The following is a 288,358-nucleotide window of genomic DNA, read 5'->3' as shown; positions in this document are numbered from 1 at the left end:
TTGAACCATTTCAAGTTTATGACCAGACACATTTTCTTGTTTTTCTTTTGAACCAGGAAGACAGAACTGAGGAACCTCGAATGATCTAGAGGGGCAATCTGATTGCCTGTTTTTGGAGAAGTGATAGAACCTCTGTTGAGATAAGATTTGACATTTCGTCTGCAAAGACGAGAGAAGGAGGGAAAACTGTCTGGAAAGGTAGAACATAAAATTCTATAAGATAGCCTCTGAATGCGTTTAGGATCCAAGGGTCTGCAGTCAGAGATTGCCATTTTGGGAGAAACAATTTCAGGTGGCCCCCAAAAGGGGGAGGAACTGAGGGGCTTACCTTGCTGGGGATTGGTCCTGAAGTTCTTCTGGCCACGTCCCCTGAAACCCCGTCCTCTCTGGGGGTAGAACCGAGGTTTGAAATCCTGGTAATTGGTGTTGGAATTGAACGAACCTCTGGAGCCTTGATTGTGGAAAGAACGGCGGTAGAGCGACTCCTGCCTCTGCCGGCCCGTCCAAAAACATGTGGGGAGAAAACTTTCTTAATAGATTGCTGGGCCTTGTCAAGGGAAGCAAAAGACGTAACTAACTTGCTAAGGTCTTTACCAAAGAGTCACCAAACAGGAGACCATCGGCCTTGATACCGGGATCTAAAGTAGCCAGGTTAGCCAATTTAGGATCCAACTTAAATAGGAGGCCCTTGCAACGTTCATGGATAATAGCCGAAATAGCATTGCCAAGAAAGCAGAAAGCTCTTTGAACCCATAGAGATATATCATTGGGATCCAGATCTGTACCGTATAAATGGGCTGATTCTGCCAAGTAAAAAATACGGGCCAGGGGACCAACCAAGTCCAACAACTTGGTTTCTGGCAAGTAGACCAAGCCCTATCCTCGCCCTTGCGTGGATCTTTCCCAAATTTGGAAAAGAAGGTCAACAAAGGCTGATCTATAATCGGAGTACTAGTAATATTAGAAGGAAGGGAAGGCTTAGGGCATTCCAATTTGAGTTTAGACCTAGTGGATTTTGTAGTAGAGTAGGGTCTGCTTCCAATGGTTACCCCCACTTTTTGCTGTGATTCTCTGGTTATTCGACTTTAGTCTGGCTGTGGCCCTTCTAATCACCTAGCTGTTCTCTCTCTAAATTGATTCCATGTACTTTAGGTACAAACCAGATTGGTTACTTGGTCACCCTTGTGAGCCCCGGTATAGTGTACCCTAGGTACTCAGGGCATAGGTGCACCCTAGGCCTACCAGGGGCTGCAGCATGTATTGTGCCACCCCTGGTTTGCCTTCCAAACTGACACCACAGGTCTGTTCACACAGCCTGGGTAAGGTGGTGTATATCTATATACCTATATAGACACATATACACCTATAAGGCACTCCTATTGCAGACTTCAACAATCCTGGAGGTAGAGTGCTTGGTTTTATGTGAGAGGGTGCCCTAGTATGAGCTGAGCCCCTCTGCAGCTTTCAGAACCATCTCCTTATATCTGTTCTATGATATAGCCATACCATATACTCGTAAGTGCATTATAATGCTCGCCGTTAATGCTAACTTTGATTTGGCTTTATCAAAACATGTCGTGTAAGGTGTCAAAAACTTTGGAAAACTATCCCCCCCCCCCACGGCGGGGGTAGCATTCCACCTTTCTAGAGGGAGGAGACATGTAGTTACTGGCAAATCTGGTTAAAGTTAAACAGAGCCTCAGCATCACAAAATGGTTTCTGCTGCCGCAGACATGAGTCTGCCCTCCTGCTGCTGGACAAAACTCCAGCAGGGGAGGCCTGGACAATAGGTTTCCTGTCCGGGGAGATGCTGGCACCTCCCCAGACAGACTTTTGTGTATTGGGGCAGGGAGGGCTGCATTCAGTGAACTTCTTTCCAGACACTGCCTGGGGCACACTAGGTGCTCCATGCATTTCCCAGTTCAAACCGGTTGCTGGGGCACTCTACCCCAGCTCTGGCGTGAAACTGGACAAAGGGAAAGGGGTGTAACCACCACCTTCCTAGGTCCATCCATAGGAGGAACCTTAAAGGTAGTCCAGCTCCTAAACTTAGTATAAGTATAGGAACCCAGTCCCTAGGACTTTAGATTACCCTGGACGAAACTCTGAAACATAAATCCTGGACCTTCGACAATCCATTTCGACTGGAAGATGGAAGACATCTCCCTTGTGGTCAAGGAGTGACCACCCTGTTCAAACAGGCACCACCAGCACAACGAGTTCCTGCTATTATAGCTTAAGATTACTTTGTGAAATCTTCCCCTACAAGCCGACTGCTCACCACAGAACCTTGGTCTAAGCAATGGTGATCAGCTGCTTGGACTACGGAAATGCCCTGCTGGCAGAAGTGGGTGTGACCTTACTAAACAAATTACAGGTCATTCAAAATACTGCCGCCAGAATGATTCTAAACATGCCAGCAGGCTGCCCCTCTGAACCCTTGCTAAAAGAACTGCATTGGCTGCCAGTAAGGAAGAGATCCTGTTTTTAAACTTGCTGCCTTACGTACAACGCTCTAAATGGTCGAGGCCCTCACTATTTACTGATAAAACACATTCCAGGCAGAAATCTGAGATCAGGCTCACTAGAACTTATACAGATCCCTCGCATCCGCTTGAGCCGCACTGGGGGTAAAGCCTTTTCGTATCTGGCTCCTAAGTACTGGAACATCTTGCCTAAGGCCTTGCGGGAAACTCCAACTTACGGTACCTTCAGAAAACATCTAAAAGCTTTCTTGTATTAAAATAACCGCTGTTCAGGCACCCCGCTATTGGGTTGTTTCTCTAAGCAGCGCCAAGATGCCCCAGGGTGAGTCGAGCGCTATAAAAGAGCAACTAACATAGCATAACATAACAACAGCAACTTTGCCAGTCTGCATTTTCGAGGCGCCCGCTGGATCCCGAAGAATCTGTGACACAGGACATGGACTTCCAGATATCTCTGACCAGGACCTTCGCTCACAGTAAAGCTGAGACCCGTGGCGGACAAGAGAGACATGGAACCAGAATTCCTGGACATCCTGCATTTTGCTTCCTGCATCGACTTCCCGAGGTATCCCGAAGTTGTGCATTGAGGTGTTTGAAGCCCCAGCCCGAGCACCATTTGCACCAAAACTCAGAGGACCCCACTCCACGAGTGTCCTGTGGGCCCCACGTTTGCATTTCAGCTCGACGCGTCTTTGCGGTTCCTAGTCCATTGGCTAGGGAGCCCCCCGAAGACTTTCTTTTGAATCTAACTTGTTTTCCTGGTTGCTCCAGGCCTGCTCCAACTTCTCCCCAAAAGAGAAGTTCCTCAGACCTTGCTGGTCTGCACCGAAGCCGATCTCGACATCTTGCAAGGATTGTGCTTGCCAAGGCTTGTTGGTTCCAATCCGGATACCGATACTGCTTGTGGCTGAAGAGACAAACTTCACCTTTTCTCCTGAAATCACCTGCCATTGGCTGGCAGCTTTCCATCGCCATCCTGGTCACTGGCAAGTGATACAGATTCTGCTTTCAGGTTCTTCAGATCTTCGATCCACCCTTGGATTCACCCGGACACTTTTCCTCTGGACGCATGCAGCACTTCTTTGCAGCTCTCCATTGAAATCGACGACGAAACCCGACATCAAAAGACACCTATGCACCCGGCTTCCGTAGGTGAGGTGACACGAGTACTCTGGTAGTCTCAAGGGTATTGGCCCTCCAAGTGTCTAAGTCTAAAAGGGTTTTATCTTAGTAGATTTAGAAGTGTCCTTAAGTTATAAATTTGAACTTGTTTGTTTCCCATAGAAAGTCAATGGTAACCGCAGCTGTGTTTAGACACTGCACGCATCTCCTGTGGGCCTCCTACTTCCTAACCCTTTGTTGTTCCTAGAAGCCCCAGCGATTCCCAAGGCCCTACTCCTGCTTTCTATCTCAGATGTGGTTCTTATACCACTATTTATTATATGGTTTGTGAGGCCCCTAGGGCAAAACGTATACTGTGCAACTTATCGTATGCTAACTAAGTTCCTTGTATTGTACTTTTACCTCTGACCTCATAAAGAGTGCAGAGGGGTTGTGTTTAGAATAAATACATATATATTTGATATATACCTTGTGTGGTGTGCTTTCATTTGGTACTCAAGGGATTATAATTGGTAAAACAACTAGCTTAATTCGCTCTCTGAAGTCTTAGCCTGAAGACTGCTCGTCACTGCTACCCCTAGGATAGCTTTCTATAAGGTTGACTTTACAACCACCATCAATAAGGGTCGATTAGACTGGTGCAAGGTGCCCACTAGAACTAGTGGACATCGTATGCCAGGCTAACTTCTCACAGATTTGTCTAAAGGTAAACGTGATCTAGCTGAGATATTATCAGCAACATGGGAAAAGGGAAACCATTCAGTGGAATTAGGGTGACGAATCAAAGATGGGAGTACCCCTTGCATCCAGAATGGGATTAGAGAAGAAAGGATCAGTTTTTGCTTTTTTAGGTGGAGGAGAAGGATTATCGGTGTTAGATATGGGGTCTCTAGTTGGCAATGGTATTCATCTTTGTCCAAATAGGGACCCTTACTTCTAAGTCAGGATAAGGGGATTACACTCCTAAATAACCCCTTCTCACCCCCTTGGTAGCTTGGCACGAGCAGACAAGCTTATCTCAGAGGCGGTGTGTTAAACATTTGTGAATATACACAGTATTACAGTGAAAACACTACAGATGGACATAACACAGGTTTTATAAAAATAAGTATTCTTTATATAGACTTAAACACAAGACCACAAACGACAAAAATAAATCCACAATACTACACTTAAGATTACTTAAAAGATGATTAAAGTTGCTTAGTTCAAGTTGATGATAAATGCGACAAAGTTCTCAACAAAGTACCTGGATGCGTAACGCAAAGTAATCAAAAGGCTCACAAAAGGGGAGATGCATCGGTTCCGTGATCCGGGGGAGATGATGTGTCGTGCCTCAATGCTTGCGCAGAGAAGGGGATGCTTCGTGATCCTTACCGGTACGGAGGTGACGTGTAGATTCTAGGCCTGCGGGCCCGTTGCGGTGCGCAAGATGGCGCCTCAATGCGATGTGATGGTCCGGTTACGATGCGAGAAGATGGCGCCCTTGATGCGGCGATGCGATGGTGATGCTATGACGCCCTGGCAGCCTTGCAACGACTCTGTACTTTAGAGTTGCGACAGGCCCTGTGACACACTTCTCTTGTGATGCGATGGCAACTCTCACGATGGCGTCACGCTTCTCCGGTGATGCAACAGCAGGTAGCTTCGATGAACACGCGCTTTCAGGGAGATGCGACGATTTCAGCTGCGGCGGTGACACGCTTCTTCTCGATGCGTCGCGCTTCCAGCTCCTAGCGGCACGCAAGTGTCCGGAGTCAGAATTCCCAGCACGGAAATTCACAGGGGAGCTGGAGGTGAAGTCTTTTGTCCCTGAGACTTCAGCAGGAGGCAAGCACAGTTCAAGCCCTTGGAGAATATTCTAAAGATGATTAAAGTCCTTAAAAAGTTCCTTCTCCTTTCCTTGGCAATGAAGCAACCACTGCAGGCCAACCCAGCAAACAGCACACTGGCAGAGGGGCAGTTAAACTCCTGCAGCTTCCTTGATTCTTCTCCTTGGCAAACGGTTTCTTGTCCGGAAGTGATCAGGGTCCCAATATTTATACCCCAAAATCCTTTGTTCTCTGACGGCAGAGAGGCCTCAGCCTAGTCCAAACCAGTTCCTGAGCACTTTGTTTACATGACTCTCTTTTTCCTTTCACTGTGCAGGGCAGAGTCATCAGCCTGCACAGGGGAGGAAAGATACAGCCCTGGAGCACTTTGTTGACATGATTCCTCCTCTCCATTCGCAGTGCAGGGCAGAGACATCAGGGAAGCCACAGCAGGTGGAGCCAGCATTGTAGAGGGAAGGCCCAGCCCTATCAAGGTCCCAGGAGCAACTCCTCCCTCCCATCTAGATGCAGATCTATCTATCCACCACTGGGCTGCCCCAGCCTGTCTCCTGGAATCCCCCAGCCCTGTCACTCACAAACCCAGACAAGGAATACACAACCTAGCAGAGGCAGGCCTGGACAGTTAGGCAAGAAAATACCTACTTTCTAAAAGTGGTATTTTCAAACACAGAATATTAAAACCAACTTTACTAAAATATGTATTTTATCATTCTGAGTTCAGGCATACTAAATTCGAATTTCTACTATGTTCCCTGAGTCAGTTAGGATTATAAGAATGTAATAATCTAACTGCCCATTCTGGCCTATGAGAACAGGTAGCCTTCAATAGTGAAAAACGAAAATGGCTGTAATTCACTATTAGAACATGCTACACACATCAGAGCATATCCTACCTTATACTTACAATGTACCCTGCCCTTGGGTCTAGCATAGGGGTGTCTAATATTAAGAAAAGGGAAGGTTTAGGGACTGACAAGTGGTTGCACTTGGCCAAGTCGACATGGCAGTACTAAACCACCCATAGGCCTTGCAACAGCAGGCCTGAGACACACTTTACAAGCTACTTCTGTGGGTGGCACAATCAGTGCTGCAAGCCCACCAGCAGCATTTGATTTACAAGCCCTGGGCACACATGGTGCACTGTACTAGAGGCTGACAGATAAATCAAATAACCCAACCATGGAATAACCAATTAGTATATCAATTTAACATAGGGAGCACTTGCACTGTGGCGCTGATTAGCAGTGGCACAGTGCCCAAAGCATAAAACCAGCATATAAATATCAAAACAGAGGAGGCAATCCGTCAATATGGAAGGGAGACTCACGCCAATGATGCCTGGTCTAACATTCGGCATCAAGGGTATCCATCAAGTCATCTGCATCACCAAAATCATCGTCAGTGTCCAAAATTTGGGAAATTATCAATTTCTCGGGTACCTCAGCGTGTTTAGTTTTCATTTTTCGTATGCCGTCAGAAGCAGAAATCCCTTCCTTAGAAGGAGGCCTGAGACTTACCAGGACCTTGATGGAGCAAGGATTTGCACATAATGCGACTTGCTTGTAATCAGTCCTCTCGACATAAGGTTAATACATTAATCAACATATTTGTCATATTAATATTGCCTTTCACAAAACATTGGGTAACTAGAAGAAGCTTGCATATGTGTTTCTACTAATGGTCATCCGCTTGCAAATAAAATGGCTGCTGCTACGCGGGATTTCTTACTGCGCATGCGTCTGTCACACTCACGTAACATGACGTATCTTTCGCTTGGAGGGAAACTTTCGCTTCTGCACACTAGAACTAAAATGGCTGCTCTGTGTAACCACATGCATGAAGCTTGCTCAGTTGCCTTTGCTAAGCTGTTCGTTCTGCTTAACATTAACGCAATAGTTAAAAATAAAGTAATGGGAATAGAGTAGAGATAAGTGGTATACAGTGCATTCATTTATTCTGTGTTCTCAAACTGTTTCTATTCTATTCTTACATGTAAATAATTTTGGGCCTGACGCCTATCGCTGAGCTCCAAATTGAAAGAAACTGCGTCTGCGCAGAAGAAACACAAACCCTGAAGCACTGGCATTGAAACCCGGCCAAGTCATGACTTGCTAGAAGATGTTCCTGAAAAAAGTCAACTTCTGACCCTTGTGAAGGAAGCTAAACTAAAATATGGACTACATTGTAATCATTATTGATACATTCACTGCCGGGTGGAATAAAAGTGCATGAGGAAATAAATTGATGGGCGGGTACACAAACATTTATATTTATCTCGAAAAGTTTCATTTTTGTATGGTGTGATGACCTCTCCTCATTCCTTGTCCATTCAAAATTGGGGATCCTTACACTTGCAACATTGGGGGGTAGTGCACTGACCTGAAAAATAGTATATCTAGGGTAGGCTTAGCTAGCTAATTTGTCCGACTTGTCCGAATAGCTGACTTGTCACTGACCCAACGCACTCAATAGGTGACCAAGAGTAGAGGGCTGTGGAGCACTCTGTCAGAAGATTTGCTGACCCAATCGGGGTTCCAGTAGCTGAGGTGCTGGCGAAGCACTTTGTGGGTGAAATCGATAACTCAATCTGGGTTCTGACTGTGAGCTGCAGAGAGGGAGTAGCGCAGGCGTTGCAACTGAACTGCGGGTGCCGGTCTTAACTTTGGTGGTCCTGTCCAGATCCAAATTGGCTTTACCTGTCCTGATTCTGATCTGCAGCTGCAAGCCTACTGGCAACTGCAACTTTTGGGGTTCTGTCCTTTGTCCAGCCCGTGGCCAGGGTTGGTCTTCACACCATTCTAGGTAAATATAAATTTGTGTGGGTTCGTCATTGTATTGTTTCTTTCTCTTTACCCTTCCTACCGTTAAAGCTTTGATTACATAAGTTCCTTTCTCTTACCCCCCTTTGTTAAATGCTCAAAATCATTTTGATTGCATATCATGTTCCTTTTCTTACCCTCCCTATTGCTAAATGTTGGAAAACTGTTTAATACATCTTTTGCATAGTTACATTCTGATACTGATTTCCATTATTGAGAGTCTTTTGGTGTTTAATCTTTGGATCATGACCATTTAAGAAATTTAGATAAAGAGTTTAAAACTTTCCAGAGTCTTTGGTTATTATTGTAGTGTAGTTCCTATTTTCCCAATAGGCTCTGCGCATTGGAATAACATAAACAGCAGTGTAGATGTAGGACTGAGGTCATCTAGGTCGCTACTGACTATGTTAAACTTAATTTAGGTTTGCGCCAGCTAGCTCAGAGGTCACTGGAAACTTTCTTGAATGTATAGGGAGGGATTAGCTTCCCTGGCTCAGAAAAGAAGGGATTCAGTTTCCGACAACCGCATAAACATGACAACTTTGCTCCCTCAGAATAAGAGTGTATCTCTAGAGTCGTGTGAAAACAATAGACAGCTATTTCACTCAGTCAGCAGTGCATACTTAGTTTCACCAGACTGCAAAGAAATAGAGAGACGGGCGTTTTCAATAAAAGGTGTTATTTATTGAGCAGTCTTCTTCCTCATGCAAGAGAAATGAATTGCCACAATTGCAATGCTTAAAGTAAAGTAAAGTGCGTACAGTAAAAGTAGTATTATGAAATAATACTGTAAAAGCATTGATATGGTTTCTTAGCCATATGATACTTTAAAATGGATAAAATATATACATATATAAATACATTGACTAACGTACTCAACTGGTGCTTCTAACTAAGCCTACCCCGGTGTACCTGACCTAAGCCAAACACGTGGGAGGGGATGAGTAAGTAGCAGTTTAAGTTAAGTTGGTTAAGATAGTTTTGCCAAGAATCTGCATCAAGAATTCTCTCAAGGGTTTAGTCAGCTCCGTACCTTGGTAATAAAATGTGGGAGGTCTGGTATCTCTTTCCTCAGGACTCGATATCCCAGCAACCCGCAAGGGTAGGCTGGAAACACCGGAGCTGGATGTTCTCGTCTGGAGAAAAAGACAGCGTCTCTCACAGCGCGTCAAACGGGAGGGGCGGCTTCCGTGGGCTTCTCGCATCAGCTGGGCTCTCGGGCAAGTAGATAGCCGCTCTGCTCCAAACCACCGTGTGTTTGCTTAAGGCAACTGTTGGTATTTTATACCTGGAAGGTGCCGGGTTTGACGTAAGGTTGGACATAAAACGTCACTAAGAACTAACAGTTCTTTCTGGACTTCAGGAGTTCTTGTTCAAATCAAAACAAAAGCAGGGGGGATTTCCCGGGCTGCAGGAGGCTTGGTTTGGTTAAAGAACGCGTTGTGCTTTCTAGGAGTCGATGTGAGTAGCCGTGCTGTGCTTTGGACTGCATGGGCTATTACTGAATATGGATCTGATTCTTATGCCTTTATCAGGATATTATTGATTATAACCTCACAAGGGCATAAATCGGGAATATCGAATTAGGTTCCTAGATATAAACACGACATTATATAAGTGCAAATGTTATTTTTCTCTATCTATCTTCACCCTAACACCCTGATCCCATAGGTTTACATGTACCAGCGACAAAGATTGGTAAGTTAATGGTATAGAACCTAGTAAGTGAAAATAACTGGCAGTAGAGCGAAGGTTACCTGATTAAGTTATGAGTTATTGATCATGGGCCCAAGTGAGTATGGTAAAATTATAGTCGGGTGACCTGCGCGCTCTATCAACCTCAACCTTGTGAGGAGAAACCTCATTAAATCTATGTGACACAACAGAGAAATCACCTTTAGCTCTGGAAGGTACCAATTTCCTTTTTCTGCTATCCCCCGCAGACTGGGCCAAAGCTTTGGACATAAGTGACAACATGGAATTTTCCATATCTTTGGAAAAACCTTTCATAGATGCCTCTACAGCATGTTCAATCGATGAATTAATAAAGACATTCAAATCATTCTTAAATGCCTCCCCTTCCTCATTGTGCAAATCGGAGCCTGGAGAACTATCTAGCACCATAGATGTGACAGAGAGGGAAAAAAACAGACAAGAAAGACCTGAAGGAGCACCACCCAGTGGGCACGAAGTAATACCCGAAAACCGTCCGGGAGACAGGAAACCACTCCCCAAAGGGGCCTAATGAAAAATGGAGCCAACGAAAGCTTTCAGAAGACTGGAGACGCTCTGAGGGGAATGCTGGAGACTTGCTGGGGAGCACAGCATAAACAGACAGAAACACAGCAAAAGGCCTTCCCACGTCGCGTCGAGCTAGGGGGGACCCGGGGAGAGCCGTGTGCGAGCCGGTCTCTCCCCGGGTAGGTTCACGCAAGTCAATGGCCACGGCAGGTGGGGTGTTGATTAGTGAGGGCCAGGTGGGGGAATTAGGGCCAGCGCAGGGCAAGGGAGCATTGCGCACTAGGGAGGCGGGCGGCGAGGTTCGTTTTTGTGTCACTCACCGGTTTGTGGTGCAGTGGAGGAGTCTGCGGTGGTACGGCAGGCCATTTTGGTCCTCCGTGGAGCGGGACGCGTGGACCTTCTCTTCCCTGGAGTTTCTGGTGCGACGGAGGTCGGGCGTGGGCGCCTTTTCCAGACTGCGGCTGGAGGCGTGGCTATGGCGGCACCGGCCTTTTTGGCACCGCAACAGGACGGAGAGCATGGCGCTGCCGCCATGCCCCTTGTGCAGCTGGATGGCGTCTGCCGAGTCCCCCCTTTCCCCCCCCCCCGTCGGATGGTGACCCCCCCCTTCTCATGGGCGCTCCTGCGCACGTACGCTCTGTCTCTTTTGAGGCAGGGGTCCGTGGGGGTGTGTCTGGTGTCAGTCGGGGGGGGTCCTTTGGTCGGGCTCCTCGGGTGCGGGGCGGGGAGTTTGACATGGGGTTCCACGTTCAGCTTCTGGAGCCCGGGGGAGGCGGGGGAGGTACCTGGTTATTGGGAGCAGCCCTCGCTCTGCTGTTCCTTCATTTTCTTCTCTCTGTTTTCTTGATGCGGTTTTGTGTGGCGCAGGTTTTCCCCAGGGGTGTCGGAGGGCTTTGCATGGAAGCCAGATTGCACTGCTGTATTCTCTTTGTACTCATGTTGGGAACCTTTTTTGTACCTTGCACACACCTTTTTTCCCTTGTAATACACAGTATGCTTCCTCTCACATTTTGTTTGCCTTTGATACTTGCACAGGTGCTCCCATTGCCTACGTTACATTTATGCTTGTGCCTGGTTGTCTAGCTTATATTGCAGTATTATACCTCTACTTGTTCTTTGTTTTCCTTTGTAACCTGCACATTTGTCACTTTTTCTTCCTGACGCTTTTGCTACCCATGTCTTTTGTTTTCTCACAATTGTTGCTTTTACCTCATGTTATTTAACGTCTGCTTTTGTAATCTGTTCACGTGTAATGTTCTCCTCCTGTATCAGTCTGTTCTTTTTGGGGAGCGCTCTGGCGCCTTCGGGTGGGGTTTGCGCTTTCTGGAAACGCATGAATGGCTGACTAACTACATACCTATATAACTTTAAGTTTTGCATGAGTTGCATGGGGGATGCACAGAGGGAACTTGTGAGGGTGCAGGCTGTAGGGTTGCACAATGAGGAGGCTGGTGCTTATAGTTATCTCTGTTTATATGGGATGGGATACGCATGGGTATACTCTACGTGTTACTTAGGAATTGTAGAATACCGAGGGCTACTGCATATACTAGTGCTTAGAGTTATATACATAAGGAGGGGATACGAATGGATATACTCTAAGCGTCACATCGGCATGGTTCTGGGTACAGTGGCCCCTCCTCGTGCCCCTGTTTCTCCGGTGTGTAGTGGGGCTGCCCAGGTTTTCGCTACGTCTCTCCAATTAATTGGCAGGGCTTATGTGCTGTCCCCCTCTCCCAGCAGGTTCAGCCTGGGGCCCTTGGTTCACTTGTTTCCTCCGTCGGCTTGTTTGTGGGGAATGGGGGTGTGTTGCCACCGAGCTCTGCTCCTTTTCCTTTGGGAAGCAAGGTGGTTGGGCCTGACTCTATGCATGCTGCGGTGTCCTTGTCCGGGAGCCTGCTCCAGGTGGCAATTCATGCACGGTTGTTTCCACTGCTGCGGCAGGTCAGGGCTGGTGCCGAATGTTTGGAAGGGGAGCCAGCACCAAGGCTCGTTGTTTGCTCTCGTTCTGGTATGCGTCTGAAGTATCAATTTATTTCACGGTACGGATGGAGGGGGCAATCTGATTGCTACACTTGCGGGCGGCGTTCAGCTTACGGTAAGCATACGCATACTAGAACGAGAGCAAACAACGAGCCTTGGTGCTGGCTCCCCTTCCAAACAGTCGGCGCCAGCCCTGACCTACCCACAAACAATGAAAACTTGCAACAGCCGTTAAATCTTTTGCTATCAAAGACAGATTCACACAGAATCACAGCATCGGAGAGGCACACTGCAACCTTCTTTAGATTGAGATCCAAGTTCCATTAGTTTGCAACCTTTGAGTGACATTCGTCTGTCATTTTCAGTTTCGGCTTCATCCAGTCCGTGTCCTGAGGAGAACCCTAACTAACGTTCCGGTTCGAAACGTGTTGACCCTAAGCCTCGGAAAAAGAACCAGGGTGCCGCTAGGGCTGTTTATAATCATACAGTGTTATCCCGAGTGTGCAACCCCTAAATTTGCTTTCCCTATCCCTGGCTTAGTCAGACAGGCAGGCAGTTCTCTCTAATTGGAGGTCCGCTTGTCTTCTTGTATTTAATATAAAGGACTGGTTCCTAATGTGAATGTTTTGTTATGTAATTGATTCAGTATTTTTTGGTGCTGCCTTTGTCTACTTATTGCATTTATTTTGATCACTTGTACAGTATTGCACACTTCAATTGTTTGTATGTATCTTTCACTGTCTGCTGACTGTCTATTTGACGACATATTTTAAACAACTAAGGGGCATATTATCAAGGGGGTTTATCTCCGCTTTTTTGGCTTTAAAAGCCAAGAAAGCGGAGATAAAATTATCTCCCTATTACCAAGCTGTCGCTAACACCAGTTAGCGACAGCTAGTAGGAGATAGCGACCATCTTGGGCCCCACTTTGCATGTCAGTGATATTTATCACTAATGAGATGCAAAGTGGGCGTGCCAAGATGTTAGAGACTGAAAACAGTCGCTAACATCGCTATCTCCTATTACCAACTTTTGGAGATATTCGTGCTAAGCGAGAATATCTCCAAAAGCTAACACCTGCCCTGAGCAGTTCTTAACCATGTTATCCAATGGGAGGTGGATAACATGGCTAAGAGCATTTGCTCGATAATGCATGAATATCGCTGACTTTTCAGCGATATTCATGCATTTCGGCCGTTTTTTATCGCATTTGCGATAAACCTTGTTAATAGCAAGGTTTATCTGCGATAAAAATCGCCGATGTGCGGCGATAATTTTTGTCTCTAAACAAGTTAGAGACAAAAATTATCGCTAGTTGTTGGTAATATGCCCCTAAATGTTTTTCTAAAAGTACAAAAAACTAAAATAAAATAGATGACCCTTCAGAATTAATTTGCTGTGTGGGATCAAAAGTGAAAAAACAAATCTATCTGGCCCCTTTGTTTGTTTAGCATGATCAAAAGAGGCTGCACAGCCCCTGCCCCGGTGTTTACGGACCACCCCAACTTCGAGCCATTGGCTAAACTAAGCATGGATTTTGGGAGTTTTCCTGAAAGACGAACCACAGTAGTCTTGGTAGACAGCCATCCCAAGTATCCAGTAGTAGAGCTGACATCATCCACAGGCTTCCACAAAGTTAAGCCAATTCTCTGGAAAGTCTTAGCCATATTCCGATTCCCCTTGGACATCAGAACAGACAATGGAGTTCACTGATTACCTTTATGCCCTGGGGATCTAGCATCAAAACGTTATACTGTAGTGGCTCCACACAAATGGATAAATGGAACAGTTCATGAAAACACCGAACAAGATGGTCAGGATCATGCTGGCCAAGTGGGTGTCCTATAGTGCCATTTCCACCAGTTTCTGTAGGCGTGCAAGGACACCTCCACAGCACCATGGCATGTGCCCCCATTGACCTCCTATTCAGGAGACATGTCAGTGACCACACCCATGCAGAACTCGACTAGAGAACAACAACCCTGAATGCACGTCAAGCTCAGGATGGATAGAGAGTGACTAATGGCAAGGCCAGTCGAACAAGGAAAGCAAAGCCGGCCACACTGAAAGAATGCAGCCAGGTGTTTGTGAGAGACAGGCTTCTAGGAGGAAAGTTCCAGACCCTGTTCAAAGAGGGCATGTGGTTGTCAACTCAGTTTAAGATACAATGGCACATGCAGGAAAGGGGTCAAGGTGGTGACCCGGAACATGTCCTGGCAGTGGTGCTGGAACAATGTTCAGAGTCGGGGTGCAGCCATCAAAGTTACATTACTGAAGTCATAGGGTTTGTGAAGAATCCAAGCAGTACTCAAAGAACAGGTGTTGCAAATGAGCCAAGTCCATTCAGCATGAGATTGGCATGGGTGTGGTATGCAATTGGTGCTGTTTTTTAGAGCACATTTTCGCAAGTATATTACTAAAGTATGGTGTGGTAGCAAATTAATAGGGGATAGTGCAAGACTGGGCCCTAAATGTAAATTCATTTAAGTACTATCACAAATTTACCATCAGTTGCAGGGTTAAGCCCCGTTTTCCGTGCTAAGTTCTTTTTCTTTCTCGTGATGGTTCTTGGAATGTTGTATTAGGAATCAAGGAGCAAACCAGACTTCACAAATTTAAATTTCTTAAACAGTTTTAAGTTCAGCCAGGGAGGAGAGTTGAGATTATTTTTGTAAAACCTTTATTTTCATTAAGAGATTAGTAATGTTATTTTCTTTATTTTGTCTTTATTTCAGTCAGCCCATACATCAATTAAGTTTACAGAACTCTCATCAAAAGAATGGTTAAAACAAAGCATCAAATATATTTTGCATTAAGCCTGTTCCATGAAGCAACACACTCCCTATTCTAAAGAACAGGGTCAGAGTTTTAAATTCCAGGAACCAATGAAGAGTTTGAATTCAAGGAAAATAGCATGATGAGAGGAGCATAAAGCGTCAAAGCTAAATTCAATTTGCAGAACTTCCCATGAAGTGTAGTTCAGAAGACTCAGCCGAGTCTCAATAAATCCAAGGAAATACGCATACAGTTGCAGTAAGAGACTGCTGAAAATCAAATGGCAAAGGGAGGCAAAAAGGAAATAGTAGCAGCAGTAACCACAACCTTCAACGGTCTGGGAATAGGGCAAAAGCACGTAAAAAAGGAGCCTCCTCTACCAAGGAAGACTCACTAATATAAAATTATCGAAAATATTTTGAAAACATATCAGTCTTCTTCCCTCCAATTCCAGCATTTGGTGGTTATCTTAACCATCGTGCTATCCTTGTTTCACAATTTGAGTTCTGTTCAAAGGCACTTTCATCATCCGTTAAATCCCTTTCTTTCTTTTTAAACTATGAAATTTCAATGACTTTGTATAGTCGTCATTCATAATGTGATGTACTGTTAAGTCTTTTTCAAATCCTTTATTCATTTATTCTTTACCTTTTCTTGTGTACCTACTACCTACAGCCTTTGAATAAAACAAACAGGCATAACAAAAAAGCCCTATCATTAGTCCTGGTATAAGTATAGCTTTCAAAACACCTCCTCCTGCTGTCGCAATCCAGTTTCCAGCTGTGTGAATTCCTTTCCCAAAACTTTCTAAGACAGTAGGTGTTTCTAACTCTTCTAATTCAGGTTTCAAGTTCTTAGCAAATTCCTCTTTTTTATTGCTCTCATCAGGTATGTATGAACAACAATGGGTTAGTTTAAGCATCTTGCACACAGTTGTTTTCTGTGAGAAACATGTCTAATGCTAAGCGATCCTGCAAAACCACTAGCAAAGCTCCAGAAGTGCTAGTTGCCAGCTTGTCAACAACCATTTACAGTTTTCTAATCTTTTTGCCATTTAGTATGACTTCTACAGGTAGAATGATTACTCCAAATATATCTCCCACTAATTGAGCTTCCTTCTCTGTGCTACGCGTGTTTTTGTGTGCTGGTATTATGAGTAATGCATCAATGCTGTTCACATGACACGTTTTAGGAAATAGCACCCCTAAATAACAGATTCCCTCCCAGTCAGCAGGTAACAGAAAATGAGCATTCTGCCCACAAACAAAAAAACTCCTGGAATTGCTGATTCCTCCCACCAAAGAAATTGCCATGTCCCTCCCATTAATTCAAATGTGAGTTCACAACTACTAATTGCCACATGTCTGGTTTGTTTGGGTGTCCTTCTGTAAATGGAAACTTTCCCTTTGTGTTGACTGTCTAGTCTTAATTTTGGATACACCATTTTCTTTCTAAATTCACCTTCCTCTTTCGTATCCAAAAATTTCAAGACAACTCAATGTTGGTCTTTATTACATGTCATATTAGTATTTATTTCTTCTAATAACATGATAAAAACTTCCTCTAATACTCACATCACACAGCTTACATTATTCTGATAAACCATAACACTATCTATAGGTCTATATGGCATAAAATACTACCAAGCTGTGTCCATTTCTTTTTGTTGCGACTTTAAATTAAAGGTTTATATCAAGGAAATTCTAGAAAGTTTTAAGTCTAAGTTATAATAGAAATATTCAAAGTGTTCTCATCTATTTACAAGTGTAAGTAATAAGCTACCTGAGATTCCATAAGATAACTGCATGTGGTGACATGTGACTTCTTCTGATGCTGATTATGATAAATGAGTGAAGACACAACAGTGCTTTGCTACCGTGGTATGTGTATATTCCTGTACTAATCTAGGGTAAACATTTGTTCAGTAACCCTCCCTATTGTAGACAACAAATGAAGCTGTCAATTGTTCTTCGTCATTCAGATATATGTGTGTTTTGTTGTGTTTGTATTTCTAAAATCTTTCTCAGCTGTTAAATAAAATCCTTCAGGCATTATGGTAATCATAATTACTGCTATTAAAAAGAATGTACACATAATATATTTACATCTTTTTCTAAGGCAACACATTTTCTCTGGCAGCAGATTAAATGTAGTTGAGTTAAAGTTCAATATGCAGACTTTGCAAACAGCTTCTTTAAATGATTAGTTTTCAACAAAGCAATTTTAGACAATCCTTAACCCCACTCTGTGTTCTTCTAATAATGTTATCCCTACTCATCTATTGCAGATTCTGTAAAATAAAAAAAATAGGAATCATTCAGTGTCAGTATCAGTCTCTTGTTTTCATTATGTCTTTCTATTAAACTTTCCAAAATCTTTTTGTAATTGCAGTTTGTTTTTGTGAAATATCCTTTATCCAGCAGGGCTTATTGTGATGATGTCATGGAAGTTCAAACAGTTCGAACAGTTCAGATCTAACATCACACAGATTATTGGTTGTGACAGTACTCTGTCCAGACAGTAAGACAACTCAGGTATTGAATACCTCCAACAAGGTACCCTTGCTCTTTTTGATCTTCTCAGCTTTTGTTGATTTTCTCCTGAATCACTTTCATGACTTGTCTCGGTTTCTTCTGATATTGTTGATAGAATGCAATCAATTGACAAACGTTGTTGCAGTCTTCTTTGATTTCAGGTGTGAGGCCATTCAACTTCAAGGGTGACTCTTTTCAGTTCAGTGCTTGTTCCTTCACACCGGGTTTTACTATACTGCTGCTGTTTCAGTCACGTTTCCAAAGGTACGTGAATTGGTCCCATTGGTAACAGTTCCTCACCCCTTTCTTCTCCTTGCTGCCGGCGGGATCCCAGTATCACTGTTCCACACAATCTCACAGCTTGTGGTGGAGCAGACACCAATGCTTTGGGTTCAAGACAAGGGAGCACAATGTCCTCACCTTCCTGGGTGCGATGCATGCACCCAATTTAAAACTCTGCCACACTTCACAGCAGTATTGGTAACTCGAATGACCAAAGAAGAGGCCATCCCACATTAGCTCCAAACAATTCTTCCGAACGTGCTTCTTAATCACAACTCAATCACAGGATTGTGGTTTTGGCTCTGTCCTTGGTGTGGATCTTTAGTGGCAGCTGCAACCCGGTAAGAAGCAGAACTCACCACATCAGCCAATCTTTCACAGTAGTCGATTATCACATCATCTAAAATGTTCAATAATTCACTTGCAGGTACAGCAGGCATTCTCATTACCTAACTCATCAGTTTTTCATGGGGTAAAAAAATAGACTTTTTATCTGTGATACTTTGAATAGTCATTAGCACCAGGGGTAAAGCGTCCACACATTCCAGTGATGTTGAAGCATATACTTTTACTGAACGAGACTTGACAGTCCCATTCATCCGCTCAACTATGCCAGAAGCATCAGGTCAATAGCTGCAATGTACTGTTTGCTCAATTTGTAATGCTTGACAAATCATATTCAGGAGCTCATTATTGAAGTGGGTCCCCCTATCTAATTCCATATAAACCGATATGCCATACTTAGGTATCAATTCTCTTAACTTCAGTTTTGCTACTGTGGGACTGTCATTTCTTCTAGTTGGGTAGGCTTCCACCCATTTCAAGGAGACACATACTATGACTAGGACATATCTCAGCCCATTACAAACAGGCATTTCAATAAAGTCCATCTGCATTCTGTTGAAAAGAACACCTGATCTACCTGTGTTTCTTGGTTTGTCCTTTTCCCAGCATTCATTTGTGAACTTGTTACGCATCTGTGACACAAAAGAATGATGGATTTAACCCAGGTCTCTTGATTGGGGGTGAATTTTTTGACCATCCATCAATTGTGTGTCTTTTGCTTCCTCTCCCTAAGTGCGCCGGGTATGCTCAGACATCGGTGCCAGGCTCACTGTGCCACTGGATTCAAGCTATCCTGGCTGATGAGGGGTGAAACCCCGAAACTGGTCTTAGGATGCTTGTTTCGGGTCCAAGGAGGACCTGGCTTGGCAGTTCGGGCTGGACTGTTCCCATGAGGCATAGGGTCAAGACTGATTTGCGGATGTATGACATCACAACGCATGCTTTTACATCGCAACTTTTACAACGCATGCCTTTACAATGCATAGTGTTGAGGGGTGCTGGATAGTGAATAGTTTAATTTACTATTCCAACTCCAGTCCCCGTGGATAGTAGGGAAGGTGTTGGATAGTAAATTAAATCTATTCCCTATCTTAGAGCGCCCCCCAGCGCAATGCGTTGTAATGGTTTGCGTTGTAAAAGTTGCCATGTAAAAGCACTGCGTGGTAAAAGTTGCGTTGTAAAGGATGTTTCCCCTGATTTGCATATGGCCAGGTCTAAACTGGGGTGGTATGGTGAGAAAAAGAATGATGGATTTAACCCAGATCCCTTGACTGGGGGTGAGTGTTTTAATCTGTTCTGCATTCCGTCCATCAATTGTGTGTCTTTCACTTCTTTCGCCAGCATCCCGAATCTGGGATTAAACCAATTTGGGCAAAAAAGTCTAGTTATGGTATCTTTACTAACCCTGGGCGGTGTATGCAGAGTGGCACTCTGCGGAGTTCCGTGGAGTTAAAGAAAATCTCTGTGGAACTCCGCTCTGCCCCAGTCCCACTTTAGAGTCAACCTACAGAATTGCGGTGCCGATGTGGGGCACTCTCTACCTCTAGATTTCAGATTTTTAATGTAAAAACCATGAATGAAACTCGCATTTGCAAAGCGCTTTAAAAGGCAGAGTTTCAAAAAGCTTGATGCGATTCAATGCAAGTGAAAAAGGAAGGCTCCCCCGCTCTGTCCCCCAGTTCTTTTACAAACATTTGCGACCGGAGCTAGGCTTCCTGTGCGAGTTGAGGGTCCATCCTCCCTCCAGGACTGAGGTCTCCAAACAGCAACTGCCTTCGAAAATCGCACCTAAGTCAGTTTTTCAAGCTCCGGGCTTCAGATTCCAAGATTCAGGTATGTTATTCTAACTTGGGTAATTACTTATAGCTCCTTGCTCCAAATATTAAGATCAAAACTCTGCTACCAGAAAATGAATAGTGTGTACAGGGCCCTAAAAGTAAACTCATTAAAGTACTTTCACAAATTTACCATCAACTGCAGGGTTAAGCCCCTTTTCCCTCACTAAGTAAGTTCTAATTCTTTCTCATGATGGATCTTGGAAGGTTGTATTAAGAGTCAAGGAGCACATCAGACATCACAAATTTAAATTTCATTAACAGTTTTAAGTTCAGTCAATGATGAGAGTTGGCGTAATATTTCTAAAACCTTTATTCTCATTAGGAGATTAGGAAAGGTATTTTCTTTATTTTGCTTACATTTCAATTAGTCCAAAAAACAATTAAGTTGACATACATCTCATAAAAACGAATGGTTAGAACAAAGCATCAAATATGTTTTGCATTAGCGGCGCCTGGATGAACCCACAACTATGACCAAAATTGATCCCGAAATGTTTGAAATCAGTCACGGAATCTGAGCCAGTGTGGGGTCTGCAGAGTGCGCATGCGCCAAAACTCGCGATCCTGCTACGGAGCTCATGGAGGGTTTGAGACAAGGAGAATGAGAGGGCGCTTGTTACCCCTATGCAGGCACAACAAGAGCTGAATACCGCCCTGAGGGAGCGGATTCGTAGACGGCAGTGCTGTGGTGTCCGTGCGGCACTGGCTGTTCCCCTGAGGCAGGGGTGGGACCCTCTGGGTTTGTTGGGCTGACCGGGGCTGCGTCCTGAAGGAACTGATTTGCTGACGGCGGTACTGTGGTGTGCGTGCGGCTCTGGCTGCTCCCCGTGGCAAAGGTGAGATCTGCCTGGCGCACGCCCATGTGCTGCTGTGCGTCGGAGACAAGAGCAGGTTGGGCGTAGGAGACCCGACAGCGTCAACTCCTCTTAACAGTGCTGAGGGGCCCAAACGCATAACTTTCCCCCCTGGTACCGCTAACAGATTTATTGGCCATGCGCATCAGCAGACCTCCCCCCCCCCCCCCTCGCTGAGACTGTCAGTGGGACAATGGACAGATAGTGACTGCGCTGGTCTGGCAATAAGGGTGGGCGTAAAATCCGTTTCGCGGGCGAATTTGCGGATGTTCCGCGATTTCGCGATCCGCGAATCTCGCGAAATCGCTGTAAAATCCGCGAATAAGCGGGGACGAATTTTCAGCCAAGCAAGGGTTACAGCAGCAGGTGCAAAAATTGAACCTAATTTCTTTGTAACCTTTTACAAAAGGGTTACAAACAAATTAACTTCAACTTGGACACCTGCTGCTAATTGCTTCCTGGTGCCTCGTTGCCTACTTGCAACTATTCTCTGACCCTGCTCTGACCCTTGAAGCACTGTCAGAGAATAGTTACAAGTAGGCAACGAGGCGCCTGTCCAAGGAATTAAACCTCATCAGGAAGCCCTTACAGATGTAAAAAACAGGAAGAAGGGAGAGGATGGCAAATACACCCATTTTGAGTTGTCAGGAGGGGTTAAACTAAAAGAGACCTTTACAGCACAATTTTCATATGCATTTTGCTAAAAATAAAAAGGTGTATGTTCTGTAGGGGCAACTCAGGAATCTGGCCCTTCAGAGATCCGGCATCTCTTTCTTTCTCTCGTTCTCTCTCTCCCTCTCTCTTTCCCTCTCTTTCTCTCTCTTTCTATCTATCTATCTATCTATCTATCTATCTATCTATCTATCTATCTATCTATCTCTCTCTCCCTCTCCCATAAACGACTGCATGGGTAACTTCGCTATGCAAGCGGCTCGTGAAGACGCAAAAAGCCCCGCGAACACGCATAAAACCCCGCGAACACGCAAAAAACCCAGCGAACACGCAAAAAAACAAAAATCCGCAAATTCGCACAAATTCGCAAATTTTGCGGATTGCAAATTCGCAAATCCGCAAATTCGCGGATCGCGAATTCGCAAAATTCGCCCATGCTTTCTCTATAGTGGTCAGTAGAGGTTCCTTTGAACACTGAACTTTTGCTGGGGGTGCCGGTAGACACACGCTAAGAGGGCTCTGCACCAAAACAATTGCACATCATGGGCGAAATGCAGTGGGGCTGTGAGGGTTGCGAAAAGAAGGACGGGACTGGCGCTGGCGCCATCCCTCCCCGCCACTTGGAGCCTGCTCTCGCCTCATGGAGATCGACACCAAAGCCCTTGTGGTGGGTAATCGAGGCTGCACAAGCAGCTCATGAATTAGAGCCGACTACGAGGTGAAGAGACGCCAACGTCCTGCGCCCTTGAGGACCCGGTAACAGAGCTGCAGGACAATTGGGGTGCAGAGACTGAGCTGTGGCGGCCTAGTGGAACAGTGACTGGGCTGGGGCACAGTTAATGGTTGACCGATCACGGGCCTCCAGCACTGAAAGATTACAAACAGCCAACGAGTGTCCAGTTGTAAGTGTAGGAGAGTAGGGTCTGCTTCCTATGGTCACCACCACTTTTTGCTGGGATTTTCTGGTTTTTCGACTTGAGCGTTGCTGTGGGCCTGCTAATCAGAACCTCAGCCCAGCTGTTCTCTCTCTAAATTGATACCATGTACTTTAGGTACATACCTGATTTGGTATTGGGTCACCTTTGTGAGCCCCTGTATAGTGTACCATAGGTACCCAGGGCATAGGTGCATCCAACGCCTACCAGGGGCTGCAGCATGTATTATGACACTACTGACTAGCCATCCAAACTGACACCACAGGCTGATCACTCAGCTTGGGTAAGGTGGTGTTGTCACAACTTACTTAGATATAGTATATCTATATCTACCTTATATATAGACACATATGCACCTATAAGTCACTCCTATGGTTGGCCTCGACAATCCTGGAGTGATTGGTTTTATGTGAGAGGGTGCCCTAGCATGAGCTGAGCCCCTCTGCAGCTTTCGGAACCATCTGCTTATAGCTGTTCTATGATATAGCCATACCATATACTCTTAAGTGCATCATAATCCTCGCTGTTAATGCTAACTTTGGTTTGGCTTTATCAAAGCATGTCGTGTAAGGTGTCAAACACTTTGGAATACTACCCCCCGCCAATTCTGGCGGCGGGGGTAGCATTCCACCCTTCTAGAGGGAAAATACATGTATGTTACTGCTTTACCCAGTTAAGGTTAAACAGAGCCCCAGCATCACAAAATGGATGCTGCTGCCACAGACACAAGTCTGACCTCCTGCTGCTGGACGAAACTCCAGCAGGGAGGCCTGGACAATAGGGTTCCTGTCCAGCCTGTCAGCACCTCCCCAGACAGGCTGATGTGTATTGGGACAGGGAGGGCTGCATCAGCAGATGCTTTTTGAGACACTTCCTGGGGCACACAAGGTGCTCCATGCATAGCCCGGTTCAAACCAGTTGCTGGGGCACTCCAGCCCCGCTCTGGCGTGAAACTGGACAAAGGGAAAGGGGTGTAACCACCCAGAGGAGGGACCTAGCATGTAATCCAGCCCATTTTCTTAGTATAAAGATAGGTGCTCTGTCCCCAGGACTTTAGATTATCCTGGAACGAAACTCTGATACGAAACTCTTGGACCTTCAACGTTCTATTTTGACTAGAAGACTGAAGACATCTCCCTTGTGGTCAAGGAGGGACCACCCTGTGCAAACAGGCACCACCAGTAACTTTCAGGTCTGCTTTGTCGACCCTCCCGCCGGGACCCGAAGACTCAGCGACACAGGAACTGGACTCTCAGATTTCTCTGACTTTGACCCACACCCACATCAAAGCTGAGACCCGTGGCGGACACAAGAGACGTGGGACCGGACACCCTGGACATCCTGTATTTTGCTAACAGCTCGACTACCGAGGTACCCTTGCAGTTGTGCATTGGGGTACGAGAAGCCCCAGACCCGAGCGCCATTTGCACCAAAGCTCCGCCCTCCACACTCCACGAGTGCCGTGTGGGGCCCGCTCTTGCATTTCAGCTCAACACGTCTTCCCGGTTGCTAGCCTGCTGGCTAGTGAGCCTCCTGAAGACAAACCTTTGAAACCAAACTTTTTTCCTGGTTGCTCCAGGCTTGCTCCAGATTCCCTGATAAGGAGAAGCTCCTCAGAGCTTGCTGGTCTGACCCGAAGCCAATCTTCATTTCCTGCGTGGATTGCGTTTGCCAAGGCTTGTTGGGTCCAGTCCAGATACCGACACCGCAGTCAACTAGATCCTTCGTGGGACAGCTCAAATCCAGTTCCTGATCATCGTCTATGCCTCCTGGTCCTCATGGCTGCAGAAACAAGCTTCACCTCTTCACCTGAGATCATCGCAACATCGCCTGGTTCCTTCCTGGTCCACCCTTGGATCCACCCGGGCACTTTTCCTCTGGTCGCCTGCTGCACTTCTTTGCAGATCTCCATAGAAAACGACGACGAAACCCGACACGAAAAGACACCTATGCACCCGGCTTCCCTGGGTGAGGTAACTCGAGTACTCCGGTGCTCCCGTGGGTCTTGACTCTCGAAGTGTCCTAGTTTAAAGGGGTTTTACTGTGGTCCATCCGGAAGTGTCCTTAAACAGTAACTTTGTAACTTCTTCGTTCTCCATTATAAGTCAATGGTAACTCGCGACTGTGTTTAGACACTGCACGTGTCTCCAGTGGGTCTCCTACTTCCTAACCTTTGGTTGTTTAGTGTAGCCCCAGCGATTCCCTAGGCCTATTCACTATTTCTGAACTGGTTCTTATACCACTTAATTAGTATATGGTTTGTTAGGTCCCTAGGGCATAATTGTATTTGTGCAACTTATCGTATGCTAATTGAGTAACTTGTGATGTACTTCGATCTCTGACCTCATAAAGAATGCAGAGGGATTGTTTTTTTTTTTAAATATTTTTATTAGAAATTTTTATGGGCACACGTATAGCACTACACAAAATTCACAAAATATAAATACATATATTAATCAAGTACTAAAGAACAGAAATTCTAAATAACATTATACATCACTTTACTTCCATTTAACCCACAGAACATAACGAAAAGTGTTAAATCAATTATGACTTTCATTTATCCTTTCTTTCCATCGATGAACTGGTTCCCATATTTGCCTTCCCAACCTCCTTGCCCTTCTTCCTTTCCTAGCATAAATGCCTTTTTCTAGATTAAAAGTCCCCAATAATAAGGCAATCCATTGTTGAGTTACTGGAGGTATTATATCCAGCCAGGCTCTAGCGATCAGCAATCTATACACCGCCATTGCTGCAAACAAAAATTCACAATATTCACCATCAAACCCCCTTACCCCTAACATAATTACAGTTGGTGTTAACATCACATCCAACCCAAGTATACGATCCATAAATTCTTCAATACCTTTCAACAGTGTTCTTAATTGAGGACATAACGCAAAAATATGTATACTATCCGCTGCCGGAGTACTGCAGCGAGGACAGGTAGTCCCTGTAATACCTCCCCACTGTGCAATGCGATCCGGTGTATTGAGGTTCCGTGACAATTGTAAGTGGTGTTTTCGACTCGCACGAATATGGTCGAGTCTGGTATCTATGAACCGCAAATGACGAGTTTAGTAAGTGTGCGCAGTTTCGCTGTGCTAACTTAAACCGTTCGTTTGTTATGTGGGTTTTTCATCTGTACCCACGGGTTCCATCTTAGATACGGCATCCATTTTGTCTCTTGCCCTCAAGTAGCCAGCGAACGGACGCTGTCCGCTTCGCGACCCTGGGACTCCCAAGATATTTGCGGAAGACACATGTTCTTTGTAAGTGTCTTTATGACGAGGGGGATGATACTGTAAGGCAGATGGCCCCGCTTGAGGCTCATCTTGCCGTGCCGGTTTATTGTCTCAGCCGTGCATCTCATTAGGCACGTCCCTTTGATGCCTGTATCTCGTGTTTCCCGATACCTCCCCTTTTACACCCTTTCCGATCTCCCCACTGTCTCCGTCTTCCTCTGCACCTGTCCTTGTTCCTATTTCGATCTGTTTTACTGCCGATTGGAATGCACTAATGTTGGGAAGATGGGTTTTTACAGTTGGGAACCGCCAAATGTTTCCGCACTTATGTTCCGGACCTTGTGTGTATCAAAGTGACCAAAGCGACCCCTCTGGGGGATAATTATGGGAACCGGGTTGTAAACCTTTGTGTATCATGTTGTCCTATGGGTAAATTCTGTATAAAAGGAGCGATCCACAGAACCAATTTGAAGCAGTCTCCCCAAGTTGCACGTGTTGTACTTGTCGTGACTTCTGTGTTCCCTGCAGTAAATAAACCTTGAATCTTTGACGCCGAAGGAAGTGTCCCGTGTCTCTGTCATTCGTACGCCGGAGCAGGTTACCCACGAAGGTTTCAGGTGTTGTGCCCTGGCACCGCTGGGTCTTCCAGAACCCAGTCCTTCAGTTGGCGCCCAACGTGGGGCTGCATCAGTGGTACCGGTCCAAGCCCGACGATCGTGAGGAACTTCGTGTGAAATCTCCGAGGGAAGGTGCACTCCGCTTCATCGAGCCTGTTGTCGAAACAAGTGGCCCGAAGACTTTTCCCGCGAAGATTCCCGCCTCCTGACGGCTGCGACGGACTGCTGCCCTGACTGTAGACCTGTTTTGGCGCCTGGCGTAGACCTTGGTATAGCGAGACGATTGACGGGCCTTCCTGGTGACGCCATCGATCTTTGAGTTAAGTATTTGTGGGTCGCTCCCAGATTTCTTAGTTGTTGACACTTTAGCGAGTGTTTTTGTTGTTGACGCTGTGTGAGTGTTTTTGTCGGTGACACTTTGCTAGCGTACTTTGTTGTGTTATTTGACGACTGCAGCCGCCAAAAACCGAGGGTTTTTGCTCTTTGCTGGGACTTGGTAAATCCCGTAACCCTTGAAGTTTGTGAAACTCGGCTAGTGTGCAAGATGCCTGGTCGTAGTACTTTGTTTAGTTGTTTCAGACCTTGTGGTGCGGATTCCCGACTGGAGGACTCATGTCCGATACCTCCGGTTGGAACTCCGACTTATGAACTGTACAGTAAACATGGGCTAGGCCCGATTACTTTTAATGATTATTGGATCCGTTATACGAAGAAGGACGTGTCCTTAGTTGGCCACCTCATGGTAGCTTTGAGACCCCGATTTTAGATAACCTAGAGGTTAAATTGTTCGAGAAAAAGTCAAGGCCGGCCATGTTTGATGCCTTTCGGTTGTGGCATAAAGAAGCCCGACAGAAAGAAATCAGACAGACTAAACGAAATCAGAGAGATAATGTTGCTACTATTGTAAAGAAAGCAGAGCAATTTCAGCATGATAAGGAGGTTAAGGAAAAGGAAGTGTTTGATAGATTACAGCGTATGACTATAGATAAATGCTATCCTACTTTGCCTACGGAGTCGGAAAAGAAGGAAGAGGCAGTTGAGGATCCTTTAATGTCCTATCTTATGAAGTCGCCACCTCCGTATGTACAGGGTACCACAGCCCCTGTGATTCCCCCTGTACCTGTTCCTGCACCTATTCTTCCTTTGCCTGTTCCTCAACCTGCACCCGTTCTTCCAACTGTTCCTGCTCCTTTGGCTGTTGCTATTCCTACTGCTCCTCCACTTCCACATACTCCTGCTCCTGCTACTGCTCCTGCTCTGTTAACTCCTGCTGTTGCTTCTGTTTCTACTCCTTCATTTGTTAGTCCTGTGTCCTATACTTCTCCCTCTACTCGTAGTCGTAATTCTCCTCTTGCGGCTAGTTTCTTTCATTCGCTCGGACCTGTTCTTGGGTCCGCTGGTTCAGATGGTCCTCAGAGACGTAGTCAGCTTCCTGGGAACGCGCTTCGCTATATAATATGGCGATGGGTTGGATGACGCATCCTCTTAGGAATCCACCACGTGTCGTACTCGATACGTTTTGTCAATTCAATATTCCAACCCAAAGATTTGTGTTCGAGGAAATGTGTAAGGTCCTTCGTGATCAGATATCGGCCGACGCACCTGACGAGGTGCTGACCGCTTTGTCTGACCTACAGCTTCAGTTTTCGGCTGGACTGATAGTGGATACCAATGTTCGCCGTGCTGTCGAACGGTTGCTATCTTTCCGTCCCACTCCCATACCTCAAGCCTTGTTTGTTGAGGATATTGAAAGACAGCCAGATGAGTCTGGTCAGTTTCCTATGCGAGAAGTTCCACCAGTGTGGATGCCAGGTAATCCTGGGGCAAACCCCCCGATTTTGCCGTTCTTTCAGAGAGTATGGATACATCTCCCATGGAAACGCTCAGAAGTGTTACATGTAAAGCAATCCCTGCCTGACCCTCGCAAAAATCCTGCAGGGTATTATAAGGAATTATCGCAGCTCGTAGACGCTACGGTAATGAATCTTGCCGATATTGACATGCTGTTTGGCAATGTCGTACCGCAACCGGTATGGGCTAAGATTCGTCAGGAAAACCATCCGAATGAATTAGGTGGTGCTTGGGCTGCCATTGTTGCGGCCGATACGCGACAAGTTGGTGGGGCTAAGCCTGAACAACTGATTACTGATCTTCCTCAAAGAATAATAACGTTAATGAAAACTCTTATGCCAGCTATGAGAGTAAATTGGGACAAATTGTCAGCTTGTAAGCAGAAAAAGGACGAGAGTGTCTCCGACTTCTTTACGAGGTTTGAGGAGGCATTCATTGATCATAGTGGTCAGGATATGAGCACTGAGGGTGGTCAAAGGTTGTTCGTGGATAAATTTGTTTCGAATTTATTGCCCGATTTGAGCAATAAATTGAAGAATTCAGAAAGTGCATGGGCCGTTTCTACTTCAGCTCAAATATTGGCCACGGCACAATATTATGAGAACAGAGAGAAAGAAGAGAACGACCGCGCTGATAAAAAGACGAAAGAGCTTAAAACTAAAGTGTTGCTTCAGCAAGCGTATCCTCCACGTTCAAATCAGAATACCTCGCAACAAAATAGATCACAGCCGCAATCGAACAGATCACAATCTCGTAATGACTCCTCTTCCCAAAGATCTTCGTTAGGGTACAATCAATGTGCTTATTGTAGACAGGAGGGACATATCAAATTCAATTGTCCTGTTCTAAACGAACGTAATAGTGGTAATTCATCTAGAGGAGGTCGTGGTGGTTCACAGCAGGCACCACGTGGTAGAGGTCGTGGTGCTCAGAATGATCGCTCAGATAACTCATCAAATTCCGATAATTGTTTTGATTAACGTGGATCGTCGCAAGGACGATCTGCGCAGTACAATGTAGACGATTATTACGTCGATCAGGGAACTGACGACAGTAATTACTAGGACAGCCGAAGACAAGGAGAGGGAGTAGTATCAGTTCCGGTTGATCAGAGAGGGCCTTACGTCGCAGTTGCTACATCGGGCGTCGTTGAGCCTTTTCTGTTGGACACTGGTGCAGCGAAAAGTTCCATTAAGCATTCGAAACTCCCTGGCGCACCTTTGTCTGGCTTAACAAATGTTTCCGTTGGATTTTCTGGCGCCCCCGTTAGCAATCCCGTTTCGCGCCTTTTGCCCCTTACAATTGGGCCTCGTGAGCTAGAAGCTCCGTTGATTTTAACCACGGGTTGTGGTGAAAATCTTTTGGGCCTGGATTTGCTTAAACGTTTGTATGCAACTTTGTATTGTTCTCCTGCGGGTGTAAAGCTTACGTTGGGAGAGAGAGTTGTCTCTCCCATGTATTTGTCTCTCGATAAGCTTCCACCGGAATTGAGTTCTCTTCCTGCGTCTTTGTGGGCAACAGGTCCCAATGATGTGGGCCTGCTTGATATCTCACCTTATGTTGTTCAGTTGAAATCCAATGTGCGATTGCCACGTATTCCCCAGTATCGTATCTCTCTTGATGGTGAACGAGCGCTGTTAGCGATCATCTATGATTTGATCGAGAAAGACGTTATTGAGGAAACACGGGGAAACGTGTGCAACAGCCCTGTACTGCCCATTCTAAAACGTACTGATCCTTCGAAACCACCTGTTTATCGTTTTGTTATCGATTTACGGGAGGTGAATAAAATTGTGATTCCTCAGTTCCCCGTTGTGCCTGACATCACGGCACTACTGACTCTGATTCCAGCTTCTGCATCGTGGTTTTCGGTGATTGATTTGAAGAATGCGTTCTTCAGCATTCCCATTGCAGAAGAGAGCAGAGACCTCTTCGGTTTCTCTCTAGGTGGACGCAGCTTCCGGTTTAAACGCGCTCCTCAGGGCTACTGTGAAAGTCCATCGATTTACAGTCAAGCCTTGAAGGGTCAACTGGATGCGTTTAGGTTGCCGGCTGGTGCGGCCTTAATCCAATACGTCGATGACCTATTGGTGGCTGCAGATACTCAGGACATTTGCAAAATTGCTACGGTATCGTTGCTGCAACATCTCTGTGAGTTAAATAACAAGGTGTCACCTTCTAAACTCCAATATTGTTGTCAAGAAGTAACCTATCTAGGTCACTTATTGTCAAAGGAGGGAAGGCGGTTGACCCCAGAGAGAATTGCAGCAATTGCGCGAATGGCTGTGCCAACAACCCAAAGAGATGTGCGTGCCTTTTTAGGTATTACATCTTACTGCAGGCAATGGATTCCTAATTTTTCATTGCTAGCGAAACCATTAGTGGCTCTTACGTGCAAGGATGTTTCGACTCCTTTACCGTGGACAGAAGAATGTCAGAAAAGTTTTTCTGAATTACGTGATTCATTGTGTTCGGCTCCTGTGTTAGGTACTCCTGACTATAGCAAGCCGTTTACATTATATGTTCACGAGAGGGAAGGTTGTGCTTTGAGTGTCTTAACGCAACCTTTTGGTGGTAAGCAACGTCCATGTGCATATTTTTCCTCGACCTTGGACCCGGTAGCTAGAGCATTGCCGAGTTGTTTACGAGCAACGGCGGCAGCCGCGGTCTCCATCCGACAATCAGCAGGATTGGTCATGGATAATATGCTTACGGTGATGGTTCCGCATGCAGTCGACACTCTTTTGAATCGTACGAAAACTCAGCACTTGACGAGTGCGAGGTTGTCTGGGTACGAGTTGACGCTGTTGGCAAGCCACATTCAAATAAAACGTTGTAATGTTCTGAACCCGGCAACTTTGTTACCAATTAGCTCAGAGTCAGATGAAATAACAGAACACGATTGTTATTTGAGGACAGAGGAGGAAACAAAAGGTCGAGTGGACCTTAAAAACACCCCATTGGAAGACCCAGATGGAACACTGTATGTGGAGGGTTCATGTTTCAAGTTGCCGAATGGCGATGTGACTACTGCATATGCTGTTGTAACGTTGAATACTGTTGTTGAGACTGCGAGACTAAATCAGAATTCTGCCCAAGCTGCAGAGCTGATCGCTCTCACTAGAGCGTGTGTGTTAGCGAAAGGGAAACGTGTGAATGTGTTTACCGACAGCCAATATGCCTTTGGCGTCGCACATAGTTTGGACGGTTGTGGAGAGAGAGAGGTTTTCTAACATCGCATGGTACGAAGATTCAGCATGGCCAGCTTGTGAATGATCTTTTGGATGCACTTACGTTGCCTAAACAAGTGGCGATTGTTAAATGTAGTGCGCATCGTAAGGTGACGGATGATGTGGGTCGTGGTAATGCTTTTGCGGATGAGACCGCTAAGGAGACTGCCCGGAACCTTAGCACTCGAATGTATGTGACGAGTTCGGTTAGGTGGCCTACAGAATCGAGTATGTGTGAGGACACTATCGAGAGTGTGAAAGCAATTCAGAGTGAGGCCACCGAGACTGAAAAGACGAGGTGGAAAGAAAGTACGGGAAAGTTGGATGCGAATGGTTGTTGGATTGATTTATCGGATCAGAAAAGATGGATGTTGCCTGATGCGTATGTGCTGGCTGTTGTGACTATGGCGCATGGGTTAGCACATATTAGTGCGAAAGGTATTTGTAAGTTGCTGTCCCCTGTGTGGAAGAATGATGGTATTACGAAATGTGCTGAACGCTTGGTTAAGAACTGTATGGTGTGTATGTTGTACAATCCTGGTAAGGGAACCCCAACTCCTCCTGGCAGTTTTGCTCCTCCTTCATGTCCCTTTGAGGTGATTCAATTGGACTTCATCCATATGGAGCGATGCAATAACCTGAAATACGTTTTAGTTGTGGTTTGCGCATTCTCCCGATGGATCGAGGCCTATCCTCTCAAAGACAATACTGCTTTGTCTACTGCGAAAATCCTACTGAAGGAATACTTTCCTCGGTATGGAATGCCTAGAGTCGTGTGGTCAGATAACGGAAGTGAGTTTGTGGGGAGTGTGATGAAGAGTGTGTGTAAGGGCCTTGGAATTAATCAGAAATTCCATAGTGCCAATCATCCCCAGTCAGCTGGTTTGGTTGAAGGGTACAATGGCACCCTTAAACTAAAACTAGCAAAGATTCAGGCTACGACTGGTCTCTCGTGGCCTGACGCTTTACCCTTAGCATTACTGTCAACAAGGGCAACTGTACACTCCCGAGTAGGGCTCAGTCCCTATGAAATAGTGTTCGGTCGTCCTGCCAATGTTTGGGGGGTCCCTAGACCGGGTGCCTTTTGTGATCTTGAGTATCCAATGTTGATCGATTATCTTCATGACTTGACTGCTAAACTGAGGTTAATTCACCAACAGGTTCACGAAGCATTGCCGACGCAGACGGAGGGTCCAGGCCACCAGCTCCAGCCCGGAGATTGGGTGGTGACGCGCAACTTCTCGCGCAAGAACAATTTGGATCCCAGGTTCACTGGACCCTACCAGGTCCTCCTTGCCACGAGAACTGCAGTTCGTCTTGAGGGACGGAAGAATTGGGTTCACGCCACCCACACCAAAAAGGTCCCTATCCCGTTGCCAGCAGACTCGTGGGTGAGGAAAGGCATTGCATCAACTGAAACCGAAGGATTGCCGGCGTTTGTACCTTTTAGCGACGCACAACCTGTCGGAGAATCCTCAGTGCAGCAGAAAGACACTGTTGAACATTTGTCATCAAAAGACTCAAGACCAGAACATTCAGCTGATCAACAGGACGCTGTCTCTTCAACGGATCCTTTGTTTGACGAGCAGACACGTCCTGGGAAAACCCGATACTTTTTGCGATCCAGCACCAGAGACTAATAAAAGATCCTGTTCTGTCCCGTGACAATTGCATTATCCCGTTTTCCACGATCAGTTTGAACATTTGAATCATTGTGATTATTTTTGTATATATTCATTGAGTTTCGTTCCTTACATTTTTTTGCTTCCACAGCTGAGAAACATTGTTTTTGCATATATATTTGTGAAATAAAGACCGTAGGGCCGCGCGCGTACTTCCTTCTGGTTAGTAGGTCTTGACGCTAGGTTAAAGACCGTCGGTTCCTGGGAACTCCTAGGGATTGACTACTGCTACACAGAACGAAGTGCGTCAAGAAACGTTGCGGACGGTCGTAGGGAATGGCATTTTCGAAGCTGACGGACTTGGAAGGAGCTCAAGCGCATAGATTCAAGCTGCAGCGACTCAGTCGTACCAAATGTTTTATGTTCCAAATATTCGTATTGTTTTTGACTGTTTCTGCATTATTGGCGGGTGGGGTGTATTACACGATGTCTTACTTCTTACCTTTTGCCATACCTACTCCTACCCCTGACCCTAAACTCACCTCCACTGCATCTCCTCATTCTTTTCATATCTTACCTGAACACGAGCAGGCTAGACGTGCAGAATTCCGCAACAATTCCTTTATTCAGCTCCTTCACCAGCATCAGTTAGTGGTTAACACTACTAATTGTTGGGTGTGTGGGTTGATGCCACATACTACGGATAAGGGAATTCCATATCTGGTGTTACCGTATAGTTCCCAAGGGTCCGCTCGAGCATTTCAAACAATGTTTCGAAGCGCACTGGGTTTCCACCCCATTCGAGAGCCACGTTCCCCCTACTCTGGTCCTACCTCGTACCAAAAACCTTTGTCTATAGCAATAGAGGATTTAGATAGCGATATCTATGATCCCTCGCTTATTCCTGAAGAAGAGGTACAAGCCTATAGGGTCCTAAGTAGAGGCGAATATAGTGTGTTCACTAGTGAAAAACAGCTTAAGAGCTCGCCTCCGATATGGGTCGTACCCCACATTGGTAATTTTTGTCTAATAGGTCGTGGCCGAAGATCGAAAGCCCGACTTGGAGAGAGTGCTTGCACTGAAAATTACATTCTGCCGATGGTCTCGTCCCCTGTGTTCCTGGCTGCCAAGGGTACCTACTTTATCTGTCATGATCGTGCGTATGCATGGTTGCCCTCTGACTTCATGGGCTCATGTTTTATCGCAAACGTGTTGCCTCCGACGTTTACTGTAGATGCAGATTATCACAAGACTAGAGTTGTGAGAGGCGTAATTAGCGAAGAGGATACTGCCGGTCAAGAGGCAGGAGACTTTTTCAAGGGTTTCCTCCCGTTTTGGGGACCTATGGTTAATAGTAGGAACCTGAGACAGTTGACTCGAGTGGTAGAATCGACAGCTAATATTACTGCCAGTGCCCTTGGTAATATCACCACTGAACTTCAGGCGGATAGACTTATGACGTTACAAAACCGTATGGTTTTAGATGTGATTTTAGCAGATCGAGGTGGGGTATGTAAGGTGATCCATTCGAGCTGCTGTATTTTCATTCCTGATAACGCTCCGACTGTCTATCAAGCCATCTCGAAGTTGCATAAGATCTCCAAATCCATACACGTGGATGTAGGGGATTGGACGCTACTTGGATGGTTTTGGGGCCTAATGTCGACTTGGGGTTGGAAGGTTCTGATGATCATCGGAGTCGTTGTGGCGTTCCTGTTCACATGTTGCCTTTGTGTGCAGTGCGGTCCTGCCTTATGTGGCCTCTGTGCTACAACGTGTATGAGACAGCCACCTGTTACCAAGGGGACTCGGTTGGACAGAGCTATGCTACAGCAACATCTCGATGGTCTGATGAATATCGAATATGATTCCGACTAGTGCTTGCCTACATGAGGGCAAAAGGAGCGTCTGAGGTTCCGTGACAATTGTAAGTGGTGTTTTCGACTCGCACGAATATGGTCGAGTCTGGTATCTATGAACCGCAAATGACGAGTTTAGTAAGTGTGCGCAGTTTCGCTGTGCTAACTTAAACCGTTTGTTTGTTATGTGGGTTTTTCATCTGTACCCACGGGTTCCATCTTAGATACGGCATCCATTTTGTCTCTTGCCCTCAAGTAGCCAGCGAACGGACGCTGTCCGCTTCGCGACCCTGGGACTCCCAAGATATTTGCGGAAGACACATGTTCTTTGTAAGTGTCTTTATGACGAGGGGGATGATACTGTAAGGCAGATGGCCCCGCTTGAGGCTCATCTTGCCGTGCCGGTTTATTGTCTCAGCCGTGCATCTCATTAGGCACGTCCCTTTGATGCCTGTATCTCGTGTTTCCCGATACCTCCCCTTTTACACCCTTTCCGATCTCCCCACTGTCTCCGTCTTCCTCTGCACCTGTCCTTGTTCCTATTTCGATCTGTTTTACTGCCGATTGGAATGCACTAATGTTGGGAAGATGGGTTTTTACAGTTGGGAACCGCCAAATGTTTCCGCACTTATGTTCCGGACCTTGTGTGTATCAAAGTGACCAAAGCGACCCCTCTGGGGGATAATTATGGGAACCGGGTTGTAAACCTTTGTGTATCATGTTGTCCTATGGGTAAATTCTGTATAAAAGGAGCGATCCACAGAACCAATTTGAAGCAGTCTCCCCAAGTTGCACGTGTTGTACTTGTCGTGACTTCTGTGTTCCCTGCAGTAAATAAACCTTGAATCTTTGACGCCGAAGGAAGTGTCCCGTGTCTCTGTCATTCGTACGCCGGAGCAGGTTACCCACGAAGGTTTCAGGTGTTGTGCCCTGGCACCGCTGGGTCTTCCAGAACCCAGTCCTTCAGTATGGTAAAGTTGATATAAAGTTTTGTAATGTTGAGATTGAAGCGAGGCAGAACAGAGAACGGAGCATCCTAATTCCAGCGAGTCCAAAAAAAATCGGCTCTGTATTCCTAATTTCCCAGCCCATTTATTTCCATATTTTTCAATATCATCTTGCTTCAATTCTACCAAGATAGCATAAAAACGACAAATAGAACACACCCCGCCTTGTTCTATAGCTTCCAGAATGTTATTTTTAACAAAACCAGCCTCACCCCTTTTTTTCCTGCTGAGAAAACTCCTGATCTGCAGATACTTAAAAAAGCTCTGTCTAACAATATTGAACTTTGCCATCAAGTCTGAAAATTGCAATATCTTTTCATCTGGGCCCAGCAGATCTCCTATTTTTATAATTCTTTTTCTAGCCCATTCTGCCATAGTAGCATCAGCAAAAATTAAAGGTGGGAGGGTTTTATTCCTGTAAAGTCTAGTGTATCTGTTGAATCTACCCAACCCACACTTTTTTGCTACAGCTGTCCAGATGTTATGCGCCGCTAAAACAGTCTTAAATCGAGTGCGTTTATAGTATGAAGAATCGGCGCAGTTTAGGAAAGCATTCGCAGTTTCAGAGCCCAGTACAATAGAGTATACCATGGTCGAATAGGCATTAACATTCAAATCTACTCCGCTTGCACCAATCAGACCCTGTATATATTGAAGAGCTGAAGCCCAATAACATGATCTAAAATCTGGAACCCCCCAACCCCCCCTAGCCCTCGGTAAAGTCATGTATTTGTAAGCCCGCCTGGTCTTCCCGTATGACCAAATAAACTTATTCAAAATTGACTCAAGCTTATTAAACCAAGAGGACCCAAACATTAAGGGTATTGTTCTGAAAAAATAAAGAAACTTAGGGAGTATAAGCATTTTAATCACGTTGGTGCGACCCACCAATGAAAGTCTAAGGTTGTTTATCCTGACCAAATCTAGGCTTACTTTTCTCAATAAGGGGGAGATGTTCCGTTCTACCACTGTCTCCAAATTAGACGAAATTTCAACCCCTAAATAAACTGCTGCCGAAACCACTCGTGTATCGTCACAACATACCATTGCATTCTTAATGATTTGAGTTTTGGCACTATTAAGCCTGTAACCAGAGATTATGCCAAATTTATGGGCCTCTTGTTCAATTTCTCGAATTGCCGTAGATGGGTCCGGGGTGATTATAGCAACGTCATCTGCGTATGCCAACACATTAATTTCTAACCCATTCGAACAAAGGGGGGGAATTCTAGGATTAAAATTAAGATAACGTAAGTAAGGATCCATATAGAGTGCGAAAAGAAGTGGGGAACTCGGACACCCTTGCCTTGTCCCTCTTTTTATCTGTACCGCAGCTGTGAGTTCTCGATTCATTTTAATTCTAGCCATTGGTGCCTTATATAAAACCTGAATTGCTCTAATATATCCTTCACCAAAACCATAATGCCTCATTAACTCCCACAGATACCCCCAGGCGACCCTGTCGAAAGCCTTCTCGGCATCCAGAAATAGAGCTGCAACTGGGCCGCCCGAAACCTCCATAGCATCGAAGGAGGAAATCACTGTCCTAACATGTTCTGTAGTGCCCTTCCCTGGGATGAACCCATGTTGGACTGGAGAAACTAACTTCTCTATAACAGCAGCCAGTCTTGTTGCCAAAATGTTCGAATATAGCTTCACATCTGCATTCATTAGAGCTATAGGTCTATACGACCCAGGGGCTGTGGAGGGTTTGCCTTTTTTCAAGATGACTATGATTTCAGTACCTCCCCATGAGTTTGGAATTGAAGCTTCACTCTGAGCTTGAGTGAGAATATCCAGGAACTCCAAGCTGAGGGCCGCCAAGAATGTTTTATAGAACTCCACAGGGATCTGATCTGGGCCTGCAGCCTTTGATGACGGAAGGTCTGATAGGGCTAATGTCAATTCTTCAATGGTTATAATAGAGTCTAAATTTTCCCTTTCCGCTACCTCTAACTCATTAAATTGGATGTTTCCTAAATAGTCTTTAATTTTATCCCTACACTCCTCAGCTTCCACGTCGTATAGTTCTGAATAACATCTCCAAAACTCCTCTCTTATATCTGCAGGGTTAGAAATCAAATTGCCTAATCCATCTTTCATATTCTTAATATCTCCTGCAGTAATCTTCTGTCTCGTTCTAGCGGCAAGAATATGCCCCACTCTCTCGCTGAACTCGCAAGCTTGTTCTTTCTTTGCCAAGTAGTTTGCTGCTGTTTTATTAGCAATATTTTCTGCTATTCCAGCCTTTAACACCATAATTTCCAACAGTTGTTGATCCAAGGGGCTTCCACTCAAAATTAACCTGCCCAGCTCCTCCTCTGCAACTAAGAGAGAATTAACTTGTTGTTCTACCCTTTCTCTTTCCATTTTCTGCCTAAAGGTTGTAAAGCTAAGCGTCTCTCCCCTTATCCCTGCTTTGAATGCATCCCAAGCGTTGCCACTGCTAGTACTCCCCTTATTAATACACCAAAACTCTCTAATCCACCTGTCCATATGTTTACAATATCCCTCATCTTTTAACAGAGCTCTCTCGAATGTCCACTTATATACCTTCCTTACTATCCCATTTAGACTAACTGTCAAGATTAGGGGATTGTGGTCTGAAACCAAGCGGGGTAGCTTCCTAGCCTGTGAATTTGAGAGCAAGGAATTGGAGATTAGAAAATAATTCAACCTTACCATTATTCTATGAGGGGCAGAGAAAAAAGTATCACCATCTGTCTGTGGATAAAGATTAGCCCAAACATCAGACAAAGCGTTGTGTGTAGCCATGTCTACTATTGCCCTATGCACTCTCTTCTTACGCCCGCTATACCCATGCCCCACTTGCAACTCAACACCAGAAGGACGGTTAATGTTAAAATCCCTACAGCATATAATGGGTTCCGGCCAGGTTGGTAGCTCTTGATCCAGAAAGTGAAATGTATCAGGATCATCACCGCCTGCTCCGATACTATGATCCTTAAACATGGAGTGCCTCAGGGCTCTATATTGAGCCCACTGCTCTTTAATATTTACATGAGCCCATTAGCCAAAATCATAGAAGAGACTGGACTACTCATGTTCTCTTATGCTGACGATTCTCAGCTCATTTTCTCTCTATCATCCTCGGACCCTAACAACATCTCGTCATTAAAACTCGGCCTCACCAACATCGCAGAGTGGATGAGAAAAAACGTTCTCAAACTTAATGGCGAGAAAACAGAGCTACTTGTTTTGGGCAAGAACAAAGAGCTCCGGGGACCCCAACACTGGCCCGATGTGATGGGTACCCCCCCGGCTCCAGTCAAATCAGCCCGCAACCTTGGAGTCATCATTGATGAATCACTTAATCTTAACCAGCAAGCAGCTAAGACATCAGCCACATGCTCTGCGATTTTAAAGTGGTTAAAAAAAATCTGTTGGATGCTGCCCAAAAATACCCAAAAATCGGTCATCAACGCTCTGATAACTTCCAGGCTTGATTATGCCAACGTGCTATACCTGGGGGCCAATAAGGCCACAACCCGATGACTACAGACAGTGCAGAATGCTGCCGCAAGATTACTGTGGAAAATTCCCATCTCCACACCCACCACCAAGTACATCCGTGAATTACACTGGCTGAAAATCGAGAATCGGGTAAAATTCAAATCCTTATGTATTATGCATAGGATTTCAACTAACAAGGCACCCAAGTACCTACAAAATCTTATATACCCCTACCGTCCATCTCGTACCCTTCGCTCAGCCACAGCCAATCACTTTGTGATTCCCAAAATCAGGCTGGTGAGAATGGGCGGCAAATCTTTTTCATATCTCGGACCTTCTCTTTGGAACACACTTCCACTGACCCTTAGGCAGGAAACCAACCACTTGAAATTCAGGAAGGCCTTAAAAACCTGGCTGTTCAACATCTAAATCCTGAACTTCTCAATGCACTGGATCATCAGCGCCGGGAAACCCTTTGTTGGGTAGCTGTAGCGCTATAAAAATGAAATAAATAAAATAAAAATAAATCACCCGTTGAGCCATATACAGAAACCAATGTAAACCTAGCTCCTCTAAAACCTACATCTATTATAACCCACCTCCCCCATATGTCTTCTTTTCTCCTAAAAACTATACATTCCATACCTCTCCCTAGTATAGCTACTACGCGGGTCTTTGAGCCTTGTTTTGTATATGCTAATACTTTGAGACCCAGCTGTTCTAACAAATATCCCTTTCCTCCCTCCACGTGAGTTTCCTGCAGGCAGATCAGATCTGGATACATTGATTTACAAAATGCTGAAACACGTAATCTTTTCTGAAGATCGTTAAGGCAACAGACATTCATTGACATAATACGACAAGCCATTAAAAAACATCTAGAATTAGTACCAACTCTCTGTTCCATTTCTCAACCTCTTCCCTTACTTCCCCCTTCCACCATATGCGCAAGTTCTGTAACTGTTTCGTCATGTATCTCTGTGTGTGCAACGTGTGCCATTTTCTCCCCCCCTTCATCTCCCCTCCCCCTCCCCGAACCCCCCCCACACTACCCCACCTCCACCCTCCCCTACAGGCAAATAGGTCACCCATGACCTATGTGTGGACGCTAGGGAAGCAGCTGTCGCCACTCCTCCCCACCACCGTTCAGACTCCCAAGGGACCCTTTAATTATTTCTCCTTGTACCCCAAAACTTCCACCATATATGCCTTCGCTTTAATTTCGGAAAAAAATATTTTAAACTGGCCTTTGGTAACTATTTTCAATTTAGCAGGGTACAACCAATAAGCCTCAGAACCCAAGGCCTGAATGTGAGATATCAACTGCATCAGTCTCCATCTGCGCTCAACTGTAGTATGGCAGAAATCCGGCCTTGCAAAAAAGGTAACATTATTAAATGTGCGTCTAGACTCTGGTTTAGCCTTATCCAATATGAGTTGTATCAATAGAAAGTTCCCAACATAAATTAACAGTGCCCTCGGACGCCCCTCATGGGCTCCCGCTTGACCCCTTTTGAATACAAACGGAAAACGGTGGGCCCTTTAAATCTCAGTTTCCTACTGCCAGGTTGCTAATTCGGGAAAGGCCCCTTTTAGAAGATTCACAACAAACATTCTGGGATCCTCCCCTTCAAGTCCTTCTCCCACGCCTAACAGTCTAATATTATTGCGGCGCTGTCTGTTCTCATAGTCCTCCAACTTCCAATTGACGTCTTCTGCCACCTTTTGATGCTCTTGTTTATACATTCTTAAGTCTCTCAGCTCATCTTCTACTTTACCAGTTCTTTCCTCCACGTGAGTAACTCTCTCCACCATCTCGTCCTGTCTTTTGCTTATATTTCTTAATTTATTCTGAATTTTCCTTGACTCCTGTCTTGCTCTCCTACTTTCACCCCTAGCCTCGGATTGCATTAGTTTCAGTGTATTAAATAGTAAATCAAGTGTAACCGGAGGTTGAGGTGGTTGTGCAGAACCTTGATCGCCAGTCAACGTAACAGGACTGTCTTGCTCCATAAAAGATAGGGTGGTGGTAGAGTAATCCCAGGCTAATTTTTTAGTAGGGTCGGTAGTGCTACCTGTTGTAGAGGGCTTTCTTTTAGATAGGCGTTTCTTCTGCGTATTTCTCTGTGCCAGAGAACTACTGCCTGAATCTATACCAGTGGACTCATCTGTGCTAATTTCATCTGAGGGCAAAGACTGAGACTGTGACTGAGAGTCTTCATTGACAGAATAGAATTTATCTGTGGAGGCAGCGCCATTACCAGTACCCACTTCGGCAGAGGCAGAGGACTCTTCTCCTAATTTAGTGAATCCGCTTTCCAAATCCAAATCCATAATTTCCGCCCAATCTATGGTGCTAGGTTCAACCTCTAGTTGTGCAGCACATATCGCCCCTGCACCTCCCTTAGGAGACATCTGGGAGTGGGACTGAAGTTCTGACCCCAACACCGGCACAGCAATACTCCCGTTTTCATCAGGCAACCCGGTACACATAGCACGGCTGTCTGTCAAATCCTTATTCACATTACTCACATTTGTCTTCTCCGTTAGCTTCTTGTCAGGTCTGTCAGGCTTGTACGTTTTAGCTGACCCAACCCGAGATGCCTCCAGGTCCGACTCCGGTGCTAGCTCTGACCTCCTTACCGCGGCTCCAGCCGTAGCAGTTGCAACAGGCATTGACTCAGTCGGCTTCAATTCCAATGGTCTTCCAGGTTGCCTAGCAACCACAACTCCGGCTCCAGCTCCGGCGTCCGAGGCACCCATGGCGGCATTACAAGCATCTCCCACAGCCAAAGTTCCGTGAACGCTACCAAGTACACCGCTACCTGCAGGTACATTAGCAAAGCTCTCTGTGACCGTGGGTTGGCGCAGAGCGCTTTCTTTTGACTTTATTTTGTTAATATTCCCTGACTCCTTCAGAGAAACAGCGATGTCAGGGCCGTTTCTTTTTGTCATTGATTTCTTAAAACTGGCGGCTCCTTTCTGTGAGGCACTTAAGGCAGGGGTTTTAAAGTCCGCTTTACTTTTTTCTTTGGAGGCTGAACCTCTCGAAGCATCGGCATCGGTGTCCTTACCCCCCTTGCCATCTTTTGTTTCATTCCCTCTCTGTGCACGGGGAGGCATCCCGTACCAGGTTCTTAAAATCAACCTAGCAACTTCAGCTAGTCTCCTCCTTAAGCGAGAGACTACTTGGCTTATGATTCTTCCTTGGCGCCTTTCGGACACTGCTATATCAGTCTCGCAGTCCCTGAAATTTTGGGACTCGTAATATCCAGAAACAAACCAGTTCAAGGGAAGCTCCACCATTGAAAACACGGCAGTGGGGAGGAGGAGAGAGTGCGACTCACTCACTGCATACCGCTAGCGGCCATCTTGCCCCCAAGAGTGCAGAGGGATTGTGTTCGAAATAAATACATATATTTTTGATATGTACCTTGTGTGGTGTCTTTTCATTTGGTACTCAAGGGATTATAATTGGTAAAACAGCTTGCTTCACATGCTCTCTGAAGTCTTAGCCTATGACTGCTGGTCCATGCTACCACTAGGTTAGCTTGTCTATAAGGTTGACTTTACAACCACCATCAATAAGGGTCGTTTAGACTGTTGCAAGGTGCCCACTAGAATAGTGGACATCATATGCCAGGCTAACTTTTCACATTGGTGTGCAGCGGATGGGATAAGAGCTTGCTGTTGTTTTACCATACAATCTTAAGATATCATTTGAAAGATCACATTAAGGTATCTGTAGGTACATATAAATCAAGTTCTTATACTACTTTAAGTTCTACTGAACTTAGCAGTTGAGGAGGAAAGGGCTTAGCACACCCTGACTGCAACTCCTAGAGAGGTTCTAGTAGGAAACAATTTAGTGTAGGTAGGTGCACACACCACACCTCACTAGAAAATGTCCTTGGAAGCAGGTCCTAGTGGACCTCTTCAAGAAGACTCCCAGAGGGTGCCCTCTAAGTATGACTCATTCACTTTTAATGAACTTAGAAGCCTGTGTGCAGTCAGAAAGTTAAAACAAGGACAGAGTTCAACCTTTAACCACCTGATAGATCTCTTAGTGGCTCATGATGTAGAGAACGCATCAGACCCAGGGAACCCAGGTTGTGGAGAGGGGGCCATCCATTGACAGAGGAAATTCCAACTGGAAAATATCCAGTGGTCTCTGATGAGGATGATGACCAGGATGCAGTAGATGAACCTGACCTGGACAACACAGGACTATCTGGAGGTTGAGAGGGCCATGGTAGGCCCCCCTCTAACCTTCCAAGTGGGCCTAACCATGGAAACAGAAGGAACAGATCACTGTCCAGTGGTTCCGGTCATTCTGATTCCTCAGTAGGGTCCAGTGCCTCTGCTAGGGGGAGGAGGACTTCCCCTCAGAGGAGAGAGCACAAAGCTAGGATGAAGGAAGTAAATCTTAGGATCAAGAGGCAAGAAGTTGCCCTTGCAAAAAATACCCTGGCTCTTGAAAGAGAACAAGTTGAGTGGGTTAGAACCCACTGGTGGCAGCAATATTCCTAGACATTGGGAAAGGTCTCATGGCCATAAAATCCTAAATAAGATTGTCCCTCCCTACAAGAGTGGGGATGCATCCACAAGTGGATAACTGCTTTGGAGAGGGCCTACAGAGTACAGCAGGTACCCCAGAGTCAGTGGGCAGCAATCTTATGGCTCTCCTTTTCAGATAAAGGAAAAGACAAGCTCCTCACAGTTAGTGATGAGGATGCTAACAACTACACTGTCCTGAAGAGTGCTCTGATAGATGGGTTTGGCTTCACCACTGAGCAGTATAGGTTGCTGTTCAGAGACACCCAGAAGACACAGACTCAGGACTGGACTGACTTTGTAGATTGTGCTAGTAAGGCTCTGGAAGGCTGGTTACTGGGCAGTAAGGTCAATGACTATACAGGATTGTATAATTTGATTATGAGAGAACAGATTCTTAATAATTGTCAGAACCAGTTATTGCATCAACACCTGATTGTCTCTGATCTGACCTCTCCCCAAGAATTGGGTAAGAAGGCAGACAAATGGGTCAGAATCAGGGTGAAGTAGAAGGTACAGAACCAAGGTGGTGATCAGAAGAAGCAAGACCAAAAGGGGAACATCCTTTACGACGCGGATGTTACCCCGCAGTACCGTTACAACGCGTATTTTAGAACGCAAGTCGTAACCACGACTTGCACTGGAGGGCGCTAAAGGACAAGGAATAGTAGATTTACTGTTCCAACACCTTCCCTACTGTACGTAGGCTGGTGTTGGAATATTAAATTAAACTATTCCTAAGTCCGCACCCCTACAGCGCAAGTCGTGGTAACGACTTGCGTTGTAAAATACCTTTTGTAACGGTACGCGTGGTAATACCAAGCGTCGTAGCAACGTACATCCAGACCAAAAGGGTGGAAAGAAAGCAAAAGACCAGAAGTCTTCGCAAGGTCCCCAAAAAGCTTCTAATGAGGGGGGTTCTAAGAAATCCAAAAAAAAAGAAGGTCCAAAGAAACCATTTTGCAACTTTTGTAAGGTTAATACTCACTGGACCAGTGATTGCACCAAAAAGGAGACAGCTCCAGACACCATTGCCCCTAAGGCAACTGTTCCCCCTAGTACAGCTAATAGTGGTGGTTCTCAACAGAAGGGTGTAGTAGGGTTGACCCTGGGAACTGAGGTGGATTCTGGCCTAGTCAGAATACCAATTCAAGCTGTTCTTGCCTGTGATGTCCTCTACTGTGAGCCCCACTACCTCGGGCAAGTACAGACAGATTCCTTTAATTAATAACAAAGTGGCTCAGGCCTACAGGGACACATGTGCAATTGTCACTATGGTGACACCCAACTTTGTGGACCCTGGACAGATCATACTAGGTGACGATTACCTAGTGACCAATGCAAGCAATGTCACTACCAGCCATAGTATGGCAATTGTTAATTTCTCCTGGGGAGGGGTAACTAGCCTCAAAAGAGTTATTGTTAGTTCAGACCTCCCTGTAGAATGTTTGCTTGGCAATGACCTAGAATCTTCAGTCTAGTCTGAAGTGGAGTATAGAACTCATGCAGAGATGTTAGGTATATCAGCACATGTCCTTGCTGTGACCAGGTCAAAGGTCAAAAAGTGTAACACTGAACAGGCCCTGGTTCCTGAAATAATGGACCAGTTGCCTACCAGGAGGGGAAGCAGTAGTGTTAAAGTAGTGCCTTCCCCCTTGCCTCAGAATGAGGATCAGCCTTCCAAGGAAGCTGATTGTGATACCCAAGAAGGAACTGTCCTAGAAGAGCTTGAGCCTGATCAGGTCGAGTTTCTTGGGACAGGGGGACCTTCAAGGGCAGGTCTGAGGCAGGCGGAGTTGGACTGCCCTTCTCTTGAACCCCTCAGACAGCAAGCTGCTTCTGAGGCTACTGGGAATGCCAATGGAACCCATAGAGTGTATTGGGATGATGGGCTCCTGTATTCAGAGGCTAGAGACCCCAAGCCTGGTGCTTCCAGGAGGTTGGTCATACCTTTGGCATTCAGGGGCTTCCTTCTTACATTAGCCCATGATATTCCCTTTGCAGGACATCTTGGCCAGAACAAGACTTTGGACAGGCTTGTCCCTCACTTTCACTGGCCCCACATGTCAGAAGACACCAAGTAGTTTTGTCACTCCTGTGTCACCTGCGAAGCCAGTGGCAAATCAGGTGGCACCACAAAGGCCCCCCTAATACCACTACCTGTGGTGGGGGGTTCCCTTTGAAAGAGTAGGGATTGACATTATTGGCCCAATGGATCCCCAAACAGCCTTTGGGCACAGGTTTATTCTGGTGGTAGTGGATCATGCCACCAGATACCAAGAAGCTATTCCCCTAAGGACCACAACAGCACCTGTTGTAGCAAGAGCCCTCCTGGGAGTTTTCTCAAGAGTGGGTTTTCCGAAGGAGGTTGTCTCAGACAGAGGTGCAAACTTTACGTCTGGATATTTGACTGCTATCTGGAAAGAGTGGGGAGTGAACTACAAGTTCACCACACCCTACCATCCACAGTGCAATGGTCTGGTTGAAAGATTCAACAAGACCTTAAAGGGCATGATTAAGGGTTTACCTGAAAAGCTTAGGCGAAGATGAGACATCCTGCTGCCTTGCCTTTTGTTTGCTCACAGAGAGGTCCCACATAAGGGGGTTGGCTACAGCCCTTTTGAACTTCTGTTTGGGCACCCTGTAAGAGGACCTCTTTGTCTGGTGAAGGAAGGATGGGAGTTACCTCTCAAAGCTCCAAAGCAAGACATTGTGGATTATGTACTTGGTCTCCGCTCCAGGATGGCTGAGTATATGAAAAAGGCATCCAAAAACCTTGAGGCTAGCCAGGAACTCCAAAAAGCCTGGCATGACCAAAAGGCTGTGCTGCCTGTGTACCAGCCAGGGCAGAAAGTGTGGGTGTTGGAGCCAGTGGCCCCAGCAGCACTCCAATACAAATGGTCTGGACCCCACACTATTGTTGAAAAGAAGGCAGAGGTAACCTATCTGGTTGATCTTGGAACTCCCAGGAGCCCCCAGAGGGTGCTTCATGTCAACAGATTGAAACCATATGTTGACAGGGCAGACATGGGCTTGCTCATGGCTACAGATGAGGTACAGGAGGAGGAGAGTGACCCTCTCCCAGACCTGCTTTCTCAGAACCCTGATGATGGTTCAGTTGATGGTGTAGCCTTGGCAGGCAGCCTCACTGACCAACAGCAACACGACTGCAGACAAGTTCTACAGTCCTACACACATATGTTTTCTCTGACCCCAAATCAGACTACCTGGTGCACTCATGAAGTGGACACTGGGGACAGTCTGCCTGTCAGTAGTAAAATCTACAGGCAACCTGATCATGTCAGGGACTGTATCAGGACAGAGGTCCAAAAGATGTTGGAGTTGGGAGTCATTGAGCCCTCAGAGAGCCCTTGGGCTAGTCCAGTAGTCCTGGTGCCTAAATCTCACATCCAAGATGGTAAGAGAGAGATGAGGTTTTGCGTGGATTACAGAGGCCTCAATGCTGTCACTAGAACAGATGCCCACCCAATAATACCAAGGGCAGATTAACTCATTGACAGATTGGCATCTGCCAAGTTTTTTAGTACATTTGACGTGACAGCTGGCTACTGGCAGATCAGACTAGCTGATGATGCAAAAGCCAAAACAGCATTTCAACCCCAGGAGGACATTATCAATTTGTGGTAATGCCCTTTGGTCTGACAAATGCACCTGCCGCATTCCAAAGGTTTGTGAACCAAGTCCTCTCAGGTCTGGATGACTACTGTGCAGCTTATCCTGATGATGTTGCGGTCTTTAGCTCCACTTGGGAAGATCACCTGATCCACCTGAAGAATGTTTTGGAGGCCCTGCAAAAGGAAGGCCTAACTATCAAGGCTACCAAGTGCCAGATAGGGCAGAGCAAGGTTGTATACCTGGGCCACCTGGTAGGGGGAGGTCAGGTTCAACCATTGGAGAGCAAGATCCAGACCATAAAGGACTGGACTGCTCCCACCACGCAGACACAGGTCAGAGCTTTCTTGGGCCTGACTGGGTACTACAGGAAGTTTGTCAAAAGTTACGGGTCCATTGTGACACCTCTCAATGACTTAACTTCAAAGAAAATGCCAAAGAAAGTTCAGTGGACAGTAAGCTGTCAAAAGGCATTTGATGACCTGAAGCAGGCCATGTGCACTGCACCTATTCTGCAAAATCCAGATTACTCCAAGGAATTCATTGTTTAAACAGATGCTTCTGAATTGGGTGTGGGTGCTGTTCTTTCACAACTGAATAAAGATGGTCAAGACCAGCCAATGGCTTTTATTAGCAGAAGGCTGACCCCTAGAGAAAAACGCTGGTCAGCTATTGAGAGGGAGGCCTTTGCTGTGGTGTGGGCCCTGAAGAAGCTGAGCCCATACTTGTTTGGTACTCACTTCAAGATTCAGACAGACCATAAGCCCCTCTTGTGCCTAAATCAGATGAAGGGTGAAAATCCCAAACAGCTTATGTGGTCCATTTTCTTACAGGGGATGGACTTTACAGTGGAACATAGACCTGGGACTGACCATGCCAATGCAGATGGACTCTCCAGATATTTCCACTTAGAACATGAAGACTCAACTGGTCAAGGTTAGTTTAATGTCCCTGCGTTTGGGGTTGGGGTGCGGGTTGTGTAGGAGAGTAGGGTCTGCTTCCTATGGTCACCCCCACTTTTTGCTGTGATTTTCTGGTTTTTCGACTTTAGTGTGGCTGTGGGCCTGCTAATCAGACCCACAACCCAGCTGTTCTCTCTCTAAATTGATACCATGTACTTTAGGTACATACCTGATTTGGTATTGGGTCCCCTTTGTGAGCTCCTGTATGGTGTACCATAGGTACCCAGGGCATAGGTGCATCCAAGGCCTACCAGGGGCTGCAGCATGTATTATGTCACCCTTGGCTGGCCGACCTAACTGACACCACAGGCTGATCACTCAGCTTGGGTAAGGTGGTGTAATCACCCCTTACTTGGATATAGTATATCTATATCTACCTTATATATAGACACATATGCACCTATAAGTCACTCCTATGGTAGGCCTCAACAGTCCTGGAGGCAGAGTGCTTGCTTTTATGTGAGAGGGTGCCCTAACATGAGCTGAACCCCTCTGCAGCTTTCAGAACCATCTCCTTATAGCTGTTCTATGATATAGCAAACCATATACTCTTAAGTGCATTATAATCCTCGCGGTTAATGCTAACTTTGGTTTGGCTTTATCAAAACATGCAGTGTAAGGTGTCAAACACTTTGGAATACTACCCCCCGCCAATTCTGGCGGCGGGGGTAGCATTCCACCCTTCTTGAGGGACAATACATGTAGGTTACTGCTTTACCCAGTTAAAGTTAAACAGAGCCCCAGCATCACAAAATGGATGCTGCTGCCACAGACGCAAGTCTGACCTCCTGCTGCTGGACGAACCTCTGGCAGGGGAGGTCTGGACAATAGGGTTCATTTCCAGGGAGGTGCCAGCACCTTCCCCAGACAGGCTGATGTGTATTGGGACAGGGAGGGCCGCATCAGCATAAGCTTTTTGAGACACTGCCGGGGGCACACAAGGTGCTCCATGCATGGCCCGGTTCAAACCAGTTGCGGGGGCACTCCAACCCCGCTCTTGCATGAAACTGGACAAAGGGAAAGGGGTGTAACCACCCCCTTCCCAGGTCCACCCAAAGGAGGGACCTAGCAGGTAATCCAACCCATTTTCCTAGTATAAAGATAGGCGCTGTGTCCCCAGGACTTTAGATTATCCTGGAACGAAACTCTGATACGAAACTCTTGGACCTTCGATGTTTTATTTTGACTAGAAGATGAAGACATCTCCCTTGTGGTCAAGGAGTGACCACCCTTTGCAAACAGGCACCACCAGTAACTTGCCAGTCTGCTTTGCCGACGCTCCCGCCAGAACCCGCAGGAACTGGACTCTCAGACTTCTCTGACTCTGACCCACACCCACAGCAAAGCTGAGACCCGTGGCGGACACAAGAGACGTGGGACCGGACACCCTGGACATCCTGCATTTTGCTAACAGCTCGACTACCGAGGTACCCTCACAGTTGTGCATTGGGGTACGAGAAGCCCCAGACCCGAGCACCATTTGCACAGAAGCTCAGCCCTCCACACTCCACGAGTGCCGCGTGGGGCCCGCTCTTGCATTTCAGCTCAACTCATCATCCCGGTTGCTAGCCCGCTGGCTAGTGAGCCCCTGAAGACAAACCTTTGAAACCAAACTGCTTTCCTGGTTGCTCCAGCTTCCCTTGCTGGTCTGACCCAAAGCCAATCTTCACTTCCAGCGTGGATTGCGTTTGCCAAGGCTTGTTGGGTCCAGTCTGGATACCGACACCATAGTCAACTAGATCCTTCGTGGGACAGCTCAAATCCAGCTCCTGGTCATCGTCGTCGTCGACGCCTCCTGGTCCTCATGGCTGCAGAGACAAGCTTCACCTCTTCACCTGAGATCATCGCAACATCGCCTGGTTCCTTCCTGGTTCCTTCCTGGTCACTGGCTAGTGACTCAGACACTGTCCCCTCTGCTTTCAGGTTCTTCACTTCACCGATCCAGCCTTGGACCCACCCGGACACTTTCCTCTAGTCGCCTGCTGCACTTCTTTGCAGATCTCCATAGAAAACGACGATGAAACCCGACACGAAAAGACACCTATGCACCCGGCTTCCCTGGGTGAGGTAACTTGAGTACTCCGGTGCTCCCGTGGGTCTTGACTCTCGAAGTGTCCTAGTTTAAATGGGTTTTACAGTAGTCCATCTGGAAGTGTCCTTAAACAGTAACTTTGTAACTTCTTCGTTCTCCGTTATAAGTCAATGGTAACGCGCGACTGTGTTTAGACACTGCACGCGTCTCCTGTGGGTCTCCAACTTCCTAGCCTTTGGTTGTAAAGTGTAGCCCCAGTGATTCCCTAGGCCCTAGGCCTATTCACTATTTCTGAAGTGGTTTTTATACCACTTACTTAATATATGGTTTGTGAGGCCCCTAGGGCATAACTGTATTTGTGCAACTTATGATATGCTAATTGAGTAATTTGTGATGTACTTCGATCTCTGACCTCATAAAGAGTGCAGAGGGGTTGTGTTAGAAATAAAAACATATATATTTGATATATACCTTGTGTGGTGTCCTTTCATTTGGTACTCAAGGGATTATTATTATTATTATTATTATTATTATTATTATTATTATTATTTAATTTTATAGAGCGCGTAGTCACCCGTAAGTATCCCAGCGCTAAAATCAGTACAACTAGGAGTCAGCAAGGGAAGGGGAGAGACAGTTTAAGGGAAGAGGTGGGTTTTCAATTGCTTCCTGAACCGTAGGTAGTTGGATTCGGTTCTCAGGTAGTGCGGTAAGGCGTTCCAGAGACGTGCGGTGTGAACCGAGAAACGTCTTCCTCCTGTTCGGGCCTTCTTAATTCTGGGGGTGACAATGAGGTGTTCCTGGTCGGAGCGGAGGGATCTAGGGGCTTTGTATGGTTTGATAAATTTTTTTAGGCTTGGGGGACCATTGTTTTGGAGCAGTCTGTGTGCTAGGCAGAGGGCCTTGAACATCACACGTTCTCTAACCGGAAGCCAATGGAGACACTTCAGCGCTGGTTTGGCTGAGGCTCTGTCCGGGGTGTTAGTAAGGATCCGGGCAGCTGCATTTTGGACCCTTTGTAGTTTATTCAGGGTTGCCTCTGGGGCCCCTAAGTAGATGGAATTACTAAAGTCGAGCCTAGAAAGAATCAGTCCTTGGATCAGCAGTTTTTGAGAGTTGTGGGGGAGTAGGGGCAGGATCTTTCGAATTGACCTGAGCAGTCCAAAACACGTACCGGCTACCTTTTTTGCCTGTGTTGCAAAAGATAATTCCTTATCGAGCCAGACACCCAGGCTTTTTACCTCTGGTTTCGGATCTGGGATCTGGCCTAAACAGGGTGGCCAGATATTATGAAGTGAAGTGGGTCCCTTCTGGCCAAGGAGGAGAATGTCAGTCTTTGAGCCGTTGAGTTTCAGAGACGATCTATTCATCCATCCTTGTATCTGCGTCAGACAGTTGTAAAGGTCTGAAGGTTGTTGTTTCGGATGAGAAAGGGACACCACTAACTGAGTGTCGTTGGCATAGCTGACGATGCTCACTCCGAACGGGATAACAACCTCCTCCAATGGGGACATGTAGATGTTAAATAATGTGGGGCTCAGGGAGGAGCCCTGAGGCACGCCACATTGGAGGGGAGTGTCGGAGGAGCAGGTGTTGTTCTCCCAGATTTGAAAGGAGCGCTGACTCAAAAAGGACGATATCCAGGACAGAGCAGTTCCTTCCACACCGACGCTCATGAGTCGTTGGATGAGGAGCTGATGGTTGACGGTGTCGAAGGCCGCACTGAGGTCGAGGAGGATCACTGCCACTGATCCTCCTTCGTCTAAGAGTGCTCTGGCCTCCTCCACCGCCATGAGAAGGGCAATGTCGGTGCCCTGCCCGGGGCGGAAACCGGTCTGCGAGTTTTTTAGACGGTTGTTGTTCTCCAAAAATTGTGACAGCTTTCTGTTCACCATTTTTTCCGCGATCTTGCTGGTTCCCGGGAGGAGGGAGATTGGTCTATAATTTGCCAGGTCGACAGGGTCAAGGGAGGGTTTTTTTAGAAGTGCCTTGACGACTGCCGCCTTCCAGCTAGGGGGGACGACTCCTTGTTGAAGGAAGGCGTTGATGAGGTGAGTGAGAGAAGGGGCGATCGAGGGTGCTACCTTTTTGAGAATACGTAAAGGGGCAGGGTCCCTGGGAGATCCGCTTTTAATAACTTGCAGCGTATCTTCGACTTCTTCTACTGTCACTTGTCCCCAGGAAGTGATGCATGGGAGGGTAGGAGAGTTGCTGGCTTCTCTCTCCTCGCTCGAACTAGTAGGTGGAATAGAGTCGAGGATTTTTTGAATTTTCTCCTTGAAGAAATTAGCCAGCTTGTGGCACTTTTCCTCATCAGCTTTGGGGTCTGGTGGGTCTCTCGGTCCCGAGTCAGGGACTTTGAGGAGTTCTTTTAAAATGGTAAAAGATTCTTTACTGGAGCTAGCGGAGTGTTCTATTCTCTCTTGGAAGAATAGACTTTTGGTTTTGCGGAGGGCGGTTTTGTAAATTTGTGAGGCAGTGTGATAGGCTTCCTTATTTTTGTTAGATTTGTCCTTCCTCCAAAAGCGTTCTGATCTCTTGCATTCCTGTCTCAGAGATTTGAGCGCCGGAGTATACCAGGGAGCGGGAGCCACTCTTTTTATGTGTTTAAGAGTGGTGGTTTTCGGGAGGAGTTGGTCTAGTGGAGATGTGAGCCAGGAATTGAATTGTTCGTCGGCCGTGACCAGATCCATGAAGAGGGCAGGTGTCGAATCTGAGAGTAAGCTGGCCCACTCTGCCGGTTCAAGCTTGTGCCAACGTCGGTCCGTCACTCGGATTTTGGGGGGTTGGGGGAGTGCTGTGGCAAGGTCCCAGGAGAAGGGAACAAGAAAGTGGTCTGACCACGGAAGGGGGATGGGGGGGATCTGAGGTGATATCCCCAATATTGGTCAGGACGGGGTCCAGAAGGTGTCCTTTGTCGTGAGTGGGTTCGTTGTTGACAAGTCGGATGTTAAATGACCTAAGGTCCTGCAGGAGATCCAAAGCTAAGGGATCGGTGGGGTCGTTAAGGTGAAGGTTGAGATTGCCCACGAGGAGGAAGTTCGAGGCAGAGGAGGCTGATTGTGATACCATGTCAATGAGGGTGTTGAGGAAATTCCCTGTTGTCCCCGGAGGGCGATAAATCAACAGTCCTGAGATGGAGTGTGTCGGGGAGATTTGAAGGGCGAAATGGCAGCTTTCACAGTCTGCAATGTTGGCGTTGCTAGTCCTACAGGCGAGATGTTCTCTGTGGATAATTGCCAGCCCCCCTCCTCTCCATTTAGGTCTATGTAAAGTTTGAATGAGGTAGCCTGGGGGAAGGGCAATGACAATATCCGAGTCCGTGCTAGCATAGAGCCAAGTTTCTGTGAGAAACAGCGCGTCCAGGCCATGATCCTGTATCAACAAGTTGATTTTGTGCGCATGCTTAGGGAGGGAGCGGCAGTTAAGGAGGCCCATCTGTGGCCCCGGCTTTCTCAAGCCTTGTTCGGCTGGGTTACATCGTACACAGTTGGCGAAGGGTTTACCTTCAGCGTGGACGTAGTGACAGTCCTGCTTTTTTTCCTTGCGAAGGGCTCGAAGCATGTCACTTGTATACACCACACGTTTCTGCAGCGGATCCAGCAGAGTTCCTGGACACAATTTCAAACAGAGCTCCCGGCTGTGCCTCAGGAGTACAGATTCTGGGAAGGGCTGGGCGTCGGCGCTTTATATAATCAAATGGGGCGTGGCCTGGAGAAGTGGGTGTGGCCTGTGGGCAGGCTCGCTTTATATAATCAAAGGGGGCGTGGCCTGGAGAAGTGGGCGTGGCCTGTGAGCAGGCTCGCTCGCTGATGGCGGTGCTTGCAATTTCCTACCCCGTGGCAGCGTTCAGATCGGCTGCACGGGTAATTAGTAACAGGATGAGTGCCCCAACCAGCCTGGCAGGTGAGGGAAAGAAGCGTAAATTTTTTAAATCAATTCACACACAATATTTTTAAAAATGACACAATTTCAAACAGAGCTCCTGGCTGTGCCTCAGGAGTACAGATTCTGGGAAGGGCTGGGCGTCGGCGCTTTATATAATCAAAGGGGGCGTGGCCTGGAGAAGTGGGCGTGGCCTGTGGGCAGGCTCGCTTTATATAATCAAAGGGGGCGTGGCCTGGAGAAGTGGGCGTGGCCTGTGAGCAGGCTCGCTCGCTGATGGCGGTGCTTGCAATTTCCTACCCCGTGGCAGCGTTCAGATCGGCTGCACGAGTAATTAGTAACTGGATGAGTGCCCCAACCAGCCTGGCAGGTGAGGGAAAGAAGCATAAATTTTTTAAATCAATTCACACACAATATTTTTAAAAATGACACAATTTCAAACAGAGCTCCCGGCTGTGCCTCAGGAGTACAGATTCTGGGAAGGGCTGGGCGTCGGCGCTTTATATAATCAAAGGGGGCGTGGCCTGGAGAAGTGGGCGTGGCCTGTGGGCAGGCTCGCTTTATATAATCAAAGGGGGCGTGGCCTGGAGAAGTGGGCGTGGCCTGTGAGCAGGCTCGCTCGCTGATGGCGGTGCTTGCAATTTCCTACCCCGTGGCAGCGTTCAGATCGGCTGCACGGGTAATTAGTAACAGGATGAGTGCCCCAACCAGCCTGGCAGGTGAGGGAAAGAAGCGTAAATTTTTTAAATCAATTCACACACAATATTTTTAAAAATGACACAATTTCAAACAGAACTCCTGGCTGTGCCTCAGGAGTACAGATTCTGGGAAGGGCTGGGCGTCGGCGCTTTATATAATCAAAGGGGGCGTGGCCTGGAGAAGTGGGCGTGGCCTGTGGGCAGGCTCGCTTTATATAATCAAAGGGGGCGTGGCCTGGAGAAGTGGGCGTGGCCTGTGAGCAGGCTCGCTCGCTGATGGCGGTGCTTGCAATTTCCTACCCCGTGGCAGCGTTCAGATCGGCTGCACGGGTAATTAGTAACAAGATGAGTGCCCCAACCAGCCTGGCAGGTGAGGGAAAGAAGCGTAAATTTTTAAAATCAATTCACACACAATATTTTTAAAAATGACACAATTTCAAACAGAGCTCCCGGCTGTGCCTCAGGAGTACAGATTCTGGGAAGGGCTGGGCGTCGGCGCTTTATATAATCAAAGGGGGCATGGCCTGGAGAAGTGGGCGTGGCCTGTGGGCAGGCTCGCTTTATATAATCAAAGGGGGCGTGGCCTGGAGAAGTGGGCGTGGCCTGTGAGCAGGCTCGCTCGCTGATGGCGGTGCTTGCAATTTCCTACCCCGTGGCAGCGTTCAGATCGGCTGCACGGGTAATTAGTAACAGGATGAGTGCCCCAACCAGCCTGGCAGGTGAGGGAAAGAAGCGTAAATTTTTAAAATCAATTCACACACAATATTTTTAAAAATGACACAATTTCAAACAGAGCTCCCGGCTGTGCCTCAGGAGTACAGATTCTGGGAAGGGCTGGGCGTCGGCGCTTTATATAATCAAAGGGGGCGTGGCCTGGAGAAGTGGGCGTGGCCTGTGGGCAGGCTCGCTTTATATAATCAAAGGGGGCGTGGCCTGGAGAAGTGGGCGTGGCCTGTGAGCAGGCTCGCTCGCTGATGGCGGTGCTTGCAATTTCCTACCCCGTGGCAGCGTTCAGATCGGCTGCACGGGTAATTAGTAACAGGATGAGTGCCCCAACCAGCCTGGCAGGTGAGGAAAAGAAGCGTAAATTTTTAAAATCAATTCACACACAATATTTTTAAAAATGACACAATTTCAAACAGAGCTCCCGGCTGTGCCTCAGGAGTACAGATTCTGGGAAGGGCTGGGCGTCGGCGCTTTATATAATCAAAGGGGGCGTGGCCTGGAGAAGTGGGCGTGGCCTGTGGGCAGGCTCGCTTTATATAATCAAAGGGGGCGTGGCCTGGAGAAGTGGGCGTGGCCTGTGAGCAGGCTCGCTCGCTGATGGCGGTGCTTGCAATTTCCTACCCCGTGGCAGCGTTCAGATCGGCTGCACGAGTAATTAGTAACTGGATGAGTGCCCCAACCAGCCTGGCAGGTGAGGGAAAGAAGCATAAATTTTTAAAATCAATTCACACACAATATTTTTAAAAATGACACAATTTCAAACAGAGCTCCCGGCTGTGCCTCAGGAGTACAGATTCTGGGAAGGGCTGGGCGTCGGCGCTTTATATAATCAAAGGGGGCGTGGCCTGGAGAAGTGGGCGTGGCCTGTGGGCAGGCTCGCTTTATATAATCAAAGGGGGCGTGGCCTGGAGAAGTGGGCGTGGCCTGTGAGCAGGCTCGCTCGCTGATGGCGGTGCTTGCAATTTCCTACCCCGTGGCAGCGTTCAGATCGGCTGCACGGGTAATTAGTAACAGGATGAGTGCCCCAACCAGCCTGGCAGGTGAGGGAAAGAAGCGTAAATTTTTTAAATCAATTCACACACAATATTTTTAAAAATGACACAATTTCAAACAGAACTCCTGGCTGTGCCTCAGGAGTACAGATTCTGGGAAGGGCTGGGCGTCGGCGCTTTATATAATCAAAGGGGGCGTGGCCTGGAGAAGTGGGCGTGGCCTGTGGGCAGGCTCGCTTTATATAATCAAAGGGGGCGTGGCCTGGAGAAGTGGGCGTGGCCTGTGAGCAGGCTCGCTCGCTGATGGCGGTGCTTGCAATTTCCTACCCCGTGGCAGCGTTCAGATCGGCTGCACGGGTAATTAGTAACAAGATGAGTGCCCCAACCAGCCTGGCAGGTGAGGGAAAGAAGCGTAAATTTTTAAAATCAATTCACACACAATATTTTTAAAAATGACACAATTTCAAACAGACCTCCCGGCTGTGCCTCAGGAGTACAGATTCTGGGAAGGGCTGGGCGTCGGCGCTTTATATAATCAAAGGGGGCATGGCCTGGAGAAGTGGGCGTGGCCTGTGGGCAGGCTCGCTTTATATAATCAAAGGGGGCGTGGCCTGGAGAAGTGGGCGTGGCCTGTGAGCAGGCTCGCTCGCTGATGGCGGTGCTTGCAATTTCCTACCCCGTGGCAGCGTTCAGATCGGCTGCACGGGTAATTAGTAACAGGATGAGTGCCCCAACCAGCCTGGCAGGTGAGGGAAAGAAGCGTAAATTTTTAAAATCAATTCACACACAATATTTTTAAAAATGACACAATTTCAAACAGAGCTCCCGGCTGTGCCTCAGGAGTACAGATTCTGGGAAGGGCTGGGCGTCGGCGCTTTATATAATCAAAGGGGGCGTGGCCTGGAGAAGTGGGCGTGGCCTGTGGGCAGGCTCGCTTTATATAATCAAAGGGGGCGTGGCCTGGAGAAGTGGGCGTGGCCTGTGAGCAGGCTCGCTCGCTGATGGCGGTGCTTGCAATTTCCTACCCCGTGGCAGCGTTCAGATCGGCTGCACGGGTAATTAGTAACAGGATGAGTGCCCCAACCAGCCTGGCAGGTGAGGAAAAGAAGCGTAAATTTTTAAAATCAATTCACACACAATATTTTTAAAAATGACACAATTTCAAACAGAGCTCCCGGCTGTGCCTCAGGAGTACAGATTCTGGGAAGGGCTGGGCGTCGGCGCTTTATATAATCAAAGGGGGCGTGGCCTGGAGAAGTGGGCGTGGCCTGTGGGCAGGCTCGCTTTATATAATCAAAGGGGGCGTGGCCTGGAGAAGTGGGCGTGGCCTGTGAGCAGGCTCGCTCGCTGATGGCGGTGCTTGCAATTTCCTACCCCGTGGCAGCGTTAAGATCGGCTGCACGGGTAATTAGTAACAGGATGAGTGCCCCAACCAGCCTGGCAGGTGAGGGAAAGAAGCGTAAATTTTTTAAATCAATTCACACACAATATTTTTAAAAATGACACAATTTCAAACAGAGCTCCCGGCTGTGCCTCAGGAGTACAGATTTTGGGAAGGGCTGGGCGTCGGCGCTTTATATAATCAAAGGGGGCGTGGCCTGGAGAAGTGGGTGTGGCCTGTGGGCAGGCTCGCTTTATATAATCAAAGGGGGCGTGGCCTGGAGAAGTGGGTGTGGCCTGTGAGAAGGCTCGCTCGTTGATGGCGGTGCTTGCAATTTCCTACCCCGTGGCAGCGTTCAGATCGGCTGCACGGGTAATTAGTAACAGGATGAGTGCCCCAACCAGCCTGGCAGGTGAGGGAAAGAAGCGTAAATTTTCAAAATCAATTCACACACAATATTTTTAAAAATGACACAATTTCAAACAGAGCTCCCGGCTGTGCCTCAGGAGTACAGATTCTGGGAAGGGCGGGCGTCGGCGCTTTATATAATCAAAGGGGGCGTGGCCTGGAGAAGTGGGCGTGGCCTGTGGGCAGGCTCGCTTTAAATATTCAAAGGGGGCGTGGCCTGGAGAAGTGGGCGTGGCCTGTGAGCAGGCTCGCTCGCTGATGGCGGTGCTTGCAATTTCCTACCCCGTGGCAGCGTTCAGATCGGCTGCACGGGTAATTAGTAACAGGATGAGTGCCCCAACCAGCCTGGCAGGTGAGGGAAAGAAGCGTAAATTTTTAAAATCAATTCACACACAATATTTTTAAAAATGACACAATTTCAAACAGAGCTCCCGGCTGTGCCTCAGGAGTACAGATTCTGGGAAGGGCTGGGCGTCGGCGCTTTATATAATCAAAGGGGGCGTGGCCTGGAGAAGTGGGCGTGGCCTGTGGGCAGGCTCGCTTTATATAATCAAAGGGGGCGTGGCCTGGAGAAGTGGGCGTGGCCTGTGAGCAGGCTCGCTCGCTGATGGCGGTGCTTGCAATTTCCTACCCCGTGGCATCGTTCAGATCGGCTGCACGGGTAATTAGTAACAGGATGAGTGCCCCAACCAGTTGGCAGGTGAGGGAAAGAAGCGTACATTTTTAAAATCAATTCACACACAATATTTTTAAAAATGACACAATTTCAAACAGAGCTCCCGGCTGTGCCTCAGGAGTACAGATTCTGGGAAGGGCTGGGCGTCGGCGCTTTATATAATCAAAGGGGGCGTGGCCTGGAGAAGTGGGCGTGGCCTGTGGGCAGGCTCGCTTTATATAATCAAAGGGGGCGTGGCCTGGAGAAGTGGGCATGGCCTGTGAGCAGGCTCGCTCGCTGATGGCGGTGTGGTGTCCTTTCATTTGGTACTCAAGGGATTATAATTGGTAAAACAGCTTGCTTCACATGCTCTCTGAAGTCTTAGCCTATGACTGCTGGTCCATGCTACCACTAGGATAGCTTGTCTATAAGGTTGACTTTATAACCACCATCAATAAGGGTCGTTTAGACTGGTGCAAGGTGCCAACTAGAATAGTGGACATCATATGCCAGGCTAACTTCTCACAGTAAGCATCACCGCTTTTGCATATATAAAAAGCTACTGGATCTCGTCCTGCGAGCCGTGACGCATCAGTACAGCTCCTACCTGACCATAGCACTGCTACAATGGGGAAAACAGATATGACTCAGCCCAAACTCATGTTTGAGCAAGTGAAAATGATGGCTGATAACACTGTGGCAAAGCAGTCTTCAACTCAGACGCCCAAAACGGATGCCAGCTCTACTACGGCCGTAGATTTTCAATCTATGTTCGCGACGATTCAAGCCACGCTTACTAACATAGATGGAAAAATTGACACCTTGACCTACAGAGTGGACCGTATGTCTGAACATCTTGATACACATACAGAGCGAATAGATATGGTGGAGAGACGGATATCAGATACAGAAAATGTGAAGTGTCAAATAGAAACAAAGCAGGACAAAACTGACAAACAGCTTTCAGCAATAATTATTATTATTATTATTATTATTATTGAGTTTTGTAGAGCGCGTAGTAACCCGTGAGTATCCCAGCGCTGAGACCACGACACTCGAAAACAGAGGAGAGCCCGGGGGAAGAAGGGAGTATTACGGGAAAAGGTGAGATTTCAGCAATTTCCTAAAGCGGAGATGGTCTGGTTCCGTCCTTAGTTTGCGGGGGAGGGAGTTCCAAAGGCTGGCCGTGTGGACTGAGAATTGGCGGCCGTCTGTGCGGTCCTTTTTCACTCTGTGGACTGTAATGAGGTGTTCATGATCTGAGCGGAGGGATCTTGTGGCTTTGTAGGGCGTGATGAAGTTTTTGAGAATGGGGGGCCTTTGTCCTGTAGAAGTTTGTGGGCTAGGCAAAGAGCTTTGAACTTGACTCTTTCTCTTACTGGAAGCCAGTGAAGGAGTTTCAGCGCTGGTTTGGCTGAGGATCTGGCCGAGGTGTTGGTGAGAAGCCGGGCTGCTGAGTTCTTAATACTTTGCAGTTTGTTGAAGGTGAATTGGGGGGCTCCAAGGTAGATGGCGTTGCTGTAATCCAGCCTGGATAGAATGAGTCCTTGGATGAGCAGTTTGCGCGAGAGGGTGGGGAGCAGAGGAAAGATTTTTCTCACTGATCTGAGTAGGCCGAAACAAGTGCCCGCGTTTTTTTTTTGCCTGGGTTTTAAAAGACAGGTAAATGTAAATGTAATGGGCATTTATAGAGCGCTGCTACCACTCCAAGGAGTATCTTGGCGCTTGGATAGGGAAAGAAGTCCAGTTTCTTAAGGTCTCCCTCCAGCCAGATCTCCCTCCAGCCAGATTCCCAGGCTCTTGATTTCGGTCTTGGGGGCCGGGGGTTCACCCAGACAGGGGGGCCAGACAGGGGGGCCAGACAGGGGGGCCAGACATTGGGAGGAAGGGAGAGTCCTTTTTGACCAAGGAGCAGGATTTCGGTCTTAGACCCGTTAAGTTTTAGTGCTGAGTTGTTCATCCAGCCCTGAATTTTGGCAAGACAGTTGTGGAGGTTAGATGGTTCTCGATTAGGGTGTGATAGGGACACCACCAGCTGGGTGTTGTCAGCGTAGCTGATGATTTTCACTCCAAATGGGGTGACTACCTTCTCCAGTGGGGCCATGTAGACATTAAATAATGTCGGGCTGAGTGACGAGCCCTGCGGCACTCCGCACTGGAGGGGGACCACTGGGGAGGAGGTATCGTTTTCCCAGACTTAGAAGGAACGATGGTTTAGAAATGATGAAAAACAGGCTAAGGCTGTGCCCTCTACCTCAGTGTCTCTGAGTCGCTGGAATAACACCCGGTGGTTGACAGTGTCGAACGATGCGCTGAGGTCCAGAAGGATCACTGCCACTGATCCTCCTTCGTCCAGAATGCATCTGGTCTCTTCTACTGCGGCCAGAAAGGCGGTGTCTGTGCCCTGACCTGGGCGAAACCCCGTCTGCGAACTCCTGAGCAGGTTGTTGGTCTCCAGTTACTGGGAGAGCTTTTTATTCACCATCTTTTCAGTGATTTTACTGATGCAAGGCAGAAGGGAATAGGCCTGTAATTGGCCAGGTCCTGTGGGTCTAGTGAGGGTTTTTTGAGAAGTGCCTTTACAACCGCCATCTTCCAGCTGGGGGGAACTTTTCCCTGCAATAATGAGGATTTATGAGATCTGTGAGAGGGGGGGCAATGGTGGGAGCGATTTTTTTCAGGATGCGCATAGGCACCGGGTCACTAGGTGAGCCACTTTTAATTGTGGCGAGCGTGGTCAGGACTTCTTCCGTGGTGACCGGACCAAGAGTGTCAAGCTTGATGGGGAGATAAGCTGGGGAAGGGTTGGGAGTGTGGTCGATGGGGGGCAGAGAGGCGAGGATTTTCTGTATTTTGTCGTTGAAATAGTTCGACAGTTTGTGGCATTTCTCCTCGGAGGATTTACGATCAGCAGGACAGTTTTGCAGAGGGTCCGGGATTTTGAGGATTTCTTTTAGAATGGCAAAAGTTTCTTTGGCTGAGCAGGAAGAGTTTTTTATTCTTTCGTCGAAGAATTGGGTTTTGGCGTTACGAATGGCAAGTTTGTAGGTTTTTACAGAGGCACAAAAAGCGTCTTTTTTGGCTGTGGATTTGTTCTTTCTCCAAATACGCTCTGTCCTTTTGCACTCTTTTCGTAACACATTGAGCTCGGCGGTGTACCAGGGGGCCGGGGTCACTCTTTTGGCTCGTTTCACGGTGTTAGTTTTAGGGAGTGTGCAATCCAGTGAATGAGTGAGCCAGGCGTTAAACTGTGTATCGGCAGTGGCAGGGTCCAGGGCCGGAATGGGAGGGGTTTCCGTGAGCCTGGAAGCCCATTCTTCGAGCGAGAGTTTGTGCCAGCGTCTCTCTGTGACTCTGGTGGAAGGCATATGAAGTGGCGGGCCTGATGGTGCCAGTCGATACGGATCAGACAGTGATCTGTCCACTGGAGCTGATGGGGGGTGCGGGTCTTAAGATCAGGGACGTTGGTGAAGACGGGGTCCAGGAGGTGCCCTTTCACATGGGTCGCCTCTGTGTTAGCCAAACGGAGGTCGAAAGAGGAAAGATCGGTGAGGAGATCGGAAGCCGAACGGTCATTGGGATCAAGAAAGTGGAGATTGAGGTCGCCCAAGATAACAAAGTTGGGGCGGGTAATGGCCAACAGGGTAACGGTCTCGACGAGCGAGCTAGGAAACTTGGCAGGGGCTCCTGGGGGTCGATAAATCAGTAGGCCTGAGAGGGAGGTGGCAGGTGAGATCTGTATGGCGAACTGGCAGCTTTCGCTGTCCTCGATGTTGCCGTTGTTAGTTCTGCAGGCGAGGTGCTCTCGATATATAATTGCCAGGCCCCCTCCTCTACCGAGGGGTCTGTTTTGGGAATGGATATGGTAGCCGGGGGGGAGGGCCTTAATGATATCGGAGTCAGAGCAGGGGGTGAGCCACGTTTCCGTGAGGAACAGAATGTCTAAGGCTAGATCTTGAATGAGAATGTTTATTTCTAGAGAGTGTTTGGGGAGAGACCTACAATTGAGAAGGCCGAGCTGTAGTCCGTGGCATACCGCTTCAGTGTGGGCCGGTGTACAGAGGGCGCCGTTTGAGAAGGGTTTATCGCCTGTGTGGATGTAAGTACATTCGATGTTTATTGGCGGTTTTAGTGCGAGGAGCTCACCTTGGGTGTAAGTCCATCTGTTCCCCGGAGAGTTGGACGGGGTGTCTGGTCCTAGAGCTGGCCTGGCCCGGACGGGCCCAGACGGGCTTGCCTTAGGCGCGCCCGCTGCGCCCGTCCGCTGTGCTTCCGTTGTAAGCACATGTTTTATGGGGGGCGGGGGCGTGGCCTACAGTGAGGGGGCGTGGCCAGAGGTCAGGCGTGGTAATAATGGCAAAGTCAGAGGACTTGGAGGCGACATCCCGCAGTAATAATCTACGCTTTATGGGCATAGCAGAATCAGCAAACATGGGCAATAAGGAGCGCTACATCGAGAACCTACAAGTGACCTTACTCGGCAAAGACACATTTTCCGAAGTTTCCGTCATCGAAAGGGCGCATAGATCGCTAGCTCCGTTGGCTCCACCGGAGGCGAGGCCGCGCCTGATAATAGCAAGACTATTGAATTATAGGGATCGTGACACAGCACTCCGAAAGGTCAGAGAGCTGGGAAGCCTAAAGCATGATGGGATAACTATCTAAATCTACCCAGACTTTACACAAAAAGTCCAGGAGGCACGGAAGAAATTTGTGGCAGCTAAAAAGACGCTACGGGACCAGAACATTCCATACGCAATGATATACCCAGCCCGTCTTCGAGTAACAGATGGGAGGAAAAGTAAGATATATAATGAACCCAAAGAAGTGCTCAAATTTATACAACTAATGGGCTCCCAGGCTCCGTGAAGACAATTGCCTAGAGGTGAGCAGGAAGAACAAGGGCGCACCTCAGATGTTGAATAACAAACACTTCTCCTGAACTATGACTAACACTGGAGCACTGCACCGTGGTTTGATTTGCAGTTGAAATGTGGACACTGGGGGAGTATCTATTGGGTACAGTAGTATACATAGTGCTGACGTCCTTGAGGCAGACAGTATATTGTCTCATCACTGAGATCAGCAGGATGTGTAGATGGTATTACACTCCTTAAGTGACCCCCCACGTGATGATGTCACTGGGGTTTCCGGTTGGCGGCTCCCGCCACCTTGTGTGCACCATAACACATTTTTATTTCGGTACGGGGCTGTTTGGGGGGTGGGACTGTGGGCTTCTTGATTTATTAAGGGATGGCTTTCGTAATTGGGGTCTACTGAAGTGGGAGGGGGCGGATTGTTTAAAGTTGGGGTTTGTTAATGTGATCGCACTTACAGGCCAGCTGAGACTCACATTGATTGTGTTCTCGGATTATTGTGGCAAGACATTGCAAAAATGTAGGACAAATGCTCCAGTCTGAACATGGGTGAAAAATATAACTGTGTGCCATGTGGGCGATTGATGCAGAGGGTGAGGAGGAGCCCAGCACTTCTGGGCACACTGCAGACGGGTCAGCGCTCTAGTTGCTCCTCCCCTCTCTCTACTTAATGTGTGTGGGACAGCGGCCGCGCAGCGGCCGGGCCGGTGGCGCGCCAAAGGCAAGCCCGTCTGCGCCCCTCCGCGGCCGACTGGGGGCCGGGGTCACAACCCTGCCCAATTTCAGTGGCATCCCATACACTATGAGAGACAGGAATTGTTGCAACTGAGGCCATTCACAGCTGAGCAGTGTATGCACTCTATGCAGGCTACAAAACTTGGTGATTGCCCTACCTGCTCCTTTAAGGGAAGGAGAAAACTGACTAATGGAACAGGTATGGGGACACTACGTGGAGGACTGTAGAATGGTTGATCCCTTAGTAAACATAGTATCCAGATTTGGGAGCTCCTTTAAGATGAAAAGCTTGATGTAATTTTCTTAACAGAAACATGGCTGGGAGATAACTCAGACCCTGATGTCATAGAGGCTCTCCCTCCCGGCTATACTATAGCTAGAATTTCTAGAATAACGGATAGGGGCGGGGGAATTGCAATCATTATTAAAGCACCGCTTGAATGCACTCTAGAACCCCTAGTAATGGATAACTGTGAGGCAGGCCTTTTTGGTTTAAAATTAGGGCCGCAGAACTCCATTACAGGAATCCTCCTCTACCGACCCAGGAGGGGCTTGGCAACTTTAGGATGAATCTGCTGGAGGGTATTGCCCATATGGCAATTAGGCGGAGCAGGCTTCTTGCGCTGGGGGACCTGAATGTACATCTTGAAGATGTTTCGCTTAAGGAGGCAGTAGATTTAAGGCAGGATTTGCAGGCTATGCACTTGGAACTGAAAAATACTACCCCCCCCCCCACAAGCATGGCCATCTATTAGACCTCGTATTTGCCAGTTGGGACGGGTTGGAGGCAGACGCACCACTACCAATTCCTTGGTCTGACCATTTCTTGGTACCTTTCAAAATAAATGTTTTGAGCTATCCTCATCGTAAATGGAAAATCTTCTCGCAGGACACCTTTAATAAATTATTGCGAGAAGGAGGGCCTCCGGGAGGCTCCGACAGTGATAGCGCTAACAAAAATCTAGATGAGCGCATTCTTAAGTCCCTCAACGAATTGGCCCCACAGGAAATCGAGCTAGGAAATCTGCTCCCTGGTATACACTTGCCTTGCAGACGGCCAGGTCTGACTGTAAGAGATTAGAGAAGAGTTGGCGTAAGTGCTTTGGTACAGAGGAAAAGTGCTGCTATAAGGTGGCGCAGAGGAAATATCAGGTGATGCTGAGAGTAGCTAAAGCCTCCCATTATAAAAACAGAATTGGGGAAGCGGAGAACTCCTCGAAAGAACTTATTAAGATTTTTAAAGAGATCTCTTCGGTGGCCAGCTCGAATGCGCCGGACAACGACTCAGTGTCTGAATGCAATCGAGTAGCGCAGTACTTTGCCAGGAAGGTTAGGAACATCTATGCCTCCTTCTCCAGCAGCCCGGAAAGCGGGCTGACTTTTGAGGAAGTGTCAGGGGCAAGTAATTTGGATAGGAGCCTGGAGCAATTCCTAGGCGTTTGGAGTGGAGTTAGTCTCCTACGCTGATGACACCCAACTGCTGATCTCCCTTTCCCAAGCACTTTCGATCGAGGCGTCCAACTTTAAGGATTGCATGCAAGCGCTGGTCTCTTGGATGAACAAGCATTGCCTAAAGCTAAATGGAGCCAAGACCGAGGTGCTTGTGGTTGGAGGAGATAGGCTCAGTTGGACGGATGACTGGTGGCCACAATGTTTGGGCCCTACACCTATTCCCTGTAAGGAGGCCAAGAATTTGGGGATATGGGTGGACCCTACCCTTTCTTATGAGGGGCACATCGGTCGACTGGTGGGAAAATGCTTTGGGTTTTTAAAAACACTAAACAAAACCTTAGATCTGCTCCCTCTAGAAGCAAGACGCACAATGACCCAGGCTCTGATCACGTCCTGTATGGATTACGGGAATGTTTTATACCTGGGTGCATCGGAAAAAAGTATGGGACGACTACAGGTCTTGCAAAATGCGGCTGCCAGGCTAGTTTTAAGACTTCAGAGAAGAGCAGCTTCTAAGCCGGCACTTGCGTCACTTCACTGGTTACCAGTTAAGAAGAGAGTCCTGTTTAAGTCCCTACTAATATGCCATCGTATTCTCTGGCACAGGGCCCCTTCTTACCTGGGAGATCTGGTTACGTGGTATGTACCAGGCAGAGCGCTCAGGTGGGATAGGACGGCTTGCAATCCCTCGGATCAAGTAAGCCAGAATGGGGGGTCGTTCTTTCAGAGTTATGGCTGCTCACAATTGGAATAAACTCCCGGTGGGTCTCAGACTGGAAAGGTCGGAGGCCAAGTTCAGAAATCTCCTTAAAACCTATTTGTTTACTATTTAGGGGCGCAGTCAAGCGGAAAGGTGCTTTGTGTATGGTGACTGGTGGGTTTTCTGTTCCCCACAGCGCGGGGACACGCCGGGATGGCGTAATCAGGCGCTTTATAAACTACCTTATTATTATTATATCCGTGGGCTCAATACCCCCAAAAAATCAGGCAGGTGTTCGCTTATTTAGATCATCATGATATTCAAATCGCTCTCCTCCTGGAGACGCATCTGACCACGTCCTCTGAGACTAAAATCGCTCTAGGGTGGGCCGGATACAAACTGACATCATCTTATTCTTCATGTGCTAGAGGGGGGATTATTCTGATTAAGCGAGGACTCTAATTTACACCTATCAAAACGTACACATACTTAGGAGGGGCACTACGCCATGGTACACAGTAAATTAGGAGTGTCCCTGGTTACTTTCATCAACATCTATGGTCCCATAGTAGATGAGTCAGAAACCTTCACACAAATGTACAGCATTATACAAGAGTGGCCTGAGGCAGCTATTGTGTGGTGGGGAGACCTAAATACGTACTTGGACCCTCGACTAGATAAGTCAGATTCACAAGGTCTACAAACACCCAAAAAAGCAAATAGCATCACTGAAGCCATGCTTGAATTTGGTCTTGTGGACGTATGGAGGCTGGGAAATAGCATGGCAAGACTGTGTATGCACACCACGCCTGTGCATGATAGTTGGCCCCAATTGGATTATTGGCTCCTTAGTGAGAGGGCAAATGACTGGGTCACGGATGTCACTATCCTCTCACGCACCCTTTCGGATCACAACCCGGGTCTGCTTGCACTCAGGATTACGGCTAATGTGCATCACCCATATGTGTGGCGATTTCGTGCGCAGGCACTCCTAGACCCTATCTACAATGACACCATACGAAAAACCATAGAACACTATTTTGATATTAACACAGGCACAGTGGAGAATCTACATTGCTGGAGGCTTTTAAGGTGACAACAAGAGGGGTCTGCATCAGTGCCACGGCTGGTATTTTAAAGATATGCAGAGTCAGCTTGCACAGACCGAACTAAAACTAGCAGCGTTGAAACACCAATAAACAACTACACCTTGCCCCGAAACATTAGCTCGTATTCATGACTTACTATTGGAATATGATTCTCTGCCGGAATCTGAGACGTGCTACATAGCACGTAGGCATGTGGCACGAGCGTATGGTGAAGGAGAACACCCAGGCCGTAGCCTGGCCGCCAAGATTAAAGTCCGAGAAGACTATCATCACATAACTAAAATCACAGATAACCAGGGGACGGAACACTACGCCTCTATGGCAATAGTGGAACAATTCTGTGGATTCTACTCAGATTGATATGTGTCATGGGGAGCTGCAACTGACCTTGACTTAGGAGACTGTCTCATGGATATATCGAGAGCATGGTTGTCAGATGCACATCGGGAATATCTAGACCAACCAATAGATGAAGCAGATATAAAGGTGGCAATAGACTACCAACCAAAAAGCTGCAGGGCCATATGGGCTCACAGACGAATTTTATAAAGAATGCATTGAATTAGTCACGCCTCACATGCTGGAAGTGTATGCAGAAGTACATGAGTCAGGTGTATTGCCGCCATCTCGTCGCCAAGCACTAATCTTCACATTATTGAAAAAAGATAAAGCCTCAGACAATTGCGAATCTTACCGATCGTTGTCGATCATTTAACTGGATGCCAAAATATTGGCCAAAATTCTGACGACCAGACTGCAGCCCCTTAAGGTTTGCTTGGCTCTCCTGGATCAATCAGGTTTTATCCCGGAAAGAGCTATGTACCATAACTTACGAACCATCTTTGCTATGTTACATTTTCGGGAACATGAGTTGCCTGCTGCTGCGGTCCTGTTGGACTCGGCAAAGGCATTTGACTCCATAGAGTGGAGCTATATGTTTCAAATACTGGGACGTATGGGGTTCCCGCCATTATTTCTTGGGTAGATACAGCTTTTATATACTAATCCCTCAGCGCTGGTGTGAGTAGGGGGCTTGACGTCCCAACCTTTTGGATCTACAGAGGCACTTACTGTTCGCGTTGGCATTGGAACCGCTGGCCTGTATTATTCGACAGGGTAACAGAGCTGTGGCACTTAATTTCCTACATCGCCCGGTCGCTATATCACTATACACTGACGAAATGGTGTTATTTATAAGAGAGCCGGGACAATACCTAGCGAGAGTACTGAGGGAATATATTCAATTCGGACTCTTCTCGGGTCTGCAAATTAATTGGAATAAATTGATAATGATACAATTAAAGGCCAACACAATCTCCCTGAGTGTGGATTACCCCTTGGTGTGGACCACAGATCTGATAAAATACCTGGGTGTCTGGGTGCATCGAGACTCCGAAATAGTAATTATAGAACACTATGGCAGAGCATGCGCTTCCCTGTAACAACAGGTAGACAGATGGACCAGATTGCCACTCTCACTGGCTGATCGCATTGCGATCATTAGAATGGCCATACTTCCACTTTTTTATATTTATCCTGCAACATCCCAGTCAAACTGACAAAGCAATTCTTTAAGGACGTACAATCCTCTCTTATCTGCTTAATATGGGGGGAGGGGGGTTAACAGACCAGAGAGAGCTTGGCCACATTAATGCTAGATTACGATAGAGGAGGCTTCAGCGCTCCAGATTTCTTTATCTACTATTTGTGCTGCCTTTGACCTCGTGCCTCGGGAATGCCTTTGGGGGGTGTTGTCAGATATGGGGATTCCTTCTAATATTTTGTCAATTCTAGTGAGGCTTCAGGAAGGAAACTTTGCGCAAGTGAGGTGGGGCTCTGAGGGTCAGAAAACTAACAGAATCCCGGTGGAGAGAGGTGTCCGCCAGGGATGTGTTCTTGCTCCCACCTTTGGAGAAGTGGAGAAGTGTGGCTCAGGGGTTAGAGGCGGCAGACCCGGAAGCTGAGATCGGCCCTGGACCAGGGTTCAATTCCTCAAAAATTCCACGGACTCGATAATTCTCACTCCGGTGCCTTCTCAACTCACGGGTTCACACTCTGCGACTCTGGGCAATAGCTTGCTTAATCTCCACAACGGCCCCTCGCGGCGGGATGCCTGGCTTTCACCTTGTGGATACCCTGCCAGGGTTATCTCACAGGGGAATACCAGGACGGGTTCCCTAAGCAAGCGCCGGGAAACCCTTTGTGGGTAGCTGTGCGCTATATAAGCTCAAATACATTTACATTCACATTTACTCACTATATGTGAATGGTGTGGTTGACCACTTGCGGGAAAAACCATCTGATGCACCATCCCTGGCGGGCGAGCGTATTCCTACCCTCTTATTCGCCGATGATACTCTTTTAATATCCAAGACCCCGATGGGCCTACAGAGCCTCCTGGACAATTTGCAGGCCTTCTGTATACAACGAGGGCTCATAATAAATACGGATAAGACAAAGTATTTGGTGTTGAACCCTCCAAGAAAACTTGGGCGACCCCCAGTACTAAATCTTGTATCCTTGGAAAGGGTCACTGTATTTGATTACCTAGGTATACGTATTTCGGACACCATGCAGTGGACCCCACATCTGTGCAAAATGTTATTAAGCCATGAGAGGGTAACGGGGGCGCTCCTTAAAGAACAGCGCTCTTCCTCAACTAGACCCATTGCCCCTGTCATCGATATTTACAAGGCGAGGGAGTCAGTTCTGCCCTTTATGAGGCAGAACTGTGGAGTTCCTCTAATGTAGACCACCTAGTAAAATCCAAAAATAAGTTCATAAGGGACCTTATGTTACTCCCACAGAGTACCCCAATGATACCCTTGTTACTTGACCTAGGATGTCACTCTATTAGTGATCTGGCAAAAGTCCGGCCGTTGCTGCTATGGGCCCGGCTGTGGCGAGTCCCAGAACTGCAAAAGTATGAAGAAGGGCTAGCAGAGGTAATGTCGATGGCGGGATGGCACAAAATAAAATGGTTAAGAGATGTTAAATTCCTACTTGGTGAATTGGGCCTTAATGAAGCCTGGGTAAGCAGATCTTCTCCCCCGAAGGCAACCCTAAAGGCCCTTTATTGGAGATGGGTCGCAAGTAGAACTGGTTCAGACTCAACCCTTGGCAGACTTACGGAAGAGTTCCTAAGGTTTCAAGATGTGGCATTTCGGGAACCTTACCTTGATATTGTTTGGAAATCTGTTGATAGGGCCTTGTATTTTAGATTCAGGGTCGGTACTCTTCCAGTACGCGTCCTAACTGCTCGCTGGAAAACACCGTCCCAAACAACATCATTTTGCCCTATCTGTAGAACAAGAACAGAACCTTTGCCCACATCCTCTTTGCCTGCCCCGCTTATGCGTCGCCAAGGAAATGCTGGCTCAAACCAATTTGTCGGTTGATGGGCACTGGACATCATAAAGAGGCACTGCGTATTTTGATGTCTGACACACGGTCACTTTATGTTTGTGGTCTTTCAAAGTTTTTATCATGGGCATGGTTTATTAGAACGAAAAGGCTAAAACAAAGGGCCAGATGTAGGTGGCCGTTTGAGGCCATTTACCAAGTGGTAACGGCCGATTTTGGCCGTTACCAATCGGTAAATGGGTGACAGGTATGTAGGGGGAATTATTTTACTGAATCGGTAAAATTACCGATTCGGTAATTTTACCGATTCAGTAAAATAAAATTTTGGTAATTTTACCGATTCTGAGGCACCCAGATGTAGGTGGGACTCTTCAGAGTCCCAGAGGCCTTACAGAATCGGTATTTTACCATCAAATCCAATTTGATGGTAAAATAACGATTCCGGTGTGCATGCACATGTGTGCATGCACACCTATGTCATGTGACAGGCAGACCTGCCCTTAGGGCATGTATGCCTGCCACATGGCACCCAAGCCTGTTTTGGGGGTGCCAGAGGGTGTCAAAGGGACACCCCCTGCACCCTTGTGAAAATCGGTATTTACCGATTCGGTAAATACCGATTCGGTAATGCCCATTCATTCCTATGGGCTTCAAAGCCCATAGGAATGAATGGGCATTACCGATTCGGTATTTACCGAATCGGTAAATACCGAATTCTTCCGAATCGGTATTCCAGCACATCTGGAATACCTACATATCCACCCCTTAGATTTACCGATTTTTAATTACTGAATCGGTAAAATTCGGTAATTAAAAATCGGTAAATCTATTTTACCTCCATCTGGCCCAAAATGTTTAATCTGAAATTTTTATTCTTAAACTTGTAAATTGTGATTTTATGTTACCCCTGTTTTTAAATTTTGCGTAAATGGATCATCAAATCCTTCTTTTAAAACTGGAAATGTATTTTACAAATGTGATGCTTTTAAGATATGTTTTTATCTAATAAAGCCTTATACTACTACTACTACTACTATTTGTGCGCCCAAGCCCACTATGCATACTATTGGTTCAAACCGCATGCATACACTCCACAAGGAGCGGTAGAAGATGGTGACGCTCACCCAGTCCCTCTGACCGGGATCATCACACATACACATAGAGGCACACCAAAAACAAAAATTAACACACTGGACACGACTATTGCAGCATGGCAGACTATATGCAATATCACCAACAGGCTCCCTATCTATGCACCGGCACTGCCCCTTGCACATCACACAGCACTGTCAGTGACACGAGAAGAAGGCCTGATTAGAGCCCTGGGAGAGGTGGGTGTGGTAACCATGCATGATATCTACCCTGACTGACACTTTCTCACATCAGAAGACAGTCAGGGCCGGCGCTAGGCATGGGCAGCGTGGGCGGCTGCACAGGGCCTCGCACTCAGCCCACTAGCATGGGGCCACGCACCAGTGATTAGGCATGGGCGGAAAATCCGTTCCGCTCGCGGATTTTGCGGATTTTCGGGAAATCCGCAATCCGCGAGATTTGCGAATTTCCTGCAAAATCCGCAAATCCGCGAGCAGCGGATTTTGCTCGCACTGCTCGCACTGTTCGCGTGAGTTCGCGCCCCGCGAATAAGTGCGAAATTGCAGAAATATGATCTAAGCAAAACTGAAAGTAACTACTTACCAGGTTCAAAAGTTCAGGCACATCATTAGTAGCCATTTCCTGTAGTGCTTCCTGAGGGGCCCCTCCAGAGTTCAGTTGCCAGTTGAAACTATTATGTGACCCTGCTCTGAACCTCAGAATAGTTACACATATGCCACAAAGGTCATGAATTACAGCTAAGGGAGACAAGCAGGAGCCAGGCTGGAAGTTAAAATCCATTAATCAGCCCCTAATTCATTATTGTCAGTTGGGGCAGGGCAGGTGTTGTAACTAATTTTGCAACAATGAAAGCACTTAGCAAGTGCAAAAGATCACTAATCAGGGCGCACTAAGGAAGCAGGTGCCAGCTAAAAAAATATTCTGTGACACATTAATCAGCCCCAAATTAATTCAGGTCACTTGAGGCAGGGAAGGTGTGCTTTGCTTTGCCGAAAATAATGTACACTGGACAACCAGAGGGTGTGGTGATGAAACAGAGGGTGGCATGGGTGGGCCAGAGGGTGGCATGAGTAGTCAGAGAGTGGCAGTGGTGACAGAGAGTGGCAGTGATGAAGAAGAGTGTCCCAAACAGGTTGGACACGTAGAAACAACAAGTTCGCAAAACTTGCGACCCGACAGGTAAGTTCGCAAATTGCGAAATTGTAAAAACCCTCGCGAACTGGCAGAAACACGGGCGAACACAAAAAAAAAAAAAAATCCGCAAATTCGCGGGAATTCGCGGATTTTGCGGATTGCGAGTTCGCAAATCCGCAAATTCGCGGATTGCCAATCCGCAAAATCCGCTCATGCCTACCAGTGATGTGTCCTGTTGTTACCCTGGCGATCTATTACAAAGAAAGGTGTCGCCTGCAATTAAGGTCCATTGGAGGGGGCCCCCTCCCTGGGCCTCTCATGGATGGTGTCAGGAGGCATAGGGGGGGAGACGGAGATGCTCCCTCAATTGCAAGGAGACCATTCACAGACACTGTGGGGGGGCCATTGTCCAGCATTTTGGCGCCCCCACAGTTTGAACTTTTAGACCACAATCAATTCTCACACCTATGAAGGTGTGAGAAATGCTTGTGGAGTAAAAGTTAAAACTGTGGGGGCGCCAAAATGCTGGACAATGGGGCCCCCACAGTGTCTGTGAAAGGTCTCCTTACAAGGGGCCACTTATCTAAATTAGAGGGGGCCTCGCACGTTCCCTTTTACCCCAGGGCCTCGCAAATCCTAGAACCGGCCCTGAGAAGACTTGAAGTATATCATTAATCCCTCGTTACTGTTTAACTTCACCATACAGAGATTGAGACAAGCTGTCAAAGCCCACTACTACACGTACCCAGCTGAACCCCCGATGCTGTGTGCTCTACTAATGTTATTGGGTACACCCTCTAGACATAAGCTAGTAATGAAACTGTATAGGGAAGTGCAAGATGAGAGAGTCCCTAAACCGGACAAAAGCCTAGCCCGATGGAATGACAAACTGACCCCACCATTACTAGCAGCAGAATGGCAGCACATTTGCAGATTGACCAGCACCCTCGCAACTAATGGCAACTTGTGTATTATACATTTTAAATATATTTACCAGACCTATCACACCCCCATTAAGCTACACAGATGTGGCCCTAGGGACACCAGTAACTGTAAGTGATGTGGCCAATCGGATGCTGACTTTTTACACCTGGCATGGGAATGTAGGAGGGTGCAGCTTTTCCGGGAAGATGTATTGCGACATATACAAGAAATGAAGGGGAGCATATTGCCATGTATGCCTGCAGTCTGTCTATTATGCCATGTACCCCATTTAAAAGGGGCTGTGGGTAAATTTGTGTGAATAGCACTACTGATGGCCGGGTCGCTCTACACTGGGAAAGTGTCAGGACTCTGAAAATTGAGAACTGGATTAAGGATCTGGTATACTGTAATGAAAACCTGCTGTTATACGCAGAAGAACTGCCCACAGCGTCCAGGCCCTGGGATATATGGGAGCCTTTACGCCAATATATGCAACAATTAGCTGTCAATAGCCCGCAGAATGAATAGAGAAGGTAATATGGTAACTGGAATGTTGTCTTGCTGCAAATGTAATGAGAAATATTAATGAGACGATTGTCATTAAGTTCATCGTGAAAAGGATGATCACAGACTGGTTGTATGTTTAGTTATGGTTATGCTGCCTTGCAAGGCAGAGAAATGCACTTATTACTTGAAAATTGCCAATAAATAGAATTTAAAAAAAAATGTTTGCATTAATCGCATTGCTAAAAGAAATAAACTCCCTATTCTAAAGAACAGGGTCAGAGTTTTAGATTAAAAGAACCCATGAAGAGTTTGAAGTCAAGGAAAAGAGTGAGATCAGAGGAGCATAAAGCTACAAAGTCAAAGTAGAGTTGCAGAACTTACCATAAAGGGTAATTCATAAGACTCAGCTGAGTCTCAATAAATCCAAGGAAATTGGCATACAGTTGCAGTAGCAGCCTGCTCAAAAATCAAAAATGGGAAAAAGTATCAACAGTAACCACAACCATCAAGGGTCTATTTAGGACGGTGCACTAATATAAAGTAGAGAAAACATGTTGAAAACATTGCATCAGGCTTCTTCCATCCATGAACCAACAGTATGGCATTATTCTTCAGTTAGCAGGTTCAGCACCTCCGTTCCCATGAAAATACATGTGGCTTGTAGACCTTGTCACAAGGTAGCTACAGATAGTCTTACATAGTTAGAGTGTGGAAACACTGGACTTGATTCCCAGTAACCTTAAAACACAGATCGACCTTCTACATCTAAGTTTGTTTCACTGCGAGAACAATGAACTATTAAGTAAAAGGCAAAATGAATGTTAGGTAATGCATTCCTTTCAAGCAACATTGTTTAAAATGTACACATTATTCTATTCAAACTTTATATGAAACAAGTGCAAATAAGTAAGTTAATGGTATTTAATTAATACAATGTTGCTTGTAAGATAATACATTTGTTAAAACTGAATATTCTGTAGTTAGGACAACATTTCTAAGCATGACAATGTAAGGTCAAGTTTCTAATTAACGTTGTGCACATTTCAGCAATATTGGGTTTGTTTCTAGTTAAAGTAAAAGTCCTTCATACCAGTTATTTGGCCTGCACAGGTAACTATGGCTGCCTATTGTAAATCAGCACATTTTAAATGTGTGTCTTTTTCTGCATTACATTTAACATTTATTATGCACATTAAACTACAAGATTAATTATTTTTCATGTTAATTTATTAACTTTCCAATAGACAACACTTTTTTCATGGAAATTACGACTAAATTTGCACAGGAATACAATTTTATGGATAAAACTATTCAGTGTACAAAGGAAAATATAATCTGTGCATCACATAGCACATTATACTGCTTTATTTTAATCATATTAAAATCTTTGTTTTCATCATACTTCAGTTTTCAAATGAAAGTGCTTCATTTGTACTTTAATACCTTCTGATATTTTGAAATATTAGTACATTTCATTTACAAGTATTTAAGGTTTCTTGTGTTAGAAAAAAATGACATCCTGCAGCCTTTTCTTTTACATCCCTGTAACCCAGTAAGATTGACACATAGTTCAGTTTCCAAAATCCTCTCATGCTTCAGTCAGAGAAAGAAAAGTAAACATCAACCTCCACCTTCAAAGAATAAGCAGCAATTTGTCCAATTTGTCAGACAATATCGTCTGACATTTGACCTCTGTGACAAGATAAAAAACAACATTTAGACACATCTGTAGTGCTCTAGCACCTTCTGAACTCCAGCCTGGTTATTTTGGAGGTGCTGCAGAACCCCTGCACCTCTACTTTCAGCGCCTATGTGTCCAGGTTCAAGAAAACCCATACCTCGGAGCCATGAATGGACGAGATGGACTGGGGTCCCATTGACAGCCTTGGAAACGGGGGTAGCTAGACCCTGCTGACCGCACCATCCTGCCTTGGTGAAGCAAAGCTCCCTTGGTATTTGCCGCAATGCAACGAGAATGTGTCCCCAAACCAGGGAGTGAGCGGTGCTGACAAAAGTTCTGGGGACGACAAAGTCCCCGCAATGGGAGATACAACTTGAGGCCAAATACAGCACCCATTCAGCTCCCCAGGGTCCATCTATGTGTGGGCCAAGACGACTCCAGATCAAGCATGTTTGTCATCCAAAGTGGGAAGCAATGTAGTGGGCCACCTGGCTACTACTGCCATGTTCTCTACATTCCATGAAGGCCTGGACCAGTTGCCCCTGCCACAATAAAGAGGTGGTGGGTCGGGTGGAGGGGATGTGGGGGAATGCAAGAAGGGGAGCGCACTGGGTCATAATAATAAACACAAAAAAAACTTACCTGGGGCTGCCTGCCGCCTCCCACTCGGCACAGTCCTTCCTGGTCCGCACAAACACTGGGACCATGTCACGGACTCCCTGCAATCCCCGCGCTGCTCTCACGTGAGAGCAGCCTGGGATTATTCGAAGCAGGCAGACCGATTGCAGCGACCCGGAGTGGCATTACGCCGTAATGTAGAGAATCCTATGAAATCTAATGAACAAGACATGCCGAACTAGAATACTTACATTCCCAACCACCCTGAGGAAGCCCCATGCCGGATGGCCATGTAAAGGGGTGAAATACGTGTTGACTGTTCTCTCACTCACTATCACGGATGTAGTGACTACACCATTATAACAAGCATTGAAAATGCAATAGGTCTCGCAGCATTAGAGTTAGTGCTTTTAGAATTGTTTATGGTTTTTTTGTAAATCTTTAGCATTTTTGTTTCCTGTAGCCAATGCTAAAGAATTACAAATAAAAAAAGCCATAAACAATTCTAAAAGCTCTAACTCAAATGCTCCGAGACCTATTGCACTGTGTGAGGGTGAGGGGTTGAGGGTGAGTGAGGGTGAGGGTGGGTGAGGGTGAGTGAGGGTGAGTGAGGGTGAGTGAGGGGTTGAGGGTGAGTGAGGGGTTGAGGGTGAGTGAGAGTGAGGGTGAGTGAGGGTGAGGGTGAGTGTGAGTTAGGGTGAGGGGTTGAGGGTGGGTGAGGGTGAGGGTGAGGGGTTGAGGGTGAGTGAGGATGAGTGAGGGTGAGTGAGGGGTTGAGGGTGAGTGAGGGTGAGTGAGGGTGAGTGAGGGAGGGTGAGTGAGGGAGGGTGAGTGAGGGTGAGTGAGGGTGAGTGAGGGTGAGTGAGGGTGAGTGAGAGTGAGTGAGAGTGAGTGAGAGTGAGGGTGAGTGAGGGTGAGTGAGGGGTTGAGGGTGAGTGAGTGAGGGTGAGGGGTTGAGGGTGAGGGGTTGAGGGTGAGGGGTTGAGGGTGAGGGGTTGAGGGTGAGGGGTTGAGGGTGAGTGAGTGAGGGTGAGGGGTTGAGGGTGAGTGAGGGTGAGGGGTTGAGGGTGAGTGAGGGTGAGGGGTTGAGGGGGAGGGGTTGAGGGTGGGTGAGGGGTTGAGGGTGAGGGGTTGAGGGGTTGAGGGTGAGTGAGGGGTTGAGGGTGAGTGAGGGGTTGAGGGGGAGGGGTCGAGGGGGAGGGGTTGAGGGTGAGTGAGGGTGAGTGAGTGAGAGTGAGGGGTTGAGGGTGAGTGAGTGAGGGTGAGGGGTTGAGGGTGGGTGAGTGAGGGTGAGGGTTTGAGGGTGAGGGGTTGAGGGTGAGTGAGTGAGGGTGAGGGGTTGAGGGTGAGGGGTTGAGGGTGAGTGAGGTTGAGGGTGGTTGAGTGAGGATGAGTGAGAGTGAGGGTTAGTGAGGGGTTGAGGGTGAGGGGTTGAGGGTGAGTGAGTGAGGGTGAGGGGTTGAGGGTGAGTGAGGGTGAGTGAGGGTGAGGGGTTGAGGGTGAGTGAGGATGAGTGAGAGTGAGGGTGAGTGAGGGGTTGAGGGTGAGGGTGAGTGAGGGGTTGAGGGTGAGTGAGGGTGAGTGAGGGTGAGGGTGAGGGGTTGAGGGGGAGGGGTCGAGGGGGAGGGGTTGAGGGTGAGTGAGGGTGAGTGAGTGAGGGTGAGGGGTTGAGGGTGAGTGAGTGAGGGTGAGGGGTTGAGGGTGGGTGAGTGAGGGTGAGGGTTTGAGGGTGAGGGGTGTCCCCAAACAGAAAGTTCCAAACTTTGCCATTGGCATATTCTAAACCTCACTCTTAAACATTACATACCAACAGTCACTATGCAATGCTGAACAAACCCGGCAATTGGTGAAAACGGCCAACTTTCAAAATCTAGAAAAGTTAATGCCCTGTAACAATTTTGTAAAACCCCGGTCAAAATCGCCCAGAAAACAACCCTGAATAAAAAATAAAACTGACAACTAAATAGATTCCTACTTGCCTCCCTACTGGGTCCATAGACTGACACCAAAGGACATCATCAGAAATAATAGTGACAGTACATCAACGAGTCACACTTAACCAGCTGCCGAGGGTACTGGCATCTTGGTCCTAAGAATCCTTTCATTTACCAATCTTAAAACGGAGGGAACAGTCCAGTTATCCACTAACAAGCATTTGTCACAAACCTGATCAAACGACCGATCTCCGGCAAATCAGCGCCAACAACTAACACGCCTATATTGAAGTCAAATAAAATCCCATTCTGCTCAAATTCTCAGTAAGTTTGCTGCTAGCAGCCAGTAGCACATTAAGGCCTTTTTAGTTTGATGAGTTGTACACAATGTTGTTCATTTTTTGGTTCTTAGCTCCATGTTTGCCTTTAAGTAAGTCTGGTCCCTTGACAACCGCACATAATTTAGAATGGACCCTTGAAGATAAAGGGACTTTGCCCCGCACAAATGGTTTCATAGGCAGGCCTTGCGTGTATTATTAAAACACTTTATACTAATAGAGGAACCGTGATTTTAAGCAATTTACCACGGTTGGGTTCAGCACAGTACACTTAATTAAAAAGTGTATCCACTATTAAAACACTACAGTAGTTTTGGGCGCCTAGATGCTACATCTGTGTCCACTGAGCATTTACAGTTCCCATCCCAGCGGGATTGACTCAGCCTTCCAGGCTTCAGAGGTCGATATAATGGGTACAATTGATTTGGGCAGTAATAACACCTATTATTTAAGAGCTGGACACAATTTAGTCTGCTGTGTTCTGTATGATAAATCGATATTACATTTACTCACGTGCCCGGTGAGCCTGAAGGACTGGCCGGCAGCTCTGCTGTGCCATCTCTCTGTGCCGTGGGCTTCCAGGCGCCTTCTTAGCCCGAAAGAGTCTCTGTAGCTCCAACCATTGGCTCTGTCATTTCAGGGGAGTATCTTAATAACTATACCTTTTACTTAACTTTCGAAGTCGAGAGGGAAATCCTGTGGGATCTCGCCAAATGTCACAGCACCCTCGAAGGGAACACGAGAGCAAATAAATCCGGATTATACAGAGACAATGGTAAATCATTTCCACCGCACAGGAGCAGAGCACTGCACTGCAGGCAACTCAACCCGAGCATGTCGGGATTTGGGACCCGCTGAGAGGATTCGGGAAGCCAGCACCGGAGCGGAGCACGAGGGCCTGCGTCTGTCAGCAGTGATGGCGGATTAGACACTGATTGCTGCAGGGGGGGGCACTCGCGGGAGGCACGCTATTGAACTGAGTCTTAGACCATATAATTGTTTCTGTGCTGAGCACAGGCGCCGGCATCATCTATGGAGTGAGCGAGGAGAGGGAGAAAGGCGGGAAAAAAGAAGGAAAACCTGTGACGCGAGGCACGGGGTAAGCAAGAAGAGGGAGGAAGTACAGGAGAGATATGGTGGAAGCAAAAGGATAATAGGGAAAAGGAGAAGCCAAGGAGACATGAAGCAGAGGCGAGAGGGGAAGCGCAGGGCAGAGGGGAGGGGGAGGTAAAACAAGGTGAGCTGAAATGAAGCAAAAGAAAGAGGAATTAAATGAGGAGAAGAAGGAACTGAGTAGAGAGAAAGAAAAAGCATTGTCGAGGCTTTCCAGGCCAGATAAGAAGTAGAATAAACGTGAATGGGGGGAGGAGGGAGGAGAAATTCGTCTCGGCCGGAGCAGGGGGCGGAGCAGGGAGAGCGGGCTTTGGAATGTAATTGACACGGCCGGCCGGTCGTGAAACTGAAAGCATGGCCGGCCGGCCGTGAAAGCCTTTGATGCGGCAGGGGAAATGCGAGACGGCGGGAAGGGGAGGGGGCGGAGCGGGTAAACAAAGACGGACGTGCACGCGCTTTTAAGCTCAATGCACATACGCATTGAGCTTAAAAGTCACGGGCACTGCAAGGAATCGCCACGATTCCTTGCAGTGTGGATAAAGAGTGGATAAGCCCCCATAGTCTCGCTTGCTCGATGCGCATGCGCATCGACAGGCGAGACCTAAAAAAGCAACAAAAATGAACCAATGTGTGATTGGAATTTTTCCATAAAAAATATAGGATACAAATCTTGCCCAGACAATCCTGTTCTGAACCTTACTCACATTAGGGGTTTAGGGGTTTTTCCCTGTCAGGGGCCAGCAACCAAGAAGGCTTTAGCTCAATATACGGCCAGTAAAGGATCGGGACCTTTTTTACCCCTATTCTCAATAACTAGGAAAGACGCCCTGCTCAGAACAGGGAGTCTGGTTTTTCTGCTCAATGCAGCTGGGCTGGAGAAAACCTAAGTGCGCATGTGTGTTTTGATCAGCCTGAGAAGGCCGGCCAAAACACATATGCGCACTTAGGGAGTGGAGTGACCCGCCTCTCCCTTCGCAAACTGGCTCAGAGTCGGAAAATGAAAAATAAAATTATGACATTGTTTTACTTTTTCATTTACTTGCTCTGAGTCAGGCAGTGAGGCGACGCTCAACCGCCATTGTGGAGGAGCCACCACTGCCCTGGGCCAGGCGTGGCCGAGGGAATACATGAAGGAGATGTGGACCCCTCGGGTGACTCCTGTAGTGATACTATAGTGTGTGGGTGTGAGTTGTTCAGAGCAGCACCCAAGATTACATCTGCACTGCACAGGAGCATTCCTCAAACCTGGTATCTGGAAGATGATTGGCTTTCCGTGGCCTCCGAAAAGCTAGAGTCAGGTGTATGCGTGGTTAAGGCATATGCGTGATCTAGTTGCTGCTGGGCAGAAAAGCAGGAAGAGGGAGAGGAAGGATCGGGACGAGGTAAGTCGGGTTTTGAAGGGGTGGGGGTAGTTTGTTTGGATTGTGGGGTAGCTTTCAGGACTGGGGGGGTCAGGGTAGTTTTCAGGGATGATGGGGGCTCAGGAGTTTTAGGGCGCAGGGGACGGGGGTGGGGTTAGATAATTTGGGTTGGGGTCGTTTTGCGGGTGGGGGGTTGGATAGTTTTCAGGGCTGTTGGGGTCAGGAGTTTTAGGGCTCAGGGGACAGGAAAGGGGCAGTTTTATGGCTGATCGGGCAGTTGGACTGGGGTGGAGTCTTGTTTTATGGCTCAGGGTGTGGGCTGGAGTCGGAGTACGTTTTAGGGGGCTGAGTTGTAGGGTTCAAGGCAGGGGACAGGGTGGGGCAGTTTTCAGGTGTAGGGGGCAGTTAGGAATTTTAGGAGTCAGGGCAGAGGACAGAGATGTGGGTAGATTATTTGGAATGGAGTAGTTTTGGGGGTACGGGATCGGGTTAGTTTTCAGGGTTGGGGGACAGTAGTTTTAGGATTTAGGGCAGGGGACAGGAAAGGGGCAGTTTTAAGGCTATGGGGCAGTTGGCCTGGGGTTGGTGGGGGTAGGTTTTAGGGGTTGGGGCTTGTTTTAGGGATCAGAGAGGGGGCTGGGGTTGGAGTAGTTTTAAGTGGGCTGAGTTGTAGGGCTCAGGGTAGGGGACAGGATAGGGCAGTTTTCAGGTCAAGAGGGCAGTTGGGCTGGGGTAGGGGGAGGTAGGGATTTTAGGTTTAGGGTGCTTTTAGGGTTTAAGGCAGAGGAGCAGGAGTGTGATCTTTACCACACATCCCCATTCACCAAACATATCTTTACCACAAAATTGCGTGGTAAATAAAGGCATGCCTGGTAAAGGCGAGGCTGGGGTTTAGACCGCGCTGTTGAGGCATTTGTTTTTCCATCACACAACTGGTGAAAACCTCTGCCAGTGATTCATAACCTCTGCTCCAGGGTCTCCTGGGGTCCACAAAGCTTGCTCAGGCGGTCTGTGACAGATTAGATAATTACATAATATTAACATATTAATAAATGTATATAAATAAAGAAGTAACATATAAAACTGGGAATTGTAAAAACGTGATGTAAATGTGAGGGAATTTGAAACAGGATTAAAAATGAAGTTTATATCCTGAGATTGATTTGTGGGAGTAGAACAAGTGCATCAAACAGAATATAGTAAGGATGATTGAATTTAGAAAAGCTTTAACCGTCCCATTAACATTTTTTCTAAATTTACTTGTGTGAATTAAACAAAATATGTAATCAACTATGCATTTGGTTGAGGAATGTTTGTTTCTGTAATTTCTTTTGTATTTTACTCCTGTTTCAACCTAACGCTGTCAACTTTTATATTTTTACAATATGAATATGGAACTTGTTAGCGTTGTAACTACATATTTGTAACATCTTAGCGTGATCAGCCTATTTTATGTTTTATCTTGTGTACCTGTAACAGTATATATGTAATGTTTTCACGTGTTTAGTCTATCTTGTGTACCTTTTGTAATTTACCTGGCACTCATTTGAGGTCAACTTGTAAATATGTATTTTACTCCTGTTCTAACCTAACGCTGCCACCTTTAATAATTTTTACAATATAAATATGCAACTTTTTAGCGTTGTAAGTGCCTATTTGTAACTTTTTTGCGCGTTCGGCCTATTTTATGTACCTGTAACTGTTTGTATGTAACGTGTTGGCATGTTTAGTCTCTCTTGTGGACCTTTTGTAACTTACCTGGTTTGTAAAGCGCTCCGACACCTTTGGGTAAAGCCACTTTGCCATCATTACACGTGCCACCTGCCTCAAAATGGAATGCATGAAGCGGTATTTTGTTTTTGGAAGATAGATTATATTTTGTTTTAACTTCTGGCAATGTCCGGTTCCTCCGTAGGGGGTCCCTTGATGGATGGAGGGAGGGGAGAAGTACCCTGCGTGATAAAGTGCCCTGCACAAGGTGGCAGTCCAGCCCCCAGTCACAGCTCCCAGCCCGCCCCGCGCGGCTCCCATTGGCTGGGGCTGTTGGGTTAGGCTAAATAACCTGATAACACAGGAATCGGAGTTTGCTTCCTGGTGCAGAGAGAAAGGAGGAGGGACCGGCTGCCCCTGGAGAGGAGGGAGACCCCTTCCGTGGGGGCGAATGACTGTAAGTGAGGGTTGGGGGACCGAAGGAATCTTGAGAGGGACGAGGGTTGGACCCCAGGGGGGAGTGAGAGACTGTCCTGAACTATGGAACAGAGAGGACGAGGGAGAACAGAGAGGGTCGAGGGAGGTCACGGAGGGGAGAGTGAGTGAACTCGGCGAGAGGTGTGTGAGTGAGGGTACATAGAAATGCGTCCGCGAGGGACAGTTGCATCTGATACAGCGAGGGGGCACCGGGGTATGTGTGTGGGGGGCTCATGGTCTGGAGCGGAGTGTGTTGAGTGAGATAGCACAGTGAGGTGAGTGAGTGAGTGAACACAGAGAGGCGAGTGAGCGAGCCCATGGAGGGTGAGGGAACTCAGATGAGAGTGAGCCCGCGGAGAGTTGAGGGATAATGATTATCTTTTTACTACAACAGATCACATGGGATTTTTCAAGTTAAAAAAGCTTTTAAAAAGTCTAACTATTTGTTTACATACATTTTAGGCGCTTTTTATACTACGACGGTGTAATATGAAACAATATAGGCGCTTGGAAGAGCTGAGTGAGGGTTAGTGCATCGGAGGAAACTCTGAAAGATATGAGTGAGGGTGAGTGCATCGGAGGGACCCATGGAAGAGATGAGTGAGGGGTGTTCATCGGAGGGACCCCTGGGAGAGCTGAGTGAGTGTGAGTGCATCGGAGGGGCGCCTGGAAGAGATAAGGAGTGTGGGTGCATCGGAGGGGCGCCTGGAAGAACGGAGTGAGGGTGACTGCATCGGAGGAAACTCTGAAAGATATGAGTGAGTGTGACTGCATCAGAGGGACCCCCGGTAGAGATATGAGTGAGGGGTGTTCATCGAAGGGACCCCTGGGAGAGCTGAGTGTGTGTGAGTGCATCGGAGGGGCCCCTGGAAGAACGGAGTGAGGGTGAGTGCATCGGAGGAACCTCTGAAAGAGATGAGTGAGGGTGAGTGCATCGGAGGGGCCCCTGGGCGAGCTGAGGGAGTTTGAGTGCATCGGAGGGACCCATGGAAGAGATGAGTGAGGGTGAGTGCATGGGAGGGGCCCATGGAAGAGATGAGTGAGGGTGAGTGCATGAGAGGAGCCCATGGAAGAGCTGAGTGAGGGTGAGCGCATCGGAGGGACCCATGGAAGAGCTGAGTGAGGGTGAGTGCTTCAGAGGGACCCCTGGAAGAGCTGAGTGAGGGTGAGTGCTTCAGAGGGACCCATGGAAGAGCTGAGTGAGGGTGAGTGCATGGGAGGGGCCCATGGAAGAGCTGAGTGAGGGTGAGTGCATGGGAGGGGCCCATGGAAGAGCTGAGTGAGGGTGAGTGCATGGGAGGGGCCCATGGAAGAGCTAAGTGAGTGTGAGTGCTTCAGAGGGACCCCTGGAAGAGCTGAATGAGGGTGAGGGCATCGGAAGGACCACTGGAAGAGCTGAGTGAGGGTGAGTGCATGGGAGGGGCCCATGGAAGAGCTGAGTGAGAGTGAGTGCATCTGAGGGGCCCATGGAAGAGCTGAGTGAGGGTGAGTGCACCGGCAAGACCACTGGAAAGAGTGACTTAGTGACTGACTGTGGGTGCGTGAATAAGGGAGAGCCGGGGAAGGCACTGGCGGTTTATTATGGATAATGAAAGAAAAAGGGAGGGCACAGTGGAGTCCTGGCATGGGTGGGGGGGTAAGTGGCGAAGAGAGTAGTCAGCCGAAATGTGTGAGTGAGTTGATGGAACCTTCATGAGAAGATGCTTTAAAGAGTGGCGAGTTAATATGCATGAGGTATAGGGGAGTGATGGGTGAAGGAGGGTGCTTGTCAAGGGGAAGAATGCGTGAGGGTATGGAGAAGAGGATCCCTCCCAGACCCCATGGCCTGAGTCACTTGTGTCCCACCCCTCCCAAGATACCTGCTCTCCTAAACTTAATATCACCGCTCAGGCGCTGCGGGTCAGGTGTGTCTTTTACAAGGTTGGAGCGGGGCATATTAGAAGAGGACGTTGTGTATTGGAATAAAAATGTGTTGCATATTGAAAGAGGAGGTCGTGTTTTAGAAGGATGCGATGCTGTTTATCAGGGGAGGAGGCTGTGTTTTGGAATAATAATGTGGACTAGAAGGGGAGGCTGTGTTTTAGAAGGATGAGGTGCTGTTGTATCTTAGAAAAGGAGGTTGTGTTTTGGAATAAAGATGTGTATTAGAAGAGGAGGCTGTATTTTAGTAGGATGGGCCGGCAGCTGTATATCAGAAAAAGAGGTGTGTTTTGGAATAAAGATGTGTATTAAAAGAGGAGGTTCTGTTTTAGAAGTTAGCTGTGCTGTCTATTAGAAGAGGCTGTATTTTGGAATAATCATGAGTACTAGAAGGGGAGGTTGTTATTTATAAGGATGGGTTGCTGTATCTTAGAAAAGGAGGTTGTGTTTTAGAATAAAGATGTGTATTAAAAGAGGAGGCTGTATTTTAGAAGGATGCTATATTTTAGGAGGGGATGTTGTGTTGAGGAATAATGATGTATATTAGAAGAGGAGGTTGTGTTTTCCAAGGACGGGGTGCTGTATATTAGAAGAGGAGGTTGTGTTTTCCAAGGGCGGGGTGCTGTATATTAGAAGAGGAGGTTGTGTGTATTTTAGAAGGATGCTATATTTTAGGAGGGGAGGTTGTGTTGAGGAATAATGATGTATATTAGAAGAGGAGGTTGTGTTTTCCAAGGACGGGGTGCTGTATATTAGAAGAGGAGGTTGTGTTTTCCAAGGACGGGGCGCTGTATATTAGAAGAGGAGGTTGTGTTTTAGAAGGATGCTGTATGTTAGGATAGGAGGTTGTGTTGAGGATTAATGTTGTGTTTTATAAGAGGGGGTTTGTTATCGAGGGACTAGGTGTTGTATGTTAGGAAAGGTTGTGTTTTTTAGATGGACGGGCGGCTTTATATCAGAAAAGGAGGTTGTGTTTTGGAATAACGACGTGCATTAGAAGAGGAGGTTCTGTTTTAGAAGTTAGCTGTGCTGTCTATTAGAAGAAGCTGTATTTTGGAATAATCATGAGTACTAGAAGGGGAGGTTGTTATTTATAAGGATGGGTTGCTGTATTTTTTGCAAGGGTGGGGTGCTGTATATTTAAACGTAAAGCTCTGTTTAGAAACATGATTTTGTATTTCTGAAGATGGGGTATCTTTTAGCAGGATTGATGTTGTATAGTGGGAAGTTCGGCTGTGTTTTTGAATAAAGGGGTGCTGGGAACTAGCGAGGATAGCCTGACCTCGAAATCGCAAACAATAGAGATGCACATAACACTTTTTGACCGACTTAAGTCATATTTCTGTAAACCTGTTAACAAGAGGAAAGATAGGTACAAGAAACCACAAGGCTGGTATAATGAGAAATGTCAGCACGCAAGGGCAGAGCTGGCGGTAGCCCTAGGAGACGGGGACTCAGGTAAAGTAAGACAGGCATGGGACCTTTATAGGAAAGCCGTAAAGGAAGCTAAAAGGCTATGGGACCAGGCCAGATGACAGGAGTTAAAGGAAGCATGCGAGATTAGAAACTCAAAATTATTCTGGGATAAGTACAAAAGGGATGGGGGTGGACGCCCAGATCAACCGTAGAATAATGTCGCCCATCACCTTTGGGTAGAGTATTTTAAACCCCAGTATGCTTCCCATGCAGATGAGCGGAACATTGACTCGTTTCCATATACATTTTTTTCCAGTGGGGTATTCACACTAGATGAGGTGGACAGGGCAATAGACACAGTCACACCTGGAAGAGCTCCTGGCATAGTTTGTATCCCCACGGATGTTTTTTTAAATAATAAACCATCCTGGTGCTTATATATCAGACACGTTGCAAATGCAATCGCATGCGGTGCACCCATTCTGCCTTCCTGGAAGGGGGCAGAGATAATCCCAGTTTTCAAGAAGGGGGACAAAACTGTGGCCGGTAACTATAGGCCAATAAGCCTTATAGACTCTAGTCAAAAGATTATGGGGAGGCTGATATTATCTAAAAATCAGTCTTGGATAGAAGAAAAACAAATTTTAACCCCATTGCAGGCTGGTTTTCGACCCCTTACAAGTACCATAGATCAGGTCTTCCGTTTTATTAACATTTATTGGAAGGTAGTTCTGGGGAAAGGGGCGTTATATGCCATATTTGTCGATCTGAAGGCAGCCTTCGACCTGGTACCACGTAGCAGGCTGTGGTCTGTCTTGAGGGAGATGGGGATGGCCCCGGAATTGTTGTCTTTGATTGTCCGCTTACATGAGGACAACCATGCACGGGTTCGGTGGGGGAACAGGGGAGAGGTTACTGAGTTATTTGCTGTTGACAGGGGAGTGCGTCAGGGGTGTGTTTTAGCTCCTACCCTGTTCTCACTCTTCGTCAACGGGGTGGCTGACTTCTTCTCCTTGGTCCCCACTGACGCACCTGTGTTAGCAGGTGATCACATTCCCATTCTCATGTTCGCGGATGACACCCTAATTATTTCCAAGACACCAAGTGGCCTCCAAAGGGCCTTGCACCGGTTTGAAGATTTCTGCCATATTAGAGGCCTAGAAATGAACACGGCAAAGACAAAGTTCTTGTCCTTTAATGAGCATAGATCATTCCGGGGTAAAGTCTATATGAATAATGCACCCCTGGAAAAAGTTAACGCTTTAACTTATTTGGGTGTAACCCTGCAGATGGATATGAGATGGTCCAAACAACTTGATGTGGCTGTTTTAAAACATAAACAACAGTCTGGGATTCTCAGCGCCAAACTTAAATCCTCCTTCACCAAGCCAATTAGCCCGGTGCTGGAGATTTATGGCATGAAGGTGCCAAGCTCAGCCCTATATGGCGCTGAGCTTTGGGGGTTCGCAAATCTAAACCATTTAACCATAGCCGAGAATTCCTTTCTTCGTAAGGTCACCGGAGTCCCACAGAGTACACCCATGCGACCGCTACTGCTAGACTTGGGCAGGAAAGCAGTAGAAGACAAGGCAAAACTTCACCCTCTACTATACTGGCGAAGATTGTGGTGTACTGATGAATTATCGCACTATGCCAAAGGTCTTAAAGACATAATGGACGTAGACCGTTTTCATAAGATACTCTGGCTGAAGAAGATTAGATCGCTCCTGATGAGCCTGGGCATGAGTGAATTGTGGAATGACCCGTCCAATGCTGACTTCCCCTAAAAAAAAATACTGAAGGAGAGGTATTGGGAAATGGTCATGGTTTCTGTATGTTCCAATGGATCCTCTAAGCACAGGCCGTTTTCTGGAAATTAAGCCAAGGTCTGTTTTAGAAAAATATTGGGATGCTGTTGAGAAACCCCATGATCGAAAATTGTACTTTCAGTTAAGGGTGGGAACCTTACCCGTTAGGTTTTTTACTAGCAAGTGGGCGGGAGCCACTAATAATGAATGCCCATGGTGTCCCGGCAGACAGGAAACGATAAGCCATCTGTTGTTTTTTTGCCCATCATATGTCAAACCTCGCAATGCGTGGGTTAAACCCATCTGTAAACTATTAGGATTTGGAAGGCATGATGAAGCATTAAGAGTCCTTACCACGGATACAGCCTTACCCATAGCCATTGCAATGGCCAAGTTTCTGGGATGGGCTTGGTCCATTCGAACAAAGGTGTCACACTAGGTATATTAAAAACCGATAATTTACCATTGAATAATCGATCTAGAAAGGCTGCTGAGAAATGGAGTTATGAAATGCTGCAGGGAGATCACGGATGAATTTAAAGGGGTTCCCCAACTTTTTTTAACATGATTTATTCGTCAGTTAGTAATGTAATTTAACACCTTTTTATTCTATTTATATACGTTCACATACTGTAGTTTTTTTAACTAATAATGTTGATGTGGTATTGATGAATTGTTATTGTCGTGCTTTTATGACATCACTGTCGAATAAAGCTTATTTGAAATGAAATGAAATGAAAAATAAACGGGTGTTGTGTATTAGAAGAGGAGTTTGTCTTTTAGATGGATCTGGTGTTGCATATTGGAAGAGAAGGTCGTTTAGTAGATTTTGCTGAGAAGCAGACAGCGCCTTCTAAGTTATCTATATAGAGCTGGATTCACGATGTCAAAATGTGATCTGTTGCCTAGCGCCACCTCCTGCATTCATGAACATGAAAAGACAATTATTTTGATTCTGAATGATTGTTTTCAGCTCTATGATTGAGGCCTTCTATTGTTTTAGATATTTGTGCCAGTGTGCATGCATACTTCTGCTACAGTTGCCTGTTAGACCTGGCACCTTGGCGTGAGTCTCCCTTCCACTTTTTGCTGATGTGCCTCAGATGTTTTTGCTGGTGTTCGCTGCTCAGGGCACTGCGCCACGGCCAATCCATGCCGCAGTGCAAGTGCTCCCAATGTAAAATGTATATGTGATTGATTTCCATGTTTGGCTTATTGGATTTACTGTCGGTCCCCAGTAAAGTGCACAAGGAATGCCAGGGCTTGTAAATGCCAATACTGCAAGTGGGCCTGCAGCGCTGGTTGCGCCACCCACAGAAGCAGCCCTTTAAAATGTGTCTAGGGTCTGCCATTGCAGAACCTGTGTGCAGTCTGGTACTGTCATGGATGTGCATCTGCTGTCTGGGTTTTGTGAGTGACAGGGCTGGGGGATGACAGGTGGTGAATGCAAGGATTACACCTTAGTGGGAGGTGGGAGTGCCCCTGGACTCTGAATAGGTCTGTACTCTGCCACCTCAATATTGGCTCCACCTCCTGGGGAGCGACTGATGACCCAGCCCGACACCTGGCCCAGGAAGAGGGAGGACTGTCAACAGAGTACTCCTGGCTGCCCCTGTCCTCACAATGCTGGCTCCACCTCCTGCGGAGCGTCTGATGTGCCTGCCCCTCACACTGAAAGGAAAAGCCAGGAACAGCACCACAGAGTGCTTACAAACTGAACTATGATTCAGAAAAGGGGGGTGGTGATGAACAGAGTGTCTGAATTAAGCAGACCACTCTTACCCAGTCCAAAGATCAGGGCTTGATCCATCACCGTTTTTTAGCTCACTGCACCATCCCAGCTCAGAACTTGGCTATATGCAAATTAGTCTGACCCTGGCCCAGTGCATCATGGGAACAGGGCAGACCAAACTACCAAGCCAATTCTTATACTGGGAAGGAAACAAGCTTCCGGGTACTGCACCATCAGGATTCAAGCAAGCCGGGCCGACGATGGCTGAAATGCCAGAAACCGGTCCCCGGTAGCTTGTCTCCTTTCTGGTGAAGAATTGGCTTGGTAGTTTAGTCTGCCCTGTTCCCATGATGCACTGGGCCAGGGACAGACTGATTTGCATATAGCCAGGTTCTGAGCTGGGATGGTGCAGTGAGATAAATAACGGTGATGGATCAAGCCCTGATCTTTGGACTGGGTAAGAGTGGTCTGCTTAATTCAGACACTCTGTTCATCACCACCCCCTTTTCTGAATCGTTTTTGGCCACTATAGGTGTGGCAGGGTATACTCAGACATGAGTCCCTTTCTCACTGCACCATCAGGATTCAAGCAAGCCGGGCCGACGACGGCTCAAATGCCAGAAACCGGTCCCCGGTAGCTTGTCTCCTTTCTGGTGAAGAATTGGCTTGGTAGTTTAGTCTGCCCTGTTCCCATGATGCACTGGGCCAGGGACAGACTGATTTGCATATAGCCAGGTTCTGAGCTGGGATGGTGCAGTGAGATAAATAACGGTGATGGATCAAGCCCTGATCTTTGGACTGGGTAAGAGTGGTCTGCTTAATTCAGACACTCTGTTCATCACCACCCCCTTTTCTGAATCGTTTTTGGCCACTATAGGTGTGGCAGGGTATACTCAGACATGAGTCCCTTTCTCACTGCACCATCAGGATTCAAGCAAGCCGGGCCGACGACGGCTCAAATGCCAGAAACCGGTCCCCGGTAGCTTGTCTCCTTTCTGGTGAAGAATTGGCTTGGTAGTTTAGTCTGCCCTGTTCCCATGATGCACTGGGCCAGGGACAGACTGATTTGCATATAGCCAGGTTCTGAGCTGGGATGGTGCAGTGAGATAAATAACGGTGATGGATCAAGCCCTGATCTTTGGACTGGGTAAGAGTGGTCTGCTTAATTCAGACACTCTGTTCATCACCACCCCCTTTTCTGAATCGTTTTTGGCCACTATAGGTGTGGCAGGGTATACTCAGACATGAGTCCCTTTCTCACTGCACCATCAGGATTCAAGCAAGCTGGGCCGACGACGGCTGAAATGCCAAAAACCAGTCCCCGGTAGCTTGTCTCCTTTCTGGTGAAGAATTGGCTTGGTAGTTTAGTCTGACCTGTTCCCATGATGCACTGGGCCAGGGACAGACTGATTTGCATATAGCCAGGTTCTGAGCTGGGATGGTGCAGTGAGATAAATAACGGCGATGGTCAAGCCCTGATCTTTGGACTGGGTAAGAGTGGTCTGCTTAATTCAGACACTCTGTTCATCACCACCCCCTTTTCTGAATCGTACAAACTGAATTAGGCTATGCAAAGGCCCCCCTGGCCTGGAAGAACAAAATAAACTGAGTATAAGTATAGGAGCCCTGCTCCCAAGAAACTAGATCCTGTTTCCCACAATGAACTTCTGCCCAACTAGAAGGAAGAAGAAGAAGCTGGAAGGACTGGCCTGCTTTCTGCCTTGCTGAGGAAGGAGAGGAGAATACTTACTAAAAAGACGTTGCTGACTTGTGCTTAAAACTTTCTCCAATGGCTTGATTGAGCTTGCCCCCTGATCTGAACCCCAGGACTAGTGGGTTCTCTGTGCCTTGGCTCATCTGCGATTGAGCCGTGTGTTTCCTCCCGCCGGAGGCAAGACTGCGCCCCCCTCACCCCCTCCTAGAATTGTGTCACTCGGGAGCGTGCCTGCCCTTTCACCCGTTGAGAGCCTCGCTCTTCAAAGAGCCGCTCTCTGCCCCTCGGGTCAGGCCGCCTGCTCCTCTGCCACTGTTCGCTACTGGAGGACTTGGAGTGTTCATCTGCCCCCCTCCCGCCGGAATCCTGGTCCCCCCGAGCGCACATCTATAGCCTGGACGGCCGCCCGTGCGTTGTGATCGCACCCGGCCGCCCCGGTGTGCCCTCTGACCTCAGGAAGAGGCCACACCGCATAACCAAAGGACTCGCCACCTCTACAGCCTGTACTGGAGGTCTCGTGCCGCGCTCCGCCTTCAGAAGCATCCTGCCACTCCTCAGATCCCAAGGTACGTCTGCGCTTCAAAGCACACCAAGAGCCTGACACGTCCCCCTGCATCGAGGGACAACTGCCGACTCGAGGTGTCAGTGCGCCTAAAGCAAGAAATCGACAACGGGCTCGAGGCCCGCACCGTTCTTATTTCCCCGTCAGCCTGTAACCCTGTACTAAGACTGTACGCTGCGCTTCCTAAAAAGACCTTCAAGTTTGTCCTCCAAGCGCCCGGTACGTCGTGTACCAACCTGCAGCGCCTTTGAGAACTGAAGCGCATTCCCTTGCTTGTACGCTTGTCCTGACCCCTGAGACCCATACGCTGGATTGAGGCCGTAGTGGCGAACCGCCTGATCCGTACACCTCGTACCACTCCCTGCCAGCCCTGTACGCCCGTACCGAGAGATGTGTGAGCATCGGTAGGGCCCCGGAGCGTCGCAAGCAGCACACAGGAGCCTTAAGAAGCGTACAGTTAGCTCCTACCCTTCCTAAAGGAGCTAAGACCCGAGATAAAGTGTTTGGAGAAGGGAGGGAAGCTTGAGTGAACATTCTTGAAGAAACCTTGACAATTTAAAGTACAACAGAAAACAAATTACCTACTTTTTAAGATCCTGTGGCCTGAAACTGTGTTATATTGGTCTTGTGATAAATCACTACCTGCATAGATATATTTTTACATAAAGAAGAAGTATTTTTACATAACCACAGCCTGGTGTCCATTTGTAGGGGGATTGATATATTTACTGTGTGTGTGATTACAAATGCTTAACACAATAACGCCTGAAGATTAGACTTGGCTGCTCACGCCACGCACCTAGAGGGTGAGCAAGGGTAATTCTAAAGGGGTCATCCTTTGCCCTGACTAAGAGGAGAGGGTCCCTGCTTGTCACAAGTGAATACTTGCGCCAACCAGAGACACCCCAAATCTAACATTGGTGGCAGCGGTGGGTTTGTGAATTTGCATTTGTAGTTAACATACAGTGAATTATTGATCACCACATAGTGAGAGCAGACCTATAACGCAGCCACAGATTTCCATTTTTTAATTTTGTTGAGAGATCTCCCATTTTTTTTGAAGCCATGCCTGGCGCACTCCCTGCTGGAAGAGCACCCTCTGAGATCTCTGGAATTGAAGATGTAGATTGGGAACACGGAGGACTGGAGGGCTACAGAGTAGAGCAATTGAGAAGCTACTGCCAAAAGTTCAGAGTTTCACACACAGGGTGCAAAAAGAAAGCCCAATACATCAAGGCGCTGAGAGCCTGGAAGGAGTCAAGAGAGCCACAGAATGCGTTGGAAGTCATACCACCAGATGGCATTGTGGATCCCAGCAGAGGCTTGTCACCAGAGGAGCTGGCAGACAGGGCAGCAGACAGGGCACATGCAATGGAGATGGCAAAGTTAGCTGGACAAATGGAAACGGAGAAGCAAAAATTGGCAATGGAAGCGCAACAACGCCAAATGGATCATGACATGAGATTGAAGGAGTTGGAGCTGAAAGCGAAAAGTTTGGAAACAACTCCTCCTGGTGGCAGCACAATGCTGGTGCAGGTAGAGTCCAAGGTGTACATACCCAAAGATGTGGTTAAGGAATACTTTAAGGGGGATGACATAGGACAGTGGTTTAGGGCCTATGAAGTAGCCATGTCCTCCCACCGGGCCCCTGACAAGGATTGGGGAGCGGGGTTGTGGGGGAGGTTCCTTAGTGAAGGGCGGGACACCCTCCTAGATTTGCCCCCTGAAGAACACAATTCCTATTCCCGCATGAAAGATGCCTTAATGACCAGGTTAGGGTTAACTCCTGAAATGTATAGACAGAGGTTCAGGGATTGTACTAAACTTCCTGGGAGGACGTATGTGGAGTATGTAACCTTTTTCTGCAGAGCACTAGATGGATGGGTAAAGGGTAGTAAGGTGAATGATTTTCAAGGGCTTCTTGATTTAATGGCCTGGGAGCACTTGTCGCTTAATTGTTTTCCTGAGCTATGCCAGCACCTGATTGACAGGAGGCTGACCAACCTGAGGAAGCTTGCTGAGGAAGCGGTCCACTGGCTCAGCACCAGGGACCACAAGGGTCCAGTGGGAGACTCAGCCAGAGGTGGTCAGGGTCCCCAGCAGAAGAGTGGGGGGGGACAGGGGTAAACAGAAAGGGTTCCATAAAGGCCCCCAAAGTAATCCCCAAGGGAACCAGGGGAAAGGTTCTCAGCCTCCCCCACCCCTGAAGCAGACCGGGGCCCCGACAGGTAGACCTGTTCCAAGAGGGCCCTTAAATTGTTACAGATGTGGTGACCCGGGTCACATTGCCACTGACTCTAAGTGTCACCTGTTTGGCAAACCAACACCCACTGGTGCTCCACCCCGGCAAATGGCTAGTGTTAATTTTGGGGAGGAAATAGCAGTCCCAGGGGGTGGAGATCCTGTCCAGATGACCCTAGTCTCTTTAGGAGACAGTGAAATGGTCCCTGAGAACTACCTGCCCACTAACACTAAGAAATATGGGCAGGTGGTGACCATCAATAGTAAGAAAGTAGAGGCTCTTAGAGATACAGGAGCCAGCGTGACTACAGTGAGGCAGCACCTGGTGTCTCAAGAGCAGGTTGTACCCCATGCCTACTGTAGGGTTGTCAATGCTGACAACTCAGAGAGTCAATGTCCAATGGCTCAAGTTCCCTTTGAGCGGGGGGGGGGGTCTCTGGTACTCTGCAGGTTGTTGTGAGAACGTCCATACCTGTAGACTGTTTGCTAGGGAATGATCTGGAGGACTCCCCTTGGGAAAAGGTGGAGAAAACAGCTCACCTGAGGATAGTGGGCCTGCTTGACTTGGGGGGGGGGGGGGTGGCAACCGGGAAATGGCAACCAGTAGGGGTGCTCAAGAGATCCTGGGGCCTGAAGGAGGGGCCCAGGAACCGGCCTTAGAGCGAAGGCGCAAGGGGTGCGGGAAACCGGCCCCTGGAGTTCCCACGGTCCAGGAGGAAGCAGACCTTGAGGGGGATGCCCTGGAGCCTACAGGGGAACAGATTGCTGAATTGGGGGACCTGCCTGAGCTGACCCATTGGCAGCAAGAAGGAGGCCCCTCCAGGGAGGAATTCTGCAGGGAGCAGAAAGAATGCCCTTCTCTCGTGGGTATGCGGCAACAGGCTGCAGACCAGGCCAAAGGTGTTCAGTCTGGGACACATTATGTGTACTGGGAGAATGACCTCCTATATTCTGAGCCTAAGGTTGCTGAACCTGGGTCAGCCCGTGTGCTGGTGGTACCCCCGAAGTTCAGAGCCTTCCTACTGGGGCTGGCTCATGATGTGCCTTTTAGCAGGACATTTTGGGATGGACAAGACCTATGACAGGCTTGTCACCCACTTTTATTGGCCCCAAATGTACAGGAGCTCAGATGCTTACTGTAGGACCTGTCAGACTTGCCAGGCAAGTGGTAAGAGCGGAGGGAAGAACAAGGCTACTCTGCAACCCTTCCCAGTGGTCAGTACTCCATTCCAGCGAGTGGGTATTGACATTATTGGGCCTCTGGACCCCAAGACAGCCATGGGCAACAGGTTCATCCTGGTCTTGGTGGACTCAAGGAACTGGATTCAAGAAAGCCGGGCTGAAGACGGCTGGAATGCCAGAAACCGGTCCTCGGAAGCTTGTTTCCGGTCCAGGGAAGGCATGGCTTGGCAGTTCGGGCTGGACTGTTCCCATGAGGCACAGGGTCAGACTGATTTGCAAATAGCCATGTCTGAACTGGGGTGGCAGAGTGGGCTAAAGAATGGTGATGGATTAAACCCAGATCTTTTGACTGGGTGTGAGTGTTTGATTGGATCAGATGCTCCGTCCATTACCACCCCCTTTTGTACCGCTTTTGGCCACCATAAGTGTGGCAGGGTATGCTCAGACGTGAGTCCCTTGCTCACTTTGCCACTGGATTCAAGCAAGCCAGGCTGAAGACGACTGGAATGCCAGAAACCGGTCCTCTGAAGCTTGTTTCCGGTCCAGGGAAGGCATGGCTTGGCAGTTCGGGCTGGACTGTTCCCATGATGCACAGGGTCAGACTGATTTGCATATAGCCATTTCTGAACTGGGGTGGCAGAGTGGGCTAAAGAATGGTGATGGATTAAACCCAGATCTTTTGACTGGGTGTGAGTGTTTGATTGGTTCAGATGCTCCGTCCATTACCACCCCCTTTTGTACTGCTTTTGGCCACCATAAGTGTGGCAGGGTATGCTCAGACGTGAGTCCCTTGCTCACTTTGCCACTGGATTCAAGCAAGCCGGGCTGAAGACGGCTGGAATGCCAGAAACCGGTCCTCGGAAGCTTGTTTCCGGTCCAGGGAAGGCATGGCTTGGCAGTTCGGGCTGGACTGTTCCCATGAGGCACAGGGTCAGACTGATTTGCATAAAGCCATCTCTGAACTGGGGTGACAGAGTGGGCTAAAGAATGGTGATGGATTAAATCCAGATCTTTTGACTAGGTGTGAGTGTTTGATTAGTTCAGATGCTCCGTCCATTACCACCCCCCTTTTGTACCACCCGGTACCCTGAAGCCATCCCTCTGAGGACAGTGACGGCCTCGTCGTGGGACAGGCACTAATGGGAATTATCTCACGAGTGGGATTCCCTCTAGAGGTGGTGAGTGACAGGGGCACCAATTTCATATCCAAGTATATGAAATCCCTTTGGCAAGAGGGTGGTGTAACATACAAGTTCACCACCCCTTCCCACCCCCAAGGAAATCCTTTGGTTGAGAGATTCAACCGAACCCTAAAAGGCATGATCATGGGCCTGGAGGCCAATGAGGCGTAAGTGGGACATCCTCTTGCCATGCCTTCTCTTTGCATACCGTGAGGTGCCACAGAAGTCCCTAGGGTTCAGCCCCTTTGAACTGCTGTATGGTCGCCCAGTGAGAGGACCTCTGAGTTTGGTAAAGGAAGGCTGGGAGCAATCTCCCAGGAAACCTCCCCAGAATGTATACAGTTACATGCTGGTCTTCAGAAACCAGACCAGGCGATTCAGGCAACTTGCTGAGGCATATCTGGAAGCCAGCCAGGAAGAGATGAAGCGGTGGTACGACCAGAATGCCACTCTGGTAGAACTTCAACCTGGACTAAAGGTGTGGGTCTTGGCCCCAGTGGAGCCTTGTGCACTTCAGGATAAGTGGACAGGTCCATTTGAGGTTGTGGAGTGCAAGAGTCCTGTCACCTACTTGGTGGACATGCAGTCTCCCAGGAACCCTTTTGAGGGTCCTACATGTTAACCGCCTTAAGCCCCACTTGGAGAGGTCCGAAGTGGGCATGCTCTTGGCAACTGATGATGGGATGGAGGAGGAGACTGAGCCTCTTCCTGACCTCTTGGTAGCCTCTGAGAAAGATTGGTCAGTGGATGGAGTTCACCTCTCACCCACCCTGACGCCTGAAGAACAGGATGACTGCCGCCAATTGCTGGAGCAGTTTCCAGATCTGTTCTCCCTGGTTCCTGGTGTCACAGATTGGTGCGTCCATGATGTGGACACAGGAGGCAGCTTACCTGTGAGGCACAAGGCCTACAGGGTAACTGACAGGGTCAGAGCCTGCATCAAGGATGAGGTCTCAAAAATTCTTGCTCTTGGGGTGGTTGAGTCATCCAGCAGTCCTTGGGCCAGCCCAGTGGTCTTTGTGCCAAAGGCTGCTGCGCAGGGAGCCACACCTGGACTCCGGTTCTGTGTGGCCTAAAGAGGACTCAATTCAGTCACCAAGACTGACGCGCACCCCATCCCCAGAGCTGATGAGTTCATTGATCGGCTAGGGGCTGCCCGGTTCCTCAGCACTTTTGATTTAACGTCTGGGTACTGGCAGATCGCCTTGACTGATGGGGCAAAAGAGAGGTCAGCATTCTCCACACCAGATGGGCATTTCCAGTTCCGGGTTATGCCATTTGGAATGAAGAATGCCCCTGCCACCTTCCAGAGACTGGTCAACCAGGTGTTGGCGGGACTGGCTGAGTTCAGCGCCGCCTACCTGGATGACATTGCAGTGTTCAGCAGTACATGGGAAGAACACCTGCGACACCTCTGGGAAGTGTTGATGGCACTGCGCAAGGCAGGCCTCACGATCAAGGCAATCAAGTGCCAGATCGGGCAGGGCTCAGTGGTGTACTTTGGACACCAAGTGGGGAGTGGCAAGGTGGCACCCTTGCAGCCCAAAATTGAAACCATCCTGGCTTGGGAACCCCCCAAGACCCAGACTGCAGTGAGAGCATTCCTGGGGCTCACTGGGTACTACAGGAGGTTTGTCAAGGGATATGGCACCATTGTTGCCCCCTTGACAGAGCTGACTTCTAAGAAGCAGCCCAGGAAAGTGATCTGGACTGAGACCTGTCAGAAGGCTTTTGACACCCTGAAAACTGCCATGTGCACGGCGCCCGTTCTCTTGGCCCCTGATTTCTCCCAGGAATTTCTAGTGCAAACAGACGCTTCAGAGCATGGTGTAGGGGATGTTCTCTCACAAGTAACTGAAGAGGGCTGGGACCAACCTGTAGCCTTCATCAGTAGGAGGTTACTTCCACGGGAACAGAAGTGGAGTGCAATAGAGCGAGAAGCTTTTGCTGTGGTCTGGGCATTGAAGAAGCTAAGACCCTACTTGTTTGGGTCTCACTTCCGGGTTCAGACAGACCACAGGTCCCTCAGATGGTTGATGCAAATGAGGGGTGAGAACCCAAAACTGTTGAGGTGGTCCATCTCCCTACAGGGTATGGACTTCACGGTGAAACACCGCCCTGGCACAGATCACGCCAATGCTGACGGTCTGTCCAGGTTTTTCCGCCTTAGTGATGAGGAACTCCCTGGGGAAGGGTAGTTCTCCCCACATTTCAGCTGGAGGGGACACGTGTTAGACCTGGCACCTTGGCGTGAGTCTCCCTTCCACTTTTTGCTGATGTGCCTCAGATGTTTTTGCCTGTGTTTGCTGCTCAGGGCACTGCGCCACAGCCAATCCGTGCCGCAGTGCAAGTGCTCCCAATGTAAAATGTATATGTGATTGATTTCCATGATTGGCTTATTGGATTTACTGTCAGTTCCCAGTAAAGTGCCCAAGGAATGCCAGGGCTTGTAAATGCCAATACTGCTAGTGGGCCTGCAGCGCTGGTTTCGCCACCTACAGAAGCAGCCCTTTAAAATGTGTCTAGGGTCTGCCATTGCAGAACCTGTGTGCAGTCTGGTACTGTCATGCTGGCTGGGCAAGCGCACACACTTGCCAACCTCAAAACCTTCCCTTTGCTTCATATTAGTCACCCCTATGGTAGGCCCTAGGGCAGGGTGCATTGTAAGTGTAAGGTAGGACAAGCCCTGATGTTTGTGGCATGTCCTAATAGTGAATTACAGCCAATTTCGTTTTTCACTATTGTAAGGCTACCTGTTCTCTTAGGCCAAGATGGGCGGCTGGAATTATTACACCCTATAATCCCAGCAGGCTCAAGGATCATGGTAGAAAGTCAAGTTTAGTATGCCTGAACTCAGAATAATAAAATACTTCTTTTAGTAAAGTTTATTTTAATATCCTGTGTTTGCAAATGCTACTTTTAGAAAGCTAGCATTTGCTTGCCTAACCATTTCAGCCCGCCTCTGCTAGGATGTGTATCTGCTGTCTGGGTTGTGTGAGTGACAGGGCTGGGGGATGACAGGTGGTGAATGCAAGGATTACACCTTAGTGGGAGGTGGAAGTGCCCCTGGACTCTGAATAGGGCTGTGCTCTGCCACAGCAATGCTGGCTCCACCTCCTGGGGAGCGACTGATGACTCAGCCCGACTCCTGGCCCAGAAAGAGGGAAGACTGTCAACAGAGTAGTCCTGGCTGCCCCTGTCATCACAATGCTGGCTCCACCTCCTGCGGAGCGTCTGATGTGCCTGCCCCTCACACTGAAAGGAAAAGCCAGGAACAGCACCACAGAGTGCTTACAAACTAAATTAGGCTATGCAAAGGCCCCCCCTGGCCTGGAAGAACAAAAGAAACTGAGTATAAGTACAGGAGCCCTGCTCCCAAGAAACTAGATCCTGTTCCCCACAACGAACCTCTGCCCAACTAGAAGGAATAAGAAGAAGCTGGAAGGACTGGCCTGCTGTCTGCCTTGCTGAGGAAGGAGAGGAGAAGACTCACTAAAAAGACTTTGCTGACTTGTGCTTGAAACTTTCTCCAAGGGCTTGATTGAGCTTGCCCCCTGATCTGAACCCCAGGACTAGTGGGTTCTCTGTGCCTTGGCTCATCTGCTATTGAGCCGTGTGTTTCCTCCTGCCGGAGGCAAGACTGCGCCCCCCTCACCCCCTCCTAGAATTGTGTCACTCGGGAGCATGCCTGCCCTTTCACCCGTTGAGAGCCTTGCTCTACACAGAGCCGCTATCTGCCCCTCGGGTCAGGCCGCCTGCTCCTCTGCCACTGTTCGCTACTGGAGGACTTGGAGTGTTCATCTGCCCCCCTCCCGCCGGAATCCTGGTCGCCCCGAGCGCACATCTATAGCCTGGACGGCCGCCCGTGCATTGTGATCGCACCCGGCCGCCCCGCTGTGCCCTCTGACCTCATGAAGGGCCGCGCCGCATAACCAAAGGACTCGCCACCTCTACAGCCCGTACTGGAGGTCTCCGTGCCGCGCTTCGCCTTCGGAAGCATCCTGCCACTCCTCAGATCCCAAGGTACGTCTGCGCTTCGAAGCGCACCAAGAGCCTGACACGTCCCACTGCATCGAGGGACAACTGCCGATTCGCGGTGTCAGTACGTCTAAAGCAAGAAATCGACAACAGGCTCGGGCCCCGCACCGTTCTTATTTCCCCATCAGCCTGTAACCCTGTACTAAGACTGTACACCACGCTTCCTAAAAAGACCTTCAATTTTGTCCCCCAAGCGCCCTGGTACGTCGCGTACCAACCTGCAGCACCTTTGAGAACTGACAAGCATTCCCTTGCTTGTACGCTGGTCCCGACCGCTGACACCCATATGCTGGATTGAGGCCGTACGTGGCGAACCGCCTGATCCGTACGCCTCGTACCGCTCCCTGGAAGCCTCTCAGCCCCGTACGCCCGTACCGCGAGATGCGTGAGCATCGGTAGGGCCCCGGAGCATCGCATCGCAAGCAGCACACAGGAGCCTTAAGAAGCGTACAGTTCGCTCCTACCCTTTCTAAAGGAGCTAAGACCCAAGATAAAGTGTTTGGAGAAGGGAGGGAGGCTTGAGTGAACATTCTTGAAGAAACCTTGACAATTTAAAGTACAACAGAAAACGAATTACCTACTTTTTAAGATCCTGTGGCCTGAAACTGTGTTATATTGGTCTTGTGATAAATCACTACCTGCATAGATATATTTTTACATAAAGAAGAAGTATTTTTACATAACCACATCCTGGTGTCCATTTGTGGGGGGATTGATATATTTACTGTGTGTGTGATTACAAATGCTTAACCCAATAACTCCTGAAGATTAGCCTTGGCTGCTCACGCCACGCACCTAGAGGGTGAGCAAGGGTAATTCTGAAGGGGTCATCCTTCGCCCTGACTTAGAGGAAAGGGTCCCTGCTTATCACAAGTGAATACTTACGCCAACCAGAGACCCCCAAATCTAACACCTGTCTATTAGTTATGTGGTTTATTTTTAGCATCTTAATTTCGTTGTTCTCTTTAAAGTTAGCTTGTTGATCACCATACACTTAAGCTCATTTACATATACTATGTTCAGATTTTTCCGTGTTGGCAGACTTTTAGAACATTCGTTGGCAAGGCCAATTGGTATTGCATTGTATTTGCTTCTGTTACCTTTGCCATTACTAGTTGTTTTCAAAGAATGCCACAACTGCAAAGCCAATGGCAGTGACTAGCCATGTCGATAGTCTATTTCTTATACTTTCAAGGCGCCTGCCACATTGTGTCCTGAAACATGGTGCGACTCAACAGTCATTTTGAAAGGACAGAAAATAATGTTTCCTTACTTTCAAGGTGGCTGACACATTGAGTGGCCCCACATGACCTAACGCACAATGGAGGCCATCTTGAAAGTATAGAAAATAATGTTTTCGTAGTTCCAAGCTGGAAATCGGGGAGAGGATGTGGCCTTACAGCTATAGCTTCCTACTTTGGAGCTGGGTAACCAGGTTCGCGACTCGGCGTCCGCTCAACATCGTGTGATTCTGGGCAAATCACTTCATGTTCCCATGCCTAAAAAAATGAATGTGTCCTTTTGTGAGGTAACAGTGCTCATGTAAAGTGCTCTAATACATTCGGGTCGAGTTCGCCCTATATAAATCTGCAACAAAAAAAATCTAGTTGCCTCATGCCAATTGTGCACCAATGTTAAAAGCATGAAAATAGTTTCATGTGGTGGCCGTCCAGAAAAAATAACAAACGACTTTCTAGAAGGCCAAACACCACTTTTGGCTTGCCAATACGGGTGCATTTTATAAACATCTAATATTGGAAAAGCCAATCGCAGCAGGCAGCATGGAGCAGGATAGGGCAGCAGAGAGAGAGGCCCAAGGGCACAGGACAGTGCTGCAGGACAAGAGCCAGGGCATTTCCAAACCCATCATCGGGCGCCTGGCACTCTGCGCAGGAGTCATGTTCATCTCTACTTTCAGCTATGGGGGAGAGTGAAGGAAAAGAGAACAGTACTTCGAGGAAGGATGGCAAGGGAGAGATGCTAACGGAGAAGTTCAGGGAGCAAGGGAAAGTGCTCAAATGCACTCAAAGTACACACAAACAGTGGCGGTTTCCCCATTGGGGCGTTTGGGCGCCGCCCCCCCTGTTTTCTCGCCGTGCGAGAAGAAGGCAGAAACAAATGGTAGTTATTTATTTATAACTACCATTTGTTTCTGCCTGCCCTTCTCGCACGGCGAGAAAACACTACAGTCAGCAGAACAGTCAGAACTTCCTTCCTGGTTACTAACTCGACTCGAGTCTCAGGGAAGGGGGGAGTGGCTTGGGGGAGTGGCTTGCCCAATGTTGTTAATACGGACTGTTTGGACAGCCTGAGAGGCAGTCCAAACAGACAGTATTAGCAACAGAGGGCAAGCCGCTCCCCCAAGCCTCCTCCCACTTTCTGTTCTGCAGGATGCAGACTAAGTGGAATGACGTTTTTAGGGCAGCCGGCCGAACCAATCAGCGCCGGCTGCCATGGAGGGGAGGGAGGCTGCCTGCAGCCTTCCGTGACGAGAGCGGAGGCATTCGAATTTCAGGATGGCGGGAGCAGTCTCGGGACTCAAGAGTCAGAGCGGGAACTCGGGAAGCCATTGCCAAGGTAAGTTTTTTATATTTATTTATAGAGTTTTATTCTCTGTGGGCGCTGAATGAGCTTGGAACATGCTTAATCCTGTTCTCAGTGTCCGGTCATGGAGCCACGATTGCCTCTTTAGAACTACTTCACTTTCCTTCAGGGATTGAAAAACAGGCTGTTTGCCGAAGAATGCCGAAGTAAACACTTCTCATGAACTGGCTTGCTTAATGATGTCCCCAGGATGCAGAGCATTGTGCTGGGCTGCGGGGTCTCCGGGATGTAGAATATTGTGCAGGGCTGTGGCTCCGTGGTGTTCCCAGCATGGAGAGCATTATGCTAGGCTGGGACGATGTGGTGTCCCCAGGATGCAGAACATTCTGCTGGGTGTGGAGCTGGGGTGTCCCCAGGATGGAGAGAATTGTGCTGGGCTGTGACGTTATTTCCCAGGATGGAGAGAATTTTACCGGGCTGTGATGCTGTGGTGTTACCAGGTCAGACAGAGAGCATTGCGCCACCGGGCTGTGGTGGTGTTGTGTCCCAGGATGGAGAGATTTGTACTGGGCTGTGGCGCTGTGGTGTTACCAGGATAGAGAGCGTTGTGCTGGGCTGTGTGGTGCCCCCAGGGTAGAGAGTGTTCTGCAGTGCTGGGCTGTGGCGCTGTAGTGTCCCAGGACGGAGAACTTGTGTGTTAAGTAAGAAACGTTTAGTGCAGTGGTATGTACATTGTTCCTAAGCCGCATAAACCATCCATATGTTTTGGCTACAAAACCACAAAATGTCCCGCAAACCCACCTTATGGCAGTCAGACTCACTCACTAGGCTCACTCGCCACCAAGCACTCACCTCAAACTTTTACGCCCCACTACTTTCAAATGTCACCAGCCGCCACTGCACACAAAGCAACTGAAGGAGCGAGACACGCACTCTCACCAGTGCTACATAACATTTGAAGCTTGGAAAAAAGAAAATAGTACCAGGACGTCATCAGTGGAAGGATACAACTCAACCAATCAAAAGTTAGAGTACAGAGGAAACACGAGGGGTGGGACAGGAATATGGAGGAATCCCATCCAGTATAGATCAAAGGGGTGGAAAAAAGTCCACTCTATTATTGTATGCAGTGCTGGCTGCGCCAGGCTGCTGAAGTTGTCTGTAGTGAGACCGCAAAAAGAGGCTGCATTCTAGAAGATAGTGCTATATTTTAAAATGAGAATGTGATTTAGAAGGGCGTGCTATAAACATTGTAGAAGATGAGTGTGCTGTAAGTTAGATGACAATGTATTTAAGAAGATTACCTTTATTGTTTTTGATGAGGCTGTTGTATTTTGAAACAGGATGCTGTATTTGAGAAGATTCGGCGTTTTTAAGAAGAGGATTCTGCATATTAGCAGAAGATGCTCTGGCTTTAGAAAAGCTTGCTCCGTTTGAGACGATGAGGTTGTGCTTTAGAGCCGAGTAATATTTTGGAAACTGTCTTTTCGAATAATGTGCTGTATTGTAGAAGACAGCGAATCACTGTTGTAGAAGAGGATGCTGAATTTTAGAATATGCCGAGCTGGAAAAGCTGGTGTATTTCGGAATACGGTGCTGTGTTTGATGTATTCCATAAGAGCGTGCGGTATGCTAGAGGAATAAGATTCTGTGTTTCAGAAGAACTTGCTGCTCTTTTATAAGCGACATTTTACCGTCTCTGCACAGGTCCATTTCAAAGTCACCTCCTCCCTCAGTCTGGCCCAGCAGATGGGTAGTTGATGACAGACGAGAGGAGGTTGGCGGGAGTGTGCTCTCTTCAACCATCGAGGTCCCGGCCTTCAGGGAGGGCAGTGCGTGTAAGCGTGTAAGGGCCGGGGGTCATGCTGTCCTCCCGCTCACTCAGCCAGGACCTGCCTGGATGGGTCGGTAGGATGAATCCGATGGCGGTGGGAGTGCACATGTGCTGAAACAGCAAGGCCCTGCCACGGGGTAGGTAGGAACGGGGGAGTGCGGGGGGGGGGGGGGGCGGGGGGCGATGCTGTCCTGTTGCTCGTTCAGCCATGACCTGCCAAGATGGGCAGTTGAGCGTGGGCGAAGATGGTGGGAGTGTGTTTTCTTCCTCAGCACATCTCCCCTAACAAGCAGTGCTTTAAATGGAAAAAAATAAGTGCAGGTACTCACCAAAAATAAGCAGTGGATTGGGTGGAGTTTGGGGGCGGGGCAAGGGGCGGGGCTATGTTTTTTTTTTTTACCTTTCTAAGCTTTGTATGCAAAACATATGAATACAGTTTAATAAAAATGTCTAACCATTTACATAGTACGTACCTAAGTTTAAAATAAACAAATGTGTATCAATAAATGACACACAGACGAAAGAGTACAAGTGCTGCAGTTTTGAAAAAAAAAGCCGGAATGAATTGATTGAATCTAGAGGGCATGGATTTTGTTTCATGCAAATCCCTTTCATTTAAATTGTTGATGGCCGAAGATTTGCGGGCGTTCAAAACAATGGGCATGCTATCAAGCTGCATGCCCTGAACAATGTGTCCCACACTCGCACCCATCAGGTTTTTAGTCACCTTCTAACCCCCACTGAAAGGGACCCTGCAGCGATACTCCACCTTTCACTCCAGAGAAGCACACGCAACTCTGTCTTCTACTGAAGCTGAGCTGCTGTGTTGGCGCTTTTGAACCAGCGCAGCCAAGGCTTCAGCTCCATTTGAAAGGCACTTTACCCATTGCAGGCCGTGGAGAAAGAGCTGCCGAGGATGGAGCGCAGTACCAACCGCATCAAAACCGGGCCGTCATGAGTACCGGCACTCTTCTTTTCCGAGGAAAGGTCCCGGTACTCAAGGGGTCAAAATATAAAAGTGCCGGTACTAAGTACCGGTGAGTACCGGCCCATTTAAAGCACTGCTAACAAGTGAGTGAAGTGGTCGGAGTTTGTGTGTGTGCGTGGGGAGGGGGGGAGGTGCTGCTGCTGGTCTCCTGCTCACTCATCCAGGACCTTCCTAGGATAGGTGAGGGCGCGAGGAGGTGGAGCGAGTGGGCATGCTCCTCCTCATCCAGCAGATCCCCGTCCTGGCAGTGCGTGGGTGAGGAGGTGATGCTGTGCTGACCAGCCCAGGCCCACTCTGCGGGCCGGCGAATACAGCTGACGGGTGGCAGTGTGCGCTTTGTTCACTCTGCCAAGCCGCGACATCTGTTAATGATTGAGGCAGGTGAAGGGCAGCGATGGAGCTGCGAGCAAGTTACTTATCACCTCTGCTGCAGAGGAGAGAGAGGAAACCAGAGCGGGAGAGAGAGAATTAACTGTAAACCAGCCCCATGCCGTGAGGGTTACTGTTTGTTCAGTCCACAGATTTCAGAGTATGTGAGGCACTTTAGGGAGACAGATTTTGAGAACCAAAAAACAGGGCAGGCTAGAAATTGAAGTAAGACCAGGGCTTTAAGTGGGATGAAAAAACTGGGGGTCTCACAAAGGGGCGTGGGCAATGTAATTAAGGGCGTGGCTTAAAAACACTTAAGCTAAAAAAAAATCTGTGCTAAGCATAGTGTGCCGCCCGTCTTGTATTTTGCTGTTTCTGACATTGCATCTAGAGATATGATACAACAAGTAACATCATACCTACAACAAGTCAGGACTATTGGCTTTGTCAATGGTTGTTAGTTGCATAAGTGCATAAGCTAAATAAGCAGCAGCTATGGTCTGTATATATTATTGAAAAAGCTTCCACTTAAAGCACTGGTGACACAATGACAATGTTGCTGCTCCCGAGTTTCAAAAAGAGAAGGTAAATCCAGAGAGAAAATGACTCTCTTTCAAGGATTTCTCTTCACCTAGAACACTCACCTTACATGACGTCATGCCATAACTTCACCACTACCCACTAGGGAGAAATAAGCAGTGTCAGCACGCGCACATGATGTGCCTGCTGTCATTGCAGTCCAGAAAGAAATGTACCGCTTGTGCCAGGGCACAAAACAGAGCCCAATAGAGTCCCGTTTCGAGGCTCCCTCTGAAAAACTGCAGGTGCTCAGACCCGGTGAGACCCGGCCCACATAAAGCCCGGAGTAGGACTAAAGCCTTTAATCTTACTTCCTTATCTGTCCTGTCCTGGTTGGTGCCTAGCCTTCTAAAGTGCGCATATATATATATGTGTGTATGGTAGGCTGGTAAATGTGTGTGTGTGTATATATATATATATATATATATATACATATATACATATATATATATATATATATTTTTTTTTTTTACACTGACGAAGCCTGCAAAGGCGAAACGCGTCTGTAAGGGGTGAAGGGGGTCTTTGGTGTAATAAAATCGGTAAATCGGATACCAGTGTGCCAGCCTATCTTTTTCTGACACCTTTATGGGACAACAGAAACGTGCAGCTATATATATATATATATATATGCAAACAACGACCTTTCCCTTTTCCCAGTGGCGGTTGTGCAGGTGGGGACGCAAGGAGCTTCAACATTGTGGAAAGACAGTGCGAGACATCGGGTGAAAGCTGGTTGCAGACTCTGCCCCACGCGCACACTGGCGACAATCCTGGCAAGAACCACTGCATGCTGGGACATGTAGTTTGTTTCACCCCGTTACATTGAAGTAGGTGACACTGATCTCCGCTTGTGGGTGGAGCCAACTAGAACTATTTGAGTTGGGCCAGAACTGTTGGGCGGCAAATCTCACCTGTTACACCTGGGGCGCTGAAGAGGCCACACGGCCGAAATGCATACGCCCATGCTCACCTGTTTCAACCTCAATATAGAGACTCCATTGTATTCCCCTACTGTGGCTTCTGACTTTCTGTGGAGAAGGTATTCGTGGCATAAAACTGCACTGCTAGCCAGCGACGTGCAACAGAAGCCCCTGCACGCAAACTGTCCTGGTCATCACTGGCGTTGTTCTGTCTTGGCAGAACTTTCTTTAGTCCGAGGTATCGGAAGGACCAGGCTCACCACTGCATTCAGGAGGAACAGAAGTGGTGCAACTCTGCATTGGGAGAAGCGCACTGCCGCATTTTCTTCCCCCATGGAAGTTTACCTGTTTGTGGCGGTTGTGCAGGTGGGGACGCAAGGAGCTTCAACATTGTGGAAAGACAGTGCGAGACATCGGGTGAAAGCTGGTTGCAGACTCTGCCCCACGCGCACACTGGCGACAATCCTGGCAAGAACCACTGCATGCTGGGACATGTAGTTTGTTTCACCCCGTTACATTGAAGTAGGTGACACTGATCTCCGCTTGTGGGTGGAGCCAACTAGAACTATTTGAGTTGGGCCAGAACTGTTGGGCGGCAAATCTCACCTGTTACACCTGGGGCGCTGAAGAGGCCACACGGCCGAAATGCATACGCCCATGCTCACCTGTTTCAACCTCAATATAGAGACTCCATTGTATTCCCCTACTGTGGCTTCTGACTTTCTGTGGAGAAGGTATTCGTGGCATAAAACTGCACTGCTAGCCAGCGACGTGCAACAGAAGCCCCTGCACGCAAACTGTCCTGGTCATCACTGGCGTTGTTCTGTCTTGGCAGAACTTTCTTTAGTCCGAGGTATCGGAAGGACCAGGCTCACCACTGCATTCAGGAGGAACAGAAGTGGTGCAACTCTGCATTGGGAGAAGCGCACTGCCGCATTTTCTTCCCCCATGGAAGTTTACCTGTTTGTGGCGGTTGTGCAGGTGGGGACGCAAGGAGCTTCAACATTGTGGAAAGACAGTGCGAGACATCGGGTGAAAGCTGGTTGCAGACTCTGCCCCACGCGCACACTGGTGACAATCCTGGCAAGAACCACTGCATGCTGGGACATGTAGTTTGTTTCACCCCGTTACATTGAAGTAGGTGACACTGATCTCCGCTTGTGGGTGGAGCCAACTAGAACTATTTGAGTTGGGCCAGAACTGTTGGGTGGCAAATCTCACCTGTTACACCTGGGGCGCTGAAGAGGCCACACGGCCGAAATGCATACGCCCATGCTCACCTGTTTCAACCTCAATATAGAGACTCCATTGTATTCCCCTACTGTGGCTTCTGACTTTCTGTGGAGAAGGTATTCGTGGCATATATATATATATATATATATATATATATATATGCAAACAACGACCTTTCATTTTTCCCAGAAAGGATGACAGCCACCACAGGTAGGATGATACAGCGTCCTTTATTTCTAGTGCACAACTTCAAGCGGCATGATGCATTTCGGCATGATTTGCCTTCCTCAGATGCCGTCTTGCTTGAAAGAGAATTCACTTGTCCACTTTGAAAGCGCCTTTTAAAATTGGAAACGACACTCCCACATGATTAGGGGGCGGAGATTCAGAGACGTCCGAACCTCCTCACCTGCAGCAAACCTTTGTAAGTACATGCCCAAGTGGGCGGTGACTGCAGGGACCCCACTGAATCCTGGATCTTGTAGTGGCACGGACCGCCTCCACCTCCTTGCTTCCGACCGCAAATCACCACAGCGAACAAGAGAACCCACTCCTCCAGTGAGCGTGAGCACCCCGTGTAGTCACGGTCTCGCATATTACTTGCCAGTAAAATCGCTGTGGAGTGTGGCGTTTCGGCGTGTCCCAAGTGCCTTGAGTAGTCCTCACGTTTGCCACACAAACGCCGAAAACTTGCTGGAAGGGGGCTGTATTGAGCTCGTGGCCAGCTCTAAACATGCAAACAACGACCTTTCCCTTTTCCCAGAAAGGATAACAGCCACCACAGGTAGGATGATACAGCGTCCTTTATTTCTAGTGCACAACTTCAAGCGGCATGATGCATTTCGGCATGATTTGCCTTCCTCAGATGCCGTCTTGCTTGAAAGAGAATTCACTTGTCCACTTTGAAAGCGCCTTTTAAAATTGGAAACGACACTCCCACATGATTAGGGGGCGGAGATTCAGAGACGTCCGAACCTCCTCACCTGCAGCAAACCTTTGTAAGTACATGCCCAAGTGGGCGGTGACTGCAGGGACCCCACTGAATCCTGGATCTTGTAGTGGCACGGACCGCCTCCACCTCCTTGCTTCCGACCGCAAATCACCACAGCGAACAAGAGAACCCACTCCTCCAGTGAGCGTGAGCACCCCGTGTAGTCACGGTCTCGCATATTACTTGCCAGTAAAATCGCTGTGGAGTGTGGCGTTTCGGCGTGTCCCAAGTGCCTTGAGTAGTCCTCACGTTTGCCACACAAACGCCGAAAACTTGCTGGAAGGGGGCTGTATTGAGCTCGTGGGCAGCTCTAAACATGCAAACAACGACCTTTCCCTTTTCCCAGAAAGGATGACAGCCACCACAGGTAGGATGATACAGCGTCCTTTATTTCTAGTGCACAACTTCAAGCGGCATGATGCATTTCGGCATGATTTGCCTTCCTCAGATGCCGTCTTGCTTGAAAGAGAATTCACTTGTCCACTTTGAAAGCGCCTTTTAAAATTGGAAACGACACTCCCACATGATTAGGGGGCGGAGATTCAGAGACGTCCGAACCTCCTCACCTGCAGCAAACCTTTGTAAGTACATGCCCAACTGGGCGGTGACTGCAGGGACCCCACTGAATCCTGGATCTTGTAGTGTATGTATATAATATATATATTACCTACTGGTTATAGTTAGGACCTATTATTCAGAGGAAATCCGCAACATTCTATTTGGAATAACTTTGGCGCCGGTTGGCGAATCTTCGCTAATTTTTAAAACTGGTGGGTGCTCCGGTCCTCTCCTATCATGAAAGTGTCGGGGTGATTCGTCAAGCAGTGGCCGAGAAAAAAGGGGGGTTCCAAAACGTGTTTTCCCCATGCAATTTCCCATAGGAACCTCTAATCGCAGCTACAGCCCGAACTGCTGAACAGAATTAACCCAAAGTTGGCAAAAAAGGCAGCCCTTGGTTCAGAGTCATGCCTTTTGGTTAAATGGTGTTAATCTGTTCAGTAGTTCCAGAGAAAATCAAATTCACATATATCTATGGCCGCTCAGGATCCACGCACCCTGCAGAGCACGAGCTGTATGCTAATTGGCTGTCAACACTCCAAACCAGGAAGTGTTGGTAGAAACGAGGCACAAGAAAGCAGAAAAACAAACGCACAGAACGCAAAAAGGGGGCAGGGTACAAACGCCCTAACCCCCTAGGCCTGCTCAGGAGGTCCCACAAAGACGGCCAGGGCCAAAAAAAGCATTAAAAAAAAACGTCGAGATTCGCTCACACAGCTCAAATTTCGGCCAATTTTTAAAAAAAAATGTGCTTTGTTGTTAATTAGCCCCCGGTGGGGCCAAATCCCGGGGAAATACTTATTATGTAAAGGGGACCGCCACCACCCGGGGCGTCTTTAAAATAGGTGGGGCTCTCAGGCCCCCCAAGCCCCGGGGACTGCCACCCCCGGGGCTTTCAGAAAATAATGGTGGGGGCTCACGGCCCACCCGCAGCCTCGGGGACCGCTACCGGGCTCAATTTCCGGGGACCACCACCCCCAGGTGCTTTGAAAATGTGAGGAGGGGGTCCGCGTGGCCCCCTCCTGGAGCCATTGATGGCCCTGGGGACCGCCACCCCCCCCCCCCAGGGCCGGCTCCTGCAGTATCCCGGGGTGCCTACCCCCGAGACACTGTAGTTTGCTATGACAGAGCAGGAGCTTGGTTTGAATTGTGAAAGAGAGAGCAGGTAAACCTGCTCTCTCTTTCAAAAATTCAAACCAAATTGCTTTTCCCCACGGGGAGCTGCATCTTAGCCGCTCCCCATGTGGAAAAGCAATGCCAGCTCCTGGAGGACGCGGGGAGCCGGCGGGACCGTGGAGGGATTGGGAACCCCCCCACGTCCCCAATGGAGAGGGCCAGCCCTGGAGGATGGGGTCCCAGGGCTACAAGAGGCCCGGGAGGGGGGCCACGTGGCCTCCCTCTCCAAAAGTTGAAAATAATAAAAAAAAAGAAAAAAGCCATGCCCCGGGGGATGGGGTCCCCAGGGCCGATTAAGACCTCAGAGGGGGCCACGCGGCACCCTTCCACATATTTTCAATAAAAAAAAATTAGGGGGCAGGCCCTGGGGGATGGGGTCCCCAGAGCCCAAAAAATAGAAAAAGAAGGGGGCTACACAGCCCCCCTTCTTAAAAAAAAAAGACGCATCACGCCGGAGGCCACGCCCCCTTTTTGCAGAGGGGGAACAAATTCCCCTTGAATACTGGGGGTCTCTGGGGGCCAACTAGCCCACCAGGAACCTCCAGTATGCGCTTGGGGTCTGCTCTGCAGACAGGGGTTCTGAGGCCACACCCCTTTTTACAACTCTCTGCAACACAGCTCTGTGGCGCTTACTGGAGGTAGCTGGTAGGCTAGTTGCACCCCAGGGACCCTCAGTATTCAAGGGGAGTTAATCCCCCAACCTAAAACACTCCACGGGGCGCGTTTGCACAGTGGTAAAGGGAGGTGGCAGGCCTGCATTCACATGTGTGCAAACATACCCTGTGGTGCGGTTCAAGTTGAGGAATTAATTCCCCGTCAATCCTGAGGGTCCCTGGGGGCCAACTGGACCACCAGGTACCTCCAGTAAGTGCCACAGAGCTGCATTGCAGAGTGCTGTAAAAAGGGGCGTGGCCTCTGAACACCTCTCTTCAGCGCAGCCCCCTGTCGCAAACTGGAGGTACCTGGTGGGCTAGTTGGCCCCCAGGGACCCACAGGATTGAGGCTGAATTAATTATCTAACTTAAAACGGGCCACAGGGCGTGTTTGCAGACATGTCACCTCAGGCCATGCCCCCTTTCTTCCCTACTGTGCAAACGCGCCCGTGGCGCGTTTTAAGTTGGCGAATTAATTCTCTTTGAATACTGAGGGTCCCTGTGGGCCAACTAGCCCAACAGGTATCTGCAGTATGCGCCAGGAAGCTGCATTGCTGACAGGTGTTCAGAGGGCACACCCCTTTTTACACCTCTCTGCAACGCAGTTCTGTGGCACTTATTGGAAGTACCTAGGGGGCTAGTTTGACCTTATGGACCCTCAGGATTCAAGGGGACTTAATCTCCCAACTTAGAACGGCCACAGGGCGTGTTTACACAGTGGGGAAGGAAGGGGATGGGGCCCGAGTTGACGTGTGCAAATACGCCCTATGGCGCATTTTAAGTTGGGGAAATAATTCCCCTTGAATCCAGAGGGCCCCTTGGGGCTAACTAGCCCACCAGGTGCTTCCAGTAAGCACCACTGTGCTGCGTTGCAGAGAGGTGGTCCAGGCCGTGCCACTTTTTACACCTATCTGCAAAGCAGCTCTGTGGCGCTTACTGCTAAAAGATTTCTAAAGCGCATGGCTGCCCGGGAGCGTCCCAGCGCTGAGGTACCTAGTGGGCTAGTTGGACCCTAGGGACCCTCAGGATTGAATAGGACTTAATCAGACAACTTAAAACGGCCACAGAGAGCGTTAACAAAGTGGTGAAGGGATGGGACGGGGCCTGAGGTGATGTGTGTAAACTCGCCCTGTTGAGCATTTTAAGTTGGGGAAAAAATTCTCCTTCAATCATAAGGGCTCCGGGTGCCAACTAGCCCACCAGGTGCTTCCAGTAAGCGCCACTGCGCTGCGTTGCAGAGAGATGGTTTAGGCCGTGCCCCTTTTTTCATCTCTCTGCTACGCAGCTCTCTGGCGCTAACTGGATGTACCTAGTGGGCAAGTTGGACCCTAGGGACCCTCAGGATTGAAGGGGAATTATTTCCCCAAATTTAAAAACGCCACAGGGCGTGTTTGCACAGTGGTGAAGGGAGGGGATGGTGTAGGAAAGTGGCTTTATATATATTGGACCGAAGTAAAATCCGCTGAACTACGAATTCCGATTTACTCACCTGTTATCAGGAGAGACCTCAGTGCTGCATCTTTGAGCCCAGTACTGTTCCTGAAAAGTAATTCTAACTGTACTTACCAGTAACTTGAATTTCCTTCCATTGGCTAACATTGACTTGTTTCACTTGGAAATTCTTCTAAGTGTGGAGTTTTGGAACTTTAAAATATTCCTCTAAAATCAGCCGAACTGCGAATTCTGATTTACTCACCTGTTATCAGGAGAGACATCAGTGATGCATCTTTGAGCCCAGTACTGATCCTGAAAAGTAATTCTAACCGTACTTACCAGTAACTTGAATTTCCTTCCACAGGATATCATTGTGTGCTTTTTGCTGAAATATTTCTGTGTCGATTTTTGAAACTTACAAATATTCCTCTAAAATCAGCCAAACTACGAAATCTGATTTACTCACCTGTTATCAGGAGAGACATCAGTGATGCATCTTTGAGCCCAGTACTGATCCTGAAAAGTAATTCTAACCGTACTTACCAGTAACTTGAATTTCCTTCCACAGGATATCATTGCCTGCTTTTTGCTGAAAAAGTTTCTGTGTCGATTTTTGAAACTTACAAATATTCCTCTAAAATCAGCCAAACTACGAAGTCTGATTTACTCACCTGTTATCAGGAGAGACCTCAGTGTTGCATCTTTGAGCCCAATACTGATCCTGAAAAGTAATTCTAACCGTACTTACCAGTAACTTGAATTTCCTTCCATAGGATATCATTGCCTGCTATATAAAATACATATAAATATATTAAAAAATATGTAAAATTAAAAAAAACAATATTAAAATTTCAATATTTTAAAAAACTTTTTTTCAATTTATATTAAAAATATGTAATGTAATTTAAAAAATAAAAGATCTAAAAATAAATAGTTTAAAAAAATGTAGTAAATCAGTATCAAAAAAATAAATATAACAAATAATACATTTAAAAATTGTCATTTACAAAACCTTTGAAGTTCACTGAAAAAAAAATAGGTTTCAGACATGTTATAGTTAGGAAGTAGCATTTAAAAAACCTTTGAAATTCACTGAAAAAACCATTGGTTTCAGACCTGTTATAGTTAGGAAATAGCATTTAAAAAACTTTAGAAATTCATTGAAAAAAACATAGGTTTTAGGGGTGTTATAGTTAGCTGGACCTTTCACTCGTACAAAACCATTGAAATTCCTCCATTATAGTTAGTTGTACTAACTATAACTCGCGCGCCCGCAATGCACAGCTGATGAAGTCACATATTACATCATTCATGACATGGTCAGTGACATCACTGATGACATCACTGATGACATCTCATATGACATCACTGATGGCATCATCCACGTGACAATCTGATACATCTCATCATACACTGGTATAACCTTTCAACACTCACTATAAAATATGGAGTACCACATTTGAAACCATTGACACACCCATACACGTTTCTAAAAACCCACTCAGTGATTCCTACATCTACACACACATCTAAACACTTACCTATAGATTCACTCATGCATGCTAACAAAGATCAATAGAACACTATTAAATATACTTATACACCTACATCAACATTACTCACCAGCACCTACCCTATTCACTTATGCAGTCATCCTACTCACTTATGCAAACAATTGATCATACTTACATTTACTTAGCTACACACTTATACAAACACCACTTTATTTAGTCATATAGATAGTAACTCATACTTAGTGTGTTATAAAATCACTATTACAAGTATACATTTTTCATACAGTCACTCATACAATCACTGCGTCTTATGTATACTTATTTATATACAACAACTGTCATATACACTGCCTTTTATATTTCTACTTTGTTGGACATGTATCATTGAGAAATATATGTACTCATCACCACACCCATAAAGAGATTTACTTACCCAAACACCTGTTTCCACATACAGTCTTAACCTCATATACCTACTAAATCAACTATTTACACATCTTTGGACAGTCACACACCTCCCACCCAACCACACACCCATTCACTATCCCAAACAAATACTCACTTAACTAATTAATACAGACTTTCACATAGCTAGTAACCAACTTATGTAGTAGTTTACACAACAAGAGATAGAGTGATACAGATATTCACAGTGTAATCACTATCCCATATATTTAGTGAGACACTTTAAATTAGTCACTTAAACAGTCAATCACAGTGCTACTAAATCCTCCATCCAGACACTTATACATCCACTTAGTCTTCAATGCAGATTGCTATATATATATAATACTTATTTAAATATTGAACCAAACCATATTCACTGGATGATGTCATCAGTGATGTCATCAGTGATGTCATTTGAGATGTCATCAGTGATGTCACTGACCATGTCATGAATGATGTAATATGTGACATCGTCAGCAGTGGATTGCGGGCACGCGAGTTATAGTTAGTACAACTAACTAAAACTTGGAATTTCTATGGTTTTGTACGAGTGAAATGTCCAGCTAACTATAACACCCCTAAAACCTATGGTTTTTTCAGTGAATTTCTAAGGTTTTTAAAATGCTAATTCCTAACTATAACATGTCTGAAACCTATGGTTTTTTCAGTGAATATATATATATAGTTGTTTTCACACCGCGACGAAATTTGAAATCAGGGATTATCCCGTGATGTGTTTGGCAGTCAGTATTGAAAAGTTGTCTATGTCTATGATACAAGGCATTTTGCATGTGACCATGTTCCACCAATGGCTATACATTCAGACCAGCATTTTCACTTTAAATGTTGCCTCCTCCCTCGCATGCGTCATGTGATCAAGGCCTCTGTGAAGGCCGAAACGTCATGCTGAGGTGTGCCGTCTTCCTGATAAAATAAAAAACACTGCTCACCTGCACCCGGGTCTCCTCTCTTCTTCTGCGCTGTGGTATCCAGGATTGGGCTCCAGGCGAGAGTAAGCAGGGATTGTCGCATATATATATATATATATATATAAGTTTTGGTGCTTGTGTCGCTTGCCAGAGCTTCCTGCAGGTTCCGGTGGCTCCCGCGATGCAAGGACTCTGTACCTGCTCCACCAACTCAGGTCTTTAAAGTGCTGAGGAAGTTTTTCCTGAGTGTGATGGGAAACTTTCGGTGCTCACCTCTCCACGCACAACAGCACTTTAGTTATCACTTGGGGTGTCCTGGTTAGGGCTCTGGTAAGGATTCCCCAGAGTTGATCTGTCCGTCTGCCTATCTGGCTGCCTTAATTCCTAATGGTTGTGCCACCAGAGAAGGCTGCCTCACGTCCTCACAGGTCTTCAGCTCCACGACGCTCCTCATAGCGTCTCTCTCCGAGGGTGCAAATCAGAACGGGCAGAGGTAGAGATTTCCAGTCTGTTATTTGTTCACTCCTACTACCCCTTGTTGCCCTGTGACCGCACCCCAGTTCGCTACGCGGTGTGTGGTGTGGAGAGGAGGGCGGCAGCAGGTTATATCAATTCTATTTTCCTCCCTGTGCAGTTTGTCTTTAAAAAGTACGATTATGTTGTCAAAATGTGGCAGTTCCTTGTTGATAAAGTTTTGTTCAGAACAAAAACCATTTGCTTTCTTGCATTTTTGCGAAACCTGGCCTGGAATTCGCTCGTAGTGAGTATTCGTTCAATGGAGTTAGTTCAACCCTTGCCGAGAAAAGCAATGTATCAGCACAATCAAATATTTCCTTTCACACCTTCCATTAAACTCACAGGCTCCACGGGTGTGATACCACTTTTTGTCCCCAAGCGTGGTACCAGAAAGTTTTCCAGCGCCCTGGCGAGGCTTTGACTCACTGTTTACGCCTCCTCCGAGACGCACACTGTTTACTCTCCACCCTGCCCGGGACACAGCGAGTTTCCTCCCCTTACCGACGATGCCTCCTTATCACTGCCGCTTTCAGCTTAATGTCAGAGACAGGTCTCCACGTAAACTCCCTCGGGTCCACACGAGGCCGGTCAGTGAGTCCCGTCTCATGCGGCAAATACTTGTTTGTGTGCAATCCGACAGCACGCCACCCTGACTGCGGTGTTCTTGGCTGCGGCTATGGTGTTCTCAGGGGCCGCGGGTGCGGCGTTCTCGACCCCTGTTCCTCTCCTGCTACTGGCTGCTTCTCGCTGCACTCGGCAAAACGGAAAACATGGAAGGGTGGACACAGGTTTGAAAAGCGTGACCTATTTTCCCTTGATCGGGTATTTTTAGGGTTCAGGGGTAGGTGGGTTTTGGGGTACAGGGTATTTTTTATGGTTCAGGGCTAGGTTCGGGTTTTAGGTTACAGGGGTATTTTTAGGTTTCAGGGGTAGGTTTGGGTTTTGGGGTACAGGGGTATTTTAAGGGTTCAGGGCTAGGTTTGGGTTTTGGGGTACAGGGGTATTTTAGGGTTCAGGGCTAGGTTTGGGTTTTGAGGTACAGGGGTATTTTTAGGGTTCAGGGCTAGGTTTGGGTTTTGGGGTACAGGGGTATTCTTAGGGTTCAGGGGTAGGTTTGGGTTTTGAGGTACAGGGGTATTTATAGCGTTCAGGGCTAGGTTTGGGTTTTGGGGTACAGGGGTATTTTTAGGGTTTAGGGAAAGGTTTGGGTTTCGGGGTACAGAGTATATTTATAGGGTTTAGATAGGTTAGTGTTTAAGGGTGTTGGGGTATTTTAAGGAGTATGGGTGGGTTATGATTATGGGGTGCAGGGGTATTTAAAGGGAGCAGGGTGGACACCTGGAGCTGGAATGCACAGAACCTGGGAAGAAAAAACAATGAAATATTGGGCACAATGCTCGCTTTTTTTTCCGTAATCCCACGCCCCGCACATGCTCAGGCCCCCAGCACACGCCCACAGCACACGGTATGAGACATGGCATGAAGGGCGGAACGTACCACACGCCCCCAGCGTTTTATCACGCCCCCAGCACACGCCCTCAGTACAACGCAGACATGCCCTCAAGGGACTACTTTGCTGGCACGGTTCTTTTACCTTTTAAATGTATATGGTGGGCGTCTGCATAGCCTATGTCCTTCTGCTGCAACTGCCCTTTCCAACGCTGTATTGGGTGTTGTGATTGGTGCTGTGGTTCCTGAGATTACCCGCCTCAAAGGTTTAGGCTCTCTCTTTATTATATTAGTATGGATATATATATATTTATATTTACAAGGCTGTATTTACTTAACCTTATCTAGGACAGGATGGCAGGACCTCAACCCCGAGCCCCCTGCCCTCCTCTTCACCCTGTCCCCCCTCTGATGGGAGCATGCAGCCGACCTCCTGTGCTGTCTGACAGAAGCAGACACAATACTTTTTTTTCAGTTTTGACAGGCACCTGTGAAAGCAGAGCATACCTTTCAATTACCTGACCGTGGTTGCAAAAACCAGGACGTGTTTAAAAGGAAGAAAAGTGTTGGGACACCGGGACAGTCCACTAAAACCCCGAACTGTCTGGGGAAATCCGAGACTTCTGATCAGGCGTGCCATGCATATAGGGCTGAAAGGGCTTCAGTCGTACCGGCTGCTGGAGGGGGGGATATTGCACATGTAAAACACTGCAGCAGCTTTTGGTACACGGAGCAGATACTGCAGCACTGCTCCAAAAACAGCCCCCACCTGTCCAGAACCACCCCCCACCCTTCTTGCCGACCGAGAAAATACTGGGTGCTCGCTACGGCCAGTCCGGCCCTGACCCTGAATAGTTCCATAATAGCAATAGTTTTAACTAATAACTGACACCCTACGCCAGCCCTCAATGACATGCTGAGTTACTTCAAGTGTCTTGGAATGCACCCTGCATTCAGACAACTTACTCCTCATTCTCGCCCTTCACTTTCACACTCACCCTGCACTCACAGAGATCACAATGCACTCTCACTGATCACCATGCACTCACACCATTCACCCTGCACTCACATCATTCACCCTGCACTCACATCAATCACAATCAATCAATCAGGGAATCGTAAGCACGCTACTCACCTGTGAGGGTCTCAAGGTGCTGAAGGGGGACGTCCGCAGATCTGTTTAGCAGAAGAGCCAGGTCTTGACGGTCTTCCTGAAGGTGTTCAGGGAGGGGGCGCGTCTGATGTCTGCCGGTAGCTAGTTCCAGGTCTTGGCTGCAATGTGAGAGCAGGATCTTCCACCTGGTCTGGCTCTGTGGATGCGTGGGGTTTTGGCCAGTGCGAGGTTCGAAGATCAGAGGTTTCTTTTGGGGACATGGAAGTTGATTCTGTCATTGAGATATTTGGGTCCGATGTTTTGTAGGCATTTTGTAGGCGTGAGTGAGTATTTGGAAAGTGACTCTTTTCTCCACGGGGAGCTAGTGGAGACTTCGTAGGTGTTGGCTGATGTGTTTGTGTCGGGGGATGTCGAGGACGAGTCTGGTGGCGGTGTTCTGTATTGTCTGGAGTTTGCGGAGTAGGGACTTGTTGATGCTGGCGTAGAGTATGTTTCCATAGTCCAGTCTGCAGGTGATGAGTGTGTGGGTGACTGCCTTCCTTGACTCATGGGTGATCCACTTAAAGGTCTTGCGGGGGATGCAGAGGGTGTTGACAGCGTTGACCTTTCTGTTCATGGTGAGTGATGAGTCGAGTACGATGCATAGGTTCTTGGCGTGGTCTGAGGGGGTAGGTGGGCTTCCGAGGGCAGTCGGCCACCAGGTGCTGTCCCATGCAGAAGGGGTGAACTTCTGTCTTCTCGGCGTTGAGCTTCAGGCAGCTGTTGGTCATCCAGACTGTGACATCTTTCATTCCTTTCTGGAAGGTGGGTTTGGCAGTGTTGGGGTCTTTAGTGAGGGAGAGGATGAGCTGGATGTCGTTGGCGAAGGATACAATGTTGAGGCGGTGTTGTCGGACGATGGCTGCGAGGGGGGTCATGTAGATGTTGAAGAGATTGGAGCTCAGTGATGAACCCTGTTGTACTCCGCAGGTGATTTTTGTGGGGTTGGAGAGGAAGGGTGGGAGTTTGATGCTTTGGCTTCTTCCGGTGAGGAATGAGCGGATCCAGTCCAGAGCTGTTCCTTGTATGCCTGCGTCATGTAATCTGTAGGGGGGTCTCCGGGCTGTGGTTGCTTCGTAATCTGGATTGGGATGGGTCGAGGACGGCATTCTCTTCAATGACTCGTGTCAGTTTCCTGTTGACTGTTTTCTCTGCAATTTTGGCTGTGAAAAGGAGGATCGAGATGGGCCGATAGTTCTTGAGGTCGGTGGGGGCAGCTGTGGGCTTCTTGAGCAGGGGTCTGACTTCTGCGTGCTTCCAGTCATCTGGGAAGATGCCTGTTTTGAAGGTGGTGTTGATGGTGCATTGTAGTTTGGGTGCGATGGTGGCCGCGGATCTTTGGTAGATGTGAGGGGGGCAGGGGTTGGCAGGGGGGCCCCAGAGTGGATGCTTTTCATGGTCGAGGCGGTGTCTTCGGCCATGATCGGTGTCCAGTTGGAAATGGTAGGCTGGCTGGTGTTCCTGGGGGGCAGGGGCCATCCAGTGGATGGTCGATGAAGTTGTTGTAGAGGTTTTTGATCTTGACGTGGAAATAGATTCCAAGCTTGTCGCAGAGTGTCTTGGGATGGGGTGATGTATGTGGCTTCACTGCGTGGGTTGGTGAATTCTTGAACGACACTGAAAAGTTCCTTGGAGTTGGTCAGGATTTTGTTGTGAATGTAGTTCCTCTTGGTGGCTCTGATCTGGTTGTGGTAGTCCATCATGGCGTCCTTGTAGGTGGAGTGGTTTTCGGTTGTCTTGGTGTTTCTCTAGTTCTTCCCCAGGTGTCTGCAGGTGAGTCTGGCTTCTTGGAGAGAGGTGGTGAACCAGACGGCTTTCCTGGGGCATTGTCTGTTGAGGTTGCGCAGCAGGGCAAGCTTGTCTGCGCAGTTGGAGATCCATGTGTGGAGTTCTCTGGCTGCGTCGTTTGCGTCAGGTGCCAAGGTGTGGTTGTCTCGGGTTAGGGTGGAGTTAAGTTGCTCCTCTGTAACCTTGCTCCACTTCCTTCGTGGCGGGCGTGGGGCTGGTTTGGGTGCCTTGGGTTTGTTGATGGCGCAGTGTACACAGTGGTGGTCGGTCCATGGCGGCTGCGTTGTGCGGCTGAATTGGACGCTGTTTCCTGCCGTGAAGTTGTGGTCGAGGGTGTGTCCTACTCTGTGGGTCGGTGTGTTGACGAGTTGTTTAAGTCAGATGCTGGCGGGGTTGTCACGAAGGATAGTGGAGTTGGGGTCACTGGGGTTGTCGAGGTGGAAGTTCAGGTCTCCAATGGGTATGTAGTTTGTTGAGGCGATGGCAACGGGTGCGGTGAAGTCAGCGATGATGGTGGCGAAGGGTGTTCGGGGGCCGTGGGGTCTGTAGATGAGGGTTCCTCGGAGTGTGGCTTTGGGGGTGGTCTGGATCTCGAAGTGCAGGTATTCGGCGGAGGGAAAGGTTTCGGTGGAGGTGGGGAGGCGGAGTGTGCTCTTGTGGGCGATGGCGAGGCCTCCCCTGGACGTTTGGGGGCAGTCTTATCTCTGGATCTTGTATCCGTCTGGGATGGCGGTGCTGATGTCGGGGGCAGTGAATACGTTGGTCCAGGTCTCTGTGAAGAAGGCAATGTCGGGCGAGAGAGAGTCGAGTAGGTTCCAGATTTCCATGGCGTGTTTGTGTATGGAATGTAAGTTGATGAGGATGCATTTAAGGGTGTCACCGGTACAGGCTTCCACGGTGTTTGAGGCCGGGGTGGCAGTGAGGGTCTGGTGGCAATGGAGGCAGGAGAACTGGCCGTGGGTTGTGTTTGGTGTGGCCTGTTGGCATTCTCTTAAGTCTTCCAGGGTTGAGTGCGAGGAGGGTGGTGGTGTCGTAGCGATGGGTAGTGGGAGGTCCAGGGTTCCTGGCGCTGGCCACGGTCGAGTCACGGACGGGCACAGATGGGATTACCTTTGGCGCGCCGGCAGCGCACCCGCTGCTCGACCGCATAGCGGCCGCCTTTAAGTATGGGAGAGAGGAGAAGCTGGGAGGCGGGCGTGGGGGAATTCTGGGGGGGAGGGGAATTCCAGGGGAGGGGCCGCAGGGGCGGCAGCGGTGAAAGGCGAAAAGAACAGGCAGGCACGAGAATATAAAAACAGTGGTGGAATTGGAGCAAGACAGAGATGGGCCCAATAACTGTGGCACAACAGGGAAAAAATTAAGAAAAAAAAGTCTGAAAAAGGTTAAGGTGGTGGCAGGCAGTCTGGTGCCAGTTGGAGGGGGCAGCAGGCGCAGGAGAGGGCAGCAGCCTCGAACCTCCCAAGGAGGAGGATGGGGTCTGGAGGCATGAGACGGCACAGCTGATCTGCGGGGAGAGAGTGGACCTAGACCGAGGGTCACTCACACTGATTACATGTTCCTCACAAGGCTGTGTAAATGAAATGTTTGCTCGGCCCAAGAGTACTGGCCAAACAGTTCATGCGCACTTAGGGAGTGCACTCCACTCTTCCCCTGGTCTGGCCAGCCCCTCCCCACCACTGACTTCAATAGGGAAAATAAAATGATAATAACAATACGTTATCATTTTATTTTACCTTTTGAGCAGTAGGGCGTCGTTCATCCACCTTAGTGGAGGAACTGCCACTGCTGCACTCATGTGACACTTTACTCACCTGTCCCCCTCACCGCTCACTCTGTAGTCTCATTCAAACAAGCCCATCACTAACCATACATTAATTCGTCCCACTCTGCACTTACATCTGCACTTAAATTCATATGGTCACCTCACTCCCCCTGCAGTCACTCGTCTCACCTTACTCTCACACTGTTGCATCGCTCACCATGCACTCACGGGGCACTACTGTCACCCGCAGAGGGTTAATGTGCCTGCTACAAAGAACATGTACCATGCAGATCACAGAACTGAGTGTTAATAAATTACGAGTAGGCCTATAAACAAATTAAATGTTTGTCAGAAAGGGGCTATAGAGAAATTAGGTGCATTGTTGGCGAATGGTAGTGAGGGAATTAATGGAGAAGGAAGAAATGGGGGGTGCCAAAAAAGACTGTTGCACTGTGCGTGACCAGTTTTAGGGCCAGCCCTGGCTGGGAGGCTTAGCCTCATCCGCCCCCCTGAAGTTCGGGTCTAGTTGCGCCACTGCGTATGATAACCCTAGACACTTTGTAAGAGAGAATAATGGATCTTAACTCAACATTTCATGCTAACCATCATAGACCTACAAATATCATGGTCCAAGTGGGATGCCTTGAAACGTTCCCCCACATATGCTGCATGAACTATTCTGGGGCGTTGGTGAGAACGATGGAGGCCCATAATTGGCAGTCGGGTACACAAGTTGTAGACAGTGCACAAAGACCAAAATCATGCCACTATCCACATTCATCAAAAGTACTAATTTACCAAACCTCCAAATATCCTCAAAATTCTCAACCAATAGATTCAGAGAGACTTGCCTTGTCGTGCTCGAAGATAATAGGCTTTATTTTTCCCAGTAGCCTGACCCACCTGGTCCCAACGGTTCCATCTCCCCACTGCCCTTACATTCCCCTAGCACACCAAGCACCTGTATTCCACCCCTTAGCAGCACAATCATCATCACTCTGAGGTGCCCCAAAGAAGAGTTCCTCTGCCTCAGAAAGGCAGCTTCAGACACACTCCGAGTGGATTAGTGTCATCCAGAGTCAATGACCTGCTCCGATGCACCTGGAGTTCATCCTAAGGCACTCTCAGATACGCCTACAGTGGATTACATGGAGTAGGTTAGTGTGCACACTAGACATGTCCAGATGAATAGGAAGGGCCCTCCTACCTAATGAAGACATGCGTAGATCTGCAGAGAGTGGATTAGTGACTGCCAGAGCTCGTGACACCCTCGAATGCACCCGGAGCAGGTTAGTGTCCCCGTACTCCGGTACCTGGTGTTGCTCAGCGCATACCCCTTTAAATGTCGTACTCTGATACACCTGGGGTAAATGGCTGGGTGTCTATAACATGCTTAGGTGTACTCAGAGTGAGTTGGTGTCACGTCGTATCCTTTTATTTATATGTAACGGAGAAATTTGGAAAACCCATCTGCTCTCTGTGCAGCCAACACAAAAAATAAGGTGTATTGTTGCTGTGTGGAAAAGATGCTCCAAACTGCCAATAGCTTCTTTGAAGCACATATATTTCCAAAAGACACACCTGTTGCAAGAGCTACAGTCTACTGCTGTTCTGCAGTTTGTTTTTAGAGTTGTATTTATTTTTGTTTATGAGATATCTTACTGATTACATACGCTGGCACAGCTAGGCACATTCATGGGAGAGATCATGCTATGTTTTCTTTCATTTCTACGGTGCATAACTACCATTTATTTGGCCTTGTGGCACTAGGATTTACCCATGTACCAAATTCGTGCAAAAAAAGTCGCTATTTTACACTAGTATAGAGAGACAAGGTGTTCCATAGTCTTGCAGATTTCACGGAGAATGCCATGCTGGGGCATGAGGGAAATGAGGCTAACTGCAAAAGAAGTCAGTGGCAGAGCAAAACTCCCAGGTACGAACATAGTCAATGATGAATGTACTTTAAAGCTGGCAGCCCCTCAGCTAGACATGCAAACAGATGATACACGTTGATATGAGCTTCTCGACTCGTTTATTGCAGGATCAACCTATTCCAGACTTGTGTGCAGGGCCTTAGTGATGTTTTCAAAGGGACCTTTGTTGCTGGCTGTTTTGGTGAGGGTGACTTGTGTTGTACTATGTAAGCTGGTGCACCAAAATATAAGACATTGGCAAGGTCCAATTGTGTTTGAGCCTAAATATAGGCCGTTGAGAACTCTGTAGGTTGGGAGGCCAAGATATAGGATACTGGCGAATTTATAGGCTGTTAAGCTGAGATATAGGCAGGGACACTGGAATTACGTGGCAGAGAATAAACAAATTAGTAGGCAGGGTCGACTAAATAAAGTAGCAAGAAAAGGCAAACATTTCGGTTCAACGCAGCACATTCTGGCACAGAATGTTTTCACTATCTTGTCATTTAAATACAGCCTGGACACCTCATTAGCGTCCTCTGGCTGCAGAAATTGGCAACTGAAAGCTGACTAGTTAGCCTTTGCAAAGGGTCAGCCACTGTGCAGAACAATATATGGCACGCTTTAAAGTAGTTTTGGATCAGCAAAAACCCTTTTTTGTTGTAACCTGCAGATTATGTAGCAGATACTAGATGATGTAGCAAATGTGGTGAATCCAATAATATGCAAAAAAAGGCTGCAGGCATAAAATATGCATTATTGTACTAGACATACATCATTGGCTACGTAGGCAGATAAAGATATAGGAGATTGTTAAGTGTGCTGAAATATATTTCACTAGAGGACTGTATAGACTGAGACATAGGCCTTTGGCACTCTCTGCATGTCTTTCAGTGGTGCATATACAGCTACATCAGAACCCTAGGATATTGAGACAAAACATGGTTAGTCCAGTTGAATGTGATACCTCTCTGGTTGTTGATTTAGGTCGACCCATCAATAGAATTACACTTGTTTGTTTCAAGAAATGCCCTTATATATATATAAAAGGTTTGGTTCTGCCATGATATAAGCCTTCGACATAGTGTGGAGACTGACAGACCAAAGTATAGGTTATTTGTTTAATCTACAGTCGGGTAGGTTGTAATATACTGCATTGATGTAGTTTATAAACTGACATACCTACATATTCTATAAGATGGTAGGCGTTCATAGGACGTTGACATACTCTATAGGAAAATAGGCGACAGATTACTGAAATACTCCATCAGGTAGTAGGCTGCTCTGCAGGCCATTGATCTAGTCCTGATGCAGACAAACCAAGGCCAAGACCACATGAAAACTCACCAAGTAAGAGGACTTTCATTAAAGTATTTTGAGTATAATAGGGGTATCTAGGTTTTTGAATTTGGTTGCGAGTAAGAATCAGCGTTCAACTACCAGTCTTTTGTCCAGGTTTCTGGATCAGACTCCAAGGATAATTATGCACTTAATGGGATTTACCTTCATCCCGCTGTGATACTAATAGCCGACAGGCAGATTACAGCCTCAAGGTTGGGGAGTCTGTGCCTGTTTGCAGCCTTATTAAATTCAGAGTATTAGCCATGCAGGTATAAAACATTATCCAATCAGTTTTCCAGGCCTGCACGACCGCAGGACAGTATGACACTCCTTGTAACAAGTGTTGCCACTGTCCTTGGCACGAAAAAATAGTGCATGCTCATTGAAATCCCAGGGGGCTTCTATACGGCTTTGATTTTCAGGAGGTAGTGGGTCGAACAGCCAGTGCTTACTCTTGGAGGTTGGTGTGCGGTTAGAACGTCTTTATAAGTTAGTACAGCTATCACTGCAAACAGATTGTCCAAGCAATGTTATTCTTTTACAAAAAAGGAATGCAATTTATATTATATTAAATAAACCTGTACAATAACGTAAGTTCTATGGCATCAAGTTACTTAGGGTATACAATCCTAGCACCTTCGTTGATAAACAGCAAGGGGGTGAGTTGCACTGCTGTGTGCGCGTGTGTTACTGTTCGCAATCTGAGGTGTTTGGGGCTACTTGGTCAGAGGGAAGTGGGGAAGTGGGGGAACCACCATGAAGGCACACAGTCTTTCAATTGCCGAAGGAGTACTGGTGTGGTGCCTTTCACTGTGCCACGGTTCAAGCACAGGACTGGCGGCGCCTGGTGCAACAGTTTAGTTTGGCGCCCTATCCCATAACTTCTTTTAGCTTTCACAACAGGCCGCCGCAGAGCGCCCATAATCCGATACATGAGTAGAGCTGCGCAATTACATCATTTGGAAAGAATCGCAGGTCGTTGAGCCGACACCAAGGTTCCAACCCTAAATCCCCGCTCAAAGTCGGCAACCCTGGCGCTGTGCTACACTTTATTCTCTCAATGGCAGCTGTTTTTTGGGGTAACTTTGCAACTTTCACATTGGGAGGGAGGGCGAGGGGGGGGGTTAAAGCAGACCATAAAGACTTGAATTTGGAAAAGGCTGCTTTATTAGGAACAGGTGCACATGACAAATTAATAAACCTTGGCAAAGCCTTCCAAAACTAAACCTCACTAAATAAATAAATAAATAAACCTAAACCCACCCCTTCCCCTAAAATTTCATGGCCCCTCCTCACCCATACAATACAACATTTCAAACATTACAATCAACATTATGAAACATTACATCATCATATAAACATTACGTCATCATTATAAAACCTGACGTCATCATTATAAAACATACGTCATCCTATAAAACATTACGTCATCAACAAACCCAATAACATTATGAATACCAGGCCCTCCATAACCAATCACCTGCCTGACCCTTTACCCCTGTCAAAACCCCCCCAAAACGTCTAAACGGTCAACCAATGACCAACTCATCCTTTCCCTGACAATAAAACAAACCTGACCATTAATCACCAAAATCTCACACAAAACAGACCTGAAACAACTAGACCCCGCACAGCACCTGTTCCAAGCGACAAGTACAACAGAAAGAATCCCCTGCATACCTGCTCCAAAGAAAAAGGCCCTACAGATGAAGGGGGAAAAAAAGGGGCAAAAAAGGCAAAAAAGAGGAGAGGGGAGAAATATAAAATCTGTAAAAAGAAATCTGCACTAAAGGAAAAAAATGTATATAGGGAGGGAGGGAGGGAAAAAATTCTCAAAACTATCAAAACCTCCCAGCCACCAGGTCACCAAACCTAAAATGGTGGCTGGGAGGAGGAGTCAGGGACCTAAATAGCAGGTCCTACCAAAACCTACCAAAAAAGCCCAAACGTTCTGGAAGGTTCAGCAGGGTAACCCCACCCCCCCCCCCCCGCAGCCCTCCCAAATCGCCGGGGGGGGGACCTCCCTATGGTCGGCTGCCCCCCCCATGTCCCCTTGGGAGGGAGGGTGAGGAGGGGGGTTAAAGCAGACCATAAAGACTTGAATGTGGAAAAGGCCGCTTTATTAGGAAGAGGTGCACATTACAAATTAATAAACCTTGGCAAAGCCTTCCAAAACTAAACCTCACTAAATAAATAAACAAACCTAAACCCCGCCCCCCACCCCTTCCCCTAAAATGTCATGGCCCCTCCCCCACCCATACAATACAACATTTCAAACATTACAATCAACATTATAAAACATTACATCATCATATAAACATTACGTCATCATTATAAAACCTGACGTCATCATTATAAAACATACGTCATCCTATAAAACATTACGTCATCAACAACCCCAATAACATTATGAATACCAGGCCCTCCATAACCAATCACCTGCCTGACCCTTCACCCCTGTCAAAACCCCCCCAAAACGTCTAAACGGTCAACCAATGACCAACTCATCCTTTCCCTGACGATAAAACAAACCTGACCATTAATCACCAAAATCTGACACAAAACAGACCTGAAACTACTAGACCCCGCCACCCAGGAAGGTGGGGGGGGGGGAACTACCCCCCCCCTTCCTGCCCCCCAGTAGGAAAAAAGGAGAAGGAAAACCTGCAAAACTCATCGCTGCATAGTCGAAGACCTCGCTAAAACTTCTCGTAACTCCAACAAATACAAATCCATAACTACTCTGGAAAGATGAACCCCATCATCCCTGAAGAACTTTACGGACTCAAAATGTATCTCTCTATGAGACACTCTCCCAAAACCCTGCTGACGGCAAAATCTAGAAACCTCACCATTCACCTTCTTTCTGGCTCGATCAACCGCCCTAGGATTCACTGCTCCTCTCCAAATCCTACGTGGAACCAATTCCGTCCAGAAAACGTGGCAACCAGCCCAATGCTCCTTAATAAGCGCCAAATCTTTCTTGATGGCCCGCAATAGAACAACACCCTTAGTAGCACAAAGGTCATTCTCACCCAAATGGATCACTAAAATATCCGGGCAGCAACCCCCAACCATACCGCTGTTGAGACATGGAATCAGTTCCCTCCAGAGCATTCCACCTTTACCTTTCCAAACAATATTAAACATTCTGACATTAAAACCCAACGCTTCATCAAAATAACTTTGGGCCGCTTGAATCCGGGCCCATTTAACGAACGAGTGCCCCACAATCCAAACAGTCACCACTTGAGATCGGGGCCCAGCAACTGAACCTGAAAAAGAAAAAACAGTAAATACTCATGTAAAGGAAGATGACGCATGCGCCTCCTCTGCATCATCTCTCACGTATCGCTGAAAGCATTTTGATGACCGGCGCCCCAACCTCATGTTGTCCCCCTTCGACCAACCCCTATTAAACGCTTCAGTCGCAGCGCCGATCCTAAAAGAGTGCGTGCCATATAGCTCCCCATCCAAACCAATGCGCTGTAAAGCCTTACGCAAAACCATGCGAAATTGATAGGCTGTAACAGGAGCTTTATTAATATGCTGAAAAACAGGGTCATCATCACCACCGTCAGATAAAGAACGCCAGCGACGAGCCAACTGCAATGGACATGCAACTCTGGGGGAACTCGCCTCCAACCACACTCCTTTACCCAACTTCTTCTGATCAGTTTTAGAACTAGCCAGCCACACATGCACACCCTCCTCTGAGCAAAAAACATCTCGCCAACAAATCCCTCCCTTGGATTTAGAACCCAGCAACTCAGACACCCGAAATGCACCAAAGAACATAAATGCCATTAACATAGCAAACAAACAAGCCTCAAAGTCATCTGTACCAACAGAGGGCAAAATCGCCAATAAGCGCGCAAGTATCTGCCAAGATAGTGGGGCCCGCAGCCTTCTACTACTGCCCTGCTCTCTGGCCCAGCCCTCAAGCCTTCTCCTGCCAATCTCACCAGCCAAGGGGGAATAACCCCAAAACAATTTTCCCATGAATGAAACGCCCGCCAATTTGCCTGAAATAGTCACTCTTGACAGGCCCTTGTCCATGAGGTCCAAGATGAATTTAACTACATCCTCCGACCGACGCCAAACCTCCTCACGCCTACAGGCTCCAGATTCCAGAAACTCCTTCTAGGCCAAAGAATAAGCAGAACGCGTAGACACAGATAAAGAACCTATCACCAGTTGTAAGACGCGACGTTGCCTATGTGCCACAGATGTGTCGGCATCGGGGTCGGTAATCTGTCCGTTTCCCTGGCCAGTCCACGGAATCTCTCCCACTGCGAACGAGACAAAGCATCCGCTATGTCATTGTCCACACCAGGGATGTGCAAAGCGCGAAAGTTAATGTCATGCTTCAAGCAGCCCAGCACAAAGACTCTCATGAGTTTCAATACCTGTTCATCTCTGGCAGATTGCCAATTCACAATCTCTACCACAGCCATGTTGTCAACTCGGAAAAGGACTTTTTTATGCGCCAAATCCTCCCCCCAAAGAGTCAAGGCTACAAGCAAAGGGAAAAGCTCCAAAAAAGTTATACTCTGACCACCATTCAACCAGTCCTCAGGCCAGTGTTCCGCACACCACTTCCCATCCCAGTACAGTCCAAAACCTTCACTGCCTGCAGCATCCGAAAACATTTGCACATACCACTGGAAATCAACATCTCTCACCAAAGGCACACCATTAAAGGAATTGAGAAAAAATTCCCACATTCGCAAATCTTCTTTGACACCCGCTGACAGGCGTACGCGGTGGTGAGGCAAATGTTGTCCCGCCAGGGCCCTGCCCAGTCTACGACAAAAAGTCCTCCCCACTCTCACCACCCTGCACGCGAAATTGAGGTGACCCCAAAGGACTTGAATTTCTTTCACAAACACCTTCCGCTTTGTCAACATGACACCCAACAACTCCAGCATCTTTACTTTTTTGTCTTCTGGCAAGCGAGCCCGCATTGCCACTGAATCGATTTCAATCCCCAAAAATTGTCAAGACTGTGGCAGGACCCATTGTTTTCTCGGGAGCCAAAGGCACCCCCAAATCCTCTATGAGCCCTTGGAAAGTGTTCAGAGCTGCATGGCACTCCGCGGAGCCCGGGGAACCCACAAAAAAGAAATCATCTAAATAGTGCGTTACCAGGGAATGACCAGAATGGTGTGTGAAATGCCACTGCAAAAAGGTGCTAAAACATTCAAAAAGCGCACATGACATGGAGCAACCCATCGGCAATGCTTTGTCCACGTACCATTTCCCTTCAAAATGGATACCCAGAAGACTCCAATCATCAGGATGGACTGGAAGCAGCCGGAAAGCAGACTCAATGTCACACTTAGCCATCTCAGCAGCTGCGCCCGCGGTCACAACAAGTGACATGGCTACGTCAACTGAGAAATATGAAACCGAAGCCATAGCTGTATCAATAAAATCATTCACAGATGACCCCTCCGGACATGATAAATGCTGAATAAGTCGGAATTGCCCCAACTCTTTTTTAGGGACCACTCCAATAGGTGAAATTATCAAGTTACGGATCGGCCAGTCATGAAAAGGGCCTGCCATCCTTCCTTCATGTACCTCGTCATTCAATTTTTCTTGCACCACCGCACTATGTTCAGATTCTGACTTCAAATTGTCAGCCCAACGTCTCTGCCTTGGTCCCAAATAGCCCAAATGAAAACCAAATTGAAATCCCTCCAGCAGTCTCTGTTTAACACCTTCATCTTCATACTCCTGAAGGGCAAGCTGTAACTGTGTCAGCTTAACTGACGTATGAGCCCTTGGGCCCAGTACCCTGTGCACCTCCACCTCCCCGACCCCCTTGAAAATGTTGGGACGTCCCAGAACCTCCTGCACCTGACTGATTCCCTTGCTGGCCAACCGCTGGTTTGTTACCCCAACATCTAACCAAGGGTTGTCGTCTACCACAGCCGGAGCATTCATGCCTATACTTGCAATATTCTCTGCTACACAACCCCTTGTTAAATTCCCAACACGTACCACTCCCTGACTGTGTATTGGAAGCACTCCCCACCCCACCACCGGTGGGCTTGCCCTGAAAGGGCTGGTAAATTAGGGGTAGACCACTGGCCGTAAAAATTGTCTTACCCCCTGCGGCAGCCCCCAACGTATGCTGCCATAAATCTGTATCCAATTCCCCCCACTTTGCCTCTGGATCCCATGCCATCCTAGCTCTAAATTCCTCATTATATTGGGCCCAAGCGTACCCTCCTCCAGTCAATTGTGCCTTCCGAATGACATCCATGTATTTAAAAATAGACACGCTGCGCTCTGGAAACTTTTCACAGTAAACACTTGCATATATAAGAAAAGCCACCGTCCAATTCTCAATGGTTAACGGAACTCTTGGATGTTTTGCAAGCTCATACTCCTCTTCCTTAGAACCCTCCTTAGAACGTACTTCACGGTGAAAGAGTTTCAGTATTTCAACATACTCACCCTTCCAAATGCGCTCCTTTTTAGACAACATTAAATGAGCGCCCAAAGGTTTCGTAACACCCATGTAGGGCAATTTTTTAATCTTCAACTCCTTGCTGTCAAGAGGCTCCTTAATGCCTCCAGCAGCCTCAGTATTAGTACTACTTTCCACCTTGCCCCCTGCAGACCCCAGAACTTCATCCGTGCCCACAGCAGTGTCTTTCACATACCTCCCTTTCAACAACCTCCCTTCCTCTATCCCAGCAACACCACCCACTGCAGTCCCCACAGACACCATTGTAGGTTTGGCCTGTGTAACTGGCACCTCACCTGGCAACAGAGAAACAGCTCTCACAGATTCCGCCCGTGGTGCTGAAACATCAAACGCAGGCTGTCCTCGAGGAGCCCTGACTGATGGGCCGCGCTCTCGCTTCTCCTGAACTGGCTGTGTTACTCTTGGATGCTGAAAAATACTACGAGACACATTAGAGGGCTCCCCCCCAACCACCTCACGCAATTCACCTTCTTCCGGACTCTCTTCATCGTAGTCTAACACCACCGCCTCCATCTCAGGAGGGAAAGTAACACTTCGGGTCTTACCCAACCCTTCAACAGCAACCTTACTCATAGACTGATTAGAATATCCTCCTGGAGGGGGAGCAGACTGTACCTGCCTGTACCTCCCCGTGCGTTGACTCTGTCGCTACATAGCCGACGATAAGGTTGACCACCTAGACCTGCTATTCGGCGGGTTCAGCGAGATCGCGCCAGACCTTCGTGTGCTGACCGCGATGGGCTCCCTCGGTGGAACAGAGAGGGCCGCGCTAGGTGCTCTTGTCACTTCGCCTCGGCGAATCTGGGCTGGGCCACCCACCCCTACCGAGTCTGGACCACCGCACCGATCTCCTTCCTGAAAAGAAATAGTTTGGACTCGTGTGCTGGGATCCCTAATCATCATACCTGCACCAGACCCTGGCCGTTGCAATACAACATTACCAACTGACCTCCCCTGCAACCTATCAAGAGACAATCCCCTACCGATACTCCTCGAAGGCACCTCCCTCACCGGAGAATCACCTACTACATCTTCATCCTCACTCCAATCCAATCTAGTATCGGAAAACGCTGAGGGACCTCGACGTAAACACCCCCCCAACACCCCCTGGTCCTCATCCTCCCTCTGTAGTCCACTCTGCTCCACACACACATGGCCAAAACGCTCCCAACCAGAGTGACGCGCCTCGAAATGGGGGCCACCCGCACCTTCCGACCAATGAGGCACAGACCTGGAAGACCCCTTAGATAAAACACCACCTACCTGCCCCAAACCTTTACCATACTGTGAAAATGTACCAGGCACCACCTCGTCAAAGGGAACCTCAACCACATCCTGCCAAGCCCCAGAAGAACTAGCAACTTCTGAACTTCCCATCCCCACCCTACCCTCGCCCTGAAGAAAAAAACATGACTTGTTGGCACCACTTGTTCTCATGAAATGCCCATCCCCCTCTCCACTGGAAATGTGCAACCCTTGAGAGCAAAAACCACCAAACTGTCCCACACCGCTGCCATGAACAGAGAAAGTACCAGGAGCCAACTGATGAGCACCACCATGCAAACTTTGTAAACCCGGCTGTACACTTAAAAATGACCCAACAGCCCCAGATGTCATACTCTCTGCCTCAAAAACGACCCCAGAAGTAGAACTTCCCTTCACCCATTTGTGCCCACTCCCCTTCACCCCTGGAACTCCCCACCACAGATAATGCAACCCCCTGAGAAGCAGGAGTGGAAAACAATAAAGGACTGCCAACATTCCCCTCATCAATATACTGCGCAATCCTTGCATCAGAACCAGAAGGAACCCTACCGCCTTGAAATTCAAGCCCTCCCTGTCCCTCTGCCTCACCTGTCACTTGACCACCACTACCACTGACTCCAACAAACTGAGTGACAGCTACAATGCGCCCCACAGGATTTGACAAAATGTCCGATGGCTGCAGACACCCCTGCCATAAGCCCTGTGCATCACCCAGCTGTAAGGACCCTCTGCGTGGCCCACGTGGAACAGAATCTGAAACCGGCCCAGAAATGCGCTCGTTCACAGGATCGGAGGCGGAGCGCTTCTTGCTTTCTCTCCGCCCCCCCCCCCCCCTGTTTAGAGCCCGACGTGGCTGATAAAGACGCGGGTCCGGACCGCTCCGTAACCGACATACCAAGTGGACGCACCGCCTCCACAGCAACACGCAAAGGCACGCGAGTCCCAACAAAACCCTCTCCACCCTCCGCAACAACGCGCGCTGCATCACAAGGGGCCGGCTTCCTCGTGCGAGACCGGCCCCGTTAACTCACCTGACCCACCCGGCACTTCTTCGCCGACGAACACGCCGCAACCACTGCAGCCACCCTAGCAGAGGCCTGACGCTGGGGACGCGCCGGCCCCCCTCCGACCAATAAATCCAAACGACCAGCCTGAGAGAGCAAACACATCACTTCTAGAACACGAAAATCCTCCATGACAAAAGCGGTAGTGAAAAGCTAGCACAAATGACAAGATTAAACTACTGACAAATACCCTTAATCAAAAAAAAATTCTCAAAACTATCAAAACCTCCCAGCCACCAGGTCACCAAACCTAAAATGGTGACTGGGAGGAGGAGTCAGGGACCTAAATAGCAGGTCCTACCAAAACCTACCAAAAAAGCCCAAACGTTCTGGAAGGTTCTGCAGGGTAACCCCAACACCCCCCCCCCGCAGCCCTCCTAAATCGCCGGGGGGGGGGGGGAACCTCCCTACGGTCGGCTTACCCCCCCACCCCCAAGCCCCCCATGTGCCACACGCAGCCACAGGACGGGCCGCCGCACTGCGCCCAAAATCAGATCGCAGCTTTTCTTTAATTTAAATGAGTAGAGCTGGGGGATTGAAGGTGCTTGGTGGCAGGAGGCGGCTGGGCAGAGCCCCTTCAGGAATTCGCACTTAAGGACAGGGGGAGGGGAAGGGGGGGGGGGGGGGGGTACAGTTGCGTGACTCATTAATGCTGCATTCAGGGGGTCGCCTTCCCCTTCTGAGAACAATGATTACTAGGTCTGTGGCAGTGACACGTGTGCTGATCAATAGCACAGCCTGCTACTCACCTGTGAGGGAGAACCAATGAGGGGAGACTCCTGCAATGCCCCAGGTCCCACCTGGTAAGCTAAAGACAGTGTCTGTTGTTATAGCCAGGGAGCCTGACTCTGCAGGTGGGAGTCGGGCTGTAAGGGTGACCAGCTTAGACCCCCACTAGGAGGCCTTCACCCATGACCTGGGATTGGCTCTGTCCCTGCAAGGTAAAAGTTGCTACCGTAGTGCAATCAAAAGCAGGAGGGAGCAGCAGAACTTTAAATATCCATTATAGAACGAACGTGCGTGCTGAGAAAATGGGGATCAGATGTCTTGACACTTGCTTTTAGCACCCAGCAGCACGTCTTGCCTGACCGTGATGAAGAGACGCCATTTGTAGACAAAGAGAGTATGTGAACGCAGGGGGCAAAGAAACCCTCTCTTGCGTACAAAAGACTTACATCACGGCCTGTCTGGAAAGCAGGTGAATACTTTATTGTTTGATTAGTAAAAATCATTACAATAATGGGCGTGTATCAGTAAAAAAAAGTATATCAGACGATTGCTAAAATATTTCCACATAGGGTAAGCATTAACTAAACTCCTGTGTCTTTGCTTACATTATTTCCTCGTGCTTTTTTATACGCCACCTAAATGCGGCCATTTAATACGTTAATAGCGTCGCAAGCAAATGGAAAGTAATAGAAGTGTGTGAAGTTCAACAATAAATAATTGCTTGAAAACCTAATAATCTATATTTGTTCATGCTGTTAAAATGTAAACTTCATCTAGACAATTGGCCCTTTTTTAAGAAACAGTTGAGAGACGTGGTGATCCGTCCTAGTTTTGACGTCGACGAAGGCCATAGGACAAGACATTAGTCATTGTTAAAAAGCTGATAGCTAAACCCCTAATAGTGTAAATAAGTCGAACCCCTACATATAATAATTAAAAATTCCAGTATTACACAAGACAGAGGACATTAAGTAAACAATGTGCAAAATGCCATATTCGACCGCTGTCAAATAGTACAATGGAGTAAATAGAGCGACAAAACGACATCGGGCTTAAGTCTCCCAGTTATGAATTAACAGTTGTTAGCTTACTGGCTCCCGCAGTTTATAAGTCTTTTTGCTACTCTTGTGACAAACTTGGTGAACCTGACAATAAGCAATGAATTGTACGGATTCAAAAATGCAAGAATAGCTTGTCGACAAGTGTGAATGCGGAGTTTAGTCCATTCGCCCTTCAGCAAAATCTTTCGATCATTAAGAAGTGCGGGGCAAAGGCATATACCACGTGCTCAATTGTTTCCTTACTGCTCCCACAGCCCCTGCACATTGCTAGAACACATGTATAAGAAAGACTAATAAGTCTCGTAGTATCAACAGCACTTGATCTCTACATATCCTGTGATCTCAATTTTTGGACAAGACAAAGGAGCAGAAAAAGTTCATATTTCCATTTTCTTTATTTGAAGATCCATAGAGTTAATAGTTGATAAAAAACAGCAAGTTTTGGAGGATGAGAGTTGACTTCGTCGAGTTAACTCCGACGAGTCGGAAATGAAGAGATTAAAAAAGAGGGGCTCCAGCACACAACCTTGTTTTACTCCATGTGATGTTTGTATTTTTCTGGCGATATAGGATCCATCTCCAAGTTTATACAGATCCATGTATTAGTGTATAGCTCAATTATGGCTTGTAAAAGAACAGGTGGAAACCCCCATTTCCGCAGTTTGAGCCATAGTTGGCGTCTGGGCACGCGTTCGAAAGTGGCCTTGAAATCAACAAAACAGCCATGCATTAGTATTCCTGATGTCGCCGCTTTATCCAACAGGACAGATATTACAAGCAGGTTGGTTATGGTACCTGATTTTGGCACAAATCCTGTCTGGTTAAAGGGTATAAGATGTTATTTGGTGGCCCAAGATCCACATCCAATAGAGAAATCATCCTGTAGTTTTTGAGATCTGATCTCTTGCCGCTTTTTAAATTGGATGTATAATGGCGCACGCCAAGATTCCTGTAAGACCTGATTAGTCCAGCAGTAAGTAAATTAATTGCGGGTTTCTAACGCGCTAGAATCGACTCCCGAAGGAGTATCTCTGCGCAATAGACCGCTGAGGAACCCGTCCTGACTTTCCCTGTGAGATGGTCCCTACTGGGTATCTCCAAGGTGAAACCAGGCATCCCCGGCGTATGTGGGGGACCGTTGTGGAGATGAGGCAAGCTAATGCCCAGAGTTGCAGAGTGTGATCTCTGGTTAGAGTAGGCACCGAGGTGAGAATTATTGAGTCCGCTGACCCTGGTCCACGACCCTGCCGCCCGTGGTCCACGACCCTGCCGCGTTGGGAATTGAACCCTGGTCCCGGGCCGTCCTCTGCTGCTGCCTATAACCAGTGAGCCACACCAATTGTACCAATTGTTTAGCCCAAAAGTCCGTGTCCTGTTTGTACAGAGCCTGGGGTAGACCATTTAGCCCGGGAGCTCCGTCTGAGTGGCCCACGGTTATAATTTGTGTTGTTCTTTTCGTTAGAGTTTCCAGTATTGTGGGTACCCATTGGGGCGATTCTTCATGCTAGAGCAACAATTCAGTGTTGGTTACCGATGGCATCCTTATGTTCAATTCAGCGTGTTCCTCAGGTGTCCCAACATGTATTATACCTAGTGATTGGCGTGAGTTCAGTTGAGGGGCCAAAGTTGGAGGTTTGGGCCGATGGACCCTCTACCTTTTCTGGTTTTTCAAAGTGGGTCATTAGAAAGGATACTATAGTCTCTCTTTTTTGGCCGTATTTTACTTTGTTGTCAGACCAGTAGTATCCGTTTTGTTTTGGCATTAGAAAGGATACCCATTCGACTTCCGGGATGTTCGCACTGCTTTGTCCTCCTTGGTTGTGTGTTTTCGAGTTAACAAGCGACCAAAAAGATTTTGGGTTATGGTTTTAGCTTGCATGTATCAGTTTTAGCCAGAACTGCTCGGAGAGCCTATTATTCTCTAACAATATTGCTTGTTGAAATGCTTTTTGAGCTTGCTTATATGTATTAAATAAGTGATCTTCCCCTGGGTGCCTACGTGCTTGTCTTAGCGCACAGTTGCGCAATGATTTTAATTTCTTAATTTCTGCAGTTGTTATTGTTGAATTACTTTTTTTGGTTTTTCGTGTGGTGCATGGGAAGTTTTTAAGCAGTTCCCGGGAGAAGAATTTTCATGATGTAGTGAGCGGGATTTCATCAAACCTTGCAGTGCTCTGCATTTAATCATTATTGTTGGTATAATAGGATCTGACCATTTCAACCTTTTGAGGTTCTCTGTACGAATTCCTCTTGTTGTCCGGCTTGTCGCAGCATGCCGTGCTACGTGGAATGACATGGTGATCACTTGAGGTCGTTGATCACTGTCTCCTCGTGCAACTATTGTGTAATTCTCAATCAGAGGGAGCATTTCCTTGTTGCAAATGGCGTAATCTAGAAAGGAATGAGTACAACCTTTTGTTCTTGTCCAATTTGGTGGACTATCCTTTGGGAAGCGACCGTTCAGAGTTGTGTAACCCAGGATGCTGAGTTGTAGCACCATGCATTTGCCAAGTATGCTATATTTGTTACCGATAGGTGTTGTTTGTTCCAAGATATCTGGCCATGGTGCATCATACTCTTCTGGAAGTTCTTGAAAAAGGTTTGTATTGTAGTCGGCAGATATTAAACAGGCTATTCTTCCGTGATTACTTTGTAGGTTACACAAAATCTGGATTAGGTGATCAAACTTGGAGTTGAAATATATTAACGTTTAACTTGGCTGCGACGTAGATTGAATGGCTGCCGCTGGGTCGGCCAGACTTGTGCAGCCTCTGGGCCAGAGTTATATATTCCAAATATTCTTCTATTGGAAGGCTAGCCAAAGACCATGTTTCCTGCAATAGTTTAACCTCATAGTGTTTTAAAAACTTTATCACATCTGGAGATTGAACTTTGGGGGTAAGGCCATTAATGTTCCACGAACATACTGAGAGGCCGGGTTGAACACCAGTTCAATCGTGGTTTCCCACGTCCAGGGCCGCTGGCAGCCATGCCCAATCAACCACTGTGGTTTTGGACTCCTCTATTTCAGGGTGGGTAGCCCTTACGGGGGATAGACCTTTAGCTGATCTTAGTATTGAAAAAGATGGTGGCCCGAATTTGTCTAGTGAGGCCGGGGATTTTGCAAGAACCAATGGGTACCGTGGTTCGGTTTGACAAACTATTTTAATGCCCCATTTATTAAATTGATCAGACCTTAGTATTACCTGCTCCTTAATTGCTACTGTTAAAAAAGTAATTAGCATTGGTTTCGGTGGGTTGGTTACTTCTGATGGATTTAAATTCAAGTGGAGAAGTGTGGCTTAGGGGTTAGAGACGGGAGACCCGAAAGCTGAGATCGGTCATGGAGCAGGGTTCAATTCCCCGCCTCAGCGTGTCTTGGGCTCAAAAATTCCACGGACTTGATAATTCTCGTTCCGGTGCCTACTCGACTCACGGGTTCACACTCTGCGACTCTGGGCAATAGCTTGCTTAATCTCCACTACGGCCCCTCGCGGCGGGATGCCTGGCTTTCACCTTGTGGATACCCTGCTGGGGTTATCTCACAGGGGAATACCAGGACAGGTTCCCAAGGCAAGCGCCTTGATGCCTGCGGGTGATACGTGCGCTATATAAATCGCAATACATTTACAATTGAAATTATATCGATAGATTCAATATGACACAGTTCGGAAATGGATTTGAAACGTTTGAGGATGTTCACTCTATTCAAGATGTCAGGTGGTGTTTAGGTGAAGTATTCAAGGATAAATAACAATTTAGCTTTTTGGTTTGTTGCAGTATAATCCTGGCCGGGGATCATGTGGTTAGTTTTATCCATTGTCTGGGGTAGGTCGATGTTCACCTCGAGGTTGGTAATCCACTTCATTGAGAGGGTGTTTACCCATTTGTGTTGTATACAGATTCTTTAACAGTGTTATCTGGAAGTTCTCCTTATCTCTTGACCTAAATTCATCCTCATACTGTTCTGTGGCTTCCCTATTTTGGTTCTCCTTCGGTATGTTTGCCATGTTTATTGGAATTGTCGAGTCTTCTAGTCCAGTCTTTGAGGTGTATGGTGGTGATTTTAACTTGGTGACCTTTTCCAGCTTGTCTAAGATCAAGGGTTGTAGAGTCTTCGCTGAAACCTCTCCCCTGGCCCGGGTAAATCTTTGTGTTCTTTACAGTGGGAAGATGCTGGTGTCGCCTTGCTAATCGGCTCTATTATTGTTTGTAGAGGTGATTGTTGTGGCAAAGGGGAATTGCTGTCAGAACTTGCAGAGCTGATCGAGCCAAGTTGTATGTAACCTTTGTTGGTGTGGGGGAGATGATTGGTTGTATTTTGAATCGCTGTACTGCACTTATTACGTTTTTTTCTTAGTCTCTTTTTTTCCCTTTTGCTCAGGTGTTGATTTTGAGGGGATTTATTAGTTTTTTCCATCCCTAAGCCGGCATCTCTGATGTCAGAACTTTACGTTATCTTGGACCTAAACAATGGTTCTATTTTTGACGTAATTTGATTCTTATTGTCCGGTTTGGCTATTTGGAAGATACCTACTCCTTGGGTGGCGCTTGATTTGCTAGAGACGGGACTGCTACTAGGGCGTTGGTCAGCTGTCAACTTTTACTAGTGAAACCTTGTATCCTTTTGTTTTGCTTTATGCTTTGGTCTTTGGCTTTCTGAGTGGTTAAATTGGTTGGATGTGAGCATAAAAGATGTGGTTGGCCTTGCAGACCTGATGGTAATTTCCTGATTCCTGTCAGGACCAAGGTGAGGAACTGGGGAAGCAAAGACAAGCTGTTGACTATTGGCAAGCAACAACATATCGTTTGGGTCAAGTTGACTCTGGATTGTACTTTTGTAATTAAGGTATCAAACCTTCCAATTTGTTGTCAATCGCTTCCGTGAATACTGCTAGTGTATTTAGTAGGTCGACTTGTAGTTCAAGTTTATCTGAATGATAGTTTAATGCAGACACTGTAGATTTTAGGGTTTGCAAAAGCTGGGGCCAGACAGTAGTGGGCTGAAACGCTGCTGAATTGTGACCTTCAATCATATCTTTTGTCTTGTTAAATTCTGTTTTGAAAAAAGATCAATCCAAAAGAGAGCGATCATTAGGCTCTTCTGGCTTTGTTTCGGGGGGTTCATGATGAGCCAAAGCATGAGGCGTTGTTGGAGTAAGTGGTTTAATGTTGCCTGGGGATGTCCTGGTCCACTGTGCAGCTTGACGGGTAGAAAGTATCTTGTTTCCAGGAAAACCTATGTTGTTAGTATGAACATTAGTTTCCTGCTGTTAGAGTGATCTCAGGCTGATGGGAGAATCGTTGCCTGAAATAGTTATTGGTGAAGAGCTTTGTTCCTTATTTGATTGATGGACTTGTTGCGTAGGATAAAGCGTGTCTCCTGACTGAGTGACTGATCTTAGCCTACTTCTTACAGGAGTAGAACATTCGTCCCTTGTTGGTTGACCATCCGGGGACGTGCTGGTAACCTGGTTGTGAGGTTGCTCGTGAATCATGGCCTGCACTTTAATTGGAACTGAGTCTGTATTGAGGGGAGTTTGGAAAGGCTGTGCTGTTAGAGACAGTGTTTCGTTAGAGTTAATTGAGGCTTGGGCTGTAATTCCACGATTCTTAGAATAATCTCTGAGGGTCCTCTTTTTTGCGCCGTTAGTTGTTTCATCTTGCGTATTATATTGTTGAATTGAGGGCACTAGGGGTGTTGTTGTTTCCATCTCTGGGGTGCAGCCTATGGCGCCAAATCCCTGTTCAGAGTACTGCAAATGCGGGGGTGGTGGCGCCGAGAAGTGGGATAATACAGTCTCTGATTCCACAGGTGATTTAATGGGTTCTTTGTTCAACTTCTTGCAGGTTTTCGCTGTTACTTTTCTGAGCCTTCTGGACCGCATTGTGGTAGGACTGTAACTTGGGGCGGCTACTCCCCCTTTCTTTGGCACTTTATCTTCCTTGTGGGTCAAAATTTTTAGCCTTCCGTCTTGTTTATTGCGAGTTTTCCCCAGTGGGCGGCAGCTACACTCCACTCTATTTCAGGCTACTCCTGCTGCCCACTGTAACCTCTCCCTTGCCAACCCCCACCTGTGCAGTAGCATGGGGGGCTGAAGGGGTTGGGGAGGGGTGCGGTGAGTAAATACAATGCCGGGCTGGTGCAAGGCTAGGGCCTCTGTAGTTTAATTAAATTAGAGCGGCTAGGCCAGCGGGCGGACGACTGTAGGCGGCCCCACCGGCTCGCAGGTACAAAGTCTAAATATCGATTCCTAATTGTCGACCTACAGAAATAACGAGTTGGAAATATCGAAGATACAGAATATCGAGGTCAAGAATATAGTTGGACAGAATATCGACCCTAAGGTAAGTAATATCGAATTTTTTTATATCGATGTAAGTAATATTTAAGTTAGTAATATCGATAGCATATATATCGATATAACTAATTTCGATGTTACTAATATCGATATTTGTATTATTTTTATGTATTTTATTTTGTATGTGTAATATGTTTTTGTTAAGTATTTTAATTGTTTTAAATTATATGTATACTATTTTTATATATTAATAATGTTATTTTTAAGTACATTTTATGTTTTAGTACTGGAGCGGGTTGTGGGTTTATAGGGGAATAGGGTGGGAAGTAATTTAAATATACTGAATTAATGATTCATTTTTAGGAATTATAAATTAATTTTAATTAATTTTTGTTTTTATTTCTGTAGCGGGTTGTGGGTTTATAGGGGAATTGGGTGGGAAGTAATTTAATTGTAATTAATTCATGATTTATATATTTTTTTGTAATGGATAATTATTTTATTTATTATTAGTTATTAATTGGCAATTAATTATTTTAATTGATTTGTTTTATTTGGTAATTGTTGTTTTTAAATGTTATCTAATTTTTTTAATTGGTAATTCATGTTTTTAATTGGAAATATTTTTTTTAATTGCTAATTAATTGTTTAATTGGTAATTCATTTTGTTAATTGGCAATTTATATTTTCATTGGTATTTTTTTATTAATTGGAAAATATTTATAATTAATTGGTAATCAATTTTTCATTAAAAGTATTATTTGGTATGATTTTTTTATTGTTTAATAATTTTTAATTGTGAATTAATTTTAAATAATTAATATTTTTTGGTAATTAAAAATATGTTATTATTTATTTTTGTTATTTGGTGAGTATTATTTATTAATTAATATTTATTGATATTTGTTGTTAATTTATTGTTAATTATTCAATTGTAATTGCTTTTAATAATTATTAATTGTAAATGTTGTAGATTTATCTAAAAATGTAATTATACATTATTTTAAATATAAAAATTATTTATTAGTATGTTATATTTAAATTCTACGCTATCCAACACTTTCCCTACTGTTGCACCCTCTGGAGTTGGAGTAGTAAGTTTTACCCCTACGCTATCCAACGCTTTCCCTACTGTTGCACCCTCTGGAGTTGGAATAGTAATTTTTACCCCTACACTATCCAACGCTTTCCCTACTGTTGCACCCTCAGGGGTTGGAATAGTACTTTTTACCCCTACGCTATCCAACGCTTTCCCTACTGCTGCACTCACTTGGGTGGGAATAGTCATTTTTACCTAGCCGCTATCCAACGCTTTCCCTACTGTTGCACTCTCTGGAGTAGAAATAGTAATTTTTACCCCTACTCTATCCAACAATTTCCCTACTGTTGCACTCTCTGGAGTTGGGATAGTAATTTTTACCCCTACGCTATCCAACGCTTTCCCTACTGTTGCACCCTCTGGAGTTGGAATAGTAATTTTTACCCCTAGGCTATCCAGCGCTTTCCCTACTGTTGCACCCTCTGGAGTTGGAATAGAAATTTTTACCCCTACGCTATCCAACGCTTTCCCTACTGTTGCACCCTCTGGAGTTGGAATAGTAATTTTTACCCCTACGCTATCCAACGCTTTCCCTACTGTTGCACCCTCTGCAGTTGGAATACTAATTTTTACCCCTAGGCTATCCAACGCTTTCCCTACTGTTGCACTCACTGGAGTGGGAATAGTAATTTTACTCACCCGCTATCCAACGCTTTCCCTACTGTTGCACTCTCTGGGTGGAAATAGTAATTTTTACCCCTACACTATCCAACAATTTCCCTACTGTTGCACTCTCTGGAGTGGGAATAGTAATTTGTACCCCTACGCTATCCAACGTTTTCCCTACTGTTTCACTCTCTGGATTTGGAATATTAATTTTTACTCCTACGCTATCCAACGCTTTCCCTACTGTTGCACCCTCTGGAGTTGGAATAGTCATTTTTACCCCTATGCTATCCAACGCTTTCCCTACGGTTGCACTCACTGGAGTGGGAATAGTAATTTTTACCCACCCGCTAACCAACGCTTTCCCTACTGTTGCACTCTCTGGAGTGGGAATAGTAATTTTTACCCCTACACTATCCAACGCTTTCCCTACTGTTGCACTCTCTGGAGTGGGAATAGTTATTTTTACCCTTACACTATCCCTACTGTTGCACTCTCTGGAGTGGGAATAGTAATTTTTACCCCTAAACTATCCAACGTTTTCCCTACTGTTGCACTCTCTGGAGTGGGAATAGTAATTTTGACCCCTACGCTATTTAACGCTTTCCCTACTGTTGAATTTTCTGGAGTGGGAATAGTAATTTTACATTCTACGCTATCCAATGTTTTCATTACTGTAGTTTTTTTGGACTTTAAATAGTAGTTTTATTTATTTATGTATTTAATATTTTTGTATTATTTTAAACCATGTTGTATTTCATAAATTTAAAAAAAATTTAAAGTATATTTAATTTTTTTAATTTATTAAATATAATTATTTATTTGTATTTATGTTATTTCATGTGTGTAGATGTATTTGTAATTTATAGTATTTTTTAATAATTTATAAGTAATTAAAATAATTATTAAAAATTATTATTACGTATATATTATATATTTTATGTTTATTTTTAATTAACGTTTTATTATTAAATATGTATTATTTATTAATTTTAAACATTATTAAATATGTTTAAATATGTTTATTTTATTTATAAGTATTATTAACTTTATTTTACTTTTTTTTTTACAAAAAAAAACATATTTTTAATTACGATATTTTTAACATCGATATTTTGGTTTCGATATTTTTGTACTTACCATGTTGTAGATAGGGTGTCTATATACTTGCCTTCGATATTCCAGAGTCGATGTTCTGTAGGTCGATATTCTGTCCGTCGATATTCTGTCAGAGATTCCGGCTCGCAAGCAGCACCGGCCTAGCTCCTATGCTCAAGTCCAGGGCCGGTCCTAGCCATGGGCGGTATGGGCAGCTGCCCAGGGCCTCGCGCTCAGGGGGGCCCGCGCCGGCCCCGCAGTTGCGGGAATAAACGGCGCTAGACTCGGGCTGGAAGCAGTGCACTCGATGGGAAATCCCCTTTCGAAGCTCTGAAATCTGTTACACACAGGGTCACGTGGAAGCAAGACATCTGCTTGAAAGGAATACTGCTGCTTGCCCTCAGTTTATCACTGTATATGTAGAATGTTCGGTGAAAGGGAGAGGATGTGGCTTAATGGCCAGAGCGGCTGACTTTGGAGCTGGAGAACCAGGTATCAATAGAATCACGGGCGTCCGCTCAACATCCTGTGACTCTGGGCAAATCGATTTATCTCCCCGTGTCTCCCCCAAAAATATGAAGGCCTCCTTGGCTAACAACTGGTGCTCATGTAAAGCGCTCCAGTATCTTCGGGCCAAGGTCGCGCTATATAAAACTCCACAAAATAAGGTATCCAACATGAAATGACAGTGTGTACTGTACCTCCCTTTGGTGTGAAATGCCAAATATGGCCCTTGTACAAGCAGAGGGTCGCCTTTCACTAAAGTGCACTGGCCACCCGTAAACAGAAGTAAAACGCACGTGAAGACTTTCTACTGAATGGCTGTTGTCCAATATGCTAATGATTATCAGCGTCAACGATGCATTTCGCCCGTGAAACCAGGTACATTGGCAGCAGTCTGAATCTTATGCAGTCGTCACAATATATTTTCTCCGGAGACAACATGATGATGGGGAAAAGCGCTACGCAGTGACTGTGAGCACAGCACAGTGCATTCTTCCGTCCAATAATATCGAGTGTGTGTGTGTTTATTTTGCAGTTACTAGCCAGGCCTCGTTCTCCACACTCCGTTGCACGTACGGTGCAATCAGCATTTCTGTGGTGTCTGCTGGCTGCAAAGAAAGTGCGAGAGGAGACTTCTAAGAGCTCTGTATTCATTCAGCCAGCCATTATTCATTAGCCATCACTGCCCCCTGGGCCCACTCTTCTCTTACTTCACCTAGGGTATCTGCGTGACTACGTCACATCTTTGAGCAGAGCCTGCTGCTCCTTTTAAATCAGCACCTCCTGCACAATACAGGGAACAACACTGTCTGCGCACGCACGCACGCACGCAAAGACGCCTGCACGCACCCCCCACCACCTAGCTTGGTTGGTGGTGGTGGTGCGTGCCCTGTGGTGGTGACGTGACGCTGGCGTCGCTGGCCTTGAATCTTCCTCATGCAGGTGACAGTGGGTCCTAGGGCCGTCAATCTGGTAGCGCGCGAAAGCGCTACCAATGACGGCCCTGGACATGATTTTATGGCCAGCCCCCGCTCAGTGTGACGCACTCAGCATGCGCACACGCCATACGTGACCTGGCACTGGCAGTCAGTCACTTACTAACTCGGATCGGGCGGCGGGCCGCGTGGGCAGGGCAGGGCTGCAGGGAGGAGTTGGACGACGTCGTTGCTTGAGTCCGTGTGTTGAGTCAGACTGTCTACGTTAAGGTAAGAGACCTGCTTGCTTCAGTTCAATCCATCGTATTATATATTAGTATACACTTAACTTAAGTTAAAATGTCTAAAGGTCGATCGATAGCCACGGAAGGTGACATGATTAAATCAATTTCTGCAATGATTAAACCAAAATAAAAACGGATGAGAGGGTACATCAATAGAACTGCTGTAATATACAAAAATTATAGGTTTGAATGACAGGCCTTTTCCAGGAAAGTAACTATAGGTTGGTAATTACTGATAGAGCGCGCGGGTCACCTAGATTACCAAATTTTCCACGCACTGGGCCCTGGCGTGCATATGATGACAGTGTTTTGCAAATGAACCGGGTGAAACCTCTATCACGCTACTATCAGTAATCGGGTGGGTGACTCTTACACCACTCACTATTCATGTACCTGACTTACCACAGGCACATTACTCCTGACAGATCAGGAGCTAGCAGTGGACAGGTGATAAGGGTTTTCCTAAAAGGGAGAAAATTCTAATTTACACATTTAATACCTTTAATATTACATTAACGTATAATGACCACAGACACCTTGATGGTTTTAAGGGTTTTATATAGTATAAGTTTAGGACGAAAATGCCATTACAAGGAGGCAAATGCAAAGCAATACATCGATGATTAAAATCAGAACCAGAATGTAACTATGGATTAAAGTGAGTATCATAGAGTAAAAGGGAACACTATAGGGCATGAATCATAATGAATATTTATCTAATACAGTTTAATCTAGGGCAAGGACGTGAGGAAAAACCTAATGTGTGACCTAATAATTTTATACTATTTCCTAAACCTTATGCTATCTTTCTAACTTCACGGCAACCATACTAAGGGAAAGGGAATAAGTGGAACAAGCTAGATAAACAGTCGGGTTTAACAATGTCCTATAGGAAGGGTAAAAGTGGAACATTTACTAATAATCAATTGCATAAAATTACATTCAAAGGAGATATGGAGAATATCACAGGCAAGATTGCTTTAATCAGAGGAGGAAAAGTTGAGGGTATAGTATAGACAGACACCTATGCCAATATTTACCTAGGTGCGAATGAGTACTAACCCTGGCCACGGGTCAGTTGGGAAAGAACGGGACAAGGACCCTCAAGGATTCAGGGAATACCAGAAGGTGAGCAGGTACAGCTCATGGACAGTCAGGACAGGATACCCCTCAGGTCTGGGTCAGGACTGGGTTCACCAAGGCACGACCAACCCCTCACAGCATCGGATGCAACGCCAGCGTTACCCCCTCTTCTGCACGGAATCTGCCAACACCCCGATTGGGTTTTCGAATCTCCCAGCAAAGTGCTTCGTTTAGCACTTAGGACTAATTTCCACCCCTTGGAGTTTGTGGAAAGTTTCAGGCAGAATGCTCCGCAGCACTCTGTATCAGGCACCTATAGAGTTCGTAGGGTCAGTGACAGGTCTGCTACTCGGACAAGTCGGACAATTTCTCTAAGCTAAGCTAGGCTATTTATACAGGTTTAAATCCCCAAGACCACCCATAAATGTTGCAAAATGACAAAGTCCCATCTTCTGATTGGTCAAGGGAGGTGGTTTAAGACATTTGTCACCACCTATATTTCTATTACGTATTTTACGTGACATTACCCTCCCCCTAACATCTGGGTTCCCAGGCATACGTGTGGGAAAGTACAATAGTGAAGAAAAGGTTTGCAACATTGTTGCGCATTTCAGAATAAAAATAGCACATCTTCAAGGGCAAAGGTGCGCCTGGAAAGGACAGTCCCCTTTTCAATGGCCAACTGGCCAGGTTCCATTGCTGCACGTCCCAGATCTTTGATCACATGATGAGGGATACGTCAGCTTCAAAATGGATTCCATCCCCACTTCAAGGCCCTCATTTACGCGGTACATGAAAAGTAAGCGAAAACAAATTAATAACACAGAATAAAATGAATACACTGTACACCATGACCAACTACTCTTAATCCCTTATTTTATAATACTTATAGCATTAAGAGTTAGTGCAGAAAAGAGGCATAGACAAAAGCGGCTTAAGATAGCATGAAGCATGATTAGTGACAAGCGGCCATTTTAGCAACAATGCGCATGTGCGAACTTTTCCCTCCAGATTGCGAGTGCGTCACATCACATGGGTATGACCGACGCATGCGCAGACTGAATTTCTGCAAAGCGGCCATTTTATTAATGTGCAAGCTTGATTATGATGAAAAACACATAGGCAAGCCTCCTAGGGACACCCGTGTGTTGGGGAAATACAAATAAATGACAAACAATCGGAGTTAGTACAGTTATGATTTAAGGCGAGGTTCATGAAGAGAGCAAGTCGCGTTACGTGCGAATCCTTGCTCCATCAATCCCCTCTTTGATGATATTTACTATCATCACTACACATGAAAACAGATGCCAACTTCATTCATCCAATTCATCCATCTCAACCTCAGTGAACTTATTGTTGAGCTTTCTCTCCGCCTCTCTGTGTGTATGATTGTTCTTTATTTTCTTATATATCTGGTTTCTTAATTCTTCTAATTCTAAGTCTTCAGCCTTTCGCTTTCCTCTTTTATTCACTATATATTTTCTGCATTTCTGGCACTTGCAACAGATGAATATGATCAGAACAATCAAACCTATTCCAGCTATTGGCATCAGTATTTTCCATAGAAGACTTTTACCTAAGTTAGAGAACCAACTACCTACAGAGGAGAGACCATCAGTCAGTCTCTTCCAGGCACTGTCAACCTCTAATGGTTTGTTATTTTTCCAAATTAGTAATGTTTCTTATATACTTCTTAATTTCGACACTTTTATCAGGAATGTAAGTGCAACAATGTTGTGCCCTCAGCATCCTGCAGACTCCGCCCTCTTTTGCCAATAAGGTATCAAGAGCAAGGCGATTCTGTAAAACCATCGATCTGATCGCAACCATTTCGGTATTGATCATCAGAAATCCAGCAGCAGTGTCAGTTGATAACCGATCCACTACTGTAGATAATTTGCAGATTCTATGAGTATTCAGAGCTACCCCCATTCCAGGTATCAGTGCGCTAAAAATATCACCTATAATTTCTCCTACACTTTCACGTTTTCTACGCACTAAGCCATTAGTAATCTCATTGCTTCCAGCTGCATTGTTCACATGGTATATTTTCGGAAAGACAATGCCAAAGTAGCAGCTTCCATACCAGTGATCCGGCAATTTGAAATAAGCCTTGTTTTCACATATATAATAAATTCCTGGAAACACAGGTTCTGACCCATTTTTGAAACCCCAACCTCCAATTACCTTGTAATTATGTTCACACTCGCTGGAACCAATGAATACATTGTTATAATAACTAGTCTTTTCTCTATGAAGACAGAGTTTCCCTTTCCGTTCAAAATCCAGCAACAGAGCAGGAGTAACTTCGCTTTGTGAGGTGTTATCCATGTTTTCTGCCCATCTAGGGGTTCTGTTCTGTTCGTCATTTGCCTTTTTCTGAAACTTTTCCCTTCTCTTCTCTGCCATTTTCAAGAACATTTTTTCTTGAGCATGTAAGGAACACGTCAAGTTGTCTCTACGAGCTTCATTCAGATCTATGTCACCTATAGTCAGGAAATATTCCCCCATGTAGCGAGTCACTCCACCAAGGGTATGTACAAGGTTCAGATTCCCTCTAATAGGAAGTTCTGAAAAGATAACGTCAGTGTTTGAGTAATAATACTGTAAAGTGCTTCTATAAAATAAACTAGCTAAAATACTACAGGAAATTCCATAGGTCAGGGGTAAATGGTGGTATGTCACGCCTTCAGCTACTGAAGTAGGTAGCATCATGCAGACATAGCAATCTTCTATTTCCATAGCTTCTACATAGTGCACTAAAAGGTTTGCGAAAACATTTAAGTGTGTCCTGTTCTTCATTTGGGGATAATGTAGTTCTCCCTCATCTGATGCTTCTAAGTCGGGTCGTGTATGTCTCAGACTCATTGCATTGTCACGTCTTTCTACTCTTCGTGGTGTTTCTTCAGTATGTACAACTTCTGCGTCTTGTGTCGTCAAGTCTGTAGGATATATGGTAGGGTCTTTGCTTATCATAAAAGGTATAAACACTGTTAATCCTATCCATATCATTACTAGCACCACTACACTACAGCTTCGTTTGTGAGTGATTCACCGGACTCTTCTTCCTGAACACGTTCATCTATTACTAACTGGCCTGGTTCATGCTCTTCGATCTCTTGATTTTCTTCCGCATGAACTTCTGCTTTGACTACTATCTGTCCCTTTCCGGTCTCCTCTGTCTCGAAAGGAGTGTCGATGACTTGATCTGTCCCTACTTGGCCTATTCCCTGATCAGATTTTATGATGTCTTTGATGATCTGACCTTCTCCTTCTTGTTCTGACTCACCTGCACTGTCCCACTCACTACCTAGGTAAGAATATTTTCTGGTTCTTATTGGATCAAGAACCTGGTCATCAGCAGGAAACCATTCAATTTCTTGACTTGTGCCTGGTAGTTCGATGTCAGCGGGATCCGGACCCTCCTTTAGAGTCTCCTCAGCTGGACTACCTTCGTCTTCAGTCGCGTTTTCTCCAGTCACCTTCTTCGTGTGACTTGCATGGATCCACTTTGGTACACCAGCACACTTCACAGCAGTTGTGGTGACAAGGATCACTTGTCGAGGCTTGCCCCACTTCGGTTTAAGGCAACTCTTCCGGGTATGTTTCTTCAACACCACCCAATCACCTGGTTTCAGCTTGTGTGCTGGGGTTGTAGGCCATTCGACAGCAGTCTCTCCAATCTGGTGAGAGATAGAACGCACTTGGTCACCCAACTGCCTGCAGTACTCTAGCACCATATCATCAGAAATACTTAGCAGTTTGTGTCCAGGTACCCATGCTTGTCGCATCATTCTTCCCATCAGCACTTCATGGGGGCTCAAGCCTGTCTTTCTGTTTGGAATACTTCTCAAGCTCATCAGCACCATGGGCAAAGCTTCTATCCAGTTCATTTTTGTGGAGTCACACAGTTTTGCCAACCTGGACTTGAGAGTGCCGTTTATCTGCTCGACTATTCCAGAAGCCTCTGGATGATAGGCACAGTGCAGCCTTTGCTCCATTTTGAATGCTTTGCAGAGTTCTTTTAGGACTTCGTTTGAAAAATGTCCACCTTGGTCTGTTTCAATTGTCTCAGGAATTCCAAAGCGGGGGATCAGTTCCCTAAGTAACAATTTAGCTACCGTCAGGGCATCATTCTTCTTTGTTGGATAAGCCTCCACCCACCGGGAAAACAAGCAAACTATGACCAGGACATATTGATATCCTTTGCACAGGGGCAGTTTTATGAAGTCTGCCTGCATCCTTATGAAGGGACCTTCTGCTCTCCCAATGGTACTTTGTTCCACTACTGTCTTCTTTCCTGCATTGAACTGTTGACACACTAAACACCTCTGACAAAGTTTGTCTGCTGTGCTCCTGAATTTTGGACTGTAGAACACCTTTTCAAACATTCGGCACATGGCATCCCTCCCAATATGTGTTGGTTCATGTATTATCCGTGCCATTGCGGTAACCAGTCGTTCAGGTAGTACAGGCATACCAGTCACGTGGACCACAACACCATCTCCTTCCCTTGATCGACATTCATCCTGCCTCCACATGTCCTTTTCTTTCCTGTCCGTGGTCTGTTGTAATTCTCTCAATTCATCCCATGTTCCCAATCTTTTAAACAACATCAGTTGGCAGCTGCTTTCACCTCCCCATAATTTAATTAGGAGGGACATTTTGTGTCGGGCGCAGTACTGGGCAATTTGGTCAGCATATCTGTTTCCGGCTGTCACCTCGTCATTTCCAGATCGGTGAGCCGCACACTTGACCACAGCCAATTCTTTGGGCAATTGGATGGCTTCTAGTAAGTTTTGTACTGGTTTCCCATTTCGGATGGGAGAACCTGAGGAAGTCATGAATTCTCTTTGCAACCAAAGCTGGCCGAAGTCATGAACAACCCCATAACAGTACTGACTGTCAGTATAAACAGTTACTCTTTTGTTTTTCCCTATTTTACAAGCTCTTGTTAGAGCAATAAGCTCCGCTACTTGAGCAGATTTAACTTCGCAAAGATAGGAAGCTTCCAGGGTCTTTTCCAAAGTGACTACAGCATAGGCAGCACTCAAACCTCCATTCTCATGTCTCAAGCATGAACCATCCACAAACATTTTGAGGTCTTCATCAACCAAGGCCACTTCTCTGATATCAGGACGGGGTTTTGTGCTAAATTCAGTCAAGTCTATGCAACTATGGTCAATTTCATCTCCTGCCTCTACATCAATGGGAAGGGGCAATAGAGTGGCGGGGTTTAGAGTATTACATCGGGAGATTATTACATTTTCTGCACCAATGAGAATCCTCTCATACTTAGTCAGCCGACTAGGGGTGAGATACTGTGTCTTGGTTCGGGTGAGCAAGCTCACAACTGAATGTGGAACAAATACAGTGACAGGATGTCCCATCACAATGTTCTCACTCTGCTCTAGTCTTGTACAGGTAGCAGCTACTGCTTTCAGGCACCCAGGTAATCCAGCAGCCACTGGATCTAGGGCGGCCGAGAAGTAGGCCACGGGACGTCTAATCAGACCATGTTCCTGGGTTAAGACAGAGAGCGCACAATTGTCTCTCGTGTCACAGAACAGTTCAAAGTTCTTAGAATAGTCAGGCATTCCTAAGGCTGGAGCTGTGCACAGACAATTTCGCAATGTTACCCAAGCAGTCATGCATTCATCATTCCAACAAACTGGGTCTTCCGCTCCTTTCTTTGTCATGTTAATCAAGGGTTTAGCTATAGCCGCGAAACCCACGATCCATTGTCTGCAGTACCCAACAACCCCTAGGAACATTCTTACTTCTTTCTGGGTTACTGGTAGTGACATTTCTCGAATTATTTTAATTCTTTCTGTAGTGACTTTCCTGATCCCTTTCTCTATCTGGTGCCCCAGATATTTTACTGAAGTTTTGCAGAACTGTAATTTGTCTGGTGAGACCTTATGTCCTCCCTTTCCTAGGTGATTCAGCAAGGCAATGGTATCAGTTACACAGTCGTCTTGACTTCTAGATGCTACCAGCAGGTCATCTATGTACTGTACCAGGACAGACTCTTTAGGCAGTACTAAGGATTCAAGACATTTCTTTAGAATCTGGTTGAAAATCGATGGACTTTCGGTGTACCCCTGGGGGACACGATTCCAGACATAGACCTGGCTGTTGAATTCAAAACTGAAAAGGAATTTGCTTTCTGGATGCAATGGGATGGAAAAGAACGCATGGCACAAGTCTATGACAGTGAACCATTCCGCATCCCAAGGAATTTGATACAGTATTACTGCGGGGTTAGGCACTATGGGACAGCAAGGTACTACAATTTGGTTTACCTTGCGCAGGTCCTGCACTACCCTATACTTTCCGCTAGGCTTCTTAATTCCAAGTATGGGTGAATTACAGGGACTACTCATCACTTCGTGAATGATGTTTGCTTTGAGCAATCTGTTTAATTCCTTTGCGACTCCTTCTTTCACTTCTGCACTCATTTTATACTGTTTGGTATTAGGGTATACGGCATTTGCTTTTATAGTTATTTTAACTGGGTCTACATTTGCCATTAAGCCTACATCTTTTCCAGTAAAATCCCAAACTTCAGGTGTTACGCTCGATTGGAGTTCTTCAGGTAGACTTTCAATGGACATGGGCTTTATTTCTGTGTCGGGCCTCAATAACATCAATTTATATAGGCCATCTTCATCTGGGGTCTGAATTTCAACACCATTTGGTGAGCAAAAGATGGTGCAACGCATTTTGCACAGCAAATCTCGTCCTAATAGGTTTACAGGACTGGAATCACAGACCACAAATCTGTGCATTTCCTTGAAATTTCCTATGGAAATTTCCATAGGTTCGGTTACCGGAGTACTGATTATCTGATTTGAAACTCCCACTACTTGGATAGCTTCTCCCGAGAGGGGTAGGTTAGGAACGTCCGCTGTTCTCACAGTGGAACGGGTAGCACCAGTGTCCAACAGAAAGGTGACATCTGTCCCTTCAACCTTTCCTTCAATGTATGGTCCAGTCTGGTCTACCGGTAAGGAGGCACCAAGCACGCACTCCTTGTCCTCCCCTCTCAGGCCCCGTCAGTATTGATCATCGCAGAGAAAAGTATCATTTAACAGGTACTGTGGAATGGGTGCATTTCTTTCATTCTCTCCTTCCCACACTTCGACCCTTTCATTCTGTTGACCCTGATTCCTATAATTCTGTCTAGGAGCGCGTGGCACCGGGGGTTGATTTACCTGCTGTTGGGTCTTTCGGATCCCCTCTTTCTGCACCTGTGGATTTAAACCATTTACGGGGGCATTACCAGCCTGCAAGTGCGGACATTTATCTCTCCAATGCCCCATATGACCACATCCGTGACAGGGGAATTTTTCCATAGCCTCTTCCCTACTCATTTTTACCCGGGGCCTGCCTCCACCCCCAGTATTCGGATTTGCAGCATTATTACTGTTAGTCATTTTACTTAACTGTTTTTCTTGTTGTTCAGCTAATTTCACCTGAGCCCACATAACTTTCTCCTTTAGGGCTTTCTTTTTGTTCTCGATCTCATCTTCGCAGTATTTGGCATATTTGAGAACATCATCAATGGGTTTCCCTTGCCAACTGATTTTGTTATCCCTAATCCACTGGGATATTTCAGGTCTCAATCCTAACACGAATCGATAACAGAAATGTGTCATATCCTTCAGGTCCACATTATCGATTCCACTATAAGTTTTGAAGACCTGCAGTAACCTTTCATAATAGGAGTGGACTGATTCATCACGCTCTTGGGTAGTTCTATCTATGCGGGTCCAATCAGTTTCTTTTGCGGGCACCTTCTTCTTGAGGTACTGTATGACTTGCTCATACTTCCTCATTACTTCAGGTGCGGGAGCTCCTGTTATCTCGTCTCTCGCATATTCTTCGCTAGGCCAATCAATTTCAATTTTGCAGTCGGTCCACAAATCTACGGGGACCACAATGTCGAAAAAACCATCCAGGTCTTTCAGAAGACATTTCTTAACTTTTATGAAGCGTTCGACCTGTCGGTACCAATCGACTGGTTTCTCCCGTAATTTTGGAAAGTCATTGGTAAATGATACTATATCTTGTCTGGACCAAGGGACATGGACATATTTTCCCCCTGGGACTTCTCTCATGGGACATAATTTTTCTGGTTTGTCAGCTTCTTGTAAGACGTACTCAGCAGTCCGTGGTCTCTCCTTGCTATCCTCCTTTTTCTTTGCCCATCTGGCTTTCCACTTGTCTAGATCTCCCCATTTCTGTGCTAAGTTTATCAGTTCTTTAATCTGCGTCTTCTTCCCTGCGGTATTCAGGTTTTCTAGATCTTTGTCTGAAAATTCTACTCTGTAGGATTTCTGTAGTACTTTGGATCTGCTGATATCTATTCCCATACATACTGCCGTGTCCATTAATTTGTCATAGTATATTTTTGCGTTCCGAGTAAGGTGTTTGCACATGAACAACAACTCATCTTCCTCCCGGACATTCAATCGTTCTAAACCCACATTTCCTGCGCTTAGTTCCTCTAGCTCTATTCTTAGCTTATAAATATCTAGTGGTTTCGGATGAGGGGTTCCCTTTTCTAATTCTCGGGTCCATCTTTCTATTTCCTCAGGAGTTACCACTGTCGCACTCTGAGTTCCTGATGAAGACTCTATTAGTACGTCTTTGTTCCCAGTCTGAGTTCCCATTCGAGACATACTAGGTCCCTGCTCCCTATTAGGTAGATCCATCAAGGAAGCCATGGACTCACATTCACTTGCTTGGTCATCAATAATGAGTGGTTCCCTTCTGGGCGGGGGCATCATCGGGGTTATGACTGGAGTTTTAGGAGTATTCATTCTGTCCCCATATAGAGGAAAAACTGGACCAATGGTTACTGGAATCGTCAGGGCTTCAGGATTTGGATTTATCTGAGCTATGGCATGTATGAGATCATTCCGCTGTCCTCTCAGGGCATCCCTTTCCTGCTCGTGTAATATTCGATTCATGGGGGGATCCTGTATCATTTGGGGTACTAGAGAAGGATATATATTTGGAGCAGATGGAGTGGATAAAACTGGTCTTTCCTCGCCAAAGGGGTTGTAATTCGGGACCACGGGGTCGGGTCTACCAAATCCCTCTCCTCCCGCTCTTCTCTGTTCTATCCCTGTGGAATCGGCTTCACTAGTACTTCTTCTTCCTGAAGGTCTCAATGGGGTAGTTTGATTCTGAGATCTGGTGTCTTCATTATAAGGCGGAGGACCTTTCATAAATAAGTCCTCTAAAAACTCATCTTCCGATTCACCCAGGGGCATCATGTGCCGGGTTTTCTCAGTACATTTCTTCCCTCCCGCCATTTCATTAGCTCCGAACATGGGGAATAACCCTTCTACCATCATATTTTGTCTCCACTGTTTCAATTTCTGCTCCTTGGTTTCTTTTACCATTTTTGGATACCATCGGGTCACTCCTTTGTCCATCCGGGGTCTGTCTCGCTCTAGAGCCTCAATTTCCCATTCCTCTAAAGCTTCATACTGGGTTAATCTAGGTCTGGGATGTAATTCATTCATTCGGGTCCTTAGGTTAAATAGGACTCTCCCGTTAAAAGTACCATCAATGGGAAAGGCTAAAACTCCATCCTCCGCAGTGTACTTTTCCCAGTTCTCTAACCATACACAGGTATGATACCCTTTTTCTAACATCATGAAAGAGGCTGGAGTATTTGGCGGAGGAATGATCACGCCCTCCCTAGTTCGTACGGGTTTGTCAGTTTTGAAGAAATTCTTTATTTTGCTGGCAAATGACATTTTTCTCTTTCCTCCGTACATGTTGTGAGGTCTGCCTCTGCTCATCAACTCTTTATGACACCCTAGATTTCGTGGATCAGGCAGAAAATCAGGGTACCACATACACCGCTCGTAACAATCTATAAGCTCGGTGCGGAAAATTTTTACTTCGTTTGTGCTTCCAATGCTAGCGCGACTCCAATTTCTTAACAACCAATCAGTGCAGAGGTTGCAAAGGTTCTCGACCAATGGGTGTGCGGCCTTTTCGCGAGACGCGTTCTCACGCTCAGGCACTCACCCCTCCCTTATAATTTCGGCTTCACTACACACCCGCTGGTTTAACCAATACCAGCGCGGCACGAAGTGACGTCAGAGCAGCCCTTCGACTGTCTCCCTCCTTTACAAGGTAACGGAAACTTTGTATTTTCTCTAAGGTGCTATGGTTAATTTTAGTCAACAACGTATAACATTCGCCATTGTGTAGGAGTGTTCTAAAGAGATAGAAAGTTCTTCTTTTACTGCAAGTAAACCACTTCTGTCTACTTTACATACACTTCGGATAGACTTCTCTTGCCTACCCTCACGCAAGCATTAGAAAACCTGCTATTACCCAGTCTCATCCACTTCTTCCCGGGATATATACTAAGCCTGGGGTTCGTCAGCGTTTCCCTTTGCTATCATACAAGCTCCGATGACTCTATTACTCCCTTAGTGTGACCCTTACTAGGTGATATCAGACCAAGGTTTCTATCAGCAGTCCCGTTACTTTCATTCATACAGTTTTCCGAAAAAGACCTAATTAGCGCTTCCAGTTCCACTTGAACCATGCACTAACCTTTCCTCCCTACAAATGACCTCAGAACGCGATGGATTCTACTCACCATCCGTTATACAATTCCCCGGGGATTTCAGACAACACTCAACAGTCACACACAATTGGTTAAAACATATAATATTTAACAGCAATACATATATATAAAATTATCTCAAAACAATTAAAATATTTTAAAAACAGTTGCGCAATAAAACATTAAGTAACATAATCAATATTAAAATTTTAGCAGCACATTTATTTTTCACGGTTTATTTTCTAACTATCTTATCTACCTATCTTACTAGTCCTAACCATTCCTCTGCTTACCAGAAATTACTGATAGAGGGGGCGGGTCACCCGGGTCACTTAGATTACCAAATTTTCCACGCACTGGGCCCTGGCGTGCATATGATGACAGTGTTTTGCAAATGAACCGGGTGAAACCTCTATCACGCTACTATCAGTAATCGGGTGGGTGACTCTTACACCACTCACTATTCATGTACCTGACTTACCACAGGCACATTACTCCTGACAGATCAGGAGCTAGCAGTGGACAGGTGATAAGGGTTTTCCTAAAGGGGAGAAAATTCTAATTTACACATTTAATACCTTTAATATTACATTAACGTATAATGACCACAGACACCTTGATGGTTTTAAGGGTTTTATATAGTATAAGTTTAGGACGAAAATGCCATTACAAGGAGGCAAATGCAAAGCAATACATCGATGATTAAAATCAGAACCAGAATGTAACTATGGATTAAAGTGAGTATCATAGAGTAAAAGGGAACACTATAGGGCATGAATCATAATGAATATTTATCTAATACAGTTTAATCTAGGGCAAGGACGTGAGGAAAAACCTAATGTGTGACCTAATAATTTTATACTATTTCCTAAACCTTATGCTATCTTTCTAACTTCACGGCAACCATACTAAGGGAAAGGGAATAAGTGGAACAAGCTAGATAAACAGTCGGGTTTAACAATGTCCTATAGGAAGGGTAAAAGTGGAACATTTACTAATAATCAATTGCATAAAATTACATTCAAAGGAGATATGGAGAATATCACAGGCAAGATTGCTTTAATCAGAGGAGGAAAAGTTGAGGGTATAGTATAGACAGACACCTATGCCAATATTTACCTAGGTGCGAATGAGGACTAACCCTGGCCACGGGTCAGTTGGGAAAGAACGGGACAAGGACCCTCAAGGATTCAGGGAATACCAGAAGGTGAGCAGGTACAGCTCATGGACAGTCAGGACAGGATACCCCTCAGGTCTGGGTCAGGACTGGGTTCACCAAGGCACGACCAACCCCTCACAGCATCGGATGCAACGCCAGCGTTACCCCCTCTTCTGCACGGAATCTGCCAACACCCTGATTGGGTTTTCGAATCTCCCAGCAAAGTGCTTCGTTTAGCACTTAGGACTAATTTCCACCCCTTGGAGTTTGTGGAAAGTTTCAGGCAGAATGCTCCGCAGCACTCTGTATCAGGCACCTATAGAGTTCGTAGGGTCAGTGACAGGTCTGCTACTCGGACAAGTCGGACAATTTCTCTAAGCTAAGCTAGGCTATTTATACAGGTTTAAATCCCCAAGACCACCCATAAATGTTGCAAAATGACAAAGTCCCATCTTCTGATTGGTCAAGGGAGGTGGTTTAAGACATTTGTCACCACCTATATTTCTATTACGTATTTCACGTGACATTACCCTCCCCCTAACATCTGGGTTCCCAGGCATACGTGTGGGAAAGTACAATAGTGAAGAAAAGGTTTGCAACATTGTTGCGCATTTCAGAATAAAAATAGCACATCTTCAAGGGCAAAGGTGCGCCTGGAAAGGACAGTCCCCTTTTCAATGGCCAACTGGCCAGGTTCCATTGCTGCACGTCCCAGATCTTTGATCACATGATGAGGGATACGTCAGCTTCAAAATGGATTCCATCCCCACTTCAAGGCCCTCATTTACGCGGTACATGAAAAGTAAGCGAAAACAAATTAATAACACAGAATAAAATGAATACACTGTACACCATGACCAACTACTCTTAATCCCTTATTTTATAATACTTATAGCATTAAGAGTTAGTGCAGAAAAGAGGCATAGACAAAAGCGGCTTAAGATAGCATGAAGCATGATTAGTGACAAGCGGCCATTTTAGCAACAATGCGCATGTGCAAACTTTTCCCTCCAGATTGCGAATGCGTCACATCACATGGGTATGACCGACGCATGCGCAGACTGAATTTCTGCAAAGCGGCCATTTTATTAATGTGCAAGCTTGATTATGATGAAAAACACATAGGCAAGCCTCCTAGGGACACCCGTGTGTTGGGGAAATACAAATAAATGACAAACAATCGGAGTTAGTACAGTTATGATTTAAGGCGAGGTTCATGAAGAGAGCAAGTCGCGTTACGTGCGAATCCTTGCTCCATCAGGTACACATTCATGCAAATCCCAGCAGAGCTGAACATTCCACTGTTTCTGTACTAGGGAGCACCAGAAATAAAGTCCATTTAGGTATTGTAAAGATCAGTGAAGTTTCCCCCTTCTTTTTCCTTTCGCCAGGCACTACATGTCCAACTAATCATTTAAGGAGACTGCAAGTGTTACACTCTTGGATATTTGCTCACCTGTTTTCCATTCCCTCTACTTTTGTCCATGTTACTGATATCCACATTAGTTTGCTTCACTGATGCCAAATAACTAAGATCAAAAGTCCTGCAAAGTCACTTTCTGTGATGTCACTTGGAGGGGGCTCACATCTTCCCTTTCGCCCGGGGCCTCAGAAGGCCTAGGACCAGCACTGCTCAAATCGCCGCCCGCACCTTAATGTCTCACAGGAAGGAGTAGGGCAGTGGCAAGGTAGGGCAGATCCGAGACGGGTCTGGCAAGCAGGGGGGGGCAAAGCAGGGCAGGCGGCAGAGCAGGACAGCGTAGAGCAGCGTGCGCGAGTTCCTAGCGCGACGCGGCTTGCAGGTACCTGGGGCCTTATTTATGAAAGCCTTGCGCCACCGGTGCGTCACTTTTCCCCATGTTAAAAATGACGCACCGGCGGCACAAGGCCTTCATAAATCTGCCCCCTGGTGTTCTTGACGGTCCCGAGATGCGTTGGGATGACGCAGCCAACACCACCCCCTCATTCACCCCTCGCCACCGCTGCCTGCACGCAGCTCGCCTCTTACCGCCGGACCCACTCACACTCTCACTCGCACATTGTGCTCACTCTGCTCCGGCTCCGACTCCGACTCCGCTAGCTTCCGCTTCCGGTCGTGCAATTGCGGGGAATGAGATTTTGATATCAATTTATGATCAATTTAATAACTTATCTCATTCATCTATTTTGGACCGCTAGTATCTGTCATTGAGTAAAAGACAACCCCCGCATAGGTTAGACGAACCCCATTAACTGACGCCACTCTGAAGAACCACTTACAACTGATGAAGTTTTGAAAGTTTATATAAATTCAAAATTTAAATGCGAATTACAATCCTCTCAAGATAAATCTCAAAGCGTATACAAAAGAATACAAAATCAATTCCAATATCAGCAATTTAAAGCATCGATGTGAAGTGGTTCCTTGGCGTCAACTACAGAAAGAGAAAAGTATCACGTTAAATCTGTCCCTACTCTATACTAAGTGACATCCCTACTTCGCAAGTTCCTAACCTAAAAGGTGTCAGCAGTTTGACTCCCAAAGAAGTTCAAACTCTCTTAGCCTCTAAAGGTAACTTAAGTTTAAGAAGCAGTACCCTCTCTGCCTACCCATCCGCTCTTCTTAAGGGTCCTCGGCCTACTGCTCTCTTACGCTCTGATCTTTCTCAGCGCATCTGCTCAAGTCATCTACCCTTCGCCCTTCTCTCTCTGAGCTGTTATGAGCCAATCGCCTTGGCTAATCGCTACTCTGAGCTTTCTATGATGGCATCTGCTCGGAGCTGTTCGCTCTCGCCTTCGCTATCTTATCCCCGGGGTGCTGTCCCTAAAATACACAATCACAGTGTGGGTGGAACGCCCCTTGACGCCCACCACGGACTTTCCCCGATGATGTCAGCTTCTAGCTTCTTCCATTGCTTCATCTCTTTCGCCGTCCGTTAAGTTGACCTTTCTTCTTTAGATGTCATCTTCATCTTCTTATTGGCGACTTCAACTGACACTTTCAAATCAAGAGTCATATGAACTTAAACAAGACTTTAACTTACAACTGAAATTCTTTGACCTTCTAGGTCCTGTGAATGGTCATTCAAAAACAAGTCTCAAATTCTTAGCGCTTCCTATCACGTTCAGGCCATAAACCTTGTCCAGCGTTGTCACCTTAAATCTAACAAGTGCTAGACTTCTTGGCTCTCACGTCCACATCAAGCTATTTACGACTCCTGTAAGTCCGCTAAATTATACACATTGGACTGTGCTCCTGCTAACCCTTGGTCAGCCAGGTTAGAATCACAAATGACCTAAACCTTTCTAACATTCCTAAAACCTTCTACACAGTATAACCTTTAACACACATTTATATATTCGTATTTAGCAAAAGTCAGTTACATATATATGAATACATTTTACATAGAATATAAACTACATAAAGCATAACTTTATATTCTCATTCGTTACATCGCCGTGTATGCTCTCTGCACATTTCTCCATGTTACATTTCTCGCCGCTTCTCCGTTTAAGGTTACACACGTACATGAATTCGACCTTGTACGTTCTACATTTCGTAAGCATTTCTACACCATCTCTACATCAGCCCATTACATATACGGGCCTTCTAAATCTAACACATGTTCTAAAGTGAATACAGTTACATTTCCTATATTACTTTGGATTATATCATTTATCTATATGCTATACGTGTCACTTCACCTTACAATATACGTTTCATTCCTACATTATACAATGTACTTGTAAATACGGCCTATACATGATTTTTATTCAAATTTGCGCTCTCTCAGTCCCCCCTTTGATGACTTCTAGGAGTCATCACTAAATGCAATTTGAATAACATCTCTAAACAGAACTAGTTACAATATTCCCTTTTTTCATCGTTTCGAGAGCTCTTAAACTTTTATACTGTTGATCTTGTAAAGCAGCTAATCTCTTTTCTTGCTCTCTCATTGTTCGTTGTAACCGATTCGACCTATACCATTTATATAATTTTACTAAACCTAGCAATGTGATTATACAAATTAATACTATCAATACAGGCTTTAATATATACCATACTATGTTTTTCCCAAGGTTGGAAAACCAACTCCCAACCTTTCCTACTCCATGACCGACTTTTTCCCAAACGTTTATTTTTGATAAATCTTCGATCTCTTGATGAATCTGTGTAATGTTCTGTATGACTTTCTCAAGTGGTTTCGAATTATCAGGAATATAAGTACAACATTCCTGAACCTTCAAAGCCTTACAAACTCCGCCTTCTTTTGCTAGCAGTACATCTAAAGCAAGTCGGTTCTGAAGAACCATTGCTCTAATCGACTGCATCTCGCCTTCTACCAACATTAAAGATCTTGCAGTACTTGCAGATAATCTATCCACAACTGTAGCCAGTCTCCTGATCTTAACATCGTTAAGTATTAAACCTAACATAGGAAACATTGCTCCAAATACATCTCCTACTACTTCTGCATCTCCTACTTCCCTTTTCGCTCTCCTCGAAGCCTTTCCTTCCATTATCGCTACATCCTTTGCATGATATATTTTGGGGAAGACAATTGCCAAGTAACATGAACCATACCAATTGTCAGGTAGTTTTACATAGGCATTTCTTCCACATACAAAATATACATTCGGAATAGCTTGCATTCCTTTCATGAAATCTTTCGTATAATACTCTAATCTAAAAGCATGTTCACAATTCACTTCACCTACAAATACACTCTCGTAATACGTCTTGCTTCGAGTTAAACATAACTTTCCTTTCTGCGTTCTATCCAAAGCTATTGGACCATTGCTACCTTTCTTTTTATGTGCTTTCTCTTCTTCGGTCCAATCCGTTTTCCATTGTCCTGACATTTTTAGAATCTTCTGCCTTCTGTATCTATCATCTACTTGTCCTATAAACTTCTTCTCTACCTCGGACACTTTGCAAGTTAGGTTATTTCTGCGTGCATATGATGTATCTAATGTATCCCAAGGAAGAAAGAATTTGGCTAATCTATCCTCCTTTTTGTAATAGTCCCACTTATTCATTTGCTTATAATTCGGAACTTCAGGCAGTACCGAATCATAATTTGAAAAGTAGTACTCGAATCCTTCCCTACCATAAAATATACTAAGCAGTAAGCTACATGTTATCCCATAAGTCAAAGGGAGATGGTGATATCTAATGCCTTCGTCTACAGAAGCCGGCAATTGCATACAAACATAGCAATCTTTGGCCTCCATGGCATCGATATACTCATATAACAATTTGGCATATGCATTTGACCTAAAGTTTCCCTGTGACTCGTCTACATGTAATCTACGAGCTTCATTTGCCGATAACGCCTTTTCACGCATTTCATTGCTCTCCTCTTTCCTCCCCACAAGAGCAGGTCTCAAAGTCGTTACAGGCTGTACATTTGCTGTTTCTTTATCACTTTCATGTCCTATCATGTATGATATGGTCACTACTGCAATTATGAGAAATATTACTATTGCTATCAGTGTACCTACTATACATCTAGCTTTTCGGTTTGGGTTGCCGTTCTCCATGTTATCAAAACAGCGTAGCTCCTTCTTTTGCGAAAAAGTTTTTCTTTGCAAGTCTTTATTTTCTTTATTAAAAGTGCTCTTTATCAACAAAGTCTCTTTTTCGCGCCAATGTCTTTTCCTCTCGGCAACAGACAACCCTAACCCTTCTCCGTCCTCTAAATGTAATCCCTAATTTTATTCTTCTTTCCACTCGGCGCTAAGTTATCTTCTTCTTTATAGCTTATACACAAAAGTCTCTTATGCATCAACAATTATTTTCGCACCTGCAGCTTTCACAACAATTTCTAATAATTCAAAACGAATAACTTTTTCTTCTTCTTCCGGAATCTGATGACCGAAAGTCGGAAACTGTAATCTATTTAACACTAGATCTTGAATTTGACTCAAATATGGGGGTATTGGAAGTGTGAAAGTCAGTAATCCCTCAGTCTCGAGTCCAGGCGTCAACATCCATATCTCCACCGCCACAAATGGATCGTGATCGATTACTTTCACTTTCTTCACTCTCCCAGATTTCTGTCCCCAAGACATCTGCTAGATAAGTCCACTCTGGGGTGGCGTACCTTCTGCAGGGCACACGTACCCTCCTCGATCTTCTTGGACTTTCAGTTCCTGAGTCTGTAGTTTCCTCCTCCTGGTCTGATTCTTCTGCAATCGGAACAAGAGTTCTTTCTTGCTTTTCTTCCAAACTTGGCCTTATCCTTCTCTCCGGCCAACTGGCTTTGTCACTTCTTGTCCTTCTGCTCCTTGTTCTTGGACTTGTCTCTTGGTCACTCTCAGTCTGTTCGACATCTGTGTCGGACTCCCAATTACTTTCTTCTCCTGAGGCGACTTCGGTCTTACTGATGTCTTGACCTTCGTCGACCTGTTCCGTCTCAATCTCAGTCTTTTCGCTCACCTCCACAGCTTGGCTTTCCCCCTCTATGGCTTCTCCGCTTTCCGCTGGATTCTCATCCGAGAGAGGAGCTGTCTCTTCTAGAGGTGTTGGCACTCTTCGGGTGTGTGAGGCATGTATCCAGTTTGGCAGACCTCCACACTTTACTGCAGTATTCGTCACAAGTATGACTTGAAACGGTCCTCTCCAGCGCACGTCTAAGCAATTCTTTCTGACATGCTTCTTCACCAGGACCCAGTCTCCCGGACTCAGGTCATGGCACAAATCTTGTGCTGATGGAACCTCTGCAGCCTGGACCTGGAGGGACACAGAATTAACGGCATCAGATAGTCCCTTACAGTAGTCCAAGATCAAATCGTCTGTGATGTTCACTAGAGCTGCAGTCGGAACCGATGGCAATCGCATGGCTCTCCCCATTAGCACTTCATGAGGAGAGAGACCTGTTTTTCTATCTGGTGTGCTACCTATGCTCATAAGAACCACTGGAAGTGCGTCTGGCCAACTCAGGGATGTTGCTGAACAAACTTTGGCCAGTCTGGACTTTATCGTGCTGTTGATTTGCTCTACAATCCCTGAAGCTTCTGGTCGATAGCTGCAATGTAATTTCTGATCGATACTCAAAGCTGAACATAGCATCTTCACTATTTCGCTATTAAAATGAGTTCCTCTGTCCGATTCCAAAGAGGATGGCACCCCAAACCTCAGTATCAACTCTCTAAGTAACAGTTTTGCTACTGTAAGTGTATCACACCTACGTGTAGGGTAAGCCTCAACCCATCTAGAAAAAATGCAAACAATCACTAAAACGTATCTGAGTCTATTGCATTTAGGCATTTCAATAAAATCAAGCTGCATCCTATTGAAAGGCCCCCCAGACCTCCCAATATGACTCAATGTAACTGGTGTTCTCTTGCCCACATTTAGTTAGATCGTACATCTCTGACACACTGCTTCTGCCGCTACTCTAAATTTGGGATTAAACCACGTTTGTCTAAATACTCTCACCATAGCATCTCTACCTATGTGTACTGATCCATGCAATTTTCTTGCCATTGGACTAACAAGTTCATTTGGTAAAACTGCTCTCCCATCGGCAGAGATCCAGAAATTCATCTCGCTTCTGGAACAACCTGCTGTTTCCCAACTCTTTTTCTCATCATCTGGTGCATTTTCCTGAACACTTCTTAATTCATCCCACGTATCTACAGTATCCAATAACATTGTCAATTCAGTTCTTTCCTGGATTCCCCCCACTTTTACATCAGTGTGAGAATAACCCTGTTCTGCGCAGTAACGCGCTACTTCATCCGCATAGCGGTTTCCTAGTGACACAAAATCAACGTTCCTTGTATGCGCTGCGCATTTGACCACTGCTATAGCTGTTGGGCCTTGCAATGCCTCTAACAAAAGTCTCACGAATTCTCCATTCCTAATAGGAGAACCCGAGGAGGTCATGTAACCTCTTTGAGACCATAACTGCCCGTAATCGTGAACTACCCCGAAACCATACTGGCTATCGGTGTATATGGTGACTCGAAGTTTGTCGCCCGCTAAGCAAGCACGAGTCAAAGCAACAATTTCAGCTACCTGAGCGGAGTGTACTCCTTCCAGGCAAGCGGCTTCTATTACTCTCGTAATTGTGCAAACTGCATAAGCTGCTCTCAGCTGACCGATATTGTCTCTTACACATGAACCATCAACAAAGAATATTTCATCGGGGTCAGTCAATGGCTCATCTACAATATCGGGTCTCGGTTTGGTGCATAGTTCAGTCACATCAAGGCAGTCATGATCTGTACAAATTTCGTCATCAATCTCGTTTGGAAGTGGCATCAAAGTTGCAGGATTCAAGACGGAGCATCTTTTTAGGGTCACATTCTCGGCAGCCAGTATGACTTGCTCGTAGCGTGTGAGCCTGCTATTTGTCAGATGCTGAGTCTTAGTCCTGGTCATTAACAATTCTACAGAATGCGGTACGTATACCTCTAACTGATGACCCATGACTACGCTTTCAGAACGTTCAATGCTGACACCCGTTGCAGCTACGGATTTGAGACATCCGGGCAACGCTGCGGCTACTGGATCTAATGTAGCCGAGAAATACGCTACTGGCCTGCGCGCATCTCCGTGAATCTGAGCTAAAACTGCTAAAGCGCATCCCTCTCTTTCGCAGCAGTAAAGCAAAAATGGTTTTGTGTAATCCGGCATCCCTAAAGCCGGGGCACGACACAAGTCCTCCCTCAGCTGCAAAAACGCCATCAAACAATCTTTGTCCCATGGTACCGGATCACTTACTCCTTTGTGCGTCAGTTGTAGTAAGGGTTTTGCCTTCAGTGAGAAGTTGGCTATCCACTGCCGACAATAACCGACCATACCTAGAAACATCCTGACTTCTCTTTGTGTTGTAGGCGCGTTCATTTTCATGATCGCCTCTATTCTGTCTGGAGACACCTTCCGCTTTCCCTTTTCAATCCTATGGCCCAAGTATTGCACCTCAGTCGTACAATATTGCAATTTACTTGGAGACACCTTGTGTCCGTTCTCGGCCAAGTGATTTAACAAGGTTATGGTGTCTTCTCTGCAAGCTTCCTCAGTTTCTGACGCAACTAGGAGGTCGTCTATGTACTGGACTAGAACCGAATTCTTGGGCAGTACTAGACTTTCAAGATTTCGTTTTAATAACTGGTTAAAGATCGATGGGCTTTCTGTATACCCCTGAGGGATACGACACCATGTTAAGACGCGATCTTCCAGCTTAAAAGCGAAAAGATACTGGCTCTCTTCATCTAAAGGTATCGAAAAGAAAGCCTGGCACAAATCTATCACTGTAAACCATTCAGCTTGGAACGGTATCTGAAATAATATCACTGATGGATTCGGTACCACTGGACAACATGAGACAACAATGTTATTAATCTTCCGAAGGTCCTGCACTATTCTGTATTTTCCACTAGGCTTCTGCAAACCCATAATCGGGGAGTTACATGGACTACCCACGATTTCCTTCAGTATTCCCTGTTTAATCATAGATTCGATCACAGGCTTTATTCCTGCAATCGTCTCTGGAGTCAACTTGTATTGTGGGGTTCTTGGATACTCAGCATTGGGCCTTACCAAGATTTTTACTGGTTCTACTCCTTTGATCAGCCCTATTTCTTCTCCAGTAAAATCCCACACTTCAGCTGACACTTTCTCCCTCAAATCCTGTGGAAGCTCTTCCACTGTTAAGGTAGGATATAGTTCCACGCACTCTTGCGAGTTTACAATTTTAAAATCGGCATCCTCATCATTGGTCTGTACTTCTACTCCTTCAGGTGTACAATGTATTGTGCAATTCAGTTTACACAACAGATCTCTTCCTAGCAAGCACACAGGGCTAGAATCACAGATCACAAACTGATGTTCGTCACTGTAATTCCCTATCTTTACTGACACTGGTTCGGTCAGAGGATTAGTCATCCTCTTGTTTGCGACTCCTACCACCTGAATCGTCTCTCCCGATATTGGCAAACCTGGGACTACCGCCGATCTCAACGTGGATCGAGTGGCCCCCGTGTCTACCAAAAAGGTCGTAGGACATCCAGCTACTTCAGCCTCTACGTATGGTCCTCTCTGATCTACTTCCAGGGCTGCTCCTAGAGTACAGTCTTCCTCCCTGTTTACTCGTTGCCCTGTAAGAGGATCAACGTAATAGCATTCCTCTCCTCCTACAAACAATGGCATTTGTCTATAGGTTTTCCCTCCGTTTGCAATGCGAGGCGGTTGAGGAAACGGGGCTCGAGGAGTCTGAGTCCCCCCTTTGATAAACTTTCCCTTAGGGGCTGCTGCTCCCTTAACCACGTTAGTCTGTACCTCTTCCTCCTCTTGTTCTAATTCCCCTATCTCAACATTGTAAGGACACTCGCGTCTCCAATGTCCCACTTCGTTACACTGATGACACCTCGTTGTCCTTTTCAGTGTCGCGATATCCATTCTCGGTCTCGGTCTTTCTTCCTCATCTCTGCTCTGATTATTCTGTTTCTTTGCTTGCGTTCCTGTTCCCTGTTGCCGCTGTCCACCTTTTCCAGCTGCTTGCATTTGTACCAGCATTAATTTTTCCTTGAGTTTCTTCGCTTTCGAATCTATCTCATCGCTACAGTACCTTGCATACCTCAGAATCTCATCTAAAGGTTTGTTCTGCCAACAGATCAGATGCTGTTGTATCATCAGGCTTATGTCTGGTCTTAATCCTAAAACAAACTTCGACACAAACTGTCCTATGTCCTTAGGATCCATTACGTCTAACCCACTGTATTGTTTAAATGCTTTCAGTAGCCTCTCATAGAACTCGTGAACTGTCTCTTTGGGCTCTTGAGTTGTTCGATCTATCTTAACCCAATCTATATCCTGCACTGGCACTTTCTCTTTTAGCCATGTTATTACTCTTTCATATTTCTCCATGACTCTGTCTGAGGGACCATTTGTCCTGGCATCTCTCGGAGGTTCACAGGTAGGCCATTCAACGCTAAGTTTGCATGCCGTCCACAAATCTCCGGGTACTACGATATCGAACAATGTGTTCAAATCGATCCACAGCACCTTAGAGATCTTTACGAACCTCTCTACCTGCTTGTACCACTCAACGGGATTTTCTCTTAGCTTTGGGAAGGAGTTGGTAAATGCCGCCAAATCCCCCCTACTCCAGGGTACGTGAACGTAGTTTCCGTTCGCGATTTCTCGCAATGGGAAAGCTTCCATTCGCATTAGGTCTGTATCCGGGGACCTTGTAAGTGAACTCCTTCTAACGGATCCCTTCTTAGACCATCTTTCCTCCCATTTATCCAAATTCCTCCATAATCTAATACTCTGAATCAGTTCCCTTATGTGTACCTTCAGCGCGATCGTTCTACGCTCATCCAGATCCTGATCCGAGCAAGTTAGCCTATGGTTACCCTGTAAAGCTTTAGTTCGTGACAGGTCTATCATATATCTATTTGCCAAATTCGATAAGTTTTCATGAGCTGACCTCGCTCTCCGAGTAACATCCTTGGATAGGAACAATATTTCATCTGGTGCGTACAGCTCTAATCTCTCTATTGCCACTGTGCCATCAATTATTTCATCTAAGTCTGACTTTAAGCTCATTACATCGAGCCGTTTTGCTTTTATTTCAGCTCTCAGTATGTCAGTCCTAGGTGGTTCGCTCATACCCCTCTCACCTCCACTATGCGCCCTACGCCTGAACACAGGTGAGTTATGAGGAGTTTTCTTTCCATCTCTTTGTTCCCACCTCTCTAGATCCCAAGCCTTTCCATCTTCCCGTGGGGTGTGGTGGAACATTACTCCATCCCCCATCCCTATACTTCGTCGTTTCGGCTCGGTTTCTCCAGATACGAGATAGAATCCACCGTTCTGTTCTAAATCACTGTAACTCGCTTGCTGTCTGGTGTCGCTCAATAACCGATAAGGTCCTTCATGGCTCCCCATGCTCCCGCGATCTCGTTCTTGATCACCTGAAGTATGACGAGACGTTTCGCGACTCCCTATATTCTCGTGACTTCGCCCATGATCACCGGATGCATGGCGAGACCCTTCACGACTCTCCATGTTCCCGTGATTCCAATGTTGCACTGTTTCACCCGGGGTATGGTGAGTGCATCTGAAAGTATTACGGTACTCCTGCGTCTTTCGTTCTCCTTCACTAAAGGTGACGCGAGGCACTTCGCCACACCCTGTACTCCTGTCGTCGCACATTTGCCTATTGCCGCTGCTAGTAGGACAATTATTTCCTCTGCTTTCCTGACTCCCTCTCTCCCACTCCGGGCTGCTTTCGCCAGCTCCACAATGAGAGAGAATCCGGTTATCCTGATCTCTCCACTCTGCTCCTGTTTCTAAACTTTTATTCCGAGCCTCTTCAGCAATATCCCATTCTTTCAGATATTCCCTTAATTCCTTATGGGTTTTCGGTTTTGGTCCCCTTAAGTCCATTGGCCCTCTTTGACGCCCTTGTTCTACCCAGGGACCTATTGCTGCATCTAATGGAGTACTCCGACTCATCGGTGCTAATATCTGTCTCTGAGGATTCATCATGGTATCCCTATTCTCCATCTCTGCTCTTTCCCTATCCCATCGTGCCTGTTCCTCCTGCTGGACCCCTTCTGGGTTGTAGATTGACACGATAGGGCCTATAGTAACCGGTACTTGTAGAGCATCCGGCATTTGATAAGACCTTGCATGTTGCGTTTCTGGCATTTTCTGGACCACGAATCTTCCCACTACCCTCTGTTCGGAACTAGATTGAGGTACTTCCTCCTCTTTCTTGGCATCCCATTCTGTTACCGGGATCGATTTATATTCCCCCCATCTAGCCCCGCCCGCTTGTGGTAATATGGGACTTGCTGCCCCTCCGCTGTACGGAGGTGGTCTATCTGTCAATAGCCTCTCTATCAGGTCCTCTTCTGTCTCGCTTTCCTCATCTTCCTCTTGAGGTTTCCTTTCTCCCGTAACTTCTAGCATCGGGTACAGTTTATCTGCTTCTATCTTCTGCACCCTCCATTTTTTGGCTTCATCGTCCCATTTGGCATCCTGTACTGCCTTTACCGATCTTCTCACTCTTTCCTGGCGCCTCTTTACGCTCTTTTCGTGTGCTGTTCTAAACCATACACTAAGTGCTTCGAACTGTGTTGGCCTCGGTAGAGGTCTTGTTGCAAGCATTACCGCTTTCAGTTGGTTCAACACGTCTAGTTTAAACGTTCCGAATCTCGGAAACGTCAGTTCCTTATTCCCTTCTGTTAGCTTATTCCACTCGGAGATCCATAGTATCGAGTGCAAGCCTACATTCACTGACATATAATAAGCTGGTGTGCCTTCTGGTGGAGCTTCTTCTCCGGCATATAAGTTTCTTCTATTTCTCCTAAAGAGTGCTCTTAAGCTCTTAAAACACTTCATTTTCGCCAATCTACAATTTTCCCCTTACTCTTCCTTGTTTACGTCCCGATGACAACCAACCAACCAATCTCTACGCGGTTCTCGCTAATCGGCCTATCTCAGTGCGACTCTTCGCTGACGTCTGACAAACTAACCAATCTCAACGCGGTTCTATGCTGACGTCACTCGTTCCCTCTTGCAGCAATTCTCCTTCTTTCTCAACCCGTCTCACAATTTCACATGCGTTTTCATTCATACACTGAAAAATGACTACTTCCGTCCAAGCGATCACTTTTCTCTGACTGTACGGCCACAGTCTAACTGTAATTGTCACCTCAACTGACGAAACGTCTTCCCTCTTACGGTCAGACGGTCGCCTCAACTGATAGGTTACTTACACACAGTAAACGTACGACCAGCGTCCGTTACTCATTCACTCACTCTTACGCTCCCCCTATCATCGGTCTGTCGGGAAATCAATGGTACCTCATGACCCCCTTTCAATGGTAGACAAATTACTCTGGGTGTTCGATACACCCGAACCACTTAAGTCCTTCCCTAGAGCTTAAGATTTCATCCGGTTGCGCGCGCTCACAACCTTCCCTCAATCACTCTACAGGCATTCAACTCCGCTTGACATTACAACACAGGAACAACATAAAACACCGCAATCTTACAACACATGACCCTTATACTCACTCTCGACCGACTCTGCTGCTTTTCTCTCGTCGCACCGTCAGCACCGTCTTCGACTGGGATTCTTCTTCTGGTCGTCGATGACTAGGGACCTTGGGGTAAACTAAACCTGGCCTAGGTCGTCTTCCTCAAGAAGATAACCATCATTACTCTGCTACCAACTGCGGGGAATGAGATTTTGATATCAATTTATGATCAATTTAATAACTTATCTCATTCATCTATTTTGGACCGCTAGTATCTGTCATTGAGTAAAAGACAACCCCCGCATAGGTTAGACGAACCCCATTAACTGACGCCACTCTGAAGAACCACTTACAACTGATGAAGTTTTGAAAGTTTATATAAATTCAAAATTTAAATGCGAATTACAATCCTCTCAAGATAAATCTCAAAGCGTATACAAAAGAATACAAAATCAATTCCAATATCAGCAATTTAAAGCATCGATGTGAAGTGGTTCCTTGGCGTCAACTACAGAAAGAGAAAAGTATCACGTTAAATCTGTCCCTACTCTATACTAAGTGACATCCCTACTTCGCAAGTTCCTAACCTAAAAGGTGTCAGCAGTTTGACTCCCAAAGAAGTTCAAACTCTCTTAGCCTCTAAAGGTAACTTAAGTTTAAGAAGCAGTACCCTCTCTGCCTACCCATCCGCTCTTCTTAAGGGTCCTCGGCCTATTGCTCTCTTACGCTCTGATCTTTCTCAGCGCATCTGCTCAAGTCATCTACCCTTCGCCCTTCTCTCTCTGAGCTGTTATGAGCCAATCGCCTTGGCTAATCGCTACTCTGAGCTTTCTATGATGGCATCTGCTCGGAGCTGTTCGCTCTCGCCTTCGCTATCTTATCCCCGGGGTGCTGTCCCTAAAATACACAATCACAGTGTGGGTGGAACGCCCCTTGACGCCCACCACGGACTTTCCCCGATGATGTCAGCTTCTAGCTTCTTCCATTGCTTCATCTCTTTCGCCGTCCGTTAAGTTGACCTTTCTTCTTTAGATGTCATCTTCATCTTCTTATTGGCGACTTCAACTGACACTTTCAAATCAAGAGTCATATGAACTTAAACAAGACTTTAACTTACAACTGAAATTCTTTGACCTTCTAGGTCCTGTGAATGGTCATTCAAAAACAAGTCTCAAATTCTTAGCGCTTCCTATCACGTTCAGGCCATAAACCTTGTCCAGCGTTGTCACCTTAAATCTAACAAGTGCTAGACTTCTTGGCTCTCACGTCCACATCAAGCTATTTACGACTCCTGTAAGTCCGCTAAATTATACACATTGGACTGTGCTCCTGCTAACCCTTGGTCAGCCAGGTTAGAATCACAAATGACCTAAACCTTTCTAACATTCCTAAAACCTTCTACACAGTATAACCTTTAACACACATTTATATATTCGTATTTAGCAAAAGTCAGTTACATATATATGAATACATTTTACATAGAATATAAACTACATAAAGCATAACTTTATATTCTCATTCGTTACATCGCCGTGTATGCTCTCTGCACATTTCTCCATGTTACATTTCTCGCCGCTTCTCCGTTTAAGGTTACACACGTACATGAATTCGACCTTGTACGTTCTACATTTCGTAAGCATTTCTACACCATCTCTACATCAGCCCATTACATATACGGGCCTTCTAAATCTAACACATGTTCTAAAGTGAATACAGTTACATTTCCTATATTACTTTGGATTATATCATTTATCTATATGCTATACGTGTCACTTCACCTTACGATATACGTTTCATTCCTACATTATACAATGTACTTGTAAATACGGCCTATACATGATTTTTATTCAAATTTGCGCTCTCTCACAATCCTGGAATGCAGGATTGTACGACCAGGACACATCAGCTGCACAGCTCGATTGCTTGAAAGCGTAATTTACATTACTATTTACAGGGTGGCATTGCAACCCAAACTTTCCTTAGACTGTGTGCGTCTGGACTGAGGCGATGGTGAGGAGTAGGGAGTGATGAGCCCTAATGTCCCGTAGCTTCAAGTGTGTCATCATTACCATAGCACTGCTGTCTTTCTATCTCAAATGTGCTTGCATGTTCCCAAAAGCTGGGCGTCACACCCATAGAAATATCTGTCTTGTAAGCCAGCGCCATTCCCTTGCATGTGGGGCTTTCATGGGGAAAGAAAAACTGTGTCCTAAAATTGCTGTTAAAAAAAAGTCAGAACTACGTAGTGTCACACGTAACATGGGTCACTTAAAAACTATACAGTGACATTGGCTAAACAAAGCAGATTGATTTCACACTAAGTTTAAACAATGACTGACCATGTTATAAAGCTGCATTCTGGAAGAGCTGGACCGTTCAGTAACTTACATCATATATCAATGCCTATACGTGCTCCTTGTTCTTAAAATAGGAGTGCCTGTTTCATGGGGATTTTATTGTAATTGTAACAACTTGAGCAAGATTTGGAGAGATGCTGTTCAATTCTATCGGTTTATACTTCGACCTATACTTGGCTGTCTTAGATAACAGTCGGGATGGGACTGCTCCATCTTTCAGTAGCAGTCAAGTAAATAAATAGATTTTTTTTCCAAAGGGGCCACAATATTTTATTGACAATTGAATCTCGCACAGTGAGTGTCCAGAGAATGACGTAATGCAATCTGCCAATTTCAACTTGCACTCTCGGTTCTGTCCAATAGTCCTCAAGTAACATATGACAGTGGCCTGCTGACAATAAATTGATATTTATAAGTCACTAACTTTCCAGTGGCATTCTAAATAGACAAATTAGAATTTCCTTTTGTGTTGGGGGGGCAACTGAGAGGATAAGGTCTGAGAGAGTGGCAAACTCATGCCACATCTGTTTACCATCCACTTGGCTTGTTTAACATACATCTTCCACCAGATCAGATTTTTTTCACAGAGAGTAGGTTGCATTATGGGATGTTAAGTCCGTTTATTCAAATTACATGACCAAAAAAGTTAATTTCGAATATTTATCTAATGATATGAGCATTGGTCCTTTGTCTTCTGGCAATGAAATATACGAGGAACTGAGATGTCACACTTAAGTACACCAAAAACCTAGAAATGTCACACATATGTAAATTCAAAACTTGGCAGCTATAAGGATAAAGTCAGTGCAGAGAAAACGTTTTGGCAACGGGGGGAAATTTTCAAGAACAGTGACTCATAAGATCACCGAAACTAAGGAACTGTCACACATAAGCATTCTGAAACCTTAGCAGCTATGAGTTCGAGTCCTGGAGAATGAGGCTACAACACACGCCAGAGAATTATACCATAGACAAGCATTTACAATGCAATAGGTCTTGTATTTGCGAGAGTTGGCGCTATTGGCATTTTAAATGACAATGTATTTTATTTATGTGTTTTGAAAACCTGCAAGCACTACATAAACACACACTTTGTACTTATAGCCATTGCTTACCAGAAGCAAGGCTGGCAGTAACTGCGCCTCTTTTACTGCCAACCTTGCTTCTAGGAAGCAAGGACTGTAAGTACAAATTGTGTGTTTACGCACCTCTTGCAAGTTTTCAAAACAGATAAATGAAAGGCATTGTCATTTACAATGCCAATAGCTCAAACTCTTGCAAATGCGCAACCTATTGCATTGCAAATGCTTGTTTGTAAAATATGAGAACTGCTTCACAGTGATTAGCCTGAACTGCACGCATTTGTAAGACCAGGATTAGAAATTATCCACACCTAACTGCACGACCACTAGACAAACCTGTTCTACCTCAGACCTTCCGCGGAGGCATTGCCAATTAAAGCTCTGGTTTCTCAGCTACGATTAATTATAGGGGTGCCAATTCAGTGAAGCAGCCTGGAAGCAGTTTTACTTACAATATGAATTAGCATTGGGAGAAAAAGGAATGGTTGAAAATACCTTTGGTGCATTCCATACATAATTGACCAATGGTAATTAAGCTGGGTGAATTCCATCAGAACATTAGCCAAGACCTTTTGATTTGGTTGTTTCCCCGCCAACACTCATGTCCGTTGTTTAATCGCCCCCGCTTCACACTGTTTGTTTTTACCATTACGCCGTCGGTTTTTACCTCTCCCACAACCCCATTGTGTTGCTTGACCCCTGACCCTGAGTTTTTAGACATTGGCTTAAAGGGGAAAAGAAGCACTATGACACGATCAATGCTGGCTGCGTCAAAGCAATTTTATATATTTTTACTTTAAACCATGTTGTGCAGTAGCTCGTGCTGCTGTGCAACATGTAAAATTGACAAAGCCAAAAGATATTCCATAGGCGAAACTTATTGGCTTTGCCAATGCTTGTTATGTCTGAGTTAATTTCCCTACTCAGCAGGTAAAATAAGAACCTGATCTGGCCGAAGCACGCATCTTCTGTGGAGGGATTTTGTTGCTGTAAAAGCCCCTTCAATTCAAAAGTGGTGGCTGGTGAGCACATACCACTATCCTGAGTGAGAGGAGAAATCTACAAAGAAAAGGCAGCATGTCGGGTGGATCTGGAGGAGGAGAGTGATTTGGTGACCTTATTGAAGGCTAATCACCAGTACATGATACAGAAGGCAGTATCTCCAGCATTGAATAAGCAGCTTCTGGACCCCATTCCCCACAGATACCCAAAGTAAATCCCATTCTCTCGAGTATGGCTTCCTCAACATCACTTGGTTCGAGTGGAAGCATTGTTGGTTGATCCGGCAGATAAAAAGATGGTAAGTGTCTTGAAGTGAGTGTATGCAGAAGCACATTTTTCAGTTAGGACCAGTGTATAGTGCGACCCTTGACCATCTACAGGCAGGTCGCTCCTCACGACGCAGCAGCACCACCTGTTTGCCCGTGTCCCCAGCTCGCTGCTGCTGCCTTTAACACAAGTTCGAGGTCCTCCTCCACCCGCAGGCTACCACCTGTGCCTCATCCCTGGTGGCCAGTGGTAGGCCCTAGGTTACTTAATTTAATTGTATTGTCTTGCTGTATTGTTTATTTTGTTCTCGTTTTCGTTTTTGCTGTATTGTTTATTTTGTTCTCGCTTTTCATTCTCCTGCTGCCTCTTGTGCTTCTGAGCCCTTGCCTGCTTCTCGCCGTTGCTCCCGTGGTTCCCACCGCTCGCCACACTTCGCCTTAGTGTTTTTGTATTTACACTTTGCTGTATTTGCCTATAGTTGCTGCGCCTAATCCTTCCGTTTTCCTCCTGTGCTATTCTGTGCCCTTTTTTTTGCCTTCTGTACTCTTCTCCTTCCGCCCCTCCGTTTTTTCCCACCGTTGCGCCCCCTGCGGCCCGCCCCCCTGCTCATCCATTCGTCCGACCCCACCTCACAGCTGCTCCTCCCTCCCACCTCCCTTTCTTAGGGCGGCTGCCGTGCGGTGGGGAGAGCGACCCTCGATCCCTCTACTCCCCACGCCGCAGGAGCACCTGTCTGCCCGTGTCCCCAGCTCGCTGCTGCTGCCTCTGACGCAAGTTCGAGGCCATCTTCCACCCGCAGGCTACCACCTGGGCCTCATCCCTGGTGGCCAGTGGTAGGCCGTAGGTTACTTAATTTAATTCTATTGCCGTGTTGTATTGTTTATTTTGTTCTCGTTTTCGTTTTGCTGTATTTTTATTTTGTTCTCGCATTTCATTCTCTTGCTGGCTCTTGTGCTTCTGTGCCCTTGCCTGCCTCTCGCCGTTCCTCCCGTGGTTCCCGCCGCTGCGTCCCCTGCAGTCCCGCCCCCGCTCGCCACACTTCGCCTTAGAGGTTTTGTATTTGCACTTTGTTGTATTAGCCTATATTTGCTACGCCTCATTCCTCCATTTTCTTCCTGTGCTATTCTGTGCCCTTTTTTTGCCTTCTGTACTCTTCACCTTCCTCCCTTCTGTTTTTTCCTACCGCTGCACCCCCTGCGGCTCAGCCCCCCTCTCGCCCATTGGTCCGCTCCCAGCTGCTCCTCCCTCCCACCTCCCCTTCTTATGGCGGCCGCGCGCAACAGGGGCGCGCCAAAGGCGCGCCTTTGGCAAGCCCGTCTGCGCCCGCCCGTGCCTAGACCATGGCCAGCGCCAGAACTCCTGGTCCCCACGACCGACACGACACCCGAAACCGCTACGATGCCAGCACCCTCGATGCACTCAACAGCGGACGATCACACACCTGCTTCCTGGCGGCCCCGCAGCGCACCCATGGACCCTTCTCCAGTAGGAACTGCAGCTTCACCAGCACCCAACCTGCCAGGCCGCCCACCGGGAAAGAACCTAACTACCTCAGATGCATTCTTCTCAACACCCGCTCCGCATGCAAACACGCCATTGAACTTTGGGACGTACTCGACTCAACTCCCCAGACGTCGCCTTCCAGACTTAGACCTGGCTGAACCCCTCCTCGGCACCCGACATCGCCATAGCCATCCCGGAAGGCTACAAGATCACCTGCAGGGACCGCACCAACGGAGTAGGAGGTGGAATCGCCATCATCCACAGGAACACTCTTAGTGTCTCGACCAACACCGACGACACCCTCAACACAGCTGAACACCTGCACTTCCAGATCCACACCGACCCCAACACCACCCTCAGAGGAATCCTCGTCTACAGACCCCCAGACCCTTACCTCAGTTCAGCGACTCCATCACTGACTTCGTCAGCACACACGTCCTCGCCTCCACGGACTACATCCTCCTCGGGACTTGAACTTCCACCTCGAGAACAACAACGACACCAACTCCACCACGCTGATCGACAACCTTGGACTCAGACAACATGTCACAGCACCCACTCACTCCGCCGGGCACACGCTTGACCCCATCCTCTCCGCAAGCCCCCACGTCTCCTTCAACCACAACACTAAACTCCACTGGACCGACCATCGCTGCATCCGCTTCACTTTCCGGAAAACCACTGTGCACCACTGCACCCAACAGATCCCTCGCCGCTGCTGGAGCAAAGTCACCGAAGACCAGCTAACCACCACCCTTGCCCAGAGCCCACCCGCCGACCCTGACACCGCCGCCCGCAACCTCAGACAGTGGATTGACGACTGCGCCAACACCCCTCGCCCCGTTCAAGAAACCCTCCAACAGCCACACCAGCAAGAAAGCCAGCTGGTTCACTGAAGACCTCCAGGCCTCCAAGCAAACCTGCCGAAAGCTAGAGAAGAACTGGCACTGTGAACGAACACGGACAGCTACGCAGTCCACAAGAACGCCACCCGCAGACACCATCACCTCATCAGATCCGCCAAAAGGGCCTCCTTCAAAGACCGCCTACACAACAACACACACAACAGCAAGGAGGTCTTCAACACCGTGAAGGAACTCTGCAACCTCTGCTCCAACACCAACGACATACCGACTTCCCAAGACCTGTGCGACTCGCTTGTCACCTTCTTCCATCGCAAGATCGCAGACATCCACAATAGCTTCAACGCCATGACCGCCCAACCAAACACTGAGACCTCTGTCCCCACAACCACCATCTGCCCCGACCGCCTGCTCTCCTGGACCAACATAAACGACAATGACACCATCAAAATCATGAACACCATCCACTCCGGATCCCCGTCAGACCCATGCCCACACCACATCTTCAACAAAGCCAGCAACACCATCGCACCACATCTCCGGAAAGCCATCAACATCTCCTTCGAGACAGCAACCTTCCCGGAGAGCTGGAGGCACGCCGAGATCAATGCCTTACTCCCGAAACCCAAGGCGGACCTCAAGAATATCAGGCCCATCTCCCTGCTCCCGTTCCTGGCAAAGGTCATCGAGAAGACCGTCCGCAAACAACTGACCCACTACCCCGAAGAGAACAGAATTCTGGACCCAGCCCGGGTTCCGCAGAAACCACAGCACCGAAACTGCCTTCATCGCCGCCACCAATGACATCAGGGCCCTGCGAGACAACAGAGAAACCACAGCACTCATCCTTCTGGACCTGTCAGCCGCCTTCGACATGGTCTGCCACCGCACACTACGCACCCGCTTCCATGACGCCGGGATCCAAGAGAAGGCCCTGCACTGGACCACCGCCTTCCTCTCCGGCAGAACACCGAGCGTCCGCCTCCCCCCTTTCCACTCCGTAGCCACCGAGATCATCTGCGGCATACCCCAGGTCTCATCCCTCAGCCCAACGCTGTTTAGCATCTACATGGCACCGCTCGCCCACATCGCCCGAGTGCACGACCTCAAGATCATCTCTTACGCCGATGACACCCAGCTGATCCTCTCCCTCTCCAAGGACCCCCACACTGCTAAAACCAACCTCCACGAAGGAATGAAAGCCGTCGCCGAGTGGATGAAGAACAGCCGACTGAAGCTGAAGTCGGACAAGACGGAAGTCCTCATCCTCAAGTCCACCCCCTCGGCCTGGGACGACTCCTGGTGTCCGACCGCACTGGAAACAGCTCCAACACCCACCGGCCACGCCTGCAACCTAGGGGTCACCCTGAACTCCACCCTCCCCATGACGAAACAGGTCAACGCGGCCTCTTCCTCTTGCTTCAACACCCTCCGCTTGCTCCACAAGATCTACAAGTGGATCCCCACCGAAACGAGAAGAACGGTCACCCAGGCCCTCGTTATCAACAGGTTGGACTACGGAAATGCTCTCTACGCAGGAGCCTCGGCCAAACTCCTGAAACAACTTTAACACATTCAGAACACTTCTGCACGACTGATCCTCTACATCCCTCGCCGCAGCCACATCACACCCACCTGAGAGACCTGCACTGGCTCCCCGTCAACAAGAGGATAACCTTCAAGCTCCTCACCCACGCACACAAGGCACTCCACAACACCGGACCAGCGTACCTCAACAGACGACTCAGCTTCTACAACCCCACCCGCCAGCTTCGCTCCGCCGACCTTGTACTCGCCACAGTACCCCGCATCCGAAGAGCGACCTCCAGCGACAGATCGTGTACCCACCTCACCGCCAAGACCTGGAACACCCTCCCCATCCACCTACGACAGACCCAAGACATGCTGACCTTCAGAATACTCCTCAAGACCTGGCTTTTTGAGCAGTAGCAGCATTTCTCCCCCGCGCCTTGAGACCCTCACGGGTAAGTAGTGTACTTTACAAATGCTATGATTTATTGATTGATTGATTATATGCAGCTTATGCTATACAAACAATGCTAAATCATTTTCAGCCTCTATTTGAGCAAGGCCCAACGGCAATTTTAGGAAGTATGGAGTTGTTCAGAAAATATCCGACACTACGTTGGAATGCCTATGGTCTGCATCAACAGCAACGGGGCTTCATTAGCAGCTAAAAGGACACTTAGGTTGAAGTGGTGGAAGTTAGAATCCACCCTGAGAACCTTATTCCAGAAGCATTCGCTTTGTGGCCAAAAATTGGTTGGAGAAAGGCTCAATGACTTAGAAATAAAGACAACTGAAGAAATGAAAATTCTGCAACCATTTAGAACTTTTTCTGTAAGGAAATCCTTTTTCCAGTTAAAATTGGTGCAAACAATGAGAACTCATGTCTCTTTTAGGGTTGAGTCTGAGGTCGAGGGCTGAGTACTGAGATAAAGCCCGAGCTCAATGGCCCCAATTCCAAAGTCATGACTGTCACCCACTGATGGTGGGGACAATACTTCTTGCTTTTTTACAATGAGTGGAAGCCCCAGGCGAACGACAAATGGGTTCTGACAATAATAAGAAATAGCTGTTTTATAGAACAACCTCTGCAGTCAATCCGGTAAATCGCCATATCAAAGGATATCATAAAGAAAGAGTACCTTTTAAAAATAGTAGACACTGTTTTATCAAAAGGAGCAATATGAGAACCTGCTAGTAGACCTGCATGCTCCCTCTGAACCGGGTCTCGTCGAGAGAGCATGCAGGTCTACTAGCGGGTGCCTAGCGTCGCGGGCGGTGTGCCGAATACGCTACCTCCCCCCACCTGAGGTCTATGGGGTGACAGTGCCTCACCTTACAAGTGCATTTTTATTTTTCAGTCTCCGGAATTGAGAGACCCTGAAGGGAATTTTACTTTTGTATTCCCTTTTCCATGCACTTTTTTCAGACAGTTTTTTACTTTCACGTTACTTGGTAGGGTGGACCTTAGCGTGTCCATACCGCCGGGGTATAGCCCACTCTAGGTCCTGACGAATGCCAGGTAATTGAAACCGACATTGGCAGAAACATGTTGACCATCACCTAACATTACTGGAAACAGACCAATCAACTTAATTGGTCTAGGTCTCCAACACATTTTTAATATGCCCTATTGATCAGTGAATAAAACATTTTTTGATACAACTAAGGCATATTTTAAACTCACTACTCACATATTCACTAACCACTGACACTATCACTTAGCTCCCACATCTTCACATTACCCGCTCCGCAGTAAATCTGGTGCTGAATCACACTGGGGTGGCATTCGGTCACTCCCAGTGGGGCCCAATGATGAAGCATGTCACCGACCAGGTCGGTGAGTGAGGGCTTTCTAGACACACCAAATAGGTGCTGTTTTTCTTTGTGCTTGAATACTTCTTTGTCCAATAATTTACAACATTCTTTTTTTGTTGTTTCTGATGTCAAGTGGGGAATAAGAGTGTTACTTGCTCCCTACCTCTCTTTTTGTTGAAACACAGTAAATAACGAATACCTTTGAAAGTGCAAATCTGTGCATTTTCAACTGTGCCATGTGGCAGACATACATGCCCTTGGGGCATGTATGTGTGATACATCTGCACACAAGCACGATTCGGGGGTGCAACATGGTGTCAAAGTGACACCCTGGCACCCATGAATGTTTTCCCCATTTTACTGAATCGGTATTTACCGATTCGGTAATTGCCATTCCTTCCTATGGGCCTCCAGGCCCATAGGAATGAATGGCAATTTCCGAATCGGTAAATACCGAATTGGTAAATACCGAATCTTACCGGTAATTTTTACCGAATTTTTTGCTACATAGCATTTACCGATTCTAAAATACTGAAACGGTAAAATTCGGTATTTTAGAATCAGTAAATACTATTTACCTACATCTAGCCCTAAATCTTTTCATACAGAAGATTCTGTTCAGAATGTTGATCCTTCGGGCAGTGGTGTGGGTAGGTGATCTGCTGATGACCCTGGATCTTCAGGACACAAACATCCAAGTGGCAATACACTCTACAAGTCAACTTCTTCTGCTTTTTCCCAGTTTCAGGGAGTCCTTACCAGTTCAGAGCTCTGGCATTTGGTTTGACGTCCTCACCAACAGTGTTCACAAAGGCATTGGCACTAATTGTGTTTCTTCTACCTTTGAAATGTATGCGGATCTTGCCTTATCTGGACGATTAGGTAATGGTTTCTTTTTCATTTCTAGGGCGAAACTTGATCTAAAAAGTTTTTTCAGTTGCCTTGACTTCATGGGATTCCTCCTCAACCTAAAGAAATCTGAGTTGGTGCTAGCACAACCGAGACTGTTCATTGGAGCCCTTTTGAACACGGAGAGGGCAGGAGTGTTTCTACTGGAGCTAAGAATCCAAGGAGTACGGGAGGCCACCTTATCAGCTCTACAAAACACTGGCATAGTATTGAGAACTGGTGTAAGGTGAAGAACCCTGTTCTGTTCCTCCTTGGTATTTACTTACAGAGTTAAATTGTCCTCAGAAGCCCACTTTTGCACTTTTTGAGGTTACTTCTCTTCCGTAGCTTACAATTACTAGTAACAATCAAGTCAGGAACACTAATAGGGTAATTGAGGGCAATTATGGCCGCACATCCTTACATCCATTTTCTCTTGATAGGACTGTTCCTAAGCTAGATCCAACATTTCGTGCAAAAGTACAATCACAGTTTCCCAGACACCAGGAATTAATACTTCCAGTCTTTCAGGTCCAAAATGAACCCTTGCATCCCTGGGCTTTGGATGATAAAAGGGCATTGATGCAGTACTTAAAAAAAAAACAAAATAAATCAGAAAGTGTAATTCTTTGTTTGTTGCTTTTGGCCCTCCGATTAAAGCTAAAAACCCTCTACTCTGACCATGAGTAGATGGGTGCGACAGGCTATATCAACAACGCATGTGCTAATATGGACCTTCCAGCGCCTGGTTCTGTTCGAGGCAGTCCAGGAGCGGAGTGGCAGCCTCATGGGCAGAAATTTGTGGTGTCCCGATAATGAAAATCTATAGGGCTGCCACCTGGTTGTTAGAAGAGATGTTTAACACTATAGGTTAGAATTAAATGATTCTGTTAATTTTGGTTGGGGTACTTGCATCTTCTAAGGGGTAATAGCAAACGGTTGGTATAGCTGTGTACACATTAAAGCGATGAGCATGAGTATTGTTCTGTCCCTTTGGTGCTGGCATTCAGGAACTGGATATCTGTTTATTTCCTCCTACAGTGTAAACTGGGACGGGGACGTGTTTTTGGTAAGGAGAAAATTGCTTACTGATAATCTTCATTAATGAGAAGCTATTAAAATGGCAGCCTTTCACTAGAACTAGCAAATTTAAAACATTGTGCAAAATATTTATGGTGAAGCTTGAAATTTCTATAGAAAACGCCCTTTTTTAGGTCGAGCATTCGAGACCTCTTGTATATACTTTAGTATATACTTATATGTATATGTACTTTGTGGGCTCTGGAGATCAGCCCTAGGACTTGTCTGCTACCACTTAGGGACTTTTTTTCTGTTCAACTGTCTCTATTTAATCTTGATAGAAAACGTCCAGTAGAGGTCAGTAAAATACCAGAATTGCTTTCTGCTTGTTCAACTGCCTCTATTTAACTGTCTTGATAGAAAATGACCAGTAGAGAGAGGTCAGTAAAATACCAGAATTACTTTCTGCTGAGGGACTTTCTTTATTTTGTATTTTTCTGGCAACTGCCTCTATTTAACTTTCTTGATAGTAAACAACCAGCAGAGGTCAGTAAAATACCAGAATCACTTTAGAATTCTCTAGATTCCAGTCCATAGAAATTGTCTTCCACAAGCACCCGTAGACAATAACTTTTTTTAAATCTTGTATTTTTAGTGATATGACCACCAAAGGCCATGATTTTAAATTAAAAACAGAGCTTTGGACTATACCATTTCCCGGAGAAAGGCAATATTTCTCTCCATGAGTTCCCAAACCTGGTGTGTCACGCAGTTTGGTGCTTACTTTCTTTCCATGTTAAAGAACAGTAGATGTTTCAGCACCCTGGCTAATGTGGTGCATAGCTAAATACATATAAGGTCCCAAAGGCGAGACCGACTGCATTGCAAATGCTTTTTTTCTTGCTGGCTGCTGCAGTTGGTGATTTACACTCCTAGTAAAATACTGCCAAATGTATGGCCGCCCTCTCCTGTACAATAAACATCTTTACTCCAGACAGGAATGAAAGAAGGAGTTCTGCCAATTTAGAAGGATGACTTTGTTGACTTGTTAAATAAAAGTAAATACGCAGATGTGTTTTGCCTCTCCCTTCATCTAGCAAGAATATCAGGTTGGCTTAGAGGCGGACACTGGAAGACTGCAGCATCCTTATATGAGCGAATACAAGCTGGGACTAAAGAAAGCCTGTGCTACCTGCAAATAATTGTTATTAAGGCCTGCACCTTCATTTTCTTTACTAGTTAGTAGGTGGGCCCACATACGGTCTGCGCAGCAACTTGCATTTTCACATGCAGGGTTTAAAGTTGGCAAATATGTTGATCTCAGGGTGCCTTTATTTATGACAAAAGGCGCACAGATTTGGAGTGCTCGTAAAAATAAATAACGGACTGCTTCCCATCCTAGACAATCTAATCATGGGAGCGTGGTCTCACAGGAAGGAATCTCCAACAGAGCCTTCTGTGGAAAGGGCGAGAGGAAGGGAGTGTTGTGGAACAGTCCTGATGAAGAGGAAGGAAAGCGGGCAGGGCTGGCCTGGGAGCTAAAAGCAGCCTAGGAAAATATTTAACACCAATCTAATAGTTTCCAAAGCAGCGAGTCGGACCATTTCAGGGGAAGTTTGGAGAGGTCTCCCCTGAATAAATTACTTTTTGATTAGGCCTATCTATTCACTTTACTGTACAATCTTCCAAACGCATGGGATGGAAAGAAGTTATCTCATGGAGACATTTCTGAACAGAATCTGGTGAAATATCCCAGTACCTCGAGGTCAGGTAGAGTGTGCAGGAATATTTGTTCTCTGCATGATCAAATCAGGTATGCCACACTGGCAGGTGTGCCGCCCACGCCGAATGACGCTTTAATCCAGCCTTAACTGTTTTCAATTACTCGTCGCCTTCTGGAAACGTAGTTCTGCTTTTTAGGTCTCGGCCTGCGTAGGCTGCGCGTGCGCAGTCTCGCCGGCGAGATGTTATGTTTTCTAAAGTGAGGCTTGAACCCGCCCCTCTTTTCCATTGGCTGGCTTCCTAAACGGAGGCCAGCCATTGGAGAAGAGGGGCGTCTGTCCATTTAAGCCCTGTCTTTTTGGGATTGAGGGGTGTGTTTTTTCGTTTCTTTCTCTCCTCTTCCCATTGGCTGGAATTTTACATTCCAGCCAATGGGAAGAGGAGAGAAAGAAAAACACGCCACCCAGTCGGAAAATGACGGGGCGTTTCTCCGAGGCATTTCTGCTTGACTTCGGAGAAACATGGTGGTGTGCATGGCGTGGTCCGCTTTCGCATTTATAATGTATGTATGCACTAAGAGGTATGGCGTACTAGCTGCTCGCTCCGCATGTAATGTCTAGTCATCGCTTGTTTGAAGCATTTTGTAACAGGATATACCAGAGAACATCCGAAAAACATTTAGGCCAGGCCTGACGGTGTCAGCACACCCCGTAGCTTCAGAGGACATTTTGTTTTTGTCCATTTTTTTTCCGCTGAGGTTCTTTGTCGCAGCTGTGCCTGCAACCCCTCCCATTCTCTGCCAGAGGCCGCGGGCAGGGCCTAGAGAGGCCTATGGAGGCCCGTCCTAAGGCCTCGCGCAGCGCCCGATCAAGTTTCATCTCTAATTTTGGGGTCCCCTGCCCTTCCCCTGCAGCCAGTCTTCCCGCCATTACCTGGCACCCACTGGGCTGGGCTGCGGCGGCTGCCGTGGTTGTTCTGGAGGTGGCTGGGCTGCTCGGGATTGAGCTAGGGCCTTGTTCGGCAGGCCTGGGCCAATCAGGACTGCTGGCTCGCAGTACACGCGGCCTCCTCCTCTTCGGAGCCCGGCTTCGTTATGCCACTGCACTCAGCAGCAACAGCAGAGTGGCGACCGCTGCACGGATGTACCATGTTACAACTCATACCGGTACAACTACCTACTATTACAACGCGACCATTACAACGCATACCATTACAACGCATAGCGCTTTGAGGTGCTGGATAGTGGTAAGTATAATTTACTATTCTAACTCCAGTCCCCGTGGACACTAGGGAAGGTGTTGGATAGTAAATTACACTTATTCCCTATCCTAGAGCGCCCCCCAGCGCAATGCGTTGTAATGGTATGCGTTGTAAAAGATGCGTTGTAATGGTAGTGCGTTGTAACAAATGCGTTGTAACAGGTGTATACCCAGCTGCACGGAAGAGGGAAGGCCGGGTATTGCTGCGGCCCGGGGGACAAAGGATCGGTAAAATGCAAACCGCCGAGCTTGACACGTCCTGTACCCGGTCATTTATTAATAATCCAAAAAAATATCGTTTTGTTTACTCGCACCCGACGTACACGTAATGTAACCGTGCAGGCTGCCCCATTCCCAGTGCTTTAAATAGAAATACAAACGTGATGGTACTCACAATTCAGAATACTTTTTTTATGCTCCTAAAAAGGTTTGGCATTCTCCCGTTAAATGTGTTGCATTAGAAAGTGAAGGTACGGTGCCTTTCAAATTAAAGACAGCCAGGTACTCAGTAACAGTCAATTTAAAGCATTGTCCTCAACTATTTGACAAAATCCAATTCAGTGTAAGCTCTTTTCTGTAGTAATAACTACTTTTGCAAACTAAAAATCGTGCTAATTATTAGTCTTGTAATAGTGAGCACATCCGAAACAATTACACTAGTGGCCATCCAGTGCAAGTTTACTAGCAGTAAATCTATTAAAGTATCAAGCAGGATTGCCAACAGTATTGTAAATAATGCGTTGTCAGTTTGAAATGCCTTTACCAGGGTAATATTCGTCATCGCTGCAGTGCCCCTTGCACATTGATAATAAGTCTCAAAGCCAGCTCGATCGACTGTGACCCGCCGCTCCTCGCTATGAATGCCATCTCTATGATCAAGCAGGTTGGACACTCTGGCCCAGCTCTGGGCTCGATCGACTGTGACCCGGAAACTGCTTTCCGTGCACGTGTTTTCCTGCGCATTCTGCCCTGGAACTAAGGTCATTGTTTTGACTGAAAATGCTGTCTGGGGCGCAACAACCGCACCGACCCGGTGTCCTGAAGCAACAGAATAAGCAACACAAGGCAGGGAAGCACCAAAGGAAGAGAAGCCTGGAGCGGGAAAACAAAGGTAAGAAATGCTTTATCGTTGAATGGTGATCTGGTTATGGACTGTCAACGGAGTCAAAAGAATGCGATTACAAAAAACGATTGGGGAGCAGTGGGTGTAACGAAAGAGCTATGAAGACATCATCAAGTCTATGTCGTCATTGCGAATGAGACTCACTCAACAGGCTTCGTATCGCATGCAGCGAGTAGAAATTTGTATAGCTGCCAAGTTTTCAGTTTACCTATGTGTGACATTTCATTCTTTGAGTGACACTATTACGCAAAACAAAAAGCAAAATATCTCAGGTTATGGTATCTAATTAGCCCATTTTGATCTTTGTAATAACTCTCTAAGGGAGGAGGTAAGATTTCCTGAGGTATGGAGGTTACATTTGAATCTAGAAAGGCTGCAAATGTTTAAGTACCTATGCCGGGCATAGCTACTAGTGGTGCAGCCGGTGGAATGGACAGGGACCCAGAGGTGGGATGGGGCCCAACTGCCTCTTGATTTCTTTCTTGTCACATTTGCTGTGTGTTATGACAGAGGTCCAAATCCACCCTTCAACTCCACCCTCCAACTCCACCCTCCAACTCCACCCTCCAACGCCACTCTCACCATAAAACTCCACCCTCACCCTACCCTCCAACCTCCACTACTCGACTCTACTACTCTCTCTACTTCTCTCTCTACTACTCTCTACTACGCTCTGCTATGCGCTCTCTACTCTCTACTACTCACTCTACTCTCCACTACTCTTTCTTCTACTCACTATCTACTACTCACTCTACTACTCTCTCTACTACTCAGTCTCTACTACTCACTATTTAATACTCACTCTCTAATACTCTCTCTACTACGTGCTCTCTACTGTCTACTACTCACTCTACTCTCTACTACTCTCTACTACTCACTCTACTACTCACTCTACTACTCACTTGACTACTCACTCTTCTACTCAGTCTCTACTACTCACTATTTAATACTCACTCTCTAATACTCTCACTACTCACTCTACTACTCTACTACTTACTCTACAACTTTCTAATACTCCCTACTCACTCTCTAATACTCTCACTACTCACTCTACTACTTACTCTGTGTGTGTGTGTAGCTCTGTGTGTGTGTGGCTCTGTGTGTGTGTGTGGGGGGGATCTGTGTGTGTGTGTGGCTGTGTGTGTGTGTGGCTCTGTGTGTGGGGGGGGCTCTGTGTCTGCTAATACTCTCTACTACTCTCTAATGCTCACCTATTGCCATTGTAAATGACAATACCATTTATTTATGTTTTTTTAAAAATGAAAAATGAAAAAAATGCCATTTGCAATGCCAATAGCTCTAACTTTAACAAAGACGAGACCATTGCATTGTAAATGCTTATTACACTTAAGGCATGGGCTCGAAAATACCAGCACGCCAAATGTTGAGTAAATTCAAGGACTGGCTGGAGGAGTCTCCAGTGCATCTGCCTAGAGGTAGACTTGTAGGACACATCCTTGAGGATGCTGTGTGACTTGGTGGCCTCTTGTCCCATAGCTCTCCAGGGTTTTTCTTTGTTTCGTAATACCAGTACCACCCCTGAAAAGAGGCCATGCCTGCTTGATGTTTCAAGTTGTTACCTGAGGCGGGGTGAAGTTTGATTCAGGTAGAAGCTCAGCTCAAAATTAGTCCTAGGTGCTGCTCGGCCCAGATCTCTGCTAGGCTCGGCTGAGTGCACAGATGTTTTGCTAAGCCAAGTTTGTTCCAGGGTCAGGGTGGTATGAAGCTCACTCCGCATAATTTTCTAGGATGAGCACTGTTGTAAGTATAATAATACTTCTGGAAGTCACGTCTGGTAGGTAAATAGCAGAGAAACAACATGCACCTCACCAGCTGACCAGATCTTAACTGGCAAATCTGGAATCCCGTTTGGCTGAGGCAAGGCACTAGAACGTACAGAGATTCTGAATGAATGCTTAAAGGGCACGAAAGAATAAGACTTAATACTGAAGGATCTTTTCAGTAATAACTAATTTGCAACAAGCTCCTGGACATGTTAGACCCTGACTTAGTCGGGCCAGTGCTCAGAAAGGCTTGGAAAAGCAGAAGTTTATCCGCGGATAGGTACTAAGTGAAGCTCGACTTACCAAAAATGCAAAGTGAAGTTGGCCCAAAATCATGGTGAGGTCAAGCTTGCCTGTTGATGTTACTTGAAATTCGGGCCTTGATCAGTTTGATGGAGGAACTGGCTCAGTGAACTTTGCTAAGCACAGCTTGGTCAGAGACTCCTTCTTAGAGTACTTTCATCTCTTTCAGCCGTAATTCGGTCCATCTCCCAACACCAGTGTGGGACAGAGCCCCTACAACAGTCCAGTGATCCTGAGGGCTAGCTTCAGAATATCATGGACCGTCTCAACCTTAATGTGATGGGAAAGAATGAACATCAGAGCCAAACCGTCTACCAAATCAATGGCACTATGCTTTTTTAATTTTTTTAAATCATTTGTATTGAGTTTTTTAATGTGCAAAATTCTTAGAGTAATTCGTAGGGGAGCAGGGGCATTCTTAGGGGTGCAACATTTAAAAAGAAAAGTGGAAGGATACTTGCCTTATCCCGGGTGCTGGCAACGCCCGCTACACCGATGCATGGAACAGTGCTATGCAAACTGTAACCCATGTCTCTGCTGTTTTTTAAACAGGATTTTTGGTGGTTTTGTTTTCTCCAAGCAATAACAAAAAAGATATAGTTTTCTCGGCATCTTCATTTCTTGTATACCGTTATCTTTTCCCCCCATTTGCATACTCCTCTCTTCTACCATCCTTTCTCATTATTTACTTGTGTTCTTAATTAAGATTCTATCTATGGAAGGCATGCTGTTTTGTTCTTACTTCCAGTCAACGTGGTTCATCAGCCATTGTCTGTGGGTATGTCAGATAGTGTACACTGTCTCAGTGATAGTAGTGTACACTGTCTCAGTGATAGTATTGTTTCCTCTGACGCCCATGCACTCTTCATCTTCCCCATACCTCCTCATACTTTCGGGGTCACTCCATTCTTTTCTCCATTTCTCCATTCCCATGCACAGATCCATGTTTCTATGCCTTTTTGTGATTGTGAGTGGTTCTTATGTTCGCCACTTTTGTACTTCATCTCATTCTGCTACTACTAATCCTTGGTTTATCAATATTTTCTGGAATCTCATGAGATCATGTGTTCTCTGATTACCCAACAGTGTGGTGCTGGTTTCTAGTTCTAGAGGGCACCCACATATTGTCTCCCTTTCTCTCTGGATTCTGGACCAATTTTTGCGGATAGCTGAACATTCCCATAGTGTGTATGAAGGTCTCCTGTTACCTGTATTTCCACAAGCATGTGTCATTTCCTGTTCTGCCGAATTTCATCAGTTGCTTTCGTGTGTAATACAACCTGGGTAGGATTTTGAACTAAATGAGTCTGAAATTCGATTTTTATTGATACTTCACAGTGGAGCATTAAGGCCTCCCACGCTTCATCGTCCATTTCTCCTATATCTTGCTCCCATTGTATGTTTGGTCTCTGTTCTGTTATGCTCTTTGGCTTTAGTATAGCATGCAAATGCCACTAGTGTGGCACTGTCGGAATCTCACTGTGTGGCGTGATTACATGTGAATCTGTAGGTTTCTTTGAGAGGTCAGTGATTTTAGTATGGCATGTGGGAAGAGTTGGGTGAGGTGTATGGACCTCACATGTGGTCCAGTTGCATCACGTGGCACTAGATACTGTGTAAATGTTTATGGAAGTATGTGAGATGATTGGTGTGCATCTTCTCCGGCATGTATTCCATGTATCTCACTGATGAGTAGTAGTGTGGTGGGAGTGCTAGCCGTTCTTCTCTAGGGTGGTGGTGTGTTCTGTGAGGACCACCCGCTGGAGGGAGGCACGACTAAAGACATCCACAGGCAGCATCTGTAGATGGGCTCCTCAAATAACAGTGATTGTACACCCATAGACAATCAACAGAAACTGACAACTCAGTATGCGGTCTACGGTGATGCAAAGTAATTTGAGGCCCTGAGTCAGGGCTAAGCAGAGTTCAGTCTAGGATCGATGCTAGGTGAAGCTTAACTAACACTTGATCCTAAGCAAAGTTCAGCCTAGGGTCAGTGTTAGGGAAAGGTCAGCCTAAGTTAAGTGATCTTCAGCCTCATGTCTGTGCTAGATGAAGTTCATGCAGGGTTAGTGCAATGTGATGGTTACTTAGGGTCAGTGATAAGCGAAGCCCATCCCATGTTAAATGCCCTGTGAAGCTCTGTACATGGTCGGTGCTAAGCAAAGAAGGCCCAGAACTGGTATTAAGTTTAACCGAAGCCAGGGGTCTGTGATATGTGTAGCTTACCTTAGGTGTTACAAGAAGCTTGACACAGGGCCAATATTAAGTGATGCTCGGTCAGTGTTGCTGATGTTGCGCCTCTCGATTCATCCTCTCCCTTCCGACAGGCCATATGTTTCCCATATACTCCTATAGGGCTCCCACTCCAATCGAGTGAAATTGTACCTGGCACACTAGGAAGGACACCGCTTAAACTAAATGCCCACCTAAGATACTGACCACTGACTGCCAAAGGGTCATATAAAAGGCTTCACATGTTTGCCACTTGTGCCATGTGTCAGTTGGATATGTTCATCTAACCACAGGATGAACATTCTGACTGAGCACACAGCCGGCCTCTTTCATTCCCTCTGCCTCAAAGAATCAAAGTATTAAGACTGTTGTTATGCAATAGGGAACATATGACTTCCCCTGCTATCACATGTGTGTGTCATAGGCCACTTACCATGGAGCTGGCTAGCAAGTCAGCATTGTCCTCCAGATCATATGCATATCATGGCACTGCGTGCTGACACAGCAGATTCAAAATGCTCACTTGCTGGTGTAACGCCTTGCTACGTGGCCCAGTGGAGGTCTACCGATTCCTGTCAGGTCCAATCCTACTCCTGGAGCTTCTGTCACACCTACCACCATTAGAAGACCAGGCAGAATCCTGCCTTAGGTACGTCAATGCAATAGACCAAGAATGTGTGGGGGCAACTAGGGACACCCAAGAACCAGGGAACCAGAGAGCTGCTATAGAACCCCTGCTGACAGAGGCAAAACCAGGTAGGGCCAGCAGTGTTTCCCTATTGGAGCCAAATGCTTCCACACCCCATGGTCAAAGTAAGTTGAAGATAACCACAAGTAGGGCTCATAAGTTAGACACAAAATTCCCATCTAATTTTTCTGTGAATCCCGATCAACAGAGAGGCTCAGAAACAGATAGGCTTACTGAGCGTGAAGGTATATGAGGAGAGAGGCTAAACTAAATATTTCCCTCACCGACCATCTTATTTTCATCATTGGATATAGTTCCTATATATTTAATAATACATCAAAAATGCAACAGTAATAATTCTGATCATTTCATTTGTTATTTTATTTAATCAAAAAACTTGTCTTTTTCTTTTTTTCAGCTCATTTTTCATATTTTTATATTTTACCAGAAATTTTTCATTTTTTACAAACTGTATCTATATCACACAAAAAGCACAATAGTATGTTTTACTGGATTTCTCGGCTCACAAATACATTTCTTTTATAGCAGTGATTATTTACAATCCAGAGAACAATAATCTAAGTAAAATTGCAAAAAGAGAAACAAATTCAGAAAAAAAGATATGCCCCCCTGGTTAGAAATAAATACATGCAATCATACTACAGTCACACCAGATCATACAGGCTCACATCAACTACACTCATCCAATATCTGTACACAGTTGAGTATTGTCAGGCAAGAGAGAACTATTGCCAGCTTCCGAGTCTCCAAATGGAACATGAGACTCGGCACTAGGTCAACGTGCGTTTTGGTGGATTCAGGGTGTGAAGACCACCTTCCTCAGGACCTTTCCAGATATATAACAATTAGTTCCCAGGGGACATAATGCCAAAGGGCAATATATGTTCAATTCAACACTGTCAATCCAAATAATAAGCGTCCATCGACAATTTCTTATTCAACCTCCAAGGATAATCTGTCCAGGTTCCAAGAGATTATTATGTGTATGGTCGGAGTCTAATGCTTATTTAAATATATTTAATCATCTTGGGAGGCATCGTACAAGTTGCATCAAATACGCTGATATAGACTGTTAGAATTGGGGGTCTCTGGTTGGCACAGGTAGGTATTTGTGACAAGCAGGGACCCTCTCTTCCTATCAGGGCAAGGGAATTACCCCTTCAGAATAACCCCTGCTCACCCTTTAGGTTGCGTGGCGCGAGCAGCCAAGGCTAATCTTCAGGGTGCTGTCAGTTAAGCATTTATGATTACACACAGTAAATCCAATGATCCCCCACAAATGGACAACAGGCTGTAGTTTTTATAAAAAAAATAGGGGTACTTTATGTAAAAATATATATTAGTATGCAAGTATTATCACAAAACCCAAATAACGCTTTAGAATTGGGGACAGAAGATTTCACAATGGCAAGTGTTCTTTCAAGTTCATAAGAATGCTTTAGGCTGCTTCGATATAGTTCTACTTATTTTAAAAACAGTTCCACCACACTCAGGGCACTATGTCAGGGCTCTGGGGCAAGGTCCGTTATGGCTGGGTGCTCTGTAGCGCTTCAGTACGTGTCGTTCGGGTGGGGAAAACAGGCCCTGCCGATTCCCACCCGTCTCGCGGTGCACCGCGTACGGCGCGGTCAATTTTGCTGCGGGGTACGAGTCGTACCACTCCTGTGCGACTCGTACTTCTGAACGAATTGAAGGCTCCTACCCGGGATAAGCGCCTCATGCTAGCGGCGTACAGGGCTGACAGGTAGAAGCTTACTGGAACCAATAAAAGCGCACAGTGTCTACGGGGAAATAAGAACGTTGCGGGACCCGAGCCCGTGACAAACACTGTGCTTAGAGGTGGGGGAAGTTTCTTGTGTGCTCCTGTCCACGCGGCATCCTCAGTAGGGCGAGTCGTACTCAGCGAGTACGCACAGGTGGCGGAGCGTGCCTTGGGGTCTCTTTACGCGGTGGATGGTCTCCAGAAGGCGGGCGCAGCACGGGGCATCCAGTACAGTCTGAACTGGGGGCGGGTCCCTTCGAGGTGTGGCACGGCCTCTCCCATCGGTCAGAGGGCAAAGCGGGGCGGCCGGGTGCAAGGCAGCGCACAGGCTGCCGTTCAGGCTTGGAAATCTTGTGACCAGGATTCCGGCGGGAGGGGCGAGGAAGCGCTCCAATAGCGGGCGGGGTGGCAGAGGAGCAGGCGGCCTGACCCGAGGGGCAGAGAGCGGCTCTGGCAGAGAGAGGCTCTCAACGGGCAGAAAGGCAGGCTACCTCCTCGGTGCCACGGCCCTATGAGGGGGCGAGGGGGCGCAGACTTCAACCCCGGCGGGAGGAAACACACGGCTGCAATTTGCGGACGAGCCAAAGCACAATAAACCCACTGGTCCTGGGGTTCAATTCAGGGGGCAAGCTCAGACAAGCCCTTGGAGATAGTTTTCAGCCCAGCAAAGCAAAGTCCTCTTTAGTCTTCTCCTCTCCTTCTTCAGCAAGGCGCCACTGCAGGTCAGTCCTTCAGCTTCTTCTTTGGTCCTTCTAGTTGGGCAGAGGTTCGTTGTGGGAAAACAGGATCTGATTTGTTAGGAGCTGGGCTCCTACATTTATAGTCCGTTTCTTTTGCTCTTTCAGGCCAGGGGGCTTTTGCATAGTCCATTTCATTCCCTGAGCACTTTGTTTTGCTGTTCCTGGCTTCTTCTTTCAGTGAGAGGGGCAGGGACAGCAGACGCTCCGCAGGAGGTGGAGCCAGGATTGAGATGACAAGTACAGTCAGGAGCACTCTGTTGACAGTCCTCCCTCTTCCTGGGCCAGGTGTCGGGCAGAGTCATCAGTCGCTCCCCAGGAGGTGGAGCCAGCATTGTGGTGGCAGAGCACAGCCCTATTCAGAGACAAGGGGCTCTCCCACCACCCACTCTGGTGTAATCCCTCCATTCACCACCTGTCATCCCTAGCCCTGTGACTCACACAACCCATACAGCAGATACACATCCTGGCAGAGGCGGGCTGAAATGGTTAGGCAAGCAAATGCTAAGTTTCTAAAAGTAGCATTTGTAAACACAGGATATTATCTGTTGGGATTATATAGTGATTCAGAAAAGGGGATTATATAGTGTCATAATTCCAGCAGTCCATTCTGGCCTATAAGAACAGGTAGCCTTACAATAGTGAAAAACGAAAATGGCTGTAATTCACTATTAGGACATGCCACACACATCAGGGCATGTCCTACCTTATGCTTACAATGCACCCTGCCCTTGGGCCTACCATAGGGATGACTAATATGAAGTTAAGGGAAGGTTTAGGGACTGGCAAGTAGGTGTACTTGCGCAGTTAGCATGACAGTACCAGACTGCACGCAGGTCTTGCAATGGCAGACCTTAGTCACATTTTAAAGGGCTGCTTCTGTGGGTGGCGCAACCAGCGCTGCAGGCCCACTAGCAGTATTTGTATTTACAAGCCCTTGCACTCCTGGTGCACTTTACTAGGGACTGATAGTAAACCAAATAAGCCAATCATGGAAATCAATTAATGTATACACTTTACAGTAGGGAGAGCATATGCACTTTAGCACTGGTCAGCAGTGGTAAAGTGCCCAGAGTCATTAAACCAACAAAAACAGGTCAGAGAGAATATTGGAGGAAGGCAAAAAGTTCAGGGATGACCCTGCCAAGATGGCCAAGTCCAACATAGACGTTTTATGTCATAGGTGACAAGTTGCCACGTCCTAGTTGCATCAGATATGCTGATATAGATTTGTTCTATCACAACTTGACTCTTTTTCAAATCGGGCTGCATTTTACTAACTCAATTTCCATCCAAAATGGTATATGTCGATACCTTCTTCTTTCTTTCTGTGCTCTGCTACGTTAGAAACCCCATGACACCACGTAGAACCGGTGAGGAGAGAGGCGCCTGCGCCAAGTTTAAAAGAAAGTTTCCCTTAAGATATACATTTCTGCTAAAAAGGGTAAGGACTTTCACGAAGAGGCAAAGAATCATGTAACTTGCTTCAGTCATTCTCAATAATTTATCTGTGCTACAAGCTTCTCACAAGAAGTAATCTTTACTGGAATGTTGTTGAAGAATTGACGTCCTGGTCTAAAAACATTGGGGCATATTATCAAGACAGGCGTTGAAATTATCGCTGCTTTGGCGGCAGAAAACTGTTGCTAAAATGACAATAATGGGCTTGATAATATGCTCTCTGGAATTCCAATTGAAGCCCATGTTAGATGTCCTTCATATCTAACATGGGCTTCAATTGGAATTCCATAGAGCATGTTATCAAGCCCATTATTGCCGTTTTTGCTGCAGTTTTCCTGTCGCTAAAGCGGCGATAATTTTATCGCCTGTCTTGATAATATGCCCCATTATCTTTTACAAGCTTCTTGAAGCCAATCTCAGTGAACAGATGTATCTAAAACTTCGCAAAGCACTTCCCAGTACCTGTTTTTCTAAGACCTTATTTTTCAATAACTGATGTCTTCTAAAAGCTTCTCAATGCCTTTACCAGTAACAAATACTTTCCTAGGAGCTTGTGTACACACTTCCCTGTCATCACTTGACCAGAAACTTCCTCAAGCCCTTCCCAGTAAATGGTGTTTCTAAGCCCTTTGTTCTCTTCTGATAGGTTCTTGAAGCCCATACGGTTTACTGATTTCTTCTACGGTTTTTGCTAAGCTCCTTCCATTAATCAGTCTCTTCTTGAAGTCTATCCCTTGTAGTTGCCTGCAGCTCTGAAGTCCTTGGCAGTAACCCGTTTATGTTTTTCAGCCTCAGGGGTCTGCTGATGTCAGAGATGAGCCCGGCTTGGCAGCAGGGGCCAAGGACTTCGGCCAGGGAGCCTCCTTCCAACACCCGACATCCCTCGTCCTCTGACAGCGACTCTGGCTGCCCACAAGAGGAGGTCCCCAGCATTGCATCGGACTCCACACCAGCTCAGGTATGGTCAAAAAGTTCTTGTAGCAGACTCCGTGCCCTCTGGATCAACATGTCCAGCCAAATACTGCAGAGCAGGATCAGTAGCTGTGTTATGGCACTTAGAACCTCCCCGATCTTTGGGTTAAACCTCACTTTTAAAAAACGCAGTTATATTATTTAACATATCAAACATTGTCAAACTGTGCATAGTACATGATATTTCCAAGACACTTTTCTTTATCTGCATCTCTAGCAAAATAAAACCCCTCTTGGGGAGGTATGCATTGTCCATAATGGTGATATGAGTTTGGAGGTTTGTCAGTAGGCATCCTGTGTTAAATCTCACCTCAGCCATGGGAGGCGATGCATCACTGTGCTTAAAATCCGGGATGATCACCTCTACCTCCTGCTAAGCCCTGCGGTTGTGCAGGAACCATCATTAACATACTTAGCCTCAATGCACCCAAGCTCCTACTATGACTGTAGTTGCGTAAATTGCACTTGCGTTTCTATTGCTCTTCATACCTGTAACGAGGCACCAAAGTGCATCAGCAGAAAGGGAGTGCGCTATTCTGTGGGCATGCCACGTTTGGAAGTGTCTGTCTGTCATGTGTCCTATATGGGTCATGCTTTGGTGGCATGTGGGGTGACCAGAGTTACACTCTTCCTGTGATTTACACTCCAGTTGTGAGGCTGAAGGAGCCAGGGGTGAGGGACAGGACTCCAGGATAAAGCTGGTGCATGGATGGGTAAAGAGCGTGTGAGTGCATTCTGGTCTGTGTGGTAGGGGTTTTTATGCCATAAGCAGGCCAGAGAAAGCTCGGCCCATGTTTCCGTAAGAGTGGGGCTGCACTCATGCAACTGTTTTAGAAGACATCTCAGAACAGACTTGGTGATGTAAACATGCAGATCCCTACAGGGTTACAGTGGGTGCCACAGGTGGTACAAGGTGGCACATGCTTCCGTTGGTTATAGAAGAGTCCCTGCATTCCACAGGTGGCATGGCAACAACTCACGTGAAACAGACATTGTACAACTGGCCATGAGTGGTATGTGCTACTCCTCCCAATCTAGTGATGCCGAAACCATTGCGATACTAATGTACTAAGACCTTCTGGCTCACTTTATCCAACCCCCAGTTGCATATAAAATATGTCCCAATATTTTTTTCTCCATTTACCCTGAACTGTAAATGGGAGATATTGATTGAGTGTTCTGCTGTTTACTGGAAACTAGAGGAAGGACATTTTTAATCAGAAAGACCGGTAAAAAGGTCATACAATTTAGTGCCAATTTTGTTTAGAGTCACGCACGTGTCGCAGATATAAATAGTTTATTAAGATTTTCAATTTTTTGGAAAATTATCACTCTCAATTGTAGCTTCTTCCTGTCCCTGCAGGTGGCACTAACGAGTCTGTCCATGAAGGATGCAGCAACCCTACCAACGAGCAGGTGCCCACATCGAATCAGGACTCTACTGTGCCAGCTGCCACCACAAGACAGTGATGTAAGAGAGTTGGCCACTGCATTGCCCACATTCTCTCCCCGGTCCTGCCAAATCTCTTTCTCTTCCCTCTTCATGGCCACATGCCCCTTTGACCCACCCTTGTGTCCCCAGTGACCCCGCCGAAGGCTCCACTGCTCCTTCCCACTACAGCTTCATAGACCCTCTGCTGCTCCACCTTTGTGAGCTGCTTCACTAATATTTCTGGTGGCCGTGGGGGGGGGGGGCGAAATGTCATCATTCACAGTCCACCATCTTTCACTGGCTCGACTCTGCGTTCCTTCATTCTGCCCTCTCCTTCATATAACAGCACTGTAACAGCTTCGCTCACTCTACTGCTGCTGGGTTTGGTAAATGCCACCTCACGGCAGTCTGTGAGCTTTGGCTCACGCTTGTCCCTTCTGCCTGGACAGGGCTGTAAGAACTTTGGCTAACTCTCTCACCTTTGCCAGTGTACTGACCCTCGAGTCTCACCGAGGCTGCTAGGTGAGGTCTGCCCTCCTTATTCCCAAATGCACCAGGGCTCTGTCTTCCCAGAAGAGATGCTGTGGCACCTGACTGCGGTGTGTTTGTGTTCCAGGAGCGGTACTGCACAGCCCTGGCAGAGGAGGAGCGGGGGCAGCTGCAGCAATTCTACATCCAGAGAAGACTGCAGTCCTTGGGACAAGGGAGTGTGCAACCTGTGAACACTGTGCATGCAGGGAACCTCTGTGAGCGGGTAAGATGAACCAGCAATATCTATGGCCACCTTTAATTTACACACAATGCTATCTTCAATCTTCACTCATCAAGCTGTAAGCCATTTTTTGCCATCAACACAAAGGCCATGTGTCATTTTCATCTTCAAATCAAGGAGTAGAGGCTATGTTTACTTTCCAGTAAGAGAGTGGAAAGAACCTTTATCCACCACTTCAAGTCAGACTGCCACTTTCATCCGATAATCAGTATATGAAAGACACTCTGGAATCAATAGGGTTAATGGCAACTTTAACCTCCAGTAGAGAACCAGCGCCATCATTACTCTCCACTCAGAAGAAGATGCACTATTTATTCCTTAGAGAAGAAGTCATAAACAATATTTACCCTAAATCAGATAGTGGGATCCATCTTTACTCCACTCAGATTTAGAAGACCATCTCCAGCTGACAACCAGAGTATAAAAGCCAATGTTATCCCCCAGTAAGTGAACCTATTGCATCGTTATCCTCCAACAAGGGACACGCAAGGGAGAGGGCAAGCTAAAACCATTGCCCTTCGACCAGAAGATAGAAGCAATCTTTACCATGCAGTCAGGAGGTGGAAGCCATACGTACCTGATACTCACAGATGGTGGAAGGTATCTGTACATTAGTCAGATGGGTTGATGTGATCTGATTCCTCCAATCAGAACCCAGATGCATCTCTTCTCTCTAGTTGGAGAATACAATTAATCTTTATCCTCAAGACAGAGGGCCAATGCTCTGTATTACATCGAATCCCGGTATATATGCCTGTTCTCCTGAGTTCATTTTGATACACATGCATCTAACTAAAAAGAATGAAGAAATACCTGGTGAGTAGACTCGTCCATGTCAAAGGCAAGCAGGCAGAGGGAGGCGGATGGTACACAAGAGGTATGAAGTGAACGGGGCAGGGAGAAGATACGTACAGTTGTCTGACGTCAATCCACCAGTCCTCCACATGCCATCCTAAAGTGATGAAGGTGGTATACAGCACCTGCCACAGATCCCTTCACCAGGATGAATAAGAGAAAAAGAAGAGACTTCTGCTGATGTTATCTGGGCCTTCTGGTGGAACGTTGTCCACTATTGCTAGTGTAAGGAACATTCTAAACATGAATTGCGTCTGCACAACAAGTTTGCCTATTGCTGTGTATTCAGGATGCTCCACAAGGGATTACCATAACTAAGAACCATGGGGCATATTAGCAACAAATAGCAATAATTATCGCTAAATGTGCTTAGTGCATTTTTTTTTTTTATCGCCGTCTATTGCCGGATATTATCGCAGAGATAATGTGCTATTAGCAACGTTTATCTCCAAAGCGATAAAATATCCGGCGATAGCGGCTCAATGCGTGAATATCGCTGGAAATCCAGTGATATTCAGGCATCATCACTAACGGGGACTTAATCTGAATATCCACCTCCCATTGGATATACAGGTTAAGAAGTCTGAGCAGGCGTTAGGTTTTGGCGATAATCGCGCTTAGCGCAAGTTTTTTTATCGCTTCGCCTGCCTTGCTAATAGGCGATAGCTGTGTTAGCGACGGCTTTCAGTTGCCAACAGGTTGGGTACGCCCACTTTGCATGTCATTAGCGATAAATATCGCTGACATGCAAAGCAGGCCCCAAACCTGTAGCTATCGCCTACAAGCTGTCGCTAACTTCTGTTTGTCACAGCTTGCTAATAGGGCGATAAAAATATTGCCCCTTTTGCGGGAAAAAGTCCTGCTAAAGCGGCGATATCACCCTTGCTAATATGCCCCTATGAGTTGAGGGGATATGCCAAGGACAGAGGACAGCGCAAACATGTGCACACTCTGAAGAATACCAGGTTGGTAGGAAGGGCAGCTGGTACATGTGAGGACCATGCGAGTCCCACAGGTAAGAGAAAGGGAAGAACTGTGGGAATGGAAGAAAAAACATCAGACATGGGGATGCTTGGTGGTGAGCAAGGACTAAGGGCAAAGGGACCCATACAACTCGGAAAAGGTGTGAGGAGTCCGTCTGTTCCTGTGGTCACTGCTTAGCTTACCCTGGAACACCTTGACCTGCTTTCTATTGGGCTTCTTCTGATTGGCTGTAGGGTGCATCTTGTCCTGAAAGTTCTGCCTCTGTCTCAACCTCATCCTCCATTGCACCACTAGCCACAGTTTGTAACATGTCTTGTTTGTAACCTAAACCTTAGAGTCCTTTTCTTTGTTGAAAGGGAACAGGGGCATTATTTTCCATTGTGTGCCATACGTTTAGATGTTGCTTGATTAATCCTGACACAGATATCCATAACAACTATGGGATTTAACTTGTGCCTAAAATAAAGTTGATCAGGGACATAGGGTTCTCACCCATGTCATGTCAGTAGGAAGAATGTTGTAGTGGAACAGTGATGTAGCTGCTACATCGAAATAGAAGCTACATATTCTTCTAGAGCAGAAACGTTATGCTCCAAATGGGACCATGGTAGGCTCTACTATTCTCTGACCAGGGGGTATAATCCCTCTGTACCCTTTGCATAGAGTATGGAAAATATATGTATCCTGCAATCGCAGCATGGAAGTCAGCGGTACCTTCCAACAAGTGGCTGTAAGCTATCTGTGCCCTCGAATCAGAGGACCACCTGTATTTTATTTGGCAATAATAAAGCGTACATTGTGAATCTCACCCATTGTTCTCGGAGTTAAGAACATGATCGAAAAAAAGAGTAACTGTAACGCACCAGTATTTTTGTAGAATTTTCAGGAACTACTGTACAATAGGAATACCAGTATGCCCAATTACATATCATCAAAAATGTATGTAAGAAACTCCGGGAAATTGGTTAAAGATGTGAGCATTGACTGTCTATCTGAAGGGGAATCATTTTGGAAGTATCCACACTTATAAGTCAATATAGTCCCAGAATGAAGATGCTTGAATCTAGAACCTACAACTTTCGATAGCCTCTCCATTTGAAATGTTATCTTGGAACAACCATGATCCCTGATTGGCTGGATCTCACATAACGCAATCGTTTGTAATTCTCTCGGTGCTGTAGCTGTTGAGTTGTGTTTCCTAACGCCAAGAAAGAGGCAGCCTACACCACTCAGTGGGAAGATCCAGATAAGTGTGCTTTGGCCTCATCGAACTTGGCGTTTACCAATGAGTTAATACTTTTTCTTGCTGGATGCAGTCTGAAGCGTGGGCCATTTTCACAGATGTATTAATGTAACTGCACGGAGTTAACATCCATATTGTTAGCACAGAGAACAAACAGCACGAAGAACAACTATGCTCACAGTGATCGTTTACTTTAATACAATCACACACTGCAATTAGAAATAATGACACTAAAAATACAGAAGAAAGAAAAGGTTTCAAGCACCTATTATCAGCAAGCATTAAAACAAAAGAATTACAGAGTAGGGTCTGGTTGGAATTCCAGAATTTAGATACCAATAGTAAGAAAAGACGACACCTTAAAGGAGAACAAGGTGGCTGAGGACATGTAAAGAGACAGAGGTAGAGTTCTTGGTAAAAGGTATTCAGATCTTAGTCTGTGAGATATAGGGAAGAGACAGAGGGTTTAAACTAATGCAGATACTACACATAAGTCCATGCGAAGTAGGAGGACGGTAAAGATGATACCAGGAAGGAGTAATATCAAGAGGAATGAAGACCATACAGTATATTTACTGCCTGAAGGATGGATGTAAAGAGTATTAGAGTGTATTGAGATAGATCAACATAAAGTGAACAACTGAAGTTCAGGATTTTAAACGATGGTTTGGATAATTTTGGCAGAAAGAAATCTCTTTTGAGATCTGATCTGTTAAACGTTGTATGACAAAAAGCTCTGTTAACAACAACAAGGGGCCCCAAATCAGTCAGCAGGGACCTCGGGGAACATACTTCGTACATGCAACACTGGTCCCATGCATACAGAAATTATATGAAAGGAATAAAATATAGACAGAGTCAATCTATATTGCGAGTGACATGTCCAGCCGTTATGCCTCAATCAGGAACGGCAGTGGGAAGGTGTAGATAACGCACACTCAGAGTCGGGCGCGTTGGTCCGCGGTATAATAATGAAGTCCGTCGGAGCCAGGGGAACCGTGTCAGTCGGTCGGCAGTGGTGCTTCCTGGCGTCTAGGAAGCACCACTGCCGACTGCCGTTCCTGATTGAGGCATAACGGCATTTAGAGGCTAAATTACTGTTAAGGCTTTCACTGAAATGTCCTGATGATGGTCCCCGTGATTTACTAGGGGGTCCGAAATGCCGTCGACCTACTGAGCACCTAATGCTAAAACGTGATTACTATGTGTTGTAATGGTGCTCTGTTAAAAAATTCTGTACAACTGCATTTATGACAGAAAACGTGCTTTGCCTTAAAAAGCCCTTCTTCGCTCTCTATATCCAACTTTGTACCTGTTCTGTTAGTGCTGGGCACAGGCTTGTGTTCCACACTGGTTGAACTGTGGAAGGTACTCCTTGTGTTATATTGAACTATATATTGAGTAAACTTTGAAGACCACTGTCCGGCTGGACATGTCACTCGCAATATAGATTGACTCTGTCTATATTTTATTCCTTTCATATAATTTCTGTATGCATGGGACCAGTGTTGCATGTACGAAGTATAACAAAAAGCAGCACATGCGTGTAAAAGATGCAAGTTTATAACAATAGTGAAAAGTTGAAAATAACACTTTTATAACATGCTACTGTGGGAAAAATTTAGGATGAAATAAATAAATTGGAGGACGGTTGAGAAAGACTAGCAGATGGGTAACGACAGGAGCAGTTATTTTCCACCCAACATAGAGGTAGAGAGGCAGAATGCATGTGTGCAATTAATCAGTGAAGGACGAAAGTTAAAAATAGATGTGTATATTTTCTTTTAAAATGAGAATGAAACCCAAAGGACGACATGATAGAAGAGAGAGATGGGAGAGGAGTTGGCCTAACGGCTAGGGCGGTCGACCTCGAATCTGGGGAACTGGTTTCGAGTCTCGGCAATGACGCTGAACATCCTGTGATTCTGGGCAAAATCACTTAATCTCCTCTTGCCTAACAAAAATGAATGTGTCCTTATGTAACACAACTGGTGCTATGTAAAGCGCTCTGATACCCGATTCAGGTCAAGCTTGCGCCATATAAAACTCTATAAAATAAAAAAAATAAAAATGATAGAGCATGTAGATACATTTTGAGTGTGAGATTATGAGGTAGAAAGTGAAAGAGATGGTTTCCACGAACCTTTGAAAAAGCAGCCAGACAAAGAGGAGGACCCTCTGGGATTGAACCAGAAAATAATACAGAAGAGTGGGGTGATTAACAGTATCAAAGGCAACATGAAAATCAAAAAGTGCCAACACAGAGGATAGGTAAAACTGGAGACAGCAAGGAGTGCAATTTCACTTAAACATCCTAGTCACAAGTTAGAGGAATGTAGATAATATAAAAAGTGTGAATTAACAGTTCTTTTCTAAGATTGCACAGGCACTATCACTAGATAATTAGAGGAAAATGAAAAGTCAGCAGATGTTTCATGAAATGGGATTTAGGGGAAACTGTCAATGTTACTGAGGGTAGATAACAGTAGGATATGGTAGACATAATGAATAAGTAAAGTAGCAATGGTGTCATAGGATCGGCATGACATACCTGATTAGACATTGGAGCGAAGGACTGGAAGACTGGTTGAGGCACGTTGGGACACCTTAGCTGAGGCCCTAACCAAGGAGAAAGCTGGTGAAAATAAGGCATAACCCAGCTGGGATTTGGAAGCAAAGCATAATGTAACCCCCTTAGTAGCTACATTGGAAGAACATGACAGATTTGGTGGAGGATGTATCAATGATCTATTCATAGTGGAGGAAAGGTGATTGGATTTTAGGAAATGAGCAGAAATGTTCTTTTTAGCAAACCTGAGCATCTGACTGTAAGGTTAGTAGAGTGAAAGAAATGGTTGTGTATTTCTAGGCGTTTTGTTCTCATTTGGGGGTGGTCCAGTTGCCAAAGTAGAATAAACTAAGAGTTTATGGTGGAAGAAAACATGGCTGTGATCCTTACTAGGTGACTTTGAAAAAGCTTTGCAGGTTTCAGGGTATCATTGGGTTCATTTGCAAATAGATACACTGATAGTAGGTGAGAGCAGGGGGGGATGGTAGACTTAGAAAATGGTAGGTTGAGCGAAGTGCCCCATCGCTTTCATAAAAAACCTATTTGAAAAAACGCCTCCCTTCAAAAGTCAACAACAACAACCCTTCCCTCCAAAAGCCCAAATAAAAACAACTTCTCCACCTAATACCGCTAAAAAACATAAACACTAACCTGATCACTACTTCCATGCATTACACATTCCTAAAAAACAAAATAAAATAAATTGTACTTGCCCACAAGCTCCACGTCCTCCTCTATGTTCGTCTGCAGTCTGATGCACGAAAATTCCCCTTACACCATGGGAAATAATTCCCATGGTGTGGGGATCATTAGTTTTATTTATTTTTCAAATACAATTTCCCACTTTAGGAGTTTGTTTTTGAAAAACAAACCCCTGGAAAAGTTTGACGGCCAGCCATCATGTTTGACGGAGCCATCCATCAGACTTTTCCTACATTAACAGGAACTTCCACGATATCGGTTCCTGCCAATGTATCGAGATGTCCGCGAGACCAGCGGACATCTCAAATGTGGGTGGAGTAAAGACAAGGTGGCTGATGTAAAGTCCTCCGCCACACTGCCTGCCATATATAAATATGTTCCTGGTCGAAAACATTATAGTTAAAACCTCTTAGTGAAATCAGAATGATGATAAAAGCAAACACAGACATAGCAGATCTGACTCAGGGCTCCCAGACCTAACTGGCAAACCAAGAATACATTTATTTGGGGCGGTTAGGTCCCTGCTTTTATCTTGAGGGTGTGTAAATAGAAATAAGCATAAAAAGAGAAAGATCATCATTAGGGTTTCCGGAGTTGGAAAAACAGAAGCAAATTTGACTCTTCAGAGAAGGTTAGTATGTGTCTGACTGGGAAGTAGATGACTATAAATGGAAGCAGAACATAGTTTAGAAAGCGACAAAAGGGATATTCGGAAGAGGCCACAGCAGGGAGGGGTATATTAGATTATTTGCATATCCACTCAGGTTAATATAAACTCCCCACTTCTCCACCAATGCTGTGAGTCTTGGGAGAAGAAGAAACCTAAGACTGAGCAGTAGTAACATTCTGTTGGTGTGTTCATGCTCTAGCTATAATCCTAGATTTTGAATAAATTGTATTCCTTTTTGGCGTGTTATGACTTGTGGTATTTTTTAAACTTTATTTGTCATTTTATTTTAAACAACAGTAAACAAGAAACAATGGCTCAATGCAGCAGTCCAGTGTCGTACAGTATCATAAGCATTGATCATGGTTTAGGGGCATCAAGTTTGCAATCCTGTGTCGGCAACAAAGCAATAGGAACACATATCATCTTGATCACAACCGTCAGTCATGGTAGTCATCACTGTTCCTCTCCCTCACATCTAGCGAGTGAAGGGGGGTAGAGGTAGTTCCGTCCCTCCCTCCAATTGGTATCAGCATCCGTCCTGTTTGTGCCTGATCTCTGTAAGGGATTGTTATACTGGTAGGAACCATCTGAGGTCCTTGCAAGGACTGATTATGTACCACCTGCTGCCCCTCTATCAAATCTAACATTGCCACCCAGGTCTCCAAGTTCCTCTCTGCATTCTCACCCCGCGTGTCTTGTGGTTAAGGAGCAATGGTTTCTGCGTAGATCCGCTACGCAGCCTCTGTTCAGATGGCAGAAATGATCTGAGCATCCAATGAGAGGATGTAACCTATTAGGCATATAGTCGCTGATCTGGCAGTAGATCCAAATCCTAACAGCCTTTCTGTTTCTTGTAGTGTGGCCGAAGGATCCCTAGTGGTGCACTGGCAGTTCTGGCAGGTGGGCTGGAGGGCCAGTCCAGCTGGCACCCCTCATGCTTCGTCTGCTGCACCTGTGAGGAGCCACTCTTCGACCTCATCTACTTTCACCACCATGGACAGATCTACTGTGGTCGCCACCATGCAGAGCTATTCAGACCACGTTGTGCATCATGTGACCAGGTAAGCAAAATAAAGTGCCTGCTTTATTTATTGGCGATAAGCATACCCCGTCGTCAATATAATGGCCTGCCCAATTAATTTATATGCTGGTGGTTCATAGTTTAAGGAGAAGTAAAAGGGCTATCCCTGGAAAAGGTAGTATGACGGAAAGCTATCTCACTCACTCACAATATGTACTACAAATGTTATTCAAGTCACTGGTTACAAACTAGTTTATACCGTTTGCAGTCTTTTTATTAAAAAACATATAAATTAAAAATTCAGTGTGAAATCAATTCGATAATACTGAAAACATGTAAAGTAAAAACATTTCATATTGTACAATGAGTTAAAAAGAAGTTATTTATTTATTTATTTATTTATTTTGTGTATTTGTAAAGCGCAGTCCTGTCACCCAAAGGGCATCCTGGCGCTTTGAACTTGAACGGTTGCACTCTTCGTTGCTCAAACACTTTTAGGGAACAAATGCGTTTTTAACGCTTTCCTGAACGGAAAGTAGTCCCTGTGGCTTCTCAAGGAGAGTGGTAGGGAGTTCCAAAGTTTGGCCGCTGCAACACTAAATGAGCGGCCACCCATCCTGACTCTCTGAAACCTCGGGACTACCAGCAGATGCGCCGAAGAAGAACGGAGGGGCTGCGGAGCAGAGTACCAGGCAAACATGTTCTGCAAAGGTGCTGGGCCCTGTTGATGTACTGCCTTAAACACCAAGCACGCGGCTTTATACAGCACTCTCAGATGTACCGGGAGCCAGTGTAGCTCTCCTAAAGCTAGAGTAGAAGAGCTAGACCTAGGGCGGGAGAGAGCCAACTTGGCGGCCATATTCTGCACCTGTTGTAGCTTCCCCAACAGGTTTTTTGGGGCCTCTAGAAGTAGCGCATTACAATAGTCTAAACGACTTAGTATGGTACCGCGGACTACTTCCGGCCTAGCTTGAGCAGGGAGAAGGGGCAGAACTTTACGCAACATGCGTAACAGCATCATGCACGTAGAAGTGGTTTTGTTGACGTGCATGTCAAGCTGTAGACTTGGGCCGAAGATCACCCCCAAGTTGCGAGCAGATTCCGCCGCCGACACTGGCTCAGGAAAGGTGGCAGGCCAAAAGTTCTCTGGAAGAACCCGCGGGATCCGGTCTGTGGAACAATAGAGCACCTCCGTCTTTGAGCTGTTAAATTGTAAGGAGTTTGCCCGTAGCCAGTCCGCTGTGGCTGCCATACAGCGATGAAATGTCTCCAGCGGGACCGCATTGTTTCCTTCCAAGGAAAAGACCAGCTGGGTGTCGTCGGCATAATTAAAAGCAGAGACACCAAAAGATTTTATAAGCTGGACCAAAGGGCGGAGGTACAGATTAAAAAGTATAGGGCTGATGGCTGAGCCTGTGGGACCCCCTGCCCTACTTTCCTTGGCTCAGAGCGAAATGGAGGGAGCGAGACCAACTGTTGCCGACTGCCAAGATAGGATACCAGCCAGTCTCTAGCACCCTCTGTGACCCCACACTCCTCAAGTCTCTTGATAAGGGTCCGATGGCAGACCGTATCGAACGCGGCCGACATGTTGAGCAGCACTAAAAAGGCTGCCCGACTGCTGTCGACCCGCGAACGAAGGTTGTCTAATACGGTTACCAGCGCAGACTCCGTCCCGTGCCCGGGGCGGAAGCCAAACTGTGCCTCATCGAACCACCCGATGTTCTCCAGGAAGCCTGAGAGCGAGCGGGTCACCCATTTTTCCATGATCTTAATAGGAAAAGGGAGCAAGGAGATTGGCCTATAGTTGGAGAGACAGGCCGGGTCCAGCGTTGGCTTCTTGAGCAGAGGTGACACTACTGCTAGCTTCCAGCACTCGGGGACAGATGCCAACTCCAGGGACTGGAGGCAGATGGTATACAAAGGCTGAAAAAGTTCCGCATGGAAAACCTTCCAAAATTTGGGAGGCAGTGGGTCAAGCGGAGAGCCAGAGGACACCGAATGTGCCAAGCTGCAGAATTCCTCGAAGGAGGGACAGGGAAAAAGTTTTAGTTGGGGTCGACTGGAAGAAATGTCCTGAGCTCCAAAGCTAAGAACTGGGACGCTCGGCTGGGGTCGACTGGGTGAACTGTCCGGAGCTCCCAGACCAGGGCCAGGGGCACCCGTCTGGGGTCAACTGGGCAGGACAACCGGAGCTCCCAGACCGATTGCTCCTAGTATGAGAGCAGAGTCAGTCGGCTGGGGTCGACTGGGTAACCCGTTCGGAGCTCCCCGTCCAGTGGACCCCCCTGCCATAAGTTGAAGTCCCCCAGGACCAACAGCTTATATTTATACAGTGTATCAAACAAGAAAAGAGAATACAGTTTCTAAATTATCAACATAATCCTATCATTGTTCACAGAGAAAATTATTTGGGAAAAAAGACAGATTTTTTCTAGAATGAAACCCCTACTCTAAAACAAACACCTTGTTACTACGGATTGTAAGATTCACCAGCCTATGCATTAATTCATACAGGTTTCCCGTATTACAATGTGCAAAATATCGAGAATCTCCTAGGCTTGAATTCTATGGGAAAAAGCGTTGACGCGTTTCGGTGTATCAGCCCTTGGATATCGTCACATCTTCATCAGGACAGTTCAAAATCGTTTGGGGTTATGACAGGTATCCTTTCTGTGTATTAGAGAAGGATCAATCAGTATATGATAACTTTTGTAGTTAAACATCATTTTCTTACTTAAGCTAATGCCAATGTAAACACAGGTTTATAGCCATTCGTTGGGTGCATATCAGCATTCGGATAAACATTTTACTTATGATATTACACAGCTTATTCCAATGACTTCATCACATTACTTATCATTTGACCAGATACCTCCTATTCTCTGGGTTTCATGAGTTTTATTACATAGATTTGATTACTACTCCCTCCGTTATTATGTAGTTAGTGACCAGATCTATTCTCTCAGTCATACCACTCACTCAGGTATACTGACCTTAAGACAGGGTTCTGAATCTCCTGTATTAAGTTTTGGATAGTTTCCTCACACAACAGACCCTGGACTTGGTCTGTTGGATAGTTCCTCTAATAGATCTGGTGATAAGGTATACAGAAATATGTATCACTAGGTATCAGACCTCGTATTTCCTGGTTTTCATATGTTAATATCTGGCTTGGGGGGGTTATTTTCAAGGTTATAGTAGTTTTATATTACCGATGGACGTTGTTTCTTCGGGTGTTCGGTTGCCCTTTGTATCATATGGTACACTCCGGATGTGGGACTTCTGGGTTGTGTCCTCGTTATGTTACATCAGTGGAACCCCTATGAAGAGTAATACGGGTAAACATCTTTGAGGAATCATTCACTATTTCAAGTTTTTGTATGCCCTAGCTGTTTGATCAGTCATGTACATACCTTCAGTTACATAGGGTGTTCCCTTCCCTGTGGTTTTCCTTCTATTACTTGGCCCCCACTCGCCTCTTGATAACGGATTGTGGGTTGTGGGTACTCTAATGGATCTGTGGGGAAAACAAGTTACATTTTTGCCTTCTCCGTGTGGTAGTTTTACCCTATAACAGAACCCTCGTCCAACTCTTTTATGTTGCCTTACTTTGCAGATTTTCTCATTATGATACTATTGGTTAAAATTCGACTAGTTCTGCCCTGATCTTTATATTTACCCAAAAGAACAACTTTATTATTATTTTTTTTGGTTTTTGGTTTATATAACATCCCGACCCTTTCTTTTCCATGTTTTTTATTTATTATATGGCCGATTTTATCTTTCCTTACTGCTAGCCGAATACCATTTTCTTATCATTTTCCCTTTTTCCTATGATCTAGTAATCACATTTGCCTTGCATCACTATTACTGTACACTTTAATTATAAACCTACTACTTTCGTTCGAGCCCATCTTAAAGCTGTATGGGTGCGTGAACCCCTTCACGAGGCACTCGTTGTTACGGTATTGAGTTTTATTTGAGTCTCCTTTCCGAGGGTCCATATTATTATATTTATCCCCTTCTCTATGCCTTAGATTAATTATACATGTCCTACGTTTACTAGTGCCCCTCTTTCAGCTATTTAGGCATTTGCACCCCTTCTACATGCGCTTATTCTTACAATATTAAGGTATTAGGTCGCATATAACCGCCCACTTTATACGTCCGTATTGTTGTATTTGTCCCAATATCTATGTCTAATATTAACCCACAGCTTAGCGGAGCTACTATTCCCTCCTGCTTACCTTTTTTATCTTGATACAGGGGCAGCCACGGGTATGTCCGGTCTCGTATTCTCTCTGTTAAATGGGACGTATTTCCATTTTCTTATATATACGTATCCCCCTCCCGCTAATGGATCACAGCTGGGTTTTGCGTATGCAGGCACTAACCGCGCATGCGTAGTGGAGGAGTCCTTCTCCCTTTTACGTGGTCGCCATTACTGAGTGGTATATTTTACAATTGGCGGATCCTTATGTTGAGGGCTAATCCTGAGGGGAGATCATTCGGAAGTACATCATCCTCTTAAAAACCTACCCTTCCGATCACACGAAATTGCACTGGTTTTCATTTCCGTATATTATCCCACTCGTGCATTTGCAGACACTAGCCGCGCATGCGTAATGGAGGTGTCCTTCTCCCATTTGCGTAGTCGCCATTACTAAGTGGTGTATTTTACAATTGGCTGATCATTATGTTGAGGTCTAATCTTGAGGGGAGATCATTCGGAAGTACACATTCCTCTTAAAAACCTACCCTTCTGATCACACGAAATAGCACTGGTTTTCATTTCCGTATATTATCCTACTTGGGCATGGGTAAAGCGAGGTTTTATCGTCCGTGAATACAGCGGCCATTTACAAGAGATTATTTTGTGCACCTCAGGATGTTAGGTTTAGAGATATATCTTCAAGTTGCACCTTGGTTTCATTAGCTTGTGGACCCTACCCTTTTGCGTATTTCTATGTTAGGGTACCACATTGACTCCTAGATTTCATCATATTCATGCTTCGTGTCATCATATCTTTTTATATATCTTTGGGTTCCCTATTACTTCGCTCTATCCTATTTTGGTATAATCCCTCATACTTTAGGTCTTAAACGCAGTATGTGGATATTCACCCTGTGTATATAAAGGGTCCTAGGTATGCCTAACTCAACTGAATAGGTTGTTAAAATAAAAACAGATTGTTATTCGAAACAGGGTTTGTATTACTATGGGTAGTTACATATACTGTTATACAAAACTCATACTCGTTCTTTAGATCAAAGAATCCCAGTCTTCTCTGGTGTTCAGCCCATTTTTAATGGTATCGAATTGTATTATGTACCACTGTTCTTGTTGTTTACGTCTTTTCATGCTATTGCTCATTCTTGTCTGTTCTTTGATTTTTTCAAGTATTATCCATTTTATGTCTGTCTCACTGTGCTTCTTGTCTTTCCAGTGGTTTACCAGAGGGGCATTATCTTTATTCAGTCTAATGGCTGATTTGTGTTCTCCTATTCTCACCCTAAGTTCTCTTCCTGTTTCGCCTATGTAGCCTTGGCCACATGGGCATAGGATCAGGTATACCAAATTTTTGCTCCTACAATTATTGAGGGTGTTTATCTTATGTTTGACTCCATTTAGGCATATTTCTTTTGTCACTAAGCATGAATCGCAGACACTACACGAGCCGAACTTGTGATTTCCTACCGCCTTGGCGCCAGTTAGGGTTTTTTTTCCTTCTGTAACGTCCTCTCTGAAGGTGTGTACCAGAGTAGACCGTAGATTTTTTTTTTCTATAGGCATACAGTGGCCTAAGGAGTTTGGTTTCCATTCCTTCATTAAGGATTTTCCAATTATGATTAATAACATTCTTTATCTGATTGGCAATCCCTGATAATTGGCTAACCATGACAATTTTGTCCATGGTTGCGTCTTTCTCCTTTTTATCTAGCAAGCTTTCACTATTGTAATATCGGGCTCTTTTTAATGAGTGATTAATGAGTTTCTTTGGGTATCCCCTATCCATAAACTTTTGTTTAGTAGCTTCCGCGTGTTTGTAAAAATCATCTAAGGAGGTACAATTCCTCCTTAGTCGGAGAAACTCTCCCAATGGAATGTTATCTTTCTGACTTTTGGGGTGGTAACTGTTATAATGTAAGACCTGGTAACTGTTATAATGTAAGACCGTATTACGGTCAGTTTTCTTTTGAAACAGTTCTACCGCTAACAGATTATTTTCCGCCTTGATGCTAATGTCTAAAAAATCCACTTTTCTATTACTGTATGAGGCTGTGAACTTTAGATTTTCATCCCCTAAATTAATCCAAATTAAAAATTCTTTTAAAACTTGTTCGGGTCCTGACCAAATGAAAAAAATGTCATCTATGAACCTTACCCAATTTCTGATATTCTCATAGAAGGGACTAATGTCATTGTATAAATGCTTTTCCTCAAATATACTCACATAGATGCATGCCAGACTCGGTGCGCAAGTTGCGCCCATACTGGTCCCTTTGCGTTGGATGTAAAGATCTTTTTTGAAGAGAAAGATGTTATTCAATAGTACGATTGATACACACTGGACTATAAAGTCTTTGTTTGCACCTACTATTTCCGTCTCTACCTTTTCCAGGGATAGCCCTTTGACTTCTCATTGTCTGCAGTACCCTGTTCCCTGGAACATGTGGGGTCTTCTCTCTTATTGTTGACTGGTTCATAGTTTAACAACAGCGAACACTACTTAGAAAAGTTTGGCCATGACAGAAACTAACAGCCTGATGGAGTAAGGGCCGCCGGAGAACTGGCGATATGTCCTCCCACCTAATATAGATGGGCGGACATATAGTCGTCTTTTACTGCCCTTCATTGCCATGCAAAGCCTGGAGGTAAGGCACAGTAAAAGACAAAAAATGTCCCCATGCCTTGGGAGATGACTTCTATGGCGAGGGAGGCTTTTTTTAATTTAAAAAAGAAAATCCTGCGTCAAACTTATGAAAACATGGACAGCAACCAGGTGACAGCGGTTCTACCAATGCTTTAGAAATGACCCCCAGCGTGGAGATAATTTCTCAAATTGGCGGGTAGTTATTCCATCAGGGCGACATAGTAATTTACTCCGTCATCCTGATGGAGTGTCTGCCAAAGAATAAATTGGGCCCTTGGAGTGTACCTTAGGGACCATGTGGGGCTAGAGGAACCAACACACTTCTGGGGAGAAGAAAATTACCAGTGAGCGCTACAAACGCACATACACTGTAACTCTGGTTAGAGACCTCATTAAAAGGCAACCTACCCAAGAAAAAACACACTCGCCCCAAAGCCCTATATAATTTGAAGGTTTTACTGAAATCCCTTACCCTAGTGCCCCGACCTCAGATTGCCTCGCTTTGATAGGCCATATCCTAAAATTCACTACTCCAGAGTCTCACTACTCCAGAAGTTGCCATTTCAGGTGCTTATTTGCAAGCTCCTTGCGCCACCAATATTTCTTGTGTTGAAAGTGATGCACCTGCGGCACAAGGGACTTGTAAATAAGCCCCTTAGTGCCTGAAAACCACAGTCACTAACTCCCCAAGTGTCCAGTTCTGAGAGCCTCCATTCCAGAGCCCATAACGGACACCCTAATCCTAGTGTCCCCACCTCTGGAACCTAAACACAAAGGATACTCCATATAGCCACCCCAGCCCTAAAACTCCTGCCAAGAAAATTCCCATCTTGAGCCATTATTTCAGATCTCCATTTATGAGAACCTTAGTCCCAGGGCCCCACCAAAGGACATCCGCACAGCTCTAAGAGTGTCTGACAAGAGCCCCATCCCAACCCCCAAATTTAAGAGCTCTGCTTTAAGAGTCGCATCCCAGAGACCCACTGTGAGAGTGCCTATCAGAGTACCAGCTTTGAGAGTTCCTATTTCAGAACCTCACCCTGGTGTCGTGTTAGCTCTTAGAGCTCATGTCCCTCAGATCCTGCTCTGACAACTCACTTTGACATCCCCTTTGCACTGATTTTGCCCTTCGACGAGAGACCCACTCCAGGGTTTTAGCTATGAGAGTTGCCATTCTAGAGCCCTAATTGACATCCTTTTTATGCTGTTTTTGCCCTTCAGCTCATCTTCACCAAGGAGCTTACAGAGGCTGAAGGCTGGCATTGGCACCTTGGGCACTTCTGCTGCACAGACTGTGGTATCGCACTGGGAGGCCAGCGCTATGTGATGAAGGGGGGCCACCCTTACTGCTGTGCTTGTTTTGATAGCACCCACGCTGAGACTTGTCACACCTGTGGAGAGACGATCAGTAAGTACTGGTTCGAAATGCTCATTGAAAGTGATGAACAATCCCTTTTTAGCCTCTCTTGTCATATGTCCTTCAGAATCCGTGGCTCTGTCTTTTGTTGGGCTCCATTTATATAACAAGCATTTACATTGCAATGGTCTCGTCTTTGTTAAAGTTAGAGATATTGGTATTGCTCATGACATTCATTTTGTTTTTAAAACATATAAATAAATGGCATTGTCATTTACAATGCCAATAACTTAATCTCTTGCAAATGCGATACCTATTGCATTTGCACCCCCCCACACACACAGAGCCACACGCCCCCCAACACACACACAGAGCCACACACAGAGCCACACACACCCACCCACACAGAGCCACACACAGAGAGCCACATCCACACACACAGAGCCCCATCCACACACACAGAGCCACATCAACACACACAGAGCCACACACACACATAGCCACACACACACAGAGCCACACACACACACACAGAGCCACACACACACACACAGAGCCACACACAGACCCACACAACCACACCCACATCAACACACACAGAGCCACACACACAGCCACACACACCTACACAGAGAGCCACACACACACAGAGCCACACACACACACACACAGAGCCACACACACACACACAGAGCCACACACACACACAGAGCCACACACACACACAGAGCCACACATACACACAGAGCCACATACACACAGAGCCACACACAGAGCCACACACACAGAGCCACACACACACAGTCACACACACACACACACACAGAGCCACACATACACACAGACCCACACACCCACAAAGCCACACACACACAGACAGAGCCACACACACACAGAGCCACACACAGAGACAGTGCCACACACACACAGAACCCAACACACACAGAGCCCAACACACACAGAGCCTAACACAGGGAGCCCAACACACGCACACACAGAGCCACACACACACACACACACACACACACACAGAGGCACATACACACACACACACACACACACACAGAGGCACACACACACAGAGCCGCACACACACAGAGCCACACATACAGACATACACAGAGAGCCAACAACACACAGAGGGCCAAACACACACACACAGAGCCAAACACACAGAGAGCCAAATACACAGAGAGCCAAACACACACACAGAGTCACACACACAGAACCACACACACTTAGAGCCACACACACTTAGAGCCACACACATGTAGAGCCACACACACACACAGAGCCACACACACACAGAGCCACACACACACACAGAGCCACACACACACTCAGAGCCACAATCACACACAAACACACACAGAGCCACACACACACAGAGCCACCCCCCACAAACAAACACACAGCCGCACACACACAAACACACACACACAGAGCCACACAGACACACAAAGCCACAGAGACACACACACCCTCACCCAGCGGAGTCTCCTTATTTACAAATGGGTTATTCGAGGCCCCCACCAACTCCCAGACCTCACCCGTTGCTTCCCTCAGTCTAGGTCAGCCACACGCCCATCTCTGCCCAGTAACGGCCCAGGGAACAGAGGCAAGAACAAGTGGTGTCTGAACATAAATAAACAGGGAAAGAATGATACTAACGTTTAGCGATAAATGCTGCAATTGACCGGAGGTAACCATGGCGAGCTTCCTTTCCTTACTGTTGGATAGTGCGAGTAAAAACACCCCGTGATCCCCCCATGCAGGTTCCCTTGCAGCGGGGCTGCTCCATGGGGCCAGGGCATGCCGCCAGGCATCAATATCTGCCTCCCCAATGTGCGTTTGTCAATAAGTCTGCAGTTCATGCGTCATGCTGCAATTCTCGCTGGTACCTGGGTGATCGAAGCACTCACCTGCAAGTCACAAAACGATGTGTGCGCACTCAGCATCAGCACGCTCGCCTCACATGGGGTATGTCTTCAATCCCGGGAGCCCCATACTCGAGCCCTGTGCGTCCTCACTCGCGCACCCACTGCAAGCTGGGCCCCCGGAGACGGCGCCACCGGTGCAGACTCGGGCAACGACACCAGGAGCATATGCATGCCCAGGATGCTACTGATCGGGTTGGCGGGAACGGCTAGACACCGATCTGTGCCCAACCGAGGATTGTGCCCATAGGTGTTGAGGACTGCTGAGAGCAAGATCCGGCGCCTTCTGACCCCCGGTGCTACGCGGGGACTCCGAAGAGCGAGGAGCCGGCCTGCGCATATGCAAAATGGCGGCGGCCGATCATCCCTCCCGATGAGCCTGGAGCAACGAGTCGGACTGCTGCCCTGACATCTGGGAGGTCCCCTCTAGAGCGCGACGGACGCCGCTCACCCTCTGCACGGGCTGAAACCTCCGCCGAGTGAGAAGTGGGGACAGTGGACTCGCAGGCATTGTGAGCTCGGGAGCATCTGGACACGAGGAGGCAGGATGCTGACTGTGGGGGAGAGCTGTGGCACGCGCAGGTCCCCCTTGCGGAAATGCAAGGCAAGCTGGAGAGCGCTCCTGCCGCCGAGATCCCCCCCCCACCCCCCTGATGGTGGACGTTGTGGACGAACTGCCCTCTCCCCTAGAGAGCGCTCCAATGCCTTTCAGCGCCAAGTGAGGAGTGGGGGACAGCGTACTCGCAGGGATTGTGGGGTCTGGTGCATCTGGCCACAAGGAGGCATGAGGCTGACGCGCAGGCCCGCCTGGTGGAAACGCAAGGCAAGCTGGAGACCGCTCCTGCTGCCGAGGCCCCCCGCATGGTGGACGTTGCGGACGAACTACCCTCTCCCCTGGAGAACGCTCCAATGCCTTTCGGGCCGCGTTTGTGGTATATTAAAAAAAAGAGAATCTGGAGGGAGACCGGCGTTTTGCCTTATCGTCACGGTCATGCCGCTTCTTTTATTACAAACAAGCATCGGGCAGACGAGCAGCAGGAGTCGGTAAGCCCCGTCCATTTCAGACTGGGGGGCGTGTTTTTTGTTGAGTTACTGAAGACGTCACGGAGAGAAAGCGCAGCAAAAAACACGCCCCTCAATTCAAAAACGGACGGGGTTTAAAGTGACGGACAAAGCTCTTCTCCAATGGCTGGCCGCCGTTTAGGAAGCCAGCCAATGGAGAAGAGCTAGCTCGTTTACCTCCCTACTCTAGAAAACATAAAATCTCGCCAGAGAAACTGCGCAAGCGCAGCCTACGCTAGCGCAGACCTAAAAAAGTGCTTGCACAATCACAAACCAGGCCTTGGTTATGTCACCATGAATTCTCAGACTAGTGACTAAAGTACGTTGCTCACTGTAGTAATGTGTGGTGCAATGTCAAAATATCACTATAGAGAATATCCTCTGACATGCAAATCATGTCCTAAATATCTTTTAAAAACCTATTCTCCCATTGATTGTAGATTTTCTATAATTAATTCCAATGGAGCGATATTTTTGTAAGCAATATTTAGGACTCGACATTTAAGTCAGACGATATTCTGACAATTGATAGTCTGGTACTATACCATAGCTCATATATTCTTATACCTTTAGCTCTTTCAGTTTAAGGAATACTAAGTTCTGCCATCAGACAGTAGCAGAGAGTAGGTGCTGAGGCACTGTAACAGCTTAGAAAAGTATGCTAGAAGAGTGAGCGTGGATGGATTTTGCAACTCCTAGGCTCTGCCCCCCACTTCAGCCCTCATTCTCCTCCTGTGAGCAGTAACTATCTCAAAGTTTATTTCCGGTATAAAACCATAAGACATGCATACAATAAGAATATAAAATCTGTTTTAAAAAAAAAACTGTTATAAAATGATCAGTTCTTCACTTGATGCGAAATCAAAAACTGACTGTGTACATAATCTCGTGTGATAAGAAACAAAAAGAAAACACGCGGGCTGCCTCACGCCACTGCACCATCATCGCTCTGGGCTCCGGCCTGATGCTTCATGTCCCAGCTGTCACTGCTCCCAAGCAGAATTTTATCACATTGTATGGCTCTGTCCCAATATCACTCATTACTGGGAGCTAGTGACTTCTGATATTACTGAGGTCCTGGGCTGGGCGGTCCAACTGAACCCTATGAACATACTCTTGGGAGTTACTGATGGTCTTGACGGGAACAAGATATTGCAGCCCTTTGGATGGACCCGTTGGCCCCTTCCATGACACATTGGGACAGGGGGGTAGATTGGTGTGCAGCGCAGGTGCGCCCCATGTATGCTGCCCGCGGCTGCCCTAAAAAGTTTTGAAGGGTGTGGGCTAAATGGGTTGGGGTGGTAGAAGACTGAACTTACGGAGGCTTCCCGGTGGACATGGTTGTGGACATTGTCACTTGCTATTCCTAGTCGGACTCGTGTATGTGGGAGGCTTACTCCCCCCGTTTTGTCTGTCACTGTTATTTACTGCTCACTGTGCAATAAACTGGCTGTGTTTTCATTGCTGCATATGTGTTCATTTAAAATCAATAAAATTGAATATCAAAAAAAGACACAAAAACGGCCAATCATGTACAAGAACAAGCTAAAATTGTAATAGACTGCAGTGCTGAATGATCCAACAACCTAGCACATAGGGCCAGCGTGATCAAAAATACAGTTTGCCTGTCTTGAGCAACCTGCCCCTCTCTTTCATGCATATAATAATTATCTGGAAATGGCGCATACCATGTAGTCAAAGGCATCTCATTGTCACACTCCTGAGCAACAGAAGGCTCTAAAAAAATTCATGCACACATTCCTGTGAAGGGATCAAAACAACGTAAAATAAGCCTCTGTTTCTTCTAATTTCTTAGCAATAAAACAGTGTTTTAGGGGTCATCTAGGCAGTGCATTTGCTGTCTTCGAGACATGTGGTACTCAGTCTGTGGGCTTTGAACACGCCCAGTGCTTACCATTGGTTCTTTCATTTCGCTTTAGAAATTTCTTTGTTTTAGTTGGTGAATAGTATACATTTGTCCTCCCTTTTGACTGTTTGGTTCCGCCCTGGAGACCTCCTCTGCTACATGTATCCTTGCACTGTTGGCCATATGTTTTAGTTTTCGCACACTACTTTTTCTTTCCGTTCTCTCCTTGTCACTCGCTGGGGCTTTTGTTCCTCTACAAGTTCTCCCCAGATGCATGCACTGGGAGGGAGTTCAACCATTGCCGTAGTATGATCAGCATTCGTAAAGGATTTATAATTGTGTTCAGTTTCGCCATTGTTTCATTGTAATGGTTCAAATGGGCATGTTTTTTGTTGGCACAGAGCGAGCCACCACCGAGACTTGAACCTGGTTCCTCAGTTTCAAAAAGTGTTGGTCCTCCGCTGAGGCAGAAGAGTGTCGCCCCACTTCTATGAAAGCAGTATAGATAAAGGCAGTTTGGGATACAAGAAAAATAAAATGATAACACTAAGTTATTATAATTTTATTTTGTCCTTGCTGCAGCAGTGTTGTGGGCAGGGCTGGTCTGCTGGAGGAGCAGGGGCGAGGAGGAGTGGTTTGCCCTCCCATGGAGCTCATGAATGTTTGGCCGACCAATTTAGGGCCGGCCAAACAGCCATACACACTTTGCATGTTTTCCACACAGGCTGCATTAGAGCCTGCATGCAGAACATGCCCAGGCCCTCAGTCACCATTTGAGCGCCGAACCACGGTGCTCAGACCAATCACAATGCTACATTGCGGCGTTATGATTGGCTCAGGGGAGCCTGAGTGCTGCTCTGTGCTCCTGTTCCGGCGACGATGGTGGAGAGTGCGGCAAGACGCTGCAAGAAAGTATTTTTTTTTTTTAGCCCCTGTCCCCACCGCCCTCCCCCGATCTGTGCCAGTCGCCACTGGTCTCAAAGTCGAGAGCTCTATATGTTACACCACATCCTCTTACTTGGTTGTTTTAGCCACATATAGTTTCTTGTATTGGCTGTATTTAAAATGCACGCAGAATATATTTTACGGGGAGCTTTACATTATGTTTGGTGGCATTGTGCGTTTAAATGTTTGCTGCTATAATTTAATTAAATCAAAAACTACTGCTGTGGGTTTATATTTGCGGTTCTCTGATTTCCGTGTTTTATTGTCCCTGCTCCCCATCATAGCAGAAGCACCCCTCCTCACCCCCCTCCTCGAAAGCGCCTGTCTCTTCACTTGCCACCCGAGCTGCACTCTCCATTCTGTAGGACCCCCACTCTGCTCTATTCTCCTTGCAGGAGAACCCCCATCCATCTCCCCGCTCCTCTATTTGCTCCCTTCATTAGCCTCCCCTCTCTTCTCTTTACTCCCTGAAGCAGACCCCATGTATACACCCTGTATACACCCTGTATTAATTACCTTTGCGCACATATGTATTTGCTTTCTCATTTAAACACGCTTACCTATTTGTTAAGTAACGGGCTTTGACCCAGCCGTACCAGCTCTTTTATGTGGGGATCTATATAATGTTTGGTCACATTGCACTTTTAATTGATTGGTGACAAAAATTATTTAAAAAGCACTACTGATGTGTGCTGGTTGTTTACAGTAGCAATTAAGTTGCTACTTTCATTTAGCACATGTTGAAATATTCGTGCAAAAACAATATCGTATGGCGTTTAACACAGTGTTAAAGGCCGTATATTACTCTTTTTGCACAAATATATAATCGTGCGTGTTAGAACTGGCTATTTCTGGTAAGCTAAGGCTGACGCCAAAGCGAGGCAGAAACCACCATTCTAGTCAGGGCAAGGAAGTCACACACCAAGATAACCCCTGCTCACCCCCTTGGTAGCTTGGCTCAAGCAGTAAGGCTAAACTCGGAGGCAATGTGTAAAGCATTTGCGCCAGCGCACAACAGCAACAACATACTAGGCACACCACAAAAGAGACTCCACACAAGGTTATTATAAAAATAACTTTTGTATTGTAAAAACACATCAGATAAAATCACACATATACATTGTGCCAACTGGCACGGGCAATATTCAGATGGGATTATTCACAAGACAGGGCCACATGGGCCACTGTCATATTCAGATATAGCACTTCTAGAATAAAGAATAATAAACATAAAATGATAATCAAAAAGATCACAACCAGTAACCACTGGTAACAGGAACCAGGACCTTACTAGGACCACCTGTACTAAAAAGAACAACCACCTAAGTATCACACAGCCTTTAGGGGTCTAAGAAAGAACATATTACCCATGATGCATAAACCTACATTCAGTAGTAGTAAAGGGAAACAAAGACACATGATGCAATAAAACATTCAGAGGTGCACAACAACTCAATAGCGCAAAAACACACAGTAGGCAGTTACCATCCTAGACATAGCAGATAACCACATTGTGCAGAACTTACATAAGCCACCACCTGTGGCAGTCCCTAGGCCAACTGGCCTTGTTGGGGCTCAGACGCCCTGAGTCAATGTCAGGGTACACTGCCATGCAGCGCCAGTCTCAAAGTACAAAAAGCCTAAACGTGGCAGCTGCCCACAAAGTGCTGGGCAGCTGGGATCAAAAAGCTGTGGCAGGGCTCTCAGTAGCCCCTAGAACAAATCTGTGCCACCTGAGCCACACAGGCTCTAAAACAAATATCTCTCTGGAGCCCTCTGGCTCCTCAGCAAAGATGTCCCCCCTGAGCCTAACAGGCTCTATTCAGCGTTGGGGCGACCCACTGTCATCCGGGGCCGCCCTTGAAGCCCTCATGGCTTCATACTACAAAAAGCGCGAGCTCACGCTACTGGGGAGGGGCGGACACCGACCATGTGTCCCGGCGCCCCTTCGTTCTCTTCTGCCCCCTCGTTGGAGCCTTGCGGGGCTCAACACAAACACTGGCCCCTCGAGCCTTCCCAGGCTCTGCACACCGTTGGAGCGGCCCGCTGCTATACGGGGCCGCTCTGACGAAGGGAACCGCCCAGGCAAAGCCCCACTCACCGGGACTCACGAGGCGACAATGCGCCTCGGGCCCCCTGGCTCTCACCTTCTCGCTGTGAGGCGGCCGCTCGCTTCCTCACTCGGGGCTTGACCGGCGGCGGGGGCGGGCACCGACAATGTGCCCCGCGCCCCCCTCCGCTCTCTCTCCTCTCTGCACCGGCCGACACCTCTCGGGCGCCTTCTTCCTCTTCTCCCCGCCTCACAGGCTGCGGGGCGGGACTTCCGGCCGGCCGCGCTGGGATTGGCCGGCCGGCCAAGCACTTCCTGGTCGTCGCGGGCAGCGCGGCGGCCCGTTTCAGGCACTCTTAGGCGGGGTCTCAATTAACCGAGGAGTGGGCTCCCTCAAGTTAAAAATATGAAAAACGGCAAATAAGCGAGGTGGGCACTCGCTAGGGCATCAAAACAAGGGGTAGCACCCTTTAGTTTAAAAATAGCACTACTCGGGCATAACGCAGGGTGGCACCTGCAAAACCTCACGCATCGGGTGTGAGGCACCAAAAATGCTCGTAATATCGCAAAGAGCGCTCTCAAGGCGCTAGGGGCATAGACAAACCCACAGGAACGACCCCTGCATCAAGAAGGGTCCCAGGGACACAGCAAGTCCAACAATAAAGTCCCCCCTGGAACAAAGGGGGGCAGAGCCCAGTCAGCCCCCAGCAAGGACAGCACACAGCAGGTCCCAGCAATAAGTCCTTCAGGAGTCCAGTAAGCAGGGGGACAGTCAGGAAGACTCCCCCATCAGTCCATCAGGTGTCCAGGAGCTGGGCAGGGCCCAGGGATTCCCCTGGGCCCCAGCAGCAGCATGCCCCTGGCAGATTCAAGTTAGAAACAAGAACATTTTGGAAGGGAGCACAGCCCCTTCTTATACAGCCAAAAGTCTTTGAAGTCCTTTGAAGCAGGCAGTGTGAGAACCAGCTAGAACTGGTTATAGGGAAGTCCCCTCAGTATCAGGGACAGAGGTGACAGCCGCCCAGCGGAAGGTGGAGCCAGCTTTGTAGTTAGGCAGGCACAGCCCTTCACTGTCAGGTGCCATCTCCTCCCACTTCCCTGGCAGCAGATGCTGCCTTTCATCCATGGGCTGACTTCAGACAACCTCCTGGGCTCTCCAGCCCCTGTCATCCTCAAACCAGACAGTCAATCCACAAGCAGGCCCAGGCACTCTGGGCCAGGCTCACCAGCCAATCACACGCCAGCACCAACTTACACAAATATGGAAAACTTCCAAAAGTAGTACTTCTAGACTAGACACAGTCATGCCGCATATATCATTTTTCAGCATTCATTCTCACGAGTTCATACATACCAAACTCGCCCCTGCACTCCCCACACATCAGGAACTACCATGGGCATACATATTCCCCATTCATTCCTATGGGAGGGCAGGTCACTCATCACACATCACAGAGAGCTCAAGCACTTTACACTGTACCACAGTGAAAAAGTGCACAGAGGCCTAAAATCACCACCACCAGGTTCCAAAAACAGGCTAGGAAAAAGCAAAAAGTCTAGGGGTGAACCTGCCCAAAGGGCCGGGTCCAACAGTGCGTTATATTATAATAACACCTCATCTGCACCTGTAAAAACACAACGACATTTGCATTTTTTTTAATGAAGTTGTGCTGCAGCCAAGTAAATGCAATGTAAAGCTCCCGATAATCCCTGCTCAGATCACTTTTAAATAGAAAAGGCTGGACCGGCAGGGACTAGTTACTTATTAATTAAGTTAAAAACGCTTTAACAAGAAAACACATTTTTAATTGACTAAATATAAACAATATCGGTGTCGAGTCCGTGAAGAAACCAGCACAGTGTTTTTGAAGGATTGATAGTGTTGGGACATAGTAAGTGATTTGTACCAACTGTTCAGTGTGGCAGTGAGCTGCATATAAAGCAGAACTCGCGGTTTATTGACAGCATGTTTTAATGCCAGAGCAAAAATTAAATTTACTGAAACTAAATAATATTGTTGTTAAGTCTGTGATGTGAAAATATGTTTTTGAAGGGCTGACAGTGCTAGGATATAGTAAGATACTTGTACCCACTGTTTAGGAACATTAAACTAATTCCGTCTTGAAAACCTAGAAGCTTTGTGCAGAATCTGTCAGTACTTTAATTGCAGCAGCAAATAGACAACTCCCCCTTTGTATGCATTATAGTATGGTTTGCCAGCAGTTGACTAAAAGAGCAGTGCGGCCAACTATAATGTACAGCTCACCACTCACCATGGACCAACATATCCGCTTTCTAAATGGGGAACTCTTTGCTGAGTAAAAGTACACACGCTTAAGAGTTACTGGCAGGCCATTAGCTTCGCTGTTTTCAATAGAAAGTTTAGTATTATAAAGATGTTGTATTGCTCCATAGAGAGCTGTATATTGCAATTGACTTCATTTCCCTTTTAATAGTTTGCAGACAAGCATTATTCAATTAAGTACAAATGGTGATTGCATTTGTAGAGCTGTGGTTGAAATACTGATGTTCTCTGATTTCCCTGTTTTATTTGCCCCTGCTCCCCATCACAGCCATGTTTCGCAGCAGCAGCACCCCTCCTCAACCCCACTCCTTGAAAGCGCCTGTCTCTTCACCCACCATCCTGGCAGCTACACTCTCCATTCTGCAGGATCCCCACACTGCTCTCTGCTCCTTGCAGAAGAACCCCATCCTCACCTGTATTTGCTCCCTGCAGGACCCTCCTCTTTCTTCTCTCTACTCCCTGAAGCAGCCTCCACCATCTGTACTCCCTGAATTAATGACTTTCATACAAATATTTCTCCTCCCAACCCACCCCACTCTAATCTGCCCCACTCCGGTCCAAGACAATCTGCCCCATTCCAGTCCAAGACAATCTGCCCCACTTCTAACCAAAATAAACTTCCCAACTCCAATCCAAAACAATCCACCCCACTCCAATCTACCCCAGTCCAATCCATAGCATCCTGCCCCACTCAATCCAAATTAATGCGCCCACCTCAAATCCAAAACAATCTGCCCACTCTACAACAATCCAACTCAACCCACCCGCCCCAGTTCATTCCATTCCACTCATTACAATCCACCAGCCCACCACACTCCAACCCACCCCACTCCACTCCAATCCAATCCGACCCATTTCAGTCCACTACACTCCACTCCAATTCAGTCCACCCCATCCAACCCACCCCTCTCCACTCTAATCCACCCCACTCCAAACCACCCTACTCTATTCCAAATCACCCCACCCCAATTCAATCCAATCCAGTACACCCAAAACCAATCTAATCCACTCCACTGCAATGCACCACACTCCAATCCAACACAAGCCAATCCACCTCACCTTATTTCGGTCCACTCCAATTCAATCTAATCCAATACATAATAACTGTTTGTAACTGTTCTCGGTTGGGAGTTAAAGTTGCCTAGTTTAACACATTGCTTTCTTTAAATGAGTAATAAAAGGGGCCAAAGGAGATAATATTTGGACAATTGAGCCATCCTTTTGAGTGTAAGCTCAATGTCATGGATCGAGCAGGTTTAATAAGCTGCACAGCAAGAGTGGTTGCTTCCGATTAGGGTCATCTTCAGGGCACCAGGTTGCAGATTGTGACTCACTCACTCGGGAGCTCTGGTGTGTACTTGATTCACAACGTGGCTCATTCCAACACTCCGGTGAACACTTGGCACTTCTTGAGCGTGATGGCCACACTGCTTCTGTATCTTCGCTGCCGAGATGCCAGGCACTAACTTCGGCATACAGTGCCCCAAGTTGATGAACTTGATTCTTCACGAGGTGCCCACAGGGTACCTCTTGGGTCCCAATCTTCCGGACTGCCTTGGACCCAACAACCTACTTGGCATTGTTGTGGTCATGTAGTTCAGCTGTGGGGAACATATGCCACCAGCAGATCTAGGCTTCAGTAGGGCTTACCATACAGGCACACCACTACAGGTGCCTGACTTCTACGACAGGCATAAATGACGATGGTTGCAGTGCCCGATCTGCTAATACCACTAGTCCTTCAGTGGACTTGCTTAGCAAATTCTTGTCGGACAGAACTACACTGGGGTCAATAAAAAACAGACCCTTTCGCATTCCGCTCTTCTTGAAGGGTTGGCACTTTCATTCCTCACACACAACTAGGATATTTTAGCACCCAGAGGATCCCAGTAATTCCTCCTTCAGATCGAACTCCAGGCGATGTTCCCTCACCTCTAGGGAGATGGCTGTCAGTGCAACACCAACCCTTGGCTGCATAGCATTCTCTGAGTACTCTGCAAAGTACCCTTTCCTCAGAAGAAGAGACTACAACAATAAACACAGATGGGTCTTGAGGTCCCATCTTTAGACCGGTCTCGCAGACTGAGGTTGTGTATTCCAAATCTGCTTCCTTGGAACTGGTTTTGTTCGGTTCCCCTTACATGTCTCCTGGTCTGGCCACCTTCCACGCTTGCCTCTGTCTTCAAGGGTGCTGTGCTCAGTGGGGCAGTTATCCAGGTGGAGTGCCTACCGCAGAATTACAAGGAGGCAGGCACAGGCTGCACCCAGCTATTTATGACCCCTCCTCACAGAGATCAAGAAGAGAGACAATAATCTGTGCCCCCTTAAAGTGCTCCTTTCTCTAACAACAGATCCTGCATGCCTTACCTTGTACTGCCTGCCATCTACCTAATGGCAGCTGCAATCAGAGTCATTTACAGCCCCATGAACCAGGAAAGGCCTGCGCATCTCTAAAGAAAATCCATCTCCTTTTTAAGTTTCAGCTCTAGATGGTGCACATGCATTGACTCAAACTAAGACATTCTTATCTATATTGTGGGTTACAGCCTGCCCAGTGGCTTCCCATTTGCTGGCACCATTGTCACTCCATTTTGCCTTCTCCCAATTTGTCAAAGGCATGCATACGTCATGCCTCTTCCGTTTTTAGCCCTGCCCGAGTTATTTGTTTTAATTTAATTGTATTTATTTTATAGTTTTGAAGAGCACACAGATACCCTGAGAGTTTCCCAGCGCTTGGCATGATGGAACAGAACTATCTACTTAGAAAAGCCATGTCTTCAAATCTTTGCAAAACGCAAGAAGCGAGGTACTGTCTCTAAGGATTTGGGAAGAAAGTTTCACAATTTCAAGTACTGCAAAAGAGCGTCCTCCCATCCGGGTCAGATGGAATCTCGGTACAGTGCAGCAAGCCAAGTTGTCCTCCCATCCAAGCCAGATGGAAATCTCGGTACAGTGCAGAAAGCCAAGTTGGAAGACCTCCGGAGACTGGTGGAATGTAAGATGTCATTAGTTCTTGGATGTAGTATGGACCTCTTCTGGTTTTTGCCTTAAACATGTAGCAAAGAGCCTTAAATTGGAACCATTTAGAGACTGTCGGCCAGTGCAGTTCACGAAGGAGGTGTGAAACTGAGGCATATTTGGGAAGTCGGTACAGCAGCCTAGCTGCTGCATTCTGGAACATCTGCAGCGCCTCATGGATGCCTGGCATGCACCCAAATATAAGACATTAACGTAATCCAGTCTGGATATAACTAAGGCCTGGATCACAGTTTTCTGAGCCGATTGGAGGATCATCAGGATGATCTTCCTCACTCATTTCCGTACAGCGAAACAGGCTGCGGTAACTTTAGATACCTGAGGCTTCATTGTTAGTTTGTCATCAATAACAGAACCAAGGTTCTTAACCTTAGTGGATGAAGTCGGAGTGGGTCCCAAAGCTGGGTATGTTTATCCAGGATTGTGACCTATGTCTTATCACCATTCAGCATTAGAGAGTTTGCACTTATCCAGGAGGCCACTCGGCTCAAGCCCAAATTAAGGTCAGAAGTTCTGTGGTCATTAGCAGATGACAACGAAAATATAACTTGTGTGTCATCTGCGTATGAAAAAATAGTAATATTGCAGCTGTACCGCCCTCATCCAGGAGTCGTCTAAGGTGTTCAGTGACTCCAAGAAGGGTGGATTCAGTACTGTGTGTGCCCTGAACCCTGACTGTGAGGGATGGAAAAGTTCTTGGGCCTCTACATAGGATGTAAGATGAGCATTGACATGTTTCTCCAAAATTTTGGAAAGTACAGGTAGCCAGGAGGTTGGTCTGAAGTTCGACCAGACAGAAGCGTCCAAATTCGTTTTTTTATTTTTTATTTCAAAGTATTTTATTGGATTTTTATACAAACAAATACAATAGCATTCTGTCATGGGGTTAGCCAAAATAGTCCATATACAATGGTTACATGTACTATTAAGGTAAGATATCTGTTTTAGCTAAAACCCTCTTACATTGACTTGCTGGGAAATTAGGCAAAGGTTGATAGAAAGAAAGAAAAGACGTGAGAGGAAAATATGAGAGAGGCTCTATGATTCTGAGTCTGATAGGTGTTTTAGTCATGTGTCAAAGCTGACACCCCACTAGATGGTCTATGGCGGGAGAGGTGGTCGAAACGGGCAGTCCAGCAAGCCCCCCCAAAGTCCAATCGGCCCTTGGTGTTCACCTTCGCTACGATCCACCCCATAGGGGGAGGAGAGAAGGGAGCCAGTGTGGCTTTAAGGGGGCTTGTACGCGTCTAAGTACGCATCTAGTGATTTCCAAATCCCCCTGATTCATAACGTGCTTCCAGCTCTGAGGGACAAGGCCCTCACGTTATGAAGTGTTCAATAGATCAGCCATCACTTGTAATAGTATCAGATCCAGGAGACAGAGTTTGGATGGTAGTAGAGGATCCATAGGGAGCCTGATTAGATAACTTGCAGAATGGTGAGAAAGGTGGAGAGGTCAAGATTGGGCCAGAATGATAAAGTGGGTGTTACAACAGGACTGTTCACACCGTTACAAAGTTCTTGTTGAGGCTGGTTCATTGGCTGATTAGAAATGTCTCCCCAACTACTGTTAGACATACGCAGCGGACATTGTAGGGCATTGTTTCGAACAACTTTTTATTTGTCTTAGTTCCTCTGTCAGTTAACCAGTGTTTTTCCTTAAAATGGCATGTATTGATTGCCTCATTTCGCCAGGTATCCTCCCAAAGGGAATGTGTTGGTGACTCCGCCCATCCTGAACATCTGACTCCAAGGGCTCGGGTCAAGGTACTGCAGTACACTCAGTATCTTTTTTTTTTTTTAAATGCAATTTTGTATAGCGCAAACACCACCTGAATGTATTAGACCGCTTTACGTGAGTGCCAGTTATTTTACACAAGTCTACGTTTCTTTTTGTAAAAACAGGGAGATTAAGTGATTTGCCCAGGATCACAGATTTGTTGTGCTGATGCCGAAACTCAAACCCTGTTTCTCAGCACCATAGACTGCAGCTTTAGCCGTAACTCCGCCCATCCAGAACCTCTGACTGCAAGGGCTCAGTTCAATGTTCTGCAGTACACTAAGGGGCTGATTACAATGGCGGACGGACTGGAGTCCGTCCGCCACTGTGGTGGTGACCAGGACCTTGCGCAATACATGCAGCGGTCTGACACACCCAATTAGGATGCGACTGCCACCATGGGGGTCGCATTTTGCACTATTGCGGCGGGTGCTGCTGACTGCAGCACCCGCTGCGATGTTCAAAATGAATGTTGTGTATTTCACTGCACCACGTGGCAGGCAGCGTGTTGAGCCTGCCACTTGGTGCAGTGAAATGTAGGGCGGTTCCATGGGTACCCCATCAGTGCACCCACAACTCCCCCAACACAAGTGGGGCCCGCAACGGGCCCTCAAAGATAATCTCCACCAGTCTTTCAATGACGGTTTCGCAGCCACGGAAAGGCTGGCTGAAGACAGCATCCTAATGTGGCGGATGGAGCCTGCTAGGCACCACCACCATCTTATGAATGCAGATCCCTCCGGCAGGCAATCGGTACGATTGCCTGTGGCGGTTCTGTGGCAGACGGTCTTTGCATCCGCCACGGTCGCAATCTGGATCCCCACGCCATGGTAATGTGTTAGGTGAAAATCGTGGTCTGATGGTGGAAGGACCGCAATTACATTGATGGCGGTGACTGTCCTTCCGCCATCATAATCGCCCCCTAAATATCGCTCTCCTTTTAAAAAAAAAATGTGTTTTGTATAGCGCAAACACCACACGAATGTATCAGAGCTCTTTATGTGAGCGCCAGTTACTTTACACAAGGACACGTTCCTTTTTGTAGGAACAGGGAGATTAAGTGATTTGCCCAGGATGTTGTGATGATGCTGAAACTCAAACCAGGTTTCTCAGCACCATAGACTGCAGCTTTAGCCGTAACTCCGCTCATCCAGAACCTCCGACTGCAAGGGCTCAGGTCAATGTACTGCAGTACACTAAGGGGCTGATTACGATGGCGGATGGACTGGAGTCCGTCTGCCATCGTGGTGGTGACCGGGACCTTGCGCAATACATGCGGCGGTCCGACACACCCACACCACGTGGCAGGCACCATGTGGTGCCTGCCACTTGGTGCAGTGAAATGTAGGGGGGTACCATAGGTACCCCCTCAGTGCACCCACATCTCCCCCCAACACAAGTGGGGCCCGTAACGGGCCTCCAAAACCAATCTCCACCAGCCTTTCAATGGCGGTTTCGCCGCCACAGAAAGGCTGGCTGAAGGCAGCATACTAATGTGGCGGATGGAGCCTGCTAGGCACCACCACCATTTTATGGATGCAGACCCCTCCGCCAGGCAATTGGTACGATTGCTTGTGGCGGTTCCGTGGCGGACGGTCTTTGCATCCGCCACGGTAGCAGTCTGGATCCCCCTGCCATTGTAATGTGTTAGGGGGGAAAATCACGGTTTGATGGCAGTAGGACCGCCACTGCATTGATGGCGGTGACGGTCCTTCAACCATCGTAATCTGCCGCTAAATATCTCTCTTTACAAAAAAATGCAGTATTGTATAGTGCAAACACCACACAAATGTATCAGAGCTCTTTATGTGAGCGCCAATTACTTTACTCAAGGACACCTTCCTTTTTGTAGGAACAGGAAGATTAAGTGATCTTCCCAAGATCACAGGATGTTGTGCAGGCGCCAAAATTCGAATCCTGTTTCTCAGCACCATAGTCAACAATTCTGGCCGTAACTCTGCCCGTACTGAACCTCTAACTCCTAGAGCTTGGGTCAAGGTACTGCAGTATACTTTGTATTACTCGGTCATTTTAGTTGTGAATCGCTTTTATTGTCTTTTGGTGAATGTAGGCACTAGAAATAACACATTTTAGACCAGCCTTTCCTTCTTTACATAAACCCAACATACCCTTCTCAACCCAACCCTCCTCCCTCATACCCCAATGCCCTCCCTCAGTGACAGTCATTAAAGCTCACAGTCATTTTAAAGCAGACAGACGATCCACCAGTCTTTATGGGTTATCATTTCACAACTTAATGTATATTGCCCTCTGTATCTGGCAACGCAGACTCATCTTTGAGAACCATGCAGAAAGAATGAGTTCCAGTTCTGTGGACCAGTTGAGGGATGGCGACATAGATGGAGCTGAACAGAGTGTTTATGTGCAAAAAAGTAACAGCCATGTAGGTATTGCAAAGTAAAGCTACCAGTTTCCACATGCTAATAGATTCTGATAAACGCCGACGGCAATGCTTGCGTGATGTTTCCATATAAGGATTTTTTCTAGACGCAACCTGACTGCATTTCTTTTCTCCTCTTCCTGCCTTTTACTATCCAGTAGTCTGTAGTTCAAGGATAAAACCGGAAAGCTAACATATTTTGTGTCCCTCATAACACAATCCCTATGTTGCTTTTTTGTTCCTGTCCGTTTGCTATGCATGGCTGATTGTTGGATTTGTTGCATATTCTGTTACAACACGTAGGTTTCTTTTCATATAATGCATTTGGGGGCATATTACCCAGAACGGCGTTAAAATTATCGCCGCTTTAGCGGCAGGAAACTGCCGCTAAAGCGGCGATTATGGACTTGATAATATGCCCTTGTGAATTCCAACAGAAGCCCAGGTTCACACCAGAACCTGGGCTTCTAATTTTAACGCTGTTCTTGATAATATGCCCCAAAGTGCATAATTTGTAATAAAACATGTGTCAGTTCCCTCATCAAGAGGCCACAGCAGCTTTAACCACCCATTGCCCCTGCCACCACTGCCAATAAAAATACCTACCCATAGTACCTACAAATGTGATAATTCACACTACTCCACGTCCCCAAAGCTATGCTTGGGCAGTAGGAATTAATTGCTCTAAATGTATATTGCATTAATAAACAGCTGTTGTTCTACTAATCTCTAATTACACTCAGCGCCACCATGTGGTGGACTATCGTAAGTGCCGGTGTTCACAATTAAGTGCCGGAGTCGAGCACCGGAAATCACCTGCTCAAATTAAGTACTGAATAAATGTAACTAATGGCTCATCTAGTTATCTCTGTTTGCAGTATTTTTATGACCCAGTTATCTATCTATTTAAATACGAGGCTGTCTTCAGAAACTTGCACACACAATGAAAATGTGATAAGAATTGCATCAGATGGCAAAACATTTTTTTTTCATCTGCTGGCTCTTGTGATGTTAACATTTTCATGTGATGCTATAGACTTGAACAGGCGCACCATCAGAGAGTCATCACAGACACTGGTCGCGTTTTGAGACAAGAATTCGGAGTGTAGTTCAGATTGATATTGAAAGCACCGTAATGCCATTCTCCTTTTTAGGTCTCAGCTCAAGCAATGTCTTAAAGAGACCTGTAGTGTTCAATCTGTGAGCTTTAGCCCACCCATAGGCTTTCCATTTGCTTGGTATATTGTTGCTCTCAAATGACACATAATGCCACTCCACATAATGCCAGTACAATCAATACCACATAATTACTATCCACATATTTCCACTGCACACCATGCCACATAATTTCACAACCTATAACTCCACCCAACACCACACAAATTCCAAGCCACACAATTCCTCAATAGATAATTCCAATCCAATCGACATAACTCCACTCCGCACCTCATATACATCCACTCATCTCCATAGCACATGGCTAAAAGACATTGTCATTGACAACACCAATAGCTCTCGGATTGCCGACTGAAACTGCATGCCTCACCCAGCACTGCCTGCCATCTACCTAATGGCAGCTCCAGTCAGAGTAATTTACAGCTCCATGAATCATGAAGGGCCCGGGCATTTCTAAAGAAAGCCTTTCTCCTTTTTCCTCACATTGGCGTCTAGTTCTCCCCCTCCCATCTAGGAGAAGGCAGCAGTACACATATGCAGCTGTGAGAAAGCATCCTCTCCTCCATCTTCTATTCAGGTCCATGCTGTGGTTTTTTGTAAATGGAACATGCAGGCCTGTATCACTCATGCGCAACACACTATCACGTCTAGCACACATGCATACGTACAATGCATGGCATGTTGCATTCAGGATTCTGGGATCATCATGAGCAGTGGAACTTTATGTAAATGGACCTGGAAGTGCACATTCATGTCTCTCAGAAAAACGCCTGCCACGATAATTCGCCAACCATGGTACTCTGCCACCACTGCGTTCCACGCATGAAACCCGCAGTCCCATGAGTCACTATGAGAGTGTGAGTGGTGCATCCTTCCTGGGTCATGACTAGGTCCTGAATTTACCACTGTCAAAAGATCAGGGCTAGGTCAACACATGCCCACAGGATACTAGTATGTGGCATCACCAAAAATGTATTTTTTTTACAAAACAGGATCGCAGGTGTACAGTTTGGACTTACAGAGCAGCTGACACAACTGTACCTCATGCAGGGTACATTCCTATCCCAGCACAGGTGTATCCTATTTTCTCTAAGGTTAGCGCAGAATCGATGCATTCTATTCCCCATTGAGCGTGGTGGCAACTTTAACGCCAGAGCGTGACTGCACCTCTGTGGCATGTGTGCATGAAAAACTCCAGCAGCAGCGAGCGTTCCACCCACTGGGCTACCTTCCTGCCTCTAGAAGCTGCTAGTGCCACCAGCCCCGCTTTCATGAAACCATCTCCTTTGTCCCGTGGAGAACGCACCACCCACTTAAGCAGATCCCAGACCTCCCCAGAAGAACCATTGAGCTGTTCAGTGACAAGGCATTAAGCCAATTTCACAAATGTGTTTGTTGACCTTTGACCAAGCCCCTCGGCTGTCGCTGGCCCCTACCGGTGCACGCCCTGCTCGGCCTTATCGGGTGACTGCAGCCCTGGAATGCGGCTCCGTTTCCCGCGTGGCTGCAGCTCGGGCTCCCTGGCAGCCCAGCAGGGCACAGACCAGGTTACCATGGCAAGCCGCGCAGCGCTTTGTATTGGTACTTCGCCTGTCGATTAATCGTATGATGTACATGGTGTGCTTCATGTGTCGCAGCATGCGTACTCTGGCGCCCCGCCACATTCACACACGCATAACATGAAATGAGGGCCTGGCCGGGACCAGGGGAGGGGAGTGAGGCGAAGAGAGGATGCGAGGGACGGAAGCACGCCCGGAGAGCGAGAAAAACCAAAGAGCGACAGAAACCGAGAAGGAAAGCAATGAACAGGAGAGGGGAGGAACATCGGGATAGTGGGAGAAAGAGAAAAAAGACAGAGGAGAGAAGAGGCTCTAGGGGTAACATGGACCATGCTGGACAGAAAGGAAGGAGCTGATACTTACACGACAGGAGAAGAGCAGACAAACAATAGGAGATGGAACTCTAAGGGACAGTGAAAGTACCGAGAAGAGAAAGGGAGCGGGTAGCAGGGACAGATGAGAGGGAGCGAGGGCAGTGAGAGGAGAGAGAAGTGGTGAGATGAAGTGAACAAGCATTTGCAATGCAATAGATCTCGCATAGGAAAGTTTGAGCTATTGGTCTTGTAAATGACACATTTTTTATTTATGTGTTGGTTTTGAAAATAGCGAAACCAATTGCTTTGTCATTTACAATGCCAATACTTTTAACTTTTGCAAATGTGACACCTATAGCATTTGTAATGCAACATGTTTTGTATTTACGTGACTTAGATGTATTGATATTACAAATAACAATGGCTTTTAATTTTTTTAAATAATTAATACTTAAATAAAAGTTATTGTAATTTATAATGGCAATAGATTAAACTTTTGTAAATAACTTTTGTGAAGATTATGTTCAGTGTATTTTATTGTGACGAAAATCCAAGAACAGAAGTGAAATATTAACATCTTTTTGTGACATTTGTAATAAAGCTTGAAACATTAAGAGAACATATTTGAACCAGTTGTTGTTGAATGGTTGCACAGATTGATGCTATGGTGGCGCTGAGTGATGTTGTGGTGGCGACGAGTGTTGTGGTGGCGACGAGTGATGCTGTGGCGTTCAGTGATGCGGTGGTAGCGCATACTGATGTTGTGGTGCCCTTGAGTGATGCTGTGGTGCCCTTGAGTGATGCTGTGGTGGTGCGATAGATAGATAGAGTGAGGGCGATAGATAGATAGAGGGAGGGCGATAGATAGAGTGAGGGCGATAGAGTGAGGGCGCTAGATAGAGTGAGGGCGATAGATAGATAGATAGATAGATAGATTAAGGGCGACAGATAGATAGCTAGAGGGCGATAGAAAGATAGAGGGCGATAGATAGATAGATAGAGGGCGGGCGATAGATAGATAGATAGATAGATAGATAGATAGATAGATAGATAGATAGGGTGAGGGCGATAGATAGATAGAGGGTGATAGATAGATAGATAGATAGAGTGAGGGCGATAGACAGATAGAGTGATGGTGATAGAGTGAGGGCGATAGATAGACAGATAGAGTGAGGGGGATAGATAGAGTGAGGGCGATAGATAGAGTGAGGGCAATAGATAGATAGATAGATAGATAGAGTAAGGGCGATAGATAGAAAAATTGATAGATAGATAGACAGATAGATAGATAGAAAGACAGATAGATAGATAGAAAGACAGATAGATGGATGGATATATGGATGGATAGATAGATAGATGGATAGATAGAGTGAGGGCGATAGAGTGAGGAGGAAGATAGATAGATAGAGTGAGGGCGACAGATAGATAGATAGAGTGAGGGCGATAGAGTGAGGGCGATAGATAGATAGAGTGAAGGCGATAGACAGAGTGAGGGCGACAGATAGATAGACTGAGGGCAACAGATAGAGTGAGGGCGACAGATAGAGTGAGGGCAACAGATAGAGTGAGGGCGACAGATAGAGTGAGGGCAACAGATAGAGTGAGGGCGACAGATAGATAGAGTGAGGGCGATAGATAGATAGAGTGAGGGCGATAGATAGATAGAGTGAGGGTGATAGATAGAGTGAGGGCGATAGATAGTCAGGGCAATAGATAGAGTGAGGGCAATAGATAGAGTGAGGGTAAAAGATAGGGTGAGGCTGATAGATAGGGTGAGGCTGATAGATAGAGTGAGGGCGATAGATAGAGTGAGGGCCACAGATAGAAAGATAGATAGATAGATGGTTGTGTGTGTGGGGGGGGTTGTGTGTGTGGGGGTTGTGTTTGTGGGGCATTGTGTGTGTGTGGGGGGGTTGTGTGGGTGGGTGTGTGTGGGGGGGTTTGTGTGTGGGGGGTTTGTGTGTGGTGTGTGTGTGTGGGGGTGGTGTATATGTGTGTGTGGGGTGTGTTTGTGTGTGTGGGGGGTTGTGTGTGTGGGTGTGTGTGGTGGGGGTTGTGTGTGTGTGTGTGGGGGGGGGGTTCTGATAGAGTGAGGCCGATAGATAGATAGATTGATAGATAGCTAGAGAGTGAGGGCGATAGATAGATAGAGTGCGGGCAATGGATAGATAGATAGAGTGAGGGCGCTAGATAGAGTGAGGCGATAGATAGATAGAGGGCGATAGATAGAGTGAGGGCGATAGATAGATAGATAGATAGATAGAGTGAGGGCGATAGATAGAAAAATTGATAGATAGATAGACAGATAGATAGATAGAAAGACAGATAGATAGATAGAAAGACAGATAGATGGATGGATATATGGATGGATAGATAGATAGATGGATAGATAGAGTGAGGGCGATAGAGTGAGGAGGAAGATAGATAGATAGAGTGAGGGCGACAGATAGATAGATAGAGTGAGGGCGATAGATAGATAGAGTGAAGGCGATAGACAGAGTGAGGGCGACAGATAGATAGACTGAGGGCAACAGATAGAGTGAGGGCGACAGATAGAGTGAGGGCAACAGAGAGTGAGGGCGACAGATAGAGTGAGGGCAACAGATAGAGTGAGGGCGACAGATAGATAGAGTGAGGGCGATAGATAGATAGAGTGAGGGTGATAGATAGATAGAGTGAGGGTGATAGATAGTCAGGGCAATAGATAGAGTGAGGGCAATAGATAGAGTGAGGGTAAAAGATAGGGTGAGGCTGATAGATAGGGTGAGGCTGATAGAGTGAGGGCGATAGATAGAGTGAGGGCCACAGATAGAAAGATAGATAGATAGATGGTTGTGTGTGTGGGGGGTTGTGTGTGTGGGGGTTGTGTTTGTGGGGCATTGTGTGTGTGGGGGGGGTTGTGTGGGTGGGTGTGTGTGGGGGGGTTTGTGTGTGGTGTGTGTGTGGGGGGGTGGTGTATATGTGTGTGTGTGGGGTGTGTTTGTGTGTGTGGGGGGTTGTGTGTGTGGGTGTGTGTGGTGGGGGTTGTGTGTGTGTGGGGGGGGTTCTGATAGAGTGAGGCCAATAGATAGATAGATTGATAGATAGCTAGAGAGTGAGGGCGATAGATAGAGTGCGGGCAATAGATAGATAGATAGAGTGAGGGCGCTAGATAGAGTGAGGGCGCTAGATAGAGTGAGGGCGATAGATAGATAGATTGAGGGCGATAGATAGCTAGAGTGAGGGCGATAGATAGATAGATAGATAGATGAGTGAGGGCGATAGATAGAGTGAGGGCGATAGATGGTGTGAGGGCGATAGATAGATAGATGTGTGTGGTTGTGTGTGTGTGTGGTTGCGTGTGGTGTTTTGTGTGCGTAGTTGGGTGTGTAGTTGGGTGTGTTGTTGGGTGTGGTTGTGTGTGTGGTTGGGTGTGGTTGTGTGTGTGTGTGGTTGTGTGGTTGTGTGGTTGTGGTTGTGTGGGTGTGTGTGGTTGTGTGTGTGTTTTGGTTGTGGGTGTGTGGATGTGGGTGTGGTTGTGGGTGTGTGTGTGGTTGTGTGTGTGTGGTTGTATTTGTGGGGTTGTGTGTGTTTGCGTGTGTGTGTTTGCGTGTGTGGGGTTGTGTGTGTGGGGTTGTGTGTGTGGGGTTGTGTGTGTGGGGTTGTGTGTGTGTGGGGTCGTGTGTGTGGGGTCGTGTGTGTGGGGTTGTGTGTGGTTGAGTGTGTGTGGTTGTATGGGGGTGTGGTTGTGGGTGTGTGGTTGTGGGCATGTGGGTGTGTGTCGGGGTGTGTGTGTGGTTGTGTCTGTGGGGGCATGTGTGGTTGTGTGTGTGGGGTTGTGTGTGAGGTTGTGTGTGTGTGTGGTGTGGTTGTGTGTGGTTGTATGTGTGTGTGTGCATGGTTAGAGAAGGATGCATGTGGAAGAGAGCAGCAGATCAGCACAGCAGAAGAGAACAGGCAGTTAAAGAAGGAGGCGGGTGGAAGAGAGCAGCAGATCAGCACAGGAGAAGAGAAGAGAACAGGGAGTTAAAGAAGGAGGCGGGTGGAAAGCGCAGCAGATCAGCGCAGGAGAAGAGAAAAGGAAGTTAAGGAAGGAGGTGGGGTGGAAGAGAGCAAAAGATCAGCACAGGTGAAGAGAACAGGGAGTTAAAGAAGGAGGCGGGTGGAAGAGAACAGCAGATCAGCACGGGAGAAAAGAACAGGAAGTTACAGAAGGAGGCGGGGTGGAGGAGCGCAGTAGATCAGCACAGGAGAAGAGAACAGGGAGTTGAAGAAGGAGGTGGGGGGAAGAGAGCAGCAGATCAGCACAGGAGAAGAGAACCGGGAGTTAAGGAAGGAAGCGGGTGGAAGAGAACAGCATATTAGCACAGGAGAAGAGAACAGGGATTTAGAGAAGGAGGCGGGTGAAAGAGAACAGCAGATCAGCACAGGGGAAGAGAAAAGGGAGTTAGAGAAGGAGGCGGGGTGAAAGAACGGCAGATAAGCACAGGAGAAGAGAACAGGGAGTTAGAGAAGGAGGTGGATGAAAGATAGCAGAAAGATCATCACAGGAGAAGAGAACAGGGAGTTAGAGAATGAGGCGGGAGGAAGAGAACAGCGGCTCAGCATGGGAGAAGAGAACAGGGAGTTAGAGAAGGAGGCTGGGTGGAAGAGAACAGCAGATCAGCATGAGAGAAGAGAACAGGGAGTTAGAGAAGGAGGTGGTGGAAGGGAACAGCAGATCAGCACAGGAGAAAAGAACAGAGTTATAGAAGGAGGCGGGTGGAAGAGAGCAGCAGATCAGCACAGGTGAAGAGAACATGGAGTTAACAAAGGAGGTGGGCTGGAAGAGAGCAGCAGATCAGCACTGGAGAAGAGAACAGGGAGTTATGGAAGGAGGTGGGGTGGAAGAGAGCAGCAGATTAGAACAGGAGAAGAGAACAGGGAGTTAAAGAAGGAGGTGGGGTGGAAGAGAGCAGCAAAACAGCACGGGAGAAGAGAACAGTGAGTTAGAGAAGGAGGCGGGTGGAAGAGAGCAACAGATCAGCTCTGGAGAAGAGAAGAGAACAGGGAGTTAGAGAAGGAGGTGTGTGAAAGAGAGCAGCAGATCAGCAGAAGAGAACATGGAGTTAGAGAAGGAGGCGAGGTGAAAGAGAGCAGCAGATCAGCAGAAGAGAACATGGAGATAGAGAAGGGGCGGGGTGGAAGAGAGCAGCAGATCAACACAGGAGAACAGAACAGGGAGTTAAAGGAGGTGGTGGGTGGAAGAGAGCAGCAGATTAGCACAGGAAAAGAGAAGAGAACAGGGAGTTAAAGAAGGAGGTGGGGTGGAAGAGAGCAGCAGATAAGCACAGGAAAAGAGAACAGGGAGTTAAAGTAAGAAGCGGGTGGAAGACAACAGCAGATCAGCACAGGAGAAAAGAACAGGGAGTTAAAGAAGGAGGCGGGGTGGAAGAGAGCAGCAGATCAGCACAGGAGAAGAGAACAGGGAGTTAAAGAAGGAGGTGGGGTGGAAGAGAGCAGCAGATCAGCACAGGAGAAGAGAACAGGGAGTTAAAGAAGGAGGCAGGTGGAAGAGAACAGCAGATCGGCACAGGAGAAGAGAACAGGGAGATAGAGTGAGGGCAATAGATAGATAGATATAGTGAGGGCGATAGATAGATAGAGTGAGGGCGATAGATAGATAGAGTGAGGGCGATAGATAGATAGATAGAGTGAGGGCGATAGATAGATAGAGTGAGGGCGATAGATTGAGTGAGTGCGATAGATTGCGTGAGTGCGATAGATTGAGTGAGTGCCATAGATTGAGTGAGTGCCATAGATAGAGTGAGGGCGATAGATAGAGTGAGGGCGATAGATAGAGTGAGGGCGATAGATAGATAGAGTGAGAGCGACAGATAGATAGAGTGAGAGCGACAGATAGATAGAGTGAGGGTGACAGATAGATAGAGTGAGGGCGACAGATAGATAGAGTGAGGGCAATAGATAGAGTGAGGGCAATAAATAGAGTGAGGGCGATAGATAGAGTGAGAGCGATAGATAGAGTGAGGGCAATAGATAGAGTGAGGGCAAAAGATAGAGTGAGGCCGATAGTTAGATAGAGTGAGGGCGATAGATAGAGTGAGGCCGATAGATGTGTGTAGCCAGCCGTTTCACTCAGACCGCCTCAGCCCGTCTTGAGAGCCCCCGTCCACTGGTTCCTTCTTGGTGCTGCTTGCTAGTTTGAGATTATACTTTTGCTTCATTCTGGCCCACTTGGCAGGAAGGGACCCAGCCAGATTCAGATGGATTCAGTGCTGCAATATGGCTGCCTTCTGCCTCGCGACTCGGCCTGTCACCTTGCTTCTCACAATATAAGCCAGGTGAGAAAAGTTTGTTTGACCTAAGCAGTCTAGGGTGCTGCTTAGCTTATCGCGGCCGCAAGACATGACTAGGGCGCTGATTTAAGTTGATTTAATTTGAAGGAGAGCGGAGTACCTGGGCATCGCGTTTGCTCCATCCCCCTGCTAGGCCACTCCCCTCAGTCAACTATATTTTGATTTATCTCCTTTCACCGTTGAATTTACTTTCTGATTTGAGCCTCCTCATAACATTACATTCTCAGTCCTGTGAAAGCCCTGGGCTAGCCAGTCTAAGAGAGTGAAATACATATTGGCTGAGGTTGTGTGAATCTCCATGATGTACTAGAAACATAATGTACTAGTAAGACCTGTACTTTGGTCTTAATTGACCTCTACCTTGTACCTTTTGCCATACAGCTATCAGTACAGTATACAGGAGAATATATTTGTTATTGCTCTTATTTTATAAATAACCATTTATTATACTGAGGTAAGTGGCCAAACCCAGCTTTTCTTTAAATTGCCTGGCTATTACCTGGAAGGTAATCTATTCCCTTGGCCTTAATTGCACAAGACTATATCCCAAACAAAGGCACACAACATTGTTATGCAGAACATCACAACCCAGACAAGTCTTCCTACCATGACACATTCTGGATAATCCTAGAAAGAAATGACAGGTACTTCAGTTGAAAATAGCACTAAGAAATATTACAGGTGATAATATAAAATCAAAAGTTAAAATGCTCGCCTAATGAAGAATAAAATTATAATTTCAGTGAGGGAATAACAGTGTTTTTAATCACAAATGTGCCCAAAAACGCAAAAGCCGGAACCTTGGGAGGCCTAAAGGAATAAATGAAAGCAGGCCCAGAGCAAGTATGGGCCCAAGATTTGAAAATGCTCTGGTGAGCGCCCATCTCCGTGTGGGATCTGGGCAGGAACTGGATCACCTTTGTTTGTGGAAGACACAACCTGACGGATACACTAGGAATGAGCACAAAAAAAACAGTTAAAGAACTATGGGGCATATTACCAACAACTAGCGATAATTATCGGTATGTTGGTTTAGCGGCGATATTTTTATCGCCGAGCTGCGGCGATTTTTATCGCTTAGGAACCTTGCTATTATCAAGGTTTATCTCCTAAGCGATAAAAATCGGCCGAAATGCATGAATATCGCTGAAAAGTCAGCGATATTCATGCATTACCGAGCTAATGCGCTTAGACATGTTATCCACCTACCATTGGATAACATGGCTAAGAACTGCTGAGGGGCAGGTGTTAGCTTTTGGAGATATTCGCGCTTAGCGCGAATCTCTCCAAAAGTTGGTAATAGGAGATAGCGATGTTAGCGACTGTTTCCAGTCGCTAACATCTTGGCACGCCCACTTTGCATGTCATTAGTGATAAATATCACTGACATGCAAAGCAGGGCCCAAGATTGTCGCTATCTCCTACTAGCTGTCGCTAACTGGTGTTCGCGACAGCTAGGTAATAGGGAGATAATTTTATCTCCGCTTTCTTGGCTTTTAAAGCCAAAAAAGCAGAGATAAACCCCCTTGATAATATGCCCCGCAAATCTTAAAATAGTAATGTATTTTCCTGCTGACCTGATCTATACTCCCCAGAACCCATGTATTGATCTTCTCTTTAGCGTGTTTATGCCCCCACTGTTGGTGTCCAGCAGCAATTAATTGTTCCATACAATGAAACTCTGAGGTGGTATAAGTGAGGATTGAAATGGAGCACACAATCACCATACACCAAGCAAAAGAAACCTTTTACGCCTCTGTTCTAATTTTCCTGGTGAATTTCAAAGGGATCCCCACTTTCAGTTCCACATGAGTGGATTGCTACCTCGGAATGTATTGTGGTTGTACTTTATGAGCCTATTCATTGTTTGTAACTGTGAGCCTGATCTTGTACAAGATAGCCCAGAACCAGTCACGCCTTGTGCCACCTGATTACTGCTGATACAAAGATATTAATGATGAATTATATAACATCACAGAGATAAAACAATTTGCAGACATGATGATTTGATTTTCTATTAATAACCCAAGATCTTTGTTGACTAACAAAAGTAATTGCATTAAGTTTCCATGAGAACAGTGGTAAGAAAAAAAATATTTTATGCTCCGAATTACTACCCAAAACTCCACTGGTGTACTTAAGTTAAAATGTTAATCTAGAGTCCCATGAATGGCAAGCACCAATCATGAAGAGTTGACTTCCGAGCAGAGCCAACGGCAACAGACTTGTGTAATCAGTGTGAGAGGGACAACACATCAAGAATGGAAGTAATATTTATTAGTTATAACAGGTACAGAAACCTCCAATCCCTTATGTATAATCATCATCTGTTTATGCTATTCTTGATTTTGGATGTTCTATTTTGCTCAGAAAGAAACTATGAATATGTTTAAGACTGGAGTACACTGACACTTGTCTTTGGGTCTTCCTCCACAGGCCTGGACTGTGAGCGGGTAACGCACCAGGGCCAGCACTGGCATGCGCATGCGTGCTGCTTCCGCTGCCATCGCTGTCATAGATCCCTCCTCGGCCAGGACTTTCTTCCATGCGGTGGAATGCTTTTGTGCTCTGCATCCTGCATAGCACTGCCTGACTCTTCCTCTGGCTCAGACTCTTCAGACTCCGCCTTCCTGTCGGCTCCATCGCCTGTCTCCAAGCGCTCCATTAGGGGAGCCGGTGGGCTGCGCACTGCCCATTTAACACATGTGAAGCCAACGGAGTGCAAGTGGGTGAATGAGAACAAGAAAGCAGACAGAGCCAAAGCCAAGGTATCTCAAAGTGGTGCCTTCATCTCAGCTAGCATGCATCTGGAATCAAGCCACTTTCAATCAGAGGCCCACAAGTCTATTGAGGTCCTCGCCACTGAGGCTCCACCATTCGGGACACAAGCGCTTGAGGGAGGCAGCACGGCCAATGGACCTAATGCACATTTGAGTGGACAAGAACATGGTGATGGAAGATCCAGTGGTATGTCATCTGCCTGCAATAAGGCCCCAGGCACACCATACAGCACCACTGAGAAGACACAGGTTGACATGCAGCAAAAACAAGGTAGAGAATGAAGAACTTGTGAAATGCATGCAGTCTCATGGAAGGTTGCAGTCCCAGTCATGGTTGCAGGCCCAGGTAGGGGGCCCAGTGGGAAGAGGGAAGTATAAAGATGTTTTATCTCTAATGTGAGAACCACTTGAAAGTATTCTGTTTTAAGGACCACATATTAGGGACACAACAAGGGTAAATTAGCCATTTTAGAAATGTATGGGAATACCAAACTATCCTGACGCCCTCTCAGTTGTTGAACCATGTAAGCTGTGTACTGCTACTTAATTGTGAATCTCAGACAAAAACCTGGCAGTGAGTTGACTAAAAAGGACAAATTGATTACTAGGTACTGTCAAGAAATAGGTCTATATTTACATATGAATTAACCAACCTGCAAACTAGATACTGTCGGAAAATACATAGAGTTACATACACATTAACTAGTTGCACATATGAACAGAAAAATAATGCATACTGTCCAGAGGCAATGATGAATGTGTGGAAGAGAAACAAATTGCCTGAAGAACAGGGCAATGAAGAGAGCAATCAGTCCATTTTCGAAAGGGGGCAGAACTCTTACAGCAAGATATCCAAAGTTTTAGATCTCGTATCACAAATCCATAACTTGAATCCACTTAGTCTTTTTCGGTCAAGCCTGGTGTACGCAGCGCGAAGCGCTGACACCAGCGAGGCTTATTGTTGTGGACTTGCCTCGAAAGTGGGACAGGAGATGGGCACGCGCAGAGCTTTTGGCGATTTGAGCAGGTGTACGCGCACGTACAGCCACGCGCTGTGCACATCTCCTGTCCCGCTTCCTAGGCAAGTCAGCCTCCTGCAATAGCATTATTTTAATGCTCACACACGTGCCACACGCCCCACTTACAGGCTCTTGTTTAATACTATTGATCGAAGATTGTGCAGGATAGGACTAACTGACCCATATTAACAATAGGCTGAAGAGCTCAGGCAGCAGTGCCCCAAGGGCTCACGCGGGTCTGCTGCAGAGGGCAGGATGTACACTGTAATTGCATTGACATAGCGCTTACTATCCCTGAGGAGGCTGCACTGAGTAGACAGCATACCCCCTCTGTACTCCACTGTGCCCTTAGTAGGTGTCTGTACCTCCTTGCCTGGTCCCTCGGGAGGGGCTCCCCTGTAGCTTCCTACGATGAAGGTGCTACGAAAAGGAAATACTGACAGCAGTTAATAAGACACTAGCTTGAAAACTTTAACGTGGAAACATAAAATATGGTATTGGGAAAAGGTAGCAAACATCATTTAGCTCGAGCACAAGTCTTGCTGTGTCCTGGTGTGCTGTGTTCTCCTCTGCTTCAGAGCTGAGCCTAGCCCTAGTCTCTTGCTCAGAAGCTGTCTTCCGTGCCTATTTGTCCTTCCCTGTAGAGGCACAGTTAACAAGTGACGGAGAGATCACGTCACACGCATTTCCCACGGATGACATAAATGAAAGAGCGGAATTTGAAGCAAAGGTTTAGATTTGATGATGATGAATGGGATTTGTAGAGCGCGCAGATACTCAGAGGAGTGTCCCGGTGCAAGTTTTTAATGCAAAAAGCTACGACAGTTATTCTGTGTTTTTGCGCACTCTATGATGGCGTGGATATGAAGGGTCCAATGCCCATGCGCTCCGTGGTCCACTTCCTGAATGTTTGTACTGAAGCTGGACCACCCTGTAGCACTCCCCCGCCCCTCCCCCATGCTGGAGGGGCTTTCTTGGTTTCCCTTGTGCACCTAACGTGGATGAGTGATTAAAATCTGCTTCAGTTCCATTTACATTCTTTTACACTACTACTAAATTAAGAATTTGAATCTGGCAAACTGAAAAACTAAGGGACTTATTTACAAGCCCCTTGCGCCGCCGGTGCGTCACTTTTAATATGGGAAAAAGGGACCTACAGGCGGCGCAAGGGGCTTGTAAATAAGCCCCTTAGATTTCATAGACTGGTAAATCGTACGTCGTTTGTGTTGGTAATTGTGAAACCTGACAGACGACACGAGCTGTGGTTATTATCGATTCTGCCCGTGCTGGTGTCCCGTGCTGGCCCCCAGGGCAGCCTTTTCTCCATTCCTACCCGACTCTTTCTTTCAAAATCTTTATTCGGTTTTTCAAGCAGAAAAAAAACATAAAAGCACCTACCTGACTCTGTTGTACGGCGATGTGTTTGTCTGCTGTTCCTCCGGTCCACCCTCATTTTCTCCCGGTCCCTGTGTCCCACCGTGGATTGAGTTAAGTTTCTATTCTGGAGAAAGTGAAAGTTAAAGCTAAAACCAGCTTAGGATGCAGAGGGGGTGGCGTGTAGAAACTCAAGCTCCGCAGAAAAGAGGCATATTTAGGGTGGCTGGGGGGCAAAACCGTACATGTCAACATTACGAAACAGCAAAGATGGAGATAGTGAAACAAGCATTTGCAATGCAATAGGTCTCGCAGTTACGCAAGTTTGAGCTATTGGCATTCTCAATGGCTAAAACATAACTCAAAGGCACTGTCATTTACAATGGCAGTAGCTTAAACTCACGTAAATGCGAGACCTATTGCATTGCAAATACTTGTTGGAATTAGTGCTCATTTGGACTGAAGGGACTGTGGGTCTCAGGCCAGGGCGCAATAATTAGCCTGATATCCTTTGTAGTCGACAGTATTAGTGGAGCCACATATCTTTCTAATTGATTCCAACTACTTCTTGATTTTAAGGAAGAAAGTAGATATGTATATGTGATACTTTTATAGAGATGACCTAGTTGAAATGCAGAGGGACTTCTCCAGGGACGCTATCAGGGTCTGAATCTAGGCAGGGTAAGTGTGTAGGAAGCTGGCTCTTTATATAGTATACCAAAAAGAGGTATGCTGTGTAAAGAGCCTAGGTATCCCTTATGAGTGGACAGGGCTTGCTCTAGCGATTCCAAGGTGCTCTATCTAGGCTAGTGTGGTCTAGCAGCCTTAGGCTTATCAGAGAGGAGTGTTAGGCCTTTGTTGCACACACAGAGTCAATAAATGATTCACACATTTAAAAAGGAGATCCACACCAATTTAGAGGTATTTTTATATATATTTTGAAACCAAGTACTTTGTAAAGAGGTAAGGACTTTTTCGTATTAGACTTTTTACAGTTTTAGAAATGTTAATCAACAGTGTGTTTTTACGTGTAATGCTTTTTTATGGGAGAAATAACATTCACTGCATACATATACTTTCATTACTTTTTTGTGGGACAACTTTTGGTCGTGAGGTGGTAGAGGGACAACGACCAAAGCTCCACCAGCAGATCGGTCTTATCTGCCCTACTTAGTCCAGGTGCAGAGGTGCTGGACAGGATGGCAACCTTCCGCCCAACACGGCTCGGCTGCAGGGTGTTTTGTAATTGGTTGGCTTTTGTGCGTCAAGGCACTCACTATTGTTTGTCAGGAGCAGCAAGGGAGACCCAAACAGGACAGCTGGGTTACTCTATAGGTTAGCATCTGAGGTGCTGGCATCCCTAGACGGCTGTCATTGTAGTCCAGACTGGACTTTCAATAAGCTTTGGTTGCGGCAAGGGTATTGGTGCAGGAGGGCTTGTGAGGTCCTGGCGTTTTCAGGCTTGGCAGGAAGATGGATCTAATCTCCTAGAGTGCGCAGACCTTTTACTGGGCGGCCACTGCTCGGTGACATGATGGACGGCAGTTTCTATAAACCAGACTTGGCAGTCGGTGCCTGCAGGCGGCAGGGGAGTAGCTCCTCTACTCAAAGTGAGGTACTGACTGCTTGGCGAAGTGCTGGCAACCCTCCAAGGCTTGTGGAGGATTAACAGCTGCAGGACGATTCAGGTCTTGCAATTGTCGAGTTTCTGTGCCGCAAGCAGGGTTTGGTGCCAAAAGTCCACAGCAGTCTTCAGTTCTTGCAGGGGTGGGCTCTTCATTTTAGTTAGTGGAATCTGAAGTTCTGGATATAGGGGGGCCACATAAGTACTACATTTAGGGACATTAGGGGAGTGAAGAGTAGAAGCTAATCGACTACTTACCCTTGGGGTCACTAACCCCTCTATATTATCAATTCCTGTGGAAAGTGGGCATAATCCTGTCCCCATTTCCCAAATTCTGCCATCACCAAGATGGCTGAATTTTCCTTGAGTGGGGCACGTCAGGGGTGTGTCTGACCTGAGTGTGCTCCACGTCTACTAATTTCCCGTCTATTGTGGTTTCAAATGGGCCTCAGGGCAGAGGGTGGCACCTGCCAGGTCTGGGGGATGCCAGGGTCACATATCTATGGTGGCAAAGGCTTTGAAGCCTCTGGCCTTGGTAAGGCTGATTGCTAGCCATCCTGTTTGGAGTAGGTGTAAACACCTCCTGCTAGAGCAGGCAGTGTTCCTACCTCTGAGAGTGGGGATTTCACCTCGTAGGGGGTCAGAAGCACATCTGTGGTGGCAGGCAGGACTGTACCACTCAGCCAGCACACTAGTGGACAAGTAGGTTTTCAGGGGGTACCTCTAAGGTATCCTCTTGGTGCATGTATCAATAAATTCATCACTGAAATCAGTGTGGGTTTATTAATATGGGATATTTGAAATACCAAACATCTATGGGTTTGGTGAAGCCATCCTGTAGCTGGGGAACTCATGATCACTAGTGCCCAGTACATATACTTAAGATGACTTCCCTGTTCACTTGGAACATCTAAGAATGGACTTAGACATCACAGGTGCATATCTGTTACTGAAGATAAGACCACACATGTAATGTAATGCGCCCTACATTAGGGCTGTAAGGCTTTCTGTAGGGGTGACTTACATATATTGTATGCAGTGTTTGCAGGCATGTCATACAAAAGGTGTGCCATGTTGTGTTTTCACTTGTGTCTGCACCATGTCATGCTGCCTGCAATGGCAGTTTGCATGGGTGTGGTGAAAGATCCCTTAGGGTGACACAATACATGCTGCAGCCCTTAGGTACCCTCCTTAGTACCCTTGCCCTAGGTACCAGGGGTACCATCTACTAGGGATATACAGAGGTGCTAAAGGTGTTGCCAATTGGGGAACAATTGTACAGTTTTAAGGAAAGAGATCTGGCACTGGGGACCTGGTTAGCAGGAACTCAGTGCACTTCTATCAAAATTGCATCAATTAAGACGCAAAAAGTGGGGAGTACCATGACAAAATGGGGTACTTTCCTTTAAAGGGTACTTAGTAGAAAGGTGGATTATTTACTTTGGCATGATATTGTGTCCTTTATAGTGGTGTCTTCAACTCTCTCCTACTTTGATGATGGGTAGAGGTGGTCCTGGAGAGGTTGTTTCAAACACAATATTGCATAGATGGAGAAGACCTGTTGTCTAACTTTTTCTTTCATACACTTTGTCTCCAGTCTGATGACAGTTAATGCTACGGAAATAACCAAGAGCCATCGTAGAGAGTGAGTGTTATAGCCAGAGAGGCAGGAATACTAGTCCTAATGATTTTGTAAATGATGCAGCAGGGTCTGAAGATGATGCGAGAGCACAAGGGCTTGAATGTCAGTTATAAAATCGCTGTCTGGGAGGATTGGTTTCACTTCCTTCAGTGGGACATGGTAAAAAGCCATATTGGGTTTCTTGGCGAATTGTTCCTGGAGTTCAAGGTCAGTGTTAAGGGTGAATCCTAGTGACCTGTCATTGGTTGAAAATTGGGTTTCAGTGCCACCACGTTAATATCATCGAGCCAGGTGTTGACTATTGCTTGTTCTTGGCAAAGAGAAAGAAGTCACTTATGATAAAATTAGATTGCAGTTTCTTTAGGTGCTGGACATCCATATATGGAGGATGTGCTGGAACGTATGAGATGTTTGTGTCTTTGGCATATTGATGTATTTTGATGCTGCTATGAATGAGAAGAGTTTGAAGGGTTTCTATATTGAAGATTACAGGGGACAAGATGAATCCTTACGGAATTCAGCTGGGGATGGAGAGCTTCTGAGATTTGGAGGAACGCAAATTAACAAATTGATGTTGTTTGGAGAGGTAGGAGGGCAACCTCTTAAGGACATAAACAGTGAATCCTATCTGAAACTGCAAGATGTTGATGAGGTTGGTATGGTCGATGTATCGCGATAGCTAAAACATTATCAAAAGGGAGAGGCCATCTTTATTTATGGTCAAGAGGACATTGTCCATGATTTGTAAAGTATTTGTTTCTGTCCGGCAGTGTGTTTCGAAACTGGATTAGATGTCTGGAACGTACGAGATATTTGTGTAGAGTCGCGTCTCTTTGGCACATTGATGTATTCTGATGCTGTTATGAATAAGTAGAGTTTGAAGGGTTTCTATGTTGAGGATTACAGGTGATGCGGAGCCTCTGGGATTTGGAGGTGTGTGCATTAACAAATTGGTGTAAGTTGGCGAGGTAGGAGGGCAACCACTGGAGGACATAAACAGTGAATCTTATCTGAAACTGCAAGATGTTGATGAGGTTGGAATGGTCGATGGGGCTCAATCGCTCAAACATTATCAGAAGGGAGGGGCAATCTCTACTTATGGTCAAGAGGACATTGTCCATGATTTGTAAAGTAGCTGTTTCTGTCCTGCAGTGTGTTTCAAAACAGGATTAGAAGTCATGCAGGAGACAGTTTCCTTTGATGTCAGCTCAGAGTTCGGTGTAGACTCCTTTTTCGTTTATGTTTCCAATAAAGTGTAGATGAGTGAGGGCCAGCTGTGTGGGTTTCCTCTGTAGTTAGAGATTCTGGACTGTCTTGAGAGCTTCTGGGAAGTGTTGATGATATCAAATAAGTGAGCGGGCTTTTACAAAGGATGGTGGTACAACAGCTTCATAAAAGGTGGCTTTGAGAAAGTTAAGTATATAGGCATGGTCTGCAAGAGGTTTGAAGGGTGTCCACTGTGGGATGCAGCACAGTGGGGTAGATCAATGAGCAGAAGCAAGCTTGATTTTCTCAATTTGATGAAGGATCTTATGATTTTATTTTTTTCTTTATAGAATAATATGAGGGTATTAAACTTGAGTGTTGTCTAAATTATTTAAGGAGTTGATATGGTACTGTTTAATGAGTTACCTGCATGTTGCACACAGGCACGTTAGTAATTGAGGGTTCTGATTTTCTTCCATTTTTATCATGGGCTGTGGATAGAATGTTTGTTTGTGCTGAGGTCACCAGAGTACGAAGGAACTGAGAAGTTCCTCCTGCACTTTAATGTTCTGTTCTGTAAAAAGTAGAAAGCTGGGTCTCAATTATCCCTCAAACAAAGTATTCTTCAGTGAGCGGAATGCTTACAGGATACTTCATTAATAAGCTTAGACATAAAGGGGCTTATTTACAAGCCATTGCTCCATCGGTGCATCACTTTTATTGACGTACCAGCAACGCAATGGGCTTCCCCATATTTACAAGTCCATGTAAAGTCACCCTGCGTAACTTGTCATGGCTTTGTAAATATGTTTCCCTTTCACGCATAACTCTGCAGCATGCATAGAAAGAGCAAAATGCCTTTAACGATTGTTTTTGTGCAGGAATCTTAACCCTCAGCGCAGGCACCCTTGCAAAATGATGCAAGGGTGTCTGCGCTGGCGCATAGTTGCGGTTTGTGCGCTGGCGCTGGTAGGAAGGACAGGAATGCACCGTATCTTGTAGATATGGTGCATTCCTGCCCTTTTATTTTGATGCACGGCAACAATGCAGGAAGGCTTGCTGCTCATTGTAAATGAGGGCCAAAGTGTTCTACTACTTTCATGTGCTAAGACCACATGCCCCAATCTGAAGGGTGGCAGAGAGACAGGACTGATCATTATGATCCCTAAAGAAGAATGTCTCTAAAGGGGCACACTCACTCCCCACCAGCACAACCCTTAGGGGACAAGCAAAATAGCTCATTATGTTAATGCACCTGTAGCTCACACCGTCACATGGCAACAGTGGATTGGGATATCATTTATATGAACTTCTGTACACTAGTAATGTAGCACCTATATAAAAATGAAAAGTGCAGTTTTCAGTGTTCGAGAGGAGGGTGAAATGGAATATAGCGGCGGATCTAGGACCAGAAAATAATTATTTGGCACAATGGCTCAGATGGTTGTCACACACAAAGTCCACTTGAAACAAACACTCCTAATCTTTGCATCGGCTAACACCATACAGCCCTTGCTGATAGAATGTGAAATGTGCAGGCTATAAGTCCGCCCAAGATGTCATAGGTATTTCAAAGCCAACCTTTGACACATCAGAAGCCATGGCTTTTAATATATCATGCTAACTGAGAGCGGGGATTGTCAACATTATTCATAAAGCTTCTAGCCTTTACAAATAGATTTGACATTCAGGTTACTTGAAAATAAAGACCAAATGTAAAGTTTACTTCGATTATATTAAATGAACAGCATCTCCAGTTGTAGCCTGGTCTCTTTGGAGTCCTCTAAGTTCATGGCAGGGCACTGTCTCCAAAAGATAGAAAGGGCTGCCAAAGAGTCTGCAGTAGCTCGTCAGGCTACGGCACTGACTTGGCAGGATTTCCACTAATTTACCAATAGATGTGTTGGCCTCTGAACAACAAAATTGGTATCTGAAACGCTTATCGCTTCCCCCCCCCCCCGCCCTTTCCCTCTATACTGCTCTAGATGAACTTTCAGGTCTAGGTGCCTCAGGTCATTATGTATGTATCTATATGATAGTTCTATAGCACAGACCTAGCCAAAAGGCAGTGGAGCACTGTAAAGGGCCGAAGGCAAGCATAAAGACAGGTGGCAGGGGAGATAGCTGGGCTGTGGTCAGTTAATTCATGGTGATGTAGCATTCTTTAAAGATTTGAGTCTTTAAAACTTCCATTAGAATAAACCTACCCCACTCTAAAAGTCAAAGAAATTAATTTGTGTATTATGATTTCCTCAATCACAAGACATCATACACTTCTGAAGAAAGGTTTTAATACACAATAAAAGTCACTCATACTGCCGTCCTACTTAATGGGTGTGGGAGTCTATAAAATGCTGCAAGTGAGTGTTCTCAGAGGTGAGGATCACACACCACAAGACTTTGCTGCTACATTTTTTGTTTTGTTGTTGTAAATTCTGTTTATTAGGCACTATAAAACCATTTGCCCAGCACAAGGGCAATGAAAAGTAGCACATTTCCTACATGTGTTATCATGTACTTTGTACCTTTAGAACTAATAGATGAACAAGAACAAGCAGAACGAGGTACAGGTTATATGTCATTTTGATATCATCAATAACACAGACCTAGAAAGCGGTCTCGAAATCCCCACCAGTTTCCTCAGTTTGCCATTAGCAGTCCATAGTGCAATAAGTCTACTCAGTCCGCATACTCTCTGTCATCCTTCTCAACCTTTCAAAGAGCAACCCATTCGACTTTGCTGCAAATGTTGAGATTTTGTGGGTGTGTGTGATTGAACTCCTTGGTGAAAGGCACCCAAAATGAATGAGACTTTTGGTGTCTCACATTGGCATCTTGTGACCAAATTCATAACAAGTTTTTACTCACGGTTTCTTATGGCTGATTAATGATGCTGATGTTGTTTTTCATGCTCTCGTACACAGATTCAGCCGTTCAGAAAGCTTTACCCTCCTTATCCTCGCTTTCCATCCACAAGAACCTCTACCTGGAGGACATGACTACAAGACACAAATGTTCCTTTGGGCCAGGCCCACCTGATTCAGCTATGGAGCCTCCAGCAGAAGACAGCAAGACATCAGCATCCACTGTACTTCAGCCCTACAAGGAGCAGCAGCACCATGGCAACTCTATCAGAACGAGCAATAAGGGGCAGATTTGGATGAACAAGATTCCTTCACAGGAACATTTTAGATCCCCTGATAACATGGTTGCCCACGGGCAGAGTCTCCCAGGAAAGGCAGCAAGCAGCCATGTGGGCACCAGACATGAAGAATCCAGGTGTCCCACCTGCTCCTCATCATCAGACTCAGAGCAAGAAGGTTTCTTCTTGGGGAGGCCCATCCCCAGCTTCATGTTAGGGGGTGATTCTGGCTCTGATGGAACTGAAAGACTACGTCACAAGATCAGTCCTAAGAGTAAACACTGCACCTTGTCGTAACAGTTAAGGAGTGGTTCCATGTGGGTCAGCTTGAGTAACGGTGGAGCAAGGTAGACTCCAGATCCATCTTACCCTCATAGTCCTTCTGTGACAGATACTGTGATTGTGGAGAAATGGACCCCTCAAAGCCAATTAGTGCATCTTGAAATTTTGACGAAAGGCCATTCCCGTAATTGTCTGAATACACCTTCTTTTTGCTAAACGGCATAAACTGAGGGGCATGAATTATATCTATGTTCTGAATGAGATAAAAAAACATATCTGGGGTCTGAGTAACATTGATCTTAGTAGGGTGAAACAGGCCGCTGGGGCCCCAAATAACTTCTGTTTCTAGTAAGGAACAGCAGAGGCTCAAACCATCCCTTATCAATCATGGGACCTTTGTTTTTAGTCGTAAACACTAGCCCAAGGTACAAAGCCAGGCCCTAATCAGAAGGAGGATGTGAGAGGCTGGAGACTATAGGAGAAGCTGATATACTTCAGAAGAAATACTTGATCTAATTTAAACAGCTTTTGTAGCTAGGTTTCGATGATGACCCTAAAATCAGAGTCAAGATGGCGTTTTCTTGAAAAGGAATAGAATTAGCTCCAAAAGGCAGCTCTACAAATGTCATTACCATGAACATTGCTGAGAACAGCAGTAGTGGCTGTCTTTCCTCACGGTGACTGCTTTATGATCAGTTAATCTTCTGATGGTATGGTATTTGAAGATTCAGGAATCAATAGTCCTGGTAAGGTATGTTTAAAAATTGCTATCCAGTTTGACTAGCACTAATATTTGCAAACATCGTTTGGTTTGCTGAATATCTTTGGTTCCATCAAAATCTTAACTTAGGGACTTAAATACCTTAGATCTCTTTCACGTCTATGCCAGGAAGACACATTAGCAAAAGAAGACCGGTGAAGGATAAATTGGGACGTTTGAAGAAAAAATGCTTGGAGTTACTTTCACTTTTTTCTTCTGCTTCAACACAGTTCAGTTTGTGTTTAAACAAACCCTCATGTATGATGTAATGGCAGCTAAAAAGAATCTCCCACAAATAGTGATGTAGGTCAAATGTAAGCACTGGCAAAAAAAGTGACACATTTAACTCCTAAGAGAAATAAAGTATTTTTCTAAGGGTAGATACACAATCCTAGGACTATTGAGATAAAGAACTGCTGTCTCCTATTGACATACCTCCAATGTGAAGATAAAAGGTAACCTTGTAGCTGGATGCAGGACCTCTTTCAGAATGTTCATGCATGTAGGTAACATGTCCACTGGTTAAGAATTAAGGAGTCAGGCATTTAAGCACACTTGTAGAAGGTTGTGCTGCAGAAAGCCACTGCCCATCTTGGAGAGGAGGTCTAGGCTAACTGCCAGTCTCATATAGGACCGTCCTAAAAGTAGGCAAATCTAGATTTTTTCACTGGCCTTGCAGCTTTGAACAATAAGAACAGTTTTAGTTCTGGCCTTCTTCAGCTGGGGTATGACCTTCTGCCAATGAGGAATGGGTTTGAAGCACAAACAAATGCCTGACCAGTTGTTCAAAAATGCATTACTATTTGAGTTTGGTTTAATACCTGGACCAAAAGAGGTTTTTGCATTTCATAGTGTTGCAGAAACCTAAATATATGTTAGATCCCAACAGGTTGAAGACTTCTGCGAGAACTTGGTAGCTGAGGACCCACTCACGATCTTCTGTAAGAGACCTGTCTAAGGGCATGCTTTCACATTTTTTAACCCTGGAAGTTGGGTTGATGTAATGTACATGCATCAAGCCAGTGACAACTTGATAATTGATTAAGCTTCCCTCATTTCTCTGTTTGCACAGAAAACATGTTTGTTTATGTTGTTGGTTTGCACCATGATTCTCCTCAATTTTATCAGAACAGGTTTGTGCCTGAAACACCTCCTAAGCGGAGAATTATCTGTATGTACATTTAAGTTGCTTGTGCCGGTGACGCCGGTGTATCTTGAGCTCCATATGACAGAGCTCTTGGGATATCTAGTGAAAATCTTGAAGAACTTTCTGGTAAGAGCTGACCTGCAGAAGCCATTTATCTAGGTGGGGGGAAGAATTAGAGATAAGCAACTACCACCAACACAGGAGCAGACTAGGCCAAAAGGCAAGTCCTAGAACTAACCAAACTGTTTATGGACTTAAAAACGTATTAAAAACATTCATGTAGGAATGAAACAGTGTACGCACTAAGAAGGCAGTATAGCAAGTCATGTGTTGCAGAATGCATGCATAGAGAAATGTTCAACATGAAAGGTGACGAAACAGTTAGTGGATGGATACTACATTTCATATAATGGCAGAATACACATCTACATTTTACATATTTAACATTTAAGACAAAGGGAGAAAACATTATTTTCTTAGAATCAAAGTGTTCAGAGTTAGCAAGGTAGGCGTTCATCTTAAACATGCATCTGGTAGATCTTCCATTTCAGTCGTCCTGCAGAGATATAGATAAATATGTCAACATCCTAAATTTTGTCTTTACTCGCTTATTTGGAGGTTTCAGATTGACAATTGGTCTGCTGCTCTTTGGATTTCTTTCCTCAGTCGTTAATTGTGGGTACATATGAACACATTGTCCTACAGCTTTCTATTTTTGGATTAGACCCATCCCTTGAACCAACAAGTTCGGGTGAAAATGTCGGCTTGAATTCTTTGGTGGAATGCTTGTAGGACAACATTTGAATATATATATATATTTTCCTTTGGGATTTCCCCTCAGCGTGATGCTCCCCCCACTGGGAGCCTGCTTGTGGAAGGAGAGAGGAGGTGTACAGCTTTAGATTTTCTGGATCTTTTCAAGCTGCTGCTTTTGAGTAATGGCCTGGTCTTACTAGTTTGTCTTTTTTATTCCTAGCAACAGTGAAGTGGGGATTTGAACTCATTAGCTTGGTTTATTTCTTTCCAACCCTCATCTCTACTGAGGTCTTGCAAACTCATCTCTTTTCACGGATTTGAGTCTGTCTTTTCAGTCGCCATCTTGTGCATCTCCTCCTTCATTACTGTAGTGGAATGGTACCACACGTTTAATATAAGCAGCAGACACAGAATAAAAGCTGACGACTTACAAATCTATGATTGCATACTAAGTGGATAAAGATGAATGACCTTAAAGATAAAATACCAATACTTCAATTAATATTAGGATAGAAATTGTGCCATATTATAAAAAATATTTCGGAGCAGAAGAGTAGTGAGTAAACACTTTCTGAAGAATGAAAATCATTCTCATATTTCATTCCACTATTCTGAACAGTGTGGTGAATCGTTATCTTTCAACAGCTGAGCAAGTAATAGGTTTGTGAGAAACAGTGGCAGAAAAAAAGGATGATTGTATTTATGATCTGCAATCCAGGATATGATGGTCTGCGTGTCAACGTTTCTGATCTGACTCAACATCATGATAATGAACTTAAAGACTGTATCCCAGAAATTACAGAGGTGACCCCCCGAATTACAAATACGTGCAGCTTTTAAGATATCATAATAGAATGTTTGAGAAATTCTGCAATCTCTTTTTTAGGTCATTTAAAGTTATTGCAGTAGTATATTAAAAAAATCACACAGATTTATATTACAGTCATTTGAATTTGGATGCTGTGGGAATTAAGCACATTCAAAATACAGTCTCTTCACAGCCAAGAGGGCCATTTATCCGCCAGTAATTTAAGATTATTCATCCATATAAGGCATACGTACAAATATGAAATCAAAGACCTAAGAAATACATACTTTCTAAGTGGCATGACTGAAATAGGGTTATGCTGCTTTAAGTAGGGTTATAGGCTTAAGGAGTTTTTTATGTGTATTTCAAACTCCAGACCGATTTGTGCTAATCAAATAAAAACTGGTCTGTCATACAACTTTGAGCTTCTCTGTACAAGAGAATGTCTTCAGATATTGCAGCTATCTTCAATAACCATTGGAGAGAGTAGAGCTGTTCAAATGGTGGAAGCCCCATGAAGTCTATGAATACCCGTATAGTGCATCCTATGCAGGTTCTCATTGATCACATTAGAATCAAATAACTTGGAACCTGAGAAAACCAAGTGCAGAACTTTTTGGTGAACAGCTAACTTCACACCTGACAAAACCATCCGGGATATGCTCAAGAAAGAACTAATGTGGAAATAAACATGTCTTGTGGAATCTGCCACAAAAGCTGCTGCACTAATTATTTAATTGGATCAACTTGACATTGAGAGTTTCCAACGTATTGTATATTGTGCTTCTCGTTACTGAGAAGAATCCCATATGTCATGTAGAGAGATAGCTAAAATCGGATCAGTTAGATCAACCCAACAAAGCAGAAGATAAATATTACGCGTTGCAGGGAGTCGCCTACTCTTCATATATGGTCTCTGGAATTCGATGAGTGATCATTTTAATGTTCCCAAAAAGCCACCAGTGACTCTGGAGTTGGGGTGTTTTTAAGGAAAATATCTTGTTATCAAATATAATTTTTCTTTTCTAAGACTTTATGAATAAGCGGATGGTGGTGTATGAAGTCCACCAACAGCCAAGTATCAAAACAATAAAGGCTCCCGACTATTTTTGGAGGTTAAGTATTTAAACTTACAAAAACCTAGTGGTATTAACCAGTTTAATAGTGGTCATGTGGCTGAGAAGCTCTTTGTGACAACCGATCCTGTGGTATAATTGAATACTGCCTGAACTTGGACTGTAGTGTCACCAGAAAGGAGTAAGAGCTATTAGCGGCGTGACAACTTTTTTCCTCTCTGCCATAGATTCTTACATGGTGATCTGCTTAACTTTGAATGTCTTGCATGTTCTCTTGAATGGGACAGCTTCCTGAATTTTGACTGTGGGTGAATATCGCTTGGCAGAGAAGAGAAGAGTCAGTCTGCTTACACTTTCAAGTAACACCATGGGCTTTAGCTTGCAAAACTTCTCCTAGATTCTAAGGTCCTGAAAGGGTGCCGAAGACCTTGGTGCCTAGTTTGGTGAAATCGAAAGCAGGGCCAGAGGTGGAATATTTTTCAACCGTAATGAAACTCTCAACACTGAGGGACTTGTTGTTATGTATCTCTATGTCAAAGCCCTTGAAGTCAAACATTGATTCAAAGGTGAGCACCTCACAGAAAAAACCCTAACATTGAGGTGTGTTGAAACTCTAAATGCCATGAAGTAGCTGCTGTGTTGACTTAAGTGTTCTCAGTGCAACTTGAAGTATCAGAATAGGGTTTAGTATGGTGCGGTTTGAAGGGATCAGAGCTAATCACAGGGAAATTCACAAAATCCTCTGAGGGAGACCTGGAAAGGTTCCTATCTTCTGAGACTCGTTTGGCAAACCTGACACTCTGCAGTGCCACTGTGAAGACATCCAAAGCATACAGCTTGGTCACCTTTTTTTTTTAACTATCTTACAAGCTTGCTTGTCGTCTACAAATGAACATATTGGTGCTTGAGTGAGCAGTCGAAGAGAAGACGGGGCATATCATTAAGGACATTATCGCCACTTTAGCAGCACTTTTTGCCGCTAAAGCAGCGATAATTTTAACGTCCTATCGACAAGGTGGCGCTAACATGCATTACTGCATGTTAGATGCCGCATTCCCAACGCCTGGCATCTCAGCGATAAACAATGCTAATGAGATGCAAAGTAGGCGTGGCTGGGAAAACTACATGGGAAATGATCGCTAAGTTAGCTTCTCGATATCAGCAAAGAGCCTTAGCGATAATAATCATCGCGTTAACTATGCCTTAACACAGGAATTTAACATCTGTTAAATTCCTGACTAAGGCAAACCTAACATGGGAGGTGGATTATGGTGATACGACCACAGGGTCGTATCACCAAGACTATCGCCGTTTTGAGAGCAACATCGCTGGTTTTCTAGCGATGTTGGCCCATTTCCCTGGACATCGCTGGAATATTATCGCACTGGAGTAACGCGTTGTTGATAACACCCTAACCGGGCCATAAATTCCACCGATAGATGGCGATAAATATAAAAGCGCTAAGCGCGCTTTGCAATATTTATCACCGTCTGTTGCTGATATGCCCCAAGATTTCTTAGGAAAGGTTATTGAAAAACTCAACTTGGCTTCTACTGAAAAATGTAAAAATAAAGTGTAACACCTAAAGATAGTGAATGACGCAAAATGTTTTCTTCTAATATCAAACCTTTACATAAATGACGGGCCAGAGACCCAGTGTGGATGGATTCTTGCTCCAGAGAGAAGAAAAATACACGAGGGCTAATGCTTACTACGTCGCATTATAGTACCTTCTTACAGCTTGCTGGCAGAGGCCACTTTCTTTCAATGATCAGCTACCTCTTATATAATTTTCTTGACTTTTTTTAATAGAATTTAAAATAGAGGGACAGATAATTGGAGCATTTTGAAATGTTTAAAGTTAATCTGTATAAAAAAAAGAACGTCTTGTTCAGATCTGCATATTGTGTGAATAGCTATAGTTAACTTTGTAAAAATTGTTTTGGGGTCAAGCATTCGATCAGAGATAGCTGGGCGTTCGTGGGTAATAATGATTCTGCCATGAGGGAAGACATCTAGTCAAAGCAGTACTTACTCCAACCATACAGCGCACAATACTGAAGAGAACCACACAGCAGACGACTGCAGGGAGGCTCATCTCATCAAGTCTGATGGGGCAGGACGTCGCAGCCTGCAGCCGCAAGATGCCGGCGGAACGTGGCCATCCACAAGGCCCGCCAAAAGAAATGAGTAGCAAAGAGAGAGGTGTGGAAGAAGGAAAACAAGACGATGCGAAAGTTCAAATGGGAAGATGTAACAGGAGAGAAGTAACAATGAGATAATGCGAGTGCGAAAAGAGAGGACAGAACAGAAGGTGCGCGTTGAGGAACAGAGGTGATGGGAGGAACAGAGGTGATGGTAGCAACAGAGCGGGTGGAGAAAGGCACTTTATCTGAAAGCAGAGGAGTGGGAGCTCAGATAAAACAGGAGAGGGTGGGTGATAACAGGATCATGCAAACGTATTTACTGGTCCATACATTTCACTGCTCCATTCTCTTTAGGAGATCTATAAGTGATTTGATAGAGGCAGTCAGATTCCTACTGAGAACAATTACTGTGCTTGTGTTTGTACTTCAGATATTCTTGTTTGCAGTTCTTAAATGTTGTCTTAACCAATAAACCTCATTCTGAAACCCACATAGTCTTATAGATTGATTAACCGTTCCATAATAGGAAACCCACGGTCCTTGAGCATGGGATGGTTCATGGTGTTTGTAGTGCGGGAGCCTCAACAGTGATGCAGTGGGTCCTTGGGGTGAAGGTTGAACCCTGTGGCACAGTCACGTTTGGGTTGTTACTGCTTTAAACCCCTGGCAGTGAAGCGTCTTTTCCTAGTGGTGATGAACAGACAGAGTCTGTATCGTGTTTGCCCCATGAAGGAGCACTGGGGCTCCTAGTGTTGGTAAAGTTGTTTGGGTCATGCTTACATTGGCGCATAGGATGATACCTCTGCTTCAGGCATGCCTAGTTTAGGGTGTTGCAACACGCATGCTCCTTGGGGCGGTGAGGTTTGTTGGGTTGTACAGTGTTGGACCAAAAAGGGAACTTCAAATGTCTTGTAGAGTGGAGAGTTTGAGTTGAATAATATTTTGCGCCTATTTTAAAAAATCTGTTCATTTTTTGAGGCCATCCCAGGATTTGGTCCAAGGGATAAAACCTCTGTTCCTAGGAAAGCTCAGGGTGAGCCGTTACAGTAGTAATATGACCATTATAAGATGTTTTCTTTACCAAATATTAAATGATGATTTCTGCAGCTTCTCAGTCTGCCTCCTTTTTCCAAAAACTGATAACGGACTAATATATGGCGAGACCCTGAAACAGGAACTGGCGTGGCATGGGTCTCCTAGGCTAAGTTCAATACAATGGGAGGGAAAGTGGGGCCCACTGCAAACCTCCCACCACTCTCGCTCCCAGTATGCATTCGGTATAGGCCCACCCTAACTAACTCTTAGATCCCACTCAAAGCCCCTCTGGGACATCAGTACTTGCACTCCACACTTCCTAAGCCTTCATACTCAGGGGCAGATTTACAAGCCCCCTGCGCCACCACTATGTCACTTTTTGTGACGTACTGGTGGCGCAGCGGGCCCCTTCATATTTACAAGGAGAGGAAAAGCCACCATGCTTGACTTTTCCTCTCCTCGTAAATATGGCCCCTTCACATGCAGCACTGTGCGTGGAAGGGGAGTTTCAAGGGTATTGCTGTGGGTGTTCCCACACAACACCCTTTGAACAAGACACATCTCCATATTTATGAGAAAACGTAAATCTGGAGATGCGTGTGAATGCTACGCCACCCTAGAGGTGGCATAGCGAGGTGCAACGAGGAGAAATGTTTTTATTTCTCCTCATTTTTACCTCTTTCAATGTGAGCTGCATCCTACAGCAGGCATTGAAAGAGGAAATGCCTGTAGTGATTGTTTTTGTGCAGGAAGGGGCACCTTTCTGCACAAAAACAATCTCCCCACGACGCAGGCATCCTTGCACCATGGTGTAAGGGTGCCTGCGCCAACGCATGGGAAGGACAGAGATGCGACATATTCTTGAAATATGTCGCTTCTCTATGCTTTCCAAACTAACAGAGCACAGCGCAGCAAAATGACTTGCTGCACCATGCTGTGTTACTTTTTGTAAATCTGCCCTAAAGTGCTTTAAAATTTTTACAACTCCAGCACATCCACATGACCAAATTCTCACGAGTGCTGAGATGCAATGGGACTTGTATATAATGTTTTTATAAGATACATTATTCTTATAATAGAAATTGGCAAAAGTGAAAAACATTTTGGGGCAGATTTACAAGCCCCTTGCGCCACTTTTAACATGGGAAAAGTGACGCAAAAGTGGCACAAGGGGCTTGTAAATCCACCCCTTGGTGTACAGAAAAAAACCTTTTGAGATGCCTGAATGTCTTTTCTGTTCTTGGTTAATTTAATTTGTTGTTGACCTGTGACATTCTTAACTTCCTGGAGTTTTATTCACATCTGCTGTGTCATAAAACTGTTTAAAAGTAAGGAATAGGCAGAGTGGGGGCCCAGGGGGTACTGGAACCAGGAAAAAAAACAAAGCCTCTGTAAACAGTTTACAAAGGCATGTAAACATGCAAATGGTCTTTAACGACCTGTCAAAAACTCGGGTGTGCCGGAGATAAGACTCCAGACACTGCCCAGCCCACAACAGCTCCAGATGCACTGCAGCAGCAAGGGCTGGGCAGAAGTTTGACAGGGAATGCGAGAACCACTTTGTATCACTCCGCCATAAGTGTGGCAGGGTATGCTCAGACGTGAGCCCCTTGCTCACTTTGCCACTGGATTCAAGCAAGCCGGGCTGAACACGGCTGGAATGCCAGAAACCGGTCCTCGGAAGCTTTTTTCCGGTCCAGGGAAGGCATGGCTTGGCAGTTCGGGCTGGACTGTTCCCATGAGGCACAGGGTCAGACTGATTTGCATATAGCCATGTCTGAACTGGGGTGGCAGAGTGGGCTAAAGAACGGTGATGGATTAAACCCATATCTTTTGACTGGGTGTGAGTGTTTGATTGGTTCAGATGCTCCGTCCATTACCACCCCCTTTTGTACCGCTTTTGGCCGCCATAAGTGTGACGTGAGTCCCTTGCTCACTTTGCCACTGGATTCAAACAAGCCGGGCTGAAGACTGCTGGAATACCAGAAACCGGTCCTCGGAAGCTTGTTTCCGGTCCAGGGAAGGCATGGCTTGGCTTGGCAGTTCGGGCTGGACTGTTCCCATGAGGCACAGGGTCAGACTGATTTGCATATAGCCATGTCTGAACTGGGGTGGCAGAGTGGGCTAAAGAACGGTGATGGATTAAACCCAGATCTTTTGACTGGGTGTGAGCGTTTGATTGGTTCAGATGCTCCGTCCATTACTACCCCCTTTTGTACCGGTTTTGGCCGCCATAAGTGTGACAGGGTATGCTCAGACGTGAGTCCCTTGCTCACTTTGCCACTGGATTCAAGCAAGCCGGGCTGAAGACGGCTGGAATGCCAGAAACCGGTCCTCGGAAGCTTGTTTCCGGTCCAGGGAAGGCATGGCTTGGCAGTTCGGGCTGAACTGTTCCCATGAGGCACAGGGTCAGACTGATTTGCATATAGCCATGTCTGAACTGGGGTGGCAGAGTGGGCTAAAGAACGGTGATGGATTAAACCCAGATCTTTTGACTGGGTGTGAGTGTTTGATTGGTTCAGATGCTCCGTCCATTACCTCCCCCTTTTAGCCGCCATAAGTGTGGCAGGGTATGCTCAGACGTGAGTCCCTGGCTCACTTTGCCACTGGATTCAAGCAAGCCGGGCTGAAGACGGCTGGAATGCCAGAAACCGGTCCTCTGAAGCTTGTTTCCGGTCCAGGGAAGGCATGGCTTGGCAGTTCTGGCTGGACTATTCCCATGAGGTACAGGGTCAGACTGATTTGCATATAGCCATGTCTGAACGGGGGTGGCAGAGTGGGCTAAAGAACCGTTATGGATTAAACCCAGATCTTTTGACTGGGTGTGAGTGTTTGATTGGTCCAGATGCTCCGTCCATTACCACCCCCTTTTGTACCGCTTTTGGCCGCCATAAGTGTGGCAGGGTATGCTCAGACGTGAGTCCCTTGCTCACTTTGCCACTGGATTCAAGCAAGCTAGGCTGAATACGGCTGGAATGCCAGAAACCGGTCCTCGGAAGCTTGTTTCCGGTCCAGGTAAGGCATGGCTTGGCAGTTCGGGCTGGACTGTTCCCATGAGGCACAGGGTCAGACTGATTTGCATATAGCCATGTCTGAACTGGGGTGGCAGAGTGGGCTAAAGAACGGTGATGGATTAAACCCAGATCTTTTGACTGGGTGTGAGTGTTTGATTGGTTCAGATGCTCCGTCCATTACCTCCCCCTTTTAGCCGCCATAAGTGTGGCAGGGTATGCTCAGACGTGAGTCCCTTGCTCACTTTGCCACTGGATTCAAGCAAGCCGGGCTGAAGACGGCTGGAATGCCAGAAACCGGTCCTCTGAAGCTTGTTTCCGGTCCAGGGAAGGCATGGCTTGGCAGTTCGGGCTGGACTGTTCCCATGAGGCACAGGGTCAGACTGATTTGCATATAGCCATGTCTGAACTGGGGTAGCAGAGTGGGCTAAAGAATGTGATAGATTAAACCCAGATCTTTTGGCAGGGTGTGAGTGTTTGATTGGTTCAGATGCTCCGTCCTTTACCACCCCCTTTTGTACCGCTTTTGGCCGCAATACGTGTGGCAGGGTATGCTCAGATGTGAGTCCCTTGCTCACTTTGCCACTGGATTCAAGCAAGCCGGGCTGAAGACGCCTGGAATGCCAGAAACCGGTCCTCGGACGCTTGTTTCCAGTCCAGCGAAGACATGGCTTGGCGACTGACATCATCCGTAACTTTCTTATGGGCACTACATTTCATGATCGCTACTTGCAATGGCAAAGTAAGAGATTCAAGTAGTTCATTCACCAACTGCCCATGCTGGATCTTCGTTCCATGCGAAGTCAAGAACCCTCGTTCACGCCACAAACGTCCAAAGCTATGAGCCACGCCAAAAGCATATTGACTGTCAGTATACACATTCACTCGTTTTCCTTTCGCCAACACACATGCTCTCGTTAATGCAATCAACTCCGCTGCTTTTGCTGAATTATGTGGGATACGTGCAGCTTCAACAATCATATGCAAAGTCGTAACAGCATATGCCGCAGTTGTATCACCATTCGGCAACTTAAAGCACGAACCATCAACCCACAAAGTACCATCACACTCCGGAAGAGGAGTATCCCTAAGGTCTATTCTCCCTTTCGTTTCTTCTTCAGTTCTCAGAAAACAATCATGTTGTTCTTCAATATCTGTCTCAACTGAAATTGGCAACAACGTGGCTGGATTCTACCTGTTGCATCGTTTAATGTGCACATGACTCGCTAACAAGGTCAACTCGTAACCCGACAACCGAGCACTAGTTAAGTGCTGTGTCTTGGTACAGTTCAACAAGATATCCACTGCATGTGGAACCATTACCACTAACCTATTATCTATAACCAACCCAGCAGACTGTCGAATTGAAACAGCCGCTGCTGCTGTAGCTCTCAAGCAACTCTGCAACGCTCTAGCTACCGGATCCAAAGTCGACGAAAAGTACGCACATGGGTGTTGCTTATCGCCAAACGTCTGAGTCAAAACTGACAATGCACATCCCTCTCTCTCGTGAACATACAATGTGAAAGGCTTACTGTAGTCGGGAGTACCCAACACAGGAGCCGAACACAACGCATTGCGTAATTCAGAAAAGCTCTTTTGACATTCGTCAGTCCAAGGAATAGGATTTGGAGTATCCTTAACAGTAAGAGCTATCAAAGGTTTCGCTAACAAAGAAAAATTAGGAATCCAGTGTCTACAGTACGACGTAATACCCAAAAACGCGCGTACTTCTCTCTGTGTCTTAGGAACGCTCATTTTTGCAATGGCTTGAATTCTTTCTGGGGTCAGTTTCCTTCCCTCCTTCGATAAGAGGTGACCTAAGTAGGTTACTTCTTGTCGACAATATTGCAACTTGGAGAGAGAAACTTTGTGATGAAAATCAGACAAGTGGCATAACAAGGACAACGTGGCTTCCCTACAAATCTCTTCAGTATCAGCGGCAACTAACAAGTCATCAACATACTGAATAAGGGCTGCACCATCAGGTAAAACCAACAGATCAAGTTGCGTTTTCAAAGCTTGACTATAGATCGATGGACTCTCGCAATAGCCTTGAGGAGCGCGCTTAAAGCGGAAACTTCGTCCTCCTAAAGAGAATCCAAAAATTTCTCTACTTTCCATGCAATCGGGACGCTGAAGAAAGCCTTCTTCAAGTCAATCACCGAAAACCACGTGGCAGTAGCCGGAATCAGAGTCACAAAGCGGTAATATCAGGCACAACAGGAAATTGTGGAACAACAATCTTGTTCACTTCGCGAAGATCGATCACAAACCTATATACAGAAGGCTGTGAAGAATCAGTTCTCTTCAGAACAGGCAGAACGGGACTATCGCACACATTACCTCTCGTTTCCTCAATGACACCCTTTTCGATCAGATCATAAATGATCGCTAAAAGCGCACGCTCACCATCACTCGAAATACGGTACTGTGGAATACGTGGTAACTTAGCATTCGCCTTCAGTGTCACAACATATGGAGGAATTTCCAGTAGGCCCACATCGTTCGGACCAGTAGCCAACAATGAATCGGGCAAAGAAGACAATTCAGGTGGAAGTCTGTCTTGCGACATGTACATCGGAGAGATCACTCTCTCGCCTAAGGTAAGATGTACTCCTGACGGAGAACAATACAGCGTCGCATACAATCTCTTCAATAAATCTAATCCCAACAAATTCTCATTACAACCTGTAGTCAAAAGAAGGGGTGCTACGAACTTACGAGGTCCAACAGAAAGAGGCAATGGAGCAGAAATCGGATTTGTAACCGGGGCGCCAGAAAAACCTACAGAAACATTGTCAAAGCCAGACAAAGGTGCGCCAAGGAGTTTAGAGTGCATAATAGAACTCTTTGTAGCACCAGTATCTAGCAGAAAAGGTTCTGACACACCTGATGCAATCACTTTAACATAAGGTCCACTCTGATCTACTGGAACTGAAACAACTCCCTCTCTTTGTCCATGGCTGTCCTAACAATCATTACCATCCACTTCCTCACCTTCAACATAGTAATCATCCATATAGTACTGTGCTGTCCCACCAGACGAACCTTGCTGCTGATCAAAACTATTCATTGAGGTCTGTGGAGGCAAAGAACGTCCGTTTTGTCCTCGACCTCTACCTCTAGGCACCTGTTGAGCACCCCTACCTCTCACACCAGAAGCACCATTTGTGCGCTGTAACAAAACCGGACAACTATTCTTGAAATGACCCTCTTCTTTGCAATACGCACACTGATTAGGCCCATACGGGAAACGCTGTTGAGAAGACTCGTTCCTTTGCGAGTTTCTCGAATATTGCTGAGGTTGCTGATAATCGCGTTGATTATTAGTACGGGGTGGATAAGCTTGTTGTAGAAGAACTTTAGTCTTCAATTCTTTAGTCTTCTTATCCGCTTTCTCTAACTCATCTTTGCACCTATTTTCATAGTACTGGGCCATAGCGAAAATCTGCGCTGACGTAGAAACAGCCCAAGCACTCTCGGAATCCTTCAACTTAGTGCACAACTCAGGAAGCAGATTATGTACAAATTTGTCAACAAACAATCTCTGGCCATCTTCAGTAGCCATATCCTGACCACTATGGTCTACAAAAGTTTCTTCAAACCGCGTGAAAAAGTCGGACACCGTCTCGTCTTTCTTCTGCTTACAAGCAGACAACTTGTCCCAATTAACACGCACTTCAGGCATTAAAGTCTTCATGTAGTTAATTATCCTACCGGGAAGTTGAGTAATAAGATCTTCAGGCTTAGCACCTCCAACTTGTCTATCATTCGCAGCAACAATATTAACCCATGTATCAGCCAATTCATGATCATGATCGGTATGTCGAATCATACTCCAGATAGGCTGTGGGACGACATCACCAAACAACATATCTATGTCCGCTAAATTCATGATACACGAACCCACAGTTTGAGTGAGCTCTTTATAATATTCCGCCGGATTTTTGCGCGGATCAGGTAAAGACTGCTTAAGTGCTAAGACTTCCGCACGCTTCCAAGGAACATGTACCCAAACTCGCTGAAAGTGTGGAAGAATAGGCGGATTAACAGTTGCATCACCAGCCCTCCAAACTGGAGGAACCTCACGCATCGGATATTGATGCGCTTTTCTCCTAACTGACGAATCAGGCTCAAACAATCGCTCAGAAGGGGTATTATTACAAAACAACAACAACGTCACAATTGCTCTCTCAACGTCATGGAGACTCACAATGGTCCCTTTCGCAAACTCGGAACGCACTCGATACAATTCTTCAGGAGCTTTACCAACTTCGTCAACCCATTGTTCATGGAGGAACACACACATCATCTCAAAGACGTATCGCTGTGTCGGGGCTTCCCATTGGCGAAAAGCTTCCGTAACACTTCCAATATCGTACTGAGAAGTGTACGTAACCCATCTACGCGCCATGTGATCCAAAACTGTACGCTCGTCTATACCAGGCAACTGACTACGTGATTGTTTACGCTCACTAGCTGGAGACATACCCAATTAACCCAACAAAGGAGAAAGAAAACCAGAAAAAGCAGCAGTCATTCTCTGTCTAGTAGAAGGAGAAGATGGAAGAATAAGAGAAGATGGAATAATAGTAGAAGAATCCAAAGTTGGAACAGGAGGAGTATTATAGGTAGGCGTAGGAGTAGCAGACTAAGAAGGAAGCAAAGTTGGCGGCCACTGAGGAGGCTGCGCCAAAGGAACAGTAGCCAATGGAAGAAGAGCTGGCTGTGGAGGAATTGCAGGTGGCACAACAACCGGAGGTTGCACAGCCACAACTGGTGGCGGTGGTGCCATAGCACTTTGTGCATAAGGGGGTGGCGAACTCAATAGATGCGACATTAAAGGATCTTTCGCAAGATCTTTCTTTTCTTCCTGTTCTTTAGGCGGTAAAACTGGATAGCATCTATCTACCGCTACCTTCTTAACTCTGAGCATCTGTTTGCTCTCTTGCTCTTCCTCGTTATCCCTATACGCTATAGCAGCTTGCACCATTGACATACCTCGTTCTCGTTTATTCTTCTTCACTAATTTAATTTCTTTCTGTTTAGCTTCTTTGCGCCATATGCGGAAAAAGTCAAACATTGCCGGCCGGGCTTTCTTCTTAAACAGTTTCACTTCGAGATTGTCTAGAATCTCAGTTTCAAAACTACCATAACGGGGCCACTGTAGGACACCGTCTTTTCTCATATATTTCACCCAGATCTCATTATAACTAATAGGGCCCACACCATGCTTCACGTATAATTCATATGTAGGATGTTCCAATTGGAGGAACCGGACACGAATCCTCTAACCGGAAATCCTTAGAACAACCACAACTAAATAACTTTCCAAATCTGCTAAGACCAGGCATCTTGCTCACTAGTCTAGCTTCAAACTACAAGGGAAATCTGAAAATGATAATCTCGCGAATACACGAGTCCCTTGGCTTTGGGGCCTGCAGGTACCAAATCAAAGAGATCCACTAAAGGGATACCACAACAAGCTAAGGACTAGGAGACGCTCCACTCATACTTAACTGAAATGTCGATGGCGTCACCAGAAAACCCGTCAATCGTCTCGCTCTACAAACGTCTAAGGCTCCAAGACAGGGCGACAGTCAGGGCAGCAGTCCTTCGTAGCCGTCGGAAAGCGAGGAACCTCGCAGCAAAGACTTTCGGACCACGACGACATACAGGGGTCGATGAAGTGGTTGGCCTTCCTCCAGAATTTCCACACGAAGCTCTCCACGATCTTCAGGCTTGGACCGGTACCGCTGAAGTCGCCCCACAGTGGGCGCCAACTGAAAGACCGGGTTTTAGAACCCAGCGGCGTCAGGGAAAACGCCCGATGCCTTCGAGTTCCCCTGCCTTGCAAACAGAGACACGGGACACTTCTTGATGATGTCAAAGGCCAACGTTTATTGGTTGCAACCAGGAACAAAGGTCTACGAAGCACACACGGGTGGTTTGCTAGAGACTGCACAAATTCAATGAGCGGAGCATGGTCTTTTATGCCAAAAATCAAGCCTCAGGCAACATTCCAAATTAGCATTGGGTTCATACAAACTGACCAATAGAAACATGACATTTTAAAAGTAGCGTATGACGACAATCCCACTTTCCGTTGTCCAGCCCACCAGAAATGACCAAGCACATTCCAATATCCTGTTCAGTCAGGCCGGACAAACCCATCATAAAACCCTCAACCCAAATCAGTGATTATGTCGTAAAGGAAGGAGCAGAAACAGATTGGTAGCAAGATAGAAAGTTGGTGCAGTGTACTATAAACTTTGACATGTCCTGCTCTTTGATCTTTATCTGACCAGCTGCCTAACAAGGAACTGGCTCAACGAGGTCAGCCTCGGGCAAGGGAGTAAGTTCGGCCAGGTCATTCAGAAGTCAGCTAAGGTGTACGTGTCCCCAAACACTCGTTCGGCCGTAGTCATCGGCCTATGTGAGGGCAACTACACAAAATGGCTGCCGTACACAAAATGGAACCCAAAGGTTTGAACGAAATCTCTAAATACGTAGTGTTCTCATTGATCGATTAATGCAAAAACACTTGTACATACCGCACTCGTGATTTGCGGTCTGCTGACTCCAAAATCGTCTATTTCCGACGACCTTTATTGAACGGGTTTGGAACCACCGAACCACAGACCCTCAAACCACAGAACTACAACCCTTGTCAACCAAAAACCCATACCCACCCTGAAAATACGCTTGCCACCCAAAAGCCCACACCCACCCTAAACATACCCTTGCCACCCAAAAGCTCACACCCATCCTAAACCCTAAAATCATCCTTCCTACCCAAAAACCCATACCCACCCTAAACTCTACCATTACCCTTGCCACCCAAAAACCTGCACGCACCCTAAACCTTAAAAATACCCGTGCCACACAAAAACCCATACTCACCGGTATATATATAATACACTTACCTGCGAAAAAACCTAATTTTCGTAGTAAAATCATGCATGGTAAAGGCATATTCATTGTAAAGGTCTGCTTGGTAAATACTTTGTTGTAAAGGCAATTTTCCTAAAGAGCCCTTCTATGCAGCTAGTTGGAAATGGCCCTTTCTGCAGGGTCACCCACAAACCTTTTGCCTTCATCCTCCCCTTTTTGCTGATCTCATTTTTGTTGGACTTAGGACTCTGTGCACTTTACCACTGCTAACCAGTGCTAAAGTGCCTGTGCTCTCTCCCCTAAACATTACTTGATTGGATTATCCACAATTGGCATACTTTAATTACCGATAGGTCCTTAGTAAAGTGCACTACATGTGCTGAGGGTCTGCAAATTAAATGCGACTAGTGGGCCTGCAGAAATGATTGCACCACAAACTGTCACGTACCTATGGAATTGTAATAAAAAAATTATCTTTAATGGTAAAGTCAAATTTATCACAACAATTTTAAAAATGCCACTTTCAGAAAGATGCCATTTTTGTTTTTGTGTCCAATACACGTCTGGGGTGGGCGACATCTGGAGTTTGTTCATTTCCTCTAGACAGCCACACACAATGGGAGATTAGGTGTGACTTGCTGCGCCATCCACATCCTGATGGGGCATTATTTGGCACAGTCTCGCACTTACACCTAAATAGGCTGTATCCTGTCCCCACACAAAGGACTGCTTAGTGAGCCCAGGAAGAAAGGGTGGCCCCTCTGTGCACTTCAAAGACCTTCTTAGAAGTCTCCCCATTTCAAAGGCACCACGGAGTATCAGAACTGGACCTCTGACCCTACCACTTCTGTACACTACAGGACCTGTGAAATCTCTATCTAGATAGCGGGAGGACTGTTGTGCTGCTAAAGGACTGCCACACTGAAATAACTGCTTTTCTGTTGTACTGCCCTGCTGCCTGCTACCCTCTCCCTCCCCGTCCGACTGAGATGAACTGGAGCCATCTCACTTGAACCCAGAGTGACTCCAACAGCATGCTGGCTTGCCCCCTGTTCTAAGTCCGAAGGACATCAATGACTTCACCTCACCATGCTACAGTGCCTGGGCTTTGCTTGCTGCAGGTATTGCCCTGTTAAGTGGTGCCAACCCAGTTCTGGTCCCTTGGAAGTGGGTTTTAAGTGTTGCTACATCAAAAATCAACACATCAAAACCGTTGCGCTGATTGTAACAGACACATCTCTATCGACGTTGATGCATCTCAGCAGCTGTGTGGATCGAGTACATCACTTTGACTGTTCAACGATGTTGTGCCGCTCAAAACTGGTACACCTCCATGGACGATGACGACCTATCGCTGCGGAGATCGAGGTCATCGCTTCCCTGACAGCTCGATGCACCGTCTCCATACCCGACCCATCCTCGACTTTGTGCAGCTCCTCTGCTCCCAGCATTGTCTTCGATGGCAACGCACTCAATGCACTTTTTCAGTGGGCGACGACTGCTCCCTGTATCCAACCACCATTCCATTGTGTGGCGACCTGAATCTTTGGACCTACCCTGGTCTAGCGCGACCAGATAGCCCCAGTTGGCACTTTAAGCACTACAATTTCATTTAATCTTTAAAATATCATAACTCTGATTATATTTATTGGATTTTGTCATTTAGTTCTTAAAAATATAAACAATTTTTCTAAAGTGGTGTGGAGACTTTTTGTGTTGTTTTCACTGTGTTACTGTTTGAAGTGTAGCACATATACTTTACACATTACCTCTTACTTTAAGCCAGACTACTCTGTGCCAAGCTACCACAGGGTGAGCACAGGTTCATTTATGGTGTGTATCTGACTTTCTCTGACTAGGATTGTGGTACCTGGCTGTACAGGGTGCATACCTCTGCCAACCAGAAATCCAATGTCTAACAGTGCTACAGAACCTTCCACTTACCTGGTTCTTGCTGGTTGGTCTAAATCCCGAAGTGGACGTGTTTGCATTTGGACATTGCCATCATCACCACAATATTATTATACCTAATCTTTTTGTTGTTCTTCCCTTTCTAGAGGAAAAGACATAGGGACCTGAATGAAAGCTTTGCATTGAGCTACAGACTTTAGCAGAAGCATGCATTTTTGTCTAGAATCGACTAGAGCCATAAGATGTTGAAATTCACTTTGCAGTGAGGGTGATGGTTCTTCCGCTGGTGATACAGGCTGAGGAACTCTGGATAGAAATATAGAATCATTTATTTGACCGAGTTGACAAAATCGAGTGGAAATAGCACTGCAGGAGGTTGAGGAACAAATAAAGTATGGCTTTAGTATAGAGGATAATAATGCCTGCTATGTCTATAATACATTTCCTCTTAATCTATTCTTTCCCTTCCAGGCACAAAATGTATATTTAGCATGTAAGGCCCAGTTACTTGTCCTGGTTCATATTTGCCGCCCTCTCTTCCCCCTCGCCTCTTCACCTTCTTCGCCCTAGCCCCCACCTCCACGGCCAACAGACAGCGGCCACTTCCCCCCCCTCCAGTAAGACCTGCACCGAAGCTCGCGAGCCACAAGAGGGCTGCGCAGGGGTGAGTGGGGGCCTGAGGAGCCTCAGGAGGCAGAGGTGCAAGTGGTGCGGCAGCCAAGCAGCAAGTGGTGTGGCAGCCAAGCAGCGACACAGGCAAGTGGGCAGGAGCGTTGGTGGGACACTGCCTTTTTAAAATCAGTCTACCAATCAGAGGGTCTGCTAAAGGGGGCAAAAGGCTCAGACCATCAAACCTCCCAAAAAAGGAAACGAGTGCATGACTAAGAACATTACTATCACCTTTGCTAACCCAGAATCCATTAAGCCCCCTGGACCCCGGGACCGAATTGCAGCCGGACCATCTCAAGATATGGCATGAATCAACACCCATGCAGTTCCCAATCGACTCCAAGGCTGTAACATCTGCTCCTAGAATGTGTTCGGGCTTAGCACAAAACTTGAAGATCCAGGCTTCAGGGTATTTATTTTATAGTATAAAAATCTTCTTTTCCAGGAAACTTGGATGATTAACCCTACTCCCATAACCGGATACAAGAAATTTCCAGAGGCCCGCCGAAAAGGCAGGAAAACTAGGGAGAGCCAAAGGAGGTCTTTCAATGTTTGTCTCAACCGATATTCCATGGCAAGCTTCAATAATAGACCTCGAGTCCTCTTGGCTGCAATGTGTCAAACTCGAAGCCCAGCCTCTCACTTGTCTGCTGATACTTAACATCTATATTCATCCAGTGTTCAGCTGGAAAAAGATATGTGTAGACCACTTATTAGCAACAATGACAACTCTAAAACTCGCCTACCAGGATGCAAATATCATCCTGTTAGGGGACTTTAATATGAACTTACTACAAGCCATTAACGAGCGTACACACGCACCGAATCAACGAGATACGCTCCGCAAGAGATGTACGGCCAGTCTGGCGGAGCTTTCAATGAGAATGCTAAATGGGAGCAGTCCGACAGACTGTCCAGGCGCACACACCAGGATTACCAACAAATCAGCTTCAACAATAGACTACACCTTCGCAGATCACGAGTACTTCCCTTTTATCACCAATTTCCAAATATTGGATAGGACCAAAAGCGACCACCAACCGCAAACATTTACGTTACTAATTAACACAGACAACTAAGTGCCATCCAGAGTATTATCACACCAAATGCAATGCTTCAATCTAAAACGTCTGGCATGGAAATCAGATTTGATTAATGACATCATGTGGACATGCACTAACCTCTTAGAAAGACTTCAAACAGAACCCAAAAACACTCAGGCATGGGAGCGCTTTACCCTAGAATTAAATAAAAAAAATTGCAAGCAGGCCATAGGAAAAAAAGTAAAAAGACACCAAGGGGCTGAATGGTTCACAAAAAACCTCAGGATGCAAAAACAACAATTGAACAAACATCTCAGGAGATTACGCACCCAGTGCTCTGCCCTCTCCCAGGACCTCTTGCAACTAATTACTAAAGCCAGAAAAGACCTAAAAAAAGACATAAGGCAGCAAAAAAGCATTCCATGAACAACTCTGGGCCAAACTCCACCATTCCACCAAACAAAGGGACTCTAGGCAGTTCTGGGCAATAATCAACCAGTTAGCAAACGGCAAGAACCGGCACCACAACTCCTGGAGCACCCACATTGATTACCTATACAACGATATGTCAATGGTTCGTCCGGTAACTCATGGCCCAGAACCAGGCAAGAAGCCAATTGTAGCAGGCCATGTCAAAATCACATGAAACAACAAGAGAGTAAGGGTATATCTAAGACCACTCTTTTACCCCTTCTGAAATGTATAATAATCAACAAAAGAGTGTCAAAGTAAGTTATATAACAAAGAACAAGACTCAAAACCCATTGATGTCAAATAGACAGGAAGGAAATTACCACCGTCTAGAGAAACAGAAATGAAGTAAAGAAATAAGGTGCATGTGCTCAGTGAAAAAAAAAAAAAAAAGAACCCTCAGGCACCACCTGTAAAGGTCAGTAGCCAATTGTCTTCATTGGGTCCAAAAAAGTAGGAAAAACGAAATGGTGATAAGGAAGTGCTTTAAAAAGAGCATGGGCTACTCATCACACGATAAATTTTATTAAGAGGGTAGCTCTAACTCTAGTAAAAACAGTGCAAATTAAAGGACTGGTGATTGGTTGGGTTAGTTTGAACCAACACGTCCTTACTGAAGTGACAGGAAAACAAAGATGGTCAACATGTTTCTGCTTAGAGCCAAGGATCGGCTCAGCATTCGTCAGGACCAAAGAACTCTATCATATACCTTGGTGGGCACTCACTAGGGTGTCCAAAGCTAAGGTGTAGAGAAAGAAATATAAAAAACTAATACAACCTGATTAGTGTAGACTTCCTATATTGGGTAAGTCTTCCAGCAGTCTCACCCCTAAGGGGGAGACAAAAAATATTTGTAAGCCCTCAATAGGACCTCATGGGCTGGCGGTGGGGGGAAACCTTCACGCTCGGTCCATTTGATCCGATGCGGCTCCCCGCCTACGGACCTATTCTCAGCCGCGACCGCCGCCCGTAACATTTCTTTACTTAATTTCTGTTTCTCTAGACGGTGGTAATTTCCTTCATGTCAAAATCACCCCCAACTCTGAAGCATTCAAATATTCTCCGCAAATCCGGAAGGAGCAAGTACTAAAAATCATTAAAAAACTGAGACCCGAGGGAGCCCCAGGACCCAACGGGTTGCCAAATGCCTTGTTCCGGCACAATCCCCTATTCTGGTCTGAACTCCTCACGCCACTTTTTTCTTCAATCCTAGCTTCTTCTACCATCCCAGACTCCTGGAGGGGCAGTATTTTAAATCCAATATACAAGTCGGGGGCCCGCTCCGACCCCTCCAACCACCGCCTGATAGCCTTAATTGATGTGGAGGCTAAAATGTATGCATCAAACTTGCTGGCTGATTTGGAGGACTGGGTCGGAAGCAGTAACCTCATCCCCTACACCCAAACAGGATTCAGGGCAGGGATGGGCACACTCACGAACATTTCTGCGGTCACCCTGCTAGCCAACCAAGCTCTCGAAAAATCCAGGCCTTTGTATGCATGCTTCATAGACCTCAAAGCAGCCTTTGACAAAGTCCCAAGAGCCAAGCTATGGGTAAAAATGCACAACTGGCGTGTTCCAACCAAACTCCACGGCGCCATTATCAACTTGTACTCCAAGACGTGGGTTCAGGTCAGGAAATGTGATGGCACAGCATACCCAAAAAGTTCCAAACCCTTAACAGGTTAAAACAAGGGTGTGTGCTGGCACCCTGCCTCTTTAACATCTATATCGCCGACCTAGATAATCAACTACGGTCAATTCCATCCGACCCCCCAAAACTGGGTAACTTCCCTACACCCAGTCTTCAATACGCAGACAATATTGTGCTCCTCGCTCGAACACCTGTAGGGCTGAAGCGACTCATCACCAAACTAGGAGCTTTCACCACCAATGCCCAATTAACCATCAACCACCAAAAAACAAAAGTGATGTGTTTTGCCAGATGAGTTAAAATCAAGCCCAATGAAAATTCACCTGGTACTTGGACGGGCAACCTCTGTCCCCAGTAGACTCATATAAATATCTAGGTTTCCTAGTAGACGTTAACCTCAACTTCAAATTACAACTGGGGCAAGGACGTACCAGAGCTAAACAACTGCAGTTCGCCTTCAGAGTCTTAAAGAAAAAAACTCACAGGGTGCTCTACAGGCCATCTGCTTAAATCTATTTCAGCAAAGTTCTTACCCTCGATTTCATACAGCTCGGAAATCCTGAATATGAAAGATGTCATCTCCCTAAACTCAGCACAATCAACCCTCTTTAAGGTCCTATTCTCAATCGCCCGACACATTTCACCATCCCAAAGTTGTCTAGAGTACGGCCTGAGAAACCAGACTCCCGACAGACAAGGGGCATTAGCTGAATACTACTGGCGAATGAGGGATGCAGAGGACAACACCCTAGCACACTACTGCTGGAAGGAAATTGAAACCCAATCCAGGCTAAGTAACTAAACGTTCAGTGTTCTGAAAGACTCCCTCGTGGCATTGCAGGTCGAGGAGGCCTTGCTCACCCTCCCCACTTATTCCAGTTTCAAAACCCTAGTGAATATAGCAATCAAAAGGACCTCCCTATTAATGGACAAAAAGGCCGTCTCAAAAAAAAACCATGCCTGGGCCGTGATTCAAGGCTATCAGCGGCTGAAACCTCAACCATATTTACTTGATCACTTCTCCCAAGAGAGAAAACACTACTTAACGTTATTGCGGCTGGGGTCATTCCCATCAAAAGATCTGACACCAAAATGGAAATACCCCTGGCAATCCAAGGAATGTCGCTTATGCGGAGGATGGGACGAGTCTCTCTCACACTTACTATGCATTTGCCCTTCCCTGGTAGTGACCCGAAGAACGGTCCTCCGGGAAGCATTCAGGAAGGAACAAATACGGACATGCAGAGCAGCCGTCATCCAATGCCTCTGGGGGCTACCAATTCAACTGCAATAAAATTTCTCAAAATGGCAGCAAAAGAACTGGAAAAAAAGGAAATCATTCACTAATTTAATAAGTTCCAGCATACCCATCAACGGCATTGTCTAAATGTTTCAAACTCTCCTGTTTTTAAATTTAAAATGTATTTTTACTTATGGTGGTTCCCCACCCTTTTATGATTTTTTTATTGAAATTAAATAAAAGTATTTATGAAGTATGAAGAGCCTCTGACAGGGGATGACGGAGGATTGCAAGTGAACGTATGAAAGATACCTGTAGCAAACTGGCCTTTTTTTGCAGAGGCTCCCCCCACTTTTTGCATCCATTTGAACTGATAGACACTAGTTTTTGACTCCGATAGTGCACTGGGACCTGCCAACCTGGCCCCTGTGCAGTGCGGTACAATAAAGCCACCCTTCCGACAGTATTAAATAAAATCGTCTTCTGAAGACGTTTGGGACAGCACGCGGGACGCTTTATGCTGCTACATGAAAGAAAGCTGAAGTCGCAAATAATATATGAAACTGGAAAGTGGATGAGGCACCCCATATATCGAAGCACGATTTTATTTAATACTGTCGGAAGGGTGGCTTTATTGTACCATGTGCAGAAACATTTTCATGTTCTTTTAAAGTCCTATCTTTTATCGTTACGCATTGAACAAACATCTTCATGATTATTGGATCTATATTGCTAACAAGCAAAGGAAACTTAGATACTATCTTATCCACCTAACTATGGCCTACCTACCTACATGAAGGACGGCCCCTTGTATATTGTTGATAAGCAAAATATATTTTGATACTCCTATTCATATAAGTGCGGTTGACTTACTTGCGACTGACGAATATTACTGAATGAAGGACGGCCTTCTTAGTAAAAAATTAATTTTGGGAAGACAGCTAATATATTCCTGATGAAGGCGGCTATATTTTAAATATCCGTTGAAATGCGTTGAATCAACAGGGAGAAGTGCAATACACATTGAGCAAGGATTATTCTGACTGTTGTGGAATCTTTATCTTCATTTTGCACCTCCCTTATTAATTTTAGGAACTACTTAGGTTTAGATTATGTATATGAATTGTTCCGTTCTTATATTGTCTGTGTTCTCAAATGTTATTTAATTTTAAACTTCTGTTTGTTTTTAACTTGTTTTTTACATATATGAATAAACTGTGCACACTGAATCTATTTGTTTTACAGAACTGCTTTGTTGTATTTTGCATTGCTCCAATTTGTAGGTACCGATGAATGAATGACATATGTTTAGCTGTATGTAAGAATTGTTGTCTTGTTATTGAACAACTCAAAGGGAATTTTCTTTTGACATTGGGAACCAAGCCTGAGAAGGTTAAAAGGGAGTTACTAGAACAAGGGAGCATTGTTCGATTCTCACTTTCTGTAAAACTCTTTGGATCATGGCAAAGGGGAAAAGGCATAGGCCCTTAGGTCCTTCCAGGATTGGAGAAAGGCGTTCACAGATAGAGCTCCGGGATCGGGCATCCAGCTGAAGTATTTTTTCAGTTGAAATGTTAGTCTGCTTGCGAAAAGATCTATTTCCAAGGGTCCCCAAACCTTGTTCAGACAGTTGAAAATGGAAACCTTGAGTTTCCAATCGCTGTGATCTAGGAGAAATCTCGAGTTCCAATCCGCTGAGATGTTGGTTTTCCCAGGAAGGTATTCTGCTTTCAGAGCGATTTTGTGTTCTAGACAGAACATCCAAAGATTTTTGGCCAGATTCGAAAGGTCCGCAGACTTGGTGCCGCCTAGACAATTTATATAGGCCACTGCAGACATGTTGTCCATCTTCAAGATGACTGACCTTCCTTGAAGAAGTGTTTATTTTCCAGTGCTTTGAAAATTGATAACTCAGGTTATATGTATGATGGAAAGTTCAGTTTGATGTCTAAAGTTTTATAAAAAAAATTATCTCTATTTTTATAAATTGGTGTTGTCTTTCTTTAAAGCGTAAAGACCAGCTGTGAGTTGCAATTAATTTATGTGTTGAGCGGATTCTTCCAGAGACCAGGTTCCACCGGTGTTCTGGTCGAGACATTTCAATGTGTCTACTGTGAAACCTAAGAACTCCAGAGATCTGGAAGGGGACACAA

The 288,358-nt window shown here is 46.3% G+C and overlaps 1 protein-coding gene across 1 annotated transcript; it reads left to right on the top strand.

Moving 5' to 3' along the window:
- Positions 1–84,563: 84,563 nt before the first annotated feature.
- PRICKLE4 (prickle planar cell polarity protein 4) lies at positions 84,564–264,819 on the top strand. Its single transcript, XM_086923529.1, has 8 exons — positions 84,564–84,675; positions 203,079–203,247; positions 204,625–204,732; positions 205,310–205,447; positions 213,346–213,549; positions 221,609–221,795; positions 250,948–251,562; positions 261,081–264,819. The coding sequence occupies exons 2-8, from the start codon at positions 203,095–203,097 to the stop codon at positions 261,593–261,595; spliced, it is 1,920 nt and encodes a 639-aa protein (XP_086779655.1). The 5' UTR covers positions 84,564–84,675; positions 203,079–203,094; the 3' UTR covers positions 261,596–264,819.
- Positions 264,820–288,358: the final 23,539 nt, after the last annotated feature.

Source organism: Lissotriton vulgaris, chromosome 5 (assembly GCF_964263255.1).
Source record: "Lissotriton vulgaris chromosome 5, aLisVul1.2, whole genome shotgun sequence".
Classification (NCBI taxonomy): domain Eukaryota; kingdom Metazoa; phylum Chordata; class Amphibia; order Caudata; family Salamandridae; genus Lissotriton; species Lissotriton vulgaris.
The sequence above is the reverse complement of the archived record's forward strand: the minus strand, read 5'-3'. Positions and strand labels throughout refer to the sequence as shown.

What these genes read in the sequence shown, in the direction of transcription:
- PRICKLE4 (XM_086923529.1), top strand. Translation starts at nt 203,095, where the DNA reads ATGTCAGAGATGAGCCCGGCTTGGCAGCAGGGGCCAAGGACTTCGGCC. An exon ending in CAGGGAACCTCTGTGAGCGG is followed by an intron (nt 205,448 to 213,345) that starts GTAAGATGAACC and finishes TGTTTCTTGTAG; the next exon opens with TGTGGCCGAAGGATCCCTAG. An exon ending in CACCTGTGGAGAGACGATCA is followed by an intron (nt 221,796 to 250,947) that starts GTAAGTACTGGT and finishes CTTCCTCCACAG; the next exon opens with GCCTGGACTGTGAGCGGGTA.